The 288,358-nt window shown below is 37.7% G+C and overlaps 14 protein-coding genes and 1 non-coding gene across 16 annotated transcripts in view; 8 read left to right on the forward strand and 7 right to left on the reverse strand.

Annotated features, from left to right (window-relative positions):
* The window catches only part of LOC145771811 (gamma-butyrobetaine dioxygenase-like), a 12,491-nt gene extending 2,817 nt beyond the window's left edge, over positions 1-9,674 (reverse strand). Inside the window, exons 1-6 of the mRNA XM_082583542.1 lie at positions 9,598-9,674; positions 9,261-9,397; positions 3,071-3,287; positions 1,987-2,062; positions 1,311-1,355; positions 395-534 (exon numbers count right to left, since the gene is read on the reverse strand). Of these exons, the coding sequence (XP_082439668.1) occupies positions 395-534; positions 1,311-1,355; positions 1,987-2,062; positions 3,071-3,287; positions 9,261-9,397; positions 9,598-9,674 (692 nt within the window). The remainder of the gene's footprint in view (positions 1-394; positions 535-1,310; positions 1,356-1,986; positions 2,063-3,070; positions 3,288-9,260; positions 9,398-9,597) is intronic.
* A 19,537-nt stretch (positions 9,675-29,211) lies between these two features.
* Positions 29,212-37,297, forward strand: LOC145772805 (gamma-butyrobetaine dioxygenase-like). Its single transcript, XM_082584686.1, has 10 exons — positions 29,212-29,334; positions 29,554-29,690; positions 30,943-31,159; positions 32,206-32,281; positions 32,606-32,650; positions 32,940-33,079; positions 34,384-34,576; positions 35,220-35,342; positions 35,684-35,788; positions 36,682-37,297. Exons 1-10 carry the CDS (start codon positions 29,258-29,260, stop codon positions 36,787-36,789), a joined length of 1,221 nt encoding a protein of 406 aa, XP_082440812.1. The 5' UTR covers positions 29,212-29,257; the 3' UTR covers positions 36,790-37,297.
* Positions 37,298-46,418: 9,121 nt separating this feature from the next.
* Positions 46,419-56,067, forward strand: LOC145771813 (gamma-butyrobetaine dioxygenase-like). Its single transcript, XM_082583546.1, has 8 exons — positions 46,419-46,495; positions 49,649-49,785; positions 51,305-51,521; positions 52,589-52,664; positions 52,999-53,043; positions 53,398-53,537; positions 54,565-54,757; positions 55,936-56,067. The coding sequence occupies exons 1-8, from the start codon at positions 46,419-46,421 to the stop codon at positions 56,065-56,067; spliced, it is 1,017 nt and encodes a 338-aa protein (XP_082439672.1).
* A 10,899-nt stretch (positions 56,068-66,966) lies between these two features.
* LOC145773074 (U6 spliceosomal RNA) lies at positions 66,967-67,073 on the forward strand. The gene has a single exon (XR_014289487.1). It is a non-coding gene; the product is annotated as a U6 spliceosomal RNA (small nuclear RNA).
* A 1,237-nt stretch (positions 67,074-68,310) lies between these two features.
* Positions 68,311-110,605, forward strand: LOC145771814 (uncharacterized). Its single transcript, XM_082583547.1, has 44 exons — positions 68,311-68,439; positions 72,195-72,312; positions 73,142-73,356; positions 73,633-73,765; positions 74,610-74,876; positions 75,331-75,441; positions 75,760-75,843; positions 76,296-76,381; positions 77,021-77,102; positions 77,641-77,912; positions 78,221-78,324; positions 79,403-79,467; positions 79,891-80,000; positions 80,658-80,835; positions 81,366-81,637; positions 82,092-82,202; positions 84,610-84,727; positions 86,164-86,276; positions 86,813-86,948; positions 88,036-88,202; positions 89,012-89,158; positions 89,352-89,478; positions 89,868-90,402; positions 91,146-93,118; positions 93,246-93,454; positions 93,766-94,056; positions 94,807-94,997; positions 96,060-96,204; positions 96,494-96,632; positions 96,933-97,074; positions 98,114-98,297; positions 98,752-98,935; positions 99,398-99,646; positions 99,862-99,969; positions 100,401-100,468; positions 101,322-101,438; positions 102,346-102,527; positions 103,536-103,690; positions 104,202-105,181; positions 106,428-107,513; positions 108,053-108,144; positions 108,243-108,361; positions 108,563-108,719; positions 109,561-110,605. Exons 1-44 carry the CDS (start codon positions 68,320-68,322, stop codon positions 110,177-110,179), a joined length of 11,061 nt encoding a protein of 3,686 aa, XP_082439673.1. The 5' UTR covers positions 68,311-68,319; the 3' UTR covers positions 110,180-110,605.
* On the reverse strand, positions 110,295-115,094 carry LOC145771720 (creatine kinase B-type-like). Its single transcript, XM_082583450.1, has 7 exons — positions 114,815-115,094; positions 113,751-113,905; positions 113,138-113,270; positions 112,160-112,331; positions 111,877-112,000; positions 111,568-111,757; positions 110,295-110,621 (listed from the first exon to the last, which is right to left on the reverse strand). Exons 1-7 carry the CDS (start codon positions 114,999-115,001, stop codon positions 110,437-110,439), a joined length of 1,146 nt encoding a protein of 381 aa, XP_082439576.1. The 5' UTR covers positions 115,002-115,094; the 3' UTR covers positions 110,295-110,436.
* A 97-nt stretch (positions 115,095-115,191) lies between these two features.
* On the reverse strand, positions 115,192-118,760 carry LOC145771721 (creatine kinase M-type-like). Its single transcript, XM_082583451.1, has 2 exons — positions 116,788-118,760; positions 115,192-116,576 (listed from the first exon to the last, which is right to left on the reverse strand). Exons 1-2 carry the CDS (start codon positions 116,866-116,868, stop codon positions 116,307-116,309), a joined length of 351 nt encoding a protein of 116 aa, XP_082439577.1. The 5' UTR covers positions 116,869-118,760; the 3' UTR covers positions 115,192-116,306.
* Positions 118,761-128,615: 9,855 nt separating this feature from the next.
* Positions 128,616-155,327, reverse strand: LOC145772766 (5'-AMP-activated protein kinase subunit gamma-1-like). Of its 2 annotated transcripts, XM_082584643.1 has the most exons (12): positions 152,272-155,327; positions 148,096-148,210; positions 146,687-146,739; positions 145,653-145,852; positions 142,870-142,930; positions 141,275-141,427; positions 140,420-140,618; positions 137,441-137,567; positions 135,771-135,936; positions 135,010-135,047; positions 133,408-133,560; positions 128,616-132,200 (listed from the first exon to the last, which is right to left on the reverse strand). In XM_082584643.1, exons 4-12 carry the CDS (start codon positions 145,848-145,850, stop codon positions 132,096-132,098), a joined length of 1,200 nt encoding a protein of 399 aa, XP_082440769.1. In that variant the 5' UTR covers positions 145,851-145,852; positions 146,687-146,739; positions 148,096-148,210; positions 152,272-155,327; the 3' UTR covers positions 128,616-132,095. The 2 variants fall into 2 exon arrangements, with proteins under 2 accessions (XP_082440769.1, XP_082440768.1); XM_082584642.1 differs by lacking the exons at positions 148,096-148,210; positions 152,272-155,327 and adding an exon at positions 147,329-147,418.
* Positions 155,328-158,522: 3,195 nt separating this feature from the next.
* On the reverse strand, positions 158,523-159,428 carry LOC145772758 (deoxyribonuclease TATDN1-like). Its single transcript, XM_082584637.1, has one exon. It carries the CDS (start codon positions 159,426-159,428, stop codon positions 158,523-158,525), a length of 906 nt encoding a protein of 301 aa, XP_082440763.1.
* Positions 159,429-170,376: 10,948 nt separating this feature from the next.
* LOC145772688 (uncharacterized) lies at positions 170,377-171,984 on the reverse strand. Its single transcript, XM_082584560.1, has one exon. The coding sequence runs from the start codon at positions 171,689-171,691 to the stop codon at positions 170,705-170,707; it is 987 nt and encodes a 328-aa protein (XP_082440686.1). The 5' UTR covers positions 171,692-171,984; the 3' UTR covers positions 170,377-170,704.
* Positions 171,985-172,643: 659 nt separating this feature from the next.
* Positions 172,644-174,251, forward strand: LOC145772690 (uncharacterized). Its single transcript, XM_082584562.1, has one exon. The coding sequence runs from the start codon at positions 172,937-172,939 to the stop codon at positions 173,921-173,923; it is 987 nt and encodes a 328-aa protein (XP_082440688.1). The 5' UTR covers positions 172,644-172,936; the 3' UTR covers positions 173,924-174,251.
* Positions 174,252-221,861: 47,610 nt separating this feature from the next.
* Positions 221,862-236,277, forward strand: LOC145771815 (solute carrier family 22 member 21-like). The gene is made up of 13 exons (XM_082583548.1): positions 221,862-221,991; positions 222,566-222,678; positions 223,563-223,736; positions 225,303-225,406; positions 225,788-225,942; positions 227,303-227,492; positions 228,192-228,318; positions 229,533-229,630; positions 230,099-230,319; positions 231,069-231,177; positions 234,451-234,550; positions 235,144-235,304; positions 236,152-236,277. Exons 1-13 carry the CDS (start codon positions 221,862-221,864, stop codon positions 236,198-236,200), a joined length of 1,731 nt encoding a protein of 576 aa, XP_082439674.1. The 3' UTR covers positions 236,201-236,277.
* Positions 236,278-238,581: 2,304 nt separating this feature from the next.
* Positions 238,582-242,674, forward strand: LOC145772081 (uncharacterized). The gene is made up of 5 exons (XM_082583898.1): positions 238,582-238,996; positions 239,546-239,806; positions 240,562-240,742; positions 241,537-241,695; positions 242,324-242,674. The coding sequence occupies exons 1-5, from the start codon at positions 238,716-238,718 to the stop codon at positions 242,507-242,509; spliced, it is 1,068 nt and encodes a 355-aa protein (XP_082440024.1). The 5' UTR covers positions 238,582-238,715; the 3' UTR covers positions 242,510-242,674.
* Positions 242,675-243,832: 1,158 nt separating this feature from the next.
* LOC145772322 (uncharacterized) lies at positions 243,833-247,011 on the reverse strand. Its single transcript, XM_082584197.1, has 2 exons — positions 246,764-247,011; positions 243,833-245,482 (listed from the first exon to the last, which is right to left on the reverse strand). The coding sequence occupies exons 1-2, from the start codon at positions 246,876-246,878 to the stop codon at positions 244,842-244,844; spliced, it is 756 nt and encodes a 251-aa protein (XP_082440323.1). The 5' UTR covers positions 246,879-247,011; the 3' UTR covers positions 243,833-244,841.
* Positions 247,012-251,984: 4,973 nt separating this feature from the next.
* Positions 251,985-267,326, forward strand: LOC145771818 (uncharacterized). Its single transcript, XM_082583550.1, has 10 exons — positions 251,985-252,095; positions 254,279-254,502; positions 259,235-259,347; positions 260,219-260,330; positions 261,894-262,000; positions 262,889-262,974; positions 263,780-263,885; positions 264,496-264,628; positions 265,268-265,351; positions 266,833-267,326. Exons 1-10 carry the CDS (start codon positions 251,985-251,987, stop codon positions 266,957-266,959), a joined length of 1,203 nt encoding a protein of 400 aa, XP_082439676.1. The 3' UTR covers positions 266,960-267,326.
* Positions 267,327-288,358: the final 21,032 nt, after the last annotated feature.

The raw sequence follows: 288,358 nt of genomic DNA on the forward strand, positions 1-288,358 counted from the left end.
GTAATGGGTAGTACCAAATTTAAGTCATAAGTAAAGTAGACAACAGGAAACAGACATTGCAGTCGGCTGCAGCGTGGGTCAGGTGTATGTCAGAAGGCGTACACCGATGCAATGCGCTCAAGTCCGCTTTCCCGCAATGCAGGATAAAGATAAACAAACAAACAAACAAATGAGCTTTTTCGCTAAAAGACCAATTAGTAGAGCTACAATAAATAAGCCATATTGTTACTATTATCGCAAGCAAATAACATTGGAACTCTAAACATTTAGTATCAACTTTTTGCAGTTAGCTTTTTTAAACCAAGAAGCGAATCATACTAAGTTATGTTGCAATTGCGTATCTTCCAATGCAGTTACAATTGCTGCTATACAATTAAGTCTACTATATACTAACTTTATGCAATTGTGTAGCGTCATTTCTCCACCGCCCTCATTATAGGTGTAATCCATGTGGAAACCCAACTCATGAGATGTATTGCTGCTGCTGTTGATCTCATCACGCTTGTAGTTGACAATTTCAGCGATTGGACCATCCTTGAAAAAATCAAACTTTGTAAGCATCAACAATTCCAGATGATTGCAATTATCTCTAAACCCCGTCGGCTAAACAGCCTCGTAGTGTGAGCGCTGATGTGAATTTGAAAAGGGCGGAAGTTCGACACTACTCAAAAGTATACGTCTTTGTCTTTGGTAAGACACTTAATGACATGGGGGAGGTTGACATGAAGATTGACTTCCTTGCCTTGCTCAACAAACACCGGGCGTAAGTTTAGGAACGACAAAACATTAACTCTTAAGTTCTTAACTGTTTCGCTATGTAATTTTGCGCCATTGCTGTCGGAAGTAATTTCATTGTCACTGGTGTGATTTCTCTAGTTTATTATTTTCCACAGTAGTGGTCTTAGGTACATGTAAGTGGGAAGACCACTGGTTGGTTGGTTAGTTTTGAATCTTTATCCTCGGACTGACAAAGCCTTGATATGTTATTCCTGGTAGTTTCGCATACTTGTAGAGGCTCTGGACGCAGGGCCGGTTACCGCGATGGACAGAGTGAAGTTTTCCGATTGTTGAAGTGTTGTTGCGGGGAATTATTCCATTCACTAGGTGCCGCTGAATGGAGTGGTCTTACGTAGCAATAGAGTTAAAAGTGGGCACTGTATGGCCGTTTTTGTTCACCTCATGTCGGCTGCTGTAGTAGCCTTACTCAGTTGTATGAAAGTGAGAAAGCCTTTGCACTGTTGCAATGGCCTCCGGTAAAGAAAGAGTTAATGCGGCACTGAGATATTACATAATTGATAGATTTTTCTCACCCTTGAAAATGGAGTGATTTGGATTAGTCCAAGAGTGTCAGCTGCCTGCAAATATATTTTGCAAACACACTTCTGTTTTTATATACGATCAAAAGATTTATAAAGGTACGTTTCCAATAAGCAGGTGTTTTCATTTACTGTAAAATTATTATTACTAACTTACAGTAAATAAAGCTTGCCATGTGTTTTACCAAGTTTTTCAACACTACAATTTGTCATATTAAAAATACATTTATGAAATGAAAATCCAAGTTAACTATTAAATAATTACGTTACTGTATAAATTTATAAAAAATGTATTTATATACAACTAACTGTTAGTTTTTACAATTGGGCTGTTTTTGTTTACAAATGTTACAATACTGTAGAATTAAGATTCATCAACATACAGCAAATCTCGAAGCGTCATTGTTATCGTCGTCTCCAGCGTCAAACAACAATAAACACGATAAAAGCCGAATGTAGTGTTGAATGCATCAACTAACCAAAACTTCCGTAACATGTGGAATTGTAGATTATACTTTTGAACAAATATACTAGAAGTATGGAAAGTTGGATGTTTATTGTTATTTTAATAGGCACACAATGACGCTTCGAGATTTGCTGTATGTTGATGAATCTTAATTCTATTGTAACATTTGTGAACAAAAACAGATCAATTGTAAAAACTTATCACCTTTAAAAATTCCTCATCGTCTAAAGGAAAATTCTCAACTTGGCATAAACCTTCCTCAAACAATGTCTTCATCCACCTAATAGAGTAGGATTAGAATAATTGTGCATAAGTGAGATTATAGTACACCTAATACGTGCATAAATAATAAGTACGAGTAGCCTATTACTAATTTACAAAAAAAACGTGCTTAATGCCCAGGTAAAAAGCTTAGCAGAGCATATTACATTAAATTCAGTTACTATTCACTAAAAACCTTAACAGGCTGTTTTACCCTTATTAAGATCACTAGAAAGTTCTAATTCAAATAAAATCATGCCATAGCATGATAGAAATATTTTACATCAATTAGAGCTAATTTGAATACAAACCTTCTGATGATCCCAATAAAGGTGAAACAACCCATTAAGGTGTTTAGTCAAGGGTTGCTGTATTTGATGTCACAGCCAATATATAAATATAAATAAGCTATACATGAAACATACTGTAGGCTATATAATGTAAAGATTTAATGATATGTGGAAAAGGTGTAACCTAGCATATATATGATATTGACAAAAATCAATAAATTTGAGATGTAGTCGTGTGAAAAGCGGGAACGTTCATTTTTCGTAGTTGTGTAAATTTACAGACCATTACATTGTTCTGTCTAGTCTCACTTTCTTCTTAATTATGTTCAAATACGTTTTTAGTTATTATGCCTAAGTTTGAACATTCCAATTATTTGGTAAAGGCGTAGGCTATGCAATGTGCGTATGGAAACCATGAATCTGTGAACTAAACGCGTTTAATTCAGTGAATAATTATAATAGACGACAAAAGGTTTCTTAATACTCGGAATTTGCCTGAAATTTACTGCATTATTTTAAAACTTTTTGAAGGCAAAATTTCAAGGTTTTGTGTCAAAGCGTTGGTTGTTCTAGTCATCTCTAGGTCATCATTTCGCTCTCATAACTATTGACACAGACAACCAATTTATCTGGTACATTTTTTCATCAGATCTAGTAGGGATCTGGTAAAGATATGGACCAGATAAGGTGGTTGTCTGAGGTGGTTTTTTAAATTTTTTTTTTTTTTCAGTGAATACCGAAAATAAAACTCGTCATAATCAGCGATGGCGTCATTGAAATCGAGTTTCGTAATATTCCTTTCTTTGTCGGTCGATTTGAAGACAAACTTCCTTGCTTTGGTTTTCTTCTCCAGGCAATCGTCACAATAGCACAGCTCGCGTAATGAGTCGGCATCAAATGTAGTCACATGCCCAGTGTATGGATCATGTTCTATGGTCATCAGCAATGAGTTTTCTGAAACATAATTATCCATAAACACCTTGAATAAACGAGCAATACAATTTCGTGATCTCACGGATGCTAAGTTGCCTTTCAACATTTCTCCACTGCATTTCAAACCAAAGCTAACGTTGTAAAATATTGGACTATTTTCATTTTAAGTTATGATATGACCACGCCATCAATTTCTTCCCCTCACCTTACGATGTATGCAGTTGTGTGGTAATAATAATGATCAAAGTTGGTTTTCATCGGAAAGCTTTTGAAATTATATCTGTAGCTTATCACTATCAGTAAATCAGTGTTCTCGACGACGTCGAACGGTGCCTCGTGAGCATCATTGGCCCTCAACCACCACAGAATTTACTTGTGGGCTCTATGCTTGGGCGTCTGCAGCTAAAATGCTTTAATGATGTTGGTCAAATCATGGGCCCCGTGACAGCTTTGCGTTGAAGCTGCAAACTTTTGGATGTTTCTTCGCAGTCGAAGCAAGAATTGACTGCGATTTCATGCCACGCCTACAAAAGGAAACACGTGTCTGTCGCTGTCAAATCTTGCTACATTTGAGTGTCTATACTAACATAACCTACGTTTTTAAAAAAGTCTGTCGCGATGGCTGTCGCGATGCATGGATGCTACACCGATTGTTGGCGAAACGCAATGCTCGTTGTTGTATAGTGAGTAGTCAGCGTTGTTCTCTCACAAAAAAGTTCGCTACTTCTAAACAAATCTTTGAATGTGAATGAGAATAAAAATGTTCCTTCCGTCACTGAACGAATAAACTTTCTCACATTCTCTACAAAGGAATAGTTAATTAACATACAGACCTACATTGGAATCTGCTCATTATAAACTGTTTTGCTTTAGTGGAGGTAGAGGTCATGTTCTTTTGGTTAAGTTTATTGCAAACATATATACAGTATACACTATACAGTACTGTATATCAAATCAAATATAGTTATTAGTCTCTAAACCAGTGGTTCCTAACCTTATTTTGGCTGTTACCCTAATCTCAACCCTGAAGTGAGCCAATTACCCCCACGATCAATTTTCAAAAACAAAAGTGTTTATTGCTATGTAGGAAAGGGCTAACAATGACAATCAAAATGCAATACAATGCTGAATACAAGATAACAATGAGTGGTAAATATTCAATGCGAAGGTTTGGCCTGGACTTCAGCCGCCAGCTTTGTGATCCTGAACTTTGTGGTACTGAGGGCGATTCTTGCATCGCTTTCGACATCCAGGCGATTGCGCTTCTTTGTCTTTTGAAAACCCTTAATCACACCGACACGTTGTTGAAATAGATGTCAGGACATTTAATACCCGAGTCGTTAATGATGGTGCATCCTGGAGTCTACTAAACCAGAAGGGTTCCAAGCCTTTCCCCTTGAAATCAAGTTTCAACGCTTCGTTCATTCGGAGAGTGATAAACTCTTCTTTGGTCGGAAAGTTGTCATCATCCACCTGACTGTCATCACATGTGAAGGGCTCAGTGCACCATTGGAGACTAGCCGTGTCCAAATTCGGAAAGTAGTTGTCCATCTTCTTGGCTAGCTGGCCTAGGTGGTCAGCTATGCCCTCCTTCAACGCCGCTGTCAACTCAAGTCCATTGCCTTCGAGGTACATGTCAAGCGTCTGAAACTGCGCCCTGGCTGTGCCTCGTCCAACTCGCTTGTTCCACAATTGAACCTTTGCGATAAATGCTGCTACAGCTACTTTGGTGTTGATCACAGTTACATTCTTGCCTTGAATTAAAAGACTGCCTTTGTTCAATTCACCAAAGATATCAGTCAGGTAGCACAGCTGAGAAATTCACTGTTGGTTAGAGAAGTACACGAGACAGCCATCGTACTTCTGTGTGGTACAGTAATGCTTCGTATCTTTCTCCTATCTTCTTGCACAGTTTCTTGAAAAGACGGCTGTTCATTGTTCAATTCCTTCGCTTTTATAAAGTTCACAACCTTCAATTGCTTCACTGTTTCTAAATCGGGTCTCGTTACCCTTCAAAAACAGGCAAATTACTCCTCGGGGGTAATTTACCCCCAGGTTGGGAACCACTGCTCTAAACCCTTGACAGCCTGTTTCACCCTAAAAGAGGGATCATCAGTATACGCATCAGTATCATCAGTATACAGGGTGGGCCAAAAGTAGGCTTACAGTTATTAAACTTTTTTGTATGCTGTAAATGGACCTACGGTACACTTCATGAGATTAAACAGTTTCTGTGTAAGATATAACGAGCATTCTTGAAATTTAAAAGTACCCACATGAAAACAATAAATTTACTTTTAGACCCAAACCCTACTTTTTATAACTGTAAGCCTACGTTTGGCCCACCCTGTATATTGTTATAACGTTTTGCGTAAGAATTGTGATGTTTAGCGGAAAGTATCTGACATTGGGATGGATGTTAGAGCGCTACGTCACTATCGCTTTCACTTATTATTATTATGTCACTATGTATTATTTATATATTATACTGTATATTACTTATTATTATGTCACTATCACTTATTAATACTTGTCATAACATAGCAAATTGTGGTTTTCAGTCCGGAATGTCGTTACAGTTATACAGTAGTGCGTACTCAGATTTATCTTACAATTTTCACTTTATGTATATTGCAGATTTAAGTAACTCCTCATGAAGACACACGTATGTGTCGAAAATGTTTGAGCTGATTTTTTAATTATGTTATATCTCTTTGTAATAAAACATGCTAAACCTGCTACAGTTAGGCTACATTCTTTTGTTTGTCTATGGTTCAACATAGCAAAGATTTCTGAAAATTTAAAACTGACAAAACGATAACTTTTATAGTATGGTCGAATATAATCGAACTAAAGGGTGCTACTTTACTTATAAATAGCAAGTTAGCTGGAAAAAATGTAGCGTTGCAACATATAACATTGTTAAGGCATGCTGCGTGTTTCTTGAACAGCAAATGCAATAAACAAATTTTGGACTAAAACAAACCGGACATATCCCTAGAACAGAGGCGTGCAACATACGGCCTGCGGGCCAGAGCACGGCCCGCGGTACCCATTTACGTGGCCCGCACATTCTTCATTAAGTAGCCCATTATTTTTAAATAATTGTCACTGTTAGATCGGAGGATGTTGTTATTTGTAACGTCACCATTAGCATTATTGACTTTTAACATTATTACATCATTAGCATTATTGTTGCGTCATTAGTAAGCGTTGTAGAAAACCGCCTTGTTCTTCTGGCAATAATTCAGTAACATAAATCTTACTTTATGGGTGCAGTGTGGTGAATATATTAATATTTATTCTACAAAAAGCTTAGTATAGTAAAAATGTCTACAAGTAAGAAAAGGAAGGTTGATTATGAAAGGCGGAAGTTCAACAATGAGTGGTGTATAAATTACTTCGTTGTTCAACACAATCAGGCTCGGTGGCTCAGTTGTTAGTGCGCCCGCCTCTGAAGCGGTAGGCATGGGTTCGATACCTTGTCGGGTCATACCAAAGACTTTTTAAAAATGGTACTGAATCTAATTTCTGCTTGGCACTGAGCAATGGAGTGGATTCGGGTAATAATGTGGTAGGCACTTTAACATTACCCACTGGTCGAAAAGGTACGCAATCATGCGCGACATGTTCATTTGCGATTCAGCTGATTTTAGTCATGTGACTCGACACGTGATATTCTGATCGAAAATTTTTGATACAAAGAAACTTAACTGAATGCTTCACCACAACCACCGTTGCCTAATGGTTAGGGCAGAGGAGTAGTAATTTCGATTTCGTGGGTTCGATTCCCACCCTCTGCTAATACTATTTTTTCTTCTGCAACTGAACTGAGTGCAAGAAGGATCCCCTTTGAAGGTTGGGGGGGGGCTGTCAATTCAACTTTTTTGTATCAACAGTTGTATCTCTAAAACCACTGAGGCTGCGACTACGAGATTTCTTGACTTTTCCTAACTTTTATTCACCTCTATTGAGCTGAAATTTTGAGCGAATAAAGGTTATAAATTGAGAGATATAAGGCATTTCTCAGCACATCCTCTGAAATATTTCATATTCTATTGTTCAAAATTTTCCCACCAGCTGGATGAAAGCAATTAATTTGGCCCATGTCTCGTTAATCAAATGATTTAAATTGAGATTATGTAAAAAAAAATTATTCAGAACATTGCAATGCATGTTTTTCATTACTCTATCAGAAAATACCAAATAATTCAAACGTCATAAGTCACATCAACATTTCAACGTATATAAGCAGTTCTAAAATTTACATAGTTTTAATTTTCGGATATGCTCTGCGTGAATAGTTTTACAAAGTGAATCCCAAATTTTGAAACCGTGCCTTAAAAAATAACAGAGATATCACTCCAAAAGCATAAGAAGAATCGACAGCCCCCCCCCAAACTGAGCAAGACTCCAGGAGCCCAACCGCCTAAGGGTTAATGGTAGCCACTTTAACAAGTCGAAGTGACTAAAACACAAAGCAACTTCACATTGAAAAGCAGGCACTCTTCGACAAGTGGGTGATGTAAAAGTGCCTACCTAATAATGTACTCCGTTGCGCCTCTAGACGGCTGCATTGACACTGTCTGCTTTGTAAAGCGCTGTGGAGCAACGCATTCTGCGATGGATACAGCGCTATATAAAAACTAACATTATTATTATTAATCAAGATGTTGTTTGCCTGATTTGTCAAAACACTATAGCAGTAATGAAAGAGTACAATATCAAGCGACACTACTGTGCAAAACACTCTGCTAATTATGATAGCATTATGGGTCAATTACGGGTTGACAAAATGCAGCAGTTGAAAACGTCTTTGAGCAAACAGCAAGAGATATTTCACGGTTACAAGAAAGACATTGAGCTTGTTACAAAACTGAACTTCAAGATATCTGAAACTCAATGTGTAACTTGATTGTGTGTACTTTTCCATTAAATAAATTGTTCATATAAATTCATGTGTTATTTGATAGACTGGCCCTCAGCATCATTATAATTGTACGATGTGGCCCATTGCGATAAACAGTTGCACGCCCCTGCCCTAGAAGCTAGAATAGTCAAATAGTCAAACAGAAACTTTCATAATTATTTTGGCCACATAATGAGAAGCACACCAAGCACATCATTGGAAGAAGAGGTCATGCTAGGTTTATTCAGCGGAGGAAGAGGAAAGGGTCGTCCCAAAACAAGATGATTCGATACTATGACGAATGACAGCGGGCTAGGCATGGAAGAGCAGAAGAAGGTTGTGAGAAATCATGAGCTCTGGCAGGAGAAAGTTTACAGAGAGACCAAGAGTCGGAATCAACTGAACAGATGGTGATGATGATGATGATGACATTTCCTTCTTGTTCCACGTCGTTTACGGAGAGTTTTTGGAATACTATGCCACATTCGGTTTCTGTGGAATAAACTACGGAACACAAACTAGTAGGTTCAACGCACAGTGTTTAGATGGCCAAGTCTGTTTCCCCAATAACAGAAGTTTATAAAAGTTTAAATTGGATTTTTCCGTTTCCAACCTAATGACGCATTGGATGCCTAGTCGAAAGCCAATTTAACATGACGAAATTCTGCCAGACCCCAATGACACAGCCAACCAATCAGAACATGATAAAAAAGCTACCGTCCAATTGAGACCCTTATAACACTCAACCAGAAAGTAAATCCTTGTTTTGAACTTTACTTAGTAATTACAGAAGACAAAAGAGTAAGTAGGAGTGGGAATCGATCCCACGTCATCGAAATGACAACTTTCTAGCCCTGACTCTAATCCTTAAGCCAAGCAGCTGAAGCAGAATCCTTCACTTAATTTTCTTTGAATCATCTGCATTTTGCGCTTTTTACGTCACGGAAAACCTAGCTTATTGGTTGATTGGCTCAAGATTTCAGTGACTGACTGGCTGTGGCAGAATTTTGTCGTGTTAAAGTGGCTATCTGTCTAGCCAATCGTCTAATTTAGGTCAAGAGTTCAAAAAATCAGTACCAACGTACCCTCTTGATTAAAGCCAACTTCTTTAGCAAACAACTCGCCCGGAAATCTCCTCATATCAACATAGTAACAGCCCACATGGTCTTCTTGTTGACAAATCTTGCAGGTGCAGTTATATCGAAGCCAAGAGGTATGATATCTATAACCAAAAATAAGCACAAGCTGTTTTTTACAAGTTCAACTACGTTTTAATACATTTCGTTAAACATGATGTAAAGAAATTGAGTCTTACACAAAGATTTTCGGAGAACATATGGCTCATTGTACTGAGTTTGTTGCCAGTTCTTGTCAGTTACGACCTTGGCTTAAAATTACAATCCATATAATAAGCTTACTTACGTGCTAACGTGGTTGTCTTGCCAGGTTATCTGCACAGACTTGCAGTCAGGAAGTAGTTGAACTCTTGGGGATGTCATTTTAGTCAAACTTAAACTTAGTCTATCACAATAGTCAACAATTAATAATAATAATAATAAAAGTAATTTTCGTTATCAATTCTGTAATCAATTTTGATTCTTGCTGCTTTACTTTATTCATTTTATCAGTATGTTTTTGTGTTGTGCCGTCATTGCTGAACAGGTTGTGTCAACCTGTTTCAGCCACCTTGATAAAGTCAGTCGTGCTGACTGACGAAACGTCGGAAATACAAAAGCTAGTTATCATCTTTAACATCAGGAGGTAACCTAGTAAATAGTCACCAGAAGAACGCAAATTACTTTTATTATCAAATGCCTGGTGAACAGTCTCTCTCTGTTTAATTAATAATAATCTTAACTTCTAAATGTCAAAAGTTACCAAGAATCACAAATTAGATGTCAACTATCTGTTTTAGCCTGATGCTGCGAGTTCGCTGTGGCAGCTTAATAGGGAATTGCACTAGCTTTCGAAACACAGTTCTCAAGTCGTCTTGCGAAGTAAGCAACGATTCTGCTGCTAAAAGCGAAACGCAATCTATTGCATTACCTCAAATGTTTATACAAATCATTAGTTAGTTTTATTGTCCTCTTCTAAACTTCAGCTCTCAAGCAATGCCAAACGCATGCGTGTTGAAAGGAATTAAGGCAGTAGTGGCGATTTTACTTTAGTTTCTGCCACCATGCTCACAAAATACGAGATAAATCTGCAGAAATTAGTGAAGCGACATGACAGACATTTGCAGAGGAAACAGCCTTTGCACATATCGAACATATTGACCAATTTCGTTAAGTTGATCATTGTGAGATATTGGAAGAAATTTAAATTATCAAAGCAACTCTCTCAAATAAACTTTCTGTATTTTGTCAAAAGATGACATGGAAACAATTTGTAACCTGCTAAAGAAAATATTTGGCTTAAACTTGATGCTGAATCAGCACCACCTGTCAGTTCAGTGAATATAGAAACATCGGGATGTTAAAGTTTAAATTATTTCTAATTGATATTTCATTAAGTTTAAGCATCCAAAACCAGTCACACATACACATAAAAAATTTAAATTTTTTATTGGATTTGGTTGAATACAAATAGCCTACTTCGGTAGAAAAAATATTAACACACCTTAACATCAAAACACAGAAGCCACAGCTTTCTTTGTTAATTTTTGTGTTGTGTCACTGAACTTATCTAAAAATGCTTTAATTAAGTTTCAGTTAGACAGAAGTCTACAGATCAGGAACGCTATCATGAGATGGGAGGGAAATTTCCTCCATAAAACGGTTCTTGTTGTCCAAGAAAAAGAATAATTGTTTTAACATTAAGTGCAAGTGTTTCTGTAGATCAGTTAGAGTGAGGCATAGTTATTGTAAGTCGTACTAGTCACAATTGACAATTCACAACACTTCATTTACATGCTCTCAGGGCTGAGAGACTACATTGGGCCTTTGTACCGACGACACTTTTAGTCACCCAAAACAAGACACCTCTAATAATGCATTATAATAAAATTATATGCAACGTTTTTTTTAACTTTCTGGGCCCTCTGGAAAGGTTTCGGCCCTCTAAAATCATTTAATAATAATAATAATAATAATAATAATAACAACATTTATATAGCGCCACATCCACAGTCAAACTATGCTCCTGGGCGCTGTACATGACAATGGTGATAATTAATACGGTAATTTCCGTCATAATGTTCATTGAAGTAGAACGTTTTCAAGCAAGTTTTGAATTCATTTAAATTTTCTGCTTCTTTCACACAAATAGGCAAACAGTTCCAGCAACTGGCAGCAACAACTGGAAAGGTACGATTTCCATATTGTGTCTTATATGAAGGGTTGCACAAGAGCAATTGATGTTGAGAACGCAAAGTTCTGGCAGGTTTATAATGAACAAGCAAAGTGTCCAGATAGTTTGGAGCAAAACCATGGAAAACTTTATAAATTAATAGACATATTTTGAAGCGAATACGATACAATACTGGAAAATGATAAATACTGGACTGGAAACTGGAAAATATATACAATACTGGAAAATGAATACGATACATTTGGAAAATGCATAACGTCCTTGTTTCTTATATGTATTCATTGATTAATTATTAAAGTGTTCGCAAAAATAGAATCATTCAAGAGCGATGTTCTTCAATGGAGTGGATTTAAATGTCTAAACTTAAGTGAAAGTATGTCATTGTCATATTCACAAAATGTGAATAGTGTCGACTTCACTTCCTTGAACAATCGTCCGCCACAGGGCCGTTGACAGGATTTCTCGGGCCCGGTACCAATTTATTTTCGGGCCCCCTTCATCGACAATTTTATGAACTCAATAGGTTGTCTACAAACTTTTATTGATGTCATTTAAGCAGGGTCGTTTAACAAATCTTGCACAATCTTAAAATTTCCGGAACCGCAAAACTTACCATCTCTATCTAGCGGTTGATTTTTTGAACTTTTATTTGTCACATGGCGCTAGAATATTACTTCCCGATTCCATTGATGTTTCACTGATCATTTTAGGCTCACCAGAAGAGAATTTACAGCAAAGGTAGTGCTGACAGTCAGAAAGTTTTCGATTGGATTTGGAAAAGGTTTTTGGGCCTATAGGTCAAACAATTGCTGAAACCTGAAAAGCGGTTTGGGTCAAATTTTTAGTACAGAAATAGGGATAGCAACCTTTTTACCTGTGCCATTTCAGTTTTTGATTTTAAACAAACATTAGCCTGTTTAGTTTGAAATTCATGTTTCGGGTTAATATTCGTGGTTAGGGAAATCACTATACTAGACATAATTCTTATATCAGGCCTACTGTAGTGGCTATTTTACAACCTGAGAGATGAAGTGGGCCTGGTACCCAGAAGGGGGCGCGGTACTTTACCATCTAACGGCTGAAGTGGCTGTTTTAACCTCTGATGGCAATTCCTTTAGATCTGATTATATTAAGATTTTAATAACACAAGCCAACACACTTTTTGTGTCAGCATAGTAGATGTCATTCTAGGGTATATTTTGAGTGCTGAATTCAAAAATCACATCAAATTTTTTGTATTGCATCAGGATTTTATGATATCTGAATGCTGTTTTGGTAAAAATGGGTAAAATCGACTCCTGATCTATATTGGTAGCCTATGGAGTTTCATGGAATTTAAACTCTTTTTTGTCAACAAGGTCTGTGATAAAGTCTAAATTCATCACGATAAAGTCTAAAGTCTACACAAGAGATACAAACATAATATTAATGAAAACATTGAGGTATTTCAAGACCTGTTTTATTTTTTTTATTTTTTATTTTATTGAAGTGTGGTAACTTGAATCCAATTCTTCAAAATTTATCTGCTAACACTAAACGTTCAACGTCATTTTTTTTTACAAGAGTTGGCTACATTGTTTTTTTTTCGTGTTAAAAAGTAGGTTTGGTGGCTTTGCAAATCCCCAATACATATTTTAAACCTTTTGGTTTTGCCCTCTTTTCCTTTTTTTGGTGCTACAGTTGTGTGTTTGTAATGTCATTCGTTATTATGTTTGCGCCAGCAAAGAAAAATAAAATTGAATAGAATAGACACTTAACCCATATCCTCCTACCGTCAGTTTAAACTGACAGCACATTTAGATGGTTTCTAGATTACAAATCGTTTTGTCGAAATCCAGTTAGTATGTTATGAGGTTCGTAAGGTCTGTACCTAACACTATAGCACATTTAGTGAAATTCCGTTTTATCCTTCGACTGGATATAACGGATAAAATTTCCAAAATGGATATTTTTTGTTGTTCGAAATTATAGCGGTGTCAATTTTTACTGGATCGCGTTATAATGACATAAACCACGAAATTAGTTAGAGCTAACATTGCTGTATCCATATTTTGCATACTTAGAAGAAATTAATTGTTTGTTTAAGTTTTGTACCATTTCCGCTTCCGTCAGTTTAAACTGACGCTAGGGGCAGAAGGGAGCATGTAAATAGTAAATGATTTTAGAAATTATGTGCAGAATAGTTGAGTTTAGGAGTTATATATTTTGCAAACATTTTGATTCTCAAGCAAAACGTTGATATATTAGCAAATGAAAACTTAATCTAGGTCAATTGGTGAACATAATATGGTATAACTGTTTCATTTTGAAGTTAAAAGTAGTGATATATCATACATCTTTTGATTTCATACAGCATAGCAATGGCAAAACATATGCATGATAGCAACAAATTGACAGTTTTTGAAGCATTGGAAGCTTTTGAAAGGTTAGAAACTGATGAAGAATCAATATCAGAAGTCGTGTCTAAAGCAAATTTAGTTATATTTCCTCCTGAAGATGATGGCATGGATACAGATGAAGATGATGGTGGTGAAATGGATTGTTTTCCAAACAATCTATGTGGTAGACAGTTGTTGGCTAATGCTGAATTGGATCGCGTACTCTTCCAGATGGAATCAAATAAGTATGCCAGGCAAAAAGGCAATCACACATTTACAATGACGTTAAAAAGTTGAAATCATTTATAGCGATCCTTCTGTTAAGCGGATATAATCAAATGTCATGACAAGAGATGTATTGGCAGAGGCGAAAGGATTCCAACAACCAAATGGTAACTGAACTGATGACAAAAAATGCATTTGAAGAATGTAAGCAATTTCTTCATCTCTCTGACAACCAGCAATTAGACAAAAGTGACAAATTTTCCAAACTCCGGCCATTCTTTGATGCAGTGAACAAACAATGCCTTGCAAACTACAAACCTGAACAACATGTGAGTGTGGATGAAAGCATGGTACCATACTTTGGGAAACATGGCGCAAAACAATACATTCATGGGAAGCCTATAAAGTTTAGCTATAAGCTGTGGGTGCTAGCGAAGCCGTTAGGCTACTGCGTACAATTTCGCCCTCATGCAGGAAAAGACTCCCAGCTGGAAGAGTACGAGGTGCCGGTTCGACACCGCTCAAGAGCATGTAGCTGTGTCTTTGGCAAGACATTTAAAGACATGCCTGAAGGTGGACACGAAGATTGGCTTCCTTGCCTTCCCGTCCACTTAATCTCAATCTTCAACCACCGGGTATAAGTCTGGATACGACAAAAAAAATCTCATTTGATGCAACATCTACCTCCACAAAGCGAGTCCAGTTCCAACTATCATGTGGTTATGGACAACTTTTTCACAAGTCCGGGACTTCTGCGATACCTTCGTGAAAAGTCTATTGCAGCTACAGGAACAGCCAGAGTTAACCGCATAGAAAATCCTCCCCTCAAGCGTGTTAATGAAGTTGACAAGTTACACAGAGGTGCCTCGGATGTTGCTGTGGAGACATCACAATATAACATTGCTGCTATCCGATGGAAAGACAGAAAAGTAGTAAATGTTCTGTCAACCTTTGCAGGAAAAGACCCACTGCAAAAATCGAAGCGATATGATATAGTAAGCAAGAGAGAAAAAAGATTGATATTCAGCAGCCAAATGTAATACACGTTTACAACCAACACATGGGTGGTGTTGACCGTTTTGATCAACATGTTTCAAAGCATATGATCAACTTGAGAAGCAAAAAATGGTGGTGGCCATTATTTCGTTTTTGTATTGATATGGCAGTCAACAATGCTTTTCAAATACATTGCCATCGCAACACCAATGCTGGTGAAATTCGTTTAGATGCTCTGGGCTTCAGAAGAGCAGTTGTTGAAAGTTACCACCAGCTTTATCGAAAAGATGTTTCAGATGTACTGTTTCCGGACCCAGGGCATCTCCGCAACCCCATATAAAATACAGCACTGCCCAACACTGGATCATAAAAGGGAAGCAACGCCGCTGCGCCAAACCAGGATGTTCTGGAACATCCCTTTATTTTTGTGAAACCTGCAATGTTGGCCTACATCCTCAGTGTTTTATGGAGTACCACAAGAAATAGATGATGTCAGAATTGGGCTCTTTCAGCTGAACTCAAGCCGGGTGAACATGTGAGACGAAATAGTTTCAAGCCAATATAAAGTACATTTTTACGATAAATCAATATCGCCAGACGTTGAATCAACCAAGAACATTCCTATCTTTTGATACTGCGACATTTATTTGATTCCTTAACATGTAGTGATTTCTTGACTTTTTTGTCCTGTTCTATTACTGCTTTGGTTGAATACGTATTAGACTAAACACTGACTGAGAAAACGTTTTTGTATTTATTTTATATGCCCCCTCCTGCTCCTAACGTCAGTTTAAACTGACAGGCCAAAAATTGTTGATAATTGTCCCCCCCAAATTTTTTTTTCAAAAATATTGTTCAATTTGGTTAAGATACCTTAAAAATAATATACATACAAAAAATTGCAAAAAAATTTTGATTCAGGAGGATATGGGTTAAAAATACTGTAGTTTCAATTCTAAAGAAAAAAGGAAATTCACATGCACATTTGGGAAACGTTACTCTGGACAAACTTTCGCTTGCATGATTTTTGTGAATTTTGTGAGTGGATTTAGGATTTCCATTGATCTATCGTCTTAGGTTTTCCACACAAGCTTTACATGCAGCATGTGTGGAGCCCATGATTTGTCCTGATCACCCAGGCAAATTTTAAAGTATGTAAGATATGCTTGTTTCACAAAACTTGTTATGGTTTGCCTTTGGTTAGGAACAGTAGCCTATAACTGCCACATATGCAACAAAGAACATCAGGGTCATTTTCACACTTTTTTGATGATGCCATTCTGCTACTTATTCACACCACAAACAGAATTAACACCTCGCTAATATGAAAAAATCTGAATACATGAAAATTCAAATAAGAATGAGTCATAGACAAGTTTCACATAAGCTTAAATCTCCACGTTCAGCGAAAAAGATAAAACCGATGTTATACATCAAAAAGTAGAATGGTACTAAGCATTCAGGCGGAAGTGAATGTAACCCTGCCTGCAAGGGGTGGTTTATGGACAGTTCTCAGAAGGTACATAAGTTGGATGGTCTACCATAGACAGATGGTCCACTAGCCAGATGGTCTAGGCCAGTGTTTCTTAAACAGGTGAATGGTTCACCCCAGGGTGAATAAAATTTTTGCAAGGGTGAACCAACCGCAAGGGGTGAATAAGGGTGAATGATAGCTTGCGAGCAGGGTGGATATTCCAGGTGTTCAACCTGTTTAGTGAACAGGTGAGAATTTCCAAAAACAAAATCAATTCTTAGTTTTTCACTTTTTAATCAAAACTAATTGTTTTTTATAAATTTTAATATTTTTTGTTGTTTGACATGGGATGCAAAGACAAAGGTGAATGAAATCTGGAGATAGATTCTAGGGGTGAACATAACTAAAAAAGTTTAAGAAGCACTGGTCTAGGCGACTCTTTTGACCAGTGGACCATCTAGATAGGGGGGCTTCTGACTAGTGTACCTTCTGAAGGTAGGTCGGTCACTCCAATGGTCATGGTGTCATCATACATCTTCAAATGTTACAAAATAAAATCATTTCCATGAATATGACAAATTTTCAAACACTATTGGCTTATAAGGTCTTTATAAAACGGTAACAGTAAAAAATTCGGCCAAAAAGCCAATATTATGAGAAAAAATATCATGCAAAAATCTCAAAAACCTGATGTGATGGGTAAAATCTGATGTGATTTTTGAAATCAGCAGCCTCAATATACCCCAAATCACATCTTACATTGCAGACACAAAATTTTTTACCTTTTTGGTTGGCCTGTGTAATGTTTGAAGTCACGGGGAATCTTTTAAACCCGGGCCCTTTAAATATTCCAGGCCCGGGTCCAAAAGTACCACCTAGACCCCCTGTCAACGCTCCTGGTCCGCCAGCAGCCGCGCTGGTTCAATGCGAAAAAAATCGACATATTTTTGTTTGAAAAGGCAATCAAACGAAAACTTTTACTCAATTTATTTTACAACTTTTGTATGTCTTGCGTGGCGGTACAAACTTAATGATGGAAGATTGTCTTCCATCTCATCATCCAAATATTCCACTCCTTTCGATCCTTGACATTTTCCGTCTTCCATCCCAAAATGTGCCTTCCATTCCATCTTCCATTCCGTTCCTTTACCATTCCATTACCTCGCAAATCTCAGACAAAAATGCACATACGTGAGCAATGGTGGAACTGATGTAAAAACTTTTTTTCACTGCGGCAAACTCCAGTTTAGTTCCCCATCCCTAAAGGTTATAAACGTCGCTCACAAAGGTCTGGTGAGTGCGAATCGTGTTTTATTTGCACACGGAGAGATAAAACGTTTTAGAATGATGTTTTAACGTCACGATTTGAAATAGAAATTGACTCCAATATCCATTTCCTTTTTGAATTATGCGGAGTAGGATTCACCACAGTAAATTTTAAATTACCAGCTCAAACAATGTTAGTGAAAAAAAGTCAACTTTTGAGAAGAAACAAAATTAGTTTTCGGACGTGGAATTTTGTAGCTTAAATGATTCAGCACTTTTATATGTAGGCAATTTTCAAAGATAAATATTTATAATATTAAAAAATTTAGCAAATGAAAGTTGAAGGCAATTGTTAGTACATTTCATTTTATTACATTTAAGAAGTTAAATTTTAAACGAACTTGTTTGTGGGTGTTAATTTTTGTTTCCATATCTTCCCATGAAAATGTGGCTCTGAAAACGGTTTAACTTTTTGTCCTTCATTATTAGTTCCTGTTGTGCAGAAACAATGCGTCATAATGAGCAAACAATTAATCATTCCTGGCGGGCGTGATATGCTGATTGGGACATGTGCAGTGAAAAAATAAACCCATTTGCAGCATTGTACAGCTAAACTCTTGAACTGCTATAATTACTATTTCACGGCGACCAGACTTGGCATGCAACCTCTCTTGGTTTTGCTTTACAGATTGCAGTAGCCTAATGCTTTCAATCGTTGTTAAATGTTATATTCCTAATAGAACTATTTAGGTAAAGTTGTCGAAAAAGCAGGGGAGTACAGAAAAAATCATTTTAAATATCTTTAAAGGCGAAAATGCTTCACAAAGAAACTTTGCTTGTTGCCCAGAAGTTGATGCTGATGTTCAGCATATCTTATCAAAAGAGATTAGTTTAAAAATTGTTAAGCAGAGTGGAAGTGTCGATGGCTAGTTTTAATGTAAGGCTGCAAGCTGATAATAATAATGCGTGTCAACAATTCGACCATTACCAGGCTAATACCAATCAATCAACCATTTTATTTTTCGTCATTAACACGTCCGGGACGAAAAAGTTAGTAACTGCATAAATCGATATAGACCTACCAGCACGTTAATGAACGGGAAAAGGTGGCAAAACCTTGAAAGGTTTAAAACGTGCCTGAATGGAAAATCATGTAGCCTAGTAGGCCTAGGCTATAATGTCAGTAGTTAGCACGGCCACAAAACTCCCCCAAAAAAAACAAGTAGCAAAGAATAAAACAAAAACAGAGAGAAGCACACATGTAGGCTAGTAATGAATGACAGCCTAATGAAAGTGTTATGAATTGAATTTGCCAGTTCCAATATTGATGTGGATGAGCAGTCATAGTAATAATAATAGGATGGAGAAAGAAAACCGGACATAAAAGAAACCCATCCTCAGGCAAAAGCCCGTTTCGATGTGGCCCAGGAGAGCAGGTGTTGAGCTCTATCTATAGTCAGACTGCACATCACACAGTAGCCTACGACGATTGAGGTTTGAAATCCAGTTTAAGTTATTGTTTCTTGTCCTGGTGGGTAATGAAATGGATGAGCTGGTAGATGATGATGTCCTGATGGTGTTGATGAAGCTCTCATCGCTTTTTAAGACGTGTCGTGTTGATTATGGAGTGTTGCGTTTGCTGTTAATATCTACAAACATAAAAGTATAGCACAAGCAGTCGATATTATTGTTAGGTAAGCCTAATCTTTTGTAAATTATTTCGGATTTCCACTAAAATCTTCAAAAGAATGCAAGAAAGCCTTTTTAGTTTGTCTTTCTATTACGTATCCGTTTTGCTTAAATGTTGTTTTAGTTTGTGAACAAAAAGTGACTTTGTATCAGTTTTCCTAATTGAAAAAGGAAATTCGTTCCATGTTTTCGGACCTGTAAATTCTATTGAATGCTGTGTAAGCGTTTTTGAGAAGTATGGAATGTTTAGAGAATCATTAAGCACTTCACTTTACCCTTATTGGTAGAGTTCAAAGTAAGTCGTTTCCGGTCTTTCAATTGGAAACAATCGAATTTAAATAACTCCCACATCATAACGGTTCATGAATTACACCCAGAGCCGTTAAGAAAATAATTTAGGCCCGGTATCAATTAGCAGAGCAGTTAAGAAGATGATTTGAGCCCGGTACCAATGAACAGGACCATTGAGAGGAAAATTTGAGCCTTTTCCAATGAGATCCTAAGGCTTCAAATGTAAGCACTTTTAAGAAAAACTCATCACATCGAATCAAAACATGATGTTTATGTTAAACTTTCGGACCACTCGGAAAAGTTACAAACTCCTAAAAACATACACGGCCCTGCTTGAAAAGTGCCTCCTGTTAACGCTACTGCATAGCCTACTCTTGTTTAATTAGCCTACCCTGCAAATGGTTTAGGATGAGGCGATCACAGACCAAACGTGTTCAAGCGATCAATTTGTTGATAACTTTGAAGGTTGATTGACACGCTTTTTTTTGGTGTTCAATGCAGCATTTATTGAGATGCAGTGCAATTAATTCTCAAGTTAGCAATCAATGTATTGCTTTCGCCCCATGTTGTGGGGATCTATCAGGGCAACATTTATTATAAGTCTTTATACAAACTTTTAAGCGTTTCCCATTTCAAACGTTCATAGGATGAACTTGAAATGCACTTTTTACTTGGACATTATGTTGCATCCAGCCACCATCGTTTCAATGTAGTTGTGCAAATAATGTATTGATTGTATCTCATTTCTAGTTTAATTCTTTGTTACAGCTAATCACATAGTAAAAAATCCATTACGAAACAAAAACGTTTAATGCAGCAGAATATTTGTGTTAGATTTTCTTAGTTGGCCAAGCAATAATATCATAAAATTACTTTAAACATCAGACATATGTTCTTATCTGACTAGCTGCAATTCCATTCTGCTTTGTATTAAAATGCTGACAAATAATAAATAAATTTCTGGGAAGGGTGAAGCCGTACATGCATGTAGGCTACCTTTGCAGAGGAAACTGTCTTTGTGCAAATCGACCATATGGACTCGTTTTCAAATTGCCTCGTGGCATTAAGTAACTTAGATTATTGTGATAATTTCATAGAAAATTAATTACTTTTCAAAGCACCTCTCCGACATTATGCTACAATATCTGAAAACGCTTGAAATTATTATTCGGTTTCTGTGATTCTAGTGGAAACATTAATGAAGTTTGAGCAAGCCCAATTCTAGCTAAGTTAGATGCTTTGTTGGATTTGGCTGAATTAATATTACCATAGCTCAAAGCCTAAAAACCACAATGTTTTTGTAAATTTTTTGCATTATGTCACCAAATTTATCTTAAAACACTGTAGGACTACTCCAAACTAAATTACTGCAAAATAGTCCTCCTGTAACCTATACTGTATATCTATCAGAAACGTAACCACAAAATGAGAGGGCAATTGCCTATTATAAAATCTTTTCCCAAAAACTATAACACTGGTTTTAATATTAAATGCAAGTTTTTTTAATCAATCAATTGATTCATATTTGATGTAGGCTAAATTTCAGTTTTTCTATCCATCTTATGCAATGTGTTCATACTTAAAGGTGGGAGGCAACTGTAATATATTGGCTTTTATGTGCATAGATATTTTTACAAGATTACTTTTTACCAGAACTTAAAAGATCTAAAAATTCATTTTGATGTAAACGATTCCGATTGGTCAACATTTTTGATAACGTAATTGAGAAAAACTAACGAGAATAAGCTCCATTTTCACCGCTTGAATTTATTGCAATCTTTTGTGGGTTCAAATCAGTTTCAGTGAAATGGTTGGTGCATTTTTTTAACAAGCTTGTCAATGCGTGAAACAGTTACTGAAAGAACCATAGGCATACGAAGCCGAGCAACGTGATCAAGTTTAACATCTTCAAGTTTATTTACATAAACATAAAACTACGCAACAAATTAAGTATCGAACGTTTTCGACATCACAAGATGTCCTCTTCAGGAATAACATACATACAAATTAACTACATCTGAAAAAATACAATGGTTAACTAAATCTATAAACAGAAAAAGACAAAAACTGCACAGTACTTTTGACTAGCTCAAACTCAACGATATAGGCCTCACGAAAATCAAAGGTAACTGCATCAAAAGGTGTTAAACAGATCACATGATATGGTAGAAAGGCAAGGTGCGAAAAAACTAATTTTAAAATACAGAGAGCAAGAAAGACGAGCCGCAAGCATACAATTGTCTGTTCAAAAGTGGATTGTGACGTTTTATGTACAAGGCTTCCAAGATCTTAGTTTGATACTCAGACCTGCCTCTACACATGATCTCAAACTGCTTGATAGAAACGTTATTTTGGCATTCTGTACATAAAAAAATGTGATCTTTAATTGCGCTTTTCTGTATAGAATTCAAATTCAGGTGTTCCCCAGCTCTAGTCGATAAATGTCTTGTTGACATACCGATGTATGTCAGGCTTGCATCACGCAAACAACTGAATTTATAAACGACATTAGAACATAGAGCAAAGGGCGTAGGCGACTTCAGCTGAAAATATCTGCCTACTTTGAACGTTATATATACAGGGTAAATGTCACAATCAAATTTCTTTACTGAAAGAACCTTTAAACAAAATAGCCTACACAATGAGTTATTTCAATGCCATTGGAAACGATACTTACAAATCCATATTTGACATAGGATTCCAAATGCGGTAACCTTGCTTTTTTGCCATGGAGTATATAGTTACTGGTTAACTTTAGTTTGCGCCAATCAACGTAGGCTACAAGAACTAAGTGAAAAATAGCAAATCCTTTTTGTGTTGTTCAAGCCTTTGCAACGTCTGAAAGCTTAAAGAATAGAATAAACCCAGGTCGAGAAACGGTCGCTTGTGAAAAAACACAGTTTTAATCTTTTCTGGCAAAAAAAATTGAGAACGATACATTGGATTTTCAGGCGTCTCGCGACTAGCCGAAAAATAGCTCGCGACTCCCACAGGGGTCGCAACTCCCAGGTTGAAAACTCCTGACTTGGATGGTAGATTTTGTAGTGGCCCTCATTGTAGTAACCGGGGAAGTCTCAAAGGGTTAGGGTACATTTTTACCATTTACCTCCAAATAGTAAAGACCTGCTACGGAAATGAATCTCGACGATGAAGCTGAGACCCACTTGCTAACAATCATTGCTGTGTGTGTAGCGGTCCCATTCTGGCCAGCGGTACCAGCGTGATCTACAGGCAAAATCGTGTCACAGTGCATCCTGTTTGAATCTTTTAACAATGGCGTAACAGCACCATCTGGCGGCCTTGAATATTGGTTAAAATTTAATTTTCCAATCTTTCAAAAAAGAAAGGTGCAATCGATCATAATCTTTCAAAAATTTGGAAAGAAGATAAAATATTTGTTTGTCACTTGTTGTCACTTGTTGAACTATGGTTCAGTCAATATGCTAAGGCAGGGTTACTCAACTAATGTTAACAAATGTCCAGTTTGACAAGTTGAATATTTTTAGCGGTCCGGTGAATAGTTTCACACGCAACCACGAAAGTTATGCTATCAGTATCAGTATTACCGAATTAAAATTGAAATATTTTGACCAAGTGATTCGCAGTAATTCTATTCAAGACAACCACTAGAAGGAAAAATGAACGGCAAACGAAATAGGGACAGACCACGAAGAATTTGGACTAATGATATTGAAGATTGGTCAAGACTTAATTATAAAACTGCAGTAGAAAAACCTCACAAGAGAGAAACTTGGCGTCTCATTGCCTTCAAACCTCGACGAGAGGAAGAAACTTAAGATGACGTAATGATGATGATCAGTACCGAATAAGTAAAATGTAACTCGACTTGGATTTTTGACAAAGTGTTGGGAAGTCTGGGGAGCGAAGCCTCCCAGTTACTAGGACAATCACAGAAAAAATTGCTTCCTCCAACTAAAAATATATTTAAAGAGTCCTTGAAACGTTGCAAAGATGTTATTCTTCCAGAAACAAGAGGTTCATCTTCAACACCCAGAAGGTCTGGATTTGGACGGGGTCAGCTAGTTGAGTAGCCTTGTGCAAAGTTCAGCTGCTCAGGTTATAGGCTGCTGTACTCAGAATACAACAACTAATTCAAACTATAGTACATGTAAAAGCGGAGAGAAGATCAGACAGCAAAAAAAGTAAATTGAAAACTTAGTCTTACAATGCCATTTTGGCCTAGGGACGCTCAGAAAAAGATGAAGGGAAGTAAAAAAGGAAAACTTCAAGTAAAAAAGCTATTGAAGAAACGTTGATGCTGGTTATGAAATTTGAAGAACGACCGAAGTGTACAATACACCACAACAGGTCAACTGGCCTCGCATATTGAACGGAAAAGGCGTGCCAGGAAAATAATCAAACGATGTGGACAAGGAAACAGATGACACTACTGTGGTTATGAACATATTGAAGGTTAATACTGGTCAAGAAAGCATAGGAAAAATGCTGCAGGTGTACTTTTAGGACGTCTTAAAAAAGGCATAATCATGGTTATACCTCATGGTCTGTTAAAGAATTCATCTCTGATGACCAGCAACCAACCACGTCTGGCAGCAAATCGTATTTTTTTCAAATTTTTGCGATCTCTAATGCTTTTCTTAAAAAGTCTGCAGTAGGCTACAGTACAAAAGGTAGTAGTAAGAATTTAAGTAGTTAGTAAGTAAATTAAGTTAGTAGTAAATAAGTAGGCTAAAGTGCAAAGAAAATACAAAGTACGCCGTTGGAAGTTGTAATAACTCTGCTGAGACGAAAGTTAAAGATTACTTGACAAATAATTAACAAATAATCAAAGCGTCACAAAGATCAAGAGCCTCTAGGCTACTTAATCTCCCCAGGCTACTTAATGTCATCAGTGAAAATGAGCCCATATGGCCGATATACACAAAACTGTTTTCTCTGCAAGAATATGTATACGTGCGGTTCCACCCCTTCCTCCGGAATTACCTCTTATTTCGACAGCATTTTGCCTAAAACAAAACAAAGAAAAATCAATCTAACTCCGTTTAGAGCAGCGTTTAAACTTACTATAGGTTTGAATAAAGCTGCCCGTTTTATGCAAGCAATTTGTTTACAAGCATAACTTCCCAGACAACAAAATCCGTCATTTCTATATTGTCTGCAAAGGTTGAATCAATGTAAAAATAACAGATTTTGCTGTCTGGTTCAGCAATCAGTAGGAAGTACAATGTAAGATGGAAAAGCAATTCTAGCACGGAAAATTGATCGCTTTTAGCAGACCAGCAAATAATTTTTTTAGATTTAGAAAGGAAATTTCTTCTTCACAGTTTCCGCACTTTCACATTTTTGTAACTACAATACATTTTGTACCAAAGACATGCAAGACTTCAAATAATGTTAGTGCTGTCAGGATATATTTTATTTATGTTAAAATTATAGCCTACTTGGTGGTAAGCATAAGCAAAATAAGCAAACTGGTAAAATAGGTTTTTAAGTTTTACATCATATCGAAGCAATGCGGGGACGATCGACCTTAATATTAATAAACAAAATCAAATTAAAACACACATACAGTATATATTGAAATTAAATTAAATTTAATTTATTTTTCTTTGTAGGAAAGCAAAAAAAAAACGATACTGTAGATATGGTTCAGTTTTAATAAGAAAGCAAACGCTAGAATATCTCCTTAACTGGCAAATTGTTTGAAAGCAGGCACCTGGCAAACAAAGACAAACTCATCTGAAACAATTTAACGACAAATCAGAAACAATGATTCATTGTTTCAATGATTCAATGATTTAGAAACAACAAACAGATAAGTGAAACACTGGTCTAACTATTTATCTGAAGTCGTCAAGAGTTGGTTGAAAAGAAAAGATTTAAAATACAGCAGCAAAACTGACAAAAGCAAAAAATTGCAAAACTGTAATTGGTTTAGGACGTGATTGTACAAGATCTTATTTTATGATATATGTATCAATAATATAATTAGGCAGGGCTGTTTTTGTACGCGGAAAGTAGCCTACGTCAAGGGCTATTTTAGCCCCGTGCTAATTAATCGCTAATAACTGGAGCTATGAAAATCAGAGAAACAAAATATTTTACAAGATAATAGCCATGTGTATTGTGCGTATGAAAATTAATTTTTTCCGAAAAACATTTATTGAAATAAAGTGTTTGAAATGAGAAAACGCCAGAAAGTCGGTTTTTATTCTAATTTCTCGAAAATAGCTTCAAAATTGACCGTTTGAACGCATATTTTTGAATTAAAACATAGAGTAGGCCTAATGCTAAACTAAACAAAAATTACTTTTGCTCATAAATAGAAGGCATTTTTGGGCTGCTTTACATTTCAAAGTAATTACACTACCATTTATAATCTACCACATAATTTGTTTGCTCAGAAATCAAGTAGCAAAAATGTCTAAAAAGCTGCATGAAAACGTTTAGCCACCTGAGACGAATTGCTTATTGTGAGGAAAAAGAAGGTAGAAAAATGACCAGAATAGGTTTAGAAAATTTGCAAAGAATAAAAACTAAAATTCAAGACATTTCACATTTCTAGCATGTTTCCTTCTGTGAAATATTTCACTACTAAAGTGGGGCGTCCTCATACAACCCGTGTCGATACAGATAAGGTTAAGGTCAACTATACCAGGATATGTTAAAACAATCAATGATACAGTAAGCTACGTAATTATTGTGATTACAAGAGGGAAAAGAGTTACAAAACAGGTTAATAAAAAAGTTAATTTTCTACTCCCAAATGGTTTTTCAGTTTACTGCAAAATAGTGAAAATATTTCTATTTTAGCCCTCTGTCTACCGTGGGGTCCAATGGACCCCCAAAACAAATATCGCTCTGCGATTTATCAAAACAAAAGGCAGATGCGATATTGATATACCTTGACTTTTCACAGCTTTGCATGATCTTTAGGACAATATAATAATTATCGATCTCAAACAAAATTTGTTAGCATAGAAGAAAAATAATAGCATCTTGTACCGTGGGGTCCAACGGACCCCAAGCCTGCTGCATTCGAAGTAATCTTTTATTACAACAGCACTAAAAGAGGAGTCGACACTATTGATAGAATTTTTAGGAAATACACTTCCAAAAGAATGACGAGAAGATTGCTGATAGCTCTATTTTACAATAATTATGATCGATGTCACAGGTGTAAATGCTTTTGTGATATGGCATCAATTGCAATGCTAAAATAGCAGCACAACATTGAAGCATGCATGCACGAAAGAGAAGACAATTTTAGATCCAACTAGGAAAAGAGCTTGCTGGATTACTAGCTTCGACTTCAATATCAACAAGACATTTAAATCCGCAACAAAATAAAAGAAGCAGCAGTTGAAGATCAGGTGCCAAAATCAAAGAAAGCTAGATGATATCTTTGCGAAAGACAAACAGACCAAAAATGCAGACAATTCTGTACTACTTGCAAACTCAACGTTTGCCAAGAAGATTCGCAATTCATTTGCAATGAATGCGATAATATATAAACTCACAATATTTCTTGTGAACTAATATGCAGGCCTAATATGCGTTTGTTAGCCGAATCTCTCAATAGTTTGACTATTGGTCAAGAATAGACCAATTTCGTATCAGTTTGGTTTGTGCATGGGCTACTGTATGACTTGCTTGTTAAATTTCAAGTATTTTTGTTTTTTCTACAGTGTTTGTAAGTTATGATTTTTGTAGTCTGTTACGTCCTTTCCTATTGAGCTTTAATTTCATCATCGGAGCTGATTTTTTTTGTCCAAAACAAGTACGTTGAAATTTGGGGTCCAATGGACCCCAACGGTAAAACTTGCATATTTTTATTTCGGTAGACAAAGGGTTAGGGATGGTTTTACAGATATCGTTCCACATTTTAACTCCACTGAACCAAATGAGTTATTGAGTTAAGTTTGTCAGGAAAATAGGAGAGTGGTTGTACGTTTCCTGTGATTTTGAGTGAAAATTGTTGTTAAGTTAAAATCGGAAGTTAAAGCATTGAGGTAGACTAGTGCGCTTAAGATTAAACATAAATTTTACGGTTTCTATTGTAAGACGTTCTTCAACTGTAAAAAACTTATGGAATTCACAGAGCTGTGATTCAAGCTTTGCAATCGTCTTTAAAAATTTATTACAAATGTTTGGAGTTTGTTTGCAATAGTTACATGACTATACTTACATATAGGCTACCAGTGGCGTACGCAAGATTTTCTCAAGGGGGGGGCCATTGAGAGTAGCGTAGCCAGGAATTTTGAAAGGGGGGGTTTTGACGACCGGCGGGCGAAGCCCGACGGCGTTTTCGCTTAAGATGACACCCAGCGGCGGGGGGTCTGGGGGGCCTCCCCCAGAAAATTTTGAAAAATTACTTTGAATTTGGTGCATTCTGAGAGCATTTTCAACAAAAATGTGGGTATGAATATTCCTGTAAAATGATGCTGTCAGGTGGCATAGCAAAAGGATAAGATCATGTTTTCTTCGGCATTTTTCGGAAATAAAGCTAATTAAGTCTCTATGTTTTCTTGTTGTTAATTCCTGGCTGAGATATTTGAATGTTTGGTATTGGCAAAACTCGCTCTTTTAATGCAGTTTTGTTTAAAATTAGGCAAGTTTTTTTTAGACTAAAACCATCATTTCCAAGCATAAAGAAACTGAAAGCATCATTCTCAATATCGTGACGTCACACGCGTGTCAAAGTGGGGTTGTAACACCCAAGGCCCAACCCCCCTTTGGCTATGCCACTGGCCATTGATATCCCAGACGTCTTCATAATATCCCAGTGTTGTTTTAGTTTAGACTTTATCCATTTCTCTCTCACTAATCACTATAATAGGCTTACAGAACACTACGCTACATTGGCATACCTGGGGTGGGGTAGGTGGATTGGGCCATGTATTTCGTACTGGCTTAGTCTATAAAACAACATTGTTACAGTAATTGCTTTGACAGAGCAATGCAAAACATATTAAATGCATTAATCTACGTCGTTAACTACTAAAACATTTTTAAGGGGGGGCATGGCCCAATACCCCCCCACCTTGCGTACGCCACTGTAGGCTACTTATACCACATCAAATACTATGTTACACAAGAATCATACGAAACAAACTACTCGGTGAAGAACAGTGTTCACGCACAAAAGAAATAAGAAGCCATAGGCCTACAATTGACTGTTATTGTTGATTATTGCGTTTGATACTCAGAGATTCCATAATTTCTGTCTGGTGTTCAGATCTACTAGAGATGATTTCAAATTGCTTGATCAAAACATAGTAGGCCTAAGTGCACGCTACACATGAAGCAATGAGTCCTTGATTGTACTTTTGTTTGTTAAATTTGTGTTATGATGCTCTCCAGTCTTGTTAACAATAACATTTTATTTATTTTACTTAAGGTAACTTCTGACACTTAGAAATTAAAATTAGTTGTTGACTATTTTGATTGACTAAGTTTCAGTTTGACCAAAATGGCTACCCCAAGAGTTCATCTACTTCCTGACTGCAAGTCTGTGCAGATAACCTGGCAAGACAACCACGTTAGCACGTAAGTAAGCTTATTATACGAGTTGTTAAAGCTTTATTAAGGCGATTTTAAGCCAAAGGCGCCACTGACAAGAACTGGTAACAAACTGATATCAAAGGGGCAACATTTAACCTACTTTGGAAACCATGGTAGGCTCCATTTCTTTTCGCAATGTTTAGTGGTGTGTAAATAAAACCGTCATTAAAATTAATAAAAACAAGCTTGTTGATATTTGGTTAGATACCATACCTCTTGGCTTCGATATAACTGCACCTGCAAGATTTGTCAACAAGAAGAACACGTGGGCTGTTACTATGTTGATATGAGGAAATTTCCAGAACAGTTGTTGGCAACAAAAGTTAGTTTCAATCAAGAAAGTAAGTTGGTACAGATTCCCTTTAATTGTTTTCAGTCTGCTATGTATAAAACTTTGTAAGCTGGGCGAATATTAAAAGCTTATATAGCTTTGGTAGAAGTAATTTTAGAATAGGCTACCATAGGCACTTTTGGAGTGGCTTGCGGTCTACAATCTACATCCAATCAAATATATTACGCTACTTTACTTGGCAGGCATCACCATCTAAGGGCCCACTCATGTTTAGTATTTCCAGGATTTATATGCTAATCGAAATGGTGATTTAGTTACATCATTATAGAGTCATGTTTTCACGGTTTCATTTGGTTACCAAGAGTGCTACACAGTGTACTTTGTTCTTGTGATAATTTGTGATCTTAAATCCGTTTATATATCCCTCTTGGAACCAAAAGGAACAACACAAAACGTCACCACAGTTTTGCAGCTAACTTGTCATTTTGAAGTGGCACATTGAAGCTCAATTGGACCACGCTTTAAAGCAATTCGACCACTTTTGTCAATTTTACCTTTTCCTTTCCTACGCCCTTTAGTTATGGGAAGTATTATTTTTCGTTGATGGTCAAAAATTACAATAAACTAAAATTCATACTGGCGTCCTTTCCCAAAGTCAGATCTTTTCCACCTGACTTGACAAGTCTTCTCTAAAGCACAACATAATGGCGACAAATAAAAGTATAAACTTGACAACTGAAGCAAACCATCTTATAGTTTGTAGACTTCAATTCTACAGAATGTAAGAGAGGTCATTTTTTGTCAAAATGACTGAAGAAAAGGTTTTATTCTCATTAACACTGAAAAAGTTTGCTGCTTCGCAAAGCTGTCACGAGGCCCATGATTTGACAAACAGCATTAAAGCATTTTAGCTGCAGACGCCCAAACATAGAGCACACAAGTAGATTCTGTGGGGGTTGAGGGGCCAATGACGCTCACGAGGCACCGTTTGAAATCGTCGAGAACACTGATTTACTGATAGTGATCAGCTACATATATAATTTCAAACGCTTTCCGGTGAAAACCAACTTTGTTCATCAGTTCATTATTATTACCACCCAACTGCATACATCGTAAGATGAGGGAACGAAGTTGATGGCATGGTCGTATTATAACTTAAGATGAGAATAGTCCAATATTAAACAACGTTAGCTTTGGTTTGGAATGCAGTGGTGAGATTTTGAGAGGTAACTTAGCATACGTGAGGGTACGAAATTGTATTGCTCGTTTATTCGAAGTGCTTATTGTAGATTGTATTTCAGAAAATTCATTGTTGATGACCTTAGAACATGATCCATACACTGGACATGTGACTTCATTTGATGCCGACTCATTGCGCGAGCTGTGCTATTGTGACGATTGCCTGGAGAAGAAAACCAAAGCAAGGAAGTTTGTCTTCAAATCGACCGAAAAAGAAAGGAATATTACGAAACTCGATTTCAATGACGCCAGCGTTGATTATGACGAATTTTATTTTCGGTAACATTGAAAAAAAAGCCCCAATAGTTGTGAATTTACCTAACTAAAAAGAATTCTACTAAAATTCATTATTTTTTATCAATACGTTATTGTATCTTCTTGCGTTTGAGGCCGCGGCAGGTCACGTTGTTCAATCCAGGTACAGCAGCCAATGGATTGTGTGTTCATCGAGCGTTGTTAGGTCCACATGTCTATCTTGTGGTCGGTATACAGGACATTGATAGATAGGCCTAATGTAGTATGTAGTCTAAAAATTGAGCCCCATGCACAAGATAGTGAGTCGGCAAGGCCCCATTGAAACAGGTTACTATTGAAACAGCCCACGCCAGTTTGGAAGCAATTGAGCTTCACCCATTCCTTCTGAGGTGGTTTTGCTCCAGGTGGTGTATTGGTATTGGGAAGGACTGTAGATTGAACTTGCCTCCCGACTTATTTCCATTCACTGTTCCAAACTTTGGAAATTTACAAGTTGGAGTTGCAGATGACTGCAGCATGGCCGGAAAAAAAGGCATCGAGATTTCAAGCCCTGGGCATTTAGAAGTGCGATTTTAGACCAACTGGTTAAAGGGGTGTTCATCCCTTGACATAACTTGAAAAATCAGACTACTTACGTAGGCCTAATTATCCCTACGCAGTCTAGATGGGACAAAGCCTGATAGTACCGGCAGAAAGTCAGTGGAAGTTGGAAGCAGACAACCGGTGATTATTGTCATGGTGGTGTTGAGGGCTGTGTCAATTTTGCTAGTATGTACGTTGCGGCACCAAACGGGCACCAATTGTATGTTCCTATAAAATACAAGATTTAGTTTTTAAACATATAATTAAGACTTAAGCTTATGTATACTTGATGTACACTTTTATGCTGCAGTACAGATGGTTTAATTTATTTGTGTATTGGGTGCAGTAAGTCTCACTATAAATTTTATAAGAACAATGGACGATCGATCAAGGAGAATCAAGGTAGCCGACGCTTTATTTAGACAGGGCCGATGATAATGATGACAATGTGTCACTTATACGTATTTATACAACGCTTATTCTATTAGGTGGATGAAGACATTGTTCGAAGAAGGTTTATGCCAAGTTGAGAATTTTCCTTCAGAAGATGACGAATTTTTAAAGGTAAAACGTTTTTACAATTGAGCTGTTTTGGTTTAAAACATGTTACAGTAGAATTATGATGGTTGTAAAAAGCTGTTTTTGTTTTATAGCAAATCTCGATGCCTCATTGTGCAGTTTTCAAAAATAAAAAACAACAGAAAGGCGATTTGCCAAAATCGCAGTATTTGTCGAAAAGTATACTAAGACAGGGTATCCAACACAGGCCTACCAATTCAGAGAGGGACCACTAAGCCATCGAGGCTGTGGTTATTGCAAAAATGTTGGCTAGCTGATGGCTTTAACGCTACAGACGGTTACGATTTAATTTGTAAAATATATTTGCAGGCGGCTGGCGCTCTTGGACAAATTCAAGTCACCCCATTTTCAACGGTGAGAAAAACATTTCAGAATTAATTTTTCAATATCAAGATCTTTAGAGTTAATTGTTATATCTTACGCAAACTTATTCCCGATGGCCATAAACAGTATGAAAAGGCAAAGAAGCCAATCTTAGTGTCCACTTTTGGACATGTCCTGCATCTTGCAACAGACACAGCGCATGCTCTTGAACAGATTAGAACCGGCGCACAGTACGGCACCAGGGCTCACACCACGAGGCTGTGTAGCCGACAAGATCTGGAATTCTTGATGCTTACTAAGTTTGAAAATCTTTTTTAAGGTTGGTCCAATCGCTGAAATTGTCAACTATAAGCGTAATGAGATCAATAGTAGCGGCAATACTTCACATGAGTTGGGTTTCCACATGGATTTCGCTTACAGTGAAGGTGGTGGAGAAATGACGCTTCACAATTGCATAAAGTTAGTATAGTAGACTTTAAGTTAGCAGCAACATCAACATTTTCTAATAACTGGAAAAATCAAAAATTTAGAAGTCTTAATGACACATTCATTTATTTAGCCGCCATCTCCGCTTGAAGCAGATTGGGCATCAACATGGGTTATCTTTTCCATTAGTCTCGGTTTTGAACTAGCTCACCCAGTGTCGTCAAAATAAGTTTGGTCCGTACCTGGATGTTGTCATGCCAGCGTCTTGGTGGTCTGCCTCGTTTTCTCGTTCCGTTTACTTTACCTTTTATGCAAATTGTGAATAACAGAGCATTGTCAATTTACAACTTGTAAATAACAAAACATTTTGCTTAAAAGTAAATCCCTTTTATTTTCGTTTCTTTCCAAATTAACTTTTCTAATTGTTGCTATTTCGTTTGTCGTAAAAAAATAGATGAAGTGGATTGGGATAAAGGCTGTTTTCGTGACGTGAGAAATGTCCTGCAAAGACATAGCTGCATGCTGTTGAGCGTTGTCGTTTTGTCGAACTTTCGCTATTTCGAGTGCTGTTTCAGGGCTCTCACTACTCGGCTATGCAGCCGACGGCTAGACTTTTTTGAAGAATTCTGCTGTGAAACATGTTCCATCGTATAAAATTTTATTTTGTTTTAGTCAAATACGTATCTCAACCAGCAAATTACTTGTTTTTTATAATGATTTACAGTCTGCAAGCTGCAATGCAGCGGTGGGATAGCGCAGCGGGTAAGGCGCTCGCTTTTCAATTATGCAATCCTGGCTTATGCTGGTTGTTGACAAACACCGCTCACCTCTACCCAGGGTGTAATAAATTGGGTGGGCGTAATCGCTGAATTAAAAGCGGCCGAGAGAAAGGAACTTGCCACCCTACTCTCGTTAGTGCCGAGGGCTTAGTATACTGAGAACCTTATCTTCTCATCCCCCAATGCTTGGATTCAAGTATAGAACTCACCTTTTTTTTACAGTCTGCAAGCAATAAATTACAATTGATTTGCTGATAGGGATGCGGTCTCTCTCAAGACTATCACAAGAAATTGCAAGGCTTGTTATCAATTAAAAAACAGTCAGATTATTTGCTTACAGGAACGCTACTCCGGGATAAGAAGCTGTAAAATTTCCGCATTGTGTCTTCAAAATATTTCTGTACCTGCAGATAAGAGTCACGAGCACGTTTGTATTTGGTGGTTGCTTGTTTTCTAGACTTGTGTGTATTGTTTGTAGGCCGACGTAAGCACAGTAAAGATGCATAACTGGAATATTCGTAACAAACATTTCAATCACCGGATCAATTACTTTCTTAGATTTGACAAGGAGGTTGTCGGAGGAGAGAGCATTGTTTCCGACGCGTTTGAAGCGGCTGAAATTCTTCGCGTGGAAGATCCTGCAGCTTTCAAGATTTTAACAGAGGTGCCTCTTTACATGGAGAACAAAGTTCCCAAGGAGCGTTATTACCAGCGTTCGCCTCTTTGCATCACAGTTGACTATTATGACCAGGTACGTTCAGTGACGTAAGTTGCAAATTTGCCACAGAATGGAATGTTAATTGTATTATTGAATAAGAGCACAGTACCATAATTCCAGCAATGTCACGTATGAAAGAATTTTGTACTACTTTACATTGATTAAAATTCTACTTTAATATAAGAGTGGTTAAAGAACACATTAGTTTCTTTCTGTTGTTGTGTTGTTTTCTTTTCCATAACTTTGTAGCTTCTTTTATTGAAAGTAAGAACAGTCTCATTAGTACAATTGGCTACCAAACTGACACAATGCCAGAAAGTACGATAACATGGCTAAGATTATAGATTGGTATTTTTCTCATCATAAGTCTGGTATTTGTGCCACCGGAGAAATTCGTTTACGCCTTAAACTCCTTTGTTAATTTGAATTCTTCTGATTGGTCAAATTACACTTAAAGATTTACAAAAATAATGTGTCTAAGGCCGCAACAAATAGTGAAAATGAGTGACAAACTCAATGCATGTTGTTACATTTGGTGCTAAAAATGTGGTCCCATGTTATTTACTGACAGTGACCGGAGAGGCATTTCAATTTAACCTTCTCCATGATACAAAGTACTCATACGTGGCGGATTGTACTATATAAGTGAATAAATTCTCTGTTTAAATTTGCACAGATTGTTGGAGTTTGCATGGCTGCGGATTACCCATGCAGGTTACAGGTCTATGGAAAGGATGTAGATCGTTTTTTTGGAGCTTATAAGAAGTTTATGGAAATTTTACAAAGAGAGGAATTGAAGGTTGGCTTAAAAAAAATTGTTTAGAAAAGTGTCAGATATTCAACAGATGTATTTTTCCAATCAATAGCCATGATCTTGAATCGACCCAATTGACTTGCTGTAGTGGAGTAGCAAAAAAATGGAATGAAAGGCCATGATCTTCAATCCCATCATTTACAAGAGTAGCCGAAGAATAGCAGCCTAGCTTTATTTGTGCAGTAAAACTCTCATTATAGCCTAATAGTAATCTGTAAATGTTTCTGGTAAAAGTATTTATTTAGGAATAAATATTCTGATTTAACTTTCAAAACAAGCCTTTTTTTTGGAAGATAATCTTTTATTTCAGTACTACTTTTTCTCAGGTGCATTTTTTCCATCACCCAAACGCCGTGGTTTGCTTCGACAATAGACGATTGGTGCACACGCGGACGACATTCCAATCAAACGGAGGGCGACGTGAAATGAAGGTTAAGTTAATTGTTTCTCAAAAATTGATTTCAGTTTGACTCAAATTAAAAATATTGCAAACTTTGCAATCTGTAGCCGTCTAAAGCAGAATGCCTTCTGTCTTTACTTTTGCGTTCAGGCGGCCTTGGTTTGAATACATGTCTGGTAACATTTACTTTCAAATTAAAAGTCGTGATAATAGCCCACGTTGATTCAGAAATAAAATGCGTTAGTTATTTGTAGCGGCGCGATAATAAGCTACCAATAATATTTTTTACGGAACATTTTTATGACGTTTTTATTCTTCTTCTGGTTTAATTCCCACTTCACGTGGAGTTGCTGGTGCAGATTGCAATTCTCCACATCACTCTCTCTGTCAGCAGCATTTTTGACCTGAATTCACATTATTTCCATATCTTCTGTCACAGTCTCTCCATCTTTTTTGGTCTTGCTCACTTTTTTTCCTTTCTTCCAACTGTCATTCTTCTTCCGACATAATCATCGTCTCTCCTTACCACGTGACCAACCATTTAAGACGTGTCTCTCTCACTTAACTTTCGGTTCCTTGACTTGCATTTCTCTAATAATTTCATTTCTTACTCTGTCCTGCTTTGTCAAACCCAGAGCCCATCGCATCATTTTCATTTTTGCCACTTGCATTTTCTCTTCCTATGTTTTCGTTAGAGCTACCGCCTGCATCCCATACAACATTGCAGATCTTACTACCGTTTTAAAAAGTCTGGGGTTCATATTTTTGAACTACCCTCAAAATAATTTAATGTTGCAAAAAATGAAAAAGTTGTTCTTCAGTTGTGTTGCATGCCCCCTCACGCAAGTTGTTGATGATACTAATAATAATAATTCAACAAGCATGTTTTTTCATGACATCATCAAAAATCATTTGATATTTCAGGAAGTTTGTGTCAAAGCGGAATGGATGAGAAGCAATTACATGCTTCTGGCCCAGAAGCTCGGGAAAAATGTATCACCTCCTAAACTGGCAAATTATTCTTCTTTCTAACTCTGAAGATTGTCAGATGCGTAAGACAAAATACAACTAAATATTTAAATGGATGCTTCATTACTAAAGCTATCAATATGGCAATATTTGCTTTTGTAACAACACACAGTTAAGTGTGTAAGCGCTGTTTATAGTGTAACCCCAGTCGAAACATCGAGTGATCTTTTTTGTTTACTGTTTGTCACAGCAGAATCTGTAAATGTAAAGACTCCTTTGTAAATTTGTAAAGTTTTTAATAATTTTACGCTCGCCTGAATGTAAACTGATTCATTTAATTTGCTAAAAGATTTCTGATACAAAAAATTAACAAAAAACTCTGAAATTTGCTGTTCTTGTATGATCTACTCGTTTTTCGAATCGAATTTGAATTATTCACTAAGCTAGCTTAGCCCTACGAATCCTCTTCCATGACCTAATACATTTTCCACAAAAGCATTTATTATCACGAATGTCACGTATTTTCAGATTTATACCAATAGTTGTGTGTATGATGTTTGACAATAAACGAAATAAATGCAAATTAGTAGCCGAAAAAGAACTCATCTTTCTATAATCAGGCTTGGCTCTCACTATTGACAGGGTCTTTTTGCCCACCCGATTAGCTCAATAGTTGTGCGTCCGGCTCAAGATCACTCAGCGCTTGTTCGACTCTCGGGTTGTGCGGTTAGGCAACGCATTTCAGGACTGCTCTCCAATCTCCATTCAGCGGCACCTAGTGAATGGAATAATTCTACGCAACAACACTTCAATAATCGGAAAATTTCACTCTGCCAATCTCGGTAACTGGCCCTGCGACAAGAGCCTCTACAAGTTATACGAAACTATCCTGAATAACCTATGAAGGCTTTGTCAGTCCGAGGATAAAGATTCAAAATCAAACCACCCAAACCTTTCATTGGGAATGGAGTCCTGCCTCCTGGGACAGGAAAGGTTGTATTAACCATGCTGCTGTATCTTCTCTGCTAGTCTTGAAGCACCCATGTAGCCTACTTGGTAAAATGAACACATGGATAGCTGTCATGGTTTAGCTGACCCCTCGCTTGTAGAAGACGTAAATCACAGAATTATTGCTCATAGAATTTTGTAATTATTTATCTTGCATTTAAGGTAAGAAAGATTCACGCGTTAGATTACTGCCGTTGGTTAACTAGGTTAAAATCTACAATCTGTAGCCTATCGAATAAACGTGGTCTAGGATAAGGACCAAAGGCTGATTGCTTTTCATTCGCCTTTCGCTATAGTACGAGGAACATTGCTACGTATAAGGTGTTAAAAGGATTGACCTTCTACCTCAAAGGTTGGTTGGTTTTTGAATCTTTATCCTCGGTGTCATAAACAATGCGCAAAGCCTCGCGACGGGCTGCTTTGTATCATGACCGAACGTGCTGTTTTGATTGTCAAATTTTTATGCGATATGTTATTATCGGTTACTGTCCTGTAGTAACCTTTGATTGTGAAATCTTTATTATGTGACGTACTTCCAGATCATTCTGTAACATGCAAACCTGGAATATTCTTTTGTTTTTCACAATTGCCAAATCTCGTTTGTCATGACGTCATAAGGATGCTTACCAGTAGATCTCTGATTGCGAAATCTTTATAGGCTACGTGACGTATTTCTAGAACATGCTACCCTACGTGCGAATCTGGAAGATTCTTTTGCTTGCTTCTCATGTTTTGCCAGGTGCAGAGTTTATAACGTCACAAAGATGTTTACGTGCAATGCAGCCTGACAGAACAATGAGTTCTGTAACATTATGTAACCTTCTCGAAGTTACTAGACCAATCAACCTGCTATAAATAGTGGTGTAATTTGCGTATCATTATTATGAGCGTTATTATTGTAGTAGTGGCAGTTGGTAACAGACGCAAAGATTATTGTTAAAATAAATCTATGCTGCTGCCTACAGTGTGTACAACTGTACATAGACCTTAAACTACATCTACCGCAACGCATGTCGATTACTGTACAGTCAAATCAGGATTGGCTCGTCTATTACGTAATAGAAAGCATGCGGTGCAACCAAAGTTTACCTCCTAGTGGCGGGAACGACACCACTGATTGCAGTTGGAGACTACACTGTACTGGTAGGCCAGTAGCTATGTACCGGTAAGCATATAGGTGAGTGGTATGCATAGCCATAGTCAATATTTGAATGAAAACACCAGGATGGAGTTTTAAGTAGATATGAGGAAAAGGCGGAGATATTTGCCGCAAGAGTCATAGCGGCAATGCAATATGACACAGTAGGCTACAATTAGTTGAGCAGCAGAATTATTACAATATTCAATAGTATGTTAATTGAGTTTTAGGCAAAATCTAGGTAGGGGTCCGCAGAATCGATAAATTGTCTAAAGGGGTTCGTAACAACAAAAAGGTTGGGAACCACTGGCGTAGAGAATTGTTTGTTTTTTCGATGTTTGCAGGTGTATTATCAACAAATTTTTGATTGTTCAAGTAGCGTATGAGTGGCTGCTTTTTTGTTTTGTTTTTGCGGTGATTACTGTCCGGCATGTGTTATGCAAGCTTACTCACTCTTCTATCGCTTAAGTTTTATTTAAAGTTGGAGGAAAACTATGACTTAGAAAACTTTGTGCTTTATTTCGGTGACTCCACGGTGTAGCTTCCATACAGATATAAGTTATGTGTTTGATGTATTAATTTTCTACCATGTATCGCATTGGTAGGCTATGTGAAGCTATGCTAAAATAAACTTGATTGATTGATTTACTCTTAGCCTACTATCACAATTCGCATTTTAGTTTTCAAAGCGTTTTGCATGCCGCCACATACCGTTCTTGTTTCTTACTCTTTGATTAATTGTTAAAGTGTTCACAGAAATAGTATCATTCAAGTGCGATGTTCTTCAATGGAATGGATTTAAATGTGTAAACTTAAGTGAAAGTATGTCATTGTCATACTCACAGAGTGTGAATAGTGTCGACTTCACTTCTTTGAATAAACGTCTGTTAACAGATGCGCTGGTTCAATACGAAAAAAATCGACATATTTCTGTTTAAAAAAGGAAATCAAAAGAAAAGTTTTACTTAATTTGATTTACAACTTTTATATGTCTTGATATGGCGGTGCAAACTTATTGATGAAATTAGGATGAAATGATGAAAAATTTTCTTCCATCTCATCTTCCAAATCTTCCATCCCTTTTCATCCTTTCCATCTTCCATTCCATCTTCCATTCCATCTTCCATTCCATCTTCCATTCCATCTTCCATTCCATCTTCCATTCCATCTTCCATTCCATCTTCCATTCCATCTTCCATTCCATCTTCCATTCCATCTTCCATTCCATCTTCCATTCCATCTTCCATTCCATCTTCCATTCCATCTTCCATTCCATCTTCCATTCCATCTTCCATTCCATCTTCCATTCCATCTTCCATTCCATCTTCCATTCCATCTTCCATTCCATCTTCCATTCCATCTTCCATTCCATCTTCCATTCCATCTTCCATTCCATCTTCCATTCCATCTTCCATTCCATCTTCCATTCCATCTTCCATTCCATCTTCCATTCCATCTTCCATTCCATCTTCCATTCCATCTTCCATTCCATCTTCCATTCCATCTTCCATTCCATCTTCCATTCCATCTTCCATTCCATCTTCCATTCCATCTTCCATTCCATCTTCCATTCCATCTTCCATTCCATCTTCCATTCCATCTTCCATTCCATCTTCCATTCCATCTTCCATTCCATCTTCCATTCCATCTTCCATTCCATCTTCCATTCCATCTTCCATTCCATCTTCCATTCCATCTTCCATTCCATCTTCCATTCCATCTTCCATTCCATCTTCCATTCCATCTTCCATTCCATCTTCCATTCCATCTTCCATTCCATCTTCCATTCCATCTTCCATTCCATCTTCCATTCCATCTTCCATTCCATCTTCCATTCCATCTTCCATTCCATCTTCCATTCCATCTTCCATTCCATCTTCCATTCCATCTTCCATTCCATCTTCCATTCCATCTTCCATTCCATCTTCCATTCCATCTTCCATTCCATCTTCCATTCCATCTTCCATTCCATCTTCCATTCCATCTTCCATTCCATCTTCCATTCCATCTTCCATTCCATCTTCCATTCCATCTTCCATTCCATCTTCCATTCCATCTTCCATTCCATCTTCCATTCCATCTTCCATTCCATCTTCCATTCCATCTTCCATTCCATCTTCCATTCCATCTTCCATTCCATCTTCCATTCCATCTTCCATTCCATCTTCCATTCCATCTTCCATTCCATCTTCCATTCCATCTTCCATTCCATCTTCCATTCCATCTTCCATTCCATCTTCCATTCCATCTTCCATTCCATCTTCCATTCCATCTTCCATTCCATCTTCCATTCCATCTTCCATTCCATCTTCCATTCCATCTTCCATTCCATCTTCCATTCCATCTCCCATTCCATCTCCCATTCCATCTCCCATTCCATCTCCCATTCCATCTCCCATTCCATCTCCCATTCCATCTCCCATTCCATCTCCCATTCCATCTCCCATTCCATCTCCCATTCCATCTCCCATTCCATCTCCCATTCCATCTCCCATTCCATCTCCCATTCCATCTCCCATTCCATCTCCCATTCCATCTCCCATTCCATCTCCCATTCCATCTCCCATTCCATCTCCCATTCCATCTCCCATTCCATCTCCCATTCCATCTCCCATTCCATCTCCCATTCCATCTCCCATTCCATCTCCCATTCCATCTCCCATTCCATCTCCCATTCCATCTCCCATTCCATCTCCCATTCCATCTCCCATTCCATCTCCCATTCCATCTCCCATTCCATCTTCCATTACCATGGAATGGCAGTTCCATCTTCCATCATATCTTCCATTCCATCTTCCATTCCCTTACAAATCTCAGACAAACATGCACAATGCACAATTGCACATGCGTGAGCGATGATAGAACGTCTGTAACAACTTTTTTTTCACTGCGGCCAACTCCAGTTTAGTTCCCCATCCCTAAAATTTATAAACGTGGCTCACATGGGTCAAGTGAGTGCGAATCGTGTCTAATTTGCACACGGAGAGATAAAACGTTTTTGAATAATATTTTTACATCACGATTTGAAAAAAGAAATTGACTCCAATATTCAATTCCTTTTTTGGAGATCTTGTGTGCTTTGCCATGGAGAAAAATAAGACGATTTACGCAGAATAGGATTCACAATGGATGTAGAATCTTATGTTCTACGTAGCAAGCAATTTCACCTATTTAGATCTCTCGCCAAACCCGAATAGCTAAGATAAGACGATGCGGCTTTCTTATGCAATTGGGTCATGATCTTCTCGTCTGCAGGTCTCAAACGAAATGCTCTTAAATAATTTCTATTAATTTCCAATGTTTCCACTCAAAAAGACAGTACGCTTCCAATAGACAAATTCGAAATAAACTACGTATCAAGTTGAGATTGGCATGGAGAAAGAGATTTCGAATAGTTGTGGCTAACACCTACAACGAGCTAAAATCTGCATAATAGTACAAAACTATTACTGTATGTATTCATGCCATAAATGAAACTGCACTAAAAGTATGAATACACGCTAGGCTCACATCAAGCTACTAAACTGATCAAATAAACTGGATAATGGATGGAAAACGCGTTCGACTGGACAATTTTGCGACGCTCAGAAAGCAGTGGCCATATCTTTACTAAATACATAGAATCTACGTTGAACAACAAAACACATTCATCATAGCGAGCGAGAAAGTCGCTGTCGTGTGACACCACCGAGAGTTTCAAACGCCGCCACTCTGGCGACAAATGTAGGACACCTAAACATGACGTTGTCAAGACGAATATTTACGCTATATCTACGTAACGTCAAAATCAGAGAGGAAGCATTACAACCGGCCCGAAAAGACGACGTGTTTGTAACAGTAGATTTTAAATTATCAACTCAAACAACATTAGTGAAAAAAAATCAACTTTTGAGAAGTAACAAAATTAGTTTTCGGACGTGGAATTTTGTAGCTTAAATGATTCAGCACTTTTATATGTAGGCTATTTTCAAAGATAACTATTTATAATATTTAAAAGTTTAGCAAATGAAAGTTGAAGGCTATTGTTAGTACATTTCATTTCATTGCATTTGAGAAGTTAAATTTTAAACGAACTTGTTTGTGGGTGTTAATTTTGTTTCGATATTTTCCCATGAAAATGTGGCTCTGAAAACAGTTAAACTTTTTGTCCTTCATTGCTAGTCCCTGTTGTGCAGAAACAATGCGTCATAATGAGCAAACAATTAATCATTCCTGCCGTGCGTGATATGCTGATTGGGACACGTGCAGTGGAAAAAATGCATTGTGCAGTTAAATTCTAAAAATGGCTATAAATTGCTATTTTACGGCGACCAGACTTGGCTTGCAACCTCTCTTGGTTTTGCTCTACAGATTAGTAGCTAAAAAACAGGCCCCCTGTTTTAGATGAAAAAAAGAACACTTTTAAGAAAATGAAACAAACAATATGCAAATTAGTGCTTTCAGGATATATATGATTTACGTTAAAATTATACTTACGGGTAAGCATAAGCAAACAGGTAAATGTATTTTTAAGTTTTACATCATGTCGAAGCAATGCGGAGACGACCGACCTTTCCCTTCATCACAAAATCAACTTAAAACACACAAAACAGTATATATTGAAATTAAATTCAATTCAATTTTTTTTTTTTGTATAAACGCAAAAGAAACGATACTGTAGAGATGCTTTAGTTGTTTTTTAATAAGAAAGCAAACGCTGGAATATCTCTTTAACTGGCCAATTCTTGGAAAGCAGGCACCTGGCAAACAAAGACAAACTCATCTGAAACAATTTAACGACAAATCAGAAACAATGATTCATACAACATGAGAAACACATGGTTTAATTATTTATCTGAGGTCGTCGATGCTTGGTTCTTACAAGGCAATTGAACTAAAAGAAATAAAATACAGCAACAAAACCAATGAAAGGAAAAGGTAGCAAAACTGCAATAGCTTAGGACGTGCTTGTACAAGATTTTATTTTATGATATATGTATCAAGAAATCTAATTAGACAGGGCCACCCAACCTGATAGTTGAAAAGTAGCCTGGATGAATTAGTTGAAAGAATCAATCGTTTTCTCGTTCCTAAAACAACCGAAGTGCCAAATGTTGAAGCAACGTGAGGACGGCTGAACCTATCATTGTAACAACTATCATAAAAACAAACTACAACATACACACGTATTGAAGTTAAAAGATGGATATAAAACTATTTACAGATTTTACACAGAAATAAAATAATCACAGCAACAATAGCGAGTAACGTACAGATTGCTGAAGATAATTGCATGACATACCAGCTCATTACCAAAATCAAATAGTTGATAAATCGTTGTTTAACTGTCTGCACATGTTAAGATGATGTCTGTATAATGTAAGAGCATCACACGATAACATGAAAATATGGAAAAGTATTTTGGTATCGCCAATATAGTGTTCTTGGTAGTGCCAGTGAGAGGTAGAGTGACGTAGAGTGTCTTGATTTGTTTCCAACATCGTTTTTAAACCAAACTAGGCAACGTAAAGTCAAGCGATATTGTAAATCTTGTAAATCCATCAGTTGGATGGAAAGAAAAACAAATGAATTTGTTTCCCAACAAACAAACGATAAATGGAGTCTGATTAACAACATTAACCTAAGAAAATTGAGATATTTCGGACACATAGCAAGAAGCGACTCGTTAGAAAATTCAGTGTTGACTGGGATGGTGCAAGGCAAACGAACAAAAGGACGACAAAAATGAAATATTTTGACAATATCAAGCAAATTACAGATATAAAAAGCATGCCGGAAACACTAATAAAAACAAAAGACAGAACAAAATGGAGGCAGTTCATAAGGAAGATCACAGCTGATCAAACATGATCAATCTGTTGAAGAAGAAGAAGTGTACATTATAATAGGAAGATGCAAACCGACATGACTTTAGTACGGTAGTGATGTATTCATACCTTGCAAATGTGAAATTATGTAATACGATATAGTAGTATTCATGGAAGATTAAAACTTGTAAAATCGCAGGCTAAGTTTACAAGAGTGACCTCCGGGTAAACTACACAAGGATAGTATGTTAAAACAATCAATAATACAGTAAGCAACGTAATTATTGTGATTACAAGAGGGAAGAGAGTTACAGCACAGGTTAGTAAAGAGATTGATTTTCAACTCGCAAATGTTTTTTCAGTTTACTGCAAAATATTGAAAATGTTTCTATTTTAAAGAGATCGTTCCACATTTTAACTCCACTGAACTATAAGTGAGTTATTGAGTCAACTTTCTCAGGTAAATAGGAGAGAGTGTGGTGGTAGCTTCCTGGTGATATTGAGAGCAAATTGTTGTTAAGTTGGAATCGGAATTGGGGTAATCTGGAATTGAGAATTGAATACATTGGGGTATAGACTAGTGCGCTTGAGCTTAAACATAAATTTTACGGTTTCTATTGTATGAAGTTCGTCAACTGTGAAAAATTTATGGAATTCACAGAGCTGTGATTCTTGCTTTGTAATCGTCTTTAAAAATTTATTACAAATTCTTTGGAGTTTATTTACAATAGTTACATGACTATACTTACATATACTGTACTTATACAATATTAATTATTACAATTAGATCCGTTCGAAATAATTCGCAACTGTCAATCAGAGTTTGAAACTAAAATTCATGAGGCACTCCAATAAAAGCAGCACAACCCCAGGCTCAACAAACAATTATTCGCTGGAGGGGCATCTTTTCTGTTGAAATTATATTAGATTACGTTTGTTTTATGTTGCTTAGTGGTTTTTCCTTTATTGCCTTTATGTTGTTCCGCTCACTATCTTGTCTCATGAGCACACTCCCGCATACTTTATGGCAGATTGTTACCACCTTCTGTGTTTTTTCGTCAGTTGTTGCTTGTACGCAGGTCAGTGCAGTGTTATTTATTTTCAGTCATTTATTATTAACATTTCACGAATATTTGTTTTTGTTTAGATGAATTAAGGTATTTTCCTGACGAGGGCATAAAGTTTTGCCGAAAACGTTTGAAGTTATGTAGCTATTTTATTTTATGCATTATTTTTTAAATTATGCAATTCAATCTTATAAAGCTGTTATCGATTATCTGTCTATGGTTTTCAAAAAGTATCTTTCTATCAAAGCTATAATTATTACGCTACAATTACTACGCTGCACAAGAATCATACGAAACAAACTAGCCTACTCGGTGAGGAACAGTTCACACGCACAAAAGAAATGAGAAGCCATAACCAGTTACAATTGTCTGTTATTGTTGGTTATTGCAACTGGTTATTGCGTTTGATATTCAAAGAATCCATGATTTTTGTCTGATATTCAGATCTACTAGAGATGACTTTAAATTGCTTGATCAAAACATAGTAAGTGCACGCTACACATGAAGCAATGTGTTTTTAATTGTACTTTTGTTTGCTAAATTTGTGTTATGATGCTCCCCAGCCTTGTTAACAATAAAATTTAATTTATTTTACTTAAGGTAACTTCTGACACTTAGAAATTAAAATTAATTGTTGACTATTTTGATTGACTAAGTTTCAGTTTGACTAAAATGGCGACCCCAAGAGTTCGTCTACTTCCTGACTTCAAGTCTGTGCAGATAACCTGGCAAGACAACCACGTTAGCACGTAAGTAAGCTAGGGCCATAGCCGTACGAGCCAGGGGGGCAGCCGCCCCCCCTGTTGTTTCAAAACGTCGCGAATTCGGGCAAAATCTCGCAATTATTAGGGCAAAAATTGCTATATGAAAAGCTGCAAAATTGCATGAATTAAGAAAAACTATAAATTAATATCTTTTACCTATCAAACTAAGTACAGCCTCTTATTTGCACAAGAAATGTGCCGCAAAATCTTCATTTGGTCACACAATATTGATGTATTGTATTGCATGGTGATCAAACTGTAGTACGAAATGCATTTAACCAACAGCATCATGCCAATTTAGGCAGCCACCAAAATATGTCTCTAATACTTTTGTGAAACTGCCCAAATCAAAACGCAAAATTTGCTATATATATAGCTAATTTTATTAATTTTCGCAAATGCATCGTGTTGATTTGGGCAGCTCAAAACATGAAATTATTTGATAAAACTGATTAGTCTGTTTATGCAACTGCCCAAATTAACGTGAGGCAGTTTCCCCAAATTGAACAAATTCATTAATTTAAGGCAGTGGCTTTTTCGTGAACAACCACAGTAATGTAGGTTATATATGATATCGGTCATATAGTGTTTCAGATTGAAAGACTGGAGCCGGTTAAATAGTGTTTCAGATTAAAAGACCAGAGCTGGTTAAATAATGTTTCAGATTAAAAGACCGGAGCCGGTTAAATAGTGTTTCAGATTAAAAGGCCGGCGCCGATCAAATAGCCACTGCCTTAATTTTTCCCATTTACATAACTGTATCGTTTAGATTTGGGCAACAAAAAAATATGAAATTATCTGATCATAGTCTATTTATAAAACTTTCCAATTGGCATGATACAGTTGCCTCGCATCAAAATTTACAAAGTCTTTAACGCTTTGAAGGTTGGGGGGGGCTGTCAATTCAACTTTTTTGTATCAACAGTTGTACCTCTAAAACTACTGAGGCTGCGACTACGAGATTTCTTGACTTTTCCTAACTTTTATTCACCTCTATTGAGCTGAAATTTTGAGCGATTAAAAGTTATAAATTGAGAGATATAATGCATTTCTCAGCACATCCTCTGAAATATTTCATATTCTGTTATTCAAAATTTTCCCACCAGTTGGATGAAAGTAATTAATTTGGCCCATGTCTCGTTAATCCTAACTGTTTATGTAAAATTATGTAAAAAAAATTTAATCACAACATTGCAATGCATGTTCTTCATTACTCTACCAAAAAATAATGTGTAAACTCACGCTGCAATCACAGTCATAAGTCACCTCAACATTTCAACGTATATGAGCAGTTCTAAAATTCACATAGTTTTAATTTTTGAATATGCTCAGCGTGAATACTTTTCCAAAGGGAATCCAAAATTTTGAAACCGTGCCTTAAAAAATAACAGAGATATCACTCCTAAAGCATAAGAAGAATCGACAGCCCCCCCCAAACTGAGCAAAGACTCCAGGAGCCCAACCTTCTAAGGGTTAATTTTTTTCATAATAACCATAAATGCATCATCTTGTTTTGGGCGACTACAAAATATGAATTTATATAAATCTGGTGAACACTTTTATAAAACAGTTCGGGTGGAGAGGTTACAGTACTTTTTCAACCATAAACAGACATAGCTATTAGCTAAGCAACACCACAACATTTAACAAAAAAATGTTATAGCCTACCTGTTAAAAGTAATGTTAAGGTGTAGCTTAGCTTTGTTTGGTTACTTTTATAAAAGGGTCTGCTACTATTCGGCGATTTTTTGAAAATCCAACGACGCCTTCTGCAAATCCGACGATTGAATATTATTCAATATTCAGACATTGAAAATGTAAATACGAACTGTTAGACTAATTGGCTTCTTTGAATCCTACGTCACCGTCTGTATGCAACCTTAGAATATATTAGTTAATTTTTGTCATCAAATTACCTAGCCTAACTATATTTTTAGAAGTTGTACTAAAATTCGTATCATCAAAACTACTTCAATTGATTTCAGAACAAGGTTTATTTGAACAGAAGTAGTATGTCTGTGTTTTATTACACTTAATTAAATTTCTCTATTGTTATGTACTTTTTTCTGAATCCGTATGGTCACACTGAGCAGGTTTCCTGCAATGTTTATTTTTATAAGTCTTTTATGACATCACAACTGAATATTTAAGTGGGGTTGTTTTTTATTTGTGGTGTGTAAAACAATATTTGTTACTCCAATCTACCATGCCAAAGTGCAGAAGCATCGAGCAATGCACATGCACAAGCAAGGTATCTTCAAAGAGGAATTCAGTTCTTCTATCTTGATTCCTTTGGTAAAAAATTCTAGGTAGCTGGTGGCGTAGCCAGGGGGGGGGTTGGGGGTTGCACCCCCCGTGACGTCGCACGTGTGTGACGTCACGATATTGAGAATGATGCTTTCAGTCTATGCCTCTAAAACAAAGTTTGCCTAATTTTAAATGAAATATGCAAAAAGCGAGTTTTGTCATTACCAAACATTCAAATATCTCAGCCAGGAATTAGCAACAAGAAAACATAGAGACTTGTAGCTTTATTTCCGAAAAATGCCGAAGAAAACATGATCTTATCCTTTTGCTATGCCACCGGACAGCACCATTTTACAGGAATATTCATACCCACATTTTTGTTGAAAATATTCTCAGAATGCACCAAATTCAAAGTAATTTTTCAAAATTTTCTGGGGGAGGCCCCCCAGACCCCCCGCCGATGGGTGTCGCCATAAGCGAAACACGTCATCAAACCCTCTCCTTTCAAAATTCCTGGCTACGCCACTACTGGTGATCTTGTTATGTCAGTTTTTCACTATTATCATGCACCACATACATTATATTTGGGCAATTTCTATAAAAGCGTGCACATTTGGGCAAATTTACGTTCTGCCCCCCCAAAATGGTTTGGTCTCGTACGGCTATGGTTAGGGCTATAGCAAGGTCTATTCCGTGAGTTGTTAAAGGTTTGTTAATGCAATTTTAAGCCAAACGCGCAACTGGCAAGAACTGGTAACAAACTGAGATCAATGGAGCAACATGTACTTTGGAAAGCATGGTTAGTCTCCATTTCTTTTTGCAAGGTTTAGTGGTTTGTAAATAAAACTGTCATTAAAATTAACAAAAACCAGCTTGTTGATATTTGGTTAGATACCATACCTCTTGGCTTCGATATAACTGCACCTGCAAGATTTGTCAACAAGAAGAACACGTGGGCTGTTACTATGTTGATATGAGGAAATTTCCAGAACAGTTGTTGGCAACAAAAGTTAGTTTTAATCAAGAAAGTAAGTTGGTACAGATTTCCTTTAATTGTTCTCAGTCTGCTCTGTATCAAATTTTGTAAGCTGGGCGAATATTAAAAGCTTATAGCTTTGGGAGAAATAATTTTAGAATACCACAGGCATATGAAAAAAAAACAACTTAATTAAATTGAATAGCGTTATTCATGACACAATCCAATAAACTAACAAATAACATAACATATTAAATTCGAACGTTTTCGACAAAACTCTCTGACAAAGGCTGTCTATGTGCATACCGCATGACTTTGCAAAGAATCAGTGACTATGAGACGACAGACAAAATTTCCAATTTCATAAACTAAAAATTGCGCAAAAAGAAGTTTTCATCTCGTTAAAGATTTGCACTTCTGGAGTGGCCTGCAGTCTACAATCTACATCCAATCAAATATATTACGCTACGCTACTTGGGAGCATCACCATCTAAGGGCCTACTCATGTTTAGTATGTCCGGCGTTTATATGCTATTCAAAATGGTAATTTAGTTACATTATAGAGTTTTATTTTTACGGCCTCATTTGGTACAAGTGTGGTACACAGTGTAATTTGTTATCGTGATATTATGATCTTAAATCCCTCTATGATGGTCTTGGAACCAAAAGGAACAACACAAAACGTTTAACGCCACATTTTTGCAGCTAACTTGTTATTTTGAAGTAGCACTTTGAAGCTCAATTGGGCCACGCTTTAAGGCAAATTTCTAAAGCTTTAAAGCAATGCGATCACGTTTTATGAACTTTACCTTTTTCTAGGCCTTTACTATGTTATTGGAAGTATTATTTTTCATTGATGGTCAAAAATAACAATAAACTAAAATTCATACTGGCGTAGTGCTCTTTCATCTTTCCCAAAGTCAAATCTTTTCCACCTGACTTTAAAAGTCTTCTCTACACAACATAATTGTGACAAATATAAACATGACAAATGAAGCAAACTATCTTAAGAGTTTGTAGACTTCCATTGACCATTTTTTTCTAGAGAATGTAAGAAAGTTTATTTTTTGTTAAAATGACGGAAGGAAATTTTTTATTCTAATTAACATTCAAGGAGTTTGCTGCTTTAACGCAAAGCTTTCACGCGACCCACGATTTGACAAGCATCATTAAAGCATTTTAGCTACTTACGCAATAACATAAGGGCCTACAAGTAGATTCTGTGGTGGTTGAGGAGCCAATGATGCTCACGAGGCACCGTTCGACATCGTCGAAAACATTGATTCACTGTTAGTGATAGGTTACAAATATAATTTCAAAAGCTTTGCGGTCCAAACCAACTTTGTTCATCAGTTCACTATTATTACCACACAACTGCATACATTGTAGAGTGAGGGAAAGAAATTGGTGTGGTCGTATTATAACGTAAGATGATAATAGTCCAATATTTTGCAACGTTAGCTTTGGTTTGGAATGCAGTGGTGAAATGTTGAGAGGCAACAAAGCATCAGTGAGATCATGAAAATGTATTGTTCGTTTATTCGTGGTGTTTATGGGGATTTGTGTTTCAGAAAATTCATTGTTAATGACCATAGAACATGATCCATACAAAGGACATGTGACTTCATTTGATGCCGACTCATTGCGCGAGCTGTGCTATTGTGATGATTGCCTGGAGAAGAAAACCAAAGCAAGGAAATTTATCTTCAAATCGACCGAAAACGAAAGAAATATTACGAAACTAGATTTCAATGACGCCATCGATGATTATGACGAGTTTTATTTTCGGTAAAATTGAAAAAACAAAAACAAAGCCCCAATAGTTGTGAATGTACCCAACTAAAAAGAATTCTACTAAAATTCATTATTTTTCATCAGTACATTATTGTATCTTCTTGCGTTTGAGGCCGCCGCAGGTCACGTTGTCCAATCCAGGTACAGCAGCCAATGGATTGTGTGTTCATCGAGCGTTGTTAGGTCCACATCTTGGTCGGTAAATCTTGGTCGGTATACAGGACATTGGTAGACATAGTATGCAGTCTGAAAATCTGAGCCCCATGCACAAGATGGTGAGTCGGCGAGGCCCCATTGAAACATGTTACTATTGAAACAGCCCACCCCAGTTCGCAAGCGATTGAACTTCACCCTTTCCTTCTGAGGTAGTTTTGCTCCAGGTGTGTATTGATATTGGGAAGGATTGTGAGTTGAACTGGCCTCGCGACTTATTTCCATTCACTATTCCAAACTTTGGAAATTTACAAGTTGGAGTTGCAGATGACTGCAGCATGGCCCGAAAAAGGGCATCGAGATTTCAAGCGCTGGGGCCTTTAGAAGTGCGATCTGGTTGAAGTGGTGGTCATTCCTTGACATCACTTATAAAAGCATAATTTTATACGCATAATATAATTTTATGAATACATACATAATGTTCCCTACGCAGTCTAGATAGGACAATGTCTGATAGTACCAGCAGAAAGTCAGTGGAAGTTGGAGTAGACAACCGGTGATTATTCTCATGGTGGTGTTGAGGACTGTGTCAATTTTGCTAGCGTGTACCTTGAGGCACCAAACAGGCACCGATTGTAGCCTATGTTCTTATGTTATACAAGATTTACTTTTTTCACATATCATTAAAACTTAACCTTATGTATACCTGATGTACACTTTTATTCTGCAGTACAGATGGTTTAATTTACTTATATATTGGGTGCAGTAAGTCTCACTATAAATTTTATAAGAACAATGGACGATCGATCAAGGAGAATCAAAGTAGCCGACGCTTTATTTAGGCAGGGCCGATAATAATGATGACAATGTGTCACTTATACGTATTTATACAACGCTTATTCTATTAGGTGGATGAAGACATTGTTCGAAGATGGTTTATGCCAAGTTGAGAATTTTCCTTCTGAAAATGACGAATTTTTAAAGGTAAAACGTTTTTACAATTGAGCTGTTTTGGTTTAAAACATGTTACAATAGAATTAAGAAGGTTGTGAAAAACCGTTTTAGCTTTATAGAAAATCTCAATGCCTCATTGTGTATTTTTCAAAAAGAAAAAAAAGAAACAGAAAGGCGATTTGCCAAAATCTTAGTATTTGTCGAAAAGTATACTAAGACAGGGTATTCAACTCAGTCCTACCAATTCAGAGAGGGACCACTAACTACTAAGCCATCGAGGCTGTTGTTATTGCAAAAATGTTGGCTAGCTAATGGCTTTAACGCTACAGTTGGTTAACATTTAATTTGTAAAATATATTTGCAGGCGGCTGGAGCTCTTGGACAAATCCAAGTCACCCAATATTCAACGGTGAGAAAAACATAGAGGAAATAATTTTTCAATATCAAGCTCTTTAGATTTAATTGTTTTATCTTATGCAAACTTATACCCGATAGTCATAAGTTTGCATAAGATAAAACATATACCCGATAGTCATAAACAGTATGAGAAGGAAAGGAAGCCAATCTTAGTGTCCACTTTTGGACATGTCTTAATGCATCTTGCAATAGACACAGCGCATGCTCTTAAACAGATTGGAACCGGCGCACTGTAGCCTACCGCACCAGGGCTCACACTACGAGGTTGTGTTGCCGACAAGATTTAGAGTGAATTACAATCATCTGGAAATCTTGATGCTTACAAAGTTTGAAAATCTTTTTTAAGGTTGGTCCAATCAATGAAATTGTCAACTATAAACGCAATGAGATCATCACCAGCGGCAATACTTCTCAAGAGTTGGGTTTCCACATGGATTTCGCTTACAATGAAGGTGGTGGAGAAATGACGCTACACAATTGCATAAAGTTAGTATAGTAGACTTTAAGTTAGTAGCAATGGCACCCTTTTCTAATGATTAGAAAAAAATAAAATTTAGAAGTGAGTCGCCATCTCCGCTTGAAGCAAATTGTGCATCAACATGGGTTATCTTTTCCATGAGTCCCGGTTTTGAACTAGCTCACCTAGTGTCGCCAAATTGAGTTTGATCCATACCTGGATGTTGTCATGCCATCATCTTGGTGGTCTGCCTCGTTTTCTCGTTCCGTTTAACTTTTAACTTATGCCAATTTTGTGAATTGTGAATAACAATAACAGAGCATTGTAAATTTATAACTTGTAAATAACAGAACATTTTTCTTAAAAGTAAATCCATTTTGTTCTCGTTTCTTTCCAAAGTAACTTTTTTAATTGTTGCTATTTCGTTTGTCGTAAAAAGTTTAGATGAAATGGATTGGGATAAAGGCTGTTTACGTGACCATCCCGAGAAATGTCCTGCCAAAGACATAGCTGCATGCTGTTGAACGTTGACGTTTTGTCGAACTTTCGCTATTTCGAGTGTTGTTTCAGGGCTCTCACTACTCGGCTATGCAGCCGACGGGTAGACCTTTCTAATGAAGAATTTTGTTGTGAAACATGTTCCATCGTATAAAGTTCTGTTTTGTTTTAATCAAATACGTATCTCAGCCAGCAAATTACTTGTTTTTTATAATGATTTACAGTCTGCAAGCAATAAATTGCAATTGATTTGCTGATAGGGATGCGGTCTCTCTCAGGACTATCACAAGAAATTGCAAGGCTTGTTATCAATTAAAAAAACAGTCAGATTACATGATTACAGGAACGCGACTCCGGGATAAGAAGCTGGAAAATTTTCGCATTGTGTCTTTAAAATATTTCTGTACCTGCAGATAAGAGTCACCAACACGTTTGTATTTGATGGTCGCTTGTTTTCTAGACTTGTGTGTATTGCTTGTAGGACGAAATAAGCACAGTAAAGTTGAGGCATGATGGACGTAACAAACATTTCAATCACCGGATCAATTACTTTCTTAGATTTGACAAGGAAATTGTCGGAGGAGAGAGCATTGTCTCCGACGCGTTTGAAGCGGCTGAAATTCTTCGCGTGGAAGATCCTGCAGCTTTCAAGATTTTAACAGAGGTGCCTCTTTACATGGAGAACAAAGTTCCCAAGGAGCGTTATTACCAGCGTTCGCCTCTTTGCATCACAGTTGACTATTATGACCAGGTACGTTCAGTGACGTAAATTGCAAATTTGCCACAGAATGGAAAGTTAATTATATCATTGAATAAGAGCACAGTACCATAATTCCAGCAATGTCACGTATGAAAGAATTTCATACACTAGCCTACTTCACATTGATTATTATTAATAATTTTACTTTAATATAAGAGTGGTTGAAGAACACATTAGTTTTTTTATGTTGTGGTTTTTTTCTTTTTCATAAATTGTAGCTTGTTTTATTGAAAGTAAGTGATATCTCATCAGTACATTTGGTTCCCAAACTGACACAATGCCAGAAAGTACGATAACATGGCTAACATTATAGATTGATGTTTCTCGGCAGCCGATTTGTAGCAAGAATTGACAGCGATAGACACGTGTTTCGCCCATGATACTGTTGAGCCCAGCCTCATGGGCGAAACACGTGTCTATCGCTGTCAATTCTTGCTACAAATCGGCTGCCGAGAAACATATTGTTGATTGGATGGTCTGAATGGCTTAGCGTGGAAGCTACACCGTTATGGTTGGCGAATCGCAGCTGCTCGCTGTACTAGTGAGTGCTCAGCCTTGTGCTGATAGCCGGGAAGAACGCCCCTTTCTTCACAATTATAGATTGATATTTGTCTTATTATAAATCTGGTATTTGTGCCGCCGGGGAAAATTCGTTTACGCCCTAAACTCCTTCGTTAATTAGAATTCTTCTGATTGGCTAGGTTTACATTTCTTTTTTTTTCTGCTATAAATGCTTCACCACATTTAGGTTTGTTTTATTCGTATACGAAAACCTGCAGCTTCAGGCTATGCGGATCATTGTAATCGCTATTTGTCTCTGCTCTATATTTTTAAGAAAGCATCCCAAATAAAGTAGTTTGCATAATTTTTGTTTTGGGCAAATTATTTTTAAACAAGTTCAGTTTTTGGTATTTTTACTAGTAATCTACTTATTGAACCACAACAACATTTTCTTTAAAAATAATGTGTCTAAGGCCGCAACGAATAGTGAAAATGAGTGAAAAACTCAATGCATGTTGTTACATTTGGTGCTAAAAAATGTGGTCCCATGTTATTTACTGACAGTGACCAAAGAGGTATTTTAGTTTTTACATTTCTCCATGATACAACGTTTTCATAAGGAGTGGATTATACAATATAATATAAATTTTCAATTTACATTTCCACAGATTGTTGGAGTATGCATGGCTACGGATTACCCATGCAGGTTACAGGTCTATGGAAAGGATGTAGATCGATTTTTTGGAGCTTATAAAAAGTTTATCGAAATTTTACATAGAGAGGAATTGCAGGTTCATTGACAACCAATTTATCTGGTCCAGATCTGGTAAAGATCTGGTCAGATCAGTACCCGATCTGGTGAAAATCTGGACCAGATAAAGTGGCTGTCTGGGTAGGCTTTAGAAATAAACATTTTTTTAGAAAAGTGTTAGATATTCAACAGATGTATTTTTCCACTCAGTAACCATGATCTTGAATCGACCTAATTGACTTGCTGTAGTAAATTAGCTAAAAATGAAATGAAGGACCACGCTGTTCAATCCTATCATTTACAAGAGTAGCCGAAGAATAGCAGCCTAGCTTTATTTGTGCATTAAAAGTCTCATAATAATAGTAATCTGCAAATGTTTCTGGTATTGATTTGGAAATCAATATTCTGATTTAACCTTCAAAACAAGCCTTTTATTTTTAATGATAATCTTGTGTTTTTGATGATAATCTTCTACTTTTCTCAGGTTCATTTTTTTCATCACCCAAACGCCGTGGTTTGCTTCGACAACAGACGAATGGTTCACGCGCGGACATCATTCCAATCAAACGGCGGGAAACGTAGAATTAAGGTCTATTGTTTCTCAAGAATTGATTTCAGTTTGACTCATATTAAAAATATTGCAAACCAATCTGTAGCCGTCTTAAGCAGAATGCCTTCTGTTTTTACTTTTGCGTTCAATGGACCTTGGTTTGTATAGGCTACATGTCTGGTATCATTTACTTTCCAATTAAAAGTCGTAGTAATAACCAACGTTATACAGTAGGACAGTGGTTCCCAACTCATGGGTCGCGACCCAAAGTTGGGTCGCCTGATAATTTTGTTGGGTCGCTTGTTTTTCAGGCATATTGTATCTTGGGCGAAAAAAATAACAATAAAAAAATTTTAAAATGTGAAGAGATCGATCACAAAACTGGAAAATATAAACACAAGTCATGAAGCGTTTCATGTCGAGACATCGGAAAGCTTTGTAGCATGATCGTATAATAGTGCAAGAAGTTTTAACAATTTTCGCTTTTATTATTATTATTAAATGTAAACCTAACAAAAATTTCAGTCTCAAACATAAATTAACTTGACAAAGTTACGGGATATATATTGTAACGTGCACTATATGTCACGAACGCTATGTCGGACAAACTATGACAAAGTTTTCCACACGTTGGACCACGCATAGTCTGATGTGGTAAAACGCATCAAAGACAAAGCCCCAAGTGCTGTATGGACTTATTGCTTTCTACACAGAGAGGCCTTTGCTGCAAAAAAGCTGTCTCAAGAGCAGCACGAAGTGTTGAATGATGTGAAGTGTGTAAACTTCATCAAAACAAGTCCACTAAATCGGCATTTGTTTTCGTCTTTGTGGATTCTGATTATTATCAAGCATTGCTGTTGCACACAGAAGTGCGATATTTGTCACGAGGTCGTGTCCTGAAGCGAGTTTGTAATTTGCGAGAGGAGATTGCTATCTTCCTGAGGCAACAGAACTGTGTGAGATTAGCCGAGAAGTTTTTGCAAGAAGATTTCAAGGCAAAAGTTGCTTACCTTGCCGTTAGGCTATATTTGACTCTCTGAATTCTCTAAATTTATATATGCATGGCAACGGTTTTACGGTGATTGATCGCGCCGCAAAAGTTTCTGCTTAACACAAAAAACTCATATTCTGGAAAAGTTATGTCACCAGAGATTAGTACGATATATTTCCTCAGCTAACGCAATATATCTGTGGCAGTGAAGTTGATATGAAGTTGATAAGTTGATATTAAGCAAACGATAATAATAATTAGACACCTGAAACAGTTTGCCAAAAAGTTTGTGCACTACTATGGAGAATCTCTAACACGTAATAACCAAAATGATTGGATAATTGATCCATTTGTTGGAAAAGATCTGAGCTTCAACTTTCCACCCATGTTGCAGAACAGTTTATGGACATAACGACAGAAGTAGCAAACCGTATTTCTTTTGCGTCCTTCAAAGACAAATACCCCAAAGATTCTGTAAACATCCACTTTTGGGCTTCCATGTAGGCTACAAAGTGTATCCCACAGTTTCACAATTGGGGATTCAAAAACAGATTCCATTTGCAACAACTTGGCTTTGTAAGATTGAATTTAGCGCCATGTGTGTATTGAAAACTGAACAACGAAACCGGCTGAAAGAGCCGACATGCGGCTATGCCTAAGCAAAATAACGCCTCGATTTCAAAAACTCACTGACAGCAAGCCAGCACAGCTATCTCATTAGTGATTTGATAAACATATTATTTTCGAAAAAATTTGCTGCTTTTGTAGTGCTGTTTGTTTGCAACACAATCTTGTATGGCTTTTAAAATATTACGACAATTTGCTTGGGTCGCAAGATTTTACCAAACTAAAAAAAATTTAAAAATGGGTCACCTGAAAAACGAGTTGGGAACCACTGCAGTAGGATACAGTATAATTCAGAAATAGAATGCGTTAGTTACTTGTAGCGGAGCGATAATAGGCTACCAATAATATTTTTTGTGGAACCTTTTCATGGCTTTTCTTTTTCTTCTTCTTCTGGCTTTATTTCCACTTCACGTGGAGTTGCTGATGCAGATTGCAGTCCTCCACATCACTCTGTTAGCATAATTGTCTTCCTGAATTCCCACTATTTCCATATCTTTTGTCACACAGTCTCTCTATCTTTTTTTGGTCTGGCTCTCTTTTTTCCTTACTTCCAACTGTTTCATTTTTCTTCCGACATAATCATCGTCTCTCCTTATCACGTCACCTAAACATTTAAGGCGTTTCTCTCTCACTTATCCTTCGGTTTTTCGACTTGCATTCGTTCTCTGATAATTTCACTTCTCACTCGGTCCTGCTTTGTCAACTCCAGAGACCATCGCATCATTTTTATTTCTTCCATTTGCATTTTATCTTCCTATGCCTTCGTTAGAGCTACTGCCTGCATCCCATACAAGCTTGCTGATCTTACCATCGTTTTTATAAAGTCTGGTGTTCATATTTTTGAACAACCTTGAAAATAATTTATTTTTGCAAAAAAACAAAATGAAAAAGGTTGTTCTTGAGTTGTGTTGCATGCCCCCTCACGCAAGTTGTTGATGATACTAATACTAACAATTCAACAAAATGTTAAAACGTTTTTTCATTACATCATCAAAAATAGTTTGATATTTCAGGCAGTCTGTGTCAAAGCAGAATGGATGAGAAGCAATTACATGCTTCTGGCCCAGAAGCTTGGAAAAAATGTATCACCTCCTAAGCTGGCAAACTATTCTTCTTTCTAACTCTGAAGAAAGCATTGTCAGATGCTCTTATGACAAAATACATGTAAAAGCACGGAATATTTAAATGGATGCTTCATTGCTAAAGCTATCAATATGGCAATATTTGCTTTGGTAACAACCTACAGTTAAGTGTGTAAGTGCTGTTTATAGTGTTAACCCAATCGAAACATCAAGTGACCTTTTTTGTTTACTGTTTGTCAAAGCAGAATGTATAAATGTAAAGACGCCTTTGTAAATTTGTAAAGTTCTGAATAAATTCACGCTCAACTGAATGTAAACTAATTCATTCTCTTTGCTAAAAGATTTCTGATACAAAAAGTAAAGAAAAAACTCTGAAATTTATTATTCTTGTATGATCTACCCGTTTTTACAAATCGAATTTGAATTATTCACTAAGCTAGCTTAGTCCTACATATCTTCTTCATGGTTTAATACATTTTCCACAAAAAGATTTATTATCACGATTGTCACGTATTTTCAGATTTATACCAATAGTTGTGTATATGATGTTTGACAATAAACGAAATAAATGCAAATTAGTAGCCGAAAAAGAACTCATCTTTCTAATCAGGCTTGGCTCTCACTAGACGGGGTCTTTTTGTCCGCCCGATTAGCTCAATGGTTACGCGCCCGGCTCAAGATCACTCAGCGCTTGTTCGACTCTGGGGGTGTGCGGTTGAGCAACGCATTTCAGGACTGCTTTCCATTCAGCGACACCTAGTGAATGGAATAATCCCCCGCAAGAACACTTCCACAATCGGAAAACTTCACTCTGCCAATCTCGGTAACCGGCCCTGCGTTAAGAGCCTCTACAACAGTGGTTCTCAAACTTTTTCAAAAAATTTGTTGAACGGTCCCTTGCGATTTTTTCAATGACTCACGGTCCATCAAAAACTTAAGGTAAATTAGCGCAAAAACGGTAAATAATAATTTATTTGTTACATGCAATTAAAAATGCACACGTCAATAAAATGAGTGCACCTGCTTGGGTGTTATCAGCTCTATGTTAGGTTCCGTTTGGTTTAATATGATCTTGATATTATGCATTACTGTATATCCAACATGTTTTAAGCTAGGTATCAATGCGACATTGACTTCTGTATCTTTGACACCACCTGCGACAAAATGTTTTCCGATAGCTCAGATATTCTCCTACTCACAGTGTCGTTTGACAGAGACACTTGCTTCAGCTTTTGAGCTTCAGATTCTCACAAAACGTTCGATACAATAACTTGGCAACAAGGCAAGATCAGTCTGGGATGAGTTTCTTAGCGATAGCTATTTTTCTTGCAACTTCGTAGGAGGCCCTTTACCCTGCAGTATTTTCCTTCCATTGATCACTACTGCTATCAAATTAATCTTGACCTAACTAAACTATCAGCTTGCCGTTTAAAATAATCTGCATCTTTGGTTTGATAATCTGGATGATGTGTTACCAAATGTTTTTTCAGCTTGCTTGGTTTTAAAGCAGAACTTGATAAAACTTAACAGCATAGCACGCACTACGGCTTTTCTTCTTTTCCAGAATGTATCACAGTGAAACCAAATTGAACATAGGAATCATAAAATCTTAATTTTTTTCGAGGCTGAACCATTTTCACTTTTTGTTCTCAAATTTAAGGTAAAAATTTAATTAGTAAAGTTAAGAAGTAATTCATTTTTGGCTTATTTGACTAAGGCTAAAAAAGCTAAAAGTTCGGAAAGGCAATCAATTCAAAACTTAAAGCCTTAATCAACTTCGCCCACCGGTACCTCCTTTTTAGTCAAGTATATTTCGTAATTCTTTTCTTGATCTGGTAATTTGGTAAACACAAGTGTTGTAGGAGTAGCCTACGCCACCACTGTGCACTCCTTGATGTCACAAAGGCGATAGAAACGAAACAAAAGCTATCACAATGAAATGAAAGGCCAGGCTTTAAAAACTGTATGCAGGGATGCCAAGCCAGCTTACTGAATAGTATATTTTAACTTTAGTTTGAAAAATACGTTGCCTGAAAATTTTTACTTTTCACAAAATTTTTTTCTTTGGGATCGTGTTAATTTTTTTGGAAGGTGCTTCGCGGTCCCAGAAAATTGTCTCGCAGACCCCAAATAGACCGCGGACCCCAGTTTAAAAAACCCTGCTCTACAAGTATGCGAAACTATCAGAAATAACCTATCAAGGCTTTGTCAGTCCGAGGATAAAGATTCAAAATCAAACCAAACCACCCAAACCTTTCATTGGAAATGTAGTCCTGGTACAGGAAAGGTTGTATTTAACCATGCTGTTGCCTGTTGTATCTTCTCTGCCAGTCGTGAAGCATCCATGTACTTGGTAACATGCTGGGCACATATGGACAGCTGTCGTGGTTCAGCTGACCTCTCGCTTGTAGAAGACGTAAATCACAGAATTATTGCTCATAAAATTTTGCAACTATTTATCTTGCATTTAAGGTAAGAAAGATTCAAGCATTAGATTACTGCCGTTAGTTAACTACGTTAAAATCTACAATCTGTAGCCTATCAAATGAATGTGGTCTAGGACAGTGGTTCCCAACTCGTTTTTCAGGCGACCCATTTTTAAATTTTTTTTAGTTTGGTAAAATCTTGCGACCCAAGCAAATTGTCGTAATATTTTAAAAGCCATACAAGATTGTGTTGCAAACAAACAGCACTACAAAAGCAGCAACTTTTTTCGAAAATAATATGTTTATCAAATCACTAATGAGATAGCTGTGCTGGCTTGCTGTCAGTGAGTTTTTGAAATCGAGGCGTTATTTTGCTTAGGCATAGCCGCATGTCGGCTTTAACTTTCAGCCGGTTTCGTTGTTCAGTTTTCAATACACACATGGCGCTAAATTCAATCTTACAAAGCCAAGTTGTTGCAAATGGAATCTGTTTTTGAATCCCCAATTGTGAAACTGTGGGATACACTTTGTAGCCTACATGGAAGCCCAAAAGTGGATGTTTACAGAATCTTTGGGGTATTTGTCTTTGAAGGACGCAAAAGAAATACGGTTTGCTACTTCTGTCGTTATGTCCATAAACTGTTCTGCAACATGGGTGGAAAGTTGAAGCTCAGATCTTTTCCAACAAATGGATCAATTATCCAATCATTTTGGTTATTACGTGTTAGAGATTCTCCATAGTAGTGCACAAACTTTTTGGCAAACTGTTTCAGGTGTCTAATTATTATTATCGTTTGCTTAATATCAACTTATCAACTTCATATCAACTTCACTGCCACAGATATATTGCGTTAGCTGAGGAAATATATCGTACTAATCTCTGGTGACATAACTTTTCCAGAATATGAGTTTTTTGTGTTAAGCAGAAACTTTTGCGGCGCGATCAATCACCGTAAAACCGTTGCCATGCATATATAAATTTAGAGAATTCAGAGAGTCAAATATAGCCTAACGGCAAGGTAAGCAACTTTTGCCTTGAAATCTTCTTGCAAAAACTTCTCGGTTAATCTCACACAGTTCTGTTGCCTCAGGAAGATAGCAATCTCCTCTCGCAAATTACAAACTCGCTTCAGGACACGACCTCGTGACAAATATCGCACTTCTGTGTGCAACAGCAATGCTTGATAATAATCAGAATCCACAAAGACGAAAACAAATGCCGATTTAGTGGACTTGTTTTGATGAAGTTTACACACTTCACATCATTCAACACTTCGTGCTGCTCTTGAGACAGCTTTTTTGCAGCAAAGGCCTCTCTGTGTAGAAAGCAATAAGTCCATACAGCACTTGGGGCTTTGTCTTTGATGCGTTTTACCACATCAGACTATGCGTGGTCCAACGTGTGGAAAACTTTGTCATAGTTTGTCCGACATAGCGTTCGTGACATATAGTGCACGTTACAATATATATCCCGTAACTTTGTCAAGTTAATTTATGTTTGAGACTGAAATTTTTGTTAGGTTTACATTTAATAATAATAATAAAAGCGAAAATTGTTAAAACTTCTTGCACTATTATACGATCATGCTACAAAGCTTTCCGATGTCTCGACATGAAACGCTTCATGACTTGTGTTTATATTTTCCAGTTTTGTGATCGATCTCTTCACGTTTTAAAATTTTTTTATTGTTATTTTTTTTCGCCCAAGATACAATATGCCTGAAAAACAAGCGACCCAACAAAATTATCAGGCGACCCAATTTTGGGTCGCGACCCATGAGTTGGGAACCACTGGTCTAGGATAAGGACCAAAGGCTGATTGCTTTTCATTTGCCTTTCGCTATAGTCCGAGGAAGCATTGCTACACGTAGGGTGTTAAAAGGACTGACCTTCTACTTCAAAGGTTGGTTTGTTGGTTGGTTTTTAAATCTTTATCCTCGGACTGACAAAGCCTTGGTAAGATATTCCTGGTAGTGTCGCATACTTGTAGAGGCTCTTGGCGCAGGGCTGGTTACTGAGATTGGGAGAGTGAATTTTTTCGATTGTTCGAGTGTTGTTGCCGAGAAATTATTCCATTCACTAGGTGCCGCTGAATGGAGAGCAGTCCTGAAATGCGTTGCTCAAGCGCACACTTCGAGAGTCGAACATGCGCCGCGTGATCTTGAGCCAGGCGCGTAACCACTGAGCTAACGGGGCGGACAAAGGTTTAAACCACGACGATAACTTAATAGTTCTGACGATAGGTTATTACTGATAAAAAGGCACCGTATTATGAGAGAAGCGGGGAATTGGAAAATGCTGATAACTAGGGCAACCAATTTTTTGACCTAAAAACTTGAAATTTTGACTTTATAATTTACAAATTTTGACCTAATTTTGACCAATAGCTTTCTGCGTTTGCAACCCAAATGCGAAATACAAAGCATATTAGAAATCAAACCGTTAGGTAAGGATATTTTCTTTTCTAATGAAATATGAGAAAAATGTGGAAGACTCAAGGACACCACATCTATCGAACAGCGAACAGGTATAAAGAAAGTCACTCGAAAAACTGCAAAAGATAAATATGGAGTGTCTTTAAATATCCCGAAATTACTGAGAGGGTTTTGCACTATTATACTTCAACATCAACTAATGTTTCACATTATCGCCTTTGAAGTTCCTGTCTCTCGCCAAAATTTTTCCTAAAATAGAGAAATAGGCTACAGCCTACAGAAGTTGCTTGGGAGTTCCTCAGTAGGCTATAAAAATGTAGTGAAATATCATCTCGTCCCATTTTCACAATGCACTTGATGTCATTCCTTGAGATTCTTGCTTAAATATATTTTCCAATTCGGCAGTCATCAACACCAAAGTTAAGGGACCTCATTTTCTGGTAAGCTTCTTGAATGGTGTATCGGCTGTCTTCCATCTTCTGAATTGAATCGAACAGTGCGCTGTACTGCTCCTCTATTTCTACAAGGTGAGTAGCTAAGTTGGGAGCTTTTACAGCATCTTAAGCACGCCGCAGCAAGACACCACCATCATGGAAGTCTTCCACAATATTCCTTACTTCTGGTAGACTTCTTGAATAATAGTAAGCGGCTTTCAACCAAGTAACCCATCTAGTTACATTTGGCTGTGGAGGTTGGCCAATGGAAGTAAAACTAGCTCTTCTTGACCTGTTTTTAATGGTCACTGCTTTAACCCTGGCAACCAACTGATCAACAGCAGGGTAGTTGGCTAATATTCAATCGTCAGTAGTGTGCGAAACAAGATTATTACCTCAGAAATTGCAGCAAATGGATTATTACGTCACAATAGCAACAAAAATTGCAACAAAAAATCAGTATCTGTGTAGCTTTTAATAAAATATCAATAGAGAGAAGAAAAACTACATTAAAAGAAAATTTTGACCTAACCTTGAATTTTGACTTTTTTTTTACTTAATAACTTTGAAACTTCTCTTCGTGTCAGCCTGAAATTTAGTTTGTGGACGTTTTATGAACTTTGAACAAGGCAGAAAAATTTTGACTTTATTGACTTTTGGTTGCCCTACTGATAACACATAACTTATAAAACAGAGATTTTATATAGCGACTGGGCAGAACTAGAAATGTTAAATTCGCGACGGGAGAATGTCGCTCTTCTGACATCGGTTGCAATAAATTAAATTAGTTAGACATATTTTTCAATTTCCCGAATTTGTAACTTAGATTTAATAAAAAATGTTTAATTCCATTTAATTGTTTGCTTTTTGTAGGTAGCCAAATCATACCCCTAGACTAGACAAAAAGCCTAAATTATCCTTTTTATTTTTCCTTTTATAAAAAATAATACGACAATTAGATAGCCAAAACCCTACGCTGGGGACTTAAGTAAGGCAGAACCCTACACCTTTATCATGTGGAAAACATTTGCAAAAAGCTTCTGATGATTTGAGCAAGGCGGCAGATTGATATCATGGAACTTTGTTGTTCGAATTAAGGAAGTTCTCAAAAAAAAAAATAATCAGACACACAGGTTGTTGGTAGTTTCAAAATCGAGGCAGTTTTGTTTCGGGTTGGATTTCTAGATTAATTGCAGGGACAGTTCTTGAAGTCCCGTATGTTGTAATTTTAACAACAAATATCCGTTGTATTATTAAAGATGTATTTATTAAAATTAACTTGGTTAAAGTGAAATATTGAGTAGAATAGTTCCACGAACGCAGCCACAAGGAGGGCTTGGAAGACAATCGCCCCCCCCTCTCCAAAGTTTTATCTTTCCTCCCCAAAAAAATGTTGAATACTATCACAACGTTTTAGTACCATTGCAATTCATGTTAAATGACATTTTACCCCCAAACGTTGCTTTTGTCCCCCTAAAGTTTTCTCTCTATAGCTACGCCACTGTTTCCATGTAACGAATAAATATCGAGTAGCGAGGCTAAAACAAATCGTAATCATCTAAACCAGGGGTCACCAACCTTTTTTGCATGCGGGCCACTTTGGCACTAAGGAGAGCTGTGGCGGGCCGCACTAATAAAATGTTAGGTAGGTTGACTCTTATGCTAGAAAAGAACGCATTTCGTACCCAGTATCCAGCGTTACATGTTGTTCGTATTTATGTTAGAATACCGCAGCAACAAGATTAATCGAACAACGCTACTGCCAGGCCAAGCTCCTTTTACAACACTTTTGACTTTTTTAGCAATGCCTATTGCCTAATAAACGAGGCCACTTGTTTTGCGCGCTTATAACGAGGTGAGCGGTTTCATCAGAATATTCATCGCCAAGCAAGAGTGGTGTTGTCACTTCGCTTGAAAATGTTTGACACATCGCAATGCCGGCAACAATAGTGACCTGCAAACATATCAGCGAAAAATAGGCTTCAATAACAGGGAAAAAGAAACCAGGTACCATGAAACAAACGCTTGTGGAAATCACCGAAAAATCGTAATTCTATCGCAATTCATGAACAGTCTTCCCTCTAAAAAAGCAATGAGTTGGTTTTTCATCCTTTTTGTAAGAGTCTATAAAACCGTCTTTCTTTTATTATAGACAACTGTCACTTGCGGTGCTTATCAGCTTGGCAAGAATTTGTTCTTCTTCTTTATCGTGTGTCACACGGCCGTAGCCCAGAGCATCACGCAAGCTCTTGCTCTATCGTTGAACTCAGCCAAATCCTGTGTAGAGCACCTTGCCTTTAGGTCAGGGCATTCGAGTAGATGTTGCATCGTTTGCTCCTGTCCGCATTTGCAACTTGTTGATTTGTTGCAACTTGAGAATTTGTTGATTAACAATATTTTGCAGTACTTGCTTCGGCAGTACATATACTAAAACTGGAACGATACAGAGAAGATTAGCATATCCCCTGCGCAGGGATAACACGCAAAATCGTGAAGCGTTCCATATTAAACAAAAAAAAAACGTTTTGCAGTACTAAGCTAAATATCTTCATAATACAATCAGAAAAAGTTTTTAAATTTATATATAATATTTTGCCAATTTATTATAAATTGAGTTGGCACACCGACCTATTTTGCCAACAAAAACTTGCATAAAGAGAACACTGCTCGTGAAACACAATAACGGTGAAACGCACACTAGTGTTTACATGACAATTGCAAACTTAAAATAAGCAACCTATGCTCACAGACAATTTCGAAATTCGAAATCAGACGTTTTAATCAACCACCGGGACAGTGTGGCTGGACATCGCATTGGAATAACTTTAAGCAACCCCCGCCTAGAACTACAATCTGATTGGTCGGTCGGTGGAATCGTATGCAAAGCGAAAATATGCTTTCTGGAAAGTATTTTTTGCCTTCGTGCTCTTTCACTCCTGAAGAAAAGTACTTTTGGTTATGCTTGCATGCTGATGCCTTCCGCGGGCCGCAGCGACACAGCGTGGCGGGCCGCATGCGGCCCGCGGGCCGCTATTTGGTGACCCCTGATCTAAACCTATACACTGCAGAATACTTGACTTTATCATGCTCTTTTTGTTATTGTTTGGCCTTGTAAGTAGGCTATTTTAAGCAAAAAAATCTTGAAGTAGACTTCGATTTGAATCTGAAGTTCGAATATCGTAATTTCGTTTCGTTTTTATTTAAAATTAAGCTTTTTTTAATAATAATAAATACAGAGAGAGATACTGTTCACCAGGCATTTGATAAATAAAATTACTTGTGAGTTTTAGCCCTCTTGATATCGTCATTCGTGCTCACTAACAAAACGTCTGCAATAAACACTGGGTATATAATTATTAACATCAGTTGTAACCTTGTATAGCCCCCAAGAAAACTCAAGTCATTTTGTTTATAAAGTTTCTTGTTGAAAAACTTTAATTCGTATTTCCAAAATCATGTTCTTTTGGAACACACCAAATGGGTCATTTTCATGTTTAACTTTTATACGATTAAACATTTAAAGCAGCATAGCATTGCATAATTCTTGTTCTCACACAAGGTTACCAATTACTATCTGGCAATATGGCAATACAACTTCGCTTGTTCTCAAACAAAAATTTTGGTTGTTTGATTTGTGATGTAATAGTAGACTTCAATAAATTAATCCGATAACTTTAAATTTTTGCCTTTGGACAAAAGTTGTGAATGTCATGGCTGATAGCGTTCTGGGCTAGAGGTCCAATAATCACTTTGACGATGGAGTACAAACCTGATCCCAGTGTAAACGTGGCTGTGGGCTCTATTTCAGCTGTCTGCATATCAATCACAGTTGTTGGTTACTTGTGGATGGTATATCAGCATAGACGAAATCACTGGGTGAGTTAGCCAGGAAAATGTCGATATTTACTTGTTTTTGCGTGTAAGGAAGAATTTTGCATAATAGTCCTGACCATTTAATATGATAATTTTACATACCGGTATTATTTTATAGAAATTGTAACATTTCTACGTAGCCTACCGTAAGTTGTCATAATTATGTTGTTTGTTCAATAAAGCTATAACACTGCATGTCTGCATCCATCGCAGAACATTGCACTCTCCACCTTAAGGGAGTGTACTGAACAGTTTAAAGCAGCGGTTCTTAACCTTTTGCCTTGTCGGCACCACCTTGAAATTACCAACCAGTTCTCACACTCCCCCTTGGATTGGCTGAAAAATAATAGTCACCTACACAGGGGCGCCGGAAGCGGGGGGGCAGATGCCCTCCCTGCCCTCAATTTTTGTGCAGATGGAGGGGCAGGAGGGGCAATGGTGCCCTTTTAAAGTCATGTAAGCTACTGCACATTTTGCAATATAACAATTTCTGCTATTCGCTTTTAACCTAATTATGATCTTTCATTATTGCCTCAAAATAATATTTACGGCACAAAATTTTGCAACACAGTAGGCCTACGGTACAGGCCTTAAAACTCGTTTTTTTTTCCGGCAGCCATTGTGGCCTACCGGGTGCTCCTTCTTGGCGGCCAAATCTGCGTGCTTGGAGACCAAAATACAAAATAACGATAGCACAAGTAAATAGAATTAAACTTGCAACAATGCTAAAATGATCACTTAGCGTTGTTGAAGTCTGGGCCTGGGTGACGTCCTACAATAGAATCGTTGCACCACGCAATAACTGCTTAATCGGGATTGTAATCCAGTACTGCCGGACTATCTAACGACACTCGCACGAGTGTCTCCAATGTGGCTGATTTTAAAGAAGTTTGCCACTTCCCTAGAATTCTTTTTAGCAACGAAAAACAACTTTCGACATGTGTTGACGATGACGTCAAAGTAATAAAATAAGTATTTCAATGATGTGAAGGACATTACTAAAAGAATCATAATTTTTGCATAATATGATCCAAAAATGTTTTCCCCTCTGATGTCAACTAACCTAGTTCTCCATTTTAACAACGATTCAATGTCCGACAACATCGAATCGACATAAAAACGACAATATTGCCAGCCGATGTAAATTAGCACTTCGGATTAAGACTTTGTTAAAATAAACGTCGGGAATTACAAACAAGACTTACAGCGCTGGTGATCGCAGATGGATATATTCCATCAATATCCCCGCACAATGCAACAGTGGCGATTATAACGCGCTGACCTAATTTTACGCCACTCTTTGATACTACATATTTTCGACAGTTAATCCACGATCATTCTATTGCGAAATTAAATAATTGGCTAGAAGAGACCGGTGGCCAAACTTGGCCGATTGAAGAGGTAGCACCTGCGGTCATTCAAGCACTACTTAGCGGACATGGCTGCAGGCTGCTTTAAGGCTTGACAGTAGGTTACATCATGATAACATAGCATAATGCCCTTCTTTGTATACCGGACACAAGTAGGCTATCATTACTCAATACATAGTGAGCTAATAGATTAGCATTATCGCTATGTCTTATCTTAAAACTTGAAAAAAATTGGCCTTTTAGTAAACAAAAGTGCCCTTTTTTCTTAATCTTGCCCCCCCAGTCAAAAATCGTTCCGGCGCCCCTGCACCTAAAATTCAAGATTTTTGTTGAAACCTGGTAAAACAACTTTGCTTCTTACGTCATATTATAACAAACCTTGATAATTCAGCCTCCCCGCACCGCCTAGGCACAGGTCTCTCACTCCTTTGTGGTCAGTGTTGGGCGCGATAACTTATTTTTCGGTTAAGCGATAACGATAATCAATAAACGAAAAATGCCTAAAGCGATAACGATAAACGATAAATCAAAAAAAACTTAAGCGATAACGATAAACGATAAAATTATCGCCGATAATGTCCGATAACGATTTTTTTTTCTTGATTAGCGCTGCCCCATCCCATGCAGCACGAACTGTTTTCATCAACATGACGAAAAACCGAACATATATAGGCTACTGTAAAGGGACAAAACTTTTTGTAAGTTATCCATGAATAGAATCGCAACAGCGGCAGTAGGTATCGAATCTTCAACCTCTTGATCCAGAATCAAACCACTGAGGTAACCGCCGTGCTTATAATTATACCTTCAGATAGGCCTACCAGTCGGATGCTTTTATCAATTGAGTTAAACTGCCGCTTACGTGCAGTAGGCAAAAAAATTAAATCAAATGAAAATACCATAAAAAATTCCAAACTTTGTATTTTGCTTTCTGCTTCAAGGGCTGTTTACAGCAAAGTCAGCAATAATTGAAAAAACTCCAAAAAACGCAAAATCAAACGAAATTTATGTCGGAACAACAATATCGGATTTTTTAATGTTAAAATTAGCCATTTAATGCCAAAAACTCTCTGATAAACTCCCTGAGCTTCCGATCCTCGGATTCCACTGAGTGAGTTTGCAGCGCTTCCCCAGTTCTCTGGCTGAATTTTAAATGATTTTTTATTCAAATTCACTAGGCTATTTGTTACGTTTTTTGTCTCTGTGGCCTCTCCTTATAAACTGTTTTCTTATTATGTTGATTAGTTATTTGTTAACTTTGATTTGCAAAATTACCATTCCGCATTCATAATATTGTTGCCCCACGAAAACTTATGGCGTTTATTATGTGACCGTTAACTTTTTGGTGCTAGTTAACTAATGAACCGTTTGTTCTGTTAACTAATGAACCGTTTGTTCATTAGGTTAACATTTTGGTGCTCTCTCACTTTGGGCAGGTGCCCCCCTCCCTACTTTTTTCGCTCTGGCGAGAGCACTTAACAAGGCCTACTGTATTGTTCTTGCATCTTTTCTCGAAGGTCATACATAGCCTATCTACTTCATGCTTACTGCATGGCTAATTTTCTTTACTTTAAACAGGAACAACTTTTAACTTGCTACGCCCCTAATCTAAGCCTATGCAATAAAATCCCACTCTCCAGAGTCTTGATCTTGAAAAGTGCGGTAAAATGCACGATTCTGCAATCAGAATTGCGCTTACATTTTAATCGAAAAATTCAATCACGAATGCCGATTGCAGCAAAACAACAAGAGAATTGTTGCATGCATTTCATTGCATTGCAATTTGCAACTTTAAAAATTATTGTGTTGTCAAGGCCGTCGCTGCAGAGGGCGTGTCTCCTCCCCTGACAACGACCTGTGCACACACACTTCAGGCACTGAAGAAGAACTGGTTTCAATTTTAGTTTCATGAACTAGGTGGCTAGTAAAAATATTACTTTTCATGGTTTTTCCACTTGTGTGTTGATCCGAAATAAAATTTATAGGCGATTATCGGCGATAATCAAATACTGCCTTTGGCGATAACGATAAACGATAACTGAAAAAATAATTGAACGATAACGATAAGTGATAAAAATTTATCGCCGATAATTATCGCCGGTAAATTATCACCGATAATGCCCATCACTGTTTGTGGTGCGTGCACCCCTGGTTAAGAACTCCTGGTTTAGGAATGCCATATTTAACCCTGCACAATCATTTCAAGACAAACTTACCAACCGGTCTATAACGGTTTGTTCTATCGTTAGCAAAACCGATTCGTACGTAATAAACAATGCCAAGTGATGATATTGTGGTACAACATCGGTTATTCCTAAAGTGATGATTTCAAATTACCCAGCATTATTTTATTGTCAAATCGTAAATGGCCAAATTGTAAATTCATAGCACCATGGAGTTCGCCTTCCCTCCTTGCCCGAGCGCCACCATTGGTATCAAGTCGCCTTGTCTATTGGGTGTCGCCCCTGGGCCGGTCATGAAGGGGATGTCTTCATCAAGCTTATTGGTAATTGATTAAAAGCACTTGTTTAAATAACTTGTAGGCCTATGCTGGTTTAGGATTGTTTGATTCTTTATCCTGATAACCTACTTAGAAAGACTTCTAAAGCTTAATCCTGTTCAGTTTTGCATAACCTGCTCGTAAAGGCTTTGAACCACAGACAGAGGCTTGATTACTAAATTCGACAAAGTGAAGTTTCTTTTGCTGACGTGTTTTGTTATTTTTGTTGGACCTCCGGAAACGCTTTGACGTTTTAAGACAATCGAATCTGTACCTTTTCAGTTTTTCATCATTAATGTGGCCGAATCCATAAAGTTTTTTCAATGTAATCATCACGACTTATTGGTTTTGAATCTTCATCCTCGGACTGACAAAGCCTAGATAGATTTTTCCTGGCAGTTTCACATAGTCTACTTGCAGAGGCTTTTGACACAGGGCCGGTTACCGAGATTGACAGAGTGAAGTTTCTGTTTGTTGAAGTGTTGTTGCCGGGGAATTATTCCATCCATTAGTTGCTGCTGAAGGGAGAGTAGACCTTAGAATGCGTTGCTCAAGCCCTAACCCCGAGAGCCGAACCAGCGCCGCTTGATCTTGAAGCTTCCTCATTCACGAAGTCATGCGCTAACCAACTGAGCTATTGGGGTGGAGGAATTGTAGTCACTTTGAGCAAGGAAAAACACAATGAACAGCCTTAAAAAGCATTTTACTACGACCTGATATACAGTATAACCGACCCTTCCCTGAAACCATCCTAAAAATTAATCTTAAAATTACCAGTCGGTTCATGAGTTGACTTTCAAATGCGTTGATGTAAGTATGTCATCATTTTCAACAGGGACCAAAGGACAAGGAGATACTTTTCTAATCAACAATGAAGTTCATCCGCGTTTGTACGAAGCAGAATCTCAAATATTTCTTTACGCGTCGGCTCGTCCTTTGGGTGAAATCAAGTACGTCATAATGGCCTGTGGAGCAACACAGCGTCGGAAGCGCTTCTTTTTGAGCAGTGTTCAAGTGAAATATGTCGCCAACGAAGTAGACAAAGACCGAGTAAGTTGTTAGATAACGTTTTAAAATCTTTCATGTTGGTGACACTGTTTGAAGTTTCTTTGTTTAGCAGCAGGAACTACACAATCTATGAAACAAGAAATACGTTTATTATAAAACTATAGCACATTCAGCAATATAAGTTTAAACGACAAAAACAAAGGGAGTGAAATTGCTCTATTTGCTGTATCCTTTTGGAAGTAGAAAATGTAGGCTAGAGTGGAAATCGAATTTTATTTGTAAAGAGACACTTGACTTTATTTTTCCAAACACTTACAGTATTGGTATTTTCCCTATCATGAATGGATTGAGGTGTTTTTGGAGCCTGTCAAAGTGACATTATGTGGCGTTGACCCGCACCATGATCTGAACAGAAGATTACTTCTGGGATGGCTATCACGAGGAGTTTCAGGTGTGTAAAAGCATAAACGGTACACTACATATCACACATCTCATACACACTATACATGCACATCCGAGCGTATACCGGACACAGATTCAGTCAACCTATAATTTCTTTCAATCAAATCCGACTGTGGGTAACTGTATCATAGATTCATCTTTTTGCACTCACCTCTCTTTGTTACTTTTATTCATTTCGGATGTTTTTGATCTGCAGAGCTTGGTAACGCTTTTCCATACTTGGCCGCACACCCAAAAACAGATATGCTGCAAACACACTCTCGTCCCTCATAGGCTACGTTTATACACATCGCGTTTTTGGCAGTTACTGTGTCTGTCCAGTACCAAATGCTTCTGACATCTTGTCCGCCCTCTTAGCTTAGTTGCTTGACTCAAGATCAATCGGCGCTGGTTCAGCTCTCTGGTTGAGCGCTTGAGCAACGCATTTCAACATTGCTCTCCATTCAGTGGCATCTAATGGATGGAATAATTCCCAGGCAACAACATTTCAACAATCGGAAACTTCAATCTGTCAATCTGGGTAACCGGCCCCGCGTCAAAAGCCTCTGCATCAGTGATTCTCAAACTTTTTCTATTCGCGTACCATGCAGCAATTTCGTACAATATCACCTAGCCTATATCCAGAAAACCTCTAAAATAAAGCAGAGAAAGTTTCTGGTCCAAATCGGGCGAGGATCTGACCAGACCTTTATCAGACTTGGATTAGATAAAGCGGCCGTCTGGGTTATTCTACAATAGGTACGCTATCAATTTATGTAATGTAGAATACTACTTGAAACATTTATTGTTACGAAGGTAGAAATAACGCATTTGAGCTAATAAGTTTCTTTCAGACTTTCATTTGTGGCTTTCAATATTTGGACCACTCAAGTACACACAATTTCGTCGGGCTGATCGCTTTTTGTGCTCCGGGGCGCATGCCGCGGGCTCGGTAATTTGTTGCGTCTACTTGAACGGATGGATACCAGACTTAGGAAGAGTCGTGTTGGGGATCTTTTCGTCGGCGTCTGTCGCTGTCTCTGTATACGTCATCGAATGGTGTCTGCGCATGACAAATCGAAAACCGAAAGTCATAATAGAAGAAATTAGCTGGTACAGAGGTAATAAAGTTGGTTTTTCATTGTCCCCATTTGTAGGGTAACAATTGACTCATTGTCCCCATTTGTATGGTAACAATTGATTGACCGATGATAAATATGCAAACTTAAGTTATTCGATAACGTTTTGTTACATAATGTAGGCAAATAATTGTGGTCTTATTAGATTTTACTGGACAAGACTCAACCTTAATATCTTTCACTGTATTTAGATGCTTTAAGTATCTGCTTTACGTGGATCCCTTGTGGACTTTACACCCATTCAAGGTTAAACAGTGTCGCAAACCCCCTCTTTTTTAATTTAATATCTTTTACTGTAAAAAAGTTTTGCTCTATAAATAGCTTCTGTATTTTAGCTACACAAATTTAAGCCGTTAACTGGCTACTTTCAAAGTAGTCTATTAACAATTCTTTATGTTTGAGCCATTTTGCATTAAATGTTTTTATTTCAATCTAGACAGAAGACGGCAAAAATTAAAACGAATCTTGTCCTATGACCAATTTAGAAAAGTGGTGGCGACTGAGCATTGCGACATTGACAAAATAGCTTGCAAAAGAGCAAATGAAGGTAACAGAACGATCACCTGACGGGTTTGAATCTTAAACTTTCATCTCTTCTACATTTTGAACCATTTCTGGACTTCATTTAATATTACTCACCCTGGGTTTTACTTCACAATTTTATTACTTCAAACACTGCATATAAAAGATGAAAGTTATGCTATGGAAAATGTACATTGAATACACATAACTAGACTGGCCTGCTTATTAATTTGGATTATACAGTAGCCTACAGTAGCCTACATACTAAACTGTAAACACAGTGGAGCTCAGTTCGCTTTTTCTCAACAAATCGCTTTTGCTGGTTGCTATGAATTTTTTTTAGATTCTGAAATTCGTCGAAAAGAATTTGAAGCGTATAGAGATATTATGAAGAAGGAACATGTGTTTTGGAGATGGCTGACTGACGGTAAGAACTAAAACTCAGAAAACTCAGATTTTGACATAATGTCAGTAACTTAATAAAACATTTTCATCGCGAGTATCAATTATCTCTACAAGGTATATGCAGTTTAGCTGCATTTAACTTTACCAATAGCTTTCATATGATTTTGTTATTGTGCTGTTGTGTCCATCTATTCATGTTATTCATGCATTTCTCCCACCATTTAAAACAATTAATATGTTTGTATGACAAAACCTTTTACTTTTGCAACGATATTACGACTCCTGTAAACAATATAGTATTCTTCTTTATATGAACGTTTAGGCAAATATAGCCAGATATTAGAACAAATAATTATTTTTTACATTGATTAACTTTACGATATTTTGTGGCAAATTCATCATGGAAATCGCTTTTTTCTCGTCAGTTTCAAACACATTATCATTTAATCACTTCGGGTTATTGCAATTGATTAGGAGGAAGGTTAGAAGTCGCTTCATTTCTTTCTCTGGATGCAGAATCTTATATGACAGCTGACGAAAGTTTGCCAATTATGACAAAGGTAAAAAAGTCTATTTGAATTCTATTTTAAATTATTTGAATTTTAATTGGATTCTATTTGAATAAGGCACTAATTATGCTCTACAGTAGTAGAGCAAAATGCATATTATGCCATAAATAGGGCTCTGCTGATTCTCTATGCATTTTTAATAAAATATACTCAAAGGTAAAAAATAATCGTAAAATTATAAAATATGATATTTTTTGACTATTCAGGAAACAACTCATTTCATTTCAATAGCATCAAAATCGATTACATGACTTACTGATGAACATGTTTCAAACCGCTCAGCTGTACGTTGGTGCGATGCCTATCTAGAGCATGGGTTGCATCTTGGCAAGACAACTGACTTAACGCATCTTTTAGTTATCTTCATTAAATCTTCAATCAGCAAAAATAAGTTTGAATAGGACAAAAATGAAATATGAATCATTAACCACTTGTTAGAGCTGACTGCAAAGATACTTTCTGTTGTTACGTATGCACGGTTTGTTACATCACATCGGGCATCACATGATTACAATAACCTTGCATTTTAATTATCAACTAAACGGCTTTGTTACGAAAACAATAGCATTCTTTGTTATGTGGTAGTCTTTTGTTAAATTGAATAATAATTTATGGAAGGTTGTTGTTTAGATCTCTGTAAAGGCACTAAAGTGCTGCATGAAAACAAGAGCTATTCTTAAAGTATTATGCAATTGGTTTCGAGGAAAAGCTGGTAAGTTAATTGGAAAAATAAAATTATTGTAGTGTACTATAATTGTTAGCTATTATAGCTTTGTATACCTTTCACAAATCGTGAATAGGTAAAGTAATTATTTAAATTAAGCCTGTTATCTTTTTACAGCTTGCTTTCACTATACGTTAAATTACCTTTAAAAAGCCGCTCTACACTACAACATCATTCTGAAAATAATCACAAAATCCTACTCATAGACTTTTTAGAAGGGGGTGGGGGGGGGCAAAATGAAACCACGAACACAACTTTGCAGAAGGGTTTACTTTTGGCTACAAAACTCATAAAACAAAAAAGCCATGAAAAATTTTAATTGAATGTACTAAACAAGCAGAAAATACAATGTACACTTCGAGATTAAGTGGTAAAACAATTTTCAAAATTTATAGAAATGGCATGTGTTACCTACAAATTTATAGAAAATTAATATTTTGACATTGTGGACGTTTTCGAACTCAAACATATCTGTTGTCAACTCAAACATATTTTTGTTTGATGTATTGCTACTTCTTCTATGAAGGTCATGGTCCCTATGCCGACGCGATGGGTGGAGGTTATGATGTTGAGGGCTATCAAACTGCCCCGTATGGAGGAAAAATTGCTGAGCCTAAAATAAACATTATCGCTGAAATGATCAAAGCTGCCAAAGCAGCCTCACAGGAAGCATTGCCGATACAGGCTGCTATTCAAGCTAAAGTACAAAACAAAGACGTTCCATTAGAAAAATGGGAAAAAAAGTGGATAGACTTGAATCAGAAGAATTTTCACGGAGAACCAAATTTACTATGGCGGGTAGGCTAAGGATTCCGTTACTATATTGTATTTTTAACCGACATATAATTCAATTATTTACTTTTGGCAGTCCCCATTTATTTGTACTAAGTTTTTGGAGTGTCGCGCTATTTTTTCTAATCTGAAAAAACATCAACTTGATTTATTGGAAAAAGTGTTTAAAAACATTTTAGAAATGTTAAAACTTAAAAGATGAAAAAATTTAAGGATTAGATTCTGGCAGGTTCGATGTGTTTAGTGAGTAAGCATAGTGTTCAAAATTATGGGAAATTAACTGACACATTATAAAGCATAATATCTTCTCGTAGGTTGACAGTCAGTATTCAATCTTCAGTCTTGAAATGGAAAGAGTAGATTTTGATCGCTTCTCATTGATCGAATCAATGCCAGTTGGTGATTTTGACTTGTTGAGGTGAGCTTTAGAGTTTTACAGTAAATTATGGGAAAGATTTAAAAGTTGAACACTTAATATAAAAAAGCGGTTGATTTGTTTTCTGGGTTATGGCCCAAGATAGTATAGTCTGAGCAACTCATCTGAGCATGCATGTAGAACGGATTTCAAACAAATCAATTTCGATTCCATAGCAATGTCAGAACTTACGATTCCGCCCCGATATTTGTCGGTTAAGCAATCGTGGTTTTGAATGAAGAAATTGTAACATTAAGCAATAATGGTTTAATCTTCGGCGTGTGCGTTTGAACGAGACAGCTCTCCGTCATGTAAGAGCTACTGGATGAAATAAGTTACAGGCAACAACACTTTGACAAGTAGAATTTTCACTCCGTAAATGACCGGCCCTAGGCCACTGGTTCAAAGCCTCTACAGGTATTGGTACATTAAACTTCAAAAAAATATTTTTCAGTCCGATTGCTTGATTGAATCTTTATGCTCGGACGGGGAAAGCTTCTTTCAGAGCTTAATCCTGGCAGTTTTGCATACTTGTAGAGGCTTTGAATCACTGACGCAGGCCCGGTCACCGAAATTGATAGAGTGAAGTTTCCGACTGTTGAAGTCTTGTTGCTGGGGAATTATTCCATCCATTAGAGGCCGCTGAGTGGAGAGCAGCCCTTAACTTGCGTTGCTCAAGCGCACAGCCCGAGAGTCGAATCAGCGCCGCTTGATCTTGAAGCGTCTTCGTTCCAGAAGTCACGCGCTCATCAACTGAGCTATTGGGGCCGACAAGAGGAAAACGATACCCAAAATCGATCATTTATATGAACATCCGGGAATCTTCGCAGTCCCAATGCAACTCCAACCCTTTCTTTCAATTTTTATAATTGTAAATTTTCTTTAACCAACATTGGTTGATAACACAAAGTATAGGCTATGTCAGAATAACAAGGACTATATTAATTGCGTATGAGTTTTAACCAATCACGTAAAGTTTGCATTTGCGTTTGACAAACCATTCAGTAATCTTTAATTATAGGAACACAATCATCTTTTTGTGACGTCGTTTTCATGAAAACGTTTTCTTTTTATTATACAGGGAAGGAAAACGCCCTCTCTTGGGTTGGCTGAATGAAGCAGAATCCCAATACTTTAACGCGATGGGTAAGACTTTCAGATTTTAATGTGATATTCAGATAATAGTCGTACCCAGCAGGGAGCAAGAGGATAGAAACTTACCTTAAAGTTTCGTGTAATTAAAAAAAATCACTTTGTTGATAGTTTTTTGTTTTAGTTCTTTGCAGTTTCAGTTTCAAACCGAATTTATTGTTATAGGTTTGTAAAAGCAGTGACTGGGTCAATAATTTTTTCAGCGTAAGACAAAAATTGGAAACATAATAGCCTATGTTTCAAGTACCGTAGTGAAAAAATGTTTAGCCTTTATAAAATCGCTTATGAATGTAAGTTACAGCAAAATTTTAAAATGTAAAATTATCTTTTGTCTGTATATTTTTTCAAACAACGTAACTCAACCCTATGAACGATACAACTGAAGATTTTTCTTGCACAATGAGCGCTGTGTTTTAGGCGATTCGAGTCACATTGAGAATCATGTCTATCGGAAGCTTGTCCCAAAAGTTAAACCTATCTTACTGCCTCCGAGTATTCAAAGATTGACTCATGAAGAAGGACAATTGGTAAAATGCTGTTATAAACAATTTCTTATTGTTCCACATATTGTCAAACTGTTGACAAAGCTCACTTTTTCATGCTATTCTGGCCATTTGGTAGTTAGACTATGTTTTTGCCACTTTTGTGGACGTCCTTTGTAACTAGCAGTTATTTAGCTTTACAAAATAATAAATTACGGTATAAGATGAGTAGGTGACATAAAACCTTCACCCTGACAAACTAGATTTAAAAACTTTACTTTCCTTTTATGTTGTTTTGCGCAACAAATTTTCCATTTGTCACACGAATGTGGTAAGTGGGACCATTTTAGTGATACCTGCCAAGCTATTACGGCTGAGTGTAGCTCATACATTTACGGCATAATTCTTCTGCGATTAATAACCTGATTGGTTTGGTTTTGTTTTGAATCTTTATTCTCAGACTTACTAATATTGGAAGGATTGATTGATTCGATTAACTTAACGACGCAAAAAGAAGAACTTCATACATGTTGATGCAGATAGGAGTCCAGATTTTAGGTTAAATGATCAAGTAATTAGCAAGATTCTTTATTATCATATTAGGCCTGATTCAAAAAATGGACTCCTATTAGCATCAGTAAGCTTGAAATCCTTGTTTTTGGGATGTAAGTTGAAACTGACTCAGAAAAATTTTCTTGTTAGGTCTGCATGATTTATTTTGACTTACTCACAAAAGGATATCAATGGTGCACACCAGGCGTTCCTGATCAACTGTTTGATCAAAGAAACACTGACATAAAGCCATGTACAGACTGGATGAAGCTTGACATTGCATCCAAGCAAGATCTGACAGGAAACTGGAAGCCCATCGACTTCAAAGGTGCTTGCTGCGTTTGTTTGAATATTTCTTGTATCACATTTTGATGGCTAAACTTTAAAACCAACAACAACTAACAAATAGTTGCCAATTAATTTGCAGTTATAGATACCTACTAATAAATTGTTAGCTGTCACCAGTTAGATATAACTGAGATCGGCTTCCATTGTTAAATTGAGAGAAATTGTTTTTTTAACAAAGATGATGCAAGATCTAGCAACAAAACTTCAACTCCAGCTTGGGCAATTGAGCTATACACTTCAATGACAACTCTCCTCTGTTCAGTGGCGCTGAGTAGACCGAATAGGTCAGACAACAACACTCAGATATAAGTAGAAAATTTAAACTGTCAACTGACGTGACTGATTTTGTGTAACTATTTCAAACTTCCTGCGAATGAACGGGCGTTCAAAATAATCAAGATTTAGCTAAACAAATAAACTCTTTCATAAATTGTGGAAAAAGGTACCGTATTTTTTCCATAAATCAATTGTACGTCACTTGAGTTAAATAAAACAACATGATTTTGTCAGGAAGGGGTAGAAAGAACATACAAGCTCGAACGACCATGACAGAAATGAACTTGAAGTATCCGGAACCTATTCCTAGACAGCGTATCTTCTCTATGCTTATGTTTTCTGAATATGCTAAGAAGCTAAGCGACGCATACGAAGAAATGCTAGATGATCCTGAAATGCACTCATGCATGTCGGAGATGTTTGCAATGTTTTCAGAATCAAAAGAGGGGCCTCTGATGTTCGGAGAAGCTTGTCTTCAACTATCACAGTACGATACTGGCCGACAGGTAGGTAATACACACGTCATATCGTTTATGACACAATAAAAGCAGATTGATGATAAGCATAAGGTAAACAATAGACATTCATCTATGTCATATTTCATCTGTAAATTGGAGACTATGGTTCATCATGCTGTATTATTCCATGTTTAGCTAACGTTTTAGCTTGTACTCAAGTGAATTGTCGTGTATACTGTTTTACAAGAAAATGGAGGAAAACTCTTCTGACAGATCCCTGAGAGAAAATGAAAAAAAGCTAAAAAAATGCTTTCTATCTGCTATGTCACTTTCAGCTGAAATTATTTAAATAGAGTGATTTCATATGCATTGCAGTCTCTTAAACGTTGTCTTTTAATTAACAAAATAAGCAACACTAAACAAATATTATATGTTTTTTAAAGAAATGAAAAATGTACAGTACACCCTGTTTTCAGATGTTACTATTCTCAATAACTTACAGGCTATCTGCCATTTGCTATCGGCTGCTCGAAAGTCTCCAGCATGGGCTCAAATGATTTTGGATCTTGCTCAGAGGTTGCGTTTCCAGGGAGATAATATAAAGCGAATTAGGGTAATAAGCCTACTCTTAACATATTTATTCACTTTCAATTTGATGTTTCAATATTGCCAATTCAGTTATACGGAAACTGATATTTTCGATAAAGTAGACGCTTGAAACAATCATCTGTATTACATCATAGCACTCAGCTTGTTAAACGACTAAATATATAGCAATCAATGAATATGCCATCCATGATTCAATATTCGGCTTTTGCAGTTAAGAAATCACTTTAAGAACCACTGCAGTATCTATCAATAACATCCAGAGCAAAAAAAGGTTGACCAGCAAAATTACTTCAATTTCCACCGGAAACCCTTTGACTGTCAAGGCCTATGAGAGGGGGGTACGGCGTGCCCTTGAGGGCCCAAGTCTGTGTTTTTTGGGGGCCCGAAATTGTGGTTTTATAGTTTACGCGCAAAAATGTTTAGTTAAAACCATCCTAAACGACTGATTTCAAGCATAAAAGTTGTTATTCTTTAGTCCTGGGGGCCCCATAATCTAGCAAGAGGGCCCAGAAAGGTAATCGAGTGCTTTGCGAGCAAATTAGGTGCCCAAAGTGGTAATTTCATGCTTTAAAGCACCCTAAATTAAATCATAAAAGTTAGTTATTCTCCTGTCCGGGGGGGGAGCATAGTGTAGCAAAAGCAGGTTTGAGAAAAAGCCCGGGTGTTTTTAGATTTTTTTTTGTTTTTTAAAAAGTATTTGACAAAGGTAGTTTCACGCTTATTTCACTTCAAAATGAATTTCGGAGTTAGAGCAGGAGCCGGAGAGCAGGACCGGAACAGGAGTCAAAAAAAGTGACTTCTCTCGTTCATCTCTGCTAGTGCTGGGCACGTGGTGAATGGAAAAGTTAACGAAGAAAGGTTATTGGACAGATGATTAACTTGATTATGTTTTAACAAGTTGTTATGTTTTAGCCTTGGTAGAGAGCTTGGTTTATACCAGATACATATAACCAGTGATGGGCATTATCGGCGATAATTTACCGGCGATGATTATCGGCGATAAATTTTTATCGCCTATCGTTATCGCTCAATTGTTTTTTCAGTTATCGTTTATCGTTATCGCCAAAGGCAATATTTGATTATCGCCGATAAATTTTATTTCGGATCAACACACAAGTGGAAAGACCATGAAAAGTAATATTTTTACTAGCCACCTAGTTAATGAAACTAAAATTGAAACCAGTTCTTCTTCAGTGCTTGAAGTGTGTGTGCACAGGTCGTTGTCAGGGGAGGGGCACGCCCCCCTGCAGCGATGGCCCTGACAACACAATAATTTTTAGAGTTGCAAATTGCTGACTTTGCTGTAAACAGCCCTTTAAGCAGAAAGCAAAATACAAAGTTTGGAATTTTTTATGGTATTTTTTTATTTGATTTAATTATTTTGCCTACTGCACGTAAGCGGAAGTGTAACTCAATTGATAAAAGCATCCAACTGATATCTATAAGCACGGCGGTTACCTCAGTGGTTTGATTCTGGATCAAGAGGTTGAAGATTCGATACCCACTGCCGCTGTTGCGATTCTATTCATGCATAACTTACAAAAAGTTTTGTCCCTTTACAGTATATTATGTTCAATTTTTCGGCATGTTGATGAAAACAGTTCGTGCTGCATGGGACGGGGCAGCGCTAATCAAGAAAAAAATATATATATCGTTATCGGACATTATCGGTGATAATTTTATCGTTTATCCTTATCGCTTGACTTTTTTTTGATTTATCGTTTATCGATTATCGTTATCGCTTGACTGAAAAATGAGTTATCGCGCCCAACACTGCATATAACACTCAGTAACGTTAACGGATTAACAGTAAACACACACAAAAAACATGAAAAAACTACTAAATCCAACGTTTTCGACACCACATAGTGTCATCTTCAGAAATAATTATAAGCTACATCTAAGACAAATAAAAAAATAAATTTAAAAATTTTACATTAAAGATGTACAAGCGACACCTCTCAACAGCACCATCAACAACTGACACACGAATTCAATGCAGGATGCACAAATTGGCGAGAAACAGATCACATGATATGCACAACACAAAATAATAGTTTTATTGCAGCCTGATAGTGGTATTATTGCGCACAGATGTCCAATTCTGCATTAAAATGTTGTGTGGTGTGCAATACGCCTAAGCAAACATCACACTTTTTGCCCAAGACAAAGGGGGCCCGGAGTGAGAGGGGGCCCGGAATGACTCTTCGTACCCCTAGTGAAAATTTCTCTCAGAGGCCCTGTTGACTGTACAAATGTCAATGGGCTATAGAGTTTTTGCAATTATACAAACCTGCCCGAAAGGAACTTCAAAAGAAGCTATTTATGCCCAAAGACAAATATACATTAAAATCCGTCTTGTTTTCGTCTTCGGCAACTCATTATAATGCCTGTATTTGTGTTTTTATCAGGAAAAGTATGGTCTCCAAGCAGATTGCCATATCAAGACAGCAAAAGGAGAAATTCCATATGAAGTAAAATGTTTTGATGCTGCTTGCGATGACGACTGCAAGCCTCTCAAATTTGACAGTAAGTGTGAGACAAAGTATTATTTAAACTCGTTAAATATTAGAGTCTTATGGTGGATAAGGTTTTGTTTTAATGACGACAAGAGTAGGCTACGGCTAAATTCACAATTTTAGAACTTTGAGTTGATGTGAAATTTATGCAAAAGTGTGTTGGTAAAAGGATCTTCCCGTGTGTTCCATTTCTATTATTCTTCTTTGCCTGAGCTTCTGGAGCCAGTACCTATTGTTTTTATTACCCCACATCGTTCAATTCAATACGATTTTTAATACCCACTGCAGTGGGTGAGTGGCACGCTAGACTTGCAAGCGAAACTTCTCGTGCAGTTCAAGTGTCAATCATCCGGTACTCTACTTCACAATGTAGATACGAACAACCTGTTTTAACCTGATGCTGCGAGTTCGCTGTAGTAATAGCGAATTGCACTAGTTTTCGGAACACAGTTCCATAGTCATGTGCTATGACTAATGGTGTTGACTGGTACTCTGTTTACCTAACAGTTAAGTGGGAAGCTGTCTTTGATGATAGTCAAAGCAAGTGAAAAGTGAAAAAGATCTGGTCACTTTTTCATAAAGTGTCGTGGTTATGATTCGACACAACTTTATCTAAAGTCGAGCAACGCTCAAAGAAAACCTTAAAAACAGGAACTGCCAACACGACTGCTTCAGTAGTAATAAGGGTATGGCTTATTTACTGTCACTCCACAACAGCTGCGGTCTTTCAGGGAAAAAATTGCAATATCACCACATTACAATATTATCCGACTTAGCAAGAACGAACACAACCTGTACAATTTTTAAAGTCTTTGTTGTGTCCCGATCTGAGATTGAACTTAAACCTGCTAGAACTAGAGACAAAGGCAATAACCACTCCGCTCAGTCCGCTGCTGCTTTAAGTACCGTAATACTGTACTAATAATAATAATATGATTTTATTTATTGTCGCTCTACAACCGCAAAGGTCTTTTAGCGACAGGACTTATTTTTTATTTTACATCTGGCTTACGATGTTACCACGTTATTACCAGACTTATTCTCACTGCTTTATGCAAAAAAAAAAACACAATCGGTAATGTTTTTCAAGACTTGAGTTTGACTCGACCTAAAATCGATCACAGATCTACCAGCATCAAAGCCGATAAGACGAAACCACTCGGCGATTGAGCTGGTGTTGCTTTAGGTACTGGCAGGTAGAACAAAACGGAGACCTTGGTAAACACAAGATGCGAAAGTAACTCTGAGCAGAAACACAAAAGCATGGATGTTTGGATAAAAAGTGACACGTAGAAATACAATATTAAGTTGCTTTACATTACAGGCTTTGCTAATTCTTTTACAAGAAAAAACAAGGACAATAAAAAGAACATCGGCTGTGCTTCTCTTTTTGCGTATCAAGCGGAAATGTACTCACATCTAACACTTCATTTTATGCATGTTCAGGGCAAGGCAATTTGGTTTGCGACACCAAAATCAAAAGTAAATGCATTTACTATGAACTGGATCGCATGACGGCCTGGAACAAGAAATTGGCTGAGTTGGGAATTCCGCAAAAAGTACGAAAAGGAATTGTGTTGTGAAGTTTAGTCATTGTTTCATAACATGAAGTCAAAACAGTAACAAATTTAATATTAGTCTATTGCTTTTTATCTCATTAAAAAATGTCACTCAAGTGTCCCATAGGTTGATTGCATAACTGACCAATGGGACAAGAAGGTACGTCCTTTGGGACACTTAGTTAGATTGTCTTTTTAGACATTAGCCTACTTTTAAAAAAATAAAAAAGAGTCAAAAGGCATGTAAATTTCACTTTGTGTGGAGCTACATGTACTTGAGAGGTTAACTGTTATTTCTTTATTCACTTGTTGATTCATTCATATCAGTTTGTATCCTCTGTGAATGCTTCTCTAGTATCATGGGCCAATCTTATAGATGTTTGCTGGTACACCCCTTCATTTTTTTTAACTTGTAAATACACCTTGAATAAAGTTACTTCACTGTGTCTTAGTGGGGTGATCCGCCTCCCTTGATTTGCCACTGAATAAAGCAAACTTTTATTCATTTTGGTTTATCTTTGCTTGTTGCTCTGAAGGATTGTCCTATGGGTCAGCTTCCCCAAAGTGACATCACAAAGCTTTCTCGATTCTTCAGATCTATGGTTCTTAGCGAGGATGGATGCATGATGTTCTCTGAGCTGATTCTTCAAGTAAACGCAGGAGGGCGACAAGGTATATACGTATAGTAGGTAGGCACGCATATTTATGCACATTGCACATACAGTATATTCGTGGTAATACATATACCAAACTTTATGATTTATGAGTATAAAGAGTTATACAATTTCGGTTTCTTCTTTTTCTCTTGTATTGTCGCTAAATATCAAGGCATCGGTCGGTTAGCTACACCCTAGTGTCATTGTCCATTGAAACTAGCCCCTTCACGTCATGAGAAGTTTATACACTGGGGAGTCATTAAATGACGTGCTGTCTGCACTAGTGATGCAAGCCGCGCCGCGTGCGCGGTCGCTTTAAACTTTTTCGCCGCGCGCCGCGTGGAAGGTTAAAATGACAAAGCCGCGCCGCACCGCTTGCCGAGTAAACTTTGTAAAGGTAAACCGGTGATTACACCTTGAAGAGGAAGGCATACATCTCAACGTGGTCATTCCCGCATGTATACCCTTAGGAAACTATGCTTGCTACAGGTTTTGTTTTACCAGGTTCATCTTTATGCCTGATGGTTAAAGTTCAGATGAAGTAAACGCGAAAGAAGACGCTAAACATCGTGTCCTTTTTTAGACATAGGTTATATTAAAAAATCTTGCAAAATAAATCCGTGCTTTGTATTGGTGTCGAACAAAAATCCTTTCCAATACTTGACAAACACTGTACACACAGATATCAAGGGTTTGATATCTATGTGTTTTTGGAATTGCATCCCGCTCAATAAAATTCATACTCGACTACACACTAATTGTTTGATTGATTTAGTTGTGCAACCCAGTCAAAATACACCAATCAGTTAATATGAGTTGTATCAATCCATATGTGATTTAATAAATCTACAAAATATAAAGTTTATGTTTAAATACTTATTGGCAGCCAAATGCTTCAACTAGACACTTTTCTAGAGTAAGGTTTTTAGCATCTTTAAACGTTTTACTTGTTTTCTCTCAATATCTTTCTTCAACAAATCATAACACCATTGCAGGTGCGAATAATATACTTACAGTTAGTACAAATGATCTGTAAGTACCTTATTATTGAAATCATTAGAACCTTAAGCTCATGCGCAAAAAAGAGTCGTTTTCTCCACCAGGCGCTGATTCGATTGCTCGAGTGCTTCGGTTTGTGACTCAAGCTGATGATGGCGTCAAGCGCTTTATAGGATTCCATCGGGAAATTGGGGAATCTGGAAAACTGGGAAGGAGATTGCTTCTGAGATGGTACAATGCAGTGAAAAGACAGCCTCCTCATGGCTATAGGGTACGATGTTGTGCAATCCACAAGTAAACATACAGTGGTGTGCGCAAAGGGGAAGAGTATTGAGCAATGACCACTGTCAGCGCACGATCAAATTTGAAGTGTTTTGGATGTCTTAGCTTTGAAAATCGTTACCTATATTTAATTCAAGATGAATATGATAATCCTATGATAGACTTTTCCGGTAAATAGACATTTTTTAGATATGTGAAACATTTTTGGGAAAGCTCCTTTCTTCTAATCCTGTTTACGCCACTGTACATGTCTAGATGGAAGCATGATTTGCTTATAATACACAAATAGCCTATATATTTTGCATAACAACACAGCAAAAGTCAAAAAAGCAAAGTGGCCTCTTACACCATCTACTTCCATATACATATATAATCCGAAAGTGCAGTAAAAATGCATACTTATTACTTATATAACTGTTAATTTTACTGGTTGGTCAAACTATTTTTTTTCATACAACGGGTGTTTTTTCAATTATATATCATTCGTTTTGAAAAAAAATGATTGGTCTTTGCTCAGTATTTTGCTTGAGTGGGCAGATACTTTGTTCGTAGTTATGTATAACGGAATAGCCTATATGGCCTATGTACTCTTTTCCTTTTTACATGAAGATTCTTATTTAGTGATTGTGTCGTTTTAGATGTTGCTTTTGTTTCTAGATAGCATGTAGCCTACTGTACAATGGTTAAAATGTTTGTTGAAAAATCAAATCAAACTGAACGAAAATTTATTGCTTTCGAATAAATATTTCTGTCTTTCATAAACGTGTATTGTGACCACTACCAAATTACTTTATAAAGATACTCCAGAAATTAGCGGACCATCTCGCTACCATACCACTAGGACGTATGCTCATAGAAGATCTTCAGGTTGACGGAAAGAAAGCTCATGTGATCGCCCGGCAAATAAAAAGCGAAATCCACCAACATCTTGATCCATTTGTGAAGGTAGCCTAATTGTCTGTATTTTGAAGTAGTTTCGAGACAAACAAGTAAACAGGAACAAAGACAAAGTCAATTGTTCTTTATTGCATCATGATAATGGTAGGAAGCTTCCAAGAGGGAAAAAGCTTGAAAAAAGATTAGAAGCATAAAATTCAATCGAAATTGTTCGATTAATTATCTGGTTTAATTTTTATAGTCTACAGCAAGAAACTTGAAACACACCATCTTGAGGTTAAATGAAATGGCTAAAAGTCTGCTAAACGCTTGCGATCACGCAAAGTCTGTGCTGGACGGAGAAGGAGAATTGCCTTTCAAAACACACAGTAAGTGCCTAACTAACTGCTAGTTGGTAACTTGGTTACATTTCATGACTTATTATGAGTATAAATAAGGGATTTCAAAACGACCAAAGAGAATACAGTATGCCATTTAAATAAAGTAGCCATCATTTGCCTGAACTTTGTTTTCGTCTTGCAAGCGGTAGCAAAATTTCAGTTTCAAACGTTGTGATGTGATTTAGTAGGATATCAAACCCATATCTATACATCTGATGACGACCTTGGAAATATGTAAAAACTGACTTCGTCGTTTGATTGTTTTTGTGGTGAAACTTTACCATTATGGCATTTTAGCTCTATCAAGACAAGTCGGAACGTCTTTCAAAATTAATTTACGTGATGCCATTCAAACTCTCAGCTTGTATTGATTTCAGTGGAAACAAAATTCTCTGACTCAGCTGAAAAGCTGGATGATGCAGCAGCCATGAATGACCCGGAATATGGGACAAATGGACCCCCTTGGATGTCAAAGATAACCTGTTGTCGTAACTACAAGGACTTGGTTGCTAAGCTGAACGAAGAGCAAAAGAAACCACAATCCACTGATGTAAAAAAGCCCGACGACTTTCCTTGGACTCCTGATGATGTTTCCCTGAGTTGCATCTACGCCAATGAACCCAAGGAAAGCGAGAAGCTTCTTTCCAAACGATGGGTTCCAATTGATAACAGGGAGAAAATCAATATCTACCAACGGGAGTCACCTTCACAGAAATTGTTGAGAGAGCGAATGCTAAAATTACTGGCTGAAAAGAAGAAAGCTTCCAAGATAAAGAAAGGAGATTGTGTTGGATTCAATGCTCCATGTTGCAGGCGTCTCAATTATTGTCTCGCCAGAGAACGCGATATTTACAACCAATTCTTTCTTCAGACGAAAGATTACGAAAAATTCTACATGAACTTCAGCTTCAGGTTGGTTCTATACTATATTTAATGCAAATGAAAAGTTTTCGTCGTAAATGCCTTGTTGGATTTTACCTAGAAATGTCCAATAAAGTTTTAACAAGCATGTAAAGTCTAAAACATAGTGTTGCAAACTAGTCATAGTATTAGAACGATTTTTCAAAGTAGGCTACTTAGCAGAGATGTACAGGTACTGTATGCGGACATGACCACATGATTTAGTTATTGCTTTGTTGTGAAATAATAGTTATTTGGTTGTGTCACGTAGAATGCAATTATGCATTTGATTGAAGGAAAATATCATATGGCAAGTCAGCATGTGCGTTATATGTAATATAGGGACCAAAAGTACTATACAGTAAGAGGTGATCAGACGATAATGCATGAAGTAGAAAGCTATAAATTCCATTGTTGCGATCCAGACACTAAAATCTATATTTCCACACTATAAACCAAAGTAGGCTACCAAGTAGTAAGCTACTGCATTTCATAAATCCATTTCGTTTAGAAAAAAATATGAATCTGTCATGTGGTAAAATACTATTGTCATAAATTTTCAGACAAAATATTATTTCGGATCTGCTTCAGATCCGGATCTGAGATATATAGAAATTGCCGGATCCGGATCGGATGCGTATCTCAAAAACAAAACCAGGATCGGATCAGGACCCTAAAAATCTTTGGTCCGTTTATCTTTGTTACTTAGTTCAATAGGTTGCGTTGATCATTTTTAATGCTTTGTGATGTCACAGACCAACTGGATTCCGACGGAGGCTATCTGATATAGAAGGACGACTAGGCGGTGAAGGTGCCTTCTCAGTTAGAAGCAAGTCTAGCTTGGCTTGGGAAGCCCACAAGGAAGGATATCACCAAAATCCCATGTATTATGGTCGACATCGAAAATGGGAAGAAGTAGAAAGTGCGGCAGAACTGTGGGGCCGCAAAGTCGTATACGATGACAATGGAAATGATGATGATGAGCAGGAAGTTGAGCCAGAAAAAAACTCAATTAGGCCATGTGTTTGCACACATGGCAAGTGCATATATACCTGCCTCGTGTGCTCGATCGCAAGACAAATTACAGAAACAAAAGACCCTAAAAAGATGGTTTCCATAGTTACCGACAACACCAAAGGGGCTCCCCAAGTTTCTACTTCTGACATGCAAACTTTTCCTGACTATGAGGATGTGGTTCTAGCAAAGCCACTCAGACCAACAGAAATTGAACATAAAGGTTTTGCAAAGCAGCAGTATCGCCAATCGTTGAGAAAGGAAAAGACTACTGAGGGGAAAAAAGAGCAAATATCTGAAAAAAACGTGGAAGCAAAAAAAGCAAAAGATTCCCAAAGTCGGCGTCGTGTGAAAGAAGCTCCAAAAGATGATAACTCGTCATGGAAAATAAACATGAAACAAGGTTTGCCGTTTCCAAGGCCCAACCCTTCGGCAAAAGCTCATGTTTCCGAATACGTGATTACCCCTGCACAAAATGTTCGACAAAAGCGCGGGAAGCTGCACATTCCCTCAATCAGCACTGCCTCTAGTGGAGACACATCGAGCACATCACTCGACAACGTTTCATCACCAGAAAGTGCAGAAGATGAAGAAAAAGGACTTTCAAAAGAACATGGTAATGTTCAACAACCTCTTCAAAAATCGAGCCCTCCGTCTCCTGATTGTTGTCGTAACAAGCTAAGACAATGCCACGGCAAACATGATGATTCTTTTGATGAAAAAGTAGACGAAGGAACTGAAAAAAAAGAAGAGGAACTATCAAATAAACCACAATGGAAGCTTCCCGGGCCTTGCCGCCTTGATCAACCAAGGTGTCCTTGTGATGTCACAAAAGCAAAACAAATAGAAATCATGGAACGTAGAGACAAAGTAAGACACGCGGAAGAATCGAGAAAGGCGAAACGCGAGGAAAATCAATCAAAAGGGCGTCGACAGGTACCGCCGATTGAGAGCGAAGACGACGGCGAACGTCATTGCCCGAGGTTGCCTTTCCCTTCCGCCGGATATGATACCAAGCTAAGATCACGTCATAATAACAGCGCTTCAGCGGCACTTACACAAACCGAGTATTACTCCGAAATAAGCGAAATTTTTGATGACGGTATTTCTGAACGATCGACAACTGCAAACATAAACCAATTGGAAGATACAAAATCTCCTTTTCCTTCTAGTGGATGTTGTAAAAACAAATTTGAAGTAGAATGCCCATGCGTCGACGAAACTGAACAATCGAAACGTCGGCGCCGCAACAAACATGAGAGCGAACGTATTTTGGCGATGTACACAAAACAAGAAGCTGACTATCCGGATCCAGACAAGGATAACTTGATTAAACTGGACAGAACCGGTTGTGGAAAAGATTGCATTGGAAAAGTAGCCAAAGCTCCCGGTCGTCCATACCCAATAACAGCCAAAAACTTTAAAACAGTTGAAAACGCAAAAAATCCGCTATCAGCAACAGCCAAAAAAGCGCTGGAGTTGATCAAGGAAAGAGAACTGAAGGAAACCCAATTGGACAATGGGTACGTGAAGCCTAAAAACGCAGGAGTTGATTTTTTGGATGGAGCATTAGAAAGTGAAAGTGACGGTTTAAGTGATCCAATGAAGATGATGGAAGAGATTGAATACTGCCAAGTTTGTGGAGGAGTAGTTTCTCTCAAAAGAGTAAAAGACTTGACATACGCATACCGATACTTTGTCAAACGCCAAGGAGGTACGTCATCTTTCAATCATATTAATATTGTAATATTTAAGGACATTTTACTGTTTTCTGTAAACAGATTTCTATTAGAAATGCTGATAATTTTGTTTTATTTCACTTCAAATCAAATAATACTCAGATGACGAAACTCCTGATGAAAGCATGAGCAACGTCACTTTGCCCGATGACGTTTCCGATCCAAACGCAAACTGGGAACAAGCCAAGGGATGTTGCAGAAGACCAGGATGTAGGAACAAGCTTCCTAAGGGAGCTCATCTTCGACGAATTCCTCAGCGCGAAAAGGAGCAAAGAGAAAACAGATACTTGGAGAACAAAAAAAAATTAGAGGTCATTCTCCAGTTGTCAGTAATTTTGTCATTGTAATCTAACAAAACCTTTACTCATCATACAAAAAAAAAAAAAACATTGCAGAATCTAGACTTTGAAGAAATCCAGAAATCGAAGTAATAAAAACGACACTTCGAAATTTTTCTATGCTAAAATCACCAATAAATTCTACACTAATAAAAAAAAAAAACGTTCTCTATAATTCAACACAGAAGGATTTTATTGAAAACGAAGATGTAACAAGATTATGTTCTCATATCAACTTTACCATGGCCGTGGAATTTCATCGTTTGTACTTTCAATTTTTGCAGAAGGACATGTTCAATCGGTTTAAACAATGGCTTCCCCCGGGAAGGCATTCTCTACCCAATGCTAAAGACAAAGAAGTCTTAGAATTTGCTCCAGACATTGATGGGGCTTATCATAGTGATTCTTACGTCACAGCCGTGTCGTGCTTCCGCCCTGATGACAGCAGTGAGTCAAACAGCATCGACTCTATGGATAAGCTGGTTCGCAGCGTCAGTAAAAGACCTGTCATAAGTCGCAAGGCCAAACTGATGAAGTTTAGACAGTTTCTCAATCAAACATGTGATCTACATAAAGTAAGTTTGTATTTCATTTACAAAGCAAGTGGCATAATTTGGTTTTAAAATCACGAATTTTTATACCTACCTGATATAAACAGACATAACCCAGCAACAACACTATATTTAACATTATAAAAAAACAATAAGCTAACGTTTTCGGCTAGTCTTGCAGCCCTTTTCAAGCCTATAAGAAAAGGGCTGTATGACTAGCCGAAAACGTTAGCTTATTGTTTTTGTTTTTATAATGTTAAATGTAGTGTTGTTGCTGGGTTATGTCTATTTATGGTTTAAAAAAGTTATCTCTCTACCCAAATTGTACTACCTGATAAAATCTGCATCTGCTAACATGGGTTGCAATCATCATTAAGTTCCTTCCTTTCGTCGAGGCTTGGAAGCAGTGAAGCCGAGTTTTTCTATTGTGATATTTATCTATTGCAGTTTTGTAATCAACTCCTGACCAGTCTACAATATCATTTGTTCAAACTTCACCCAAAGTGTGACCATTGGTCTTACATATTACATTTGTTTTTCCTCCCTGACCAGAAACTGTTGCAGCAGGTGCAGCAGATGTAGGACAATATGCGAGTTCAATCTTGTTACAATCTATAATACGGTATTTCTTCCTTAATCTAGGCCTCTCGCACTGTCGTTTCCAATGATTTGCATCATAAAGTTTAACATTAAGCCTACAGTTTTTTTTTTTTACATCTAAAACTCTCCAACCAAAACAGGAATTGCCAAAACTTAAATCGAATTATTTTTTAGCTTCCTAGATTCGCTTGTTGTCGATTACACGATTCGAAATGGATGAATTGCGGTAAAGGCGAAGACGAAAAGGATTTGGATGAAAAAGAAGCAAAATACATGAAGAACTTTTCCAATCCTCCTTTATCTTGCATTTGCCACCAAAATCCTTCAGTTTCGGTTACGAACGACTCGGCTAGTGCTGCTCATAGGTAAGCAGAAGTGTCGTGCGGTGACCATTTTTTGTGTGCTTTAAACACACACTAGATTTTCAGTTTGCTCAATAGCTGTTGAGATCATATCAAAATAAATATCAAAATAAATAGGTTTGATATAAAGAGTCACTGTGCAAATCTTGAATGTATTTGAAACTTTCTTAAAAAGTGAACACCAAAAATAGACACCGTACGCCACTGTAGACAATGAGTGGCTATAACTGACTTTTAAATTGCATGCAGTGAGACCATGGAGCAAATAGTCAAAAATATTAAGTATCTATATAGCTACTGTAAGGTAAAGTAAGGTATAGCTACTGTAGCATTGCCTAAACGAAAACCAGATAAGCTTAATTTAATCCTGCAGCGCAAGATATCAAATTAGGTTAATGTGTAAGAAAATCACCTGTATTTAAAAACTAGGCTTATGCCTCTCTTCTATTGCAGTTAATCCAATAAAATTTTGCTTCACTATTTTAACTACAAAAGGAAACTAAACTGCTCATTGCAACATAAAGTACTTCAATGGTTTCACGATAAAAACGTCTGTACGTTAACATTATCCTACATAAAATAAGTTTGCACTACCGTGCAATACGTAGCCTACTACTTTTCAATCGATTTCTAAATTTCACAATATCTTTCACTCTGTGATAAAAAAAAAATTATGGACTTGACTTTTCTCACTTGACCTGCTAAGAATCTTTACTCGGCTATAAGATATTTCTCCATTGATTTATTCATTGAAAGCTGTTGGTTGTTTGGAGGGAGTACTGTCGGACACGGGCTTGAAAAGTAGCTAGGCTATGTGCAGTAGTTCGACGTACATTAGAGAGCACACTCGTAGTCGGAGAGCACACTGGTGTCTCTAACTAAGATATTAATGCCATACTTGAAGGTAGCCACGAAGATTGACAACTTTAAATCTTCACAATCAGGCTAAAGTAGCTTGAAACGCGACAAAATTGATTGAATTATTGTTTTCAAAATTATTCTGACTCATATAATAGTGACAGCTTTTTTAAGAAAAAGCTTTAACGGTTTGAATTATTTTATCAGCATTTGCTCGGAATGTCACATTCGTATTGGAACCCAGCAAAAGCCTCAGCCACCTTGCTCACGGTATTTGCTCCCTTTGAAAGCTGTGAGGTGTTACGAAGAAGCATTGAAGGCTCATGCGGATGAGCAGAATCAGAGCTGCAGGGTACGTTTATTATTGTTAGCATTTGATTTTAGTTTAATAACAATTATGCTGTATACATTAACATAACCCAATGATTTCCAGGGTAGAAAAATAGGGCAATACCTTGTTCAAATTGTATTGGAATAATTTGAACAACTACTTTCGTTCACGTGAAATCATAAATAGTTATTTTTGCCAAGTTTTTGTTGAAAATAAATATTTGTTTGACGTACTCACACAACAAAGCTGAAAAAGTTAAACAATGACCCAAACCATACAATCTCCTTAAAGAGTTGTCCACTTGATTTAGGTCAGAGCTCCTTCGGTACACGCGAGTGACAGCGGACTCGAAACGGCTATTGACGTCATAGACAGCGATGACATGAGCGAAATTAACAATGTACAAAATCAAACATTGCTGGACCTCATGGGACTCTCGAAACGACCTGGTACAGTTTCTTCATTTCCTTCACCACTTTTATGATATCATAATGGTCTTTGTTCGCCCGCATTGTTTGTGTGAAGTACTGTATATTATGCAACTGCTTAAGATTTTGTGAGAGAAAAAAACGTTTAAAACATGTTTTTATCCTTCACTTCTTTCAAAAGTTTTGGAAGTCTAAAGCTGTACAGTAGTGTTTGTGGTATCAGAATGGTTTAAACCACATTTCACAATTACGTACAACTTTAATAAAGATATGATAGTAAAATTTAAAATCTTCGTTAATGGAGTTGTTTATTTTCTCTAGGTCCGAGAGTAAAGACATTTGCTGGACACCTGTCTCCAGCTTCAAGCTATGTGTCTCTGAACTCTACATTGCAATCCAGTGGTGTTTGTTGTCATGTCAATAGAGCTAGACGGTTGCCTATTCTACACTTGCAAGGTTTTGGGTAAGTGTAATACTTTAGCGTACCGCACTTAATGCCTTTATAGTGCAATGGCTTGGAGGAGCAAACAACATTGCACGATTGTGATGTCATAAATTACAATCATCCTCCTTCGATTAAAATCGATTAACAGTGAACGTTACCAAGATAAACAAAGGTGACGAGCGTAAAAACAAAGAGAGATGCATCGCTAATGTTTGACTTGTTTTTTGTTTTGTTTTTTCTTGCCACACAAAGAAAGCCTGTCTTGGAAATCTCAAAATCGTCAAAACGTTTGAGGAGTTGGTATTTGATGCAAGGAGTGCCTAATTTCTACAAGCAAAGCATTGGAGGGAGACTTAGGTTAAAAGTTCCAGCCTAAACTTAACACTTCCAATATTGGTTGGCCTGAAACCAGTAACATGGAAGTTCAAGTCAAAATGCGAAAAATTGCGGCTGAGGGGCTGGCTAAAATTAAGCTCTGTATGTAAAATGTTGTAAACACTGCTGCGAGTGTGACGCTTATCAGACCGCAAATCATATCTTCACATACCGTGCCATTTTTTGCCTACAAAGTGAAGCAGGACTTATCCATGTCCTGACTGATAAAGCCAAAAGTTGGATGGTTATCAGGAGATTCTTGGAGAGTAGAAGGTGGAAGCATTCAATACCTGGAGCAGTAAAATGATAAGGAATCCTCTCATCGAAGTCTGTAAAACTCCTAACATTAAACTCAATCCTCTCATCAAAGTCTATCAAACTCCTAACATTAAACTCAATCCTCTCATCATAAGTTCTTATATCAAAGTCTGGAAAATCTTTATTCCATAGGCTCAAATGCAGAAAAAAGTCGGCTGCACAGTGCACAGCCGAGTGGTGACATCCCTGGTTCGACACCGCACAAGAGCATGTGGCTGTGTCTCCGGGAAAATACTTCATGGCATGCTTGAAGGTGGACACGAAAATTAATTTCCTTGTCTTAACATCCACTTTATCTAAATCGTCAACCACCTGGAGTAAGTCTGGATATAATAAACAAATAAACAAAGCACTTTGTTTTCAGATGTGATCCTGCTAGCAAGTTTCCATTTGGTGATGGCTATCAACCTCTGTCCATAACATGGTGGAAGGAACACGACTCAGCATTACGCTTCGTGCAGGAATGTGCTGACGCTTGCGTTCGCTTCCGCGTACTCGTCGCGCGTTCTAGAGAAGAAGCACTGACTGATCATGAAAGAACCTGCAAGGTCGAACAACAAATATAAAACTCTATTCACGCCATTTCAACGAATCGGCTTACGTAACCTGTGATCAATTTCACTTGAAGCCAATTTGAAAACTTTTCTGACTTAATGAAATGAAGAGCCTAAAATGTAGATAGCCTACCAAACTCAGGTTCAGTAAACGTTTCAAAAGTTAAACGTTTGCTGAACATCAGTTAGTATCTACATTTTGGGCTCTTTATTTTTTGCTTAAATTAAACAGTGTTTCAACCATTTTGAACTTAAGTTTTAGAGTTTGTTTTTCTAAATAATGCCGCTGAATCTAATTTTTTTCATGCACATAGACCTCATAATAGACATTCCTCATAGACCATAACGCTGTGACAGTGCATAGGTTGCAGCAGTTGGGAAATGTCGCCTGAGTTGCTCCCTCAACAAGAAGAAAAAAAAGGTGTGTTTATTTATAAACGCTTTTCAGGTATGTGTTCCTCATGATGGGATGGGCTTGGATGTAGATTTAGAGAAGTTCCTTCCGCACGATGATGACGGGATAGAAATGATCGGAGGAACTGTTCTTGGAGTTCGCTACAGCGAAATGCTGCCAGTGGTATGGCGCCCTCAAGTGCGCGAGGACGGGATAACAAACGAACCTCTGCAGATAGGTGAGCGTTTGTTTCCTGTGAAAGAGTGTATCAGCACTTGATGCTAAACTTCCCTTTGTTTAACATATAATCTGCGCAACTAATCGGGTGGGCGACTAATACAGCATGGAGTGGAAAAAAACTTTAAAGGACCTAGCACTTTCATTCATAGAAATTTACAAGGAAAATACAGTAGTTTGAAATTTTCAATTTCCGTGGCTTTATGAAGCCAAGCCACATATGCTAATAACGCAGTGAAGACTTCACCACAAACTTAATCCTGACCCAGCTATGAATGATCATATTGTTTACACAAGATTTCCTAAATTTTTAAAGATTACCACGAGAGCTGGAGGACATTTAATTTGCATTGTCGACTAAAATAAGCACTAATGAAACAAAGTTAAGACACAGTAGTTTTAATGCTTATCAACATAATTAAACATTTTCCTGTTATTCATTCAAACAACTTTTTCATTTTAGAGAAAAGACGCATACGGTTTTACAGACAGCTGATTCAAGCCGTTGTAGAAAGCACTAGGATGTTGATTCTCACCCCTGACATAACCCCTCCAAAATCTAAATCAAAAACTGTCCTATATCAACGATACACGAACGACTTCAGCTCATCGGATACCACTGACACAGAGGCCACTGCGACGTCAGGTCACGTGATAAGGCTCTCTCACTACCGGGCGATGACAAAATCTTTCAACGGACTGCTGAAAGCAGGTTAGTGTCTATGAGTCTCCTAATGGTTGCTTGCATTCATTTGTCCAATGATTTCCAGCAACCACATAACGCAAGTACGTCTCTCGACAAAGAGGTAACCTAAGCTTATGGATATGCATATGTGGCACTTTATGTGTATATTGATTTTTTCTATAATTATTGCCCAAGTAAAGATTCTCTTCACACGTATTTACATCGACTTCTTTCTTTTGCAGTTAACAAAATCAAGAATGAAAAGTTTGTGAAGCCACACGATGTACAGCAAGCGGCCAAAATTGTATTAAACGAAGGAAGTGCAAAGAAATGCCTTGAAATGTGCTCAGGTCAGTAAAGTTTGCATTTCTAGGTCAGGTCCAGGGTTTCTTCTGATACGAAGCAAGTCGGATTTTGAACAAAAATTACAGTTTTGTGATCGAAACGTGGTCAAATGCTTAAAATAAGCTGATTGTAAATCGCTAAGCTACACACGCTGGAAAATTTTCAAAGTGGTGCGTTTTTGAGATAATTCTTCCGTGAAAAAGGCAAGTTGAGGAGGAAAGCAGCAAGGTGGGCTTGACAAGAGAGGACGCGTTAGACAGATCGATGTGGAGGCAAGGTGTGAAGGCGATTGCGGCACTTGGATGTGAATCCGACCACCCTCGGTAACGGGGACATCACCGAATTAAAACTGGGCCACTATACTTACTCTTCTGTTATGTTTGTATAATTTTTTTTATTACACTTTAAAAACAAATTTGCAAATTTTGTCTGACAGCTTTTGAACTTTCGGAAGACAATCGTGTCGCGGCTTCCATTGTCGACGCCATAACAGGATACATGAAAGTAAGTATCACAACAGTTCAATCGTTTTCGTACAAAGATAAGAATTCAATTGACTGCGAAAAACAGCAACAGTTCAGAGCTCTGTGACATAATTTAGAGGTGCGATGCTAATGAGCCAGTATCGCACCCAAAAAAATTGCGGTCTGTTCAGTATTCAGGAAAATATATTTCTGTCAATGCAATCTAAACGCACATATAACTAAAATTTATTAGAAAAACTATTTCTATAGATTAAAAGCACAAAGTATGAACGAATGCATAATAAATGAGAATAAATGAAGTAATATGCAATCTTCTTCAACAAATTAATCATGTTTGATCATCTTTGGCCTCCCATGTGAACTTCCTTCATTTTACTCCTTTTTTGCTAGTACTTTTGGCATGCTTTTTATTTCGGTAGTTTGCTAGATATTGTCAAAATATTTCATTTTTGTCGTCTTTTCGTTCGTTTGCCTTGTACGATCTCAGTCAACATTGAATTTGCCAACCAGTTGCCACTTGCTATAATGCTATATGTCCGAAATATCTTCATTTTCTGAGGTTAATATTGTTAATGTGTAATGCCATTCTGGTAAAGTTAATGACAATGATTATTCCGTCACACACCAACTAACAGTAGCGTTGACAAGAGATGTTTTTAGACTTGGACCTGGGATTATTTTAGGGGCCAGTATCCTTTCTAAGGGCTTGGGAACTTGAATAAATTACCGCATTTCTTCAAATATAATACGTTTGTTCTTAAAAGTCTCTTGGTTTGGGAATCGAAGGTCTCATTGGTAGCCTACCGGACCCAAACCCAATATATACTCTCAACGACCCTGCCAACTGACATAGCCTACAACTTCTGTTACAGGGTAAAATGTGTGGAGCTGTAGAAGATTGTCGGGAGGTATTGAGCTTTCCTTGGGACATCCCCGTCAACCAACAACAAGTAACAGGAAGATTTCTATCGGGACTTGTTGATAGATTGGTAAGGCGTTCGACACCAAAATTGCATTCGATAGGTAAAAGCATAGACCTTCGGTCCTAGTGCCTCAAAACGACAAAAAGTTGCTATTTTTACATGATGTTAACCACTATAGCAACGTTTCAAGTCATTGAAATGATGTAAAACGGGGAACGATGTAAAACGTCTTTTACATGGAGAGAGGTTTTTTTATCAATGTTTTTTTATGTCAGAATTCCAACAGATTGCTGATTACTTTTGTCTTGCACTGTTGTGTGTTGATATGAACTCCATAAGCTACAATGCAAACAGTTCAGACAAATATTCCTTGCTGATTGACGGAGTAACTGTGGGAATCTTTATTGTTAAAATGAAAAAAAAAAACTCTTTAGAACCTTAAACTGAGACAAGCCCTATCAACGAGATTGACCACAGAGTGAAGTTCAGTTTGTTTTTATTTCTGATCATCACAACAAAAACAAAATAGGCCTATATGCCAAACATAGCAGAAGTCCAGAAAAAGGTAGAAGTTATTTACTTAGGTTCCCGTCTACAATCTAAAAATATACTCTATATATTTTATAATCATCGAATAAGCCTAAATGCGGTGAAAAGTCGATACTGGTAGATGTTTACCCTTATGAAGACAAATATACCACACAGAAGCAATCAGCTAGAGTCTCAAAAATTCTTAGTTTGAGAGTATATATTTTGTCTACGTAAGCTGCATTCAAATGACAACCTTCTGACAAACCAACAAATGGTGAAACGGGCTGTTAAGGTTACTTTGATTATAACGATTTGAATACTTTGGCTCTGCTTAGAATTGCGCTTGACAATGAGCCCTGTTTAATGATATTATTACCGTTTATTGTATAAGCTACTGTATGTATCGGTGTATTTCTTTCAACATCTTTAACTTAACTCATAGAGGGAAGAAGACGAAGATCGCTATATAGAAGAAGTGTCGACAGATGACGCTCTTGAGACGATCATTGAATCTTACATTGGAGAAGCAATATTCAAAGCAACCACCCAGCTCCATATACAGCAGGCGGTCATACAAGCTTACAAAGTCAAACAATATCTGGCTTATTTAAACTGCATTACAAAGTAATTAAAATAACATACAGGGCTATAGTTGAGAAGTTGAGCAAAGCAAACTTATACTAAAGAAGAAAAATTTTATACAGATTTTTTTAAAGATTAACAATAGCATGTTTTATATTAACGTGGTGTCTTAAGCAAACACTTTTTTTCAGAATATTGAAAAGTTTCTGTTTTCGGGAAGATTGTTGTTAGTAACAGTAGCATGTTGTCACAGTAGCAGTTGTAGTAGATGTATGTTTTTGTTTTTACTTTCGTACTCATCCAATGAACGTCGCAACTACTGCTAGAAACCACTTTTATTATAATTTATTAAACAATGAAATATAGGTCTCCCGCAATCCGGATAAGAAATCATTTGTGCTGCTTATCGCATAAGTTAATTTGGCAGCTGGACAAGTCAGCTGACGCTTTAGCTGCGTCGGCTTGTCTCCTTTTTCTTTCATTCTTTACGTGGCATACGCCGATTCCCTGAAGACATTAACTTAGTGAGTAGATCAGTTCATTTTTACGCTGATCAAACATCTACAAACCTTGAATCTATGTAAAATAGAGCAATATTGCTAACTAAATTGTTTCAGGACCTCTGCTTGAAGTTAATACACATTTCGGGAATAAAATGATACGTTTCGTGATATGTCATTGATCTTAGAAGACGATAATAATTGATTAGCATCCAAAGAAGACTCCCTAGTCCAACGTAATAGACCGAACAGGGCTAGGGAGTCTTCTTTGGAATTATTTCAAGTAACATGTACTACGATAGTTGTTAGGGATTTTAAATCAACCTGCTAGCTATAACCTAGGGATTGTAGAAGATGATACCCACTTGACTATTACATTTCATTGTTTACAAACTTGTAGTAATTGTAGACTTACAGACTCCAACGTTGATACAATGCACTGGTCACAGCAATTGGATGGTGTTGATTGAATGGTTAGCCTACTTTACATACAAAACAAAACTCTACTTTTACTATTCGTAGTAAACTGGTAACTTTTGCTTCTACTCAGAATGTGTGTAGCAAAGCTTGTACGTTATGGAAGTGTGGTTGAATTTGCACTAAACAACACCAAGAAAGTAGTCAAGAGTTGCTTGGAAGCTGTTGAAACGAAAGTAAAAGATGGAGAATTCAACGAAGGATGGTGGAAAAATACAGAAAAAATAGGTGCGGTAATATTTTAGTCAAACCATTGTGGTTACATTAACAAAGTCGTTGCAGTGTTATCGTACCAGCAGGGTCGTATCAGCAACTCATGATAAAAGTATTCCATGTGTCTATTTTCACTTAGCCTATATCTGGATGAGATGAGCCTATATGGATGAGCAATATGCAATAACTTGCGACCCGACTGCCAACATCAACCAATTTTGATTACACAGGCCCTGAATTAATCCTCATGTTGAGGATGTGGTCTGTCTGCCTGTAGCTTTTAAATTGCTTCTTGTCGAAAAGTGTTATAACTACGGTATATATTCCAAATAAAGTCTTGAACTTGCAACAGAAACATCTCAGTTTGCTCGTTTTTATTTTTAACCATCACAGTCGAAACTACATTTATAATAATTGATGGTGCAAAGCACTCGGTTAAAAAGTAGGAACGACTAATGAAACAACAATGGGACTATTGTGTTTGAACAATCGGTTGTAATGATTCATAAGAATTACGCTTTTTTAGATCCTCGACGTCAGGAGCGTCACGTGCATTCGCTCTTGCACAACGGAAGAGACGACAGCAACTCGACGTTGGATGACGTCATAATCGGATTCGAGAGGCTTCGGCGCTACGTGCGCTACGACCTCCAGTTGGCACAGCAAGAAGTCCTCGCCATCGCGGCACTGGCCGACAATGAAGCGATGAAGCTTTTTCACGGAGTCAGCGAAGACGAGATACCTGAACGCAAGCCGTTAGCAGCGTACGACGCTTGGACGGAATCCGAAGTTATTCTAAGGGAGAATAGGCGTTTGAACTCTTGTGAAAAGTTAAGTAAAGAGGCCCGAGAGAAGGAGAAATCTGAATCGGAAAAAGAAGCGTCGGAAGGCGTAGAAACGTCTGACGCAGGAGTTACAGAAATTTCTGCTGGATCTTCGGACGCTTCCCAACTTATCAGAGTGCATTGCCCAGCGGGTACGTCTCAAAACAGTTTATCGTCGCGAAGTCAAAACACTGACAACAGTTCTAGACGCTTGAGGCACAGGGCGGATGAATCTGCACAATCTACCACGGAAGACAGTTCCCGTCCTCGTTCCCGCCCGCCACCCACGCCTATCCATTATGATTCAGAAACATCCGATTCTCACAGAAATACCAGAATGACAAACTTACCTAATCAAGATGCCGGTAAACCCACCATTTTAAAGAGACACTTCCAAGACACATCGGCATTTGACAAAGCAATAGAATCGACTGCTACTTACGAAAATAGCGGTCGGCGGCGTCTCAATCAAGCGGAGAGCGAAATCTTTCCAACCAAAATGATGCTGAAAGATGGTTTCATGCATAAAGATCCTACTGCACAGCCTAGGAGTATTGCATTGAAAAAAGACCCAGGGTACCTCAGTGATAATGCCCCACCTCGTCGTGAAGAGGAGCTTCGTCGTGTAACAAAAGATGACAAGATTCTGGAAACGTTAGTTATACGTGACAAAGATTTGAAGGTGATTTAAACAGTTTTTTTTTTTTTTTTATTCAGAGTCTACTTTATCTTTCAGTGCAGTGTATTTTTAATTTTTATCTGTTTGCTAAAGAATAAACACAGCCGCTTCATGTTTTATTCCGACCATTCAAGCAAACAAATGTCCATACCATCTTACTTCATTCACCCTTGCAAGTTGATCTATAGTAGTGGTTTTAAACTGGGCGGCGCGCCCCTCTTGGAGGGCGTGAAGACTTTGCAAGGAGGGCACAAAGATGGTAGGTATTGTTCGGTAACAACTGCTGTTTGTGACGTTATTATTATTTTTTTGTGAAAGTGGCTTTTCTGCACTTACAAGTGTAAACAACTGTGGCCCTGAGATACGATGGGCGTCGTCTTTCCCTACGCCACAAATTATACCGCTGGCTTCAAGAAAGCAGCTACTTCCTTTTTATTAATGTGAGGAAAAGTAGATTGCGAATCCACTTAATCTTTCGATTCATGTATAATGAAAAATAAACTTTGTTGTAAGACCCAGAACATGCAAAGTTATGTAGTCTGACTTTGATTTATAACTTAACAAGGAAAAGGGAGCACAAAGTTTTACAAGGTAGGCTACTGCAAGGGGGCACAGACAAAAAAGTTTAAGTACCCCTAATCTATAATAAGCTATCCCTCGTCTTCAGCATATCCACCAATTCTTTTGTCTTTTTTCAATCTTCTCTTTTCTCCACACATTGCACTCAACTTTCAAAAACTTTTCTTTTCATTTTTACAATAATTTCTGCCATACAACATTTTCTCATATTCCCTGAACTTTGCCCAACCCAACCTTGCCCTTCTTGTCACAGCTGCTTTGCATCCATCGTTTTATTTATCAGATCACGCAAATAACAGAGATATATGACACCAACAGTTTTTGTGGAGCAAAAAATGTTCAAAATGTAATAAGGTGTTGAAAAGTGATACAAAAACTAAATGAAAGAGTCAATTTAATGCAAAATTGCCCACAGCATTTCCAAAATTTCAATTTATATCAACATCCTCGATTGCAGTCATTTTCTTTCAGCTCTTTCAAATTTTATTGGTAATTATCTACAAATTCCTACAATTTCCGTAACAAAATTATTTACTTTGAAAACTCACATGGAAAATCACAATGTAAACAATTATTATTTATAATTATCGTTTTAACAATTTGAATATTGTAAACTTGTAAAGGTTCTCCAATAGATCCGCTTCTAATTTTGCAAACGGTTAAATTTCAGATTTCCCAAATCGTAACTCGCGAGTCTCCAAGCCTGGACCGACCAGGGGTTAAGAAGGATTCCGACGCCAGATCTTTGCAACCGAGCGCCGAACCACCTCCATTATCGAACGATTCATCCGGAAACAATTCTCCCATCTTCATTGAAGAGCTTCCTTTACTAAACACGCCCTGCCCCGATGACGATCAACAAGGCGGTGTTTCCAGTGATGATGTAACGAGCTCTGACGCCATCCATAGTAGTGATGCAGAAAGCTCTGACATCACGCATGATGATGACGCAGTCAGTCATGACGCCATCAGCTTTGTGACGTGCTTATCGGGTGGGAATTCGTATTGCGGGTCAGAAGATTTGTCATCTGCACTGATTTCAAGTGAAGAGACTAACCCGCCGGCGAGCAGTTCATCGCAAGACAATGAAGCCCTCCGCGACTGTGGCTCGATACCGTCGTCTGAAAGCAAAGAAACAAACAAAGATTCCAACCATTCCGAAACAGAAGAGCCAACTACAACAGACTATTTTCAACAAATGAGATCAGAAGCGAATTTTATAAACACAGATCACTTGGATATGGAAAAAGAATTCTTGTCAGCAGCTGCAGCAGATGAGGACCGCGATCACTTAGAAAAAAAACCAATGAAAACCACTAGTGTAACTGTACTCTTTTCTGCGTCTAACACAGAGATTCCAGATTTAAACACATTACAGAAAGAAGTTGAACCAAAAATTACACACAAACAAAACCAATTTGTTCCTGTCACTCGGACTATTTCTGTGGCTTGCTCTTTGAAGTCCACTTCATCGGATTCAAGCTTCTTCCTGTCTTCTGACGAGAAAACTAACTCTTCATCGGTTAGCCTCCCAGATTTGAGACACAAAGCTTCTATGGAAGTTCAGTTCAATACGTCACTTCAGTCTGTAGAACATGGCAAAGCGCTGCGGCCTTCAACAGGGGTTGTTCCATATCGAAAAACAGTTCGAACCAGCAAACCGACCGAGGACAGGTTAAAGAAACGTAATCTGAAACGAAAGTACGCGCATGTCCATCGCTTTGGAAGCGTGTTTGGTCAACTGATGTCCACAGAGGTAAGATGTAGCGTTTTACCACAACACGGTCACTGCAAATACAACTACCGCAAATTCTTCGTAGTAACAATACTTTATAATATATACAGCACTGTACAATATACAGTATTACAATACAGTGTAGTGATAAGTGATAATACTGCCACAAAACGAGTAGCCTACGCAATGCTAAGTAGATTAATGAAAGCTTAGACACTTTTCAATTAAATGTAAATGAATCTTAATTAAGTAGCCTACTCTATGAAATCTATTAATTTATATCTCTTTTGTCTTAAAACTCACAATAGGTAAATTTGAGTCAAAAATGCCTACAAGCACAGATTGCTAAACTGACCAAGTTGTTGGAAGGTTGCGATAAATCGCAACTATTTTAACGTCCGGTAATAGCCAGTAGTAAAGAATCGATTCGGCTCTTACTGAGATCACGATTAGGCCAATTGTTGATGTTTGTAGGCTATGTTTGTAAAGTTTACATCATTGTATGTTTGTAAAATTTATAACATCGTGTGTATAGAATCCACATCTTTGTATTTTTGTAGAATTTACCAACAGAAGGACACACCAAAAAAGTTCTACAATCAAAAAAAGGCAAAAACATGCTGGAAGAAGTCTTCGGGAAACCTATGTCTGCGTAAGTGACGGCACAATTGTCCTGCTTTTGTCCTAATATTCCTAACATGGGGCAATATCTCCACAGGCAATAACTCTTGTGCACTTTACTTTCCTCAGAAAGGAGCAGATGAATGCATATCATCATAACATACGAACACTCATTCGGAACCAAAACGGTCAGATATTTCCCTTCTGGATGTCTCAAGCAATGCAAATCGTACTTTTTCTTATTTGCAGTAAGTTATTTTCTCTTCACTTTTGTAGCAAAAAGTAGATTCACTGGGTATAACCAAGAAGGTAGGCTATAAACTCCCCGTGTGGCAATTTTACATTTGTGGCACGTAAAGTATGCTCTCAATATAAATAGGTTTCATAATGTTTAACTGTGATATGAATTATTTATATCATAAAAATAGTTTTCAATAATCGATGTTTAGTCGGTTCTGCCGGTTGGACTCTCTTCCTTGCATTCTACAATGAATCAATCGACGACACCATTCTCTACTGGGCTGTGCCGATAGCGATTGTGACGTTTGGATTCATCATAGAACCATTGAAATGTCTGGCTATCGCGTGGATACTTTTCTTGCGCAGGTGAGTTGAAAATGAAAAAAGAAAAATGTGTCACGATGTGGGTATCGCAGTTTGGACGTTCAGGGTTAATGTCTTTTTTCTACTTCCTCGAACTGGCGAGTCTACAGTATAGGCCTGAACCCAGCAATTTTGTTTGGATCCATTGTTAATTCTTAAATGGGTGCACAACTGCACACCGTGATACATATTCGACTGTATAAAATCTTAAAAGAGCACTTAAATAAGAGATTATCAAAATTTTTCTGCGAAGAAATTCATTCTCACACGAGTCAGTTCAATCATATATAGCTAAATATCGATTTCGATCAGCTAGAAACTAGATCATCTTCAGTTAAGCTTATTCAAATAGAATGAAGATACCTGTCAGAAGATACTTCATTTTCAAATTTTTTCTTGTTCATTATTTGAATAAAGAATTTAATGATAAAGCGACGTTTGTGAATCTCGTCCTAATAAAACTAAATCCACCAATTTACAGAGGTAGGCTATAATACTGTCTTCTAAAGTATAAATGACGACGATGACACATCTGAAAGTGTTTGCTTCTACATTGAAACGTTCTTTAGAGAGTAGGCTACTCGCTAAACAAAAGCTAAGCTGTTAGCCTTAATTGATTCTTCTTAGTTTTAGACTGTCCTTTAAAGCGCACTCCTTGCAGCGACTGAGCTTTATTTCGGCTCCAGTGATTTCCTGTACAGCACTTTCATTGTTTCAAATAACACAATTTGATTTGCGATTTGAGGCCGGTGTGTTCAAGACAAATGGCTTTTAACAAAATCAATCAATTCAAATCAGACTCTCATTGGCATTAAAATGTTGTTTCGAATTCCTTTTCTTTTAGAAAAAGACCAGCGTTTTACAACAGCCCACTTTTCATCAAATCCAATCCTGCTGTTATGATTCGAAGCTCAGCGATGCGCCCCAAGAAATGTGGATACATCAATCGCAAAGATATGAGCTTCTATGAGAAAGTGGGGCTCCCAGCAGAAGACTACGAAGAAGGCTTGTACCGACAATATTGTGAAAACAGGTCGAGACCCGACTGCCAACGACACCAACGTCGGAGGTTGCCCGCTCTCGGAGAAAGCGACATCACTTTGGACTTCGAGAAGATTCCAACCTTTGCTGAAATCGAAGAAGCGAAATTTACGCCTTACGTTCCGAAGACATCGAGTACTATTGTGCCTGCTGATGACTTGCCCCAGGAAGCGGAAACCGGGTTCAGACGCGGTGCTCTCGATATCGGAGCCACAGAATCGAAAGCGGGTTTTCGCAGAGAGGCTATAGATAGGGGCGGTAGTCGAGACGTGAAAAAAGATTCCGCTTCGGCGCCTCTTAAAACGAACATGCCTAAACGGTCGAGTTCTGACCCCAATGGCACTCTGAGCGCAAGAATCGTTTGGTGTAACTTTGCCACATCCGATGAAGGAAAACCTACATCAACAACAGACAACGAATAGCTGCAGGATGACGTTTTGTGGCTCGCCTTTCATAATACACTGCAATTATTGCTCCACTTTTGAGTGTACTTTTCTACTTGGTGTCTACATCTTTTTACAGACTGCAAAAAGCGGATGTTATTACATTCAGTTTATTGTCACGACAAACCTTAAAGCACCGTAAATATTATTGAAATTCATGTCATTAAGCTTAACAGTGGATGACGGAATAGACACATTGAGATAAGTGGCGTGCGGTATGTAAACGCGCAGGTAATCTACTTCTGCTTGAGATTGCTGATGTCAGCATCGACGCTTGCTTTCTTTTCGAGTTTCTTTTCGCATTCGACCAAGAACTCAACGCCATCGATCACCATCTGAACGAGCTCGACTTCGGAGAATCCGATACGATCGGCGTTGGAAATGTCGAAAGTACCATCGTTGGAGGCCGTGTCGACGCCACCTGTTGATCAACGTTTGATTAACTTCCTTGGCAACCACGGATAATGGATTAAAAAAAACGACAACCATTGTAAGATGAAGGATGTTCAACAACCAACTTTCCTCACTGGTTGAACAGATTTTGTTAAAAATTACTGCAACATCTAAATTACTGCAACTGCATACATGAAAACATTGATATAGCTCGGGTTTCCAAACATTGGTTTTGGAGAGCAGTCCTGAAATGCGTTGCTCAAGCGCACACCCCGAGAGTCGAACCAGCGCCGCGTGATCTTGAGTCAAACGCGTAACCACTGAGGTCTGCGATCCCCAGATGACAACGTGTGGTCCCCACACTGTGAGGCGTCATTGCTACGCGCCCTGTACGTTGTTACAATGTTACATAGGGTGGAAAGTCAACTTGGCACCTTTTTACGAAGCTAGCCTACATTACTGACTCGCTGTGACAAAAATATTTTATTCAATCCTGGAAGGCCGGTAGCTTAGTGATTAGATTAGTCCGTTTGCCTCTGAATCGTTAGGCATGGGTTTGATACCCTGTCGGGTCAGACCAAAGACTTTTTAAAAATGGTACTGAATCTACTGTCTGCTTGGCACTGAGCAAGGGATGGATTCGGGTAATAATGTACTCAGTTGCGCCTCTATACGGCTGCATTGACACTGTCTGCTTTGTAAAGCGCTGAGGAGCAACGTGTTCTGCGATGGATACAGCGCTATAGAAACAAGCATTAGTATTATTATTAAGGCTAGCAAGACCTGACTGAAAACTACTAGACAGTGATTAGTAACTAGAACATTAACATTTGGCAAACCAACAGTGGCCTGAAAATCACAGCGCAAATTAACATCGAATATTGTAAAAATATTTTTGTAATGGCCCTGACAGCGTGCCAGCACAGACAGATGACTGGCATAGCGTAAGCTACGGGCAAAACAAGAAAGCTTACCGGTTCCACGTTTTTGGAGTCGCAGTTTCTTGAGTATCTCCTCAAACTTGGGGTGTTTGGAAACAAGTGGGATCTTGACATGGACGCCAGCTCTCACTCCCGTTCCAAGATTGCTGGGGCAAGTCAGGACGTATCCAAGATGCGGATTCCACATGTACTCGTAGCCAGCCTCTTTCATGAATTTTTCGATCTGTGACAAAATTGGAGTGAACAGTTTTATTAAGTGATTTGACTCTCAATTAGAATAAAAAAATGTTACTCGCAAAAACAATACTTTTGGTGAATTAAGCCCCATCAAAATCTCCTTACCTGTCCAAGGCCGTTGCACCATCTTGTGAAGACCTCATTGATGTTGCCTCCTTTTTGCATAGCAATCACACGCAAGTGATCTTCCTCGTTGACCCACACCAAGAAATTCTTCTTGTCGTTGTGCCTGGCAAAAAACGCATTTTAAAGTGTGCTGCTCATATGAGGTAGGTTGGTTTGAACAAACCTTTCCTGCTTGAAACTGTGATTGATTTATTCCAATTGGTAAGAACACCAATTTAATGCAAGTGTTCGTGTTTGGGTAAAGATATAACACCAGACTCACCAGATTCCGCGCGCATCAGGCCAATCACGTGCCATTCCAGATGCGAGAAGAAGAGGAGAGACGGGTTTATCAAAGAGGAAATGGTCAGCAATCAGCTGCTCTTGGTGTTCGTTGGTCATTCCTTTCAACGGATAGTATTTTCCTTTCAATTCTCCACTAAGCTTGGCCAAAGCTGAGCAAATATAACACAGTCAGTGATGAAACTCTAGCCATAAAGGTTGTGCTGTGCAAGTCTATGGCAGGTGCTGCTTTTAAACAAACGGTTTATAAACATGACGTTGACTTTGGCTTCCAGTGAACATGGTGGCAAGCAAAGTTTGTACACATTTTAAATAGTAAAGGGATATTACGAAAATAATGTAGATCCAGCGATAATGTGGCAAACGTCACAATATAGTGCCCAGGTCTTTGTGAGAGACAATAACCTCATTATGTCACAAGCTACGAACACATTTATTCAAATGCTTGAACTTCCAAGCTTCAAAGAAATTTGTTGGTTCCGGAGTAAACTATTATTGATTTCGAAGCTAAACATCTACGTCAGCAAACAATTGCGCCTTCAAAACAACCCATCGACCTCTACAATCTGAGATTGGATGAATAAATCTAACCAGATGTTTTTCTATCGATTAAAATATCATTATCATGTTCCTTCCTTGCAATGAGGGATGGAAGCAATGCGCCATTGTTTACGATGATGAGTTTCGTAATTCAGTTTTGTTCATTTAGAGATGTTTGATTTGATGATGATGATTTAAAAATATCATCAGAACATTAAAAGTCAATAAAAGAACATTAAAAGTTAATTTTTTTATTATCTAATGCTTGCCTGCCTACACCAAAATACTACTGGAGAGCCTCCTGTCGAGTTCTGTCTGCCAGAAAATATGTATTCACACAATATCCTTCTCTCCATGCCCTACCAGCCGTCTCATCCAAATTTAATATTCACTGCTACCCAGCTGTTGTCATGCTTACCATCGCAAGCGATTTTCTCAATCTTTCGTCTTTCTGCGCGATTGCAATGAGGAGGAAGACAGATTCCGCGGATGCTGCGTCCAGTTCGGACTCTGGAGGAGAGGACGTATTTTGGGTCCATGTTGGTGCCGCCCTGTATATGGAACGAAGTTAAGTTGTAACAGGTCTATACGTCATAAAATGAAAACATAACTTTAGCAAAACCTGTCACTTGATGTAAATTTAATGAAGTACAATCTTGGAAATTTCTTCGGTGTACGGCTTAGCATTGAATACCAGTGATGACTGCGCTTGTATGTAGTTTAAAATCTTATCAGAAATAATAATTATCTATCAGTAACCAGTATCTCTTACAAGAATGAGAAGTAAATTATTTGAACTTGTCGTATAAGAGACAGTTTAACTTTCATGATTGAATATTGATCAGACCGTGCTAAAATAGTTGCTAATTGTCTTAAACATCGAAGCAGTTTTCCATCAGTCGTTTGTCACAGCTGTTTTAAAAACAGATTGATGACCCTTTAAAACTCAAATCCTTGCCGACAACGAAACAAAATACAAACCCTCAGAAATTAAAAATTGATAGATACAAAATGGTCGAAACAAAAGCTACCTTGAGATGGCTCGGATCAACATCAGTTTTATGCATGTCGGTCTTTTTGTAACCGTTGTGGCGGTCCTGGATCACTGGATCAAAGAGATCCGCAAAGACCTCATAACTCTCCTCATCACCGGCAACACAACCAACGGTCATGATGAATGGATGACCTAAAGTAGAAACCTCACATTTAGTCGATGGATGGTTGAACACTTTCTTGATTTTCTCGTGCCGAGGCTCGAACTTCGGCCGAGTGGATTTCTGCACAGCGCGTTTGAATTGAACACACAATTCCAACTATTGAAAATCTTTAAAATGCTTCGGGATTGTTCTGTATTACTAATACTGTACGCAAGCTGTTTAGAAATTGGCCTTTCACTTCAAGACACCTTGTAATCGCCAAAGCATCAGAATTGACAAACGGAGATTCTGCATCGCCACCTAGCTCTAACCAACTACGCCTATGTTAAATTAAATGTTTCTTAAAGTGTAAATTGAACGTTCTTTTTCATCCTAATGCTGCGGTTTCGCTGTGATATTAGAGGTTTTTCCAATCCTTTGGAACATAGTTCCATTATCACGAAGTTAAAGGAGGGTGCACGTTAAAATGTTACCAAAAATCACTACAATCTTTAACACAGTTCTGGTTTAAAACATTTTTTGCAAGTTTACTGCTGAGAGCAATTGCACTTCATGAATTCATTTGGGAATTGCTAATGTTTGTCACAATTCGAATTGGTTGTAACTCGCTGCACCGCTTGCTAATTGTATTCGGTACAACATGTCAAAGCTTACAAGCTCCATAATATGATCTTTGACTGCAATTACTCAGTAAATGACTAACAGTAGATATTGCCGCCTAAAAGTGAGAAAATATTATCAGCTTAAACAAATGGCTATGGAATTATGATTCTATAAACTGTGTGCACACCAAACGTTAGCCATTTTATTATTCAAAATGCGGTCACTCCAATATAATGTCGTCTCCCTCGCACATTTTGTCGACTTCTTTGACGAATGGTGAATTGCAAAGCAATTTGTTACTTTTAGAAATTGTTTATTTTAAACAACTTTCTCACCTGGATTGTCCACACCAGTCTGGATAGCATTATCTAATGTAAATCCATTCGGGGTCACTTTATCACGAAGCTTAGCGAAGATATCTTTGCTTAAAACCTTTGCCATGTGATTATTATGCTCACTAAAATCTGGATAGTCCTCATCTGCGGTATATTTGGACCTGGGAGACTTTCCATTTCCGGCCATGTTTGTAATTTTTTGTTTAGTAAGGGTTTTGTAGCTAGAAAGTAATGCTAAACTGCTTAACCTAAGCGTACCTAACCTTGAAAAAGAAAATAACATCTTATTGCAAGAACTTGCAACAAAATTGCATAGCCTACCTAAAATACAAAACTGCTGGATAAAAATATAACAGTCCACTATGATCTTGCGATGTTTGACCAGTAGCTGCCTCTCACGGTAACTGAAAGATCTTTTTGATAATGAAGTCAAAAAATATAGCTATACCTGGGGGACAGTGATAAGGACAGCTGCAAAGTCATTTGGGGTGCTCTGGTGATAGCAATTAGCCGACTTCGCTGACATGCATGCTTCTAGCAGCTATTATTATCACCAGGCTAGGCGATAAGCAGAACAGTTGGTTGCAAGGTCATTGACTAAGCAAACATCCGTTGGAAAGTAATTTAGAAATTGTACAACGATATGGAGAGTCCACTTAAAAGCCAAGATTGAAGTGAAATTTTTACTAGACGTGGCGATACCTTGAGCGCAAGCGCATGTGGTTTAATTTCATAATTATTATTTTGCGTTTGTTACCACAGACGTTGAAAAAATTTAAGTACGGTACAGTCAATTTTTTTTTCTATTGAATGCTACTTTCTCACTCGACAAGACGCCAACGCGGACACCAAAATGCAAAAGCACCAAAGCTTTCTAAAAACCCTACAGCGCCACCTGACGATTTAACAAAATCCAACAAACATCAATCTCTGTCACAAGAAAAAGCATTGACTGCAAATCGATAGCAAGAAGAGATGACCTTCAAACCAAAGCTAACTGTGCTGGCAAAAGGAATTAACAAAACGAACTCTTCTGACCTTCGATAAAAGTAGTATAATATAACGTGAAGTGCAACATGAAATCGATATTATCATAAAAAGGAAAGTTGTCTAACGTAAAAAGGAAAGTTGTACAACGAAGTCAACTTCTAAAATAATCAACTAAAATAATCGTACACAAAAAGCATTCCAACTTAAATAGGCCTATATCGTCATCTTCTACAGACTTGGCCAAACTTCTGTTTGTTTAAAAATCCTTCATTACTTTGCCGTCTTGAATCTAATTGTTTGCTTGTGCAATCCTATAATTTTGATTCCACTGAAAGCTCAGTGCGTAAGCATTTGGCGATTTTAAACAAAATCTTAAGGTACCGAACAACACAACTACGATTTATGCTCAAAGCCGTAGAAGTATCGCTAAACAGATACCAAATAGTTTTGCTGCATGCAGAGCTGCAGTCAGATAGTATGGGAAAGCAATTTATTAAAGTGGTTAAATACCTGGATTGTCGACGCCAGTTTGGATTGCATCGTCGATTGTAAATCCGCTGGAGGTTTGGACAGCCCGTAATTGTTTATAAAGATCCACAGTCAGAACACGAGCAAGATGATTGTTGTGCTTTGATAAATCGGGCATTTCTTCTTCTGCGGTGTAACGAACTGTGTTTGTATTTGGCATCTTCGGTTTCTCAAATTCGGTAGCAGAGTTTCTGACAAAGGATAACCTCCAAAGAGCAGCGATGAAAGTGAACTGACCTGAGCACTAGGAATATGAACTGAGCGATAGCAATACCTGAACTGAAAGCTCAAATGAATTCAAACGTGGTTGAACAGAAAACTGCCAATACTACAAGTGATTTTACATGCACCTCCCATTTTATTCTGTCATTGTCGAGTCTTATCATATAAGCGGCTGTCAACAGGAGTTGGAGATAAAAATAGAGAAAAGAATGGCATGTCGCAACATTACCTACCTTTGACCTGCATGGTAATATCATTATAGGTGCCCTTAATGCCACTGATAATCCAATGTTTAATTTGTAATCCGAGGTCATCACCACACACTATCCATAGGAAGCTGTAAAGTAGTTTGTCGACCTTTTTGCTCTCGTTTACTCCTTGCTGATTGTCAACAGATAAATTTATTTTCACTAGCCTTTTCCAGATAAAATTTTGTAAAAATTGTCAGAAGAAATGGTTTGTGTAGCTGCAAACATGTGTGGATTGGCCCACGATGCAAGAGAAGCATCCACAAAGGATAAGTCAACAAGTAGAATAAAAAATCAACAACCTCTCAATCACAAGTAGCTCGACAGTTCGACACACAGCGAAAATGACATGACTTCACAACACTTTTTTTACTTTTAGAAAAAAAGGCATTGTAAACTACAGAAACAACTTACTGTTTCGAGTTTAAAGTTTTCTTCAGTGGAGTAAATTTGAAATTTAAAATTTTTGTAGTGTGCGTTTTGTATTTATTAAATTTACCTTCTTGCTGTTACACCTAGGGGATGAATTTACTTCCCGTTGAGAACCCTTAGTTACCACAAAACACTATTTCAGGAGCAGCTTATAACTACGCGTAGCAAAGCTCGCAAACTGTGTGATGCGATGCCCCGGCGGCGAGTCGTTGAAAATTTCTAGAGACCGTCTCGCAATGACTTGGTTTGACTAAAACGAATCATGTTTTTGTCTCTTATTTATTGGGTCACAATTCGAAGAAAAAGCAAAATGTTTTTCAAATGTGTAAGCAATGCCGAGCGTGATTGTTTTAAAGCACATAAAAATAAAACATTTTTAACTTGAGAAAAACCGAACTTGCTACAAAATGTTGATTGTAACGGTGTTTTTATTTAATATAAGTTGCTTTATTGTAGGCTACGTCAGGTGTTTTTTTTTACCTCTCTCCGACAGCATTAAAACTCAGAAGCTAACATAACAAAACCACTATTTCCATTTGAAGATAAAACTATACTTGACAAATCGGATGAAGCCTACTGTTGTCTAAAGTTTCTTTGTAAAATTGCAAGCCTATGAGACGAACAGTAACAAACCAACGTTCAAGTTTTTTTCATTCTTGTTCAATCCGCGTACAAGAATATTAACTGTTTGATAATAATTTACGACGTTTGTTCAACATTTATCCAATAATTTGTCTTATTTTGCCAAGTCACATAATCTTTGGAAATTTTTCTAAATTCTGTAAAGATTTGTCATCCAATCCGCTCGGCATGCCTCACTGCGCAAGCCAACGGAAACTTCATTGACAAAAAGTTGCTAGCGACAATTCATTTTCCCCTCGTAACGAAATCACTGGCCTCCTCTAAAAAGTCACTCGGTGTCAAACGGCTCCAAGCTATACCATTGTGCTTCACAGGAACGATAACCTCATTTGATTAAAACACTCTAGTAAAATTTATGTTTGCATATTGTATTGTTTGTTTGCAGTTTTAAATCAATAAATTTATGCCGCGTGAACTTATCCATACACGAGCCTTACACTCGCAAGTGCTATGCCTGCCATAACTTCTTGATTGGTTGTCCTTATGGGAAACGCTATACCTAGCCTATATAAATCATACAGATTTCAACAATACCAACAAAATCGTTTAAATAAAACCAAAAAGTCGAAATTTTCGGGTTTCTAAAGTAAATCGACAGAAACATAATACAAAACTTCCATTAACTTAAGAGCTTCCGCCCTGCACACGGCTTTATCATGGGCCTAGGAACACAGCAAAAGTTATTATTAAAATACGGTAACTAGTATATTTTTTGGGACTCGACAACCCTGTCAACAGACCACAAGACTGAAGTTATACTGGCCTCACTCCTGAGCAGTACTAGCCTATACTACCTAACAGTGCTACATCTCACTTCCAAGCCACTTCACCAACATTTAAAAAACTGAAATACTCCATGAAAACAACCGGACTTGCAAAGGCAAACTAACTAACTTGCAGCTTGTTGCTAAGTAAAAAATGAAAATTACTATGACAAACAAACAAAATTGCAAGTGTGTTGTCATAATTGTTAATAATAACACAATTTTTTTTGAAGAAAGTACTTTCAAAAATTAGCAAGTTTCAATGGTGTGTACAAACTTTAAACTACAGTATTGCAAAATTATTCCAACGTTTCAATTCTTTTTGCTGCTGTCTTGATCATTGATCACTCAGCAAAAAAAGCACAAAAGTTTATCCACCGGCTCTTTTATGATTTCATTTCCAGATTGCCCGCGACCTTGCCTAAGCCTTGTAAGCTGCGCTTGTGAGGCAACCTTGTGAAACAACCTTGTGAGGCAACAGAAACCATTCTTTCAAAACAAGTCGATTACATCAGAGAACAATCTATCGAAAAAAGGTTGACGGTGTTGTTTCTTTTTTTAGTGGTATCAGTTTTTCGGAAAACAGAATGTATGCTGATTACCACGAAATAGGTGATTTCACGTTGTAGCCTATTCTCAATTCAACCAATCTAAACGCGGGCACTAATGTTTGAATGGAATGGATTTGATAATGATAAGAGCACTATGAAGCAAGACTCAAGAAAAAATATTAACTTTCATTGTGTTTTTTAACACTTTTAGGCCTAAAATCAATTCAATTAATAAACTAAATCCAATAAACCTTTGACGAACACGGCTCAAAAGCTTCAAAAAAGTTTTAAAATTGAGATAAAATGCTGAGTCCAAAAAAGTAAAAACTGGTACCCGGTCATTTGGTCGACAGGACGTTTGGTCGACAGACATTTGGTCGACAGAAAGATTTATTTTAAGGTTAGGGTTAGTTAACTAACCACAACCCTAATCTAACCCTGACTCTAACCCTAACCCTAAAATAAGTCGTTCTGTCGACCAAACGTCCTGTCGACCAAACGTCCTGTCGACCAAACGACCGTGCACCGTGTAGCCTACGCCATGAGCCAATCTCAACCATATTGAAACGTTCCAGGTTGAAGGGACCAGAAAGAAAAATTTTAGCTAATCAACGTGGAGTCACTTCAGGCTACCGAAGGAGTTTTTAGGCATAGACGAATTCTTTTGATGGCATAAGTCTGGATCAAAAATTTTAATGACTATGCGTTTAGTGCTGCAAGGTGACATGAACAGCGAATACTAGGTAGGCTACCTCAGTCGCACGTCCAAGGATTAAAGAAAGGAATTAAACAACACGCCCTAAAACAAATAGGAACGAAATCAACCAAATCGTAGGCTACATGCCGAATTATTAATTACAAAAACATGTTTAGTATCTAAGCAATTGTTTGTTTGTTTGTTTATCTTTATCCTGCATTGCGGGAAAGCGGACTTGAGCGCTATGCATCGGTGTACGCCTTCCGACATACACCTGACCCACGCTGCAGCCGACGGCAATGTCTGTTTCCGGTTGTCTACTCTGCTTATGACTTAAATTTGGTACTACCCATTACTCGAAATCGATCACTGGGTAGAGGCAATTATCGTAAAGTTTCTTGCCCAGAGAAACAACAGCAGTGCGGGTGGCTGGAGTCGAACATGCAGGCTCTCGACTGCGAGCCCAACGCGCTAACCACTCGGCCACTGCTGCCAACAAGACCTGCTGAACTTCAGGCTCGCAATGTTAGCCATTCTTGCCAAAAGTCGTTCTTCGTTTCACCTTGCAGCGCTGGAAACAATATTTATTACAACTTTTGATCCTGACTTACTACAATAGGCTACTGTAGTGCCAGCTCAGTGGCCGAGTGGGTATCGCCTTCGACTTTGGTGCTGGTTAATCTGAGTTCGATTCCAGGTCGGGTCAAACCAAAAACTTTAAAAACGGTACCGATTGTGTTCTTTCTTGCATAGGGCAGTGAGAATAAGTCAGGTAGTAACGTGATGACATCGAAAGCCTGATATAAAAATTAAAAATGTTACAAAAAGACCTTAGCAGTTCTTCTTCTCTCGTGTTGTCGCTATATGTCAGGGCATCCGTTGGTTAGCCACTGCCTGGTGTTGTCATCGATGGAAATTAGGCCTTCCATACCATGGGGTGGTCTGTATAGCCGGCAATCCTTGATAATGTGGGCTGCCGTCTGCATTTCGCCACACTCACAAGCAGCACTCTCTGCCAAGCCCCAGCGCAACATGTCTGCACCATAGCGTCCAACACCAGTGAGCAAACGGTTACGCCTTGATGAGGCAAGTCTAGAGAGGCCATGTCCCAGCTGGTTTTCGGACGGGGATCTGTACAAGTATCTACTTTGGGAAACTAAACTTGCTACAACTGTCACTATCAAAGTCAACATGCGGAAGAACAATCATCAGAATGGTACCCCCAGACCAAGCACAGCGCCCTTGTCAGGGCGAACAGCACCAGCTGTTGTAGGTCAAGGAGTGACCATTCTGCAACTAAATGTTGAAGGCATCACCAACACCTTAGCAGTTGTAGAGCGACAATAAATAAAAACCATAACATTGTTATAACAGTAGGCTACTCTAGTGCCTAACACATTTCTGACATCTATTCCAGGTCTCGGGTCATGCTTCAAGGGTAAGCTAAGAGGCAGAGCTTCTTAACCCTTGAAATAAAGAAGAGCATTCCAAAAGTAGCTGTTGTAAAACCGAATGTGCTGCAAATATCATAAAAGCTCTCAAAACTAATCGAGCCATCGGTTACTCATTTTTTTATATACAGCATTCGATCTATTTCCGGCAGTACGCGACCTTCCGCACAACCTTGTGAGGTAACAGAGCCATTCTTTCGGGACAGTACAATTACCTCAAGCAGAGAAGAACAATTCACTGAAGGTTGGTTATTGTTTGGACCGACAGGTAATCCGCTTAAACGCTATCTGGTTTCTCAACGGGTAGACATCTTTTAAAAGACGCGTTTTACGTTTATAAACGTAGATTTACCCTTTATTACAAACAAAGCAACCAATGAAACAAAAATTTTCTCTGGAGTTTTTAACTGGGTGTCCTCCTTGAGATATGTTGTAGGCGATTAAATTGATATTACAGACTTATACCACAAAGTAGGTTGCTTAAACCTTCAACAACAAAGCACTACAGCAAAGTGTGTCACATGCAGTAACAAAAAAAAAAAAACAAGTTGGAAAATTTGCTTAGAAAAGTTAAACACATCATAGCATAAAACTAGCAGTGGTGATCACTTGATATAAAGTGGAGATCACGTGATATGCAGTTTTAATGGGAAAAAAGGTTTTGAGATGTCAAACACCCAATAATGCTTCATGGCTAAGCTGCAAATTTTGTAATATAAAACAACTGATTCCCTCTCTAGTCAGTTTACCACGTTAAACAACTGCAGATATTGATTTCGGCATCTATCGGATGACAATCTCCCACCAAGCTTGTTCTTGCATAATATTAACAAGAGCATCTTAAGTTAAGCTTTCAACAAACTCGGTTGACTGAAGAATGAAGATGATCTCATGGATGGAAATCGATTTCCAGCGACGATGGAACTGTCTTGAAAATTACAAATTTTATTTATCAATATATCGATGACGCTGCTGCAGTTGAGTGCACATGTTGGTTGCAGGCAGCAGGACCATTAAGATAATGTGATTCATGTATCAATGATATCCTATTGTCCTCAAATCAAGACACTTTTAAGAAAAATACACAATATCTAAATAAAACGTGGTGGCTTTTTCGAGTTTCCGAGCATCTTAAAGGTTCATCATCAGTCGTCATCTCCGCCTGTAGCAGATTGCGCATCAACATGCGCATCAACAACATCAACATTAGAAAGGTTACAGACCTCTAAAATTATCTTGGGCCCGACTCCAAAAGTAGCCTACCCCTGGACTCCTCAATCAACACTACTGGTTACAAGCAACATCACCGTTGAGAGGGTAATTTTGTCCCGGTACCAATAATATTTTCAGCTTCCAAAAGATACCGCTAAAAATGCATCATGGCAAAAGTTGCAAAGTTTTCTTTGTTTTTTTTTCTGGGCTTTCTGGAAAGGTTTTGAGCTTCAAAATCCTTCCAGGCCCGTGTCCAAAATTATTCTTTGGACACCCCTGTCTGGCAAAAAGTCTATTTGCGTTGATAATAAGTGAAAGCTTTAAATCTCGAAAATTCACCTGACAATTATGTTTGACAACTCATTACTTAGAAAGCCTTTTTGGAAATCTAATTTGGTTCCAACATAAATTTTGCGCTTTTTTCCCTTTACGGTATAAAGCCTTTGAAATGTTTTCATGTAAAATATTAGCACTGTTGGTAATTCTTGTTTTGTAAAAACCAACCAGAAAGATTTAGTTTCTACAAACACTTTTGATTTGCAAACGTAGCAGAGGCGTAGCACTGCTCAACCAATCACAAGCCTCGATTCTTCTCACGGATGTTGTACAGCGAAATTAAATTTGTCTAAAGTTCTTCTAGGCATACAGTACTTCCAAACAAACTTTTGGAACGACATAAAGGCACAACGGATAAGGCGTTGGCTTTCCAATTATGCAAACTTGGTTCGGTCCCGGCTTCAGCTGGTTGTTGAAAACACCGCTCACCTCCACGTAGGGTGTAATAAATTAGGTGAGCACTGGGCATAGTTGCTGAAGGAAAGGCGCCTAGATAAAAAAAACTGGCCACCCTGTTCTCGTTAGTGCCAAAGGCTTAGTACAATGAGAATCTTATTTTCTCATCCCCGACACTTGTATCAAGTATGGGACCATCTTTACCTTTTAAAAGAACGAACAAACTCTTGTATAGATATTTAAAAAGCAGGATTTTTTCCTACAAAATAGGCTAAACTTATAACTTGGAAAACCATTATTACTCTAAAAATACTTTTAAAAAACAAAACATGTTTGATAATTAGAATATTCACCTGGGTTATCAACTCCAGTTTGGATAGCTTTATCAATGGTGAATCCATTGGGAGTTTCCACATCTTGAAGCTTAGCATAGATTTCCTTGGTCAGTCGGTGGCTCATGTGGTTATTATGTTCGGAGAAATCAGGAAAATTATCTTCCGCAGTGAAACTGAAATGACTGTTGGCTGACATGTTTGTCGCTGTTACAATTAAACCTGGATATTTAAACGAAAATACAGAAATTCCAATCAAAGTTTTATACAAACTCAATTTCAAAATATTAAAGGGAATTCGCCTGGACTTGATCCAACGAAGCTTTTTTTAGTGCAAAACATCGTACTTCTTTGGTCATTGAACCCAATTCTATAGGGTGATCAGTGAAACTGCCAAAAGAAAGTTTCTTCTTCCAGGCCACCGGGACAGTAGTGAGATGTGAAATTAAACACGGCCTACGGTTGCCATTTCAATAGGTGGACGAGAAAGCTAGTGGAACTCAAATTCGATAAATTTTATCCACTTATACCACCCGTAGCCTATATTGTCAAAAAGCTAATTTTAACTTTGTTTTTGCATTTAACAGAAGACATTACTTCTACCTATTCACTTTGCAAATGGACCTGTACAGGCAAGCTTCAATGAATTTATTGGGAAAAAACTTTACTTCATTAGGCTGATGGACGTGATGGTAGTCATTAAATATTGATCGTTTTTTTAAATCTGTGGTCAGTTTTCGGTGGAGCAGTTTCATTGATTCTACATCACCAAACGTTGGATTGTTGCGTAATAACAAATTATTGACGTTTGTTTCAAAGCAACAAGTTACAAAGTTACGTAACAATCCTTCCAGGAGTCACCTTGAACAGAAGCTTCACTTCTCCTTCATAGCGAACGCATTGCACTTGCACGGTTTTGAATTTACCAACCTTGAAAGACCTGACCCTGAAAGATCTTATTTTATATTGATTCGAATTTCGAGTCTTTCCATTTCTATGGAGAGGCTGAAAGAAGCTTTAGTGCAGGGGTTCTCAACCTTTTTTACACCGTGGCCCCCTTTGAAAATTTTGAAAATCAATGCCTCTCCTATTTTTTTCAACCTATTGACAAAATTAAGAAACGTCATTTGAATGGTAAAATTCAGTGATGTTTATTAGTCTCACTGCAGCCGCAACTGTTTACAACTTTACATAGAAATCTTATATTATTACTTTTGAAACAACCGGGAATTAAAGACCATTTCATGAAGCTTTGGGCAAAATTTACTAGTATTTTTATTAAATTTTAACTTATTTCTTTTGTTATATAGTGTTGGAGTGGACTTAGAGATGATAAATTAAAAAAATTGTTATTTTTCAAAATTTTCCATGGCCCCTTTGAAAAAGGCTCATTGCCCACTAGGGGGCCATGTCCCCCAGGTTGGGAACCCCTGCTTTAGCGTAACTGGTTTGTTCAAGTCAAAATAATTGTTTACAGCGCTGCATTATAATAAATATCCCAATCATACACCGTTTATAAAGTTCAATATTTGCATAAAAAATTAAACTGTTATTAGCCTAAACCTCCTTTCTTGAGTGAAATCAGTTAGTTATCTTGTTAAAAACAACTTTTCTGTTGAAAGTTTTTCATCACTAAAGAAAAACATTTGCATATCGCCTATTGAACAAAAAACTCTTGAACATTACGTTAGATACTCTGTCTGAGTCTACCATGGCTCCAGTTACGAACTAGGGAATTTTCTATTATTGTTATGATCAATCCACACGGCCTTGACTAACAAGGGCTTGTACCCTCTAAACATAAAAAAAAAATCGACTGAAACTGCACTGAATATGTTTTGAAAAAAGTATTGATTGATATGAAGTTTAAGATGAGTAAGATGCTTTTATCCACTTTTACACCTCCGTCCACTCCCCACGCAAACACACACATAAGAACTTTTGGTGACGTCACCAGGTAGCCTATCTTTTCCATTGAACTCTGACAATGACGTGGCTAGATTAAACAAGAAATTATGACCAAACTTGAAATCAAACTGTAGCTTTCCAAGAGTAAAAAACCTCATTTAAGAAATGTGCAGAGGTTCGGACTTTCAAACTTGCTCTGAAATGAATTCTTCAGTCGAAACATTGAAAATGAAACGAACATCTCAAGATTTGCGGACTATGGCATGACATGCACGTGGTCAAATTAGTTGCGGCTTTGGATTCCAATCGATAAACATTGCCATTAGCAGAGTCATTTTTCAATTAGTTGCAAGTGTTTTTCAATCAATTTTGGCACACACAATCTCGATCCGCAACAAAATGTAACTTCTTTTTTGTGGAAAACTAGCCTACCCAACAGTATTTCAGAAACGTATTGTTTGAAGTTTTTGGCTTACCAGCTTAGTGGTCGAGGTTTCTCGCCTTCTAGTGCTGGTAGATCAGAGATCTATTCCAGGTAGTCTCATTTAAAAGACTTTAAAAACGATGGGCTACCGATTGCGTTCTTTTTTGCATAAATCAGTGCGGATCAGTCGGGTGATAATTTGATGAGATTCTAAATCTGATACAAAATGAAAAATGAGCCTTGTCGCTAAAAGAGCAACAATATATAAAACTATAACTGTGAAACTGACGTCTTGATTTCAATATCCAGGTCAAATTTGGTTCGAGGTGAGTGGTGGACAAGCATACACATGTTGAGCCGAACAAGCTCAATGTTTTCTTTGCAAACGTTTGTATTTCTGATATATTTTCTAACTGCTGAAAAAAAACACAAGGGAAATATGTTGCTGTCGACTTCGCAGTGAAGCTAAATTAGCTGCATGTGAGCTGGAGCCTCATCAGTAGGGCAACCAAATTTTTGACCTAAAAACTTAAAATTTTGACTTTATAATTTACAAATTTTGACCTAAATTTGACCAATAACTTTCTGCGTTCGCAACCCAAATGCGAAATACAAAGCATGTTAGCAATCAAACCGTAAGGTAAGGATATCTTCTTTTTCTAATAAAATAAAATAAAAATGTGGAAGACTCAAGGACACCACAGCTAACGAACATGTAGGGCTGTAGGCCTAATGAAAATCACTCGAAAAACTGCAAAAAATAAATATGGACTGTCTTTAAATATTCCGAAATTACTGAGAGGGTTCTGCAGTATTATACTTCAACATCAAGTAATGTTTCACATTATAGCCTTTGAAATTCCTGTCTCTCGCCAAATTTTTTCTAAAATGGAGAAACTTCTCACTACTGATACAGAAGTTGCTAGGAAGTTCCTCAGCAGGCTATATAAATGTGGTGAAATATCATCTCGTCCCATTTTCCAATTTGGCAGGGCGAAACAAGATTATTACCACAGAAATTGCAACAAATGGATTATTACGTCAGAATAGCAACATAAATTGCAACAAAAAATCAGTATCTGTGTAGCTTTAATAAAATATCAATAGAGAGAAGAAAAACTACGTTAAAAGAAAATTTTGACCTAACCAAAAAATTTGACTTTTTTTTTACTTAATAACTTTGAAACCTCTCTTCGTGTCAACCTGAAATTTAGTTTCTGGACGTTTTATAAACTTTAAACAAGGCAGAAAAATTTTGACTTTATTGACTTTTGGTTGCCCTACTCATCAGGGTTCACCCAGACGGCCAGACCGAATAGCAATTATTAACTTAGTTCTTTTCAATTTCGGCAAAATCCCGAAAGCGGTTGTTGATTGCAAGGAAATGAATGAATGCTCGCATATCACTCAAATAGTACTAGTAGCTTGTAGTCCTATCGCCTATATTCTTCGGGAAACTATAGTTAGTTTCGCAATTATGACTTGAACTTTCTTCGTCGCATTTTCTTTTGTCTGTGAGAAAATGTTGTCTCGATTAATTTGTTTAAATATGCAATTTGATTTGATTTCTGTGTGTCTGCGGGCTAAAAATGGCACATATTGTGCAACAACAGGCGCGGGCCATAAAAAACGTCTCTCCGGCCGAACTTTGGACACCCCTGCTCGAACTCGTTAGCTCAGTGGTTGAGTGCCCGACTCAAGATCAAGCGGCGCTGGTTCAACTCTCCGGGTGTGCGCTTGAGCGACACGGTAGCCACTTTAACAAGTCGAAATTCTGCCACTGAAATTGACTAGAATGCAACCGCCAACCAATCATAAGCTACGGTTTAAGTGACGTAAAAAATGGCGAAAAGAAGATCATAGAAAGCAAATTAAGTGATGGATTTTTTGTCAGCTGGTTGGCTTAGGGCTAGAAAGTAGTCATTTCATTGACGCGTGTTCGATTCTCACCACTGCTATTGCTCTTTTTCTTCTGTAATTACCAAATAAAGTTCAAAACAAGCATTAACTCTCTGGATGAGTGCTAGAAGGGTCACAATTGGACGGTAGCCTCTTATAACACGTTCTGACTGGTTGGCGGTTGCATTGTAGTCAATTTCAGTGGCAGAATTTCGACTTGTTAAAGTGGCTACCGAGCAACGCATTTCAGGACTGCACCCCAATCAGCGGCACCCAGTGGATGAAATAGCTCACAGGCAACACCTCAAACTATACTTCACTGTGTCAATCTCGGTGACCGGGTCTGCGTCAGTGGTTTAAAGGTTCTACAATCTACAAGTATGCGAAACTGCCTGTAATAACCAATCAGAGGCTTTGTTAGTCCGAGAATAATGATTCAAAACCAAACCAAGTCACGCCAGTGTGGTTGTGTCAACTTAACTATGATGCCTAGCAGAAGTGCAATTTAATTTCACTTTTTACAGCGTCTTTGGGTTGGTATGACCAAAAACAAGGAGTTGCAACCATTAAAAACTTGAAAATTGTTAACGTATCGTGGTCTCAAAGAAGACACGACCTAAAGCTCGCGTTTTGTCGCTTCTACCTATTTTCCGAGCTTCTGCTAAGTTATGTTTAGCATGTGGTATTTTTTGCTGTTGATGTTTACAAATAAAAAAACTGTTCTGAACCTAAATCGCTAACCAGTACGGCAAGGCAGATAGATGATTGGTCGTAGCAAGAAAGTTTATTCAAGTGAATGCAAGACAAATCAAAAAAATTAATGACAAACTACGCAATTCCTTGCAATGATAAAGTTATACAGAGCAAATAGCTTAAAAACCAAATACAAGAATCAAGGATATAGCCTTCCATTGTTTGTGAAGTCCAAAACCACGATGTTGCATAAGCTTAACATCGCCAATAATGTGGCTAGTAGTGAGACAAAAATATACTATCCGAAAAAGAAATGTTGGGACCTTATAATTTGACACTGAATCAGTTAAATTTCTCTCCGTGGCTGGGTCCGATGCATGCCACCATCCCATCCAAGGGGTTGAAAAATATGTTTTCGTCCGGAGAGAAATATATTTCTGATGAGGAAACGAATCATGGTTTGACTGCGAGTTTGGTTTTCTATCCACTGCCTCGGACTAGTGTTTGCACTGATCAAAACTTTTAATATATTAATATAGTGATGAAGCTTTGCTGAATAATTTATAATGCAAATCGATTGTAATTTTGGTTGACGAATATATAACGCTTTCAAAAATGTTTCACCCAACAAATATGACATAACATCATGCCGAATATGTCACCATCCATCTTAATTCCTCTGTTACATTAAGTGGAAATAAAATGGACTCATTTGGGCAAGTTGTTACTGGTGGTCTGGAGCGTTGACCAGGGGGCGGTCCAGGGGATACTGTTAGACCGAAAATCTCTCCAGATAACTCAAAAGCAAACCAACGACACGTCTTTTTGGAGTTCAATTGTTTTCTTTATAGGTGTATTGTTTGGGGAGGGGGGGGGGCAAGGCCTTTCATTGGTACCGGGCGCAAATTATTTTCTCAGCGTCCCTGCTAGTAGTTTTAAAGACAAGACATTTCCGTAAGGAAACCAAGCAATAAGATCATTACATGTTAAACGTTTTCATAACAAACCACAGGAAATAGAAAAGCGCATAAATCATTTCCATTGAAATCAATCCATGCAGCGCGCCCTCATGGCAGGCATCTCACATATGGCAACGGGCTGGCGTCGTAACTGGAATTGTGATGTGAGATTACAATGACAGTTCAATAAAATGAGTGTCTCATATAGGCTAACACTGTTCACATCGCAGATATGAATGACTATCAGCGCTATACAAGACAGACAGTTTCGGTAGAATAAAATGTATTACCTTTTTTATAAAGTTTTTGATATGACCGATAGAGCATCGAACTCACGTTTACCGAGGCTAGGTTGGAACCTGGGTAGCCTTTCATCCACAGTGGCAAGAGTTAGTCATGCATAATGCACATCTACTGAGCGTTAAGTAGAGAATTCAACGTTTTTTTAGCATGTATCACCAATCTTGATACCGAAATGAGTCGAAGGGGTGATACAAGACCTGTGCAGGTCAGGTACAATTTTATTAAGGGCCTATAGGCTTCAAAACCACTGTTCATTTCCAACCACTGTCGCGATATCACAGATAATTTGTGCGAATTGGCTATAGCAAAAAGTTCTTGAATTGGCGGACACGACCAAAAGGCAAACTAAACCGAAGCTCGCAAACAAACACGTCATTTTTGAGGAAAAAATTCTATGAGAATACGACGCATGCCGTTGGTTTTCAAGTCGAGGGTCGCACTGACTTCATAACACAAGAATTGCATAAAATTTCGGCAAACATTCATCATTGGCATACAAAAACAAGTTGTGCGTCGTATCTAGTGAGATAGATGCAAAATAAACGAATAAATGCATCAGATTTTTTTTCAATTGTGTACTTCGAAAAAGCAAGTTTTAATACGTTAAGACTTTCATGTTACAAAATACCATGATTCACACTCCCTTTTGCTAGCCATAGACCGAAATATGAAAATTCTAGCAAGCGAGTCGGTCATAAAACTATTGTGAAACTGTTAAGGGCAGTGTTAACTAAACAATTAGCAACTTATATAGGCTTCAATGACAACCAGTCAGTTGGTGGACATACACCGATGCCTTCACCATCAGGTTTCCAACATTCTTATGAAATCATAATGCCATCTTGTGACGCAAGCAATTACTCAAGACTGGGCAGAAGATTACCTAATTCGGGCTAGGAAACACGGTACCAAAACTAAAACTAAAAAACATTGAATCAAACTGACTTTCAAATGTTGCGCTCGATTTGAAAATAAACAACTGTGAAATTAAATAAGAAACTTATATAAGCAACGTTGAAAAATGTTGAAAATTCAACTAATAGATCTGTAAAACTTGATTATTTAAACTTCACACTAATTACAACGATTTTATAGCGACCGTTGACATTCCGTTAAAAAATCAATGAAAGGCCGGTACAAAAAACAATCCGGTCATACAACTAAATAGTAACATTCGTAAAACGATGATCAAGGAGCGTTTGGCAGCCCTGGTTGAATCGCCGCATATATTTGTAATTGATGATAGTTTGATATAGTTATCTGAAGGCTTGCATGAAAAGTACCGTAGTTTATTTGAAACCCCGCCGAAGGCATTTGGCCGTTCCAACTACTTTTTACAATTGTTGTCGTAAAAAATAAAAATCTAATACAAGAAACCACAAATTATTGCGCTGCACTGCGCAATTACAAAAAAATCTTTTTTTTACGAACACAATGGAATTATTACTGTGATAGCAAATCACAATTTTTCAACTTTCAGTGACAAAACAGTGACGTTGCTTTGCTACTGCCTTTATTACAATCCAACAATGTCAATTGATCGCAAAGTCGCCTTCTACCTCAATGAACACACAGAATGTTGGCCTCAAAATTGGCCACAGAAATGAAACCGTAAACTAAAGACGATGCTACAGAGCAGGAGTGTCCAGAAAATGATAATTTGGACCTAGACTTTGATTTGATATCGCAGTATCTTCTCTGGCTTCACATACACGAAAAATTAAAAGGCATTGAAAATATTTTAGGTTTTAAAACTTGGTTTCGTGTAACTTAGTGGTACTTTGAACATTTTCACGATAATTTTGTCTTACATCATCTTGAAATAAATAATAAAATTGATTAGTTGTTAATTTCTGCTGCAATGTCGTATACAAGCGTAAGTAATAATCAGTCGGCGGCATGTAAAACATCTCTCGCTTTTAGCAAACGTTTCGCAAATAAAACTAATATTCATCTTCAGTGCTACAAAAAGAATGGCAATACTGAAGATGAAAGCAGTTTAGTTCCCTGACATCAATTCAGTTCCTCTGAGTTTTTCACTCAGATCTCCTTTTATATAAAGCTCCGTCGAAGTCAGTCAATTTGGAATTTCGAGTTCCTAACAATAACCTTAGCCACCAGAACTGGGTCTTTTACATTGATTCAACAAACAAACGTCTGCAGATGTTCAATCAATGTAAAAATAACGAAATATGTTAGCTAAGTAACGAGCAGCCTGTGCATCTGTGAAGTGCTGGATGCCACGCAGTGGTTGCTGTTGACCGGTGATTGTCTCACACGTCGTAGCGTCTACTCTAGCCTTCCTCGAAAGGCTTGATCACCATAAAGTTGAGAATGTCAGACAGCGACACAATCCCGATCACTTTGTCGTTGTCGTCCACAACAACCAGACGATGCACCTGCACAATGGATGATTATTACACCACAAACAACTGTTGAGTCACACAATTAACACAAGCAGCTTTGCAGCTCTGCACGTACTTTTTGGTATACCTTGTTTCGCAAGGCTGGGGAGTTAGAGTCGTGGAGTCGAAGTCGTTAATAAAACGGCCGAATCCGGCTTAATACAAAACGATGAACACTTAAATTTTTGTTTGCAATATTACATTTGTTCAAAATATTGTTTCTTGTTCTTCGTATCGCGTTCCAAACCTGTACCAGAAAACAGAGGTTTTGGTTCTTGTCAGGTTTGTGAAAGTCGCCGTTTCAATTTTGATTACAAATTTAGTAAAAATCAATTTTTAAAAAATTGAAAAAGGACAAAAATTCATAAAAATCTGGCAACGGTAAAGCCGGAGTCGTATATTTTTCGCCCGAATTCACAGCCTTGCTTGTTTGAAAGTTGGTTGCATCTGCCACTGGTCAATCAAACAGATGTCCGAAGATGAAACATTTTTTCACTGTAGATAACGTCACAGGTTATATTCATGCAGTGCGTCACCCGGTGGTTACAATACAGTGCTCCAATGCGGATATATTCACTTTTGTGGCTTTAGAGTCAGAAACTTAGCGTATAAAAGTGCCATACGATATTATTAAAGTGTTTCAAATTAACTGAGATAACAAACTGAGAAAACAACAGTCTTGAATTTTCAAAAAAATAAAAATAATAACTTCACTAGTCCAAAGTCGATCAAGATTGTTTCAACACAGTTGTAGACTTTTCAAAGCTGGCGTCAAAGTCACGAACTGAACGTATGGAATTGCCGATGCGAAACTTCACAAGTTTAGAAATTAGAAGAAAATATGTTTCAAGACTGAATTCAACACTCCCACCACTCACACATTTGCGATAAGATGTAATTGAGAATAACGTTAACATGTGAGTCCTTCATGTTAATAGCAGCTGTCACATTATTTGTTAAAGCAACGGGACAAGGTACGAACATTAAAGGCGTGCATAATCGCTCTAATTTACCCAACTGAAATGTAAACTGCTAAATTAACCCTGGAGAGGAAGACCTAAGAAAAGATGTAGAGACTGCAAAAGAGAGGATATTAAAGATGAGGAACCGAAATTACAAAGGGTCCATGAAAGTCGAAAATCCGCACTGGAAGCACTGCATCGAAGGATTGGAGATGAGAAGTAAAGTAAATCCTCCTCACCTCAGCCTCCACAACACGCTGCACGATTATCTTCATCTTTTCTTGGAGGTAGCATCTTAGAACTCCACCATCCGGGGATCGAAGCGGGCGATGTGAAAGAGCTTGCTTGACGGTTACGTCAAGATTGTTGTACGAGCGTTGAACCGCAAGATTCTGAGAAGACAAATGGTTTCTCAGTGGGCTAGAGTAGTAATAGTTAATTCTGGGAAACTAAATTTTGATGCTCGTTTGCTTGCGCAATGCACAGCAATAATTTTTACTCCAGACAAGTTTGCAAAGTTTAAAATTTTGGCGCAAAACTTGAACAAAAATATGTAACAAAAGTACAGTACAAGGGCTACGACAACAAACAAGATAACTGCTGAAGTGAAATAAAAGTTAAACATATCTAACATCGCTTTCCGACTGCAGATCGCAAACCAGTGGCTTAGTGGATAGACCGCCCGCCTCTGAGTCAGTAAACGTGGGTTCGATTCCCGGTTGGGTAACACTGAAGGCATACTGACTTTTCTTCCGTGTTAGCAACCATCATTAAGAAACTGAATTTTTGGAATGATTTAAAATGTCTGCTTATATAAAGCTCGGACGAATATGTATAATAAGCCGCACAATAAATACTATTAATACTACAAAAAGTGCTCAATGCCAAACAAACAAGCCAATCAGAGCAAATTATACCAAATATAGTTGCTACTTTCTGAAACCTCTGAGACAGTCTACACCTACAGCCTGTTTCACCCTAAAAGGGGATCATCAGAAATCTTATTCAAATAGATTATATTTGAATAAAATTCTATTTGAATAAGGACCTTCTGATGACTTCCCTTTAAGGTTGAAACAGGCTGTAGTGGAGAGGTTTTAGAAAGTAGCAACTATATTTGATATAATAAGCCACATGTTGTTAATATCAAGCTAAACCACACAATGGCGTCTACAAACAAGCGGGCTTCATCGGTATGTGGTTGTTAAACGTGCATTATTATTCATATAATAATTAAAACAATGATCATTATTATTATTCAAATTATTATTAGGGCGGCAGCCTTGACGAAAACACAGAAAGGGAAAATGCAAGTGACAGAAATGAAAATGTTGCAATGGTCTCTGGGGTTAACAAAGCAGGACAGAGAAAGAAATGAAATTATCAGAGAAGGAATGCAAGCCGGAGAGCTGGAAAGCAAGCTGAGAGAGACACCTCTTAAATGGTTGGGTCACGTGATAAGGAGAGACAATGATTATGTCGGAACAATCTAATAAGACAATTGAAAGTTGGTAAAAGAAAGCGAGGAAAGTCGAAAAGAAGATGGAGAGATTGTGGCAGAAGCTATGGAAATAGTGGGAGTGAAAGAATAAGATGCTGCTGACAGAGTAATGTGGAGGACTGCAATCTGCACCGGAGACCCCACTTGAAGTGAGAATAAAGCCAGAAAAAGAAGAATTATTTAAATTATTTATAAAGCAATTAGCCACTATGTCCATTTCAGCATTTTACAAAAACATCTCTCACAAATATACGGAACTACAATCAGTGGACAAGAAACAGTAAGTTTCTCACATACACCCAGAATGTATGTACTTAGTTCTTAGTAAATATGTACTTACAATGACATCAAACTTTGCATATATGTCAACCACCTTCCCTGTGAGAAAATAAAAATTGTTCACGACTTGTTGAAGTATTTGCAACCTCAGAAATTTTCGTGGATCGCTATTTTATTTCTAGAAAACATTTTGTTGTTTCGCTGCCAATAGCCTGAAGACATACAAGACAGCCACTTCCTATTCAAACAATACGATTTCATAGAAGCCTCAACTTGCGACAAAACCGCAAAAACAACGCAAGTGAAATCCTTCACTTTCGCTTCATTTCACGCACCAGAACCAACAGTAAAGCAATGGTTCGGATCTAATCTCTTGACGTGATATCTGATATATTATCGAAATAAGATGTCAGATATCTCCATTTCAGGGTATATTCATGCAGGTCTACTTCTACATGCAACCTCTTCAACAAAGTTGAAAAAAAATCTGCTAAGAAGAAATTTAATTGACGTTTTCAACATATCCCCTCCGATTCAGCTCGAAAAAAGATAGTACCTGAGATATCAAAAATTAAATAACGGTCTGATCTTTCGATATGATATAAAATTCTTTATATAAAATTCAGATCTGATCTTTCGATATGATCGTGATATCTGAGATATCATCGTGAATCACTCACGGATCAACCCATCGTGAATCACTCACGAATCCTCCATGTCAGAAGTTAGCGACACGAGGCGCACCGGGCTGAAACAATGCTGACTGGAAAACTCAAAATCAGGAAAAAAAGAATTCATGAAAAATTGAAAATGAGTACTTGCCTGTAGAGGCTACCACTGGGAGAGCTGATACTCGGTTCTCAACGAAAATCTTAAGTGCATGAATAATAAGCGTGTTCTCAGTGATGGTGAAGATCTTGGAAAAAGTTCCTATGCCAAGCTCTCCTAATGTCCTTTCCATGAACTCTGGATGAGGAAGTTCTTTGATCTAAAAGCGAATCAAGCATCAATCCCAAGACCATTTCAATGCAATTTTCACTAACATATCTTAGTGATACAATTTTGGTAAAGAGGTGATCTTCTTGAACCGTAGACAACGATTTTTATATCTAAGTGAGACAGTGACATTCACACCCAGGTCACGGCAACTGCTAATAAGGAAACATGGGGAGGAGAAATTTTTTTATTGCTTGAAGCTGCAGTTTATTTCGTCTGATCCGCTTCCAGGAGCTTGTCGTCAAAATAAAGCTAACCATGGTTACCTAGAGATACGGCCTGATTTGTCACATTTTGCAGAAATTTTCCAACTTTTGGCAACTGTTTAAATAAATTTTTCTAAAAATTATATTGTTACGCTTTCTTTACTGTTTTCTCCAGATAACACAATAGGTTTTAACGTCCTCAGATGTTGAAAAACAAAGAAAATTTGATTTTAAAGATTTTAGTCAGACTGTTATTTTTTCAATAACAGTCTGATTGAGCGTTTTTTAACTTACTTTTTCTCATATTATGTTTCTGCTTCCCCAAGGAAACAAGAACCCTTCTATATCATTAAGAGACAGCAAAAAGTAACAAAATCTCAGAAAATGTCAGTCAGACACTAGCAGTTGTGGTAATCAGAATCTGCAAAATGCGACAAATCAAACCGCATCTCCAGGTGGCCGTGAGTTAACCTAAATGTGGTAACGTATTTATAGATAGAAGGAAAAAATAATTCAATTTTGTCTAATCAACGTTAAAAAATTCCAGGCTAACGAAGGAGTTTTAAGGCATAGACGAATCTCAATTTTAAGAAAGAAGTTGCTGAGTACGTTGCTGGATCACAAAGGCTTCTTTTTACGTGAGCGATTAAGTCTGAAAATGTCCACAATTCTTCGCAACCACACTTCACTTGTGTCAGTAGCAAATTCCAGTCCACCTAAACTGTTGGGAAATCGAAAATCATCAAAATTGAAAACTACGAGGCAGATGCTTTTTGCTACTCAGCAGCACAAATACCACGCAGTGAGGTTTATAGCCAGTGCTTCTTCTAAGAAAATTTTACACTGCGCAAAATAATTCTTGTTGTTCGCATTATGATCTTAGGGCTGCGTTTGCAGAGTGGCGAATGATTTGTTTCAATTTTAAATTCATAGCGTTGTAAGTACGCAAGAATAAAATTCTACTGCGTAAATGACCGAGTGTTAGTGCGCAGTTGCGCACCATAGAAGGAACACTGTTGGTAGCCCCTGTCGGGATATGTCAGCGCCAAATCAGCCAACACCGTATTAACATTCATTAACTTAAGAGACCTGTTGTGAAGTAATAATTTACTTTATTCACTGCGTTTTGTTGAACAAAACGTCTGGTAAAATGTTGACACTAAAACGCAGAAAATTAGATTTTGCAGTGGTTCAAAGCCTAAACACTCCACGATGCCCGGGGTTTAGCCTTTAAACAATAAACATTCTCATTGTATTTGTAATTTCACGTAGACATTATTTAGTACTCACGAAAAGGTAAAGGAATTTCAATATTCTTTTGTGCGTCAATATGTAGAGGGGATTCCCCGTGGTCACTTCCATGACTGGAAGTCGGTGAATCTTGTTTTTGATCAAACACTTCAGCCCGTCGTACAAGCTGTAAATAAGCAATACACATGTTTACTGAAAGAAGTATATGAGAATGTGAACGAATGGTTGCGTATATACGTGCGTCTGATCATACCGCATGCAGACACATTACACAATTACACATGTTCACTCAACTATGCAGTAAGCGTGATGCGCGCAAGATAGCTGCTCAGATAAGGCTGAAATTATTACAAAAATACTTTTTCCTATGAAAAGAAATATAGACCTTGGAATAAAAAGACGGCTAAAGTTGATAAGATGCGCGAGAAAACTGGTAGAATTAACTCTTAAACAAGGAGGCATGGGAAAGAGGCTGTAATAACTGGCAGACCCTTGCTAGTGGGGACAAACGGTGGGTCTCACCAACTAAAGATGGGACAAATGGATGATGATGATGATTACTTAGAATTGGATAGAAATTCATCCGTGGCGAGAAAGTTTCCTTACATGATTTTGACTGACATTGTAATGCTGTGTTAGCATATGTTAACGTACAATGAAGGCAGGGACAATCTGTAAGCACAGCAGCAACAGGCATGCATCACAGCCGATGATGTAGACAAAAGTTTAAGGAACCATCAGTTTTGTTAAAATTTTTAAAATTGTTTACATTAAAAAGAACACAATTCTTTTAAAGCAATTTTTTTGACAATTTTAAGATAACTTTCACAAAACATGGAATGAAAGTTGGTTAGTAGTCACGTATCCTGCGACTTGAGACTTTTTAATCACAAGCGGCGCCTTGTCAAGTGCAATCTAACAGCCATGAATTTTAACAAGTCGAAAACGCGTGGAAGGATGAGATAGGAGAAGCATAAGCCAAGTATCCAGTAACCCAACTGGATATGAGAAAACAATAACAAAATATTTTCCGCAAAAAGAAATGTTAGCCTTTCACGCAATTCCAGTTCTCATTATTTGTCAAACTAAAACTGGACAAGTAATTCAAGGCGAGACGACTGCGTAAAACATAGCTGACAGTAATCTACATTCACAAGATATGTCAAAGAAGCCACACAACTATCTTAGCCAGATGTGTTTATTACGCATTTTTAAAGACCATCGTCTGGAGACGTTGAATCAATGTAAAAAGTTACTGATTTGCTCTCTGGGTCGGTTTGCCATACTTGACAAATTCTTATTAAACTAAACAAATTTAGCATGAAATTAAAGATCCAGGTCGCCGATTCGACGTTGCATTGAGAACCTTTGAAAATCGTGACCAAAAATTGAATTCCAGTGATCGTGCAATCACTATCATCCAAAGCCATAGAGGCAAAGTCACAGCATAACGTGACACATCAACGTGTGCACAGCCGAAAACATCGGGTTGGACAATAAAATCATATCTGATGCTGACAACCTAGTCAGCAAAACACTTCTTTTTACATTTATTCAACGTCTACAGATGCCAAAATAGAACAAACTTACTGACTGTGACTGGTAACCTAGCCATGACTAAATGATTAATAGGCGAGCTCTACATCGTTTCAACGTTATCGGGTGTTCAAACGATATTTAAAGGTGAAAGTATGTTCGCACGATTGTTGGCCGAAAGCGGTCACAACAAATAAATCGGTGAGATTAATTTCAGCTACAAGGCTCAAATTTAAATGTAATTCTTATTATGATTAATTAATCTGTTAATGCATGTTCATTCATAACGTAGAGTCTGAAGAACGGTATGCGGAGTTACATTTCATGGTGTCAGAAAAAAAGGAGATTATAAAAAACTTTCCAAACACGGAAGAATAAAAGACAGTTTATATATAGTTGACATCCGTGCATTTTAAAGTACCTCACTACCTAGACTCCTAGAAGCAGCCAACCTAAACAATATGGTCTGTCAACAAAGGCCTGACAAGCTTACAAGACAAAAAGAAGCAGCGTATGCTCACATTATTATCACCGGATTTCCTTCATCAGTATTATGGACAAACAGGCGTTAAATCAAAGTAAAAAAGGACAATTTTGATTACTGGGAATACACTATGGTGTGGCATCTGATGACGATTCGTTACTACTTTGAAACTAATTCTACCACCAATGAGTGCAACACTGCAAGCACTGATCATACACAAAAGCTGACAAGTCAGCGTGCAGGTACAAATTCAGTCCATTTTGATATCTTTCAACCTCTGCAGCATCAATGTAAAGTTTGAAGTTTGGAAAACAGCAAACAGGTTAAACGAATCCTCACATAACGCTACTAGACAGACCCATTGTGCCTGCGGTTTTATGGCAAAAATAGCCTATTCACTGTTCGCAAGTGCACTGTGTGGTGAGGAATCTCATTCAAATTGGTCTAAACCTTTCATCACAATACTTTCTCTAGGTTATCAAACAAGAAGAAATGCGCATTAAATAATGTGTAATTAACAAGCTAAAAGTATTTAAAGCAGCGGTTCTCAACGGGGTCCATGAAAGTTTTCGAATTTGCAGCATGATTGATAAATTACGACGTTTAAAACGTGGCTGTGCTTTACTTGTGTATTAGAGTTATTCTCAAACTGTGCGTCGTTTGAAATTTTAAGGGCGTCGCACAAAGATTCAGTTTCCTCACTAATAAAATTTAATACACAAAAGTTAAATATTTTTATAATGCTATGTATGTTCAATTAAATTCTTTTCAGACTGTAGACTGTTGATAAATGCTTTAATTTAGAAATAAAAACGTTAATCAGCAGCCTATTAGCACTCACAACCATGCCTGTGGATTACAGCAAAATCTCGATTAAACAAACCAAACAAACAAACCTAATCACATAATATATTGATTGAACCAGAAGTGCTTTAACGCATTGAATAATGCATTCGAATTAGCTTGATGACCAGCTTAATTGTTCATCTTTGACCAACCTGGCTTCTGGTTCGATGGATATGATCCTGGTGGAGTTGAGAGCGTTCCTCCAAGTTGCAATGAGGTGTTCCTCCAGCTCGTGCATCTTGACCAGAGGAGACTTGTAATAGGTATGAAGAATGTTGATAAAGTCAGTGATGGTGAGCATCCCTACAAACTCTTGCCGCTCCGAGTCCCATAAGGGAGCAGCACGAAGACCTGGAGGAGTTAAAACATAGGAGGAAGATTACCACAATGATTTTAGATGCATTAAGTCCAGGAAGATGGTTTGAAAAACATGAATACAATTTTACTTTAATTTTAGTCATTCATGGGTCCGCAACAAACAAGTAAATGGCGGTTTCAACCTGCGACAAACTAGCACGTCAACAAATAGCTAGACAAATAGCACAATCCTGTAAGGTAGAAATATATATACTCAAACTTCTCCTCGAGTCTCAAAGTACATGTTTGTGATTAACGTGGACACAAATCACAATTGAAGCCAATGTTGTTGCTACGTTATTAACTGTTTTACTAATCCATAGTTGGACAATTCCGTAAAAGTTTGAACCGGTGATCACAGCCAATCAAATCATTCGATCCCACAACCGAGATTGACGACGTAACAAGAGCTGCATAAGTAAAGTAGATTGTCATTTCCAGGGCTACCAAACTTTAGAGAGTACCACACAAGAGAGTGACGATAACCTCTCTGATATGATGATAATAAACATCATAAACTACAGTAGAATGATGGTAATCCTGTACGATTCTAGTCAACTCAAAACGTTTACTTTTAAAGCTGAATTAACGTAATTGCATCAACATAAAAGTAAATAAATCCAACGGTAGGTACCAATTTTGCAACGCACCATTTGCAACTAGGGCATAAAAGGCTTTCTTGACAGGCAGTTTTGTGTCGAAGACAACAAGCTTAGAGCTTGTTGGGATGAGGTCGTAGCACTTGTGTTCTCTCATAAACAGCGCATACACTTGGCTGTCTTCTTTTGAAAAACTGATAATATCTGTACAATGGAAGTATTGTAATGCTATTGTAACATCATACAAACTAAACAATGGTGTCTTTCCACACTAGGGTAATGGCTTTTGTACAGAAAACAATTTTTGCAAAAACTAGACTGAGTACGGTATAAAGCAAGATTCAAATACTAAGATGCATTCTTAGGTTTATTTTTAAATATAATGTAATACATTATTACTACAGTATTACAATATCAAAGACTTGTTTTGCATTTTTCAATGAATCGGTGGGGCTAGCTCAAACAAGCCCAGCCAGCAATTCAGTCCTTTTTCGCATGCTAAACGTGTACAGACAATGTAAAACAAGGCTCGTTTGCTGGCTAGAAGCACGCCCAGCGGGGAAAAGCCACATCGAAATCGCATGTTGGTCTTTCGGTCACGAGTGAAATTCTGCGGAGTTAGAAGGTTGCAAGGTAACGGTAATGAGACGCATGATATACAAGACAAAAAGTTTTAAGCAAAGTGTATTTGAGTTACATCCATTAGCATGATAAAATCCGATTTTATTGCCGTACTAGACGGGCATATCATGCAACGCAAATATATTGATCTGCCAAGGTAAGTTGACAGTCAAAAGTTCCAAGCGAGGCTTTATGTCAACATAAGGTTACAAACAGTTGAACAATTGATGCAGGTTAAAAGTCCGACCGCCAAAGCAATACGCAAGTAGCTACATGGAGTGTACATTCAAACTTGTCCAGCTACGTATGTATGTCAGCTTTTACTCGTAAAAGTTGTTACGCACGACCCACCAGTCCACCACACGTACTGAAAGTCATCGAAGTAAGAAATTTAGTGCAAATCCATATCTTGTAAACGCAACAACAAAAAGTTGATGTCAGAGTAAGAAAAAGCATGAAAAAAAGTTTGAGACATGATTATGCTTGCAACTCGGATTAGTTTAATTCAGTGTATTTGTATTTTGTAAGCTAAACACGAATACCAAAAACTTTAATACCAAAAGCAAGGATTTGAAAACCACAAGGCCACCTCAATCATCTGGTATTCAAACATTTAAAGTAACACGAACAAAGCTCAGAACATAACAACAATTGCAACTTGTAAAAAGCTAAAAAGGGAATTGAAAACTTGTGATATTTATTCAATTACTACACAAGCTCTGACCAAAACCTTTACAAATGAAAAATGGCTCACAGTACAAAGTGGGAGTGCGGACTTGAAACTCAATGAGGCAAATCACTAACAACCCCCTGGCCCCTGCCTGTGATGTCAACTACCTAAGAAATACTACCAAGATTACTTTGATGCAAGTCCGACATGGACGTGATAATGAAAGTGCTAAATGAATCCTTTTTAGCGTCAGCTCGTCAAGGTCTAACCCAGTAGGCTGCGCTTCTCATTGGGAACATAGCGTCATACCGAATCATGTTGCGAATGTTTTTAACGTACAACTACCGCTACGTACCTGACCCATCCAAGCTGAGTCTGTCGATCATATCCCCAGCAAAGTCACCACTGTCCAGCTCCTGAACGAGATCATAAAATCAGTTTTAATTTTGTAAACAGGTCTAAAAGCAATTAAGAAAATTATGAAAAAAAAATGCATTACCAACACTAACTTTATTTCGATCAATTTCACTAAACTCAAGAGAATATTATTGACAACCTCGGGAAAATTTACAACCCGTCCTGATGGAATATTTGCCTATTACCATTGACGTTTCAACTTCATTGTTGTACAATGTGCATGTTTTAACGGAGTTAGCGTGAGCTTCCTAGAATTACGTCGTTCTCTCAATATGAGGCGTTAAAGGTTTGCAACTGGAGATTCAATAATCAGCTATAGATAAGATATTGAAAGCCGCTATCTGAATCAGGTTTGGTCAGCGGAGGAAGAGGGAAGGGTCGTCTTAAAACAAGATGGCTCGATACTGTGACGAATGACAGCGAGATGGGTATGGAAGAGCTGAAAGGTTGTGATGAATCAAGAGCTGTGGAAGGGGAATGTTTATAGAGTGACCGAGAGTCCAAGAGTCGAAACCGACTGAACGGTTGATAATGATCATGCTGAGAACCACTGCTACGAGCAAAAAGCTTGAGTGCCGTGGTCATGTAGAGCGTAATCTACTTAAGTTTGCTTTTACGAAACTGCTACGTTCACACGCATTTGTACAGCTATGAATCCCTACAAATTTTATTTTCAACCAAAGACAGGTACCGTGTACTACAAATTAGAGCTCGACCGATATATCGGTCAGCCGATATGTATCGGCCGATATCAGGTGTAGCCGATATATCGTATCGGCTATTTTTCGCCGATAAACATCGGCCAGCAAAAGCACACTCAAAACCAGCCATGCATGCCTTTAGAAGAAACACAAGTTTCTCAAACGTGCTTGCATAGCACAAACAATTGCTGTGAGAATATAATTTCCCGCCCATTCTAGTGCGAGCATCTAGAAAATGTTAATACTGTATCCCTTAGCTTCAATTCAAGCAGAAAAAATTTCGAGTTTTACGTTGCTTCAACGATTGATGACATTGAATCAGTGTAACAAAGGTGAATTTTTCGCTAAGAATCGATGGGAGTGCGGGTGTACTTCTACACTAACCACGCACAGCTTATTTCAAGTCTTACGTCACAATGCCTGGCTTTGATCTCCGAGTGATATTGATAAGGCAAGATTCGTTACAAAATGAGATCATACAAGTAGGCTATCGCAGCAAGATGCAGCAAAATTTGTCAAGTTTTGGTATTACAGTAAGAAAGAAAAGGTCCAGGGAAAATTAACTTTTGTTCACATGACACGCAAAAATAAACCCAAAGAAAAAATCCTAGTGAAACTTTGCACAGAAGAAAATAGTAGCGTCATTGTAGAAGTTGCAAAAATAAAGAAAAAATCCTGGTGAAACTTTGCACAGAAGAAAATAGCAGCGTCATTGTAGAAGTTGCAAAAATAAACCCAAAGAAAAAAGCCTAGTGAAACTTTGCACAGAAGAAAATAGTAGCGTCATTATAGAAGTTTTCCGATTCGTGCCCAGAGCATTGTGACGCAAGAAGCCACACGACCTCTTTCGGTGGAAGTTATGCGGCGTAATTAAGCAAGCAAACACCTGCGCCGAGTCCAGGGCGGGTGGGCCGCGTTCGCCGAACATTTCAGGAATTAAAAAAAAAAATTAATTCAATTTTAAGTCCAAAAATTTCTGTTACCATCTGCCACCTTCTAATACTAGCCCACTTACCTTATTCGCAAGGTTTTGTCGCCATATGATAGGCCCTACTAGAACTACTAATTAAGCGATTAGTTTTCGTCAATTATTACCATGTTACATTCATGCAACGTTAAACAACGTTGATTCGCCGTTAGACGAGCAAAAGTGTCCAGCCGCGCCGTTTGTCTCCACTCTGCCACTCGTAAGCCCAGTGCTATAAATCAAGTAAATTGCGCAAACCTGTGAGGAACTTCATTCGCAGCAAAAGTCTGACCGCAATTTCCACTGCTGTTACATCGTTTTAACATCGCCAGATGTTAAATCGGTGTAAAAACTGTAGCATTGTTCTTCAAGGGAGTAACTTTCTCTCAAACGACGTCATCAATTAACTCTGCTGCTAAAATGCTCTATGTTGTCGTCTCAACCATCACAGTTGCGTCTGTTACGTCACTGATATTAAACTGTGCACTACTGAACAGTGCACACGTGTTGGTTTGGCCGGATGAAACCGTTGGTTGTCACTCATTAGTTGCAATTCAGCTCTTTCGTTAACTGTTCTATTGTAGATTCAATGTAAACTCGGTTCAATAGCGCAGTTTATCGCTAGATATTTGCAATTTATAGTAGTAGGAACTAGGAAGCCTAGATCTTGGACCTTGGTGGCAGGAAAACAACAGTGGAGTTCTACATTATTATTGGTGATCACGACGTGACGTGACAGTATGTGTTCGCCCGCCCAGCTATTTTGAAAACTCGGCGCCTATGACAGCAACCAATGCATAAACTTTCTTGGACTGGTTTGTTGCTTAATAACCTTGTTGGTAACAAATTTTTCGTAATTGATATATATCGGCCGATATATATCGGTATCGGCCTAAAAATCTCAAATATCGGTATTGGTATCGGCCTGAAAAAGTGATATCGGTCGAGCTCTACTACAAATGCAGCCAGATGATACCAAGTTGTGCAACTTTGCCGCTTGTAGATCTATATATAACAGCACACTTTGGCATAGGAAGCAATATCCAAGACTACCTCTAAGCCACGTGATAAGTCCAACATTTCTGTGGAGCGACCAATAGGCGGCATATCGGTGTCTCGATGCTCATGTCTTCCTTCAGAGCAGTCAGGAAGAGAAGTCCGAGGTTGTCGATGCAAGCTCCCGCCAGGTGGAGCGGTTTGACTCCGAGATATGGGGATACCATGGAGGTCAGCCTTGTTTGATTTCAACATCCCTGAACATTAAATTAGATTTATACACTTTTCTGCTGTTTCTATCACTTGAAGCATGGTTAGCAACCAGCTCTTACTGAGATAACCGACCCAGATATATGTGCTGCGGCCTGTGCGTCGCATTCTGACAGAATAAAGTTGATAATCTGACACACAAACTTCACATTAATTAGTATATAATTAAAGAAATAGTAGCTTATGCCTCTCAACCTCTGTTCTGGTTCATCGTTGTTGTTGAGAATGAAAAGTTATGCAAGGATCCTTCATTCAGGAGGCAACCGAACAATTAAACAAGTAAACAAAATCAGTCAGGTTTGGAAACTTGTATAATTTATTGATAAAGCTTTCGCCACCGTAAAAGCGACTTCTGTAGTACCTTATTCAAATAGAATCGATTTGAATCAATAGAATAAGATGAAGAATCCGCTTTTACGGCGGCAAAAGCTTTATCAATAAATTATACAAGTTTCCAAACCTGACTGAGTTTATTTAATGCCACAAAAAATTTTAATTTTAGATGTATAGTTGTATACGCTACACAATAAGTATTTCTGCAAACACGCACTTGGCGCAAAAATCGAAAGGTTTTACGATAAAAATCAATAACTATATCAAACAGAAAAGCAAAGTTGTCGAAATCTATTCAATTTTAAGCGCCAATGGCTCAGTATAACAACAATATGGGAAACATAGCTTGGGTGAATAATAAAGCTCTTTTCTACGGGTAGAATAGATCTTGAACAATAATCTGTAATATTACTTTAACAACTACCGTACAGTCTGTAAAAACAGCACAGTGTAGCAGTTATAACAGCTTCTCTCTCATCAAAGCTCACCTTTTCGAAAATCACTTCTTGCCAGACAATAAGGTTCCGGGTTTGACTGGTTCCTGTGTAAAACAACACAATGGTGGGTGAACTAAGTTTTTCAAGGGGGCCATAAAGTGACGACAGCAATTAAACGATAAATCCGTGTTAAACTCGCATCAGCTTTTCAAGCAAAGCGGAATGTTGTTGAATTAGTTGTATGAGACGGCAGCTCTAGTAGAAAATTAGGGGGGGGGGGTTGAAAAGAATTTATTCGAATGAAATACACATATTCACACACAACTTCCGGTAATCCAATTGAATTAAAACCAACATAGTAGTTTTGTATTGGCACAAAATTTTAGCTTGAAACATTCCTATTTTGATCAAATTATTTGCAGTTTACTGACACTACTATCAACATCCACTGCCAAGTCTGCAAAACTTGTCATTTTCACATGGCTTTGACGTCACCAAAATGATGCGCGCATAACAGGTTTTGCCAAACAATTAATTCGAGACTTGCAAACACATCAAGTTTACATTGAACTGAATCTCAACGTACATAACATTTTAATAGGTCTTGAAAAGGTATCACATTACAGAATTGTGGCAAACTGAATACAAATACTTAGCACTCACACCAAGATAAAAACAACAAAAGAAACACACCTTGAAAAACACAAACTGTATAGCAGTTTTCGAAGCATTGCAATAAATTACTGAACAAAACTAAAAATGAACTAAAAGATGTCTACCTCACAGTCTAGTCACACAATTATGTCACTTGTAGGCAGATAATTTGCATGGTACTGAAGTAGAAATTCTTTCAATCTCAATTACAAATACCAGCTCAATCAAATACTTCCTTTAGGAATTACACTGCAAACCTGATCTACGGTTTAACAAAATTAATTTCAATCTGCTGTGTTAGCAACAAATTAACTGTGCAAGCGATATCTGCTAAGATCAATGTTGGCCCTGCAAATGTGGGACTGGTTTATTTTGGTCGTGCTACTAATATAAGAACAAGCATGGAACAAGATATCATTAAAAGTCTCCAGAGACAACACAACAGCAATAATAAGCTGCACTGGCATGAAATGATCGAAAATGGTTCTTCTTTTCATCTGATGAGTTACGCTACAGTTGATAGCCATAAGTTGATGTGCAGTGCGGTTATAGGCAAAATCACATTGATCAAATATATATTAATTATTTAAATAGTTTTAAACTCGCTTTTAATTAAGCACAGATATGCGCATATGTTATATGGTATATTACTATAATATATTGTATTAGTTTTCGAGAAACGTTTCGAAGTAATTATTCGGCTAGTGCGTAAAGTAGGCTATACAATATACTTTTTCCAAAATAATTCCAACGCAACTGTAATTGATAAGCACAAATGATTGCACCTAAAGATCAATTTGGTCTACCTTTGAACAGTTGGATGTTTGGTTGAAAAAGAGTGACCTCTCAAGCTTTCACTAAAATGTCTGAATATGGACGATCTTCTTCGGGCTTCAGATGCTTTGGAAGAAGTTGTAAACACTGGAATGAAAACAAGAATGGTCGGTGTTTCTTTTTTACACACTCCTTTTAGTTTGGTTAGCCTATACAGTATATATGGGCAGTAGAATTATACAACTATTTTAAGTACATACACATGTCATTGGCTGTCTTGACTACATATTTGCCACATAATGAAAGTCAAAAATCATAGTCAAAAATAAATCAGTTGTCATATCTTACAGACATTGGACAATATAGGCTACTACCTCTTTGTAACGAATCGACCCAACATATATACACGTATGATGAAAGATTTTATAATATATAAGATTTAGAAATGTGATTAAGAACATCAATCTTCACAAAAATAAGTGCATAGAGAGCTTAATTTAGACCTTCTGAATCTTATCCGTGCAGTTTAGATTGGGAACCGAACATACTCAAAACATGGGCATTTTTACAAATCAGTGATTTTGTTACCTTGCGGAAAAATATGTATCGTAAGAATATTGTTGGAAATCGTGGGAGAACACCAGTTAAGATTTAGGCTTGCAGGTTTTGATTTTAATATTATGTAACCATCTATTTAAAATATAATTTTTATGCGTGTTGATAACATCGGAGTTTGCTTTATTTGTTCGTTTTACGTATTTTTCAAATTTTCTTCTTTTTTTACATGTGCTAGCTGAAGATGCTATTACTATAGCGAAATCGATTCTTAACTTAATAAATTACACTAAGAGGTTAGATTGTTGTGCAAATGCCAGCATTTGATGAATGCAAATTAGCAGTACCATCGTAAGTCTTGAACATAATTTATGTTTAAAATTGACACTATTCAGAGCATCTCTACCACCAGAGGTTACAATATATTGTTAACTTGCGTTTTAAGCTCGACAATTTTCGCACCAACAACCATATAAGTTTGAAAAACAAAAATTTGGTTACGTTTCCAAGCTGCCGGTCATATAAACCCAGTGATTCTCAACGTGGTCCAGGTGGACCACTGGTGATCCACCTGAAATTTCTGTTGGGTCACAGAGAGTTCTATAAATCCTTGATAAAACGTTCTTCAAAATTGTATCATTTACTAGACTAAATTATGTAAGGACTGCATACAGGTGTAAGAAAATTATGTGGCATGTATGATTGTATATCAGCGTGACGTAATAATCATGCTTAGCCTACTTCGTGATTTTTGATCGATTTTTCTGGAAGTGCTAGATAAGCATAAGCTCAGCAGTTTTTGAACTAATTTTACTAGTTGACGAGTAAGCTATTGAACTGTTCATTCGTTCAAGGCATAAGTGAAGTGCTGCAGGCCTAATCAATAAATCATACGTTGCTGTATGATAATTGTGTGTTGTCGGTGCAAGAATTGCGCTTCTTCATGGTAACCTATCAAATTTCTTTAGGGACAGTAGAGCTATTCGCTGTTTCACTGAATGTTAATCAAATTATTTTATGAATGTCACATGGTATATTTATTCAAATGCTAAATTAAGTAGGCTACTGTATTCTGCAGTGCTTTCAGATTAACAAAATGTCGGAAGCTCCTGTTGCTAAGAAGGCAAAACTGACAACTGAAACATTACCAGACATTACCATTTTGTTGAAACAATATGTGCATGATGTTTTGTTAGAATGAAATTTGAAATTAAAATTATGTGTATTCAAGTAGTTAAGGTTGAGTGTAAATTAAGAGAGTTTGCTTAATGAGTTAATTACGTTTTATTTTATTTGAACACGCCTTTGAATTTTCTGACCTAACCTATACATATGCATTTTGTGCAATACAGTTTCGACTAGTGGCATTCACAAGGCGTCAACATAGCAAAGTGGTCCATCAGATTTTTTTTTAATATGGTCCATGGGCCAAAAAAGGTTGAGAATCACTGATACAACCTGTGATCAGATTAAACGGACATATAATAATAAAGTGTTCCTGTGTAGTGTACAATTTACTGCACTGAGACCTTAAAGCAGGGTTGATCTCTATGTGGTCAAAACTGGTTTTAACCGGTGAAAACTAGGTTTAAACCGGTCAAAGCCAGAAAAATATTTTGATGTAGTGAATGGTCGGCTACCTGGGCTATGGGCTATTTATGAAATATAAAAGCAGTTGTGAGTTGTGACCATTTTGATATGCAGGCCTCGAAATAGCTGGCGGCCATGGCCACCTGAACTTTCATTAATGGCCGCCAAACATTAATACCGACTTGTCAGGCAGCCACAGATGGCTGCCTGTAAAATTCGTACGAAAGATTATATTTATCTTGAATTTTCCTCTTGTTTCAGCGCCGCCAAAAACAAGACATCAAACAGCATTAAGACTACTACCTTAATTACATGTCGTGCTACGTCTTATGTGCTACGCAACGGGAGGGCAAATGTTGCGCAAATTTTATGGCAAAATTGATAGCAAATGTTTTTCATAAAAAAAAAATTGTTTGAATAATTTCTTGTACTTCAGTTGGCTGTGCAAATGTTTCATCGTTCTACCAAGCATTTTTTGGTTCATCAGAAACTTATTTTTAGAATTTGAATTTTCTCAATATATATTTAAAATAACCAACTGATTGAAATATCAACAATAAACAGAGAAATTGAATATTTTTTGTTCCAAATCCAGCATTTAGGTTATTGTTGATCAAAACAAAATATAGTTGAACATCATTACTAAACATGGAGGGTAATACTTTTAATTCAATTGAAAAGCAACTTGATTCATACACTAAAGGGGTTTTGACCAGTTTTGACCAGTACTAGGTGGTCAAAACTGCCTGGTTCAAACCAGGTTTTAACCGGGCGGTTTAAACCGATCAACCCTGCCTTAAAGGTCGAAACAGTGACGTCCTGCCTACAGTTATATACACTACATACCTAAATTTCAAAAACAACTTTACAATTTAAGGCAAGTTTAATTCTATCTTAACAATGCCAGCAAAAAAATACTTCATGACAAGTAAACTTCTAAAGGTCCACAGAGTAAGCACGTCTATTTCGAGTTCACATTCCCAGACAGTAAAATCCGTCATTTTTACATTGGTACGTCTGCAGACGTTGAAATGGCGGATTTTGCTGTAGCGATAGAAGCACCACACAATTTGCTTTGTATTTCCCATATGATCGAATCTCAAAGCAAAACAACACAGTGGACTGTGTTACATGATTTTGAAAAAAAAAATATGACAATGAGATTTCACGTCTATATCTCTATACACATTTGATTAAGTTTTTTGTACACTTTGCTACATTGCCTTATCACTTTTTCAAAAAGAATATACGTGTGGCAACGTAAATGAGACGTCATCGATGTCACTCGACCTAAAAAACACGACGTTGACACATCATGCAAAGTTTTTTTAGGTGTAACAGTTCCGCGCAAACCCTCAACAGTCATCTTACCACAGTTTTACCTTCATCACTTATGGACGACGAACTTTGATCGCTGTAGATAGTTGAACCGAAACTTTGAATGGAATACGTTTTTGAAAACTGACTTTGAAGTCCCGATCGACTCTTTGGTATCACAACCAAACACGTATTCGAACAATTTCCAAACGTGCATTGCTCGCAGATGCAAGGACAATGGTGGGTAATCACAGTTTTAGACTCCATTTCAAGATTTAAATTCGACATACTTTTACTTTTTTTCAATCCATTATCGAAAGATTCTGAACTACAACATCGACTGAGAAGTTTGCCAAATACCATTTCTAGACTTCCCCTGTCAAACTGCACTCAAATGATCTTCCCGCATGTTTAGCTTATGGCTGTCGACAAAAAGACATTAAGCAGACCTTGTCGTTCACACGCAGTTTGTATCTGTGACAATCATCTGCAATGTCAAAGTAATACACACACAGAACTATGTACACACACAGAACTATGTATTTTTATATATATAACAGCAGCCAACCTCTCCCGGCAATCACTGCTAAATTGAGTATCCAAGAAACAAAAAGACAGATAGTATACAAGTTTGTTAAATCAATCAACAACACTCTTGGACCTCTTGGTGTTATTTAGATTCAATTCTGTTCTGTAAATAGATTTCATTCGTGGTTACACATTAAACGAATGAAGAAACAACATACCTGAAGCCAGGGAACATGCAACAGGTCTCCTTGCTTGAAGTTGCCCAAACCAACAATCAAAAGAAATAAATATCACAGCATAGCTGTGCAAGCCCAAAGATTCTATCAATCAACCTAACTCACTGTTACCTTGGTACATAAGAGATAAGGCAACAGCATTAAGATTTTCAGCTACAACATTTTTCTATTGGTAATGTTTTGGAAATAGAGACATTTTTAGTGAAAGCGACGATGAGGCATGGATTGTGAGTAAACCACAATTTATCAATACTACCGGTGGTATAATTATACATAAAAAAAAACAATGCTTTATCATTAATGTGAAGATATATCAAGGCAATATAGCATTTCTCATGTAGACCTACACTCCACCATGTCAGCATTGCCACTAAATGGTGACAACCCAAGTTTAGAAAAACAACAGTTGGATTAAGCAGCAAACTCTTTGTCACAACAGGCCAGAACATGCATATTTAATAAAGTTAAATCAGGATCATTTAAAATTTGTGAACGAAGCATCAAGACAGTTTCTATAAAAAAAATTAAAACAAAAACGTGACTAAAACGTACTTAAGCTACCGTAACTTAAAACACAAAGGTCAAAGGTGTCTAGTAGTTGGAAGCATTACTTCATTCTGTTGAGGATCACAAGTAAAGGACTCCTGGTTTTATTTTTCGCTGAAACTTTTTGGTCATTTGTCCGAAATGACTTAAAAGATTTGGTCATTTTTTATTTATTTCGGTCATTTTTTCTAATGAAAATATTTCCTTCCAAGTAGCTGATACAACTTTTTTTTTCGGATATTTTGACCGAATTGACTATACTATATATTTTTTCGGGGTCTGCTACTATTCAATGAGTCCGATTTGGTGAGTTCCTAACCTCTAACCCTAAAACGGCAATGATAATTAGGCTACGGTACCCAATAATATAAAACAAAAAATTGAAAAAATCACCGAATAGGAATCAGACTCACCGAATCGGACTCACCAAATCGAACTCACCGAAACGGGCCATTCCGATTTTTTCGGACATTTTAACCGAAATGACTATATATATTTTTTTCGGACATTTTGCTAAAACATCGGTCAATGACCGATAAATGACCAAAAAAACAGAAAGGAGCTGTCACTCAACTTACAAACAACTAAATCAAAAATATAAAAGTACCGGTAATGAATTTATCGGTAGGAAATTATTTAAGCAGCACAATAATCAATAAAATTAAGTCACGAATCAGAAAAAGACTGACATGCATTCCAGTACTGTCTATCTAGCACCACGAATTCTTAACCAGGGATGTGCCAAAGAGGTGCGAGCCCTGTTTCAAGGAGGTGAATGGATACTAAATCATTAAGGTTGTTGCTTAGTCATAAAATGGCACAAGAAAGTATACCTATTTTCCAAGAAGTTAACAAAAAATTTGAACTGTAGATAACTAGGCTATTGCTTCTGAACCTTACTCAGAGGGGGTGTAAGAACTGGTGAGTGATTTCAAGGGGTGTCAACCTGGAAAAAGGTTAAGAACCATTAACTAGTACAAATCTCATATATAGAAAAGTTCAAAGCAGTATATATTCAGATTCAGTTACTGAGAGAAATGCTGTTTGAAATGCAAACAAATTCTTTAAACATCATTGAAAACTACATATTAAACTAGTGGTGGAGATTCATTAATGTGATTAAAAACAAAACCTTTGCAAGAACCAGTAGATTCTTTAGAATTGCTACATCATAACAATTTGTACTATATATAAAAATAAAACGCATGAATGTAATATTATATAGTACATTTATGTAATTCAAAAGGTATTGGATTTTAAAACGTGTTTCATCATCAATTTTACACCTAAAACACACTCTTTTGTGGTATGAATACCATTTTTGGTATTATTTTACTGTATCATCCATAGAAAATAAAGATAGTTTAAAATTTTCGATGCAAGTTCACCAAAAGAAAAAACGTCTTAGAATATCCACCCAAACTAAAATGACTACACACCCTCACTGCAAGTTACATCACCACAAAAATTATTATTGAAGAACTTCCAATATATGTCATTTAACCAGAGGTGGGCACCCGCTACTTTTAAAGTAGCGCGCTACCCGCTACCGCTACTTGGGCCAAAGTAGCGCGCGCTACCGCTACCCGCTACCAATTTACAAAAGTAGCGCGCTACCCGCTACCGCTACTCGGGCCAAAGTAGCGCGCGCTACCGCTACTTCTTCCGCTACTTTTGTCTAAATGACACTAGGAAACACTCAAGTCCCTAGTGATGCAAAAATGACCTTGAAAACGAATGTAATCATTCGTTTACGCTGTCATTTTAACGTCGTTATAGAAAACACATTTTAAGGGAAATTTATTGTTACGCATCTTTCAAAAACACGAGCATTTCAAAATGAGAGTCACTAAGTCCTGCCCGCTTTCGCTTAAGCACATCTTTTCCAACAGAGAAAAGTTTCTCCACCGCAGCACTGGAAGGAATGGGGGTTAGGGTGTTGCAAATTTTACAACCTATGTTGGAAGTATGATTGTAAGGTGGGAAATCTTCCAAAACCACACCAAAAAATTTTTTATTTAAAAATATTGATATTTAGGGGTCCCACGCTTACCCCGAAAAGTTCATTTTTGATCGCGAATAGCAACATTTTTAAATTGTTGTGAAATCTGCATTATAAACGATAGATATGTCATGTTATATATCATTTTTGTCAGAATTGAATGTAGAATGAGCTGCAATAAACAAAAATGAGATTTATAGGATTTTGAAAATTTTTAGGCAAGTGATTAACAGTAGATTTTTTTCTTATTTTGCAGAATAGGTTAGAGGCATTCCATTAATACAACTAATTTTTACAAAAGTCCAATACCTCCTAAAATACTTGGTTTAGACCAAAAACAATGCCATTTTTAGATTCTGCATCCTCAAAAATGGTGGAATAGACACTTCAACCATCTTTTTACCTTGAGTTTAGTGTCTAACATCAAAAACTAGTTACGCGGATGAAGTGCACCACCTAGTGACGGCCCAAGTCTCCAACTCGGCATCCACTGACCTGATTTTGAAAAGTAAATTTTGATGGACTTGGGCTACAACATAATATTTGAACCATTTTATTCTGCAACCTAGTGGTTGCATTGATTTGTTGTATTATAATGGACTGCCTCGTAAACAATATATATATATAAATAATAAAAGGCCAATTTAGACATAAAAAACAAATTTTGAGTGATTGTTAGCCTACAAGCCCTACATGCAACCACTCTTACTTTCGATTTGAGGATGCGCTGAATTACCGTAACTTCTGAATTTTAATCTTACAAACAAAGCAAAGATCAGACTAATCTCAAAATTTGAAGAAAATTAGCGAGCGATTAGCAAAACATAAAACTTTGCATTCAATTGATTTTTTTTAATATTAATTTATGAATATGAACCAGAGGGACCACACGTATGTCCTTCAGACATATTGTCTGATCACTTCAACACTGGAAACCCTTTTTAGGGTTCTATTACAAGTCTTTTGTTGGACTGGGCCCCACGAATGGTAGACTGCTTGGCCCCATATTAAAAGGTCAAGTAACACAGTAACACATCATATTAACCAGAATTTTGGCCACAATCCATTTGGAAATAAGCAAACTTTTTAGCACTAGAAAATTAGAAATGAAGTAAAAACTAACCATGGTAAAAGTTGTAAAAAATTGTAGCTTACATTAAACAAACGAAAAACACGATCCAATGCAAAGCGAGTCCTAAGAAAGGTGTTAAAAACAAGTTTTATCAAGTGTCTCCAGTCTTCACACTATTAATGACTTGCTTCTGACGTCATAGTGAGAACATTATGCTCTAACTTTATTATCTGTTGCTTTTATCTCAGCATCTGTCATATTATCGTCGCTGTCTTTGACCTTTCTGTTTTGAATGCATCTGGTCAAATTTCCTATCAACCTTTCAGTTGCCATTTGATTGTCTTTGAAGACATCCAGTCGCCTGGTGAACCAACTGAAAGGCAAGGGGAGCACTGACTGGTAATGTCAAAGAATGCAGACAGTGGACGATTGGTTGAAAGTAGTTTTTCTGTATTAACCGATGCTGTCGCAATGTTTTTAACAGCTTCTGGAGTCATCACTTTACTTTTCGAAAAGCAAATAAATAACATAATTTGTGTGAAGAATATTCTTCTAAGGCTCAACTGTGCCCTAGCTATTCACTTTCCTTTAGGACAGTGGTTCCCAACCTTTTTGTTGTCACGGACCCCTTTAGACAAATTATTGATTCTGCGGACCCCTACCTAAATTTTGCCTGAAACTCAATTAACATACTATTGACTATTGTAATAATTATGCTACTCAACTACTGTACTGTGTCACATTGCATTGCGGCTATGACTCCTGCGGCAAATATCAGGTTAAACAGTTGCTCAAATAAGAAAATGAATGAATTGTTCAAGAAATGTCAGCAGTATTTGAAAATAAGGTGACCCAAAGTGGCATGCCGAAACTTTTTCAATGTAAGCAAATTTAATGAGAGAAATGAAAGTAAAAAGATCGTTTTTCGTTTTTTTTTCTCCGAAATTCATCAAGGTAATCACGGACCCCCAAATACTTTCTCACGGACCCCCAAGGGGTCCGCGGACACCAGGTTGAGAACCACTGCTTTAGGAATTGATAACTGTGATCTTTTAACTATAATGCTTGACTGCTGGTTGCTCATCGAACAAACTTTGAATAGCCGACTTTCAAAGTCATTGTTGTTGCACTTTTATAACCTAAAATTGTGGCATGTGTAAAGAATTTTTTTTTTAAACGTTTGAAAATGAATGTTATTTTTACATCAGTTTATTCCTCATAAAATTGTGATTGCAGCAATATGTTGCATACCCTATTTAATCCAAAAAATACGTATTTAACTAAAATATCCAGATTTCACTAGTCGCGAGCCCCCCCAAAATTTCGGGATGAGCGTGGGACCCCTAAACTTTAATATTTTTTTGAAAATTTTTTTCTACCTCACATTTGGGCCATTTCCCACCTCCCATTTATATTTCCAAAGTTAAAATCAAAATTTTTTAAAAAAATGCAACACCCTAATGGGGGTGTTGTATTAATGAACTGATACGTTTTAACTCGGTATTCGAAAAGCTCAAGGACTTGCTCTTGTCCGAAAAAAAGGCGTCCACAATTGCTGTTCCTTCTGCACCGACGTTTCACGGGATGGCGCAAACACTCCAAAAAATACATCCTCGGAGTCATGACTGGTGTTGGTGTCACTCTTCTCGGTATCAACCTGGCTGGATGTCTCCCGCAACAGTCGAATTACATCTGTCTTGACTTTTTCTCGCAGTGCGTCAGCATCATCCGTGGAAACGTAGTGCAGAAATTGTAGCCACGACGTCTTGAAGAAGGGATGAAGATATGATGCCATAACGCATTTCATGTTGTTGAAGTACTTGTTGAATCGTTGTTTCACCCCTTCAGGATTTTCACTTTCAACTCCTCACAGGTCACAAGATCACTGATCTCGGTCAACTTCTTCTCGCAAATTGTGATGGTTGGAAGCAAGACTCCGTAATATGTCTTGGACTCGCCCTGAAGAATGTCTAAAGCCTGGCAGATAGGCTTCATCACACGGAGATATTCGCCGATGAAGTTGACGTCAGCTAGAACAGACCGAAACTTTGCAACCAAGCCGATTATATAGCTGCTTGACCACGCCAGTATTGCAAAAAAAACAAGCATTTTTTTCAATTTAAATTAAAAAGTAGCGGTAGCGGGAGTGCGACTGAAAAAAAGTAGCGCCTCTCCCGCTACCGCTACTTTGGAAAAAAAATAGCGCCGCTACTGCAGCCGCTACTCCAGCTGAAAAGTAGCGCCGTTACCGCTACTTTTACCAAAAAAGTAGCGCCGCTACAAAAGTAGCGCGCTACTGCCCACCTCTGCATTTAACACAGTATAGGCTATCAAAACTACACACATTTTCATGCCCACAAACAAGTCAACAAAATTTTTATCTTATAGAGCAAACTTTTACATGCCATAATGTTGCAACTTTAAAGGCTACAAGTTGAGGTTTTAGTAGGCAGTTTTGGCTGAAGTGGTGAAGATAAATCTGTCCTTGAATTGAGTTCCTAGCGGGAAAAAAATCGGAGTTAGAACATTAACACCTGATTTTAATGCTTTGATTGCGGAGCAAGACATTTATTCATTGAGCTAGTGTTAAAAAAAATCCAAGCATTTTAATCGCTAGCTTGAAGGAAAAAACATTTTCTTAGTGTTTTCATATATGGTAGAAGAAAGTGAATTTATATCCTCATCACGAGCACCAGCAATGACTTCAAGAACCTGGACAATATGACATGGCTCATTTCTCCCTTTCACGCAGCAACCAGAGTCCCATCTTTTCTTAGTTGGAAAAGTAGTTTTGATTAAGTTATGGCCAAAATGTGATGGTTTCACTTCACACCAAGGGCAATCGGTTTCAATCATAATCTTGTCTGAAGGAATGGATTTCATCACTTCAATATTCTCTTTAGTTTTCAATGAGCAGCCATTAATTCCAATGAAAAGATCTAAAGACAAAATTTCTTTTGCTTCTGCCGCAGTACCAGTGAAAGAGTGTACAACCCCACCTTTTATTCTATGGCGATATTTTTTCATTAAATTAAAGAAATCTTCATGCGAGTTCCGACAATGGAGAAACATTGGTAGTTGAGTGGCTATAGCCAAGTCAAATTGTTTTTCAAAATACTTCAATTGCGTTGGTTTTTCACAAAAATGTAGCCGATCATAATCTAAGCCACATTCACCAATAGCAACTACTTTATTGTCAGCAGTGACAAGATCACTTAAATTTTTAAAGTACTCTTCAGGATTCTCAAGAAATCCATTACATCTTGTAGGGTGGCACCCGACGGTGCAGTATAAACAACTGGTTTTACAACACAAATTAATTGCTTGTTTTGAATCTTCCACAGAACCACCAGTTACAATCATTTTTGTAACGCCAACTTCATTTGCTCTTTTCAAAACGTCATCAAAGTCGTCTGCATGTTTTTGCTTTCCATGATATAGTCCACGAAAAACTGAATCAGTAAGATTTGCTCCAATATCAATAAATTTCATTTTCAAGAGTTTATCAATTTTTAACATATATAAGCTGCGATTTATTGTTACCTTTCAACAAATAAAACCTGTAAATAGATCAACTTTGATATGGTTAAAACACTTTTGCTAATTTAACTACAAAAGTAACCAAGCATATCAAGTAATAAAATGCTGGTCTTAACTTATCAATATTTTTCACTTTGTAAATTTCAGCAGTCAAAAAGCTCATTCACCATTTCAAAACAGTGGCATCAACTAATAAGCAGATTACAAACCAGCTCAACTATACCACAAATGGGATAAAATGAATCAGTCAATAAGTTAACAAGGCTACCAAATACGTATAACATAGTGATATCAAGCACTAGCAGATTCAGAGCCTATTGTCCCTTATATGAAAACTACAACCTTCAAATTCGACGTCGCCAATTACCGAGGTGAATGTTTAAATCAATCAACAAGATTGTACATTATGCCAACAAAAAGTGACGACGCAAATTTCTAGCACATGTTGAATTGTTGATTAAAGAGTTAAAGATGCCTGCCAGTATAATTTGCCAATAATTGTTCAATTTTGGAGCAAAAATGTGTGCCCAGTTGTGTGAGCGCTTGCATGAAGTAAAACTCGAGATGTGGTCAATCAAAACAATTGGAAAGCACACCTTGAAAGAAAGATTACAACCAGTGAATTTTAGGCCAATAAAGTGTGCATCCCCATGACGTTCAGTTGCAGCAACAAGATAAGTAAAGATCTTCGTAATGTAAGGGGATAGAAAAGTTGTCACTGGAAAACTCTACCAGATGTTAATGGTCTTGATTACAGATATAAATGTTGTGACATTACCATCCTCAACATTTGCTTAGTTTAACTTTTAATCCAAAAATGACGCACCACTCACTGCTAAATAATGCTGATTAAATATTATCTTTGGTGTTGTGTATGAGACTCATGACCATGGCGACTAATCGGATACATAGATTGCTAAGCTTATGAATTTGTTTATTTTTTCTTAATAATTTTCATGTGTGTGATCAGTAGCTTGTATCAACACTGTCTATTAACGCAATCATTAGACTACTAAAGCAATAATACTTTGTCATTGTATTGGTCGGTACAGGGATGGGGCGGTAGGCTATAATGCCTTAGATTTGAAATTGACTGTGATCATCAACCAATGGTTTATATTTGCCAGAAACAGGAACAGCACATGTTTAAAATATGCACGCCGTCAGTACATACATGATCATGGAAGATTATATAAGATAGCATACGCAAAAATCAAAAACTTAATCACTTAAAACGGCTTTATTGGCTTTTAGCAGTGAATAGCATTCCCAAATTGCAGTTATCTTGTTTTGTAAGCCTTGTGTACCTTGCTTACAAACACCATTTAGAATGTACTGTACAAAACATCACTAAATTTGAAAATGAAAACACAGTTTGAATGGTGGCAAATAATCAATTTGAAATTAGAACTTACACAATTGCAGAGGTCATTTCACCTGCTACCGTATGATTTTACGTTGGTAATGATTTTGCCTTAAAGCCGTGCTAAAGCTTATTTTGAAGGCTGCCACTAAGGCCTAGGCTACCTTGATTTCCGACATTGGTAATCGCCATTCTTTAGAATCATATGTAAGTCATCTGAAACAATCTGTTTCGCATTTCTAAATGTTGACAATTACAAAAGTATGTACGGTACAGTTGACCACAGTGTCATCAATCAATCAATCATTTTATTTTTCGTCATTAACGCGTCCGGGACAAAAAAGATACTAACTACAAAAATCGATATAAACCTACCAGCACGTTAACAAACAGGAAAAGGTGGCAAAACCTTGAAAGGTTTAAAACGTGCCTGAATGAAAAATTATGTAGGCTAGTAGGCTATATGTCAGTAGTTAGCACGGCCACAAAACCCAAAAAACAAATAGCAAAAAATAAAAAAAAAACAGAGAGAAGCACACATGTAGTAACTAATGACAGCCTAATGAAAAGTGTTGTGGATTGAATTTGCCAGTTCCAATATTGATGTGGATGAGCAGTCATAATATTAATAATAGGATGGAGAAAGAAAACCGGACATAAAAGAAACCCATCCTCAGGCAAAAGCCCGTTTCAATGTGGCCTAGGAGAGCAGGTGTTGAGCTCTTTCTATGGTAAGACTGCACATCACACAGTAGCCTAAGACAATTGAGGTTTGATATCCAGTTTAAGTTATTGTTTCTTGTCCTGGTGGGTGATAAAATGGATGAGATGATGATGATGCCATGATGGTGTTCATGATGAAGCTCTCATCCCCTTTTGCGACGTGTCGTGTTGATTATGGAGTATTTCGTTTGCTGTTAATATCTACAAACATAAAAGTACAGCACAAGCAATCGATATTATTGTTAGGTAAGCCTAATCTTTTGTAAATAATTTTGGATTTCCACTGAAATCTTCACAATAACGCAAGAAAGCCTTTCTACGTTGTCTTTCTATTCAATCTATTGCGTGTCCGTTTTGCTTAAATGTTGTTTTAGTTTGTGAATAAAAAGTGACTTTGTATCAGTCTTTGTGATTGAAGAAGGAAATTCGTTCCATGTTTTCGCACCTGTGAATTCTATTGAATGTTGAGTAAGCGTTTTTGAGAAGTATGAAATGTTTAGAGAATCATTATCATGGTTTCTTGTAGACAGGCTGTGAACCTCTTTGACATATTTAAAAAGGTTGGTGAAGCAATCTGGTAGTAAATTGTTGTAAAATTTAAACACGAAAACACCAACTTCCAGTTTGAACAATTGCTCAATTGATATCGGGATCTTGCTACAACTATCATTGTTGGGACGGAAAATACGATAAAATTTGTGACAGATTTTTTGAAGTTTTTGTATAAGTCCTTCGTTGCCATATTTCCAAGTCGTAATGCAATACCTCAGGTTACTTTCAATTAAAGAATAGTATAAGCAGATCAAATTTGACAAATTAAGGCAGGGTCTAATCAGAAAGCAGTTTTCTATTGTTTGATCAATAAAAAAATTATTACAAATTCCAATGGTGACTACACCAGCGGCATCTTCTAGTTCAAACAAAATTTTCTCAGGCTTTTTCCTAAAATTCTAGGCCACACCACAACCCTTCATTCAAAGACGTCCTGTCCTAAACATTAACAGCCAGGCTAAATTTCCTTTTTCCTCACAGGTTACCCGGTAACGCCTAGAACATCACATAACTAAGGCAAAAGAGAATATTGAATTGAGTCCTGTCTTTGTCATGAGTTACCAAGAGGGGTGGGGGGGGCTTGTATACCTGGGACTGGTATATAAGTCCCCCCCACCCCCCTTGGTAACTCATGACAAAGACAGGACTCAATTCAATTTTCTCTTTCGCCTTAGTTGTGTGATGTTCTAGGTTTTCCAGGTTACCTCTGGTGGACATGTTGCCAGATGGAAATTTAATTTCTTTCCAAACAGTTTCCACAAACTGCAAAAATGTGATATAAAAAAAAGAATTAAAAAGCACTGTTTGGCAACTAAAGTAGCTTACTTCTTTTTGTCTACACATTAATCATTGTAGCCTACCGAAAAATTTTGGACGGGTTATTGTGCCAAATCATTTTTATGATCTGGAGTTTGCATGTCTGTTTGTTTGTCTATGACTTGTTTCAACGTCATGTGCCGAATTGGAATATTTTTTTTTATTTTTGTTTAACACATAAAAGTAAAACACACGGTAAACCAAATTTTTCATATCACTGTGACATGTCACTACACCCCAGTTAGCGGGCCTGTCATTTTTTGCATTGATTCAACGTTCGTAGACGTTGGATCGGTGTGATGGTGTCGAGTTTAGCTAGCTGGGATCTTATAATTATCGCTTTATCGTCGTAACTTTATATCAAAGCACGCAAAACATAACTTCCCTGAGTATAATTGGATTTCCGCAAGATAATGATGTTGTTTTTGCTTGTTTGTTTTACTTGTTTTTGTCATTGTTTTGTGCAGGGATATCTAGAGAAGGGGATATGAAGGCTCGCAGCGATTGCCTTATTCTCATGACACTACCAGGGCGGTAGTTTGTAATGCTTTAAACATGTGGTTCTTTTTAAAATCGTAGAAAGTTTTGTAGTGCAGCTGGTACAATGAGCCCACAGAAGACAGTTAGCAAATGTTACGTAGAGCATATTTAAAGAATATGCTACTTGTTTACAAAGACAGTTGAAAAGTTATCAGTAAGCTGTTTTTTTTTAACAAAGCCTTTGCAGTAAGCTAGATGTAAAGTAAGTATATGGGTAGTTGAATTAACAAGCAACCATGAGCATGCTCTGAATATCCAGGCCTGATGCTAATAGTGCAATGCAAGTTATCATAACAAGATTTATTAAACTACTATCGGTGCCAATTGTCATTTTACGATAAACACAGATTATTTACGATAAACAAAAGCCCTTCTATTGTCAGACATAATAAAAGCCTTCGTATCCCCTTCTTTAGATATCCCTGGGTTTGTGTCGGAAAGTTGTAACTATTTTATGAGTGGTGCAAGGCCTGGTGCGTTGCGCTTGAAATGGCTTTGCCGTGGTAGCATTTCTTTGTGGGGTTTTCTTTGCCTGCCTTGCTCTTGTTTGCTATGAGCTGAACGCATCAAGGTGTGTTCTCCTCACGACCATCAGCACTCTTGAATGATAACGCACCATGGCCGATGTTCATAGCAAGTGTCTATTTATACAAATCTTGAAAATATCAGCTAAAGCTATATAGGCTACGGGGTAATAAGTTGTGGTTTTTTTTATGTTTTTCTTATTTTTTGTTTGTATCATTTTGTTTTTTAATTTCCTTTCTACCCTAAATTTTTCTAAAGGTGTTGCGACCGTGCCAAATTTGTTTTCAACTTCATAACTTACTGTAGCCTACTTCGGTCACAATAGGTCACAAGCACGTTTTTACGTTCGCGTTTTGGCGCTTCCATCTTTTTCTCGACCTTTGCTATGTAGACGTGTAGGCTATTGTTTTTGCTTTGATGGTCAGAAATAAAAACAACTGAACTAAACTGCTGAACATCACCTTTTGTTCCAGATGAGAGTGGTCCAAACCCTGGCACGCGGGCCGCATGCGGCCAGCGAACACTTCCTGCATGCCAGATTTTCCAGTGCAGAATCTATAGGTGCTATAGGTCTACCTACGTACGTTTTACATAAACCCATTGAATTAACCACAACCCAAAATGAGTCGCACATCGTCAAAGTGCAAGTCAATAAGTAATCGTTATCAGGATAAGTCAAGTCAATTTATTTTGTTTCAATAACGCCACATATAAACAAACAAGCAGCTAGAGTAAAAGAAAAGTAAAAACGATACATTGTAATTAAGTTAGGCCTACAGCTGTTAGATTAAGGCACAATCAGGATGGTAGCGAAAAACAATAACCGGTCATCTAATCACCCACAACCCCATAACAATAAATCTAACTACGGTAGGCTACACATTCATGCACACATGTGTGCAGAGACAGGCACACTCAGTGGCGTAGCCAAGGGGGTGGGGTTGGGGCAGGGATATCTAAAGAAGGGGATACGAAGGCTTTTAATACGTCTGACAATAGAAGGGCTTTTGTTTATGGTAAATAATCTCTGTTTTTCGTAAAATAACAATTGGCACCGACAGTAGTTTAATAAATCTTGTTATAATAATCTACATTGCGCTATTAGCATCAGGCCTGGATGCTCACTGCATGCTCATGGTTACTTGTTAATTCAGCTACCCGTACAGTTGCTTTACATCTAGCCTACTGCAAAGGCTTTGTTAAGAAAAACAGCTTACTGGTAACTTTTCAACTGTCTTTCCAAACAAGTACCGGTATTCTTTAAATATGCTCTGTTAAACGTTTACTAACTGTCTTTTGTAGCTTACTGTACCAGCTGCACTACAAAATTTTCTTCAATTTTGAAAAGAAGGATGTTTCACGCGCTACAAACTACCGCCCTGGTAGTGTCATAAGAATAAGGCAATCGCTGTGAGCCTTCACATCCCCTTCTTTAGATATCCCTGGGTTGGGGTTACAACTCCCCCCTTTGGCACGCGTGTGACGTCATGATATTGAGAATGATGCTTTCAGTCTAAAAAAAATTGCTTAATTTTAAAAAAAATTGCATTAAAAAAGCAAGTTTTGCCAATACCAAACATCTCAGCCAGAAATTAGCAACAAGAAAACACAGAGACTTAGCTTTATTTCCGAAAAAAGCCGAAGAAAACATGATCTTATCCCTTTGCTATTCCTCCAGACACCACCATTTTACAGGAATATTCGTAACTACATTTTTGTTGAAAATGCTCTCAGAATGCACCAAATTTAAAGTAATTTTTCAAAATTTTCTAGGGGAGGCCTCCCAGACCCCCCGCCGTTGGGTCGTCAAAACCCCACCCTTTCAAAATTCCTGGCTACGCTACTGGGCACACAACATTAATAACTAAAATGGGTTTAGCCACTGACATTAAAATAACTGCTCGGTGTGAATCTTCATTCCCAGATTGAGAAAACCGAAGATAAAGATTCAAACCAGCAACCAAGTTTAAGCCAACGACCAATCTGTGATCATGTGCGAGAATACAGCGTTGGCCAAAGTTTTACCGGTACCGGTACCTACTAAAATATAGGCCTAATAAAAAGAAAAGCGTATAGGCCACAATCACAATGCAACAATATAGAAAATAGACATAAATACGATGATTTCGTACTGCTGTAGATGAGAAAAATTAAAAACAACGATAATATAAGTTAGGAAAACGTGGCCGTGCTTAACTATAGTTTAAACTTATTTATCGATGCATATACCGCAAAATTAGATCTTTTCGTGCACGTCTTAAGGTTTTGTCACTTTTTCCTTTTGTTGGTTTTGTTACTGCATTTCTTTTTCACAATATAATTTCTTTTGCATTCTGACAAAAAAAAAATTGAATTAAAAAAGTAGTCCTAACCGTCTGTCTAATCTTTAACTGTTGAAATAAAATTTGTAGCCTACTTTTGCTTCTCTGAAATATTTGTTCTGAAATAATCAAGCCATCGATAAGATACCAAAACATAACTTTTTCACTAAACTTTTCACCAAAATCTTCTTTTGACGTCACCAATGATCGATGCGTAGTTAGTGTGAAAAATAATCAAAAAAAGTAGCCTACGCTGTAGCGTATTTTACACTAAAATTGGCAAATGCAAGTTTACTACGTTTATATTAAAAGAACTTGAATTTGTCAATTTAGTTTCGATCTGTCCACTTTTTTATCAATAAGTTAACCTGTATCAGTCGACTAGACTAGACTGTAGATTGATCAATTAGACTTTAAAGAACATGAACATCATAATAGGCTACTTCATATAGGCTAATAGTAATAGGCCTACTCATTGTGATAGGCTATGAAATAGCCTAGGTTATGTGAAAAATGTACGCTAATGAAAGAAATGACAGGAATGAAAGAAATAAACAAACTAATAAAAAAAATTGAGACAAGCAGCAAAGGAGGTTGACTGTTAACATGGTCGCCGCTGGGACCGAACAGTCCTCATCCTCATCGTTGTATAGTGGTTAATTGGTAGGTTACTACTTGCAGAGGATGCGACCACACTTCTGACTGACAGAACTTAGTTAAACTGCAGCAAACGAATTTTTAATTAGTTACTCAGCAGCTATAATTTAACACTTTCCTTTGCAGTGTTTTGTTGTGATAAATGAAAACAGTTGTTAGCCTAGGCCAAAGCTTACTTGAAAAACTGTAGGCTATAGTATGAAACTATTGGAAATAGGCTAGTATTTAAAACGAAAAAAGCAAATAAAAAGGAGAAAAAAAAACATAAATAAACGATTAAAATAACAAGGACTAAAAAAAAACTGTTTTTAACCATCCCTAAAAACATCACTCCGCACACACGAAATGGAGTGTTTTTTTTGTTTTGTTTTGCCAAAGTTGGTCTCAAATCAGGGTAGAAAAAATCCGTTTTTAGCCTGATATACGTCATCAAGCTTAACAAAGTAGCCAAGGAAACAAGCTGGGAAAAAATGTTTAATTAATTAAACATGAACTGTGGATATGCCAGCTTGCAAGATCACATACGTTTAATACTTAAATTTGTTGTAGCCTACAAGTAGAATGTCGAGGTTTTCTTTTCAAGAAACAAGCTCGCTTGAACAAAATTGCTTTGAATTACCTTCACTTGTGTAATGACGTTTTGTTGGCCCTACCCCAATTAATTACAAAATATTGAAGATGTGATTGAAATAATGAAAAGTATATATTAACCGTAATGTTGATAGTAGAACATAATAGCTTATTTTATTTTATAAGTAGCCTAATGCCACATAACTTATTCAATTTTGTGCAAAGGTCAGAGATATGGGCGTTCCACTTCAATTTAAAGTCCAATGTTACTCCAAGATATTTTACTTGATAAGTTTTGTTAATGTTTTGGCCGTTTAAGATGAGAAAGAAAGATTTATCAACATCAATATTTCTACACATGATCATAAAATTAATTTTAGTGCAATTGATCGAAAGTTTATTGGTTCTTCATCCATACAACAATCTTTTTGATTTCTTCATTCATTTTATTTTCACAACAATTTCTTTTTACGGTTTGTGAGTTGTGACGACACACACTTTGCTCTTTCTTGTCAGCACTTGTCAGCACAGCACACTTGAATTCACCACATAAAATTTTCTCTGCGAAGAATGAACAAATACAATATTTGACGTCATTATGTCTACGTCATCACTGACCATTAGCCTACATATGATTAAAGAATTAACAAGAAAGAAAGTTTAATTTCTCGTGTCCGAAACCATAGGGATGGTATAGGTTTGAAGTGTTCGAAACCAACACTTTTTCCCTTGCAGCTCATGCTTCTTTTTCTTTCTTGTTAATTCTACGTCATGTGTAGCCTAATCAGTGGCGTAGCCAAGGGGGGTTTTTGGGGGTTTCAACTCCCCTCCCCCTTCGGAGAGCTGGTATTTCTCAATATCGTGACGCGTGTGGCGTCACGATATTGAGAATGATGCTTTCAGTCTCTTTATGTCTCTAAAACAAATTTTGCCTAATTTTAAAAGAAACTGCATTAAAAGAGCGATTTTTGCCAATACCAAACATTCAAATATCTCAGCCAGGAACTAGCAACATAAAAACATAGAGACTTAGCTTTATTTCCGAAAAATGCCGAAGAAAACATGATCTTATCCTTTTGCTATGCCACCGGACAGCACTATTTTACAGGAATATTCATACCCATAAAATACTCTCAGAATGCACCAAATTCAAAGGAATTTTTCAAAATTTTCTGGGAGAGGCCCCCCAGACCACGCCGCTGGAAGCCCGACGGCCGTCAACCCCCTTCCCCCCTTCAAAATTCCTGGCTACGCTACTCAGACTGAGCCTAATGGTTTACCAGACCAGTACCGTTGACAAGGGGCACTTTTAGACCCGAGCCCGGGACAAAATTGGGGGCCGTAATCTTTCCAAAAGGCCTGGAAACGAAAGGACCCCACCACATTTTCTTTGTAGTGTCTTGATTTGTGCCCCGAGGGTCTTACTGGTACTGGGCCCAAATTATCCTCTCAACGCTCTGACCAAAACTGTGCATAGGCCAGTGCTTCCCAAATGGTGGGTCGCGACCCATTGGTGAGTTGCGAAGCTATTTCAGGTGGGTCGCGAAGCATTTCTAAATGTTACTGAATGTTAAAATTTTCTAAAAAAATACAGACGCTCCTATGGATCTCACAAGCTGCAGTTTGGTCTTGAACAGTAGGCTACATCGCCATGGCTAATCTTCACTTCATTTGTTGACTTCATGAATTGTGCACCCTGTTTTCTATCAGATCGGGAAATTATTGCGTTATCTTTACGTAACAATTATGCGACAATGTAACAAAACGTAATAATTAAATGTGTTGTGTCGCATTAATCATTTCAGTACGTACGCCAGTAGTAAAGATGTCATATCTCATTGTGGGTCGCACAATAAAACTTGCATTTAAAGTGGGTCGCGCAATGAAGCTTGCATCAAAAGTGGGTCGCGAACTGAAAAAGGTTGGGAAGCACAGACATAGGCGATCATTGAAATGACCATGAAACTCCTTTAAAAGTAAAGAATACGTCATAAACGTACCCTTAAAACAACTTACTATTTGAACTCGCCTGCAGGTGCAAGATGATAGTGTTTTGATTTTGGATAAATCTTTCTTTTAGCCTGCGCTTGACAATAGACAAAAACTACATCAGAAACTTTAACTTACTTTTGCCAGCTTGTTTGAACTTTTGACTTGAGGAATAAATTAATTGGCCATTGTACTTTTTAATACAGAAGATTAATCAGCAATCGATCGCAAGTTACATTTGTTTAATTTAAAAACAAAGAACTGTCATTTCACATTAAGTTTCTTCGGCAAGACAACGTCTGCTTTTTGGTCCAGCAACCACTTGCTTTTGTAAACAAATTTGTTTCGTCTTTAGATAATAATTAGAGTGTTTGAAGACATTGTTATGTTTTTGTAGCAATCTTGCAATGGACCTGTTTTGTTTTTGCAGTGAAAGAAATATGAAAAGAGTGGCTCGGTCATTTAACTCTATCCAATCTAATGCAATCAACCATTGAAGAGTTGCTATTTTAACAATAATAATAATGTTGTGGTTTTATTTATTGTCGCTCTACAACTGCTGAGGATTTTTAGCGACAGGCTCATGTATAATTTTGTATCAAATCAGATTTGCGATGTCATCACATCACCACCTGACCGATCCTCACTGAGTTATGCAAAAAAGAATACAATCGGTATTGTTTTTAAAGTCTTCTGTTTGACATCTACCAGCACCAGAGCCGAAGGCAAAACGACTCGGCCACTGAGTTGGTCGAGATTTTAACAATAAAAATACAATAAAAGTAATTTGCGTTCTTCTGGTGACTATTTACTAGGTTACCTCCTGATGTTAAAGATGATAACTAGCTTTTGTATTTCCGACGTTTCGTCAGTCAGCACGACTGACTTTATCAAGGTGGCTAAAACAGGTTAACACAACCTGTTCAGCAACGATGGCACAACACAAAAACGTACTGATAAAATGAATAAAGTAAGCAGCAAGAATCAGAATTAAAACACGCAACAAGATACCTAGAGGTTAAACTGAATGCAGTGAATGCCTAAAACCAGTAGGCTGCTTTCCAACAGCGTAAATTTATCTATCTATTGGGCCACCGTCAAGAAACATTGAAAAGTCATCAGACAAGACAGAAACCAAGGGAATTGGCAATAACAATGATAGAGAAGACGCACTGAGAATGGAAAAGGTGAAGTTAAAGTTAAAGTAATTTTTTGTACACAGAGGGAAAATTCTGACCATCTTTCTGGTTGAGAGCATGTTGTGCTTTCTGGTTTATGTACCACTTTTCTGTAAATAATCTTTTTGTGTAATCCTTTTCAGTTTTAAGAATGGTAGCGTTGGTCCAAGTAATTTTATGGTCTGAATTTATAGAATGTTTGCAAAGAGCGGAATGCTCCGGACGTTGAAATTTAATAGCTCTTTGGTGCTCGTTGATTCTAGATTTAAGGTCACGTTTTGTCTGTCCAATGTAGATTAAATCACAGTCATGACACGGAACTTGGTAGATCAATCCAGAAACTTCACCTTCTTTCATGGGGTCTTTAGCCGAGGGAAGGTATTTACCTATTGTCAGATAGGGTTTCATCGCAACTTTGATTCCTATGCCATAAAGGATACGCTGAATTTTGTCGGTTACCCCCCTTATGTAAGGAAGACAAGTAAAAGATTTATAAGGAGGAAGCGAAGGTTTCGGTTTGGGTCGCTGTATGCAAGCAAGTTTTCGTGGAAATCCGTTGAGCATTAAAGTATTGTGAATGTTTTTCTTGTGGTGTGAACGTTCAGAATCATCCGTTATGTGAGTGTCCAGTCTGTTGTACAATGTTTTGGCCACTGTGAGTTTTTGATGCTTGGGGTGATGTGAGTTGAACTGCAGGTATCTGTCTGTATGTGTTGGTTTTTTGTGTATGGTAGTGGTTAGTTTTTTGTTGTTGCTATGGCGAACCACTTTAACATCCAAAAATGAAATTTTGCCGTTGACCTCATGTTCTATGGTAAATTGAATGGATGATGAAATGCTGTTAAGGTGCTTGTGAAAATCATTAACTGCAGTTTTTTTGATGATGCAAAACGTGTCGTCAACATATCTAACCCATAATTGTGGAGGAGTGTGAAAGGTGCTGATGGCTTTGCGTTCAACAAATTCCATGAAGATGTTAGCAACAACTGGAGAGATGCAGGAGCCCATCGGCGTACCATAAATTTGGCGATACAACACATCTTTATAACAAAAAACAGTAGATTGAAAACACACTTTTAAAGCTTGAATCACGTCATCTGCACATAATTTTGTACGACTTTCAAGTGAATCGTCTGCCGATAACAGGTTAGATATTAGGTCCAAGGCTTCTGTCAGAGGGACAGAAGTGAAGAGGCTTACAACATCAAACGAAACGAGACAGTCTTCCTGGCTAACGTCAATATCTTTAATTATTTTGACAAACTCCGTGGAATTTTTTATGCAATATTGATGATCGAAGAGTGGAGATAAGATATCAATTAAAAATTTTGATAATTCATAGGTAGGTGAGCCAATAAAGGAGACAATAGGGCGAAGAGGAATGTTAGGTTTGTGAATCTTAGGTAAACCATAAATTCTGGGAGTAACGCCTTTATCACATTTAAGACTGCGATAGGTAAGCATGGTGATTTTTCGTTCAGTGGCTAATCGCCAAACTAATTTCGTAACTGACTTGGCTATGTTCACAACAGGATTAGGTTTCACAGGTAAAATTTTGTAAGTGTTACAGTCATTTAATAGAGTCATTAATTTAAAGTCATAATTCTTACTGTCCATGACGACTGTTGTATTTCCCTTGTCGTCATGGACAGTAAGAATTATGACTTTAAATTAATGACTCTATTAAATGACTGTAACACTTACAAAATTTTACCTGTGAAACCTAATCCTGTTGTGAACATAGCCAAGTCAGTTACGAAATTAGTTTGGCGATTAGCCACTGAACGAAAAATCACCATGCTTACCTATCGCAGTCTTAAATGTGATAAAGGCGTTACTCCCAGAATTTATGGTTTACCTAAGATTCACAAACCTAACATTCCTCTTCGCCCTATTGTCTCCTTTATTGGCTCACCTACCTATGAATTATCAAAATTTTTAATTGATATCTTATCTCCACTCTTCGATCATCAATATTGCATAAAAAATTCCACGGAGTTTGTCAAAATAATTAAAGATATTGACGTTAGCCAGGAAGACTGTCTCGTTTCGTTTGATGTTGTAAGCCTCTTCACTTCTGTCCCTCTGACAGAAGCCTTGGACCTAATATCTAACCTGTTATCGGCAGACGATTCACTTGAAAGTCGTACAAAATTATGTGCAGATGACGTGATTCAAGCTTTAAAAGTGTGTTTTCAATCTACTGTTTTTTGTTATAAAGATGTGTTGTATCGCCAAATTTATGGTACGCCGATGGGCTCCTGCATCTCTCCAGTTGTTGCTAACATCTTCATGGAATTTGTTGAACGCAAAGCCATCAGCACCTTTCACACTCCTCCACAATTATGGGTTAGATATGTTGACGACACGTTTTGCATCATCAAAAAAACTGCAGTTAATGATTTTCACAAGCACCTTAACAGCATTTCATCATCCATTCAATTTACCATAGAACATGAGGTCAACGGCAAAATTTCATTTTTGGATGTTAAAGTGGTTCGCCATAGCAACAACAAAAAACTAACCACTACCATACACAAAAAACCAACACATACAGACAGATACCTGCAGTTCAACTCACATCACCCCAAGCATCAAAAACTCACAGTGGCCAAAACATTGTACAACAGACTGGACACTCACATAACGGATGATTCTGAACGTTCACACCACAAGAAAAACATTCACAATACTTTAATGCTCAACGGATTTCCACGAAAACTTGCTTGCATACAGCGACCCAAACCGAAACCTTCGCTTCCTCCTTATAAATCTTTTACTTGTCTTCCTTACATAAGGGGGGTAACCGACAAAATTCAGCGTATCCTTTATGGCATAGGAATCAAAGTTGCGATGAAACCCTATCTGACAATAGGTAAATACCTTCCCTCGGCTAAAGACCCCATGAAAGAAGGTGAAGTTTCTGGATTGATCTACCAAGTTCCGTGTCATGACTGTGATTTAATCTACATTGGACAGACAAAACGTGACCTTAAATCTAGAATCAACGAGCACCAAAGAGCTATTAAATTTCAACGTCCGGAGCATTCCGCTCTTTGCAAACATTCTATAAATTCAGACCATAAAATTACTTGGACCAACGCTACCATTCTTAAAACTGAAAAGGATTACACAAAAAGATTATTTACAGAAAAGTGGTACATAAACCAGAAAGCACAACATGCTCTCAACCAGAAAGATGGTCAGAATTTTCCCTCTGTGTACAAAAAATTACTTTAACTTTAACTTCACCTTTTCCATTCTCAGTGCGTCTTCTCTATCATTGTTATTGCCAATTCCCTTGGTTTCTGTCTTGTCTGATGACTTTTCAATGTTTCTTGACGGTGGCCCAATAGATAGATAAATTTACGCTGTTGGAAAGCAGCCTACTGGTTTTAGGCATTCACTGCATTCAGTTTAACCTCTAGGTATCTTGTTGCGTGTTTTAATTCTGATTCTTGCTGCTTACTTTATTCATTTTATCAGTACGTTTTTGTGTTGTGCCATCGTTGCTGAACAGGTTGTGTTAACCTGTTTTAGCCACCTTGATAAAGTCAGTCGTGCTGACTGACGAAACGTCGGAAATACAAAAGCTAGTTATCATCTTTAACATCAGGAGGTAACCTAGTAAATAGTCACCAGAAGAACGCAAATTACTTTTATTATAAAATGCCTGGTGAACAGTCTCTCTCTGTTTTTAATAAAAATACAGGTATGATCCTGCAACACACACTGCTGAAATCACCATATTCGGTCGCAGAAACGCTTGAGCGCTCCTTCAAAAGCGCGCGCTTTTTAATTCTGTCTCAATTCCAATTATGACGCAATCGCATTCCATTTGTCGAATTCTTGCCACAAGTTGCACACAGATTTCTTTTCTCGAGTGTTCTTGTGGAGTGAAGGCTGAACGGAAATTTAGCCATCTGATACGAAGCAAGAAGACCGCACAACGGTGTCAAGAGCTCCGCCATGTGAGTTCAGTAAAATTTGCTTCACTTTGATTATTGAACAATTCATACGGTTACTCGTCGGATTGTTTGCATTTTTTGATTTGCTTTCTATCAACCCTAGTCTTGTAGTTGGCCGAATTTGTCGAGGTCATTTTTTTTAACTTTTTTTATGATGTATTGGTGGTGGCTACTATGTAGGGTAGGTAACCCTAGACTTTTCAGCAACATAGACAATGATGCCACAGACCAAAGATCACCTAAACTGATGGAGATAAACAAATGTTAGCTGGGAAAGTTAGCAAAAATGGTTAGAACAAACCACCAATTATAGGCTACCTCTATTATACAGCAACAACATCTAGTTAAGAAAATGTTGCTAAGTTTTTGTCTCCCTAATGAACATTGACCTTGATGTCGGTGAACGTTCTGTATTTAATGGCAGTTTTTACACTTCACGAAACCATTGTAACATGCTCACTTCACTTACAAATGTGTTTTAATACTGCCACAGAGCATTTATTCTACTGGCTTGTTTTCAATTGACTAGAAGAATAGTCTGAGAAAAGTTGCTGCCTGTGATATCACTTTCTTGGAGGCTATGTAAGAAAATATGTAGTTTGCAATTATGTAATAAAAGTTAGACGATAGTATTTTTGGTATTGTGCAATGTGCATACCTTGTTTGTATTTTAAAAATGATGTTCAAAGTAAATTTTCTTAAAGCTTTTATTTTGACTTGGTTGGAAGGGAGGAGCTTCTATAATTTATCTTCGTTTAGAATAGATGAACTGCTCAACTCCAATGAAACACATGAATACGTTTTTGCCGAAGTGTGTAGCTTGTCAGGGTCAGCATTGGTTGGATGTGTTCATTGCCCGCAGGTTAGCAAATGGTTGTATGTTAGTTAAAATGAAATTGTTTTTATAGTTTCTTTGATGCACTGGTCATTAACCTAGCGTTTACTGACCTGCTGGAATTTTGTGAAAAACTATAGGGGATTCAGAAACAGGCTGATCACACTAGACTTTGTATTAAATTATAAATTGATATTACATCAATTAGACAAGACATAAAGTGTACTATAAGCTAATAGTTGAATATACTCTACAAACTTCTTGAATGTTTATCTTCATTGGGGTAAGATACATTAATTTAGGAAACATTTCTTCATCCTTTTCATTGTTAGCATGTTATCAAAATTCATGTTTGTTAAAGTTCTTGCATGAAAAGTTAGTTTGGAGTTATTTCTTCATTGTTGCCATAGTAAGCTGACATTATTATTATTATTATTGTAACTGTCTCCGCCGCCAGTGTAGCCAAATCGTTTGGCATCCGCTGGCTTCGATCAGTCTTTCAACAAGGTTGATAGGATCTCCATTCTGTTGTCCTTTGCGATGTTTTGCAATCGATGGAGATGTGGTGTGCTGAGCAGGGATCCCAGGCCAGCTTTTCTGATGTCAGATCTCAGCAGTTGTAATAAATTGGTAGGCTACGGTGACGTCCGGTTCGGCCTTGGTACTTTTTGCTGCCAATTATTGCAAATTCAAGGGCTTTCTGGGGAGGTGAGTCCTGGTGAAGTCTCAGAATGTGTCCAAACATGTTCCATCTCATGGTGGAGATCTTGCAAGACAATGGTTCACTGTTGCATATTTTGTAGAGATTTTTGTTCGAGATAAGACTTTGAAAGCTGACATTAGGTTTGGACAACTTAAGCTTATTTTAACATATGTTTTACGGCAAATGTTTATATGTGCACATTACAGTATCTCACAATCATTGCTTAGGAAACTTAGGCAATTAATAATCTACAAATCGGATACTTAAAGAGGTTTGGGGTTGCGAATTTGTCAACCACTGGTTTGGGGCTTCAGATTTATCAAAGCCTATCATAGATTATATCAATGCTTATATTTTTAATTAGCCTACATCAAAGATTATTTTTATCAAAGATTACGTAATCTAGTATTCAATGCAATGTATCTTCTGTTATCTGTGCTTTGCTTTCCGAAGGTCCACGATGGTGTGGGATCAAAAAAGCGTTCAAACAATTGATCGGTACCCTCAATCAGTCTTTATGTTTAAATATGGAAGCGAACATTAACAATTGAAAAGAAAGGTAATATTTTGTTATCTGCTTGTAGGCCTATGTCAATCTGCCTTTATAGTGATTCATGTTAAATTAATGTAAAACATTTTTTGATTTAGAACTGCCGTATTTTTGAACATGGAAAGTAGTGGATTTTGTAAAATAGTAGATTAGGGTGTTTGATTGAGTTGAACACTTATTGAAAGCATGCGGCTGTGACTTGCTAGACATTAGGGTTCCTTTAAGCGTAACTAGATGATTAGGCTATTACACCTTTTAAAAAAAATGTTACCAGTGATTGTTTTAATTCACTTAACATGTGTAGGCCTATATGATTTCTATCTAAGTTAATTTTGCAAAATGAATTCTCAATTTTTGCTCAAATGTTGCATATTATAATAAAGCTGAGGTGAATAGTAAATTTTCACCAGACTGTTTCGTACAGTCGTGAAGATTATCACAGCTTTTACATGTGCCACAGACAAGAAGCAAAAAATCCTGGAAATTAAACGCAAACCTATTTCTGAACCAAGCTGACACTGTGTGCAGTAAAGACTATGGAGAATCAAGTTCAACAATTCAACAAAGAAGAATTTAAGCTGAATGGGTTGTGAGATGTTCAAGGCCAAAATGGTCTTCAGGTACCTTCTCTCATTTCAGACGTATGAATCAATTTTTACTTTTGTGGAGCTGGTTTTTTTCTGAACTCGTGAATGTCAAGAGTAACAAAATTAACAGTTGCAAGTAACTTGCAATATCCATTCTCTGAAATAAAACTTCTAATTGAAGATCATGCTTCTAATAAGCAGAGTCAATTAAGTGCGATTGCATCTGTTTGCATAAAACTTACAAGCAATATTTTCACGTCTGCTGAAGTTGTAAACGACACGATTTTATAAACTTTTGAATCTATTTCCGCTTGGTAATAAGAGACCGTGTGGCCACACATACGTAATATATGCACTTTTTTTTATATGACGTATGCAAGCAGTTTGAGCAGTCAAGTAGCTTACAACTTGTGTTGTAACAATGACTGTAAAAACAACTTTTGTGTTGCTATCTACAGTATATGTTTACACCTGCACTTATAATTGCTTTTGTGACCTTATACTTATTGAGCACTTAAGGACAGCTGTCTTGCTTTGGTGCTGAAAAGTCTTTCTATCCAAATAATGTCAACAGCAAAGAATTGCAGTATATTAAATGATAATTTTGAGAGACCAGTTAGCAGACGAAATACCAGGGCTGTGGAGTAGGGCGAAAATTATACGACTCCGACTCCTCAATTTAAAACTGACCGACTTCAGACACGCCAAAAACTATCCGACTCCCCAGCCTTGCAAAATACTGTACAAGTATCTCACAAATATCGTTTTAAGAAAGTAGCACTGATATTCAGTGCTGTGTAGGCGCTCTTATTGTTCGGTCACACACCCTGTGTTTGTATTTTTTTTTGTAGCAGTCCAGGAGATGCCGCAGTATTTTGAAACATTTGATTATTTGTTTAACCTTGCAATCAACTGCTACGTAGCCAACAAAAACAAAGGTTTATGTGTAAACCATAAGCAAGTAAAACCTAGCAACAATACGATGATTGACGTGATTAGTTACAGGAGTAGGAGCTTTATGCTTGTCTACAATTCCTCCTACATCCTGTCACAACCATAACTTGCAATCGTGTTTGTTTTGATTTATTGCGTCTGAAGTTGGGATAAAAACCTGAGTTTTTGTACACACTTGCAAACGTCAAAACGGTTAAAATCAAATTCAAAGTAGCCTACACATCTCGTAAAGGGTCCTGGCATCATCTCTCGCTTGTTTTACCTATACTCAATTTTAACAGAAGGTTTAAAAGTGAAACATCTGCAGACAAACCACGTCACAGAGAGCAAAGAAACAACGCAAATTCAACGTCATCACAATTACAAATCAAGAGGGAAATTGACCCGTTGGAACAATAATATACAGAAATAAACTAAAAATTGCAAACGTTTTCCGCTATGGGCTACAACATTAAAACCTTTGCCCAAGCATCTTAACAAGTGACATACTTTAAATGAAATTAGAAATGTGCTAAAACAAACTAAACATGGCAAAAGGAAAAGGCACGTGACATGACGATTTAATTAAATACGCCATGCTTATTGTAGAACTTCACAATGTAGATATTCTTTTATTATCGCACTTGATTAAACTTAAATGTCTCCGTTGTTTGCTATGTGTATTAGGTGTATGTTGAAGTTGGTTTTGTCGATTTGTTGATTTAATTGGGCTAATCTTTTCTGCCTTTGGCACACTTTCTTTCAATTTTTCCTTTGAGAGAGAGAGAGAGTCTAATTTTCCTTTTCACAGCACGTGTCCTAAAAATTAAAGTTGATTTTCTTTGATATTTTTAGTAGACTTGATTTAAAAAGCAAACAATTGCAATGTAGATATTAACAAGCTGTTTTAGCTGAAACTGCGAGTTCGCTGTGGTAATAGCGAATTGCACTTGCATTCGGAACAGTTCCCTAGTCATGTGCTATGAGTTATTGTAGAATTTTGGCGCAAATTCTACGTTAGAGAATGTCTTTGGTAAGCTAATACTTGGTACGAAATACGGTACAGTTATAAAAATTAACACTTACTTCTTCCAAGTTTATTTTCCCCGCTGGTAGACAAGACAAGTCAGATCATAATATTTTATTTAGCGTTGGTTGTACTGTACTTTGAATGGAAGTCCATCGTACAAATCAAAAGTAGATTTTATATAAATTTTCAATAACAAACTCAAATTAAACGCATACCCAGAGAGAAAATTAGATGTTTTTTTACATAGACAGATTTAACATTAATTATATTTTCGTTTGTAGACGTTCAATCAATGCAAAAAGCTATTGATTTGCTGTCTGGGGAGGTTGTATGCCACAATAGCCTACCAACTGAGCCTCACTAGAATGCGTATGTAAACGATGCTTTAAAGTTAGGCCGTGTGTAATTGTGCATCTGTATGAGTTCATGCATTTTTTACTTCTAGCATAATAATATTATTTACGAATGTTTCGTTGTAGTAATTCCAGACACGCCTGTCGCCTATTAATATCAACCCAGTTTATTTCAGTAAAGCTCCACATTTATTTCAATGTACAAATAGCAGAAAATATGTATTACTTATTGGTGTGGAAGCTACACTCTGGAGGCATCCAAAAAAGCATGCGGTTATCAAAGTCAAGGCACCCCCACATGGGATATTTTACTGTGTACAAAAAATAGTTAAATTAATTGTAGCTACCAGAAAAACAAAACTAGTTATCAGCAATAATTTAAAATGTGACACTTAAATGGATCAGTTAATAGCGGCCTATATCAGTTCAGAATGTTAACACCAGCCATATGTCAGCTTAATTTGATCCCAGACAGCAAAATCTATTTTTACATTGATTGAGTAAACATGATGGATTTTGCTGCTTGGGATGTGAGCTATTACAATGCTACAATTATTTGAAAAGGACAAGTTGTTTCAAACAACTCGAACACATATTTAACACACTGTTCATGTTTGGTGTTCGATTATTTTTTTTACTTTGGATGTAAAGTCATTTACATTTCACCAATCTCCATCATAAGCATCGAGATTATGCATCAGCTTTGGTTTGTCATGTAGGCGCTGTTCTTAATTACAAATAAATTGCTTTTTGTGTTTCTCTAAAACGAATTATTGTGAAGTTAGAGCAAAACAACGTTAAGTGGTTGGATGTGGGTTCGATACCTTATTAAGTTAATTAGTGATACAAATAAAGGTTTATTGTTTGTAACTGATAACTGATTTCTCGACTCTTTGCGGAAGCTTGTCAGAATGTTTTAAAGTGGACTTAAATGTTTAACTTGATTTGTTTTTCGTGAAAGCAGTTTGATCATAGTACTGTTTCCAATTTGTGGGTTTGATCACTGATCAATGATAGGTGTACTTATGACGAATGCCAAGCACATTTATTTGAGAGGAATCGGTGTGTTTCTTTTTGCCGCAAACAATTGTATTACTACTCAGGTATCATTTGGTTTTAATCAGATTTTGATTAGCAACGTCACAAACATAATACGACTGTTCACTGGGCGTTTAATTATGTAATATTTTCCGTTCCTTTATAGTGACTGCAAACTATGCCGTTGAACGTGCAATCGTTCATGCATTGTAAATCTTATTTTGCGTTCTAAGACAAATCGCGAGCGGTACAACGTAGAGGCAATTAAGGAAAATCACTAAACATGAAACAAACGTAATTTAGTACAAATTTAAAAAGAAAGATGCCCCTCCAGCGAGATAATTGCTTGTTAAGCTTTGGGTTGTGGTGCTTTATTTGGAGTACTTCGTGAATTATAGTTTCGAACTCTGATTGACAGGTTCGAATTATTTTGAATCAATCCACTGTAAATTTAATAAAACATATTCTGCAGTCATAAATGTGGTCTTTAATTGCACTGTTTGTTGATGTCTGCTAAATTCAGGTGTTCCGTTGCTCTTGTAACCAAGTGTCTTGTGGACATACCTTTTATTACCTATGTATGCCATGTTCGTGTCACACGAACAAGTGAATATATAGACTATGGTTGGAACGCAGTGACTGGGGAACGGAGATTTCAGCCAATATCTACTTATTTTAAAAGTTTTCTACAGAGGAACAATGTCGATATTCATTTTGCGTTCAAAGAATTTAGATAGTTTTTTAGCGTACACGAGTGATTCCTTACCTAGGAAAGGTATGGATATAGAGTTATGGAAATCCATGACGTCAGTATTCGGTGAAGATGCTGAGTTAAAACGTTGTAAAACCTTATCAAAAAACTGCCCGGAATATCCATTAGCACATAGCATAGATTTAATTTTGGCAATTTCCTTCATGTAGTGGTATTTGTCTGAGCAGAGAACGCTGAACGAGCACAAGTAAACAAACCTAAAACAAAGGCTTATCTGGACCAAAGAGTGAAACCAAAGGTTTATGATCAGTTACTAAGATAAAATTTCTACCGTAGAGGTATGGGTAGAATTTCTTAAAAGCAAAGATGATGGACAAAGCCTCTTTTGAATTTGGCTTTAGTTTTTTTAAGATTTTGTTAAATTTTTTTAACACATTGGCTATTGACCTCTCGCTTCCGTCCGGGGAGCGGTGAAACAAACACGTAAGCACGCAAACCTTCGTCTAAACTGTAGACTTGATAAGAAAAACTTAAGCCTTATCAGAAATGGATTGTGCTTTTACGAAAATGCAAAAGCGGGACCAATAATGAACTCAAACTTTTAAAGTTGAATCAAACTCAGAAAATTTAGGAATAGCTTGATATACCCGATTTTGGTTTTCCGATTTGACAGAAAATTTAAAGGGTGAGATTAACTCCTTCAGTAGTTCATGACGTTCTTGCTGCTGCATTTGTTGTAGCATCTGTTCTTGCTGCTGCATTTGTTGTAGCATCTGTTCTTGCTGCTGCATTTGTTGTCGCATTTATTATGTTTTAGCTGCGACTGCATCAATTCTACGACCTTTACCACCTTAAGTAGAAGTTAATTGTAAAGACTAAAACTTGTAGGAACTAAAACTGATTACTCTGCGTAGCACTGATCTTCTCGTTCAATCGATCAGAAATCCCATCCTCTTCAAATAACTCTGTTTTTAAGTCATCCAACAAGAGTCACACAAAAGTTTTCTACTTGTATCCAAAATCGCAAAACAGCTTTCAAAAGGCGTGCACTCAAAATATACTGAGAAACAAAACGAGAAGCGCTGATTAACAAACAAACGCAAAAGAGAAGACTTACGGGGAACGAAAACAAACTACACAACATAACTCCAATTTCCATTTCATAGGACACATTGCGTTAAAATTTAAGAATAATCCAGTGTTACTTGGTTTTCGCCAAACCCATGCATCAAATGCACTTTCGGTAATCTTTAGTTGAACATCCAGAATGGAAAAGTTTCTCTATAGCTTTTTCCACTGAATTTTATGTTGAGAATTTAATACTTTTAAAAAGTTAAACACGACTCATCGTCATCAAAACTAGCAAATACCAAAGATAAAGTTCGGATGGAAATCTTTCAGACTCCTCAAAAATTGTTTCAATATTTGCTCGGAAAAAGTTAGCAATTGTAGGACCTAATAGAGACCCCATTGCTACGCATTTATAAGACAAAATCAGTGGCAAGTCTTTCCTTCCTTCTGTTTGTTTTTGTATTAAGTTTTTTAGCAGGCTTAAAACTTAACACACGATAGTTGTAGCTTCACGTTAGTTTTCTCCGGCTTCGGTTAAGGCGCCAGCACCCCAAACAGCGATAAGCAGAAACTCTTCCTTTCAACAATGAGACTACGCAGAACAATTAATTCTTCCTTGCTTTCGGTAATTGTGATGCTACGATCCCAGTAAAACTTTCATGTTGCTATTTCTTTAGCAAGTTATTGCAACACAAGCCAAAGCCACAAGTTTTAGCATCGTCGTTTGCAACGGACACTTCATTAAATCATTGAAAGACAAGTACACTGACAAGACAAGTTGAAAGACAAGACAAGTACATTTGACTCCAGTAAAACTCTTTCGATGCACTGATTGATGGTAGGAATGTTCATCTTCGGACTGAGAAAGTTTTTTGGAGAGCAATCTTGCGATTCTGCATCCTATTAAAGGCTTGAACCACTTGCACAAAATTACTGCTTTTAAATTTGGAAATCTAGCGAATCTTAAGCTATTAAATCAAGCAAAAACGTGTTAGGGAATTTCGTTCTTTCCTATCCCACTTCACTGGAGAGTTCTATGGTCTTCCAGTGCATATGATTGATGTATTAGACATGTCATAAGATGATACAGTCTCGTCTCTTGTGTTGAGGTTCCGAAGCTGAAGGAATTGAGAAAGCGCTGCCACTGACATCCTAATACTTTCAAAATAAAGAATTCCCGGTTAGTCATTTCAACGAAGAATCAAATTAAGCTTTTAAAGATTAATTCGTACAATCGTTTTTACGGTACTGTTTTTGCCGTTGGCTGCCATTGTTACAGGAGCAAGAATTTTGAAGTGCATTATTAAAGCGCCTGAAAACAGTGACAGGTTCAAGCTTCTGACATTTATCCTACGCATCCAGTTACGGAACTTCTTTTTTTTTTTATTACGTATAGGCTATCTACCTTGAGCGCTAAAACTAAATATGCTTTGAAGGTAGATTCAGAATATCGCAACTGCATGTGACATGTGCATGCAGATTTTCTCGAATGTGTGATGTTCACTGATTTATTAATTCTTTCGGGTGGTCTTAAAATTTACTTGTCTTTTATTAAACATCTTACCGGAGTCAGTAAGGTTTCCAGACAGTCAATAACCAATGCCCTTCATTAAAAGTATTTTATCGAGGAGATAGTACGTCTGTCGGTGAGTCGAGTTTTGGGTGGAGGGCAGGAACAAAAATGAAATGTTTGCGGTTGTGATTAAGTTTCTAGCATTCTGTTGTGCTGTAGTTTGTTTAGATTTGTTATCGATTTCTTAATTTTGTAGTTTCGACTGTTGCCACAGGGTAGACACTTTTCTTCAAAAACCAGATGTTTGCTTACAGACCCGATGTAACGGTCCAGGAGTTACTGCGGTCTAAAAGTTACCGTAACTTCTGGACCGCGTATACGCGGTCTGGAAGTTACTGGTATCAGTTGAAGGTATCAGTTGAAGTTATCAGTGAAGGAGCAACAGTTTTAATCAAATCAAATTTTTGGCAAGCATCACAACGAGATATCTGCAAATTGCCATAAATTAAAGATTACTTTTACTCACAAATAGAAACGGAGCATTAAGCCTGACTTTATCCATTACTTATATACAATTGATTACCAATACGGGCACAGAAATGAAGATATAAAAACTAGCTATTGTTAAGGTACAAAAGGTCGTACCAAGGTTGCACAATTCAACATAGACCAAGAGTTGTGTTAGACATAAGGTGTATTGTATGTTATAGGCACCATGATTGGAGTTAACCATCAGTTAAGTTACCGTAAGAGACAATATAAGTTAAGAGATAATTAAAAGATAATACACCCCAAGAGACGATTTCATTAGTTTCTATTTACAATAACACATAATAAATAATGAATGCAACATTCTTAAATACTTGGGCTGTGAAACAGAAATAACAAAACTATCTTGCAAATCCAATTAAAACATAGCTTTATGTTATGCAGACTTTATGTTAAGCTAAGATTGTAAAGAGCTCTTACATAGTCTTTGACGTCACATTTCACACCTTTCCAATGATATCTCTGTGTTATTTTATTCACTGTGGCATTGATACCACTGTGACCACTAGATGGTGCTGAATGGCAGTTCCATAAAAAAATTTCTTTTTCTTCTAACGAGGTGATTACACGTAGCCGCAAGCCATTCCCAGGCTTATACACAAGCCCTTCACCTATAATAACAATGAGCAATATTACTGTATACAGCAAACTGCTATTGTTTCCAGAAATATACTTGTCATATATACTTAACAGCAGCAGGCTGACAACACTATGGTAGGGGAAAGATTCCTGGCTGCAAATAATATAATTAAAAGTAATACATAGCGTTTTTTCAAAAAAAGACAATGTTTAGATTGCAAATAGTTAATATTGTAAATCACCGAAATGTGATGAGGCTACAAACTCCAAAATGTTTATTCCAGCAAAAATATCAAGTGATCAAAATGAAAAAGCACCGAATTGTTATTAAAATGGATTATCAACAAAGTGCTTCAAATAGATAACTTGTGTCAATTTTTAAGACATCCTTTGAAAAAGCCTTTGCTACGTTACTATCAACATGCATATAGACTACTCAAGTACCAATACAAAATAACTATTCTAAATTACCCTTCATAGGCCCATGAAACAAATGCTAGAAATGAAACATACAATAGGGCTAGACTAATTTACCATCAAGTTCATATTGTCCTTTCGCAGTGGCTTTAGTCACTGCTCGTTTTGTTCTTTCATCCGTAGAACAATAATGTTTTTTCTCTGCAGATAATCTTTTATAAATTCCGTGTATCTGCAAAACTCTTCATACTTTTCTGCATTGTCAATCCCTTTATCACCCATACCTTTTTCAATTTTCTTTGTAGCCTACAGAAGTCTGGATCTGAAACATGCAAAAACAGCTTTAACTGCAGAATTTTCAGTCCATTCCCAAGTTTTCCCAAACGAATTTCGAAAAAGCACACCCACTCACAATAGCAGTAACTTCTGGACTGCTTCTGCTGCGTGGCAGTCTCAAAGTTCCTGTCAGTCCAGAAGTGACAAGGGGTGCCCGACGTTTTTGCAAACGATACAAAAGCGAAAATTATTTTAACTAAGTTTAATGAATTCATTGCTCTAAAACTAATGCAATCTTTTTAGTTAACATTACAAAATACTTATAATTGTTATTCTAACCTTTGAGAGGTTAAAAATGTAATTATTTTCCAAAACAAAATGAAATTAAAATATAATATTTGGCAACCCTTGTAACTTTTGGCACGCAGTAACTTTTGGACTGCTACACCGGCTCTGCACGAGCTAATTAGAGACGGGTATTTACAGAAATGGGACACTATTCGGTGATGTGTGTAAAGTTTTATGTTTTGTAGCAGAGTTGTGAAATTTTAACGTTTCACATAGCTTCATTTAACCGTACAACTTTTGAGTTTCTGAATATTCATTCAATGTGTTGGATAAGACTTTGCCTCAATCAGTAAAACATCTTTGGTAAATGTAATATTAGATGTTGGCTGCAGCAATATAAACAACACATCAAATGCACCCAAGAAAGAATTGGTGAGAAATTTAACTAAAAAGTTTTTTTTTTTTGTATCTTGTTTAGACTACCGGTACAAGAATTGCCAAGTAAGCTTTGTTGTGTTGTTCAAAGAAAAGCAGAATAGATCACGAATGCTGTTTTTCTTTTAGTAATAAATGAATTGAAAGTTAAAAGCGTTTATTTACACTGAGGAGGAATGTTAAGAAAGTGACAGTTTTTCTCACTTTTATGGCAATGAAACAAAACAATGACGCGCAAAGAAGCATTCTTCATCGCGGGTCACACGGCCTTAGCCCAGAGCATCACGCAAGCTTTTGCTCTATCGTTGAACTCGGATAAATCCTGTGCAGAGCACCTTTCTTTTAGGTCAGGGCATTCGAGTAGATATTGCATTGTTTGCTCCTGTCCGCATTTGCAACTTGTGCTCCCCAAGGAATACCCTCAGTGTCTCATTAAAGTTTTACACCTGCCAATGCCAGTTATGTGCGCAAACGGGCTTGTTCTCCATCCTTTCTTTTAGTCTAAGTTTTTGACGCCATGAAAATAAATAGAAACAATTGTGCACTTTTCGTTTTATTTCTTCCTTTTATCAAACTCTAGTGATAAGCAAAAATAATCGACCGTTCTGTAATTCAACTCAACTGACAACTGCGGTGATCGAAGCCAAACGTCACACCAGCCCTCCCCCAGATGAACCATGTGATATTCCAAACAAAAATGGTGAATCGACAAAAGATGAATAATGTACAAAAAAAATAATGCAATACATAAGAAACCGACAATAACAAAACTGATGCTCACTTAAACGATGTTCAAACTATCACAGTTGCAGAAACCAATTCCCAACTACAATCTATGATAAGGAGTAAGCTGTAGGTTACTAAACTCAGACGGCAAAAATTGAATTCAACAGTTGATAATAACTTCATGAGGCATTAGTAAGCTTGTATATTTTGAAATTGATGCAAATCGAGCGAACTGAGAGCATGGTTTCACCTTTACATTTTTTAACAATTTTTTAATTAACAATTTTTTAATTTTTTTAATTAACAATTTTTTAATTAACAATAACAATTTTTTTTAACACCTTTTGATTTTTTAACAACAACATGCCAATCCAGTTTTTTACTTGAAGACATCAATCCCAGTGAGGTTTCAAACATCATAATGACATTGAAAACAAAAACTTCTCCTGGAATACACGATATCCCGACAAAATTCATCAAACTTGCAAACTGTATTATTTCACCCATTCTTGCTCGATTATACAACAACTGCTTTGCTCAAGAGACCTATCCAGATCCACTGAAGCTGTCTAAAATCATCCCAATACCAAAGGTATCCAATCCCACCGCTTTAACCGATCTCAGGCCAATATCTCTTTTGCCCACTTTCTCTAAAATTCTTGAAAAGCTTTTGTACGAACGAATGATTAAATTTCTGGATAAAAATAATATATTAACTCCCAGTCAACATGGTTTTAGGACAAACGATTCGACAGAACTCAGTATAACTCACATATATGATCATTTACTCAAAAACTTAAATAACAATAACTATACGTGCTCCATTTTTCTTGACTTGAGTAAAGCATTTGACACTGTTGATCATGGAATTTTATTGAACAAATTATATTGTTATGGTTTACGTGGAAAAATATGGAACTTGATGAAGTCTTATTTAACCAACAGACAACAATACACCAAACTTAACTCATTATCATCAAACTTTTCGACGGTCAAATGCGGCATCCCCCAAGGGTCAGTCCTTGGTCCTTTGTTATTTTTATTATATGTGAACGATCTACCTACTGCGTCCTCTTTCATGACCACTCTTTTTGCGGATGACACCAGCCTAAACATGACACACCACAATTTGACTTGCCTAGAACAACAAGCCAATGAAGAAATAAAAAAGATTGATGTATGGATGAGAACCAATAAATTATCGATTAATTACACTAAAACTAATTTTATGATCATTTGTAGAAATCTTCCTGTTGCAAAATCGTTCTCTCTCACCTTAAACGGCCAAAGCATTAACAAAACTGATCAAGTAAAATATCTTGGAGTAACGATGGACCACAGATTGAACTGGAACGCCCATATCTCTGACCTTTGCACAAAATTGAGTAAAGTATGTGGCATTGCTTACAAAATCAGATACTATGTCCCATTATCCACATTACGATTAATTTACTTTTCATTATTTAAATCAAATCTTCAATATTCGATAATTAATTGGGGTAGGGCCAACAAAACGTTAGTACACAAGGTGGAAGTGATTCAGAACAAATTTATTAGAGCGTGTTTGTTTGGTGACAGGAAAACTTCGACGACCTACATGTACAGCAAATTTCAGGTATTAAAAGTGAGTGACCTTGCAAAGCTGGCATATGCACAGTTCATGTTCAAGTACGAAAATAATTTTTTGCCAGCATGTTTCTCTGGCTACTTTGTTAAATTAGACGACATACATCAACATGATACAAGACATAAGGCTAAAACCAGATTTTTTCTTCCCAGGTTTGAAACAAACTTTGGCAAAAAAACACTCCATTTCTTGTGTGTGCAAGTGTGGAGTGAAATTTCACACGATGTAAAAGATTTACCGTTCCATTGCTTTAAAAAAAATCTCAAAAACCAACTGTTACATGAATATACATGCGTACCTTAAGTGCTCAATACAAAGGATAACTTACCTTTACAGTAGGCCTATATCATCATATCGTAAGTTAGGCTACTTATTAATATTTGTTCTCTACAGTTATTAGTATCAAATTGCCCTGTTTTTGTATGCTTCACATAAAAATTGTTGCAATTCGGTGGTGGTTTCCACGTTTTTCCTCGTTATTTCAGGAAAACTTTCGCAAGTGCTGTAGCCTATTATAGCACACAATCACTAATTATTGGTGGTTGGTCAATTCTTGGTCGTTGCTCGTTGGTTTGAATCTTCATCCTCGGCTTACTCAGTCTGAGAATGCAGATTCAAACCAACAGTAGTTGTTTTTCAATCTCAGTGGCGAACTCTTTTTATTCAATGAAGTAGTGTGCCTGCCTCTGCACACTAGTGTGTATGAATGTGTAGTTAGATTTACTGTGATGGGGTGGTGGCTGACTAGATGACTGCTTATGGTCTTTCGCTACCATCCTGATTGCGCCATAATCTAACCAACAGTTGTACAATGCATTGTTTTGACAATTACATTTTACTCTGATTATTTGTTAATATATGGCGCTGTTAAAACAAAATAAATTGACTTGACTTGACTTGACTTGACTTTACAAGTGCGAACACAAAATAAATCACGCAGACACAATAACAAAATGATTAGTTTGATCAGAGCTGCAAGTCGCAAAGCAAACTTAAATTAATAGTTAAACTTAACATCATGCCGGACAGACCATTCGCAGTGCTCAGCAATATGTGATGAAGGGTTGCAAAGTGTGGATCTGGTGTGCTGTGGTGTATATGTTGTTAAATAATTATCCTCAAGTATTTGCTCTCCTTTCCATTAAACCTCTCGAATGTGTCTACGGGTCCCTCAGATGTTTGTTTTTTTTTGTCCATGTCGTGAATATTTAATAAACCAATATTCGTCAGTAGCAGCAACAACGGATATGTGCCAGAATAAGTTGCTTTGTAACACCTAAGTTACCGAAGAAACGGGCATTATCAAGTTATACTTTACACGTCAATTCACTTATTTAAATACGAAAAATCTTCCACACTTACGGCTTAACCATTAGGAATAGATTTTGATGAGTTGAAGTTACCGGACTGGTTGCAGTGGTTGGAAGGGTGGATGGACATCTGATCCTCCTGCTTGAAGTCCTTGAATCTACTAGGCACGTGCGGCGTAGTCCTTATCGCTTGAAATGTTAAGTGCATATCATCGGCCAGCTTCTTTTTCATCTCACTTCCCATTGTGGGGCTACCTGGAAGAATACTCGTGGGGTCGGTTATATTGAGAGGCTTACTGCAAGGTAACTTTAAAATTTTTGCTCGTGATCTAGTGAAATATGTGTGTGACGCCGCCAGGATCGCTATTCAATCCTGCCGGTATATAAGAGGAAACCTGCGCGGAGTAGAGGAAAGCGTTTTAAATATCTATGAAGTGATATGTAAAAGCGATACTAACAAATTTATCAACAAAACTCCACTTAAGATAAAAATAAAATACCCGCTTGCATACGTAATTTTAGTTTGAGATTTTATGTTTACAAATACAGTTTATATGTTCTTTTCTTATAAGTCCTTCTTTCTTCTTAAAATGAATTGGCTGGAAAATCGTCTCTTTTCTATAACTTTCCTTTGAAATGTTTGTCAATCTTCCTCTGCTTCGTTGAGTATATACCGTTGTTCAATATAGTTTCTATAAGATCACGTCGGGGTCACCAATGTGCGCAAACGAGCTTGTTCTCCATCCTTTCTTTTAGTCTAAGTTTTTGACGCCATGAAAATAAATAGAAACAATTGTGCACTTGTTTTATTTCTTCCTTTTTTCAAACTCTAGTGATAAGCAAAAATAATCGACCGTTCTGTAATTCAACTCAACTGAAAACTGATGAATTTTTGCTCCACGCAGTCAAAAAATGAATCGTGTAACTTACAAAAAATGTGAGATCATCTGAAGGCAAGCGCGAGACTAATTTAGTTTCTCGCGCGAGCTTGCGGTGATCAAAGCCAAACGTCACACTTCAGCGGCATTGCGCAGCATATCGTATACAAATTTTGCTCTGAAGATGTAGGACTGAATTATCATTTTGTTTTTATATGCACTTGATTTCTAGTCCATGCATAAGTTAGGAAAGAAGTTGCCGTTTTTTTAAACCGTAAATAGCCCAATTAAAACCTGCATTGCCAAATAAATTGCTGCACGTTGATCTCTCATACAGATAGTTGTTGCACAGTTTTGAGTTAAACAGAAAAGACTAACAAAAAATGTCATCCTGTGAAACATTGTGGAATAAACTCCTCTTTCAATTTGCTGGTTAATTGCGGCAAATCCGTCATCCCATTTCAAGCTATGTTGACGATGAGGACTGCATTCACCACCGTTTGTAACATCCAAATCGTAGATACAAAGTGCCGTTACTTAACGTTACAGAAATCCGAGGGGTACGTTCAAATAATTGCAATGAACATGTGGTTTTGTATCCACCAGCAGGTAATTTTGCGTAACCAAAATCAGTTTCTTGATGAAATGTACCAGATGGCACATAAGGTGCATCCACATATTCTACAGCTGATATTTAAATACTTTCCCCATGACCGTCTTTCGCTTTCACTCTGTTCTTCGTATTGCTGGTTGTAACCAAATACTCAAGAGTCTTCGCTGAAACATAAGCCGCTGATTTTAACAAAAGGTGTATACCCACGTCTGCATTCGTGCAACCAATTTCAGGTTGACATTAAAAACATTCTTATTAAAGTTCTTTTTGTAGACACAGTGGCAAACTTTGAGCCAAATTTTAAAGCTGCGACAGGATTCTGGTGGACAAAGATTACCATCACCGACGTAAGGTGGTAAACGTCGAAAATTTGCACTTTCCCTTCATGTGAATAGCTTAAATAGGCCTATATTCCATGTCTCTTCTGGGGCTCAGCTCAATTACCCCTTGGGCATTTTGAGGTATTGAACGTATTGTATGCAATAAGTAGAAGTTTCGAGTTAAATCAAAAATGAAGACGTTATCATCAGCAATAACAATCAACCGTTCCTCACTGGCTTTTAGTGCGGCCACCCAGTACGAAACTCTTAATTCGTGGAACACCTTTTGGGCTGTTGACGTTGTATATCTGTACTATCTATGGCGGAGATTGGCAAGCTAGTGAAAAGTGAGGTAATCCAATCAACCACATTGCCAAACACACGTCTGTCTTTCAAATGCTTGGATACTCTAACAATACTGCAAATCCTCTGTTCAACTGTATGCATTTCAGTCCAGCTTTACAATCACATCCGTTGGACATACAAAAAACGTTAAGAACTCCACACAGTTGAACGAACATTCCTCTTCGTTGTTACTTTCATCATTCATAAAGTATTCTTGTTTAAAAAATGACTTCACTGCGTGGAAATAAACTTATTCAAACCTTTTTTACTATCACTTACGGTAGTTTTTTGTAATTGCGGCGTGTAGCAGACGCTGCTCAGTGCTGATTAGCATGCCCGCCCGCGAAATTTTTTTTCCCACGAGATTTCTGTATCATTGATTCTAGTCACTCTAAAAGTAAGATTTTCCGAAAGTGTTAAGAGATTGGTTGATTCAGATTGCGAAATAACTATTTACCAATCAAATTCTGCAATGATAATAAAATATAAGCTTTCCCTAACCCTACTTTTTTTGAAAAGCTCTTGTGCACCGCAAAAATTAATTTTAAGAAGAAAAAAAGTTTGACTTCGTCGGGCGTCGAACCCTCGTTCTCACGATCACTAGGCGAGGATGAAACCACTGAACCAACCGTGCCAACGAGAAAATATTGCATTCACACGGTTTTAATCCAAACTTTTACCAACATATGTAAATGAGACAGAAATCTCGTGGGAAAAATTTTTTCGCTGCCCGCCCATACATAGCTACCAGTAGGAGGGCGACACTCCTGGGCACTAGCGTACGCAGGGGGGAGTCATTGGGCCATGCCCCCCCTTTAAAAATGTTTTAGTAGTTAACGACGTAGATTAAGACATTTAATATGTTTTGGGTTACACTGTCAAAGCAATTAACAATGTTGTTTTATAAACTAAGCCAAACTGAGCAAGACTCCAAGAGCCCAACCTTCTAAGGGTTCGGCTAAAGGAGTTTAGCCTGGCAGTAGCGTTGTTCGACGAGTTTTGTTGCTGCGGTATTCTACGATAAATATTAACATCATGTAACGCTGGATACTGGGTAAGAAATGCGTTCTTTTCTAGCATAAGAGTTAACCTACCTATGCGGCTCGCCACAGCTCTCCTTAGTGCTAAAGTGGTCCGCATACAAAAAGGTTGGTGACCTCTGAATCTAGATTAACGTCTAAACAGCTATTCGTTATACAAAACTTGAATAGCCTATATCAAAAAAAGTAACTTCATTGTCTCAAAGCTTTTTGTTTGATACTCATCAAGATGTATAACGTTACGTTTTCTAAACTTTGGGTTGACTTTAAACTGTTAAAGCAAAAAAGTTGGTGACTTACCAGAATAAGATTGCTTTTTGGATCAACCAAGGAGAAAATTGGTAAATAATCATCATCATTTTCAGCTTGTGAGAGCCCACTGCAGAGCGTAAGCCTTCCCCTTTTCATGCCAATTTACATGATTATGTGCTAGTTGGTACCAATTGGGTATATTGCATTGTCAATGTCGTCCCTCCAATCCTCCATCTCACTTTTGGTTTTCCTTTCTTTCTTTTGGTTTCTCGTGGTGTCCATGTTGCTAATTTTTAGTCCATCTATTGTCCTGATATCTTGCTATACAACCTGCCCAGGACCATTTTACTGTAGTTTCTTGATTGTGCTTAATATATCTCGTAATTTCGTTTGGTTTCTGATCCATTCGGCAGTCTTTTTATCTCGCCATGTTAAACCCATCATGATTCGTTCATGTGCTCTCTGCGTAGTTCTTAGTTTAAGTGTTAATTTCTTAGTAAGGTTCCAAGTATCTGCACCATATGTAGCGGTTGGAAGGATGCATTGATCGTAGACTTGTTTCTTCAGAGAAAGAGGCAGTTTTGACTTAAATATCGAACTTGCTCTTCTGAAGGCTTGCCATCCAAGTGATATTCTTCTTTTGATTTCATCTTCTTTATTGGAGTTGGCTGTAGTTTTTTGGCCAAGATATATATAGAGATTAACTTTTTCTATAGTCGCTCCGTCCACAAGAATATTGCTGCCGATGTCTGCCAGTTTGTTAAACATAACTTTCGTTTTGTTAAAGTTCATATGAAGGCGATCTTTTTGCTTTCTGTATTGAGTTCACTTAGCATTGTTTGTAGTTGTTTAGGTTGCTCAGATATAAGGATGATGTCATCAGCAAAACGTAAATGGTTTATGTATACACCATCAATTTTGATTCCTTTTTCTTCCCAGTTAAGTTGCTTAAAAATTTCTTCTAAGGTTGCTGAAAAAGTTTTGGAGATACTGTGTCACCTTGACGTACCCCGTTTTTGAATCTGAAATGGTTCAGAGTCTTTGTGCAGCCGAATTATAGATGTATTTTTCGCGTAAATGTTGAGAAGTTGAGTGTATGATTGGTCAATTCCCTGTTTTTCCAGTGCTGAAATGACAGCTGATGTTTCAACAGAGTCAAACGCTTTTTTATAATCTATTAATCCAAGGCAGAGTGGGATGTTATTCGTTTGTTTTTTTCAATTAATTGGTTGATAGTATGCAAGTGGTCCATGGTTGAAAACCCTTAACTAAAACCTGCTTGATAAAACCTGCCTGATAAATAATAAAATTGTAATAATCTCGCAAAAAAATGCAATCAACCTATGTCTCTAAAAAAAAAGTTTTGCATTAAAAGAGCGAGTTTTGCCAATACCAAACATTAAAATATCTTAGCCTGGAATTGGCAACAAGAAAACATAGAGACTTTAGCTTTATTTCCGAAAAATGCCGAAGAAAACATGACATCATTTTGCTATGCCACCGGACACCTCCATTTTACAGGAATATTCATGCCCACAATTTTGTTAAAAATGCTCTCAGAATACACCAAACAAAGTAATTTTTCAAAAATTTCTGGGGAGACCCCCGCCGCTAAGTGTCGCCTTCGGCGAACACGCCATCGAGCTTCGTCCGTCTGCCGTCAACACCCCCCTTTTAAAATTCCTGACTATGCCACTGTCTTGCACTGTCAATATTTTGCCCCCCACCCCATTGTTGAAGGTCTGGCGGCGCCATTGTCTGATTATCTATGCCAGTAATCTATCGGCTATTATTAGCAAAAGGGCGTTTTTTAATTTTTTCCGTTTTTATTTCAAAGCATTTTCAATGTCCCCCCCTTTGAGAAAATCCTGCGTACGCCACTGCTCCTGGACATGATTAAATGACGAGGAGTGACCGGGGCACCAGGTCTTCCACCATTGATTCGTTTATTGACTTATTTTAACTGAGTAGCCCTGAACGACAAAATCCAACAAGATCACCAAATGAAATCACAAGATCGACTAACGATTCCACCACCAGAACTCAGTACAATACGCTGTCGTCCTACATGGTTAGCTTGACTTCAGAAATTAAGAATTCTTCTGAGTAAAACTGAATACCACCAAGTCTGACTCGTTAAGTCAGAGTAAGTAACAAAAGTGAGTCAGGAATCATGCTTATAGTTGCTTAAGAAAGATCCTGGTCTTGATTGGGAAAGCGCTACTGTGAGCATTGCAAACGCTGCACACAGCTATACAATGTGACATAACGGAAAATGCTACGTGTCCATTAAGCACTAGTCAGAATGCGATAAGGCATTCTTCCAAAAATTCATTACTTACGGTAATTTACACATGAAGTGTATTCCAGCGCTCGTGACGCAGAGAGTGCTCGGGCGCTACAGACACCCCCTCAATAAGGCAACCGGGGCGAGCCGTTTGGCTTCTGATAAAGATGCCTTAGCTAAACATGATGCAAAGAAAGGCATACAAGACGCAGTATTATTATGACACGACAATGCCTAAAATGAAACTGTAAACACGGTGAACAGAAAGGTGGGGTCGGATCCCCTCCGCACGGCGCGAGAGCTAACAGTTCCTCTGTTTCTAAGGAGCGGCTGGTCGGCTCTGATGATCGGGCGAAGCAGAGGTCTCGTGCAGTGGACATACGGGCAGCAAGAAGGCCATTCTGCACAGCAAACATATGGTTACATAAACCTAAACACAGTTTATGGAGCTAGGTTAAAGTCCGTGTCCGGGCCAGGATGGACACAGATTCTCAAAAGGTGCAGCGAATGAAATGCTGAATCGGACGCTGTGATACTTGATGGATGGATGTAAATTTTACATTGTAAAATCGACCAGAAAACACTATACACGCTATACTAATTAGTACGCGTATGTACAACGATACCTAGGAATGACCACAACGGTCGGCATAATGGCCACAAGTGAAAGTGCAAAGAGTAGCCAGACAGGGTAACCTACATCTAACTATAGTATTTAAATTTAGAGTCCAATGGCAGCAACAGTAGAAATCCAGTAGGGTCCAATTCAGCCGATAACGTCAGCGATACAGACATGAGACAATGACGGTGAACTAATGTAACTAATTGAGTAACTAGGTCATTAAAAGAATCAATGCAGTTTTGCGTCTTACCCAGGACGATGAACTAACCAGAAGGTGAGAAGCAAGGCCAGGGGTGTCTACAAGGCACTACAGTCAGTCGTCCGGACAGAATTGTCCATACGGGGATCATCGTCATGACCGGCATTATCATCATCCAGACAGGGATTATCATCGCCGCCGCTCATGACGCCTCGGTCGTCGTGGTCGTGTGAGCCTCTGGGGCCAGGGTCCATCCTTTTACCACCCCAGATTCACAATGTTCCCGGACTGCATTGGAAGGCTACTAGAAAGTAACCAGTCTTTAGTTTCATCATCCATAACACGCAGACCTTCCACTCCATTAGGTGGCTTGAAGATGGTACAGTCGTTGATGATGTGGTCTGCGGTCTGTTCCTCGGCACCACATTCACAGGAGGAGGAAGAGGCCTTTCCCCATTGGTGCATGGTTGAGCGGAAAAGCCTGACGTCCCTACGGAGACGGTTTCGGCGCACACATGCCTGTCTTGGTAGTGTTAGACCAATGGGGCGTGTGTCGGCGTCGGGGATGAACGAATAGAGTCTGGTGGTGCCTGACTTTCACTCAAAAAACTTTACAATACTTTACAATTCAGATTTTAACGACCTGTTTTAGCCTGATGTTGCGAGTTCGCTGTGGTAATAGCGAATTGCACTAGCTTTCCGAACACAGTTCCCCAGTCATGTGCTATGACGAATGGTGTTGAAGTCAGTGCGTCGTTCATTAATGCAGCTCTTTTCTTTGGCTTGAGGCTGCTGGCTGTTAAGTTTCTGTGTTATGCGTTATTGCTGTGAAATTTTGTTGAATCAGTTGATTAAAAGATTAGTTAATAAAGTTCTTCCATTTTGGCACGGCTATTGATCTTTGGGTTCTGTCTGCTTATGAAAATGACTTCTTTGAAGCGTAATTCTAAGGCGTTGTTTTCTTTGGCAATAATTTTAAATTCATCTGAGCTAAGGTTTTCTTTCACGCGGGAGTGGAGTGGACAGATCGTGCTGCTTATGTAGCTTTTCCTTGCATTTCTTGCATAATGATCTTGCAAACACAGTTCTTGGTGATACATATGTCGTCGTTCCGTAGTGGCAGTTTTGTAGCCGGCAAGGTTCGGATTTTTGTCGTTTTTAAAGGGCGTTTCGTAAGGTTCGTGAGCGTCGAAAGAAGCGGACTGGCAAACCCAGGTCTTTGAAGACTTTCTTTACTTCACGGTCGCTCAAAGAAATTCAAAATGTATGGTTATGGTAAATGGTGTCTGGGGGGGTTTGTCTGTTTTTGTGGTGTCGTCTGGGTGGTTGCTTAAAGTCCTTGGGGTATTCGAAATTTTACAATATCGAACACCTCTACCCTAACGATCTTCAAGCGGTTGCTGTTAGGTTTGCAAGATATAAAGATATACCATAAAATTTTGCAGCTGTTTCGTTTCGATATAATCTAGAATTTTTGTAGTCTGAGTTGCTCATGCGCATCTTCACGTCAACTTAATCAACAAATTAAAGCTGGTTATTACAAAGAATTGAGCTTAAGGAATCTACGGAAATTTAGCTGAAACTGGCCAAGTTATTTTAAAGTTTATCCCGAGCTCAATTTCTAACAATGGTTGTACTTTTTGAAACTAATTTGAATATCTTTAAACTTGAACAAGAAGTTCCTTATAGCCCTACTAACAGAATACTACATGAAGTAAAATTTCAAAAAAACAAAATTACTGCAAGTTATCCACACTTTGTTTAATGCTTAAAAAACAACTGGCAAAGAAAAATTATTTAGGCCTTTGTAAGCATTCCTTTTCCAATAGTTGACGGACTTCTGGAAAATCTCTTGTATAATTTGTTTTTTAAATATATTTTTTGCATTGTTAACTCAGAATTTGTTTTTCTTATTGACACTAATTACTTCCCTCTGCTCGAAAAAGACAAATAAGACATAGATCAAAGATCGCCCATTCAATTGTACAAGGCTTCCTCGTGTAGAATGGTAACTTCAACAAACCTATAAAGCGACTGCTGTTGGCATTCGTTTACTAAGATGGAACGTCCAGTTATGACATCGTAACTTTTTCAGAGTGGTTTGTTATATTTTATTTCAAATGCTATGTTAAGTATATCAACAAATAACACACGTAGATACAACACAAAAATAGAAGTCATCGTGTGAGCTTCTGGGGCCGAGGGTCTATTATCCTTTTACCACCCTAGATTCACGATGTTCCCGGACTACACTGGAAAGTTACTAGAGAGCAGCCAGTCTTTGGTTTCATCATCCATGACACGCAGACCTTCCACTCCGTTAGGTGGCTTGAAGATGGAACAGTCATTGATGATGTGGTCTGCGGTCTGTTCCTCGGCACCACATTCACAGGAGGAGGAAGAAGAGGCCATTCCCCATTGGTGCATGGTTGAGCGGAAAAGCCTGACGCCCGTACGGAGACGGTTGAGGCGCACCCATGCCTGTCTCTGTCGTGTCAGGCCGATGGGGCGTGTGTCGGCGTCGGAGATGAACGAATAGAGTCTCTGGTAGCGCTTGACTTCCATTCAGAACTCCATTATTGTCCGCCCAAGTAGCCGCAGAGATGTCTTGTACATCAGCTTCGTTGATAAGACGTTGAGCGGCTGGCACGAATGTGTGTCTTGATTTCAGTCGACGGGGGTGCTCGTTTGGGAGAGCAGAGATCTTGTGGTGGAGAAGGTGGTTAGGCTCCAGTGTCCGTCGACCGAAGGACAGAGTGGCTTCTTCGCGACGAAGCTCAGCGGGTTGGATGCCAGCGAGAATGGGGAGATTGTCCAATGGTGTGGGACGCAGGCATCGGTCACTGTGCGCAGGGCACTGTTTGTGGCAGTGAGCACTGCGGCACCAAACAGGTGCACAGTACTCTGTTGAAGAGTATAAGACAAGGGCTAAGGCTGCTATACGCAAAGTGTTAGCCCTCGCCCCCCCCCCCCCCCCCCCCCCCAGCTAGACGGCGAGTAGCACAGCGCGAGATGTGAGTTTCTTGCGCAGTGACACCAAATTATGGCGGTATGTGAGCGATCTGTTCAGTGCTACCCCAAGATATCTTGGTTCGGGGTAGAAGGACAGAGATTTTCCGATGTTCTGGACGTGTAGCTCACGATCAGCTTTACGATTGTGGAGGTGGAAAGCTGCTGCCACAGTTTTGGTTTCGCTGAGTTTTAGTCGCCAGTTCTGGAGATACGCTGAGAGAGTTCATGTCCTGGCTCAAGGTGTCTTCTTGATTTTCCCACGACTTTGTGGAGTGGAGAATTGCCAGGTCGTCTGCATAAGCGTATTTTGCGGAGACCGTACTTGGCAGGTCGTGGGTGTAGATGTTGAAAAGAAGTGGAGCCAGAACCGATCCCTGTGGGACGCCGTTTTTCAGGCGTCTCAGTCTGCTTCGCCGTGAGCTACCGGTGGTGAGGGTGAAGTTTCGATTCCTGACAAGTTCCATAATCATATGAACCATATGTCGGTCAGGAAACAGGCGAAGCAGCTTGCAAGTAAGGCCGCGATGCCATACGGTGTCATAGGCAGCTGTGAGATCTAGAAATACAGCTCCGGCCTTTTTTTTTGCTCCAAAGCAATCCTCGATGTCTTGGGTTAAGAGTGTGACCTGACCTACGGTAGATTTTCTGCGCCGAAACCCAGCTTGCTCTTTTGGAAGGAGCGGGTCGATGATTGGGTTGACGCCGGCATAGATCAGTCTTTCGAGGATCTTGAAAGGAACACAGAGGAGGGATATTGGACGATAACTCCTTGGGTCCTCTGGTGGCTTGTGAGGCTTAGGGATCGCAACTACTAAAGCTCTTCAGATTTTTAGGATTGTGAGGTGGTGCAGGTAGGAAGAGAGGAATCTACGTAACCAGGACTTTAGGGCATGGCCAGCATGGAGCACAAGCTCAGGGCAGATTTTAACCGGCCCTGGAGACTTGTGTGGTTTCACTAGGCGGAGGGCGGTGGCGAATTTCTTTGGAGTGAAGTCTCCAGAGATTGTTTCTTGTGGCGTTTCCACTCGCCACAGGGCAGATATTTCCTAGGCAACAAGGCGGGATGTCTTGCGGTCCTTTGTCTTGTAGACCTTGTTCTGCACTAGCTGGGAAGCGATGGCATTAGCAGAAACGGGGCACTGACGAGCGGAGTTTGCTGAGCGCCCAGTGAGGTTGTTGATGATGCTCCATGCTTTGCGGCTTGAGTGTGAGAAGTCGATGGTTTGGACAGCGAAGGCCAAGTCAGTGTGAGAAGTCGATGGTAACACTCGCGAAGGCCATGTCGGGGTTTGTTCCTGTTCCCCAGCGGCCGGAGTGGAAACTGGCTGGTTCCTTTGGATTGAATAGAAGGGCAAGATGGTTTGTAGAGGCCCAGTCAGCCAGCAATTCTCCGTCGCTGCTTGTGTTGCTGTAGCACCAGTCGATGTGCTAGCAGTTGAAATCGCCAGCGTAGAGACTGGGGGAGGGGAACGTTGGAAGGGATGGTGGCAACATTCGCGAAGGTGGGAGCTTGTAGATGTTGACGATGTTGTAGTCTGAGATGCAAATGCACACCCACTCAATCTCAGCATCAGTTGGAGATTGGTCGACAAAGGTTCACTTCAGGCTCTCATGCACAAACGTGGCAATGCCGTGCTTCCTGCTTAAGGTAGACCCGGCTAGCGTGTAGTTGGGAATAGCTAGCTGAGAAGTGTTCAAAATAGAAGTGTTCAGTTTACTTACGGTCTATGAAATAAGATTTTTAAAAAATAGCAAGCTGTCAAGTTACATCTAGTTTTTTGATGTGGGGGCTGCTGTTGCTTGGTTTTAAAAACGCAAAGAAACACAAAGATGTTCATAAAACATCAACATTTGCAAATCACTTGAAATGTTGCTTGCAAATCATTAGACTGGTTTGGTATGCTGTTAATAGCAAAAACATGTTTAGCTACTGTACATTGCATGAATCTTTATTTAATTTAAAAACACAGTGGCTTTATTTAGCATTAACTTTATTTAGTTGTTTTAAAACTGAAGTAGCAACCTTCATTTAGATATGCAACCATCACTTACTTGAAGAATTTCACGTCAATTTAAAAATCATCTAAAGATTAAACATTAATCTACTTCAGTCTTGTTCAATGTTAAAATAATTTAATATCACAAAGTACAAATATTAAAAAATACTGTTTGTCGTTTGTTTTAATTGTTCAAGTTATAGTTGGTGAAGCATTTGCCAGAGCTGATAAAATGACCATTTGATTTCAGTAATTGTTTTTTTGGAATAGAAATAAGAAATAAACTAAAACGTTCACGTGTTGAAAAGTTTCAATCTCAAAATAATCTGCTTTGACGTGAATAAACGCGTTGTTCTTACGGATACGCCTTTCTAAAACGGCTCAAACATTTTTCCAGCGTGTAGTAATGTTTCGAAGGAGTATCAGTTTTTCTCCAGGATTTAGCGTGTTGGTTATCTTCAGGTAATTTTATTAGTGCTTTTGTCAAGTATTGCCAACAAATGACTTCTAGCTGATTTTGATACATCAGATTAATATTTATAATATTTCGAGATAATTCAAGCGCAATAGCAATTTGTTCGAATTCTGTATTTCCATTGTCAGGTGTGCGTCTTGTGTTATATGCTTGCTCGCATTATAAGATTGTACAGTTATTTGTGGATTATACTGTGTTGGTTGGATAAGCATCTTTTCAAATATGAAGACCATGATTCGCTTGGTGGATCATCAATTTCCATCAATGATGAAACTTCATTGAATGCAAACAATATTCTCGCGTGATTGGGCGCTTCTTTACTTCGAAACCAAGCAATCTTCATCTTATTGATGTTTGAAATTGATTATTGAAAATGATTCTTAATCTATAGTTTCATTGCATTCTGCCATAAGTTTTGTAGCGGACGCTGCTTTCAGCATGTCCACCCATACACAGCCATCAGTGAGACGGCAACATTCCTGGGCAAAGTCGGCAAGGAATGATAGGACACGAGGTCGATTACGCTGCTGTATTGTTTACTAACTCAACTCAGAAGATCAATGCTTGCTCACAACGTAATTGTTTATAGTTTTTAATCTTCGATCCAGCAACACAGAAAGTAAAGGAAAACACCGGAATATCAAAGCTCCACCACCAACAACTGGATACGAAATGTTGTCGCTGCTACATTAACAATAAACTTTTTTTGAAAAATATATTTCTATGCGACCCGCATATGTCATAGGCTACGCAATACGCATGTGACCGCCTCTGCGTTTGATAGCCTATATCTGTTATGTTTTGACATCTGTATTTTCCAAGCATGGAAAAACGTTTTCAAAGCGTTTCAGTACAGTATTTGATAATTTCTCTGTCAACTAACAGACTAGTCAAAATCATGAGGCATATTTCACTAACAGACTGTTGGATAATCAGAACGTGCATTTGTAAAAAATGGCTTTTCAATCTGGAAAATAGATGCGCAGAATTACGGTAGCCATGGCAGTTGCAAGTCCCATACGGAATCAAACTGATTTATTTTGAATTTTATTTTTTCAACAGATCAGACATGTCAAAAATGTGGGACTTTTGATAGGCTATATTGCAGTAGATAATAGCAGTAGAAAACATGAGAAATTAAATAATATATCACTGTTCTTGCACCAGTGCGCTGCATGTACTTGCCGAAGGCTTAGTACAATGAGAACCTTATCTTTTCATACCCAACACTTGAATCAAGTATGGGACCCCCTTTACCTTTTACATCAAGATGTATGACGTTTATGATACATTTTCTAAACTTTGGGTTGACTTTAAAGCATAAAAGTTAGTGACTTACCGGAATAAGATCGCTTTTTAGATCAACCAAGGAAAAAAATTGATAAATAATAAAAATGTAGGCTAATAATCTCGCAAAAAAAAAGCAATCAACCTATGTCTCTAAAACAAAGTTTGCCTAATTTTAAACGAAACTGCATTAAAAGAGCGAGTTTTGCCAATACCAAACATTCAAATTTCTCAGCCTGGAATTAGAAATAAGAAAACATAGAGACTTAGCTTTATTTCCAAAAAATGCCGAAGAAAACATGATTTTATCTTTTTGCTGTGCTACCGGACAGCACCATTTTACACGAATATTCATAACCACAATTTGGTTGAAAATGCTCTCAGAATGCACCAAACTGAAAGTAATTATTCAAACTTTTCTACCCCCCCCGCTAAGTGCAGCCTTCGCCGAACACGCCATCGGGCTTCGCCTGCCAAAAATAAATAAATTATAATTAATTTAAATAAAATAATTTATTATCACAAAGTACAAATATTAAAGAATACTGTTTGTTTTAATTGTTCAAGTTATAGTTGGTGAAGCATTTGCCAGAGCTGATAATGACCATTTGATTTCAGTAATTGTTTTGTTGGAATAGAAATAAGAAATAAACTAAAACGTTCACGTGTTGAACAGTTTTAATCTCAAAATAATCTGCTTTGACGTGAATAAACGCGTTGTTCTCACGGATATGCCTTTCTAAAACGGCTCAAACATTTTTCCAGCGTGTAGTAATGTTTCGAAGGAGTATCAGCTTTTCTCCAGGATTTAGCGTGTTGGTTATCTTCAGGTAATTTTATTGGTGCTTTTGTCAAGTATTGCCAACAAATGACTTCTAGCTGATTTTGATACATCAGATTAATATTTATAATATTTCGAGATAATTCAAGCGCAATAGCAATTTGTTCGAATTCTGTATTTCCATTGTCAGGTGTGCGTCTTGTGTGTTATATGCTTGCCCGCATTATGAGATTGTAGCCTACAGTTATTTGTGGATTATACTGTGTTGGTTGGATAAGCATCTTTCCAAATATGAAGACCATGATTCGCTTGGTGGATCATCAATGATGAAACTTTATTGAATGCAAACAATATTCTCGCGTGATTGGGCGCTTTTTTACTTCGAAACCAAGCAATCTTCATCTTATTGATGTTTGAAATTGATTATTGAAAATGATTCTTAACCTATAGTTTCATTGCATTCTGCCATCAGTTTTTTAAAGACACACGCTTGCTTTGTAACATATTCAGCAAATGGTCGAACCATAGGCAACAATCTTGCGTGACATTGTCTACGATTCCTCGCAAATCAGCTGATTACAGTCATGTGACTCCGCTCGTGATATGTGAGCGTTTTTCTCGAAAGTATTTCATTCAAACTAAACCAAGTGAACGAATTTCCGTCTCCAGCGTAGCCTATAGTGGATTAGAGTTTGGGTAAGAGATATGTAGTGCAACGACATCCCGAGCGTCGTAGCGGTGGGGATGAACAGAGAACAGCGTCTATATAGTATTCTTCGTTGCAGTTTATTGTGATTGCACAAGACAACTTGATACATTGGAACAAAAGAGTAAGACTGGTCTTGATTACAAAACTGATTGAACTCAATCTTAAAACTAAAGCCCATAACGAAAGTTTTTATATTCGGAGCACACTGCTCATCTTGAAAACTATTGAAACTACTTTTCTACATTCGAGTGCACGTTGAAACTTTTCAAAACATAACAAACTTGCATATTGAAAACTTAACTTATTCCATTACTATCGAAACTTATGTAGCAAAAGTTGAGAAGAGACGCTAGACGTTGCAGTTTAAGAACCAGCTTTTAGATTACCAACATGGCCCCAACTTGTTTACACACAGCACATAACAGACCAGCAATGCAGATAGACATAAAATCACGTGAATGCAACTTAATGCGAGAGAGCAAGTACGCACTCTGAACTTCCAGCCTGAGGATTTGTACGCAACGCGGAGAAAAACAGCGATCGTGTAAAGGCCACCCGGATTCCAGAACTAATTATTTATAAAAAGACGTGTGCAACTAAGATGTGCGTGACATCGATTGGCAACTATTTCTCCCTAATGGAGTTACCTATAATCGACTTATCCCAGTTAACAGAATCGAAGGCCTTGCAGCCCCAAGAGGAGTTGTGGTACAGAACACTCACCCGGTACAGCTCGGTAAGATCGAATTCACGCAGTGAGGGTCGCCGCTACCATCACGATCGACTATGGCATTGTAGGCGGCTCTATGTAACTGTCGCTCGTTTAACGCTTAAATAACTAGATCGTGATGATAATGATGGCTATCCCTCGTCTTCGAGAATGATGGCCTTCGCAACATTGAGTGTCTTGCGAAGACGCCTGTGCGTGAATTGATTAGCGTGGACTTGCTGGCGCACACTCAACAAGCACACATAAACTTGACAAGCCATCAGCTTTATCCAATGGCAAGGCAAGCCAAGACGATTGGAGCTGGTGGCATGCTGCAGCCTTCATCCACCTTCACAGTCGTTGAGCCTGGCTGTCTTCATCCGCCTGTTCCGCCGTTGGGGACTTTGGACTACATTTTGTCTGACCTCTACCTTTCGACCAACCTGGCACAGGTGACCCTTCTGGGAGCAGTTAGCTCCCACCAGCACAGCTCTAGAGGTCATTGAGGCACGGAAACTCTCTCACCACGTTAAGGTAGTAGTCCGAGGAGAGTAGATCTAGATCGTACAGTTTACCAGAATCATCGACGGCCCTATTCCTAAAGAAACTCTCGTTTATTGTGATTTATACACGCATACATCTCTAGTGTGTCAGTCCTACATTTAGTAGTGCTCTGTTCTGTAGTTGTCTAGGAGCTACGTTTCCCTCTAGTAGACGTTCGACGCAGCACACTTCCCTCATAGGATTCTGCTTTGTTTCAGTCTGACTATCCGTAGGCTGTCATCCGTAGGCGTCATTAAATTAAATTTTATTTTGGAACGACGGTGGCTATCCATAAAGGCAACATACCTTTGATCGGTAATTAATCAAAGTAAAGGTTTTCTAGCCAACAAATGCGACCACTTTCGAACAGCCTCTATCAGAGCTGTTGCTTTCTCGTTTGCAAGATTAGCTTACTTAAGTCCCTGTAAGGTGCGCGACATAAACGCAACAGCCTGAATACACTTGACATTTTCTTCCAAAACACTGCGCATTTTCAAAATTAGTGTGCATATATAGGCTATCGTTGGTTTGCACCGGAAACAATATCAACTGCATGGCTAAATCTCATCCCCAGTCGAAAGAGTTAACTTTTTTCGGATTGCTCTAAGTGTTCAAGCAAAGTAAACTCGTTGCACTTAACCGACATATACCAAGTACATATACGTAGGAGAATGCTACGATAGTCCAACGTCTCGACTTGATTTTTGTGGAATAGTTTGCCATTGGCTGATGTACCCTACTCCTTTTATTGAAATCATAAAGTTTGTGTATTGCTGGTTTCTTTTTAAAGTTCCCTTTTGTGGTGCGTAACGGTGGTTTAAGGGTAGATGACATAAGTACATTTCGTAAGGCCTTGCTTTTTGTTTTTATGGCGTATGAGCGTAGAATACGCTTTTTGTTTTCTACATCCCAAAAGCACTCGTAGGAATAAATGTCACGCCAGGTAGTTTGTTTTACTTCTAAAGAGATGCCCTTTCTATTAGCTTGGAATTTTCTAACAAGTCTCTTGTGTGATAAAAGCTATTGAGCTTGTGGAGTGCTTTTGTAGAAGCGATTAAACGGTAGTTTTTTTGTAGGATGAGATGATTTGACTTTTGTCTTTTCAGCACGAAAAAATGCATAACCACTGAAATACAACACATATACTGTATAATACAGAAAGCACTGGCATCAGCACCAAATAACTTTTGCGGTTTCCTAGGCCAGGTACTGCCTGCCATGCAGTAACAGTCAACCGTTAAGTTAGTTGGTTGTAGTTGTTTAAGTAGAATCGAGTAACGTCATTAACGTAATGAATGACTTGGTAAAGTTCCGTAATCAAATACTTAGTGATTTCTGTTTTGTATATATAAAATTCCCTCGACTCGTCTTCGGGTTTTTCACAATATGTTAGTGACGTTGTAGCGGACGTCGTATAACTTAGACTATCTGCCCATACCTAGCTGTATATGTTTATCCTACAGCGACATTCCGAGCACGGTAGTGCGGCGGGAATGAACCGAGAACAATGCCCATACTTCTTAATTATACGTATAAATTTATTGTAGAAATGAATCCATCACAACTTCAGATAAACTTAAAAGGTTGCAACCATCTTTCCAGAAATAGAACGCTATTCAAATCATAAAACTCTTTCAGTGCCACGCTTGTTTTGATGAAATTTTCAGGATTTAGTTTGAGCAAAGGCTTTGATTTTGAACCGCTGTATTTTGAGAACCGTAACTGCTAGAAAAAAAATCAAAACATGAAAGTTGTTAAATTTTTAACAGTCTTTTACAATATGTTTACAAATTTTGTGTATTTTCTTTTTAAAATGCCTTAAATAACTAAAATTTCTGACAAACTACAAAAATTCTGTGTTTTTTTGACTTTCGCTTCCGTTTAGATATCTGAAAAAATTTTCAAACTGCGAAAAACTTTACCGGTAGATGTCAGGCAAGTACTACGCTTGCCGCACAAAGGTTGTCACGGAGATGTTGACGCGTTTTGCGATGAAAGAACTGGTTATACCTCACTTTGCACAAAAAATGACAGTTTTTTACAAAAAATGACAGTTTTTTGTAAATAATTGATGATTACAGAAAAAATTTAAATACAAACCTAGTGATTTCTTTCCACTTTTAGACAATACAAGTCTTCTTCTTTCTAAAACTGTTAGATTCATGCAGTTTGGAAAACAATAAGACCAGATTTATCTATTTATCAAATGACATCAAGATTTTTTTTACTACGTGATTTCACGTAGTAAGCACTGGCAGTGTTAAACCTGTCACCACAATAAACTTTTTCGTTCCTTTCCTCCTACATGTTCTTCAATGAGTAGCCTACTGGCTTTTTCTCGACGCTAGACGCATCTGTTTAAAGGTTTTCGAAGTTGCTAGGAATGCCCAAAGCGGCGCTAGCAATCGATATGCAACTGCGCTGTGGCATTTAACATATGGACTATGACGTTAAAGAGACCTAAAAGTACGTATGAGTAAGTGTTAATTTACCGGTTCGAAAATGGAATGCCAATAAGTTAAACGCAAATTCCTAAAAAAAAAAAAAACACAAATACCGAACCACGTCTCAAAGTCCTAAAGCACAAATACTTAAAGAAATGCAAAAATTGAACAAATATTTGAAGCTTGAAGAATTCCCAGCCAGCGCCTCACCTGTCCTAGCGACACAATGTTTTAAACAGGTTTCATGATGGTAACAAGACATAAAAAACACGCAAGACCGCAGGACGCTACACATTACACAACCATAACATACTTGACGAATTACATTAATTAGTTTTAGTCCATTTTTAATATTGAAATAATTCAATAACATAAAGTACAAATATTAAAAAACCCTGAGATATTTGTTTCAATTGTTAAAGTTATGGTTGGTGAAGCATATACCATAGTATACCGGTGATATTGACCCTTTGATTTTACATGTTTTGTTGGAATAGAAAGAAGCTAAAACGTTCACGTTGTGAGCAGTTTCAATTGAAAAATAAGTTGCTTTGACCTGAATAAACGCGTTGTTACGGGTTTTCCTTCTAAAATTGCCATTTTCCCGATTTTTACAGTAGTTATGTTACGAAGAAGTGTCAGCCTTTTCACCAGATTTGGACGCTTGTTATTTTCAGGCAGTTGGATAACTATTTTTATTAAGTAATGCCAACAAACGGCTTCCAATTGGTTTTGGTACATCAGGCTAAAATGCCACGATAGTTCAACGTTTCGACTTGATTTTTGTGGAATAGTTTGCCATTTGCTGATCTACAATCTTACTTTAATAAAATCATAAAAAAGTTTGTGTATTGCTAGTTTCTTAAAGTTGTGCGTAACAGTGGTGCGTACCAGTGGTAGGTATGACATCAGTGCATTTTGTAAGCCCGTGCTTTTTGTTATGGCGTATGAGTGTAGACTGTAGAATATGCTTTTTCTTTACTGCATCCCAAAAGCACTCGGAGGAATAAATGTCACGCCAGGTAGTTTGTTTTACTTCTAAAGAGATGCCCTTTCTATTATCAAGTCACGTTGTGTGATAAAAGCTATTGAGCTTGTGGAGTGCTCTTGCAGCAATGCAGCAGTGATTAAACGATATGTTCCTTGTAGGATGAGATGATTTGATATTTTTTTATTTGTCTTTTCAGTACCAAAAAAATGCATAACCACAGAAATACAACACATATACTGTATAATACAGAAAGCAGTGGCATCAGCCCCAAATAACTTTTGCGGTTTCCTAGTCCAGGTACTGCCTGTCATGCAGTAACAGTCGACCGTTGAGTTGGTTGGTTGTAGTTGTTTAAGTAGAATCGAGTAACGTCATTAACGTAATGGATGACTTGATAAACTTCCGTAACCAAATACTATGTGATTTCTGTTCCGTATATATTGGATAGTCCCTCAAGGTTGCTTAAGGAGACTTTACTATTTAGGAAGCTTGTATTGTAAGTTTCCCCTATCATTTTCTAATACTTTCACCGCACAACTTTTTGAAGCTTATTTGGTTTTCAAGGATTAAAAAGTATTTCATTACAAATCAAACAATATCAACACCAAAAGATCTCGGCCATCCGGACGGCATTAACAATAAACTGAAGTGATTGAAAGTAACAGTGAATCAATACTGCCTCTACCTTTGAGAAGGCGCCTTCCCCTCAGGTAAAGCGCTAAAGAATTGGGTGACGCGCGCGCAGAAACAATTAAGCAAATGAACCTGGAACTTATATAAAATTCCCTCGACTCGTCTTCTGGTTTTCCACAATATGTTAGTGACGTGAACGTGAAACTGTAGGCTACCTAACCGCGTGAACCGATTTAATTGGCAAACCGTATTTTTTAGCCGGTTTGTTTGGACCGTACGGTTTGCAAGCGATTTGATTTAACATTGGATATAAAGCGCCGTTTATTGACAACCGTTCATCTGGTATCACCTCATGCTTACTACAGTTTTCGTTAAAATTTCCAAAGAAATCACAAAAGGAAACTAATCTTTCTTACCCAGCATTCATCTTGTAGATACGTCATCAAATGTCGATTTAGGCATGCAAAAACCCAAATTGTTTTTGGCCCATCGTACCACCAAAACTGCGTGGCTTGTAATCGGAGAATACACAATTCCTGTTTTGTTTTGTTTTTCATACCTTTATCCTGCATTGCGGGAAAGCGGACTTAAGCGCTATGCATTGGTGTACGCCTTCCGTCGTACACCTGACCCACGCTGCAGCCGACAGCAATGTCTATTTCCGGTTGTTTACTTTACTTATGACTTAAATTTGGTACCACCCATTACTCGAAATCGATCACTGGGTAGAGGCAATTATCGTAAAGTTTCTTGCCGAGAAAAACAACAGCAAGTGCGGGGGTGGCTGGAGTCGAACATGCAGGCTCTCGACTGCGAGCTCAACGCGCTAACCACTCGGCCACTGCTGCCGATCAGTGTCCTGTCTCGTGGCGATTGACTGGTTTCTTTTGTCGTGTAATACCATAAGAAATTATCATAATTAACAATGGAAAATAGTAAATGTACACTGCATCGTTCAAGTAAGCAAATGTTTCAAGTAAACTACAACAGGAAACTGCAAAGTGACCATGACACTCTTCGAGTCAAGCAGCCACCTCTAGTTAAGTTCATGAGAAACACTTATTATATCTCGTACTAAAATATGTACACTGGCAACAAAAGTCAAACCAGAAACAAATTTGCATTCATAACGTGTCAAAATGCAAAGCTCTAATATTAGGTACTGATTGTTAATGATAAACTGCTCAAAGAGCATGTCTACATCAGCAAGTTACACTACAGTCATCTCTGATACTCTACAATCAGATATTTTTTTGTAAAGTTTCTTGAATGTATGAAAAGTTTTTTTTTTTAGCAGGGTTGAGTTCCGTATTTTTATTCTACTATACTTGATGCTGAAGTTTTGTAGAAGCATACAGATGAACAAAGTAATTATAGTTTTCAATCGAATACCCAGTTGAGCGATTATGAACGTTTATTAAGGTAGTTCGAAAAAGTACAGGGTAAAGAATTGTGATATTAACATTAATTTAGCAATTTTTCATTTTTAAATGTCCTAAGAACTGAAGCTTTCTATTCTCGTGATTGCACCATCCCAGACAACATTACGTTTCCAATGAGTTACTTCATGCAAATTGTCCGAAAGTTTGTTCAGTGCTAAAGATCATTTATAACGTTTTACTAAGCTTATGTAATGACAAGTTGTCATCCACACCGATTTTTTGTATTTCTCGTTTGACATTTTTTGGTGAGATGACAAGCGTTCATCTGGCGCACGAATCTTAATCATTAGCAAAAAGTGTAGTTAAAAAAACAGAGTGCATTTGGAAGATCATATCAAAGCGAAAATACAAGGTCCAAGGATTGACCCTCGTGGGACACCATGATTAACAATAGTGCAGTTTGAATAACTGATTAAACTATTTTCATTCGAACGTAGTTAACATTATACAGTTTCATTGTGCGCGCTGTCTGGTTCTCTTATTTTTCTTTCAGGTCTAGGTTTATAACGCCACGCAAATAATAAGAAACAATAGTGCGCGTATTTTTATTTCTGCATTTTTCTCAACTGCTGGTGATAAGGAAAAGAAACGACCGTTCTGTAACTAAACCAAACTAAAACTGTTTAAATTTTTTTCCACGTAGTCAAAAAATGAATGTGTGACTTACAAAAAATGTGAGATCATCTGAAGGCAAGCGCGAGACTAATTTAGTTTCTCGCGTGAGCTTGCGGTGATCGAAGCCAAACGTCACATCATTGTAATTAAGTTGGAAAAAGAAAATCTGATTTAAACTGAGTTCGTTTACAAAGATGTAAAGCTCAGTTATGACGCCTAGATTTTTGATAGTGGCTTGTTAAATTTTATTTCAGATGCTATGTAGGCTAAGTATGTCAACAAATAAAACACGTAGATACAACACAAGAATCTAAGTGTTCATTTAATAAAGATTGAAATAAAATGAATTTTTTGAAAGTTAAGCGAATTTTTTCTCTAATTTTAGTATTGAAGTTTTTTTTTTTTTTTTAATAGTTTCCTAGAGTGTAAAGATCTGTAGCGGACGCTGCTGTTCAGCATACACGCTCATACATAGCCATCAGTAGGACGGCGACATTCCTGGGCAAAGTCGGCGAGGAATGATCAGACACGAAATCGTCCTTACTGCTGTATCGTCCACTAACTCAAATTCAACCGAATAGTGAATAGCTTACAATATTTATTTACTGATTTTAATCTTCGACTAAATAGCGCTTTCAAGAAATAGAATCAAGTAACACCAAAAGTAAAAAAAAAAAAAAAAACGAATGACAAACGCTCCACCACCAAAACTGGATACAATCTGTTGTCTCTTCTACATTGTTAACTTAGCTCGACCACAACCGGAATTGACTTGTTTTCGAATAGAATTTTGAGTCAAAAATCATATTACTGCTGCACCAAAATCATAGCGTACTGGTTTTAAACATACTACTATACTGCTCCAAAAACGTTACACTTGTAGCAGCAGAAATAGAAGCAATAGGAACAGCCTTTCAAAGAATATAATTATAATAATAATAAATGCAGAATCATGGTTAAAGCTTAAGAAAGGTTCTGGTTTGGAATTGCGAGCTTTATACACGATCATATAACGCAACACAACGGAATTCTGTCGTCGTCGTGTGAGCCTCTGGGGCCGAGGGTCTATCCTTTTACCACCCCAGATTCACGATGCTGCCGGAGTGGGATACACTTCCATGTGTCCATGAAATATAGTTGGAATTCGGCAAAGCGCCTTACAAAAGGTTGATTGCTAGATTGAATTTTCGAGACGTGAAGAGCAGTCCGCTGTATGCGCTCAAAGGCCAGAATCTTCGGGAATACAATTCTAGTGACGTGGAGTGCGTGACGTCAGAGACAGAGCTCTCTGGCGCTACAGATCCAAGAGTTTACTAGTATGCAGAGATCCAATAGTCTTGTAGTGGCACAGTGAGTAGCCCCCAGTGTTCATACACAGCTCTAATCTGGTGGGAATGACCAGAGAACGAGGCCTATATTTTCTGTATATCAGTTTATCGCAGTAGACAAGAACGAATGTTCACCAGCAGAATATTACAAATGTCTAAAAAGGCATCCTGTCATTTTCTTAAAGCTGCTACTGGATTTCCAACACGAAAAGGTAGATGATCTCAACATAATACAATGAGTCATACCATTCCTGATACTGTCACTCATTCGCCATGCACGTAATTCGAAGCTCGATGCTTTGTAAATTTCGGCTTATCGGCAAACGATTCTTTCGGTTGCCTGTCGTCGATCAGTCGGTTGAGCTTTGAGCATGTTGTATTTTTAGACATATATAATAAAAATGAAGTAAGTAAAGTCGCAGTGACAAATAAACTGTCGCCATACAAAACGTAGTGATAATAATTATAGCCAAACAAGTGTGAAAATCCATTGACCTCTTTTACTTACTTATCTGAGTGTACAAAAGAAACTCAATATACAGAATAGCAAGAAAGAAACTCAAGGCATGCAACTGAGAAACGTGGTACAGAACGTTAATTGATTACGACGCGCAGTGCGGTGGTAATCAATTCCAACGTCTGTATCAGAAAACGCTGAAGGTGATTATGCATTGACGCTGGTCACGAGTTACATAATATGAACGTATACATTAAATGGCGACTACAACATTGCATGAAAGACTTCGGAGCATACGAAATCTCTTTGAATGTTACATTTCAAAATTGAAAAAAAAATATCCGTATCGTATCTTGACCTTTTCATCAATCTTGCACGTGACCAAGATTTTGTAAACCCCACCTGATTGCAGAAAATTTAGATCTTCAAACTATGCAGTCTTCAATACTTGGCCCGCTGTCCATACAAATTCACTGCAAAAACAATTATTTTTCTTTTTTGTTTGAACCTTCTTTGCCACCCCAGGATTCGAATGGCTTTGTCTTTTACCGCCCTTGGGTAGTGGCAGCGACTCGGTCTAGATATTTGGGAAGGTGTCGAGCAGCTACTGAATTGATTCGTCATCCAGTTTACGCAAACCACGCACACCATTTGGCGCATGGTAGATGGCGCAGTTACAGATGGTGCGGTCTGCAGTTTGTTCCTCCTCGCCACACTCACAAATCTCGGATGGAGCCATCCCCCATTTGTACATGTCGGAGTTGGTGGTGAGGGAAAAGCTTCTGTTGTAAGAGCTCCATGATCATGTGGACTATGTGCATGTCCAGGAGCAGGCGGAAGAATTTGCAGGTGAGGCCATGGTGCCATACGGTGTCGTATGCGGCTGTGAGGCCAGGAAACACAGCATCAGCCTTTACCTCAAAGCAGTCTTTGACGTTGAGTCATAAGAGTGACTTGGTCTACAGTAGGTTTTCCACGTCGAAAACCAGCTTGCTCCCGGGGCAAGAGTGGATTTATAATTGGTTCGAATCGAGTATACATAAGACGTTTAAAAATTTTAAAAGCGATGCAGAGAAGAAATTTAGGTCGATAGCTCATCGGATCTTGTGGCTTATGAGGTTTAGGAATCGCGACTACTTTGGCTCGTCTCCAGATTTTGGGGATTTTGAATTAGCAAGAGTTTGCGCAGCCAAGACTTCGTAGCGGTGCCAGCATGGGGTACAAATGTGGGTCAGATGTTGTCGAGACCAGGGTCCTTACGGGTCTTAAGTGATTCGAAGGCAGCGGTGAACTCATCCGATGTAAAACCACCAGAAATGTTTTGCTGGTGTGGTGTTGACATTTTCCTGAAATCAGACGTTTCCTTCTTTACAAGTTTGGAGAACTTGCTGTCGTCTGTTTCACAGGTCCTGTTTTTCACTAGTTGTGATGAGATGTTATTGGCAGTAACCGGACATCTATCGTAGCTGCAATTACATTAATTTAATGACCGTGCAAACGCAATTGACCAAGTCACATTCAAACAATAACATTGCCATTTGTAATTGACGCAATTCACCGTGAAACTTTAGAGTCAGTACAGTTGTGCTATTGGGGCTTATTTTTTTTCTCTTTCGCTCAAAGATAAACTCTTGTCTGGGCCTTGAATTTAGAGAACGACCAGTGGTACCGTGCTAAACGCCGTTTCTTTGGTTATTTTTGCAGCATCTTCCATCTTTTTGGTTCAAGAGCATGATTAAAAGTAAGCTCACCAGGCTTAATCTTAAGATAAATTAGCTCAGAACGCTTCATTCACGAGGTTATTGGTCGAAAAAACGCACATGTTGCGACGGTTCTGGTTTTCGCTTGTCGTTCCAGAAGCGAGAACAATCGCCGCTGACAAAGCGTTTGGGTTCAGATTGTGAGTTCATGTAGGTTGTAATTGCGTCTTCAGTGAGTTGGTTGATGTCCTTGCTGCCTGCCTCTTAAACGACTATAGTTGTTGCATTTCATCTTTTTGTTGATGGTTCTCCCTTGAAACGTCCAATTGCTTTTGTATGGTTGCTATTATCGCTGCAATTACATTAATTTAATGACCATCTCCATCTGGAATAGAAACTAAATTGTTGACAGGTATTAAGAACTTAATAGGATAAATTGAATAGTTTAAAAACAATACATAAAACTTAGCAAAAATAGCAACACATTAAATACGAACGTTTTTGGTAAGACTTTCTGCCGTCATCAGGAAATATATTAATTCAATTGTAAGCCTACCTTCAATGGAAATTAAATTGTCAGTAGGCTACAAGAATACATGATAGAACTGCATAGCACTTGACTTTTTTGTTCAGTTCTTCAGTATCCTGCCGACGACGCCAAAAATTTGTGTTGTATTCTTGCAGACACATATATAACAGCAAAGACAGAATAGTGTCCCAGTTTATAACCGTAAACTTACATAAAATAAGCTGAATCACAAAGCAATAATATAGTGTATAATGAAGAACGCAAAATAATACTAAGGTAAAGTATAAAACACCGATTTCATTTGGAACACCTCATGTGTAATCAAATCAGACTTTTGTATCCTTTACACTAAGCTACAGTACACGAGAATGTAAATACTCGGTGTAATTCTACACGTGAAAGACTAGAACAAGGTCAATTACGAATTGTATAGCAGTATGAATGTGTTGAGTGAAGGCTTTGTTTACAAATTAATTTTGAAGTAAAACATAGTAACCTTAGGGGGTTTAACATACGTTATTACACACAAAAAATATAACATTATTAAAATGAACTCAAACGTTTTTCGACACGTACGTGTGTCCTCATCAGGAATTAAATTTGCAATATACATAAAATGAACAATTGTAAGATAAATTTGACTATGCACTGTAACTGTAACGACACTCTGGACTGAAAGCACAAACTGAACAAATGATACGAGAATGATTGCGAGTAAATTATGCGGTGGGAAACAGATCACATGAGGTGTAGACTACAGGCATTGGACAAAACAATTAGAACACACACAAAAGGAACGATGAGCCACAGGCTTTAATTAATTTTGACTGCACACAGTTAATTATTATGACGTGGTTTATACGTTATCGTTCGTCACTGGTTTGTGAATTTGGTTTTGTATTGTCATTTATTTTGCAGTGACGCCGCCACCTCAACTCTGCGAAAGCGTACATTTACTCGTTATTTTGAATTGAATTTAGTGCTGTGGAGTCGAATAGATTTTGGCGTGTCCGGAGTCGTCAAAAAAAAACGGCGGCTTGGTACAAAACAATAAACAATAAAATTTTGTTTGCAATTATTTTTCAAAAGTTCTTTGCATTGCACTATGAAACTTAATAAAAGCTAAAAGAGTTCTTATCAGGTTTATGAATGTCGCCGGTTCAATTTCGATCACAACGAGAGAATTTAAATAAAAAGGACAAAGTTTAAAAAAATCTGGCAACACTGAAGTTTGTGTCGGTCAGCTTTAAATCAAAAGATCAAAGTCGTATATTTTTTGCCCGATTCCACAGCCTTGGTGGTTATCGTACAGTTTTGTGTCAATCTGTAGTATGACCCGACCGGGAGGCAACTTTCCAAAAGGTACCATAGATTGATTGATTGGCGTTTATTTTGTTGCGAGTATAAATACACATAAAAAAATTCCCTACGTTGAAATTTGACCAGAGTCGCGCTGATCAGTAGGGTTGGCATTTTAACATTTATTACTTTGAACTTTGTTTGGTAATTACAGAAGAAAAAACAGCAATAGCAGTGGTGAGAATCAAATCCACATCAATGAAATGACTACCATCGCCCTAACCCTTTGCACCAAGTCAGCCGATGACAGCTACGATTTGCGTTTTTATTTTCTTTCAAAGTTTTAACATAGGGGATTTTTTAATGGTAGCCTACCTTTTGGAAAGTTGCGACCGGGAGTCGAACTCAGTCGTGCCTGAAATAGGCCAACTCACTAGCAGGCCATTGAGCTAGAAAAATGCAATAATTCGTCATACCCAGACAGCAAAACACATCATTTTTACATTGATTTATATCAATGATGGATTTTTAATCTGGAAAACCGTTTTTATGCTGGAAATCAACTTTTCTGTGTTCCATATTTACAGGTCTTTACCATTGCAACATTTACTTACCGCTGCTGTTGTGTTGTGCTTTTACGCTTCTAAAGTATTAACTCGTGGTTCACGTAACAAGCACCCCACCGCTTTCAATCACTGCATACGTGCATACCGTAAATCCTACTTGTTTGTTTCTGTCTGTGCATTGTATAATAAAAGTCGAATCGATTTATCTGATTTCAATAAATAAACTTTAAATGTTGCTGGAGCGTGCCTTGAGTCATCTGTGGCAAAAAGAAACCAGTCGTAAAACAGGCTGAAGGGTCAAGATTCACAACCAAGTTCCCAGCTATTACAAAGATTGCTGCCACGTTGGCAAGCCTGCAGAATTTTCCGCACTTTCCCTAGTAAATAATTCTTACGTTAATTTAACGTTTCCAAACGAGGAGAATGTGGCGTACTGGCTCAAAATTTACCTGCACTAATTTTTTTCCCAGACAGCTAAATCCGTCATTTTTACATTGTTAACGTTTGCAGACGTTGAATCAATGTAGAAATGACAGATTTTGCTACAGTAGAATTCGCCTATAACGGCACCTCTAGGGGATTGCAAAAACTGACGTTATAGACGAACTACTGCAAACTATTCCAACACTGTCTTTGGAAACTACACCTCTTTCTTTAATCAAGTCAGGTTTACTGTGTACCACCAAACTGACAAAAGTCAAGCAGAAAATACAGTAAACAAATAAATTGTTTAAAAAAATAACCTACAGCGAAAGGTACAGGAAATTTGCGCAATACAGCTCGTTACATACAGTTTAAAGGTCAGCTGTAAAGCTGCTTTTTACACGTGATAGTTTTTCACGCGGAAAAAAAGTTAATTAAAGTCCCTGCTGCGAACGACGTAGCAAAATAAAGGGAAGACATTTTGCAAGCAGCAGCGCTAACTGGATTGAAAGACTGACTGTTCGTGGTGAAGGTGATGGCTTAAAGTGACGTTATAAACAAACAAAAGACGTCTGGGGACCTATAAAGGGTGCTGTTACATGCGAATTGACGTTATAGGCGATGCTGTTGTAGCCGAACTACAATGTACGTAAAAGATAGGAATTCTGCCGGGACCGAGCGAAATGTGACGTAATGGGCGAATTGACGTTATAAACGAAGCCGTTATAGGCGAATTCTACTGTATCTACAACCAAAATCGGTCTATTCCGGTGAAGTTAACAAGCGTGTCCATCTTCGTGGCGTCACTGATTTACAAGGGGTTTTTAGCGGAAAATGAACTTAGATGCAAATCGTAGGCTATGGTAGAAAGATAAATACATGTCTGCGCATACTAAAAAAACGAAAGGTAGGCTATAGGTTTCGGAAACAAAATATTTACTTTAATAAAGCAATGGTGCTGTCAAATTTTGTAGATCCACTGCTAGGAGAAATTTCATGTGCATCATTTTGACGATCAACAGAGCCAGAAGAGTTGAGGCTGCTGGGCTTATATTTATAGAGCTATTTTTTATTCGTCAACGTTGCGTTTCAACCCCTTCCCCCCACTTGAAGTAAGCACTTTTACAACCAGCTTTGTCGATTATTATCAAACATATGTGCATGTTTAGAAACCACAGCTGTTCGCCTTCTTTGCCAGCCATCACTGCTGCCGATAAACGCTTCAGTATTATGAAAACCGGCAGAAGCGGAAATTGCATGCTTGTCTGTATCCTTTCCAGATTATTATTATTGTGAGAATCTGAGTGAGCTTTATTGTTACACTATGATACCAATGTTGTACGAATGATAAAATGTTTCAGTAATGTTAAGCCAGACGAGAACAGCATTAAAAACGTGCATGATCCATTTCCACAGTCTGAATCATTTGTAATAGCCTACATTTGTTTTTCAGATTTCAGAAACCGGTAACCTAAAAAAGGGGTCACAAAAATGTTACTTTTTTATGCTCAATAGCGTTGTGCTTGGACTTGCACAGCCGCATGCATGCAAAAAAACTGCTTTAAAACAAGTAATTTCAAGTTTTATGTTTAGTCGCAAATCCCATGTCAAGTGTTTAGCTTGCAGACTTCGCAACTATGAAAAGTGGCTCCAAAACTTTTGAAATAGCTATTAAATATGAAAGTCAGGGTATTGACGGTTGTGGGATCACGGTGGTATGGCGCTCGCTTTCCGATCATGCAATCCGGGTTCGACTCTCGGCTTAAGCTGGTTGTTGGAAAACACGTAGGCTAGTTGCTAAAGGAAAGGCAGCCAAGAGAAAGGAGCTGGTCACCCTACTCTCGTTAGTGCCAAAAGCTTAGTATAATGAGAACTTTATCTTATCTCCTGACGCTTGGATTCAAGTATTGGACTCACCTTTACCTATTTTTCTCATTATCATCATCATTAAGTTTCTTCCTGTCGTCAGGCAATGAAGCACCAAGTTTCTCAGTTGTGATATTTTTCGTTTGCGGTTTTGTAATCAAGTCCTGATCAGTCTTTATAACTTTTAGTCCAAATTCTTGGTCTGCTTCTATTTCGTTTTCCGTTTTTCCTTCGAGTAGGCTAGTTGTCTTTGAATAGATTTATTGCGAATCATATGGCCAAAATACTCCAGTTTTAATTGTTTATAAAGTTTCCATGTTGGTTTGCATTCGAGGTAGTAGCCTACGTTTTTCGTTTTCGTTCCTTCCATAAAATTTTAAGATTTCCTTTATAAACCCACATATCAAAGACCTCTAGTCGTTATACCATTTGTGATGACAGTGACCAAGTTTCTTCATAGTAAAGTAGTCCAGATATTCTTACTATGAATATATTTCTATAATGAATTAAGTTCCCGGCAACAAAACTTTAAGAACTATCGGAAACTTCAATCTGTCAATTTTGGTAACCCGCCCTGCGTCTGTGCTCAAAGGCTTTACAAGTATGCGAAACTGCAAGAAATACCCAACCAGAGGCTTTATCAGTGTTAGGATAAAGATTCAAAACCAAACAACACAAGGTCATAATATGCATCGCCGAAAGGAAGAGAACGTTCATTCACCTGCAATAGCAGAAGTTAAACACATGGCATATAAAATAAACATGCCAAAAGCTCCAACAAACCTCACGTTTTTTCAATCAAAGTACATCTTCAAGTCGTTTCCCGCTCAACATCCGGTCGTATCTCAGACAGAAAAATTCGTCATTTTTGCATTGATTTATCGTCTGCGCAGACGTTGAATCAATGTAAAATTGACTGACTTTGCTGTCTGAGATTGTACCTACGACTATTCAAAAATTCAATTTTGGTAGAGATCACGCGTGGCAAAAAAGCGCATCATACAACAAATTATGAAAAAACGTTTAGGAGATAGGAAGCATCTGCGGCAAACAACTGCGTATTGAGGCGAGGATTGCAGGATTTTATGAGCAAAACCTCCGGTGGAACATTTTCGCACAACTCTAAAAGACTCCAAGGATGGGTTGTAGTTTCAAAAATTGTTTCGTGCTTTGCATTTTATAAGATTTTTTTACATCAACCACAGACATATTTTTTATATCAGATTACTGAAAGCTTGAAGACGATGCATAAAATCCTACCAAGAAAATTAAAGTTATCTTGCTTTGTAGAGATTTACTAGTACAAAGTTACAAACATGGCGCTCACCTTGGACCAAACCATTGAAGAAGCAACTGGAGAAGGGCGACACCAAGGGTTCATCTTGTTCTGTGTTTTAAGCATTGGCATTCCGGCGAGCTTCATGCAATCAGCAACAGTATTTATTGGTAAATTCTTTAACAAGAGGTTTCACCTTCCTCTATTGAGCTTTTCAAAATAACTTTCACTGCTTTATTTTACAATACACTAAGAAACAAGTCCCCCTCGCTAGCTCAATGGTTAAGGGCCCGACTCAAGATCAAGCTGCGCTAGTTCGACTCTCGGAGTGTGCGCTTGAGCAACGCATTTCAGAACTACTTTAAAGCTAGAAGTGAATTTAAGCCGTTAGCGTAACAACACATATGTTCTACTGTGCTGCTAATGTTTTTACACTATATGTCTATACAAGTAATTTTTGTGTTTGTTTAAATGTTAGGGGAGCAGCTGACTGCGGTGACCTTTTGGTTTTTCGCTGTCATGCTTGTGCAAATTATTTGTGTTTACTGTGTTTTGTATCATTTTGTTTTTATCAACAAACCAAATAAACCGAACTGATAATAATAATAATATTAACTGTATTGTTAATAATACAGTATTATCATTATAGCCTGTGTTAAAAGCTATATTTTACTCAATTGTAAACAAGTTAAAACGGTCATTTACGGTAATCATTTTTAATCGAAATTAGTGCGTTTCTTCTAGCTGCAATACCGGAATCGAGGTGCAGCCTGCCAATAGATGACATTAATTCGACTGCCGACCTTTGGCGTGAAGAAGCAAAGCGTCTCATTCCATTCAAAGACGACAAATTAAAAGTAAATTTTACTACCTTACTCAACCTAAAACTTTCGGCTGCATGGCAGACTGGTTCGACGTTTGGAAGGATGCTGGTTCGACGCTGCTCATGAACATGCGGCTGTACAGTATATTGGTCTTGACATTAAAGGCATGCCTGAAAGTGGACACAGATACCGGTCCACTTTAACTAAATCTTTAACCATCAGGTGGAAGCCTTACAAAGGCAATAAAACCGGTACAGATTCAATTTTTAATTATTTTCTGTCCTACACGTTACAAGTTGTTGATATTCAGAATTTTTACCCTGACAGTTGTGCATAGCCTAAGGTTTAATTAGAAGGTTCTAATGTTTTAATTGAAGAATTTAAAAATTGAATTATGGATTTCAATTAAACCTTGAAATTCATAATTCAATTTTTCTTTTAGAAAATTCATAATTCAATTAGGCTAATAAATGTATAAAGTGTCCGTCACAAAATGTGGCATTTTGGTTACAGGTCTACAAACTCCCATAAAAAGATTCATCTAACCACATAAACTTTCAATAAAACAATAAATACTATTAATAGTACAAAAAGTTCTCAATGCAAAGCCAAGCAAAGCAAATTACATCAATTATAGTTATTACTGTCTATAACCTCTACAGCCTGTTTCACCACAAAAGCGGGATCATCAGAAGGTCCTCATTCAAATAAAATTTATTTGAATTTCTATTTTTTTAATAATAATTAAATAAGGCCCTTTGGTTACCTCACTTTTGAGTTGAAACAAGCTGCAAAGGTTTTAGGTAGTAATAACTATGTTTGATGTAAACTTTCAGTGGTATTGTTGGAACGAAATAAGATTGGCAACACAATTCTTAACATTTACTCTACTTTCTCCTCCCCCTTTATATTTTCAGATCTTTGATGAATGCCATCGGTACAAGTATAATGTAAGAAACAGTTCATCCAGACTAAATTTAACGACAAGCTTCGATGGTGTCATCAACATGACCTCATTAACAGATAAAGAAACCTGTCAAGATGGATACATTTTTGATAAAAGTATATTTCAGGACACGATTGTAACTGAGGTAAGTTTTCAACTGACTTTATTTTCAAGGCAGTTCATTTACTCCACATACAAAGTCTCGCAAGGACTAATAGATGTAATCGAAAAACGCAAGATTTATTACAAAATTAAGGCATGCAATCCCAGACTGCAGATCAATCGTTTGCACATTGATTCAACGTCTGCAACCACGATTGCTGTCTGGGATTAACTCTATCTTAAGCTCAATCACGTAAAATAATTTTCTCACAAGTAGGTTACAATAATCAATTCGGTTAAAACCTTACAAAATCTAATAACTCTATTTGATTAAAATATATTTGTGATATCCATTGAGGATGACTACAAAATGTAGGATTCATTGTGACTTAGTGGCGTCGCGTTTGTTTCAAAATTCAACAATTCCTTTCCCGTTTGTGCAATGTGCATGTATGGTTGATTATATCACTACAATTGCAATTTTCAATCCTTGTTTTTAATAATACTAATGAAGTGTTATGTCGGCTGCATAGCCAAGTGGTGAGAGCCCTAGAACGGCAACCGAAAGGGCGCCGGTTCGACACTGCTCGAGCATGCGGCTGTGTATTTGGCAGGACACTTAAAGGCATGCCTGAAGGTGGACATGAAGATTGGCTTCCTTGCCTTCCCGTCCACTTAATCTAAATCTTCAACCATCAGGTGTAAGCCTGGATACGACAAACAAAAACAAAGTGTTTTGCAATATATGCATCCATTGCACTTATTTACACATACTGTATATTAAGGAGTCTATTACCCGTGTTGTAATGAATACAGTTTCGGAACAAAATTATAAGAGACAATCGAATACATATTTTTAGTGCACTGGTAGTTATTGCAAGTCTATTAGGTTTTGGTTTCGAATCTTTATCTTCGGATTGACAAAGTCTTTAAAGATTATTCCTGGCAGTTTCGCATACTTGTAGGAGGCTTTGAACCAATGACGCAGGGCTGGATGCCCGATATTGGCAGAGTAAAGTTTCCGATTGTTGAAGTGTTCTTGTCAATAAATTCCATCTGAAGTGCCACTGAATGGAAAGCAGCGTTGAAGTGCGTTGCACAAGCGCACACCCCGAGAGCTGAACCAGCGCCGCGTGATCTTGAGTCGGTCGTTTAACCTTTGAACTAACAGGGCGAATCTATTTCTTCAGATCTGATTACAAATTTGAAAATAAATTAAGTGCTCTTTTTGCAAATTCTTTGATACAATTTACGGTATTTCCAGTGGTGAGATATGGCCAGTTCGCAAACCGCTTACTAAAAATAACAAAGTTTGCAGAACCAGTTCCTGGCCAACATTCTTAAGTGGACCTAACAGAAGGGTCACATTTAGACGGAGCCTCTAATAATATGTTCTGATTGGTTAGCTGTGCCATTGCAGTTGTTGGGATCTGGCAAAACTTCTTCATGAAGCGGCTTCCAATATAATCATCGTACGCAGGGTTGCCAAATGTAGCTAATTTAACCAAAGGGTAAGGAGCCTACCAGTTGCTAACTAGACTGAGTCTCATCCTTGCCTGAGTCGAACCACTCGCTACCGACTGACTTTTAATTGCTGTTTTATTTTTAGTGGAGCTTGGTGTGTGACAAAGAATACCTGAAATACCTATCAACGTCGATTTTCTATTTTGGAATTCTTTTTGGTTCCATTTTGGGTGGTATACTGGCTGACATGTGAGTAGTTTGTTTTTATCACCATAAAATCAGAGTTGGAATAACTTTAAGCTACGTCACCTGTACGAATCTTATTTGTCGCTAGAATTTATAAATTGGCGTAACAAGGCTCATGCAGCATGAATGTTTAGTATAATTGCAGGTACATCCGTCTTAATTGTATTAATTGAAGCACGGATTTCACTTTCAAGGACCTTTTTGTTTCTTGTATGACTAAAGATTGTTTTTCTGTCGTTGTAATTTGGGAGAGTTACAGACAACTTGCATTTAAATTTTTATTCCATGTACAGGGTATAAAGTAAACCTTTTGTGCCTTATCTAGTTGAGTCTGCACCACCATAGAATTCAAGTCTAACTGAAATGCAATATCCGTTTTCACAGGATTGGTCGTGTGATGGTCTTTCGAATGGGAACCATCTTGGGATTTGCCTGTGGACTTGCGATTGCTTTTTCATCAGACATCTATGTATTTGCTCTTCTTCGATTTTCAGTTGCACTGCTCTTCAAACCCGCTTGTCTGGCCGCTGTTGTTTACGGTGAGTAGATTGAATCTTTTCTTCTTGGACTGAGAAAACCTCTGGGAGCTAAATTCTGACAGTTTTGTTATACTTCTTCTTCTTCATCGTATGAGCTGTTCTTCCGGACTATATGTCTGGGCATGATGTCATCAGCTACTCGACAGTCTCGTCATCCAGGGCCTTCAGTCCAAGCGTTCCATGTGGTGGTTGATGGATTGGGCAGTCATGGACGACATGATCTACTGTCTGGTCTGTGGCGCCACACTCGCATCTCGGTGAGGGAGCCAGGCCCCATCTGCACGTGTCTGAACGAAAGCGACCGACGCCGGTTCGTAGGCGGTTAAGCCGGACCCACGCAAGTCTTGCGAGGGACATTCGCGGAGGGTGGGGATCGACGTCGGGTAGGAAATCACGGAGTCGGGAGGTGTTGTTTTGCCACTCCATGTTCCATGTGTAGTTCGTCCAGTGTGCCGCACTTATTCCAAGATCTTCAACGTTGTTCAGAAGCTGTCGTGCGGCGGGCACAAATGGGCGTCTTGATTTCAGTCGCTGCTGTCCTCCAGGTAGGCGCTGGAGTGTACTGTGGAGGAGGTGGTCGGGGTCCAGTGCGCGACGACGAGAATTTGACACTTCAAGTTTGTCATACTTGAAGAGGCCGAACTGACCCATTGTGACCCAAGGCCTGTGACAGAGATTGATAGAGTGGAATTTCTTCTTGTGGTTTGTAATTCACTAACCGCCAGTGATAGGAAAATTGCATTTGAAGTTTTTTTTAACCTACTCAAGTGCCCACCCCGATAGTTAAACTGTCGTTCAGTGATCTTTCAATTTCATCAGTCATAATGGTCACTCAACCGAGGCGTACGTTGGAATGAGTTGGAATAAAGCTTGTGCATACTACAAGCTGGATTTTACTACAAGCAGTACATTAGTTAGAATAGCCGCCGGAGAATAAACTAAGTTGAAAGTGCAAAAGAAATTTGCCCAAAATCTGTCTTTGCAAAACAAATTTAAAAACGCAGCATTTAGGTTTTTTTTTCGATTTTCCCAAATAACTAGATATTTTTGCCTAAATTCGCTATATTTGTTTTTGTAGCGGGGAAGCGACCGCCTCCCTGCACTCCCATCTATAACGGTTGTGCTAGTAAGCGTTAGTGAATTTTGAAGTAGCCTAAATTTGGTATCTTTATTTTAAACATATGACCAGTAACACCAAATTAGCTCTTTATTTTCCAGAAATAAACCTCTACTTATTGTTACTGAGGCTGCACTAGAAATACTATTAAAATCTAAAGCCTGCCAACATACAATATCATATTTATGAAAAATCCTATAAGTTATAAAATCGTTATGAATTTAACTGATTGCGACATCTCAGCTCTAGAAGTCAGCGCTGAAAAGTGGAGAACTGTTGCTGTGTTTGGATATAACATCACGTATGGGATTGGTTGTATTATAATGGCGTCCGTGGCTTATTGCTTTAGAAGTTGGAAATCTTTGGAAATTGCTTTTTCCATCGGTTTCGTACCGTTCATCATCATCAGCATCTTCCTCCTAAAGTCTCCCAGGTACGAAATATTTCAGCATTTCCATGCTTGGGCTAATTGTTAACGATAAATCGATTAATTTTATTTTAATCTGTGTTAATTAGGCTTATGTTTCTCGGCAGTCGAGTTTAGCAAGAACTCAGCAATAGACACGTGTTCTTGCTACACTCGACTGCCGAGAAACACGTGTTTTTGGGAAAAAGTCATGATGGCTAGTGTGGAGGCTACACCGGTATGGTTGGCGAAACACAATGCTCGCTGTTCTATAGTGAGTAGTCAGGTAGTGCTGATGCCAGGAAGATCGCTCCTTCTCAACTTAATTAAGCTCAGATAAACCTTTAAACTTAACAAACATTTGCGATGGATCCCACAAAGACATGTTACGCTTGCAGCTTGAAGTTTACGCTAATTTCGTAAATAATTGATTATTGAACTTCGAAAATGCTTTACATTGCCACAACTTCCTCCAACCGGTAACAAACAAAATTTAACGGGATTAAATAAATATTTTTCGACCCATATAAAAGAAAACTAACAAACCGAACAAAATTCTAACATTTTAAGCAAAACTCCACGCTTTCATCAGAAAAATAATCTAATACAAGTCGGCTATAAAGAAAAAGCGGTAACAGCAAATAACGCATGGCCCAACAAAACAACAAGAAGTGATGTGACTTGGTTAGTTTAGTTTGCAAACCGTTGAAAGAAGTTAAATTGCAGGTGGCTAGTGGTGAAAGGAAAGCATTCAAAAGCAAAAAATGCATTGTGGGTGATGGCGAAGCGAAATAAGTCATCAATTACAAGAGAAGAAATTGAGCAAACTATACTTTCAAGTGAAAGCAATAAGGTAAATCTGATTTTATTACAAAGTCATATTGTAGGTAGGCAGCGCTACTCGGTACCACACAACAGAAAAGACACAAAGCGCTTAACTTGATGAGGAAACAGATGAGTTACATACGAAGCAAACCTACTGCTTCTCAACGGAAAACGTGCAACTATTAGTTTTGTTGCGATGGTTTGTCCAAAAACGCAAGAGTTATATCCGAAATAAATTGGACTGAACGCAACTGTACTGTAGAAAACAAAATATCAGATTTGCCAAAACTTTCTGGAAACCTTGAAAACGTTGTGGGCCACTAAAATTATTCCAGGCTCTGGTCCTAAACCATCCCCTGGAACCCCTGCTTACGCTATTAGATATAATCTTGCTGCTTTCTGTCTGCTATGAAACTTACGTAGTCTTTACGATGGTAGTTATTTCTTATTGATTTTAGCCTACTTGTACAGTTCTATTTTCACAACAAAGAAAAAAATCTCTTACACTCTACCTGTTGCTGGTTTCAAGTTGTGCTACCAGTTTAATGAGTATTTTTTGTATTTTAGTTTAAAATTTTATTCTGTATTTAAATTGATCCTTTTGGTGATACAAATTTTTATTTGCATACTTAGACAGTCTTTTTGTAGGCTGAATCATTGCAGTTTAAGCATGCTTTCACTGAAAGTGCGGCTTTCCATACTAGATCTGCATAATTATGAAGAGGTTGCAGCTTCACAACCATGGCTCGATTGATATGGAGCAGTGGATTTGTTTTTTGTATCCAGACTTACGCCCGGCGGTTGAAGATTTAGAGTGGACAAGAGTGCAAGGAAGCCGATCTTCGTGTCCACCTTCAGGCATGCCTTTTAAATGTCTTGCCGAAGGCGCAGCCGCAGCCGCCGTATGCTCTTGAGCGGTGTCGAACCGGTACCCTTTCAAGTACCGTAACAGTCCTCTCACCACTCGCCTATGCAGCCGGAAAGCAGTAGATGAGGCGTTGGCTTTCCAATAATGCAAACCTGATTTGACACTTGGCTTGAGTGGTTGTTGAAAAACACCGCTCAACTCTATGCAGGGTGTAATGAATTGGGTGGGTTTTGTTAGCCTACTGAAGGAAAGGCAACATGAAGAAAATGACCAGGTGCTCCTAATAGCGCCTTAGGTTAATATAAAAAGAACCTTATCTTTTCATTTTCAAAAACCAAGTTTTAGACTTCTTCCTTTATTGTCTTTGTTTTAAGAAAAATGAGTCTCAGAAAAACTGCTTGAGGGAATCTTTCCGGAGGCCTTACACGAGAATGGTGAATGTCTGCAACATGTTTGTGTGGATGGTGGCGAGGTAGGTCAAAACTTGTTTTAAACTTTTCCTTGGTTCCTTTGCTTCATCGTGTACAAACGTAAAAAAATCAAAGTAGGCCTGTTAGGATTTATTACAGAGCAAGTGATTTTGTAGAATCAATTTTTTGAATAAAAAATATTGTCCTCCCCAATAGCTCAGTTGTTTAGCGCGTGACTTCTGGAACTAAGAAGCTTTAAGATCAAGCGGCGCTGGTTTGACTCCCGAGGTGTGCGCTTGAGCAACGCACGTTAAGGACTGTTCTCCATTCAGCGGCATCCAATGGATGGAATAATTCCCCGCCAACAAGACTTCAACAATCGGAAACTTCACTCTGTCAATCTCGGTGACCGGGCCTGCGTCAGTGATTCAAAGCCTCTACAAATATGCGAAACTAATCTTTCCCAGTCCGCGGATAAACATTCAATCAATCTTTTGCTTGTCGCTTGGCTAACTCTGTTTTTCTTACAGCTTGATTTATTATGGTGTGATGCTCAATTGTGGTACACTAGCTGGAAATATTTATATCAATCATGCGCTAGGTGGCGTTATGGAGTTGTTTGCTTGTTTGATTTCTATGGTGTTGGTATCTCGGACAGGCTGTAGGTTTTGGACCATGTTCTCACTTATTTTGACATGTGTGTCATGCTTTCTTTCAACATTGTGTCTGTACGCTTGGCACGATATTACAGGTAAGCTGTATGAAATTCTGTTTTACCCATATCTTACTAGCATTTTTTTAAACTGACAGACGTGAAGTCATCTATTTCTAGGCTATATTTTACCACAAAAAATAATATTTCGACAACAAAACATTTATTTTTTTTAAGTTACATTTGGTAAAGCTTTGTTGAAGAAATGAGCACAAAACTCAAATTCAGGAGAATATGGGTTAAATCATTAACTATTTTGATCATGTGTTATTGCCTAACCTCAATTCTTGAGTGAGATGCTCGAAAAGATGTCGGTTTCATTCCCATCGAGTAAACTCAGCTGAGTCTTTGGTAGGACACTTATTGACATGTTTGAAAGTGGGCACAAAGATTTGCTGCGTTTGCCTTCACATCCACATTATCTAAGTCTTCAAACAACGACCATTATTCTGGGGATAACAAAACAGTTTTGATGCCAGGCATAAGGAAGAATCTCTGAAGAAATATGAATTTAGTGCTGCAGTGCTGTCGGAGCATGTCAGAGCTCTGCCATCTCTCAGCTGGAAATCAGAAAAATGAATTGGCAACACTGGCATAAGTAAAAATACAATAGTTATTTTGAAATTATTATGTCTCTGGTACTTATAAAATTTCTACTAGTCCCCTGTATAAATCCGTAAAAGCTGGATACAACTGTATCTATAGTATCTATTTAAAAAAAGGAAAGTATACAATAAATAGATGATAGCCTAAAAGTTTATTATTTTATGTGCTTTGTTACGTCACAGCCTTTGCCAAAATTGGAGTGGTGCTTGCTATGGTTGGACGGTTTAGTTCAAGTGCTACATTTGGAATAATTTATGCTCATACTGTTGAGATGTTTCCAACAGCAGGAAGGTAATTAAATATTAAATTCTCACATGAGATATCTTTTCATCCATAGTAATCTTGTAATAGTCTATAGCCCCTTCAGAAAGCACTATACGTTTGTGATTAAATTTCTCATTCCCGTGTGAATAAGCTACAATTAAGGGAGACTGGGGTTAGTTGGAAAGTTTTTTTTTTTAAAGTGGAATTTAAAACAATTGGTGCATAACCTGACAACTTGAAGTGGCTTAAGTTATCACCTATGTTGTCCCCTATCATACAACTAAAAATAAGTATTCAGTCAATTTAACTTTTAATGCAAATTTAAAATAAACAAACATACAATTGGTTTTCCAACTAACCCCATGCCTGGGGTTAGTTGAAAAACGACAGTTTACTGCACACTAATTAACTGAACACTCTTTTTTCAATCAACAAACATTTACATGAGGTTGTAAGCAGATATGTTTACTTGCTTTGACATCAATATGCTGTAAATTCTACACCTAATCACAATAAAAACGTTTTTTAATAAACTCATTCTTAAAACTTGTGATACCGTATATATTGCACTTTCAAAGCTATTTAAATTAAAATTTTACCAGTACATCTGCTTAAAACAAGTACATTGGAGCTTATACTACGTACTATCATACCACGACGATATACTCGCATCATATTACATCGTCATACTGGTATCAAAACATTTTCCAACTAACCCCATCCTATTATTTTTCAACTAGCCCCATTGGCATATGACAAACTATTTTCCTAAAATATTCAAGCAAGGTGCATTTGACTAAAATTTGTTTATTTCTTCGTGTTGTAGAACACCTACAGCTGACACACACCAAAAAACTTCTGCCTATCTTTAACGATATGTGTCTTTATGAACTACATCACATGGTGGCAGTAAATATTTATAAAATTCATCGAGATTTAAAAAAATGATAATTTTTCAACTAACCCCGCCTTCCAACTAACCCCACTCTCCCCTACATCCAGCATATAGCTTATAATAAACTATAGCCTCGTCACAAAGTACAACATATAGGCTTTATACTGTAGTCTATATATTATAATTTGGTAGAGAGGTGATTTTTGGGGCTAACATGAGTATGGCCAAAAACGTTTGTAATTTTTAGTTTACTTTCATGTTATGTTAAATGCCGTCTGGTTTCTCGGCAGCCGATTTGTAGCAAGAATTGACAGCGACAGACACGTGTTTCGCCCATGAGGCTGGGCTCGTCAGTATCGCACCGTATTCTGCCACAAATTTATTCGACCACCGCTTTACCAGTCAGTTTAACTCTTATCTTTGTGGAAACAAAGAAAGAGCCAACAAAACCAGCAGGCGCCAGGGCAGAGGACATTGTGAAGAAAGGGGCGTTCTTCCCGGCTATCAGCACAAGGCTGAGCACTCACTAGTACAGCGAGCAGCTGCGATTCGCCAACCATAACGGTGTAGCTTCCACGCTAAGCCATTCAGACCATCCAATCAACAATATGTTTCTCGGCAGCCGATTTGTAGCAAGAATTGACAGCGACAGACACGTGTTTCGCCCATGAGGAACGCCCCTTTCTTCACAATGTCCTCTGCCCTGGCGCCTGCTGGTTTTGTTGGCTCTTTCTTTGTTTCCACAAAGATAAGAGTTAAACTGACTGGTAAAGCGGTGGTCGAATAAATTTGTGGCAGAATACGGTGCGATACTGACGAGCCCAGCCTCATGGGCGAAACACGTGTCTGTCGCTGTCAATTCTTGCTACAAATCGGCTGCCGAGAAACATATTGTTGATTGGATGGTCTGAATGGCTTAGCGTGGAAGCTACACCGTTATGGTTGGCGAATCGCAGCTGCTCGCTGTACTAGTGAGTGCTCAGCCTTGTGCTGATAGCCGGGAAGAACGCCCCTTTCTTCACAATGTCCTCTGCCCTGGCGCCTGCTGGTTTTGTTGGCTCTTTCTTTGTTTCCACAAAGATAAGAGTTAAACTGACTGGTAAAGCGGTGGTCGAATAAATTTGTGGCAGAATACGGTGCGATACTGACGAGCCCAGCCTCATGGGCGAAACACGTGTCTGTCGCTGTCAATTCTTGCTACAAATCGGCTGCCGAGAAACATATTGTTGATTGGATGGTCTGAATGGCTTAGCGTGGAAGCTACACCGTTATGGTTGGCGAATCGCAGCTGCTCGCTGTACTAGTGAGTGCTCAGCCTTGTGCTGATAGCCGGGAAGAACGCCCCTTTCTTCACAATGCCGTCTGGTTGTTAGGTTTTATTTGTCTAAATATCGTTAATATTAAAAGTTATTACTAAATTATTTTTGAAATCCCATGAAAGATTTTTGCATTCATACAATAGAAAATGAGGATGGAGATTTTAAAAGTTGGCGGGGATGAGCTGAATATTAGTCTACGCAGTATAGGTTTCTAAAATTATAAAGTGAAGTTTATGGAAAAATATTTTTAGATTACAAAATAGTATTTAAATTCTGCGATGGACTGGTCTATTGAAATGACCAAGCAAAAGGCCAACTTTATAAAAAAAATCCTACATTTGTGCTACAAAACTTGTCCTGTATTTTCTGGCGTTTGATGGATTCTTTGGGCTAAGGCTTAATTTCAGCAGAAACAAAATGCTCAATAAATTGTTAGATATGTGATTGAGTGTTTAATGCTCCATATGGCCTTGGTTCCACACCGCTCAAAAGCACGTGGTTAAGTTTTGATAAGCCAAAATAATGATGTGTCAAAATAATCGAATTATTCGTTGCTCTCTGTTTTGTGGCATCCGCATTGTTGTTGCAATGACACAAATGTTTGACACTCTAAATGACGTCGGTTTGAAACCGCTCAAGAGCACCGCGGCAAGCCAATATTGTTGTCCATCAAATTATTCGTTGCTCTCTGTTCTGTTGCATCTGTATCCACATTGTTGTCACAATGAACACAGCAGAACAATAGGTTACTACGATATCGGGACGTTCTTGAGATTGTTCTGAAAAACTTAAACCATTCAGTCTGTTTTGACCAAAAGTTTCTGAATTTTGCGGATAATTCTCATTAAAATATGGTAAACCAGCGACTAAGCAATTTTCCTGGTTGTGCATTTAACCAACAATCTCTGATTTACGTATCGCCTAACTATGTACATAAACTAACTGTAAAAACGTTTGCATGATCTAAATTTGCCTCTTAGTCCAAATGTTCAATGACATCGCTGTTTAAAACCTGACTATGATGGAAAAGTTGAAGAATGTAAACTTCAAGATACAAATTAATCTTATGTTTTACTGTCGATGCAGGAACACAGCTTTAGGCTTAGGCTCGATGGCTGCTAGATTTGGAAGCATTACCTCTCCATTCACTCTTCAAATTCAAAATCATATTCCTTGGCTAACTCAGGTAGGCTTCATTGAGATTCATTGAAGGTCGAGAAGGAAATTGGGTAAAATTTGTCAACGCCTATAGGAACGTATCTTTAATTTTTCAAATTCTAACAGCTAAAAAAAATACTTTTTTTTCTGAAACTTTTGGCCATAGGCTACTATACTGCAATTGACAGAACATTTTTGCACCTTCACGTAACTGGTAGCAGTTAGCGGCTGATACGAAAAAGTGTCTTGGTTTCAATCATAGACATTAGACAACCTTGTATAGCTACTTTTCACTTTCCCGGTAATGAATTAAATAGATTGCATACTAGCTCAGCATCACCGAAAGAAGGCTGCTACCTCCGTCTACCTAATTATGAGGTCACGTAGGTGTAGAGGAAAAAAGAAACCAAAGATCGTGTGCTCTCCAAGTTCAACAAATTTGCTCCGGGATGGTAAATACAGGTAGATAAATCATCAAGGAACTTAAGGAAGGAAAATTAACAATAAAAAATTTTCCGTGACAAATTATGCACTGAGCCTGACTTCTGAGAACTTCTATTAGTAGACCTATCGCGTAAACAACAGTGGAAAATATTTATTAAACAAGTTTTGTTTCAACAGTTAATCTTTGGAATCGTTGCCTTGTTTGCTACTTTTCTTGCTTCAAATTTTCCTGAGACTAAAGACCAGGATTTGTTGGATAGTTTTGAAGAAACAGAAACCTTCTTCGAGGCTAACTTGAAAATGAAACCATTGGCGAAGTGCTTTTGTTTGTCTGTGCAGTAAGTTTAAAACGCAATAGTTGCGCATTATTTTCACTTTAGGCTTTATTGAGTAGACTATCGACGGTATTAGTTTGCTTTTCTGAAATTTGCTGAACTATGCTAAAGTCTATAGCTAAATGAATCATCATAAATAACTAATGTCATAAATGGAAAGCTTTTTAGGTCAAAAAATTTTTTTTACTCATCTTTTTATTGAACAGTAAGTATGCTTGTAAGTATGTAAGTAAGTATGTAAGTAAGTATGTAAGTATGAAAGTAAGTATGTAAGTAAGTATGCTTGTAAGTATGCTCTTCAAAATTCTCAATAGGCTACAACTGTAGGCTACAGGTATAGCTTATATTAGCATATATATAGCCTATAGCTTATATATAGCTTATATTTTTAGTCACCAGGGCAGAATATAAGAATATTTTGTTGACATCCGGTTGTTTCTTCGACCAGCCTAATTATTTTCTAATTCATTTATTTCTATTTAATTTCTATTTATATCATCTATTACCATCTTGTTTGTTGTTACTTTTACTTTTAATTTCATCAGATGAGCGTTGCAACTAGTGCTCGAAACGATAATTGTCCTAATGAACACCCAAACTTTTCAGTATTCTATTTTCCAGTTATGATAATAATTAAGCATGGAAAGGCTGCTGAACAAACTGTAACGCTCTTCTGGAAAAAATAACCTAAAATATTATAAGGTGTTGCAAGTGACAATTTGCATTTATTTTAACGTTTTGCCAATCAAGCAAGACTGACTGATTGACATAAGAAGATCCTTCCTTTTTGGAGTAGTTCGTTTCGTTTGGGCAACAAAATTATTTTCTTTTTCACTACTTTTTTTTGCAGGAACCAAGATAAAAATAGCGATGCAAAGTTTACCACGGAAAAAGTTTAGAGGAATACAGAATTAATATTGCAACTATTTGGAAAATTGTCATTTAATTTGCATATCACGAGATTAATTCCAGTCTGAGAAAGCAAGAACTTCATTCAAAACTCTTTGTTTTGTTATAAAAACTTCGCTTTTAATTATTGTTACCAGAACTTCTATTACTGCTACCGAAATTTCTATAATTCTACCAGAACTTCTAAGGCACCTGCAGCTAATAAGGCCCGGCCAGTAATAAGGCCCACCCCCTGGATCTCCGTTGTTACAAATCTTTTAAACAAAATTGGAAGCTCTGATTGGTGCTATGGTGAATTGAGACTAACTGGTAAAGTTTCACAGCCTAAAGTTAAAAACTTTTTGAGTTACGGAAAGTTGAAGTTTGGGGGGGCTGAAATTGAGTGGTTTTATTAATTTTTACATATTTTAGACTGTTTTGCAGTTAACAAACCGCTTTGTCTTCCGCTTTTTTTGCATTTTATGTGAAAGATATGTGCATGCTGATGCAGTAAAATCAATAAATTCGAAATTTTTTTCTTATTAAAGCAAGACTGATAATGATGATGAGACTAGACTAATTTTGATAATAAGGCCCATGGGCCCCTGGGGTAACGTTGTGCACCCCTGGTTAAGAAAGTGGGGTTTAAAGACTTGAGTGACCTAAACAATTCTTGTTACACCATTAATCCAATTTGTTATTGCAATGGAAATATCATAATTTCAGAATCAAAATACTTTAGTATCCCTACCATATCTAAAAACACCATGTCGCTTTTTAAAAAATGGAGCATGGGGCGGGGGAGGGAATAGTTGTCTCTGTGTATTTAATTATTAGTTATGTGCCTGTGTTGCCGATTAAAATTTGTTTTGTGGTGTTGTTATTGTGAAAATACACCTTTTCCATCACTTTTGGTGCTAATTCAAACCGGGCCTTATTCACAACACGTGCATCTAATAAGGCCCGCTTGAGATTTTTTTTATTTTTTTAATATTTTACAACTCTTTTAACTTAGAAACTTGTTTCATAGATATGTTGTTTAGATAGACCCAAAGTATCCTCATTTCAAGTTTCGTTCAAAATTATGCAGTATTTAGAAAAATATTGAGGTTTGAAAATTAGCGGGCCTTATTAGCTGCAGGTGCCTTATTATTATTACCGAAATTTTTATTATTATTACCGGACTTTCTATTATTGTTACCGAAGCTTCTATTATCGTTACCAAAACTTATATTATTGTTACCAAAGCTTCTATTGTTGTTATCGAAACCGCAACTTATATTATTGTTACCAGAACTTATATTACTGCTACTAGCATTGATTTATCGTTACCTGAACTTATATTATAGCTGCCAGAACTTTTATTATTGTTTCCGTTAAGGATTTCGAACGAATTGTTAAGGACTTTTCTTAGCATGTCATGCGTTTTGCTAGATGTCTGAAGTATTGAACTTCTTTGTAACCGTCAACGAATTATTTAGTGTTACCGTAGATATATTCCACACAAAAAGTTGAAATACAGCAAATAAAGTTGCCTGAAGCACGCCAGGTCAGTTACTTTCTGGCAAGCAGTGGCTCTTGGCCTAGGGAGACACTTGACAAGATGCCCCTCCTAAACTGAAAGAAATGTTTTTTTCCATAATTTACTTTGCTAGTGCCATAGAAGGCACGCTGCACCACAATTGTGATTTATGAATCAGCAGCTGCTTCAAGGCGTAAAAATTTAGTCATATGTCACGAATCTAACCAACAGTTGTACAGTGCATTGTTTTGACAATTACATTTTACTCTGATTATTTGTTAATATATGGCGCTGTTAAAACAAAATAAATTGACTTGACTTGACTTGTCAATTAAAAACTGTGAGAAAATGCATTGTTCCAAGTAAAAACACTGCTCACTGAACTAGGCTATATCAATTACATTAACCTACTCCAGTAAAATTAAAAGTATGAGATGAAGTATGCCTTGTATGCTATATAGTACAGTAGTGGTTCTTAAGCTATCGGTCACAAACGGGTTAAATTTGGACGCAAAGGGATTGACTTTAAGCCACAAAGCTTTCAATTGCAAGATAATTGTGAGAGAACTAAAACAGCAAAGCTAGATTGCAAGTGGGCGGGAAAGTTATTTCATCAAAAAACAAGTGAATTTTGATGGGCTGTGAAAAAAGATTTGACAAACATTTACAACTACATTTTGAAAGGACGTCCAAGCTAGCAAACCTTGTTTGTGTAAAAACAATGTAAAATGGGAATATTCTTCTGTACTGTATAGAAAAATACCTTTGATGATGAAACAACTGTTGCGAATAATCAACTTTATTACGTAATAAACAAGTAAAGGAAGAAAAATGTGTGTTGCATTTCCCATGTCAATTACAACAGCAGCAAGGCAAAAGTTTTATTTTGATGTTTTAGTTTCCTGATTGAAATTAAGAGGTTCCCTTTCTGATGTAAAGTGTGCTGCCCAAGCAATAAGCTAAGGAAATGGGTAGAGGATGATAATTGGAATTGCTTCAAAGTTATGTTTCCACTAATTCCCGATCAGAATAAAGCTCACAACTTTGACTTCTCTCTTTACGAAGTATTCCGAAGCACTTCTTCGCTGTTTCGATATTTTCCAGCTGCACTTCGAGACTGGTTGCTCATTGGATTCAGAATATTTTTCTTTGCCATACTCGGTTTTGCTGCTTGGGTGCGCAGTTTTTCCAACACAACCTTGTCAGTCTGGTTTTGCATTGCTCTTGCGTTAAGCTTCCTGGTCCATGCTTACTTCTCAAGAATCTGCCTCTTTCCAGACGAAAAGTAAGTGTTCAGATTTCGACATAATTAAACTAAATTTTTGTAGTAGCCAATTAGGATAGTTTTCTCTGACAAAGCGTTTTCTTTTAAACTTTAGACTATGTTGGTCAGGAAAAGTTTTCAGTTAGGCCATGTAAGGAATTTTTATCAGATGCTTAAAATAAACTTGATGGAGAAGTCTCAGCTTGAAACTTAGCCTATTTCATTATCAAAATATCTGCTGTATAGCCAAGTAGTGGGAGCCCTGGTTCGATAGGGCGCCGGTTCGAAACCGCTTTAGCCTTAAAACATGTGACTGTCTTTGACAAGACTTTTAAAGGCATGTCGCTTATTGCGTAGGCTATTGCCGCCCCTTTCACAGTTGTCCTTTATTTCTCTCATGACTATGAACCGTACGCTGCTGCAGAGAAAAATACCTACGTCCCTTCTTGGGGCTATAACCTACTGAACTGATATAGTTTAATTATAGCACAAAATTGAAAACTAGGTTACACCATCTTTCAAATAATGAAAACATCAGTGTTCAAAATTTCAGAATCTACATATTTTTAGATGCGCAAATAAGGCTGATAAGAAGGTTAAAGATTGGGTGAAGGATGAGCTGTCATCTCAACAGACAGTGTGTGACACTTTGGATCGAGTGCAGGCCGCTTTGGAGAGTAAAACGAGAATTGAGCTGGAAGCGGAAAAGTCAACGGATCGGTGGAAGAAACAACTGCAGCTTTCCGAACAAGTAGCCTATGGGCTTCGACGACAACTGAACGAATTGAACAAAGCAAAAACGCAACTTGAAAATGAACTACACAAAAAAACGTGATTATATCCAAACCATAAACTCTCAATATCTAATACTAGATTATATTTTCCCCGATGGTTGAATTTATTTAGGGCCTGACTTTGTCTCCGAAGAAACTACAAGATTAAGCGCCGCTGGTTCGACTTCGGGGTGGCAGGGGGTCCAGAGAGTACTTTTGAATCCGGGCCCGAAATGAATTTAGGGGCCGGAAACCTTTCTAAGGGGCCGAGGAATCTATAAAACAGAGCGCATTCTTTGCATACAGAACCGTTTTTCTTAGAAGTGTCTTGATTTAGGACACGAAGATTTCATTGGCACAAGGCTCAAAGTATCCTCTTAACTGCCCTCGATGACCAGCCTGTGTCAGTGGTTTAAAGCCTTTACATTTATGCAAAACTGCAAAGAATAACTTATCAAACGTTTTCTCAGTCCAAGGATACAGGTTCCCAATAACACACAGGAATGAGAAAACTAGGGGCCGGGAACAAACTCCGTTCTGTTTTCATGGCTAAATGGCCAGCCAAGTAACTGCAAATACTGAGCTGCTAATAAATCTATGAAAGCGTGGGTATCTAATGCTAGGAGATAATTCACTGTGGCTAGCTTTATCCGGTCTGTATCAACCCAATATTGGAATTTTAATGACCTCTTTGACGGGGTTGTTACCAACCGTATGCATAGGTGCATCCATTCATCAATATTCTATATGAGACCAGCGTCACTTGGTGTTCAAGTTGATTGACTTTATTGATTAATTAACTTGAAATTTCAGCCACGAAAATAAAACGATGAACAACGACTTTGAAAAGAACCTTGGCCATCTCAATGAAACGGTTCAAAGCGTCAAAAGCATAGAATTTAATAAAAATCGCCTTGAAAATATACTCACCTCCGAACAAGACGCACTTAAAGTGTTGAAAGACGAAAATGAGATGCTGAAAGCAACTGTTGAGGTAAGTTATGGCACAGCTCAATTGGTCCAGCGCTGACTTTACGAAAGAAGAAACTGAAAGATCAAGCTACGCTAGTTCGATTCTCGATTTTCTTCTTCAAGATATAACATGTAATAATATATATAGCCTGTAGATAATATTTACTCAGTAGCCTATTAGCTACTGCATTGCATCTTAGAAACAAAATTTTTGGTTGTCTTCGCGGCTTAACAGAAAGGTGGTACATTCTAATCTAAAACACCATTGATTAATTTCTACCATCGGCACTGTTTGAAAAAATAATTTAAAAATTCAAAATAGGTTCTGAGAGGATTCCTCGTTTTCAAAGATTATAATTACGAAATTATTCAGTTTGTAGAAGCCTAAGATGGCGCTTGTAACAATCATCTCGACACAGGCAGAACTATTGTTATTTTAAGTGTGATTATGAACTGTAGGTTTGGTGGCTGTGCAAATTAAAAATATCATTTTCCAAACACTGTTTTAGCGATGCATATTTTAAACCTTTCAGTTTTGCTATCTTTTCCTTTTGTTGATGCTAAATTCGTGTTTTACTTTATCGTTCTTTTTATTTTTGCGCCAGCAATGAAAAATAAAATCGAACTGAATTGAATTGACCTGACCTGCAACAGCGCAAATGACCTATAACGCCACACATATCGCTTTAAAAATAGTTGCTGTCAAATCTCCATGCTATTTTAACTAACATTTACTTGACGCAATTAATCTATTTCAAAGTAAGATTAAACTCTGAAACATAAACTGTATATTAAATGATGATGGGTGTAATATAGATAATGACAAAACAACGCAAAACGCTGACAGCCAAACACGATTCCGCGATGAAAGAAGTCAGGCATCTTTCAAGTTTGAAAGAAGCTTTAGAAAAACAATTAGAAGCTACCGGCAGAGAAAAGAATGGAGAAGCTCGAAGGGTTCAAGATCTGAAAAAGGTTTGTAAATATTGATTCTTCTTCTTTTTTCCCATGAGAAGTTGTATTTAAATCACGTTTCATCGGAGTCAGACTTCTGGGCATTTCTCCAGCAGCCACTTTATGGCGCAGTCGTCCAGCGTTGACAGACCAACTGCCCTTGATGGATTAGAATTATTGCTATTGCTGCTTCATTGTGATGACGACCATCGTGATCGTTTGCAGAATTTATTTACCAGATTGTTTCTTCAAAGCATCTTGGTTTGGTTGTAATGCAAACGAACCTGGTTCGACACCCAACTGAACTGAATGTTGTAAAGATGTCCTTTACTTTTTCCTTTTATCACAAAATGACAGTGCTTGTATCCTGCTTTATGTCATCACTCACTGTAAATCTCCATATTATAATCTCCATCTTTTGTGTTTAAAAATGGTGGTTTTCTCATTATCGTTAATGCTGCGGCCTTAAAAAGACGTATGAGGTAGAATCATATGAAAACGAAAAAGGTGTCCAAGTTTGAAATGCTCAGTTATGCTTTTACGCTGTTACTAAAATAAATTTATTCCGTTTTATTGCAATGTGGGCTAAATGTATCACCATAACATTAATTGAATTTGTTTTTTTGACATGTTCTTTTGTTATTTTAAGCTTACCCAGCGTTTGCAGACTTCAATTTCCAGCGCAAAAGGAAAACTGTCTAAAGTTGAAGACGTGCTTGGGTATGAAAGCGAGCGATCGACCACAACTACAACTACTCCGAGAAGAGCTTTGTCGCCTCGACCGCGAAGAGCTTTGTCGCCTCGACCGAGGAGTTGTCGTTTATTTCCTGGCTGAACTACAAAAAATTAAATTTTCGCTGTCCGGTTCTATGTTTTATTTCAGACCATCAAAGAGAAACATATTACTTGGCATAACATAGCAGGGGCCCGGGAATAGGTAGAAGAGACTAGTGTCTGCTCCAGTCCGAAATGATTTACCAAATACAAAGATATGACATGATTTGCAACATTTTGTGTTTTGATTTCATTGAGCTACTGTAAGTTAAGCAAGCCTACTCTAACGGTGAACAAGACTTCCTTGCCGGTATGTGCTGATAAGTAACCGATTAAAAACGTAGCCATCAGGCGCGGTTGCACTGCACAGCCAGGAAGTTTGTCTTTTCTAATTTTTTTTTTAATTTGTACATAGCCTACTTGAATATTTGTCGAATCCATGTTGTTCATTTCATTGTTTTAAAAAACAAAACAAATTCAGGACAAAAACTTACATCAAAACTATGGAAATTTGAAAGGAGTGTTGCTGAATGGTACATAGCCGCCATGTGTTTTACAATATTTTGTTTTAAAACAAACATTGTTTGGCTGTATTTCATTTCGAACGTCACTGTTGTTTTTTCGAAACGAAACAAATTAAAAATATTGCATCAAAACGAAATACAGTATAGCCTGGAATACTTTTGTTGCGAAAAGTTTTGTCTTATATTTGTCAAGGTATAAATTTTTCCTTATTTACTGCATAGTTGCGTAGCCCACATAGTTTACGAGGCAGTGATCCGTTTATTTCATCATTCATCATCATGTTCAGCCTGCGGTAGCCCACTGCTAAGTAAAAGCCTTCTCCTTTTCTTGCCAATCCAGTCGATCGTGTGTTTTTGTATACCAGTTGGTTGTTCTGTATGCTTTGTCAATCTCGTCTCTCCATCTCATTTTTTTAAATGTTTGTCTGACAAACTGCTGTGTTTGGGATGCATAACGTCCTTTCCAAGTGAAAACATGCGTTCCACAGCAGCGCTGGGTGGTATTGGTGTGTTGTATTTCAAAAACAAGCCTTGAAAACGTTTACTCGGAAAGGTATCAATGTTCCAAGCGTAGCCTACTGTGATGGTTTAGCATATATAAGTCTTTTAATGAGGTCCACTGCACCAACATCACTCTTTTCAGGGGCATAGAGCTCTTAAAATAAAATATCTTCAACCTCCGCGATGGCATTCATTGATTTTTCACTTTCTTTTTCTGATCCCTCGTTCTCGATACTGCTCACAATATGAGTGATCAACATTTGGCGACCTTCTTCCGCTTGTATTCCAGGGAACCATTCCAACCATCGCGAAAGCCGGTAATTCGGATGAGTCGCGCTGGCCAGAATACATTGTGAAACTCTCATTGTGAAACGAGATTTTCCATAAAAACAAAAAATAACGCATAGCGCGTGACGCTTAAAATCGGCAAAATAGTTGACGGCGCTATCACTTCCGTCAACTAAAAAATAAACTGACGGCGCTAGCCTTAGCGTCAACAAAAAGTTGACGGCGTCAACGTACAACATTGTATCTAGTTAATGGCTAACTATGCCTTCAAATGTGCTAAGTTCGATTCCTGACTGGTTTACACCACAAACGTTATAAATAAATTCGCAGTTGCAATTTTTTTTTACGAAAATCATTAAAGTTGCAGCAATAAACGAGTGAACATCATGAATGTAGTCACAAAAAATGACACAAATTGAAAACTTGCAGTTGCTGGAATACCTGAGATATTTTACGGCGTGACAATAAATAAATCATAACTTACAGTGAACGTATAGGTTATCTGCTGCACAGTTAATGGATCGGATAAATTGTGAGAAAGTTTACCTCACGATCGAAAGGCTTTTAGTTCAATTCTTATCCAAAGCACTCGGGTGCGTGTTTCCAAACACTTGACATGTTTAGAGGTGGACACGAAGATTGGCTTCCGTGAGTTTAATCGAAAAATCCCATCACCAAGCATACTGTACAATGTACATATACTACAAAAATTAGTTACCGCTTGTTATTACTAGTTACCAATCAGCCACCCAGCAAGCAATCTTTGCTCAGAGAGAACGCTTATTTAAAGGTTAACATATGTTGATGCAATTATGTTCATTAATGATAAGTTTACGTTGAATAAACATATTGGAAGCTCAAAGGAATTGACAACTTTATAACAGATGAGTTGGTCACTTGTGGATTCAAGTCCCTAAAAAAAAACAGAACCAGAATTTTTATTTAACTTGTCAGGCCTTCAAGACCCCATATAAGGGCTTAGTTTGTATTCTTTGCGGAATGACATGTAGGCCCTATTTTTGTGGTGTATCGGGCCTACAAAAAGCTAAACCTATGCAGGGCCTGGGACTAAATACACCCCTAGTGGTAACCAGTGGTCACGGCAACACGGGTGGTGGAGTGTTTTCTAGAAATTTGACTGTGAACATCTTTCGGGTAATTATCGCTGAGGGATTCACTTAACTTTGTATATCGCGAGTCACACAAAGGCCACAGGGATTTTGCACGTGGTATGCTCTCCGACACCCTCGTGCGGTTTGAGTTTAAAGCTTGCTCGAAATAGATTTCTTGTTCTTTGTCAGATCCAAAAACGGAGACTGATTTTTTTGATCCACTTGTGCTTTGTGGAAAACCTTGTTGCGTAACAAAAGTATTATCGCGCGTGGAAGAACGGGCATCTTGGTTTTCTGTTCTTTGTCTGGGAAGAGCCGTGGCTGCTTTTGTACTTTCTTGCAAATTCTGAAACTCTTTTCCCAGTGGTTTTAACGTGGCGCGTCGTTTCGCGAGCTTATTTTCTGCCGCCATTGACACGTCAACATTACGTAACAAATCCCGCATGACAACTGTTTTTCTTTTCTGCTTTTCAAGGAATAACTTCCGTTGCCATTGACACTGCAGAATGAAGTTGAAGCGTTGTCGAGACATGTCATACAGCTTGGAATCTAGCATTTTCTGTTCTGTGATATTTTTTGACGGCTGAGATGATACCTTTGCTGCTCCAGCTGTGGTAAAAAGAGATCAATTACAAATCTTTACAAATTTGTGTAAATTGTAAAAAAAATCAACATTAAATTTAAAAGCGGTTAGTAGTTCACTTAGTTACTTCCTGGATGGGTGCTCCAGTTATGCGTTAAACTTTATGGAATATAGGAAAAATATAAATAAACCAAAAGTTATCATAGTCCCCCAACCCACACTGTATTTTTCTTTGATTTTACAAAGCAACTTCTCTAATACAAACGATAATGTGAACATTACGGTACGGTAAAAGGACATTTGGGGTCACTGAAGTGTGTTAGGATAATTAGAAATTGGTTTAAACAAATGAGTGGAGAAAAATTGACCAAGCTACAAACAAAAAACAACAGAGCCCTGATATTTACGATGCTAGGTTGCTTTGAAATCGCAAAGCGGCATTTCTTGTTCAAGCACCAGCAATTGACTCCACCAGCTTTGTGAAAGCACAACAAAAAGGCAACTTGAGATATTCTTTAAAACGTGATTTAAGTTGTGTCTTTAGTGCGTGTGTTCTGAGAATTGCTGAAGTGTTTCAAGTGCTTCAATAAAACCACTGTTAGACTGGTTAACGCCTTAAAAATTGTTTTAACTTAGCCCTTAACTATCTTAAGTTTTTATACTTTACAGCATTTATTGAATCCTTGTGTTTTGTTATTTCAACAATCATCAACGTAAAATCAACGACCACAATATTGGTCTTAACTCTTTGGACACGTTTCAAGGAAAGGAATTCTTGTACGTTTACACAATCCTCTAATTATTTTTGAAACAGCAAAAAAAATTTTTTGAACATTTTCAGATAATAATTTTGAAAGCTATATTTTACACAATTGAGTCGTAGAAATTAACAAATCTTTTTTTAGTTGCGGGAGATGTGAATAGTTAACACAAGTAATTAACTGTGTTTTCGACTTAGGTTTTCGTTTTCGACTACATACAATTGAAATTGAACAAGCCTAAAAGGAAAAACTGTTGCTCGCTTTCAACACAAAAAAATGTTTGCTGCAAAACCTGAGAATAGCAAAAAATTAGGGTGGTAGTATAGCACTATCCCAAAAAAATGACGGATTGCTGCAGATATAAAAATAATTAAAATAATTCGTAAAAATAACTTAACGATTGCAATTCGTAAGGTTTAGGTTAGTATTAAAACGAATAATTACACTACTCTAAAGTAGATTCGAAAGCCAGAACTGTTCCTTACTATGGGACATTTATATTGTTAGTGTATTTCTTATTATTGCATCACAATTTAACATAACCACCTTTTATAATTTGCTCCCTGCTTCCTCCGACCCAGCCTTCTATTTCAGCCAAAGCCTCTTGTTTTCTTCCCTTTACGAATCGACTTCCCGGCTTATCATTGTTACTACTTTGCATTATGACGTTGCACAAAATACAAAACTTACAATTTTGGTAAGAGCAGTGTAAGTAATTTATCCATAATTGTATTTTTTTTATTTCAAAAATTGTGCAGCCTTTTCAAAATACTTTAGAGTGCTCAGTTACCAAAAACGAATCTGGAAATAAATTTAGCAATATCTTTAGGAGAGGCTGGTCTCCCAAACGGCATGACAGTGGTGGGGGCGCTGAACACCACGCTCAAAAGAACTCTGATTCGACACCGCTCAAGAGTACCCGGTTGTGTCTTTAGCAAGACACGTATTGACATTTTTGAATACAAAGATTTGCTTCCATGCGGTCTGGTACACTTGATCTAAATTTTAGAAAGGTCTATGATTAATTTTTGTAAGGTCTAAATATTTCATAATCCTGCAGCTTTCTAACTGAAACTTTTCGTTTGTATTTCAGATTTGTAAAATTATATTTTTGTATTCTTCAAAACATTTATTTAGTAGCCTGACAACCCATATACTTAAAGTAAGCTTACCTACTGTATACCTAAGCGTTAAGATTACAGCTTTCCAGCTTGAATTTAACAATTCCAAACATATTTAAAACGGGATAATCTACGTTTAATCCTGCTCTAGAAAAGCATTTAAATATCATCTGATCTGATCGGGTCAAAGATTCCTGCCCGTAGACCTCGCCATGGGAAATTGTCCACTTCGCACACACATTCCTAACCTAAATGCTGTCATAACGACAAACACTTTGATCTAATCTTATTAAACATTTTGTTTATACTTCAGATTGGTCCTTTACATTACAATAAAGCCTTATACGCCTGATACAATCCTCCATGTTGTGGGAACACGCTTTCCCAGCAACGAGAACCAGCACTAAACTTTCAATCGCTTGTAGGCAGACCAGAACGCTATGAACTACAATAGACTAACGTATCAAATTCATGTCCTCGCTCGTGTTGTGATATCGATTACATTAAATACAACTTCTCCCTGGTTGGCCTTCTGAGAAAATAGTGTTTGATTTATTTTTTTATTGTTATTCTGCGTTGGAAAAATAGTGTAGCATAAACAAAACGTATGATCGTCCGGTTGTCTCCCTGTCAGTATGAGGATTTATTCAACTTTTGCAGTGTATATATAACTTGCATATTTGAAACGTGTAGCCTACTGTTTCAGACAAATGAACCAATGATTAATTAAAAACGATAAAGTCAATTTTAAATGGCTTCTTGATGTAGTCGTCTACCAACCACTATTTTTATTATTTGGAAGTTCTATGGTCACTATCATGTCTTCTTTGCAAGTCAACAAAGTCCACTGCCTTTGCAGAGAAAAGACTGCCTCTCGCCTTATTCTTCAGTTTCTTTTCAAATTTAAATAAAACTTGCTGCAAAATCTGATCAATTATTTTTTTATAACTGCAGAGTGTATGTTTGCTTATAGTACCCGAAGTTACAGTCTGGTCATTTAGACATCGTAAATGTTATAAGGCGTGTGACAAACTACCTTAGGCTGAATATAGATTTAAAAGCAACTTCAAGAAGACCTTTGCAGTTCGAAGACTTCACTTTAAATTAGAGTGTTTTAATTTGCTTGTAATTATTTCCGCTAGCTGCCGCTGGTTAGTCAACCCTGTTAAATTTGCCATCGGACTTTCATATTTCACGAGCGGAATATTTTTTATCGCCAGAATTCATGATTTGTTTGCTTTTAAATTATGTTTCTACGATGCCTCTGAGTCCAATAATGATAACAATGGTCTGGTTCATTATAGTCGCCCTACAAAATTTTTTTAGCGATCTTACTTTTATCAATTTATATCTTAATTACCAAGTGAACGATACCTCAACGATGCTTCACATCGTGACTCTGGGGTGGTAAAAGGATAGACCCTTGGCCCCAGAGGGCAGAGGCTCACATGACGACGACGACAAATACCTTATTTTAGACAGCCTGAGAGTAAACGCTACTAAGGTGGAAATTTCCACCTCAGATGAAGGGTGGAATTTTCTTATCTGTACTCCTTTGCAAGAAAGAACACAATCGGTATCGCTCTCCAATTGATTGATTGTGAAGACCGTTATTCTCGGACTGGGAACGCCTCTTTGGCGAATAAGCGTGGCAGTTTTTTCATCCTTGTAGACGTAGAGGTTTGGAACCACTGACGTAGGCTAGTCCTGGTCACCCACATTGACAGAGCGAAGTTTTCGTTTGTTCTAATGCTATCTGTGAATTGTTCCATCCACCAGGTGCCGCCAAATGGAGAACTGCCCTTGATATGCGTTGTTTAAACTCACAAACCTAGAGTCGCACTTGCGCTGTTTGTACTTACCCGTTCTTCTACCATAAAGTTTGGACAATCACCAATCGAGTTATCAGAGCAGAATTGTTTGGTATGGTCAGACCTGGGTAAAACCCAGACCCACCAGCATCAGCTCGTCTTGACCCAACCGCAGTTCTTTTTGACGATCTTGTTAACGATATTCTTGGACGCGTATTCGCGAAAACATGACATTAAGCAACGATGTTGGTTGAAACAGATATTTATACATTCCACAATAATAGTTTGCTCATACCGACGCTTTCACTCCTGGTGGGTGTCGAGAGAAACAAAATTCCACTGCAGCAAAAATAAATGACAAAATATTCAACAAAATTCCTCGGTTGAATATTTTGCGATATGTTAGGCAAGTAAACAACTCCAAAGTTGTTATTATCTTGTATTTGTCGCGTCACCAAGACAAAAAGCGTCTGCAAATTTCAACTATGTCATAATACGAGGGTTTCTACAGAGATTAGAAGGAAGAAAGCATCTTAACCACAGTTGTAAAAAGCCTAACTTATGGTAATAAGTGGTAATTATAACAAAACTATGAGAAAGAAGAAAAAGTTAAAAGTGAGTAAGCTACTTACAATAGGCCTAATTTAAAAGCATATTTAATATATGAAAGCGGGCATTTTTGTCTTAAAACGGTGATTTTTTTATGAACAGCAAACCACCCGCATAGTAATTATATTTTCATAATTGATAATAATTTTGATATTAACTTTGCCTTGCAAGCTTGATGAAGCTTGTATGAACTTTACGAATAAATGCAGAAAGTATAAAAAGCCGCAAAAAAATCCCATAACACTTTTCCGATTGCCTTTTCTAGTGCTTACAAGCGGTAATTACCACCAAAGTACAAGTGGAACAAAATTCATAACCTGGTGAACCAAAGGCGTGTCTGGAACGTTTTTCTATAAGCTATGTGGTCTGTTAACAAAAGCCTAAGTGAATTGCGGGTGTAACAATATAGCACGACTCAAAAGATGAAAAGATTAACAAGTGAAAGTCAGCGAAGAAAAAGAATTAATGCCAATAAAGAGAGTAATTTATAAAAGAACATTCAGAGTCGGAAGAGCTTTATATAGTAGCTTTCGAAGAAAGCGATAGGCCTGTATAAGTATGGAGTACAAACGAGGTATTACATTCATTTTGCATAGAAACATTTATTTACTGCACGTATACGCTGCTAGCAGTATCAACAACTTGGTATCTTTGCAGTAATATGTCTCCCAAATTGTTTTGATAGCAATCAACAGATAAATAAAAAAGGAACCAGTAACCAAGCCATGTGGAAAGTAAAAAAAAAAATATTATGGGAAGTTGTAGTTTACCTTCCCTAAAAGACAATAAAGTTAATCTTGCCAAACCATAGCTACGTGTTCTTGATCAACGCGAACTTAGATCACTTCAAGGATTGAATAAAATTTAAAAATGAGCAGCAGTTTTTATAGAAAAAATCGATTGTTAGATTCTGTCATGAAATCATAAATTGTTATATTATAACTAATTATGTAACCTATAGGTTACAATAAATATGCTAGCATGCACCCCTCTAAACTGAGTTTCTTCTATATGAGACAAATTTTTCAGGTTTAGGGTAGAAAAGGGAAAGCCACCCGCAGCTTCTTTCAACGTTGCCCAACCTTACAGGCATTCAGTTTAGTGCGTTTTGACATGAGATACCTATGCTTTTCAGAAAGGTGTACTACTGTACTTACAAAGGAGCTAAATAGTTGGAACGCCTGGTCAATCTAATCAATATATTAAGCGCCCAAAATGCAGATATTAAACTCATGTTCAGCACACGTTTCGAAAACTAAACTATTTTTACCACTAGTGCACTTGTGCAGCAATGGTTGGTTGGTTGGTTGGTTTTGAATCTTTATCCTTGGACAGACAAAACCTTGATCGGTTATTCCTGGTAGTTTGGCATACTAGTAGAGGCTCTTGACGCAGGGCCGGTTACCGAGAATGAAAGAGTGAAGTTTCCAATTGTTGAAGTGTTGTTGCCGGAGAATTATTCCATTCACTAGATGCCACTGAATGGAAAGCAGTCCTGAAATGCGTTGCTCAAGCGCTCGCCCCGAGAGTCGAACCAGCACCGCGTGATCTTTAGCCGGGCGCGTAACCACTGAGCTAACGGGGCGGACGAATGGCAATGTCATAGTGTGATTTTGCTAGCGTGATAATTACAATGGTAATGGATTCACTTCCGACTTGCTACAGTTTTCTCTCTTGTTGCAAAATGTAGCCATCACGAAAAAATAATGTTATTTTAAAAACCACTAGCCTACTTCTCCTCGATGTCCACAATAAATTCTCTCCAACGTTTTCGTTTAAAAGAAAAAATGCATGAATCTGCTAAGCATTTGTTCAGGACATTGCACGACTAAACGTTATCCGTTGCCGTTACGACGGGCTCAAATATAAGACGCCTTCTTGAGTTGTCTTTGTTGCTAAACGTTGGGAATAAAAATAAATTTGTCATGCTCAGCCTTTGTCGCAAAAGAGTGAGGTGGCCAGTTCGTTTCTCTTAACCAACTTTTTGCCGCAACCACGCCGATAAAATTTATTATACCCTGAGTAGACAGAAGTGTCGACCAACAACCAGTCTAGACCTGATGTCGTTGAATTGTTAGAAAGTCAGCGTTTTATCTCCTGTGCTATCCCACCGCTAAGTATAGTATTACCGCATAAACAATGTAATTATTTTCTGAATATTGTAATATTCATTGATTTTATATTCTAGAATCTGTTTCTTACATAAGATTACTGAGATTTGAAACAATGACTGGGCAAGCTCAAGGGACTGGGTTCAGCAGCCAACATCTCCCGGTTCATTTATTTCCTCATCTCTATCCCCACCCACACCCAACTACTACTACAACCACCCCTCCGGTAAGCAAGTTTAATGATTTAAGTTTAATGATAACTGTAACCCTGTAAAGCCGAACAACAAAATCAAATCTTCAGATGTTTTTTGAAGATGTAGCACGACCAACACAGAATATTTAGATGTACAACTTGTGTGAATTTGCAACATTAGGCTATAAAAGGGTCAATTAAAAGGTATTTACTATTACATTTTTTTCACAAGTATTCATTTTACTCTTTCAAAGTCATGTACTTTTCAAAAATCTTTGTTGCATATAATAAATGCAACATAGGGCGCTACGGGGTTCTGAATAGCAGGGCAAGCAAGAGCGTACCAGGAAGTGTAACTTACGCCATCTTGGTTCTGAAATTGGGGGCGTTATGAAAGGTCCGCTGCAAGGTCCGTTGTAAATTTTCAGACAAAATGGACTTTTTAATCACGTTGCTGAAAAGTAGACAAACACTTTGTCTTCAAACGTAGTCCAACATATGTAAAAACTTTAAACATTAATGTAAAATGGTCTTTAATTAACACATTGGTCAGGTGTGAACTTGGATAAGAAAAAAATTCTTTATTAATGTAAGTTGTTTTAAAAAATGAACTATTGCTTGATTAAATGTTGGAATATTTGACCTGATTTTCCAGAAAAATTATCCTCGAAATTAAATCAAAGACACGGTCTATTCTGTGGCGGCCTTTTGAAATAAATCATATTAGTTTTTAATTACTAAACTTTGCCGCACGAACGTCATTTTACACCATGGATGGACATTTTGAAAATTGCTCACGTTTTCTGATAAATGGATGAATACTTTAATTCCCAAAGTATAAATAAATCGTCCATCGAAAAAGTAAAGAATTCTCTCTCGTAAATTGTTTTCACAAGCATTAGATTCACATGCATTGGATTCACATTGTCAAACAGATTATTTCTCAGATGATATAAAAAAAAACAGATGAAACACAATTGTAAAACGTATTGTAAAAAATTGCACCCAGGAACCCAGTTTAGTAGGCCACTTAGAAAGCTTAAGCTTAGACTGCATGTTCCGTTCGACATTTCTCAAGAAATGGTCGGTGTCAGTTTCTTCATCTCTGCACCTCAAACAGAGATTTCTTCAACGCTCTTTTTATCTTCCTGTGTTTATCGCAGCCTGCATCATTTGCTGTTCTTTATAAACTGTTTAAATGGAGGGGAAGCAATTTTTTTAACAAGTTTTATTGCGGGAAATTTTTCTATGGAGAAAACTTTCCATGGGAATTTTCACCGGGGTGATACTAACCGATTATTTTTGTCGACTATAGGATGTGTTAACAAATATTGGCCTGCATAACACTGTCGCAATCTGCTCGCAATTACATTTTAAAGTTATGTGTGCTGAGAAATGAGTTTGTAATAAAACGCTTACAAAAACGTATGGCAATGATATCTACTGTAAAATATCAATAAAAAAGTTTCGTAGCATCTATTACAGTGGTAGCATTTATTTCTAGAAATTTGGCCCAAAAATGTTAAACAAAAAGTCTCATGAAATGATCGGTAGCTTTAAAGTTGTGTGGTTTAAAGTGTGCTAAAGGTTAAATATAGATTTTTCAATAGATGGTATTGATCTTTGTTGATCGACTATCAGTATGCTATTTGCAGTCTGAAATACTTGACAGGCAAAAAAGTAGACCTACTTGGCAAAAAGGCCAACGATGAACACAGGAAAGCATTGAAGCTATAAGCGACCAAGTAGCCATGCTGTTGTTAAGTTTTATTATGTTTATAATGTCCTGATTGCGTTTCAAAAGTTTTCAAAATTACTAATACTGGGCTGTAAGGTCAATACAGTGATTAAAGCTCTTCGTCGTGTCCAAGATTACAAGTTTAAATTGCAACTATTCTTATTAAAGAACCAGAATATTTCCGTAATTAAACTAATTTTCTTCATTGAATGGGTCATGCTTCCATGGATTTTTAAAAGTTTAAATCACTTGAACTGAGAATAAAAATCTTCTTTTAATTCGTTTTGTCGATTTAATTGCTTGGCCACTCCGTGACTTCTCATTTTCCATACTTCCCGATCCCTCACCACCTCCTTCAACTCAGATAAAAATAATCAATATGATATTAAAGCTGCATTTTGTTTCTTCCTCTAGACAAGGGGATGCTCTTGATATGGCTACAAAAACTTTTATGATATCCAGTTTTCTGTTGTTATAGATCTATTCAACTTCGTATACGACACCTCAATCAGTAATTTCATCCAATGATCTTGGAATCGCCTCCAATGCATCTGTGAACTTCTTGCTAGCCTTCTTCACTCTGCTGAACAATCTGAGAAGGAATTCAATGGAGAAGATAAACCGAGACAGAGACTACGGAAAATTGAGTTTAGTGTCAAACGTTCCGCTTGAAATCTTGTCATGCGACTTTGACAATGACTGGTAAGAATAAACATTGTTACTGTTTAATGACATGTGTGACAAAACAATCCGTGTAAAATTAAAAAGACAGCAACAATTACATTGCTTTGAGAACTATAAAAGAACACTACCCTTATCTTATTAACAACAAAAGTACAACTAAAAGTACGCGAAAAATAGAAATTTTGATACCAGCGGCTACTTATGCTTTGCTTTCGTGTTCAGTCACAGACAATTTCTTAGTTATAAATGTTATATCACAACAAAATACGTCTTCCCTATCTCCAGCAAAAAACGCTGCGCTGATGAAAACAATAGACCACAGTTCGTGTAAGAAAGTCATAATTAACAATAAAGACATATCAGACATCTAAATCGTTGGAGGTCCAGGCCTCACTCACTTGCGTACGTCACGGGCTACAAAGCTCGGGTCCCAAGTAAACCTCATTAGACAAGAAATCATCCACTTGTCAACAAACTACTATAAGTAGCTGAAATAGTTGAGGTTGTCTGGTAATGTTAATAATAATGTTAATAATGTTAGTTTTTTTATATAGCGCTGTATCCATCGCAGAATGCGTTGCTCCTCAGCGCTTTACAAAGCAGACAGTGTCAATGCAGCCGTATAAAGGCGCAACTGAGTACATTATTACGGTAGCCACTTTAACAAGTCGAAATTCTGCCACTGAAATTGATTAGAATGCAACCGCCAACCAATCATAAGCTACGGTTTAAGTGACGTAAAAATGGCGAAAAGAAGATCATAGAAAGCAAATTAAGTGATGGATTTTTTGTCAGCTGGTTGGCTTAGGGGTTAGGGTTAGGGCTAGAAAGTAGTCATTTCATTGACGCGTGTTCGATTCTCACCACTGCTATTGCTCTTTTTCTTCTGTAATTACCAAATAAAGTTCAAAACAAGCATTAACTCTCTGGATGAGTGCTAGAAGGGTCACAATTGGACGGTAGCCTCTTATAACACGTTCTGATTGGTTGGCGGTTGCATTCTAATCAATTTCAGTGGCAGAATTTCGACTTGTTAAAGTGGCTACCCATTATTACCCGAATCCACTCCATTACTCAGTGCCAAGCAGAAATTTATGGTAAACGGTTCTTCCGTGGACCTCCTGTTCTTCACTGCACTTGTTTGATATGGACAGTTTGATCATCATTTCACGATTTTCCTGCAAGTGTAGGTTAAGTTAGACGGGTGTAAAGAAATATATGTTCACTTGTTTTTTAAATGATTTAAAAACTGAAGCGCATTGTATCTCTGCAATGTCATATAGGCTTGGATGCAACTAGGCCATTGAAATGGAAATACCTCAACTCCGTACACGCCAAAATCTCTGCGACTCCACAACCCTGTTATTTAGTTGAGTAATGTGACGTCATAAATCCAGCGACTTGGTTATGTGCTCTTCCGCACAATACTGCTAGGACACAAAGGAAATACCACGCCCAAACTACGACTGGAAAATGAGTACGATGGAAACAAGAACAAGATTACAAAACTACAAAGTGTCATTACCGGGGCTAAACTTGTGTAAGTCTCTTCCGCTTTACAACGCAGGACAAACATGATCTAGAGTAGACCACAAATCTGGCTGACGTGGTTGGAGTTTCAGGGAAATTTTGACCGATTATAAACATGTTTAGGTTAGCACTTAATTATTACCAACAGATTTTACGCTATCTATCTTACAGATTTTCAACCTCTCTGGTCTTTGTCTAGAGCAGTGGTTTTCAACCTTTTTGGTGGAACGGAACCCGATGAAACATTTCAAAAGCTCATCTAACCCCTGTTCAATAATTTAATTGCCTTACACAAAAAAACATCATTTGATTAATAAAAATTAAATTACTCATGTTCAGATTTATTTATTTACAATAAAAATACAAACTGTAAAAAATTATATTTATTCTGATAAAAAATTCAATGAGAAACTTGAGCCTGGTGTCTCTTGCACAAGTCTTTAATATTGGGTCGTGTGTTTGACAGACACACACGAAGTTCATCTTCCACAGACAACAATTGTGCTCGCCTTTTGTGCTTGATGATTATATTTAAACAATATGCATATAGTAATAAAATAGACTCCTGGATTTGAATGTACACTTGCGGAACCCCTAGACTTACTGGCGGAACCTTTGGGTTCCGCGGAACTCTGGTTGAAAACTACTGGTCTAGATAAATTTAATAGCTAGTTAAGAATTAGGCATTAATCGTGCAGCCTATAAAAAATTTACTACTACTGAAATTTGTCCCTAAAGAGTAAGTTATCTCACTGAAATAACATGCCTTATGTGGAGAATCAATCAACATACCGGTAATTGCTTATATGAAATGTAGAGTTCGTAGATATACTCAATTACAATTTCAAAGTGTCTAAAACAGATCAATTGAGAACAGAAAATCATACTGCTTGCTTAGAAGTCGTGCAGACGTGCAACCAGGTCGTGATATAAACCGAGTCTTTTTAAAGAACAAAACGAAAATCCAGTGTGTACTTAGGTTGGATCATATGTCAAATGTATTTGTTATATTTCAGATGTAACTAAAAACAATAAAAGAAAATCCACATTATATGTAGCAGCTAAAATATCACCAAGTTGTTGCAGTCCCTGTACACTTTCTCTGTACACATCTTCTAAATCTAATAAATCTGTTAAACCATAAACAGACATTATGTCTGTTTATGGTTTAAAAGAGTTACCTCTCTACCCAAATTGTATAATAAATCTGTGTTTCACTTTTTGAGTAAAAAAAATTTCTTTGCAATTAAAACTGTTGCAAGATGAGTAATCCATACGTCAGTTACCTCCTCAGCGTAATGTTTATCAAACAAACTTTAATGTTGCTGATGAAAATTTTGTGCTTAGTTTAATTTGGCATTATTGAAGGTTGTACATTACATCAATATTTTTATGTTGGGAGATTAATCAGGGAATTAAAATGAAAGATTTTCAACAATATTTTGGGCAACATCCAATTTTGTCATGTAAATAGCATTAGAACAGAGCAAAATTACAGTTTGATTAAGTTTAAAAATGACCTTTACGGTGCAATTCCGAGTAAGTTCAGGGCATGTTGATGAATTTACGTTAAGCAAAATTGCTGTATTTGCAATTTTGCTGGAAATTTGTCATCCCATTGTGGCTAGTAACAATATAACAGCAAATTAAACAGACTTTGCTAAAAGGATCTTGAATTACAAAAGAAGCTTAAAATTGTTTGATCTATGTGTGTCTTGCAAAGGCCAACTTTAAGAGCTTATTTAATAATTCTTTACTTGTTATTATGCGTCCAGTTTTTCTAGGTACTTATGGTAAGACAGAATAATAGCCTTGTAAATTTCAAAATAATTGCTTCATTTTAATACAAATTAAATTGATTTAAATTTAAAGTAGATGAAGCAATCTATAAGCAGCAACAAACCTGTGTGATGGTATGCCACCTCAAAGTGGAAGAAAACTTGTTAAACTGGCAACAAGATCCATTCGTTTTGCATTAATTCGACATCGGAAAGCGTTGAATTAATGTAAAATATGCGGCTTTTGCTGGCTCGGAATACAATATTGCACAACGTGTACCTTCACAGACAGCAAAATCCGTCATTTCTACATCCTTCAGTTTGTCATTTTTTGCATTGATTCAACGTATGCAGACGTTGAATCAATGCAAAAATGACGGATTTTTCCGTCTAAGTTGTGGTAAACATTGGTGGTTTTGTCTCATTCAGTTTAAAACAAACAAGAGCTAATATAAACAAGTGTTGCCCTTCGTGTAAGGTGTGGAAACGTTGGAAAAGCGGCACGTTTGTGAAGTAGATTGAAGGGTACAAAAGAGTAAGACACGTGAATGAAAAATCGCTTAACTTGTTTTCATGAATCGTGAAATGATTCAGGTCGATTAATGATAATTAAATGGACAGTTTTTCCTTTGAACTGAGTGGTCGATTCAATGCAACGTGCGGACGTGACAGAAATGAACTTTTATGTTTTAGTCAGAAAAGGCAAACACAAAGTAAACCGCTTCTTTGCTTAACTCTGGGCTCAAATCGAGCTTTGTACAAGTCTCAGATACCATCACGTATTCAAATACCTAACACGAATAGTGTTGATGGTGCTTTCAACCCCAGAATCTTTCCAGGAAGGAAAGAACGAGAAGAAAACAAAGCGTTGTCTTTGAAGTTCTGTTGTGATAATGCATTTGCATCTACTCTGGATTATCTTTTTAGCGGCAGCTCTTGGAAAATCATCTCTTTCCTTAGTAAACTTTTTCGTGATAATGTAATTAAAAAAAATTAAGCAGAAACCGAAACTAACAACAACCGAAATCACTTCAGACATTTTTAGACTTTTGCACACCATGGTTGCGTGCTTTCTGAACACCAATGTGTTGCCTTGGCCTTCAAGACACGAAACGTTCCTTCTATTTTGAGAACCTTAATAAATTAGAACCACGCTGACAATGATGATAAAAGACCTGAGTTAAAGAACTACTTCAAAATACAACTTTTGCGATAAAGCAAGTTAAACTTTTTTCGATGTCATTTAAAATCTTTTACTTCAATGCAAACACCAGCTTGTGTTATCGCCAAATTAAGCCGTTTTTTTTTAAATCAAATTTTTCCCTGGTACGCATTGACCACTACTTAGCATGTGTTTAGTGAAACCTCAATTTCCACAAAATGTGACTCAAGTAGTTCCACAACTCAGGTCTTCAGTGCTAAGTCGCCTGAATACCTTTCAGGTGTCCCGGATGGAACAGAAGCACTGGAGAAGATTCTAGTTGGTCGATCAACCAAATATCGATGCAAAGCGAAGGAACTGGGCCAGTTGTTGATCATCCGAGAAAAAGTGCTGGTAAATACATGAAGTTATTATAAAAGTCGAATTGCTGTCCATCAAACCAGACCTAATTGCTAGATGGCTTGCTAAGATAACTTACTCTACAGTAGCTACGCTGTTTACAGGGCTGTAACAGGCCATTCACAATTATACATGACACCTTCAAGTCTGTCTACTGTCATATTGCGATGTATAGGGTGACAAAAAAATCTCCACGTAGCCTTGCAAGTGAACAAGGAACAAGTGTTGCAAAAAACAAGAAAATTGCAGTATTGTCTGTAATGATATTTTAACAGCACTTAACTAGAGATTTGAGCTATGATAAGAAAGACGCTGGTAGTTGTGAGGTACAGTCCTTTTGACAACAAATAAGAACAGGGAAAGTTTTCACATTCAGCATCCAGTGAAACGCGTTTACTCCACGTTGCTTGATGTTCACATATCTCCGTCCTTGCCGCATAAACTTTGCCCCTATTAGCTCCTACAAGTGGATTGATTTGTTTATAAATTAAATCACTTGCAAAAAACAAAAGCAATTGCCGTATGTTCCTGTAATATTTCATACTGCTGTAAAAATGAGTATATTGTGCAGATCTTATAATCTACGGCACATTTACATTGATAGTATATGTCTCTCGTCAATTAAGTTTCTTCAAATAATAAATAGTATAGGTTATACAGTAAAGTAGATTTAATAGAAGTACAGTACAACTAAAAATTACAACTTTGAAACAAATACAAAGAGATCTATGGTAACATGAGCCGGAAAACTGCTCTTATTTTTAAGATTGTTTTGTAATAAAACAATAGAAAGGTTTGAGACTTCTAAAAAAACTGTTTGTTCTTAATTTTCGTTGGTTAACTAGTTGAAAATGTTGTTTTACAGAAGGCGGCTTTGCTTTTATACTGACAAGCGGAATTTCGACTGATTCCCTTCCACACTTTCGCACACCTTACATTTCATTGGGCAGCCACCATAGCTACTGCGTTAGTTTCCGGTGAGTAAATTTCGACCTACATTAAATAAACAAGCTTATCTTTAAAGAAATGAATAAACAAACCGCTTGTACCCACTAGCGTAGCGCTTTCCGACCAAAGAGACTTTATACTCTGATGCCAATTTAATTAAAAAAGCAAAGTTGAAATAAAATATAAGCAGTTGAAATAGGCTACAGTTCAAAACACCAGTTTTTCATTTCATGCAATAAGCTTGAAATAATTGCGTGCTTGTAGAAATGTGCATAATGAAATATAGTGTTCTATACATGGACTCCTAAAGTAAAGGACTGGAATGTTGCGATCTCGGGGTTTGTAACTTGAGTCTGAAGGATTAACTTGAGTTCTGGGCTGAAATAACTTCTAGAGAAGCTAGAAACACAATCTTGGATTCCATATTAGGCTTTTTGAGGATGGCGAGTTCAATAGTGTTACTTTCAACACCATCTGAGGTCATTTTCAAGGTCAAAATATCATATTTTAACGTCAAATTACAGAATTTTGGTCATTTTTTCCCATTTTTGCGTCTAAATCGTAAAGCAATATTGTTTGAAAGAAGTCTGTGACGAAATATGCTATTACATAAACATCATAAAACAATGAAAACTATTAATACTACAAAAAGTGCTCAATGCCAAGCAAAAAGTGCTCAACACTATGGCTATTATCTAAAGGAGTCTATGATTACAATATAATACACAAATTGACAATACATAACAAGATGACACCGTCCATAACAGACAATGTCTATCACTAGTTGGAAAGCGTTTTTTGCCTCCTGAGGCATCCCAAAGACTTTTCTAGCTAAAGGTGCATCTACAAATGATAACAACTCAGCAAAATGAAACCGGCAACGCATTTCAGTCTTGTCATGCAAATTACAGCTATGATTTCAGTAAATTGTTGCGTCACAAAACCTTGGAACCGCAATGTTTTGCAAGGGCATATGAAATCACCAAAATATTTCCCAAAATAAATAAAAAGAACTTCAAAGAACTTACGCAGTGTAGAGAAAATATCTTACACAATAGATGCAGTAGGTGCACAATATCATATTTCGTCACAGACTTCTTTCAAACAGTTTTGCTTTACGATTTAGACGCAAAAATGGGCAAAAATGACCAAAATTCTGTAATTTGACCTTGAAATATAATATTTTGACCTTGAAAATGACCTCAGATGGTGTTGAAAGTAACACTATTGAACTCGTCATCCTCAAAAACCCTAATATGGAATCCAAGATTGTGTTTCTAGCTTCTCTAGAAGTCATTTTAGCCAGGACTCAAGTTAATCATTCAGACTCAAGTTACAAACCCCGAACATAAGAGGTTCCAGTCCTTTACTTAAGGAGTCCATGGTTCTATAGCTTAAATTTAAAATATAAAATTCTAAATACTGAATTATAATATTGAGAATGACGATAGCCTAAATGTGAAATATCTGCTCACTGCAAGAGCTTTCCCTTCTTATAATTCGTCAAGGGAGGTTACTTGCCCACTTCTTCGCACCAATGTACAGTGGAACATTTTGTTGATTACTGTACGAGCACTTTTCTTTTATTTTAGGTATTCTATACGTGGACCTGGCCTTGGGTCTCTGATGGTTTCTTGGAGACCCTTTGGAGAAGTTAAACCTGAAAAATCTAAATTTATCATAGCCAATTTGATGCAAGGTAATGGCAAAAGTCACTGATTTAAATATTAAAGTCAGAATTCATATGTTGCGCAATAAAAAAATCTTTTGGTATGACCAGACCTGGAATCAAACTGAGGCCTATCAGAACTAATGACAAAATCACTCCAGCCTGTCACTGATCATGTAAATTCACTTGTTCTTTGAAATCAACCATCTGGTGATCAATGTTACCATTTTTACATCGTTTCAACGTCTAGCCATGTTGATGTAGAAAAGGCAAAACTTGCTGGGTAAAGAGCATGCCAACAGTCGGGCAGCACTGAACTGTTAAGCCAGCAGATTCAACTCATTTTTACATTAATCCAACGTTTCGGACGTTGAATCAATGTAAAATGGACTGATTGGCTGGTCCGGCAATAGCCTGCTAAGTGAAGCAGGTACAAGTAAGTTTGGTTTGGTGCAGGGATAATGACCTCGCTAACAAAATGGCTGAGCCCTCTTGAAACTAGGCTTCTTTGGTGTTTACTATGTTAAGTCACAATCTTTCGTTAACAAGTTATAGGCTATCAAATGTGGCTCACGGAACTTTTTAGATGGGCTCACGAAGCATAAATATTTGGATACATAGGTTGTCAATATTGAGCTATTAGTATGATGCAAGGTCTAAAAATAAAAAAAGACACATAGCGTTCATGATCTCAAACTTAAAATAAATTATGATATTTTGTGTTTAATTAATTTGCCCATCGGCAACCATATGACAATCATAAAACAGATAAATTTATCCCCTGCTAGAAACTTCCAAGATAGCAAAATCCGTCTTTTTTACATTGATTCAACGTCTGCAGACGTTGAATCAATATAAAAATGGCCGATTTTGTTACTTTGGTTGTGCTCCAAGCTAAAAATCAATTTTGTGCTGCAGGTCCACAAACCAACGGATCCACTTGGAGAGAAATTGCCAAAACAGTGGAGTCGCCTTTACGTCATGGCTACCCTAATGTGGTTCATGTAAGAAAATATTCGTTGTTGGAAATATGTAAATTCCAGGTTGAAAATTACTTCTATTTCACATTGATTCAACGCTTGCCGATGATAAATCAATGTAAAAATACTAGTTTGCTGGCTGTGCAACAAAAAGAAGCGCAACTCAACTCCTTTCTCACATCAATTATCTCCTTATTCGAAGATGGCCAACACAATGGCTTTCTCGTAGCTTCTCAATGCAGTTTGGCGGTACATCCTAACTGAAGGATCCTTGCGTAACTTTTTATCCTTAACAACATCGAAGAACCAGAACAGAGGTTTAGAGACGTCAGCGTCTACTTCATCACTCAAAACTATCCATTCGTTCTTTTGTGCACCAACCAGCAAACTAACCATTTTACAATGATTCAAGGTTGAATCAATGTAAACTTACTGAATAGGTATATGAGGCTTGGCCCACACAGGAAAGCTCATTGACTTTTTTGCTTAAGCCTATAAGGGACGAGATGTTGTCTTAGTGTGTTCATGTTTTTCCTGCCTACATTGATGGATTAGGAGTCTACATTGGCCAGCCAGCAAATCAATCCTTTCATAAATTGATTCAACGTCTACGGACGTTGTGAAAATGTATAAATGATTGGTTTGCTGGCTAAATTAATGAAGCTGCTGCAATACATCCTCCAAGAAACATAAAAATGTGTAAGCAAAAAATGCACATTTTTATTTTTAAAAAGTCACTTTATAGCTTCAAATTTGAAAGGTAGAAATATATTTATTTCTTTAAATAACATTAAATGCTTATACAAACGGAAGCTTTTGTTGCCTTCAGTTTGAGTTCCAAGCAAGAAGAGACCTAGCTCCGAGAAGTTATATCGCGGTGGATGACGTCACGTTAACAACAGGATCATGTCAAACAACTTCAAATCCTCCAAAAGGTTTGCGGGCGATATACTGTAATTACGTCATGTTCCGGTTGGTTATTATTGTATAGTCTACGCTGTTAGCAAGAATGACAGACACTTATTAATTTCTACACTTAAGTTCAATATGATACACTTAAGAGCTTACATATCTTTGTAAAATATGTGTTTGTTTTGCACCGTCTGCCATATGATTGCTAAAGAGAACAAACATGTAGGTGTGAATGATATAGACAAAAGTTCATTTTCTGCGATAAAAAGGACATGCTCTGCCTTTGAGATGATAAGCTTGGGCCTGGTATCAATGAGATCCTCATGCTTCAAGCTTGGGCCTGGTATCAATGAGATCCTCATGCTTCATCTCAAGACAATTCCAAGAAAAAGGCGCTACGTCCAAAGAATACGCTGCGGTTTTTTCAATTTTTTGGGCTTTTTGTATAGGTTACTGCCCCTCATATCATCCCGAGTCCAAACGTACCCCTCAGATCCCCCCCCTATTAACGCTACTATCCAGCTCCGAAGTAGCAACTAGTTTTTACAAGTTTTATTCTTGTGAACATTTATTTTGTTCTAATTATCAAAAATTTGCTGAATAAATATAAAAAGATTATTTGAATATTTTCAGTAATAGCAGGACAACTCCCTTCAACACCGGCCTCCACTACTACGACACCTTTCACAACTACGACCAAAGACTTTGAATGCAACGGAAGCATTGTGGACACCGAGACACAAAAATGTTGTGACGGAAACATCATGTGAGTATCTCTATATACTTTTTGCCCTTTTCGTTTTGAATTATTTTCTTGTGAGCTCGAAATGACTAAACAAACAATAATCTCAGATGAAGTTATTGCTGTAAAATTAAAAGTAAGCAACTTTGTGTCATGACCTTAAGGATTAGCTTATCGATGGATTTTTAAAGCATTTAAAACTAAAAACTTTTTTAAAATGTTTCGTATTAGTATAAAATACCTGTTTCGGTTTCGCATCGATTTGAATCTGTGTAGTTTAGGTAAAAAGTTAGTTTTATTTCGCACTCATAAAATAAAACTATATTGTTTTCAAAGAAACTAGTTTTAAAACTCAGTCATTACACAATCAAATTATTCTTTGATAATATAGTTCTTGGGATACAATTGCGGAATTCGTGTGAAATATCATTCACTTTTTAGGGGAATACGTTTACATAATTCAATTTTTACATTATCAAAACCTTAATTAAAAAATAATAATTAAGTTAAACCTTAATTGAACAGTTTTATGAAAGAATCGATGTGACACCGACAAGGTTAGTGTATTAGCTGAAACACAGCGTCTACCGCCGCCATTCTTGCTTCATACACGCAACTGCCAAGCATAAACAGTGTTGAAACTTTCACTTTTTTACGTTTCAGCAACACAACAGAACACGAGATTTGCTGCGGGCCTATCACTCACGATCCTCGAACGACTCAATGCTGCCGCGGCTCTGTGCTAGTGTGAGTGAACTTCAAATAGTGTAAAGTAATATTGGTGGAATATTGAGATAGCCTACTAGTAGGCCTATTCAACTCAAGTTGATATTTTTCGACAAAGAGTATCACTGCAAATATCTTAAATATATTTTACAAGTGCAGATACAAACAGGGTCGTTGAGAGGATATTTAGGGTCGGTGCCAATGAGATCCTTGGGCCCCAAACCAGGACATTTACAAGACAAAAGCACTATATTTAAAGAATACACGGTGGTTTCTTCAAGTTCCCGAACCCCTTGGAAAGATTCCGTCCCCCTGATATTATCCCGGGCCCTGGTCCAAAAGTACCCCATGGACACCCCTGTTAACGCTACTTCGTAAAAACGACTTGTTTTAACCTGATGCCGCGGGTTCGCTGTGGTGGTAGCGGTTTGTCACTAGCTTTCGGAACACAGTTCCCTGTGCAATGACAGTCTTATATCTACAGCACACTCGTGAAATAAACAACGATCCTGCTGCTAAAAGCGAAACTCAACATATTATATTTTAAATATATTGTACTTCAAGTTAAAACTTTAAAATATTTTGAGAAAAAAAAAATAGGAAGGGAATGTATGGCCGAATAGCCCTCCCTGAGTACGCCGCTGCCAGTAGGCTAGGTGTGAGCAGCAAAGGCCTGATGGAGACGTTTAAAATAGGCTTAAACACTCTTAATCCCCATAGAAATTCTTTGTTTGTGATGCGTGTAATCGTTTGGTGGGTTTAAAATTATTTCCTACTAATAAAGGATATTACAAACACGTCACGAAATTCTTTAAGTTTTAAACCTTTCACTCAAAAGTCGTTTGTCTTCCCACAATTTGTCCTAATCGCGTTATAACCTGACGGTAAATCTAGGCCATGTTTATCACATAACAATGGCTTTATTATCATAAAACAGTTGGGTTTATCTGGTACACTGTTTATACTTCAAACAGATTAGCGCCTGGCCTGTCTATTTTAATTGCAAGTGTATATAGATGATGACATAGTATAAATTATATTTCACAGTGTAGATTCTAACGATCTGTTTTAGCCTGATGCTGCGAGTTCGTTGTGGCAATATCGAATTGCACTAGCTTTCGGAACACAGTCCCCCAGTTCCCATGACTAGGGAACTGTGTTCCGAAAGCTAGAGCAATTCGATATTGCCACAACGAACTCGCATAGCATCAGGCTAAAACAGATCGTTAGAATCTAAACTGTAAAGTAAGCAACGATCATGCTGCTAAAGGCGAAACTCAATCAATTGTATAAATTATATGTTTGATTGATTAATTTTATATTAACCCTATTTCTATTAATTTTAATCTACTAAATTTTATTCACACCAAGTTGTTTTATTTTCTGCTATCACAACCCAAATTTGATAATCATAAACCATAGCCTACTAGCCAAGTTCAATGCCACAATTTCTTATAAAAACTCTTTTGTATTGTTTTCTAATGAAAACGATGTTATTCCAGGGATGACGTTTTAGGATGCTGTGGAGGAACTCCTTACAACATGAACTATCAAAGTTGCTGCGCAGGAAAGACTTACTATAGATCACAAGAAACTTGTGTTAACGGGAAGAAAGAAAGCTTGTATTAACTCGAAAACCAAAAGGCTTTCTGAACTGCCAATCACATGACAAATAATCATGAAAATGTCGAGTTTTATTGTTCAACACCTCAAAGTTGCTTAGTGGTCAGCCTACGTTGATCTGAGATGGATTTGTAAATGCTGCGTTGGTAACGTTAACACACAGATGAGTGATTGTACAGAAATTGTTTTGTAAACATTCTTTTGTTAATGCAGCAAAAGCTTATTTGATGACAACACAACCAATAGCAAAGATTAAAAGAAATCCAAAAAGAGATGATGTACATGAAAATGACTATTTTCAACAATTTTTATAAGAAATAGAATCTTCGACATTTCAAGTGTATTTCAGTGAAGTGTCTGTCATAAAGTGTTAGCCTATAGCTTTCAAGAAATGCTTTCCATATAACATCTCAGTTTATGTGGCAACTTGCAAAGTAACCTTTCACAGTGTTATTGCATTTTTTTTAAATAGTCTTGTACTTTGTAAATAGAAAACGTTGGTTTTACACCCGTGGTTTTTTATAACAAGCTTTTCTGAAAAATAAGTAACCTATTGAATGAACAATGCAAGTGATATAGCAAGGATCAAGAAAAAAGATTTTCTTGTGTAAACACTGAATTAAATTGAGAACGTTTCAACTTTGTGGTTTGGCGTAGTAGAAGTGCGCTAGTTTAAAAATGAAAAAAGGACGCAGTCCTTAGTTGAATAAATTGACTTCCTCAGCTAAGCACTACAAGGCTACCTGAACATGAAACACAGCATCAACTTGATGATTTGCAAAAAGGCTACCCAACTACAAAAAGGCATCAAGGACCATATGGCTGAAGAGAGTCCATTCTCAGTAGACATCAACAGTATGTTTAGGGTAGTAGATCGAGAAGTACGAATTAGAGAATGATCGCAGGCAGATAACACCAAGCAGCGACACAGCATTCAACATAGTCAAATGTAGCCTACAAAAATAAACTAAAAATTGCAAACGTTTTCTGCTATGTAGCCTAACACCTTAGCCTTTATCAAGCATCTGAATTACTATAAGTTACATGAAATGGATTAAGAAACGCACAAGAGTGAACCAGATATGACAAAGGAATAATTCCTTTCTTCAGGTGTTTAATTTAGTTAGGTATTTCTCACTCTCTGTCTCAGTTGTTTAAATGCTTGATAAAAGCTAAGATGTTGTACAGCCGAAAGTGTTTGCATTTTTAAGTTTATTTTGTATATTGTGTTCAATGCCGTGTCGTTGATTGGTTTTATCTGCTTATAGTTCAACAAAGTTACCTCTCAACTAAAATTACATTACAAAATGACCGAGGTTACAAGATCAAGCTGTGACTGCAGCATCACAGCGCGGTAGCTCTGAACACAAAGCTTCGCCGCTTCAGAAAAATCTAGACGACAGTGGATGTCCAATTGTCCATATAGCGACTTGCAACAGCAACGTTAGTCTGTAGGCTACTAAGCAGCTGCTTTTTGAGCAATATTTTCAAGTTGTATCCATATACTGCACAATGCACATATACATCTAACACATTTTTAGGGTGGTTAAAGGAAAGAACGGGCTGTGGGGTGGCGCAATGGATAAGGCGTTGGCTTTCCAATTATGTAAACCTGGTTCGACTCCCGGCTTCAGCTGGTTGTTGAAAACACCGCTCGCCTCTACCTACGGTGTAATAAATTGGATGGGCATAATTGATGGCAGACGCAGGGCCGGTTACCGAGATTGGCAGAGTGAAATTTTCCAATTGTTGAAGTGTTGTTGCCAGGGAATTATTCCATTCACTAGGTGCCGCTGAATGGAAAGCAGTCCCGTGCGTTGCTCAAGCGCACACTCCGAGAGTCGAACCAGCACTGCGTGATCTTAAGCTAGGTGCGTAACCACTGAGCTAACGGTACCCGGTCAATTGGTCGACAGACATTTGGTCGACAGTCATTTGGTCGACAGACATTTGGTCGACAGGACGTTTGGTCGACAGACATTTGGTCGACAAGACATTTGGTCGACAGGACATTTGGTCGACAGACATTTGGTCGACAGGACGTTTGGTCGACAGACATTTGGTCGACAAGACATTTGGTCGACAAGACATTTGGTCGACAGGACATTTGGTCGACAGACATTTGGTCGACAGGACGTTTGGTCGACAGACATTTGGTCGACAGGACATTTGGTCGACAAGACATTTGGTCGACAGGACGTTTGGTCGACAGACATTTGGTCGACAGAACATTTGGTCGACAGGACGTTAGGTCGACAAGACATTTGGTGGAGTGGACAATTGGTCGACATGACATTTGGTTGACAGAACGAATCATTTTATTGACCATTATATTACCTGGTATGTGTGTTTATTGAAAAGGGGTCTGGTTTGATTTTTAGATGGTCTAAAACGCTTTTTCTGGCATTTTCTGGACGAAAAACAACCATTGTAATCGGCTGGCATTTGCTTGGTTTTGTGCGCAATAAGCACTATACAAAATATTTTTAAAAAGAACTCTGTAATTTACCAAGTATAAGCCGCACTCGTGTATAATACGCACGCCTATTTTAGCCCTAAAATATTTGGAAAAAAGAAGTTTTTGTACATAATACGCATCACGATTTTAATCGAAAGAAAAGGCAGAGAGACTGAGAGAGCCTATAGAGCAGAGGTGACGAACCTGCGGCCCGTCAAATTTTGTGCGGCCTGCAAAACAATTTGACAATCTCAAATGGTCATCTATTTTCGGCAGCACGTATCTATGCGAACGGTTCTTTTTTAAAATGCACTTTACAAAAAGTCGTTGCAGGTCGAGGCTGACAGATGAAAATCTTAGTGTGCAGTTGAGAGTTGCCACATCGTCTGATCGACCTAATATTGAACGCTTAGTCAAGCAAAAAACTTTCCGAAAATCGCACTAAGCAAAAAAATTCAATGTTATTTTTAAATATTTTATACTTCAATGCTGCATTAGATAGCTTGAGCTGTATGAATCGCATGGAGAATGACGCAACGCTGTCAGGAAAGGGAACGTTCAAATATTACGTAACGCCTTCGAGGGGGAGGGGGGGGGGGGTTTATGCAAAGCGTTACGTTAGCGTCACATCGGGGGGGAGGGGGTTCAAGCAAAACGTTACGTAACGCTTTCGAGTACGGAATGGTAGTTTTTTGTGCTGAATTCGTAGTGAAAAAGCGTTACATGGGGGAGGGGGGGATTGAAAAAAGCGTTACGTTGGCGTTACATGGGGGAGGGGGGGGTCAAAAATTCGGAAGAAAAGCGTTACGTAATATTTGAACGTTCCCAAAGCGTATTTAACAGCGGCCAATCACGAGGTCATGGAAAACGCGTAAGGCAAAATGCGAAACACAAGGTACAAACTTAAAGGGCAAGTTCTCAAATAAATTAAAAGTTTAAAAGCACGTTTCCAATATTACACTAGACCAGTGGTTCCCAACCTGGGGTTCGCGACCCCCAAGGGGGTCGCAGAGCATTTTATAGGGATCGCGATGTTGTTGCTCATGCAACAACAAAACTGAATGTAAGTAGGACGAGGTAGGCTACCGGTCCGCTAGTAGTATGTGCCAGGCTACGTTTACATGACGTTTCATTGCGCCCGAAATGAAAATTTTCCGTTTCGGTTTGTCTGCCAGACTTGTAGTCTGTTTGCATGCGATGACCGAAATGAGATTCGTGGCGGTCTGGATTTCATATCGGTAGTTTCAACAGAAATGAAACCGAAATGAAGCGGTTGCGGGTGATGTAAACACACCGCAATGAGATCCTAGCAACGAGATTAGCCCTAGTGGTAGTAGTTTGTGGTCTGTTTAAGTATTTATTTGTAGTGTAGGAGGAAGAGAGAACTTGAACATTACATCAGTGCAATAGCTTTGTGTTTTTGAAATCATAATGATAGATATTTTCAATTGGGACTGGAATGGTGGTTGTTTAATTTAAGTGAGCAATTAGCAATTGGGAACCAGCAATACAAAGTCACTCTCTCAATTTTACTGTGAAATGTATGATTCATACCCACAGATTTCTACGCTGGCTTTTCAAGTATTACTGCCCTTTGCTACGACGTATCTAAGTGAGAGTGGTTTTTCAGCTCTTCTGCATATGAAAACGAAGGAAAGAAATAGATTGGATGTGGAAGACGACATGAGACTGGCTCTGTCTAGCACGCAACCTCCAATTTCACGGTTAGCTGCAAACCTACAAGGTCAACCATCGCATTGATTTGTCAATAAATGCAAGAAAAACATTTTTAAAGCTGCCGTTTGTTGTATTATTTGTTAATAGTATACTTGTATTAAGGAAAGAATATAAGTGGGGGTCGCGGTATCTACGAACATTTTTAAAGGGGTCACCAAGACAAAAAGGTTGGGAACCACTGCACTAGACGGGTGATAATTATTATTTTAATTAATTTCTATCACCCGTCTGTGCAACGCATCTGTCTGAGTAAACAATTCAGCGTTGATCCAGCGTTGTCAGACAGCTTTTGAGAAAAAGAGCCAAACAATGTCGAGAAAAGGGCTAAACTGGGTAAAAAAGAGCCAAATTGTTCAATAATGTTAATAACGTTGCTAATAAAACATAATAACGTCAACAACGTCAATAACGTTACAACAACACAGTCTACATTCTACAAGAACAATTTCAAATCTTCATCTTTTACAGTGTTTCCACTCGAATCTTTGGCATTGGCATAAACATTGTCAGCTAAACACTGTCTAAAAAATCGTAATTACACTTTTCAGTCTTAATTTCCGAAAGACATTTATGTAAATAGCTAGTTTGATAGTATGTGCCAACTGCTTCCAAAAAAAGCCAAATATTGAAAACAAAGGGCCAAGGGGCCAAACAATTTTTTTGGGGGCCAACTACCTCTAAAAAGGGCCAAATTTCACAAATTTGGCCCCAAAAGGGCCAATCTGGCAAGCCTGCGTGGATCAACGCTGGACAGACGCAAACAAAAGAGGTTCGTCTGATAACTGAAGTAACCGAAATTCTTTGAAGTTAATTGCGTTTATTACATCATAATAACACTACCATTTGATGCGTTGATTGTTACTTCAGGTTGAAAAGTATAATAAAAACTCAAGCAGAAAATCTGCCATTTCTTCTTTGATTCAACATCTGGCCACGTGGAATCACGGTATATGATTCAGTATTCAGCTGGGATTCGGCATATTAACAAGTTCAACCTTTAAATAGTGTCTGAAATGGAATTCGCTACAAGCATAAGAGGTGGGCGAAAGCTAATTTTCGATGGTTTTGTGTATTCGATTGACAGAATACGTGATGAGAAAGTGTACTGGAAGTGCGAGGAGCGAAAAATATGTTCCGGCAGGACGACGACAGTTGGCTACGTAATCTGCAATGGACCATCTCAACATACACATGCAGGCGATCCTAGCCGTGTCGCCGCTCTAACAACGATTACTGCCATAAAAGAACGAGCCGTGAACTCCGAAGAAGCCACCAGTACGTTAGTGCAGAACTGTACAGAGAACTTTCCGCTTGCCGCTGCAGGTTCTCTACCGAATAAAGAAGCATTAGCGCGGATGGTGAGACGGAAACGAAAGGCCCCAGACGGAGACGATGTTCCATACGAGTTATCCAAAACAACCAGAGGAGATGATTTTTTGGCACTTCACGACGAGGATCTGGACTTGTACATTTTACAACTCATCGGAATTTGGACCTTCTGGAGAGAAATACGCATTGGTTCTGCGACGGTACTTTTGACAGTGCGCCAAACAATTACCAATTGTACACTATTCATGCTCTAATAGTTGGTTCGCGGACTGTGCCTCTCGTGTATTGTATTTGTCGGAATAAGGACCGTGATACATATCGCCGCATTTTCGATTACTTGAAAAATCGAAGGGCCACTTTAGCACCCATATCAGTCCTTTTAGATTTTGAAGTGGCTGCCTGCCAGGCATCGCGAACCGCGTTTCCAACCGCGGACATTCAAGGATGTTTGTTTCATTTTGGACAGTGTCTTTGGCGTAAGATTCAAGGTCTAGGTCTCAAAGCCTGGTACGTGGAAGACCCGAGTCATTCATTTACAATTAAAATGTTTCAGTCTCTGGCATTTGTGGCACCGGCCGATGTGGTTGTCGCTTTCGAAGCAATGATAAATTCGCTGGACGACGATTCTGATGCAGTGCTGGAAGAGTTTCTGGTCTACTTTGAGACTACTTGGATCGGCATCATGCAACGGGGACGGCGACGAAGTCCGTTGTTCGAACATGCCCTCTGGAATGTCAACGAGAGAGTAGTGGACGATCTTCCGCGAACGAACAACTCCATCGAAGGGTGGCACCATGCTTTTGCAAAGCGCGTAGGAGTCACCCATCCGACAATTCGACGCTTAGTAGTCAAAATCATTAAAGAACAGGACCAGAATGAACTCGTACTAGAGCAACTAGTAGCCGGTATCCGCCCTGTTCCCATGAATAAACGTTACAAGATCCTTAACGACCGACTGAAAAACATTGTTGCTAATATTGATGTGTATAATGACCATGTTGCTTACTTACGTGCTGTCGCGCACAACTTGTGATTAAGTAGAAGGTATTAATGTATCGTATTGTCTTATGTATAACTAGAAGGTATTAACGTATCGTATTGTCTTCGTTCATTACAAAATCTTCACTCGTTCATTACAAAATGTTCATTCGTTCATTACAAAATGTTCATCGTTCATTACAAAATGTTCATTCGTTCATTACAAAATGTTCATTCGTCTTGTTCAACGTCGACCAAATGTCTGTCGACCAAATGACTGTCGACCAAATGTCCTGTCGACTAAATGTCCTGTCGACCAAATGTCTGTCGACCAAATGTCTGTCGACCAAATGTCTGTCGACCAAATGTCTGTCGACCAAATGTCTGTCGACTAAATGTCTGTCGACCAAATGTCTGTCGACCAAATGTCCTGTCGACCAAATGTCTGTCGACCAAATGTCTTGTCGACCAAATGTCCTGTCGACCAAATGTCTTGTCGACCAAATGTCCTGTCGACCAAATGTCTGTCGACCGAATGTCTGTCGACCAAACGTCCTGTCGACCAAATGTCTGTCGACCAAATGACTGTCGACCAAATGTCTTTCGACCAATCGACCGGCCACCGAGCTAACGGGGTTGACAGAATGAAAGCGGTTTCTCCCTGCAATTATTGGGTGTCGCGAAAACGAGCTGGAATATTTCTTCTTGTAAAATCTTTTCAATGTTGCATGACTATTTTTGCAAGCGTTTAGAAGATTATATGAAAACCTTTCAACATTTTTCTAGCCTAAGCCTACATACAGAGCATTCCATTCAATGCTTGACATTTTGAGTTGTGTTTACATATTGTTTGACCATATGCTATGTCTTTTAGATATTAAAGCTTCTCGTGACAAAAATAAATAAAATACATGATGAAACATTTTAGATAAATGTAGAACTAAGTACACTTTGTATCTGTAATCGACTTCAGCTTTCAGCTTTGAAGGTTTGAGCACGGTGTCCAGGCCTTCTACTTTGATAGGCTACGAATCGAACCCATGCCTGCTAAAAGACATGGTGCAAACACCAACTTGTTGGTTACTGATCTGGTTTGATTGATTGATTTTCGTTTATTTTGTTGCGACTATTATCGTGCAATTTGTCTGGAATAACTCTATAACTATTACCCTACCAGTACATAACAATTACAAAATTACAAGCAAGATAATTGTACAAAGTGACATATGAGAATCAAAACAAATTAAATATAGAAAGATTACTCATTTGGAAAACCAAATGTAGCTTGCCTAGCAGACTTTGCATTGATGAAGTCCCTTGATATATCGTTTACATTCAAGCTAGAGACTTCCTCTTTGTGTACATGCAACAGCAATAAATTGTACAATCTGTCATGAGACATAGATGTTCTTAAACAAGTTTTTAAACGCTTCATTGATGAAAATGAACGCTCGCTGCAAGCATTAGTTGATAGTGATAACAGAATCATTTTCACCAGTTTTTTGAACTTAATCTACTTTAAAAGGGGAGGGTGTTCCCGACAATTTTCACCAAATCAAACGTCATATAAAAACCGTTCAAGTCTACTGAATATTACGTCATGGAAATTCCTAAAGCATGTGCCAAAATTGCACCATCGTTCATAAGACCTGTTTGGACCTGTTTGGGCCTGTTTAAACAGGAAATATTACATCAGCTTAAACACCTGTTGGAATGACTTCATAATTGTCTTTCATTTATTGCGTCACAGTTACTTTCTACGTGAATTTGAGATATTGATATCTATTCTGGTCATTCGTAAAATGATTGTTTGAAAGTTGGCCGCACATTTAACTGTTGGCTTAGTGCTTGCTAGCTGGACAAAAGTTCCGTCTTTTATCCAAGTAATTTGTTGTGTAGTGACAGTTTTAGAGGTGTAGGCGTTACACCTATTTTCGATAGCCTCGGGCTAATTTTACTGGAATACACTGTTTGAATAGACGTTTCGAAAGTGTGTTTATTTTTGGGTCATTGCATGCAGACGAACGGATTTGGGAATCTTACGTTACAATTTTCCCACGAAGAGATTATGGTTTACCGCTGTGACCATAAAAAATAAAAGACGAGTTCTTGTTAGCTGGTGGGCCAAGAAATTAAAGCATAAAAAAATAAAAGACGAGTTCTTGTTAGCTGGTGGGCCAAGAAATTAAAGCACATAAAAAATAAAAGACGATTCTCTGTCTAGTGTTTGGCACAGAAGCACTTAGAAGCAAAGAAATAATAAAAGAAGATCTTATTGGTTGGTAGTCTAAAGAAGCAAAGAAAATTAAAGACATTTCTTCTCGGTAGGCAACTGAAGAACTTTAAGCTAAAAAGTAAAGACATTTCTTCTCAGTTTGGTACAAAAAAAAAATAACTTTGACATTTATTGGCAAGAAAGAAGATTAAAGGCAATCCATCTGTGCTTGAAGATTCAAGTGGAAGAATCCAAGCAAGTTTTGTGGACGTTTGGACTTCACATACTCGTACAGCTACGGTATCGTGCATTTAAATTCTTTTTTGTATTTTTACGGTCTTTGCAGTTAAGTTTTTTATAACTACTGTAATTTTGTGTGTTTGTGTAACTTAATTTTTTAATTGTTAAATTTAGCCCTAACATTTAATATGTCTACACTCGGTGGTGACAGGGACTCGACTGCCGTCGACTCGACTGAGTTTAAGCCTGATGATGTTCTTTGCGGTCGGGCAGGCCATTCTGGGGAGGGACCCATTAACGATGAGGCTAAGTCAGTTCGAGAGGCCCGGCATCTTAGACGGGATATTTTGACTCAAATTGGGGACCTTTCTGTAGCCCTAGGTTCTTTGAGTGATAAGCAGGAACTGTTAATTTTTCGATCTAACTTATCTACTTTAGAAGAGGAATTAAGGCATTTCCATGCTCTTTTGAGTAAAATTGTTAACTCTGCAATCTTGGCAGAACTTCGTGATAGGGTAGATCCCGAATTTAACTCGTTAAAAAATAACTTCGAACAAAAAGAAAGTGAGTTCTCAGATAGGTTGGATGCTGACATACATCCTGAGGATAGCGCCTCAAATGTAAGCACTAGGATGTCTGAGAGCTCGTCACGGATAGTTGCACAAATTAACCTACAGTTAAGACGAGAGGAGCTCCAGATCCAAGCTGAGGCCGAAGCAAGAGCTGCTGAGGCCATCGCAAGAGCTGAAGCCATACGAGCTGAGGCTGCCGCGAGAGCTGAGGCCGACGCGAGAGCTGCTGAGGCCGCACGAGCAGAGGCTGCCGCGAGAGCTGAGGCCGAAGCGAGAGCTGCTGAGGCCGCCGCGAGAGCCGAAGCTAGAGCTGCTGAGTTCGCACTCAAAGACGCTCAGTTGAGGGCCGAACAACGTAAAGAGGTAGTTTTAGCTGAATATCGTTCTGAGTTGGGCTCCCGGCGTAGCTCTAGGAAGGGCTCTTCTAGGCATTCCAGAAGTGAACATCAATCACAGTTTAATTTACATAACCTTTTCCACACGCCTGTTCAATCCGTAAGTGGACCTGTACAATCCACATGTTTTCCAGCTGTTTCAGGAGGTCTCGGGGCCGCGGCTAAGGATCTTCCGAAGGCTGTAGAGCCAAGGTCTGCAAATTACAACCGAACTCCTCCCCCAGAGCGTACAGGTCACGGGGCCGCCATTAGCAGTAATGCTTTGCTCCCTTCACAGTTTTCAGCGCCGCTAGTTTTTGATCGCCCAGCTACACGTAATTTGGGTGGTTGTGAGAGGCGTATCGTGTCTCCTGATTTTAACGTATGTGAGGATCGTGATCGGGCTGTGCATGTGACTGAGCCCACTCAGCCCATTAAGGGATATAGCTTGTCTTCTCCCGCTAAATCGAGTTCTCAACAGCAGGATTGCTTTTTTGAATACCAAAATAGTAGGACGTTCTTCGATAAGGCGGCCTTGATTGGTTACGATGGTAATAATATGCCATTTGTCTTCTTTAAAAATCGTGTTATGGCCTTGATGGCAGCTTCGCCCTTTAAGGGAACTCGTTTGACTTTGTTGCAAGCAGCTTGTGTTAGAACAGCTGCACAAACGATTGCTAATTTGGTTTCTGACACTCCTGGCTTGTCAGAGGAAGACAGGATAGAAATGTCGTTAGCTCGCTTGTCCCAACGTTTTGGGGTTCGTGGAGGTCTTTTCGCAGAACCAGAAATTAGAAAGTATCGCTATGGTAGCAAATTGACTTCTATCTCTTCCAGTGATTTGAAAGAGTTTAAAGATGAATTGTCGCAGTGTTTGCTTTACGCGAAAGCTTATGGTCAGCGTGATAAATTAGAAGGACGTTTTGTTTTGGATTTGGCTAAGCGACTCCCGTTTGACGCTAAGCAGCGTTATCTTGACTTTTTAGGTGATCAGTATGGTAGCACTGAGGAACCTACCTTTCAGAGTTTGTTTGATTTTGTAGTACGGGAGGAAACGCGCAAGTCGACTGATTTTAGCATTATGCTAATGGGCGATTCTGGTGAGTCGCAGCATTTTAAAAAGTTTGGCAAAGGAAAATTGCCTTCATGTCCGGTTAGGCAGACGTCGGTAAAGCCCCATGATAATGTGATTTCAGGGAGTTCGCAGTACTCGACTGCTGTTGGCGCACCGCGCGGCGGTGTGGCCAGACATAGTGACATACCGGCGTGTTTTTGTTGTTCGTCACGTGGTCAAGTTGAATATCATTTTTTGTCTAATTGTAAAGAATTTTTGCGCTTGACACCTAAAGATCGGAGAGATGTCATTGTGAAAGCTGGCAAATGCTTGAATTGTTTGCGCCAGCATATGGTTAGAGACTGTAATCATGCAAATAACTGTCGTAAGTGTGGACCTACCAACGATAGGAAACACTATTTTCTTCTGCATGATTTTTATGTGACGTCACGTGATTCTCTGGATTCGGTCGGTAAAGATGATGCTGGTGCCAGAGTTCCTGTGCGTAATGTTAAGATTGGAAATGTTAAAGCAGCCTTTAACCGCGTTACTGCTGCTCGTGTTTTGAATCCAATGACTGGCAAATCGAAGTTGGTGTATTGTCAGCATGATCCTGGTTCGCAGTTGACCTTTGTTTCGAGTGACTTGGTGTGCGAACTTGGTCTTAAACCGTATGATAAAGCGTCGTTTAAAATGGATACTCTGGCTGGTCAGAAACCTACTTGTGCTGACCTTGTTAAACTCAACATCCAGTCGTTAGAGACTGATGAACTGTTTTATGATATAACCTCGGTGGTTAACCCAGCTTGGGCTGACGATGTTAAAACTTTACCCCATAAACAAGATTTAAGTGGTTTCCGTCATTTTCATGACGTGAATATGTTTCATTTGAATGATTGTAGTACTGTAGATGTACTGATTGGCAACGACAACGCTTATTTGATGTGTGCAAAAGAAGAGCGTGTTGGTGACAATCGTAGTGAACCGCATGCTTTGCTCACTCCTCTCGGTTGGTTGGCTTGTGGTGGTAAGTCACCCTTAGTTGAAAGCGTTGCTAAAGTGTGCAGAGTGCAGACGTCTTCAGAGTCGGATGTCATCTCTGGCTTTCAGCGTAAAATTGAGTCTCGCGATATGGAAATAGCAGACCTGAATAAAGTCATTCAGGATTTGACTTTGCAAAATGAAACCTGTGAATTGTCTCGCAATGATAATTTGGCTAGAGAACTTGTCGAACCGAATATTGAGTTGAAAGGTGGTCGATTTGAGATACCTGTACCGTTGAAGGAAGATATTGATTTACCTAACAATTTTGTGTTTGCGTCAGATAGAGCTGCTGATTTAAAGAAGAAGGCTTTAAAACAATCTGAATTCCGAGGAACTTGTGTAAATGATGTAATGTCTTCTTGTCCTGACTTGTCTGCCTTGTTAAACCCTCTGGCAGATGTCTTGGCTAGATTTCGGCTTGAAAGATTTGGTTTCATGGCTGATGTGACCAAATACTTTTTTCACATTTTGGACTCTTCAATTCGTAAGCCCAATTTTATTGAACTGCTTACGTACACAGGCAGTGCCGTTCGGATCGTGAACGAACGCCCTTTGGTACCTTTGAGTGACGACCCTAGGGATTTTACTGTCATCACCCCTGCCTCACTTTTGACCCCATACTTAGACCCATACTGTGCTGTTGGGCAACCACATGATCGTGACCAATTAAGAAGGGATTATCGGTTTAATTTGTCACTTTCTCAGCAGTTTTGGAATAAATGGATCGATTTTTACTTGCCAGGTCTTCAGGGCCGGAAAAAATGGCTAAAAATGGCCGAGAATTTGGAGCCTGGTCAACTTGTAGTGGTAGGTTCTCTCCAAGACATTGGTAAACGTGGGAAGTATCAACTTGGGAGGGTGCATGAGGTAGTTCCACAAATTAGGAAAGGGAAGCCTGTGGTTCGTAGAGCCAAAGTTGCCGTCTGCAACTATGATGAGAGTACGGGGAAAGTGAAAGTAGACTACGTGTTGAGGGATATTTCGTGCCTCGCCCCCGTAAAGAACACCTAAGTGTTAGGGTTTGAGCCTGGTTTTGTCTGCGGTGGCCGACCCTTGTCTGAGCCCGGAACAGTCGGTTATTATCGCAACCATTGTATATAGCGTCATTTTAGCGTGTACCTATGGTACCAATTTCATGTATCGTCGTGTTTATTCTTATTGCTGTTCATTCTTTGCATGCCCTTTGTATTTGCGTATTAACTTAAACGTGAGTGATTCAAAAAAATTTGTGTATCGTGTGTTTTTATTCATTGGCTCACAATTGTCGTCATTTCTTTTTAGTTATGCCATGTCAGACTGTCATAACTAGGGGCCGCTATGTTCCCGACAATTTTCACCAAATCAAACGTCATATAAAAACCGTTCAAGTCTACTGAATATTACGTCATGGAAATTCCTAAAGCATGTGCCAAAATTGCACCATCGTTCATAAGACCTGTTTGGACCTGTTTGGGCCTGTTTAAACAGGAAATATTACATCAGCTTAAACACCTGTTGGAATGACTTCATAATTGTCTTTCATTTATTGCGTCACAGTTACTTTCTACGTGAATTTGAGATATTGATATCTATTCTGGTCATTCGTAAAATGATTGTTTGAAAGTTGGCCGCACATTTAACTGTTGGCTTAGTGCTTGCTAGCTGGACAAAAGTTCCGTCTTTTATCCAAGTAATTTGTTGTGTAGTGACAGTTTTAGAGGTGTAGGCGTTACACCTATTTTCGATAGCCTCGGGCTAATTTTACTGGAATACACTGTTTGAATAGACGTTTCGAAAGTGTGTTTATTTTTGGGTCATTGCATGCAGACGAACGGATTTGGGAATCTTACGTTACAATTTTCCCACGAAGAGATTATGGTTTACCGCTGTGACCAGAGGGCTACTCAAAATAATTGTTGTTGATTGATTTTATAAAGGGAAGAATTGAAGTAAACGTCTTAGCTCAGTCTACAATATGTATCTCTTACTTTGAGCTTGGGGGGCATTGCCATTGGCATTGCCCCCCAAGCCCCTCCGGCAATTACGGGCCTGTAGTAGGTACAAACGATCACATAGAATCTGTGGTCTGTGGATACTGCAACGGGTATGGCTGCGAAGTGACCTTGAAGGTCTTCTAATCAAGCAGCCATTCTCAACGAGTACATTAAGTACATGGTGATAATAATGGTATTAGTATGGTTTATTTATTCTGTATATAAACTTATGAGATGTTTTGGTGAGTGAACGTGTTTCAATTTGGTGTCATATTTGCATTGCGACCATGTCAGTGATATATTTTTCATGCATGCATCAACTGAAAATTCGGCTGAGAAACACCAAGACTTACTTTTCCCTACTAGATCCAGAGGCAAAAACGTAAGGTAGTAATCTACCAAGTGGCTTGAGTGTGTTGTGAGCGTAAATCTGAGAACCTTAGGGGCAACAATTAGTTCAAATCACGAACTTGTTTAGAAACAATGCTTTCGGTCTTTGAAAGAAAAGTTGGTCATGACAAAGAATATGACAATTGCTACGTTTTATGAAGAAATATCTCAATTTTGCTTTGTACTTGTTACTGAATTCATAATGAAACAGTCACACTGTGGTAAACGTTACGTGAGCCTCGTTGGCTTGAAGCATCTTCAGCCATAAATTTCTTAATTGCATCCTATGACTTAGCTAGAGTCCATCCTGTACTGTGTTTTAGCACACGCAAGTTTAAACTTTCATCTAAAATTTAACTTATTTTTTACGTTAAAACAACGCTGCTCGGTTACAAAACAATATTCATTCTACAAGACAACGGTTGGTGTACCATCCCACCATAACATGATCACAGAATAATGTGCATTGTTCTTATATTATTACATCCTTGTCATTAACAATCATCCGGTATAAAGGACATTCTTATTTTGGAACAAATATGAACAATCGACTAATAATGCCAAGCTAATGGCTGACTTTGTAAGTACCCACCCTTTCAATAGACTGCGGCATCCTTTAAAAGTTCCGCCGATTCATTTTGCGCCTAACATGACCGCATGAAATTGGAAAAACCCCTTTCTTTGAAGCAAACTTTGTGGCCTCCAAAAAGTGTGGCTTTTAATAAACAAACATGTAAGCTTCACAAGCCATTTTCCAAGCTTTAACACCTCAAGTCTAAAATAATATGAAGCTAATCCATTGTGGCACAGTGTTCTGAAGCAACTGCTGATTTTTTCATTTAATATCTTCTATATATGTCAGCTGCATTCACTTCAGATCTTTCTTTTGCATCTTGGGCCAATCCAACGGATGTACTTACTTAAAGATTTACCCTTTTTCTTATAACAAATAAATATAGTTTCACAAGTGTGAATAGAATGATTTGCTTTAGTCAAAAGCTGCGTGTCCGCTGTGGTAACAGCGGAACAGATCGTTTTGTCCACACTTGTGAAATAAGTTACGATCACACAATCTGGAGCTTTACATAATATGCTTTTCGTACAAACACAAACGTTCGTTATAGTTCAAAAAGCTTTCTGTAACTCTTTTGCAACAGAAAGATCTCATTTTAGTATGATATTTTATAAACAGTCAAGATGTCTTACAAATAAAGAAAAATTATTCAAATCTTTTTGGAGGACAAAAATATTTCGTGTAGCCTACTGTTTAATTGCCTAATAACGAAATTTTGTGTCGTACGAAAAGCATAGTATTTACAACTATGCGGATTTTTGTTGAGGGAAAATTTCTAGTTGAAGTTCTGTCTGGAAGGTTTTGTTTCAAGTTTTTGAATGTTACCATGACAACGCAACTGGCCTAGTCACTAGTGTATAGGTTGAAAACTAAAAGGTAGTGTGGTCCAATGACATAACTCGAGGACTCTTTTAACACAATCACAAATAAATAGGCCTAAAAAGGGCCGGGCCTGTCAGTTGTGTCCTTAATGTTGACTTCGTAGTGCATTTTCTTTACAAGTTTTGCCCGTAGCTTTTCATGACATGAAAGAAGCGGACGTGACTTCATAATGTATCCTTCCGCATTCGAGTACTCTGCAAGCTAAAGTCAAATGAGCTTCATATATCGCATTCTCTCAGCAACAATAGCTTTTTACAAAAAGGGTGGCCATGGTTCAAGCTAGCAAAAGATGCTCAGTGCTTTCTTTTAGTTTTCTCAACTTTTTCCTTTGAGTCACTAAATTTTGTTTAAATTAGACAAAATTTTCACATCAAAAAGAAATACAAAATAGCGGCATTTGTAAAAATGACATTTTTTCTCATGAAGGAATGATCTCTTTTTAATGTTATTTTTAAGTTATACACCGGTTGTTTTGCTAGCAAAACGCAGACATACGACAATCAACTTAGTTGGTATGATCAATACCTGATATTATCATTTAACATCCCAAAGGTGGCTTTGCTTAGAAGTTGTGATCTTTAAAGTAGTTTCTTTAGATCTAAAAGCTACGCATCAGTGAGCAACTTCAACCTTTTACCACACACAAATTTTGCGAAGATACACCTGGATGTACAATCTTAGCCAGTAATGTTAAGAACAGGAAACTTTGAGTCATATCACGATGAAAAGAGCCTTCCACAAGAACATCCGTAATGGAGGCACAACAGCGCAAAATATCAACCAGTGTTGGTAACCCAGTAGCCTAAGTTGCATCATGGTTACACACAAAAAGCAATCGTTTTTTGTTTGTTTTTGTAAAAGTTGTAACTTTACAGTCAAGTCGGTAAACATAACAACACAAATAAAGCCAAGAGTTGGGGTCAAAAAATGTTTTCAATAAAAAGTTCAGTGACTGCCAGAAGGTGTGATCACGGGCCGGATATCTATTTTGTTCAACACAAGAGAGTCTGCAACATTTGGTGGCGTAACAAACTGTATGTAAGACATCCAGTTGGGGACACTGATAGACATGTTTAGCTGTTGCAGGGGATAGATTGAACGAACAACATCATGGTTTTCTTACATACCTTAGTCGCTCACTACGACACTTTTCAAACGAAGAAGAATCACTCACTGCATCCTTTAACAATCACACACAAAAATTGATTACAATAAAAACAAATACGTTTGGTGGAAAAATGGCAATTAAATACTTGAGAAGCATCACTATTCTCTTGTTGTTCTGATAGCCAAATCATTCAGTGCCAACTTTTGATGCTCTTTTTCGCATAATACGTTATCAGATTCTCCGCACCACAGGGATTTGGGAGCCAGACCTGGCCCTTGGATTGTATTTTGGCGGCTTCAGCAGGTTGTCCTTCAAAGTGGACCAAGCATTTGCCCAAAATCCTGAGAGAGATTTGATCAATACTTGTCAAAGTAGCCTACATGTAAAATATCTGGGTGCCAGCTACAGACCTGCAGTGTTGCGTTAAGCCATTTGTGGGCTTTGAGACCAGAGTAATTTTAGGTCCTTTATCGGCAAGCAAACCTATGCATAGTTGTATTTTTACTGAATTGATATGAAAAGGTGGTTCACTTTAGACTCTCTGACCATTTTATGAAACAACACACATTATTTTAAAGCAACACAACACTTTTATCAAGTCATATCTACACCTTTGCTTGGAATGAAAGTTTGAAGCAGTTCGGTAAACTCGTTGTTACTGAAACACAATTGTCAATTATTTGTGGGCCCTCTGATAAGGTGAATAAAAATTGATTTACTGGCCTGGGGTTTTTGAAGGTTGACCAGAGTACAAATACATTTTTTAATTGATTTAAACTCGGCGGAAGTGTAAACGATTTGCAAAAAAATACTGACTTGCTCAAGGAATGACTTCTTTATACAAAAATAATATCTTTTTATAAATTTCCGACCGCGCAAAAAGCGGACAATGGAATATAAAACCTTGCCATGGACGATTTTTAAGATTGGGTAGAGATGGAAGCTTATACGACGAAAAATATATTTACCTCTCAATTCATTAGTCAATGATATTACAAACCGAAGGAGAAATTGTCTTCAAGCAGTTCAGGAAAGTTCCCAAATGGTATTAGTGCCCAATTAAAGAAACTCGTAGACAAGTATAAGGGGGATTTTCCTTAAAAAAACCGTTGTTGCCTAGTAACAACGTTGGGTCGGATGAAGAGGCATCCATCTTCCTTAATGTTTTGCCAGCTGTTCTGGAAAACCGTGTTTTTTCAATATTAGCTTCATTTTAACTTTCTCATCTCGCTTTAACTTTATTTAAATACTTATAGATAGAACAAATAGCAATTTAGACCAATTCCTTGCTTGAATCACTCTTACCCAAACAATAATAACAATTTGAAATTGCATTTCTTTTGGTGGATGCATGTTTATCGAATTTGGGCAAAGTTAGAAAAGCAGTAAACCTATTTAACAACTTGATCTGCTGATTATGTTGTAATGTGTCTGTAAAGCGTAAATGTCTGTAAAGTTGTAAAAAGTAAAATGCTGTAAATGTCTGTAAAGCGGGTAACCATCTGCAACAGGGATGTCAAACCCAATACTTACTGGTGGCATAGGCCTATAAACCTATTGGTGGTGACTCACAAGATGGACTGACATGGAAACCCACTTATACTGTAACTTGGCCCAGATATCAGTTCATTTGGCCATAGGCCATAGTCATTTCTCTCTAGAGCAGCGTAGGCTACTGTTCTTAACAATGAGAGAAATCAAGAACTATACTAGAATCGCCACTCGGAAATCGACGCATGTCGAGCCAGTGCCCTATCGCGTGTTAAACCAGGGCTCTCACCATCTATTTAAAACGTAAACAATTCGGGCATTTTAGTGATATCTAACAAATAACCGAGTGCCCTTGCTGAGACAATCTTTTAAATGATAATCAGATGCCCTTTTTCATTGAGCCAGTAGACCTTCAACAAACGAAAGCACCCATCTCATTATAATTGGTCCTTCGTCGTATAGGCCGTAGCCTAGGCCAGGGTTTCCCAAACTGTGGTCCGCGGACCATTGGTGGTCCGCGACGACTGCACAGGTGGTCCGTGGCAATATGACCAAAATTAAAAAGTCACATATATACGTTGTACAGTACGTACGCTGTCAAAGATAATTGCCGCAGTTCTTCACAACTTAAATAATTTCGAAAGCTTTTGCGATCCAGTATCGTAAATCTTACGGGTTGCACCTTCGTTGCAGTTAAAAAGTTGTTTACGAAAAATTCTCATATTCCTCAAAACAAAATAACAGCATTCATAAAGAAACTCAACATTATTATGGAAAACAAGGATAAATGATAATGTTGTGGATATGTTTTCCGTTCTGTTCTGACTACGTTACCAACAAACCCTTAATTGATACAGAGTTGATCTTCTCTGACATTACACAACATTTGGAATTGCTTTCTGCACACTTTAAGAGGTACTTTTCAAAAGAGACATATGAAAGTTTTGACTGAATTTTAAACCCTTCTGTTGTTACAAAGACTGATCCGTCAGGACGCGAAGAAAAAAAATTAGCCGAATTATCATCTGATAGAACTTTAATGCTTACTTTCAATCAAACAGTTATTGCATCTTTCTGGTTGAGTGTTGTGGATGAATACCTATTGCCAGGGCCTCCAAGAGCCCTGCCGGGCCCCGGTGCAGATGTTGCTGCCGGGCCCCCAGCGCGACATGTCGCGTGATACCTCACCAATCACAAGCAAAATTTGCGATGCGCATTCTTACAAAGGATAAAGTAGGTTAAAGTATTAACACTCCATTATTTCACAAACAATGCACTATTGTAAATATAACTTTAAATTCACAGATACACACTAGTTATACACAAAGATAAAATACTGTAAAATGCTAAAACACTACATAGTGTAAACATAGCCTCAATACAGCCATGCCTCAATAGCGTTGTCAGATATGGAATTCTGCCCTAATTTGAGGAAAAGTTTATAGCTGTTGAAATCAAAAACTTATATTTTGGAAATTTTTTTTAGTCCTGGGCAAAGATCAAAACCCTAACCTTTCCTAACTCTAACCCTTTCTAACTCTGGCAACTCCTGATTGTAACCATGGCAACAAGTGGGTAAAATCAGCCATTTTGAAGATAAAAATTGCAATACTATCCGACATAGCATTGCATATGTGTGCATACAGCTTTACATTAACATACAATACCATTTCTGACCTTGAAATCTGCAGAGACTAGGGGAGCAAACTTAGGATGAATGCATTGCTATAATTGTTCATGACATTAAGAAATGCCATGGCCACCTAAAGATACGGCCTGATTTGTCACATTTTGCAGAAATTTCTCGGTTTTTCTAACTTTGGGCGAACGTTTAAATAAATTTTTATAAATATTAGATTTTTACGCTTTCTTTTCTCTTTTCCCCAGATGTCACAATAGGTTTTAACATCCTCACATGTTGAAAAACAAAGAAAACTTGATTTCGAAGATTTTAGTCAGACTGTTAATTTTTTAATAACAGTCTGATTTAGCGTTTTTCAACTTACTTTTTTTCATTTGCTGCTGCTTCCCCAAGGCAACAAAAAAGTTTTATGTCATTAAGAAACCGCAAAAAGGAAAAACATCTCAAAAAATATCAGTCAAGCACTAGCAGTAGCCGTAATCAAAATCTGCAAAATGTGACAAATCAGGCCGGATCTCCAGGTGGCCATGGAAATACTAACTTCATATAAGAAATACCAACTACATATAAGAAATACCAACTTCAAAATATAAAAACATTTTATACAAAATTGACCTTAACACGCAAGTTTAAACATTTTATTGGCCCCCTTTTATTGGCCGAACGCAAAAAAATGAAAATATTGTTGTTCTAAAAAAGGGCATACCCATGAGGGGGCCCAATCAAAATACAAAACTAATATTCATATAAAAAACAATATTTTATGCAAAATCGACATGAGCACGCAAATTTAAACATTTTGTCGGGCCCCCCTAAACTAAAAAAATTGAAAATTCTATAATTTTAAAAAAGGGAATAGCCTAGGCTACCCATAAGGGAGCCCAATTCGACATACGGAACTAATATAAAAACAATATTTTATGCAAAATTGTTGAAATCAATCTTTTTATCGCGTGAATTTAGACATTTTGTCGGACCCCCTTGAACTCACCGGGCCCCGGTGCAATGCACCGGTTGTCCTCCCCTCTTGTGGGCCCTGCCCATTGCTATCGCAAAAGGCAACTAAAATTTTATTGCCTTTTGCCACGATCTACATGTGTGAGACAGCATTTTCAGCTCTTACCAACATGAAGACAAAATATAGGTCCAGACTTTCCGTGGACCCTGACTTACGAGTTTGCCTTTCACAAATAACTCCGAGAATTGATGACTTATGCAATAAGAAGCAATCCCATCCGTCCCATTGATGTTGTCAGTTTTTTAAATAAACAAAATTCGCGGTTTTATTCATTTTTACCTTTGTATTGGGGGTCCGCGAATAAACAGATTCACAAATAGTGGTCC

Source organism: Aplidium turbinatum, chromosome 6, assembly GCF_918807975.1.
Source record: "Aplidium turbinatum chromosome 6, kaAplTurb1.1, whole genome shotgun sequence".
Lineage (NCBI taxonomy): Eukaryota > Metazoa > Chordata > Ascidiacea > Aplousobranchia > Polyclinidae > Aplidium > Aplidium turbinatum.

Bases quoted from the DNA above. Each gene is read 5' to 3' on its own strand.
- LOC145772805 (XM_082584686.1), top strand. From the start codon at position 29,258: ATGGCTACCCCAAGAGTTCATCTACTTCCTGACTGCAAGTCTGTGCAG. The intron at 29,691-30,942 runs GTAAGTTGGTAC...ATTGTATTTCAG, and splicing joins AGTTAGTTTCAATCAAGAAA to AAAATTCATTGTTGATGACC. The intron at 31,160-32,205 runs GTAACATTGAAA...TTATTCTATTAG, and splicing joins TATGACGAATTTTATTTTCG to GTGGATGAAGACATTGTTCG.
- LOC145771813 (XM_082583546.1), top strand. From the start codon at position 46,419: ATGGCGACCCCAAGAGTTCGTCTACTTCCTGACTTCAAGTCTGTGCAG. The intron at 53,538-54,564 runs GTTAGTATAGTA...TTACTTTCTTAG, and splicing joins ACGCTACACAATTGCATAAA to ATTTGACAAGGAAATTGTCG. The intron at 54,758-55,935 runs GTACGTTCAGTG...ACATTTCCACAG, and splicing joins CAGTTGACTATTATGACCAG to ATTGTTGGAGTATGCATGGC.
- LOC145771814 (XM_082583547.1), top strand. From the start codon at position 68,320: ATGGAGTACAAACCTGATCCCAGTGTAAACGTGGCTGTGGGCTCTATT. The intron at 74,877-75,330 runs GTAATAAAGTTG...ATTTCAATCTAG, and splicing joins AGAAATTAGCTGGTACAGAG to ACAGAAGACGGCAAAAATTA. The intron at 86,949-88,035 runs GTATATACGTAT...TTTCTCCACCAG, and splicing joins AAACGCAGGAGGGCGACAAG to GCGCTGATTCGATTGCTCGA.
- LOC145771720 (XM_082583450.1), bottom strand. From the start codon at position 115,001: ATGGCCGGAAATGGAAAGTCTCCCAGGTCCAAATATACCGCAGATGAG. The intron at 113,271-113,750 runs GTAGCTTTTGTT...TTCCATATACAG, and splicing joins TTGATCCGAGCCATCTCAAG to GGCGGCACCAACATGGACCC. The intron at 112,001-112,159 runs GTGAGTCTGGTG...GTTTTTTGCCAG, and splicing joins CCTGATGCGCGCGGAATCTG to GCACAACGACAAGAAGAATT.
- LOC145771721 (XM_082583451.1), bottom strand. From the start codon at position 116,868: ATGACCTCGGATTACAAATTAAACATTGGATTATCAGTGGCATTAAGG. The intron at 116,577-116,787 runs GTAGGTAATGTT...TCATATTCCTAG, and splicing joins TATTACCATGCAGGTCAAAG to TGCTCAGGTCAGTTCACTTT.
- LOC145772766 (XM_082584642.1), bottom strand. From the start codon at position 147,366: ATGCTTCGAAAACTGCTATACAGTTTGTGTTTTTCAAG. The intron at 142,931-145,652 runs GTAGTCTTGGAT...GATCTCGTTCAG, and splicing joins ACTTATCACGTGGCTTAGAG to GAGCTGGACAGTGGTGACTT. The intron at 141,428-142,869 runs GTACGTAGCGGT...TCCATTGTACAG, and splicing joins ACTCAGCTTGGATGGGTCAG to ATATTATCAGTTTTTCAAAA.
- LOC145772758 (XM_082584637.1), bottom strand. From the start codon at position 159,428: ATGTTAAAAATTGATAAACTCTTGAAAATGAAATTTATTGATATTGGA.
- LOC145772688 (XM_082584560.1), bottom strand. From the start codon at position 171,691: ATGGGCTCCTGCATCTCTCCAGTTGTTGCTAACATCTTCATGGAATTT.
- LOC145772690 (XM_082584562.1), top strand. From the start codon at position 172,937: ATGGGCTCCTGCATCTCTCCAGTTGTTGCTAACATCTTCATGGAATTT.
- LOC145771815 (XM_082583548.1), top strand. From the start codon at position 221,862: ATGGCGCTCACCTTGGACCAAACCATTGAAGAAGCAACTGGAGAAGGG. The intron at 223,737-225,302 runs GTAAGTTTTCAA...TTTTATTTTTAG, and splicing joins AGGACACGATTGTAACTGAG to TGGAGCTTGGTGTGTGACAA. The intron at 227,493-228,191 runs GTACGAAATATT...GTTAAATTGCAG, and splicing joins TTCCTCCTAAAGTCTCCCAG to GTGGCTAGTGGTGAAAGGAA.
- LOC145772081 (XM_082583898.1), top strand. From the start codon at position 238,716: ATGTTTCCACTAATTCCCGATCAGAATAAAGCTCACAACTTTGACTTC. The intron at 238,997-239,545 runs GTAAGTGTTCAG...ACATATTTTTAG, and splicing joins TGCCTCTTTCCAGACGAAAA to ATGCGCAAATAAGGCTGATA. The intron at 240,743-241,536 runs GTAAGTTATGGC...GGTGTAATATAG, and splicing joins TGCTGAAAGCAACTGTTGAG to ATAATGACAAAACAACGCAA.
- LOC145772322 (XM_082584197.1), bottom strand. From the start codon at position 246,878: ATGCAAAGTAGTAACAATGATAAGCCGGGAAGTCGATTCGTAAAGGGA. The intron at 245,483-246,763 runs GTGGTTATGTTA...TTTTTACCACAG, and splicing joins CAGGGAGCAAATTATAAAAG to CTGGAGCAGCAAAGGTATCA.
- LOC145771818 (XM_082583550.1), top strand. From the start codon at position 251,985: ATGACTGGGCAAGCTCAAGGGACTGGGTTCAGCAGCCAACATCTCCCG. The intron at 260,331-261,893 runs GTGAGTAAATTT...CTTTTATTTTAG, and splicing joins AGCTACTGCGTTAGTTTCCG to GTATTCTATACGTGGACCTG. The intron at 264,629-265,267 runs GTGAGTATCTCT...TTTACGTTTCAG, and splicing joins TGTTGTGACGGAAACATCAT to CAACACAACAGAACACGAGA.